Below are 288,358 nucleotides of genomic sequence, written 5' to 3'. Positions count from 1 at the left end.
TCAGACAACCTGGCCAACAACCAAACTGGTAATACTAGGCTGTGGAATACTACAATCGCCATACCAATTGTGGGATGGGTAGAATTTCCTTGGTGGCAGGGTAATCTCTCAGGGACTGGTACACATCTACAATATTTGGCCTATAAGGGTGGGGCCTGGGTACCTAGGAATAAGACTGGATTAACTAATTTAGGACAGGTCCCCACAGAAAATCTACAGCTCAGTTTCAGTACAACCGCCGATCCCTCTGATGCTTTCAAACCTGTAGTATTGGAAAGATACATACATAATAGAAAATGGGAACATTCTGAGTTGTTCCCCCAAGGTGATGCAAACAGTTGTACAAGTAAGCCAGGGAACCTGGTTTGTAATGAATCCGATGAGTATGTAAACGGAATGCCTGTATGTGGGAATCCCGCAGCCGGGTACTGTAGCCCCTTGGGACAAAAACCCTCTTGGTGTATGCTTCAGAATGTATCTAGTTTTGTGGATTTGGCTCACAGATTGGTATTGCAGCACTCAGCTCTATGGGATCTGCCTGAAGGTACATTTTGGATATGCGGAGAAGGAGCATATAAATGGCTTCCCGTAGGTATAAAGGGTACTTGTACATTAGGACGCCTAACCCCGGCTACTTTCATAATTTCAAATAAACAAGTAAATATGCAAGCCGTGCCCAAGCACACACTGTATAAAAGAGCTGCAGATAACTCACCACGCCCCTCGGGGAGGCCGCATATAGTACAAATGGGAATTCCCAACAAAATTGTTAGTACCATTTTTATTTATCCTATGTTAACACAAATGTGGGATAAATTAGTTAGAGCCACAGATTATCTAGATGATCAGATCTGGGATATATTGGATATACTAAACACTAGTATAGCTGTACAGAATCAGCTTATAATAGTCGTCAACCAACATACCCTGGTATTGGATTACCTAACTGCCTCACAAGGGGGTATGTGTCAAATCATTGGACCCACCTGCTGTCATTATATAAATCCGAATAGTACTATGAGTATGACATTTAAATTAAAGGACGTACAACGACTCAGAGATCAGTATGACAAAGACAATGACCAGAATAAGGATAGCTGGTGGTCAGATACCTTTTCTTTTCTCAACCCAGCCAACTGGTTCAGAGGGATTGGTGGGTGGGTTGCTGGGATTATGCAGAGCATTATACATATAGTTATGATTATTGTAATCATATATGTATTATTCAAGATTGTGCTCAAGGGTATCTCAGTATGCACCGATAAATTTTGTGTAATAGATGCAAGAGTATAAAGTTTTTATGTTATCTTTTAGTGATTCTAATTATTGCCGAACTAATTTTTGTTTTTATATTTTAGTATACTGCTGTATAAAGAAGAAAATGCATAGACTTTATGCAAGAATTTGTGATAGATTATAAAAGAATATGTCAAAGGGGGGAATTGTGGAGATCAGACTGAACCAAAGAATCCATCTTGTCTTCCTCCTGAGAAATCTGGTTTACAACAGGAAAATTGAGCAAACTTGACATTTTCTTTTATGGAAAGTAATCACGCACGCATTTCTCCTTGAAATTGTAGCCTTTCATCCACATACCAGATATTGTAACTTTTCACTAGAATAGATTTGCTTTGTAAGTGATTGTGAAATATGAGCGCTTGTGCGCATGTCTGTAAAATGTCTAACTTTTTACTATATAAAGAAGGGGCAGCGCCCAGTGAGGCAGGCGTGCTCCAGGGCTACCCCTGTTTATGACCACACAACCTTTGTGCTGCGTGTCATTTACTTGGATCCCTACATCCAGGAAGCCAGGGATGGAAGAGGACTCAACACCTCTTTATATCCCACTTGTGGTAACGGCTGACCATTACTGGCTATGATGGTGAAATCGTCATCGGGGCCACGAGTAATATCGGTGTCCTCCCAATACCGTTTATAAAGCACGTAAGGCATAGTCGTCACCTGAGAACCGGTGTCCAGCAGAGCATTCATGGGGATACCGTCGACCACAACAGGAAGAACTGGTCGCCCTCCAACGTATTTGGCTCTCCAATGCTGCGGGCCTGATCGTCCTACTCCTGGGGGTTGGGCCTTTGCCCCAGGGGTTGCTCATTTAAAGGACAGTACCTTGCAAGGTGGCCCACCTGGTGACAGCGGCGGCAGATGGGTCGTCCGTCCGGATGGAAGCGATCGCTGTCCCGGCCTCTGGTCGGTGGAGTCCTCCTCTGTCGCATCCAGGGGACATCTTCTGGTCTGGAGGCCAGCTGGATCTTCTCCTTGGGGGCCTCCTGTAGAGACTGCACCGTCCGGGCCAGGGCAGCAACTGTTATGATCCTAGTGGCTTAGGATCACAAATCTAACCAGCTAAGTAGAAAATAATAGGACGAGCTCTGGGGATGTGGTAACTGGACTAACCGCAAACCTGATCCTAACCGCACACACTATAGGCAGCCGTGGAACGTTTCCTGAAATCCTAGACGTCTCTTCACGGCCTGAGAAACTGACTACCCCTAAAGAGAAAGTAAGACCTCACTTGCCTCAGAGAAATCCCCCAGAGATATAGAAGCCCCCACAAATAATAACGGTGAGTTAAGAGGAAAAGACAAACGCAGAGATGAAACAGGTTAAGCAAATGAGGCCCGCTAACGCTAGATAGCAGAAAATAGCAAGGGATCTGTGCGGTCAGTAAAAAACCCTATGCAAAAATATCCACGCAGAGAATGCGAGAACCCCCACACCAACTAACGATGTGGGGGGAGCAACTCAGCACCCCAGAGCACCAGCAAGCAGGGAAATCACATATTAGCAAGCTGGACAAAAACTCATCATATACTAGGAAACATCTTGAACACAGATGAGCAAAAATAAGCAAACAGAACTTAGCTTCTCTTGGAGAGACTGATAACGGATGTAGACAGGAGCAATCAGAATAGCACTGAATACAACGGCAACAGGCAAGGAATGAAGGACCAGGTGGATTAAATAGGAAACCTAACTAGCAGATGACGAGACAGCTGATCCTGCCAGAAACCTGCAAAATAACAAAAAGAGCCACCAGGAGGAGCCCAAAGAGAGAACTCACACAGTACCACTCATGACCACAGGAGGGAGCCCGGAAACAGAGTTCACAACAGTACCCCCCCCTTGAGGAGGGGTCACCGAACCCTCACCAGAACCCCCAGGGCGATCAGGGTGAGCCACATGGAAGGCACGAACCAAATCAGCCGCATGAACATCAGAGGCGACAACCCAGGAATTATCCTCCTGACCATAGCCCTTCCACTTAACCAAATACTGAAGCCTCCGTCTTGAAATACGAGAATCCAAGATCTTCTCCACCACGTATTCCAATTCTCCCTCAACCAGCACCGGAGCAGGAGGCTCAACAGAAGGAACCACAGGCACCACATACCTCCGCAACAAAGACCTATGGAACTCATTATGGATGGTAAATGATGCCGGGAGGTCCAAGCGAAATGACACAGGGTTGAGGATTTCCAAAATTTTATAAGGACCGATAAAACGAGGTTTAAACTTAGGAGAAGAAACCTTCATAGGAACATAACGAGAAGACAACCATACCAAATCCCCCACACGAAGTCGGGGACCCACACAGCGACGACGGTTAGCAAAGCGCTGAGCCTTCTCTTGTGACAACATCAAATTGTCCACCACATGGTTCCAAATCTGCTGCAACCTATCCACCACAGAATCCACCCCAGGACAGTCAGAAGACTCAACCTGACCCGAGGAAAAACGAGGATGAAAACCAGAATTACAAAAAAAAGGCGAAACCAAAGTAGCCGAACTAGCCCGATTATTAAGGGCAAACTCGGCCAATGGCAAAAAAGTCACCCAATCATCCTGGTCAGCAGAAACAAAACATCTCAAATAAGTTTCCAAGGTCTGGTTAGTTCGCTCGGTTTGGCCATTCATCTGAGGATGGAAGGCCGACGAAAAAGACAAATCAATGCCCATCTTAGCACAAAAGGACCGCCAAAATCTGGACACAAACTGGGATCCTCTGTCAGACACAATGTTTTCAGGGATGCCGTGCAGACGAACCACATTCTGAAAAAATAACGGAACCAAATCGGAGGAAGAAGGCAACTTAGGCAAGGGCACCAAATGGACCATTTTAGAAAAACTATCACAAACCACCCAGATGACAGACATTCTCTGAGAGACCGGAAGATCCGAAATAAAATCCATGGAAATATGCGTCCAAGGCCTCTTAGGAACCGGCAAAGGCAAAAACAAACCACTGGCACGAGAACAGCAAGGCTTAGCCCGAGCACAAATCCCACAGGACTGCACAAAGGAACGCACATCCCGCGACAAGGAAGGCCACCAGAAGGATCTAGCCACCAAATCTCTGGTACCAAAAATCCCAGGATGACCCGCCAACACTGAAGAATGGACCTCGGAAATAACTCTGCTGGTCCATCTATCTGGGACAAACAGTCTCTCTGATGGACAATGGTCAGGTCTATCCGCCTGAAATTCCTGTAACACCCGTCGCAAATCTGCGGAAATGGCAGACAAAATTACCCCCTCTTTGAGGATACCAACCGGCTCAGAAACTCCAGGGGAGTCAGGCACAAAACTCCTAGAAAGAGCATCAGCCTTCACGTTCTTCGAACCAGGAAGGTATGAGAGCACGAAATCGAAACGTGAGAAAAACAAGACCAACGAGCCTGTCTAGGATTCAACCGCTTGGCCGACTCAAGATAAATCAAATTTTTATGATCAGTCAAGACCACCACACGATGCTTAGCTCCCTCTAGCAAGTGTCGCCACTCCTCAAATGCCCACTTCATTGCCAACAACTCCCGATTACCAACATCATAATTTCGTTCAGCCGGCGAAAATTTTCTTGAAAAGAAGGCACATGGCTTCATCACAGAGCAATCAGAGCTTCTCTGTGACAAAACAGCCCCTGCTCCAATTTCAGAAGCATCAACCTCGACCTGGAAGGGAAGAGAGACATCTGGCTGACATAAAACTGGAGCCGAATAAAACCGGCGCTTCAGCTCCTGAAAGGCCTCAACGGCCGCAGGTGACCAGTTAGTCACATCAGAACCCTTCTTGGTCAAATCCGTCAAAGGTTTAACCACACCAGAAAAATTAGCAATGAAGCGACGGTAAAAATTAGCAAAACCCAAGAACTTCTGAAGACTCTTAACCGATGTAGGTTGAGTCCAATCATGAATAGCCTGGACCTTGACTGGGTCCATCTCAATAGAAGAAGGAGAAAAAATAAAGCCCAAAAAGGAAACTTTCTGGACTCCGAAGAGACATTTGGAACCCTTCACAAACAAGGCATTGGCACGCAGGACCTGAAATACCATCCTGACCTGCTTCACATGGGATTCCCAATCATCTGAAAAGACCAAAATATCATCCAGATACACAATCATAAATTTATCCAGATATTCTCGGAAGATATCGTGCATGAAGGACTGAAACACAGAAGGGGCATTAGAAAGTCCAAAAGGCATCACCAAGTACTCAAAATGGCCCTCGGGCTTATTAAATGCTGTTTTCCATTCATCGCCCTGTTTTATATGCACAAGATTATACGCACCGCAAAGATCTATCTTGGTGAACCAACTGGACCCCCTAATCCGAGCAAACAGATCAGACAACAATGGCAAGGGATACTGGAATTTGACCGTGATTTTATTTAGAAGGCCCCCCACAAATAATAACGTTGAGTTAAGAGGAAAAGACAAACGCAGAGATGAAACAGGTTAAGCAAATGAGGCCCGCTAACGCTAGATAGCAGAAAATAGCAAGGGATCTGTGCGGTCAGTAAAAAACCCTATGCAAAAATATCCACGCAGAGAATGCGAGAACCCCCACACCAACTAACGATGTGGGGGGAGCAACTCAGCACCCCAGAGCACCAGCAAGCAGGGAAATCACATATTAGCAAGCTGGACAAAAACTCATCATATACTAGGAAACATCTTGAACACAGATGAGCAAAAATAAGCAAACAGAACTTAGCTTCTCTTGGAGAGACTGATAACGGATGTAGACAGGAGCAATCAGAATAGCACTGAATACAACGGCAACAGGCAAGGAATGAAGGACCAGGTGGATTAAATAGGAAACCTAACTAGCAGATGACGAGACAGCTGATCCTGCCAGAAACCTGCAAAATAACAAAAAGAGCCACCAGGAGGAGCCCAAAGAGAGAACTCACACAGTACCACTCATGACCACAGGAGGGAGCCCGGAAACAGAGTTCACAACAAGCAACGCTCTTGGTCAGCTCCTGCATCTGGAGGCGGAGTCCTGCAGGGGAGTCGTCCTCTAGGCTGTGGGCATCGGCCTCGGCGGCAATTGGGGCATCCGACGCCACCTCCTCGTGGTATGTGAGAGCGGGACGCCTGGGTGGTATTGTGCGGCTGGGTTGTCGCTCCTGCAGCACCTGGATAGCTTTATCCTTGAATTGCGCAAAAGTCAAGTCTGGATTCTGCATGGCCAGGAAGTGTAATTGGCCCCTTTGGTGACTGCACAGGAGCCCCTCAATGAACCGCTCTTTCAGGAGTTTATCCTCATCTTGCATGCTGCCGGGGTCACTCTGCTTAATGGCCCGCAGCGCCTCCTGGAGATTAAGGGCATAGTCCCGTAAGCTATCCTGCGGTCTCTGTTTGCATCCATAGAAAGTCAGTTTAATTTCTGTAGCAGTGCGGGTATCAAAGGTGGCTTTGAGCTTTGCAAAAACCTGCTGTGCAGTTCCCTTATCCGCGGCGGGCCAGGACTTCACTTCCCTCAAAGCCGCCCCGAAGAGTTGGCCGATTATCATATGAACCTTCTGTGGCTCCGTCAGGGGATAGAACTCGAGCAGGCTGCAGATTCCCTCTTTAAAATCAGTTAATGTGTGCGACTCCCCGGAGTATCGCGGGAGCCAGGCCGCTCCGGGCAGGTATGGCATAGAGAAGGGCATTATGGCCTTTGTGGTAGCGGCAGTGTCCGACTGGTTGATGGGGGCAGCGGGCTCTGTGGCCACCGGTGGCGATATTAGGGCCGCGGCTACATCCGCTAAGGGGACCGGAGCTGCCTCTGCGTTCACGGCTGCGACCGCCGCCTCCGCTTCCCCTGACTCGGACATGGCTGTCCCTTCCTCCCACTAACCTGCTGGAGGTTGGAGTTTCTCTTCCAGGGTTGGCACTTTACCGCGCTTTCTCGTTCCGCGCTTCTTTTGACCGGTTCCGCCCACAAAGCTAAGGCTCCTCCCTCCGTGCGCGGCAATGGCGAATTGTGGCGGGAACCCTTGGCAGCAATTGGCAATGCACAGTCTTTGCAATAAGTCACAGTCCAAGCACAACAAATCACAGTTCCAAGGCACACATGACCTGATTCCTCAGGCTTAAGTACATCCTGTTCGTGACGCCAAGTTGTAGCGCCCCCACTGCCGCAGGGCCGAGGGGTACCCGGTACCGGGCCTCTGAGTCTCTGCTCTGGGGGTTGTCACGGTGGCTAGGCCCGGTCCGTGACCCTGCTGAGGGGCGCCCAATGAAAGGTGTGGATAGTGGTGGTAGTGCGGTGCAGTGCTGGTCACAGTAAATAACGAGGACACCAGGTTGCAGTCTCTTTACCTTTTTGTTTACTGAAGGTTTGGAGGTACCCAATCCAGAGTACTGTTAACAGGGCTGGCTGAGACCGGCCGGTCCAACGGCACATCCGGAGCTCCCTTTTCAGGTGGGAATCAGTGTCTACCTTCTAGCGCCTGTGTGTTGTAGTCCTTCCCTGCTGAGCACCCTGGGATAGTCCTCACAACTGATTCTGTCTGTCTCTGATGTTCGTTCTCTCTCCGTCCCCCAGATGATATGGCTAGGACGCACCCGTATGACGGGGTAGGCCTGGAGTTCTTCCGGGACTCTAGAGTCGCCCCTCTCCCACAGCTGCCTCCGTTGTCTGCTTAGGTGTTTAAGTCAGACAGCCAACCTATAATTGGCTGCCCTGCCGTGGTTTGAAGTAATGCTTAAAGTCCCTTACTTTCTCGGCGTTCCGGCCACCGACTGTTTGCGCCTCAGAAGGATGTTGCCTCGATCTACAGCACGACTCCTTCTGGTCCTATCGCCTCTTTGCTGTATTCCTGTTTCTTCTCACTTTTTGTCCTTTCTTGGGAATCTGTCAGGATCCCATCCCTGACAGGTCCTCTCTCTAGCTCTTCCCAGTTACTTCTCCCTGTCTTCCTGTCCAACCCCCAGTTTTACCAGAGTGTGAGGAGTGGCCTACTAGATAGAACCACTCCCCCTGGTGGCCGGAGTGTGAAGTGTAGTGTGAGTGTTACCTGGTCAGGTGAACTCCTTTAGTGCAGTCAGACGTAACATCACTCCCCTTAGTGGCAGAGCGACATTACTGCAACGACCAGGACTCTGGGGCGCTGCACTCACACCAAGTTTCCCTTGGCTCCGGGTCTCTTGCACATTGGGTTATGTCTCTGGCGAAGATGGTGATCCACCTGGATTGCCAGAGACATGGCCACCTCAAGGGAAACAGGAGTCTCATACAGGGTTAAGGCATCCTTCATCCTTACTGATAGTCCCTCACTGAACTGGCTACAGAGTGTGGGGTCATTCCACTTAGTTAGTGTCTGTGGACCACCTCCGAAACTTGGAGCAATACTCCTCCACCGGTCGGTCTCCCTGCTGAAGCTGACAGTGTGGACTCAGCCAGAGAGACGCGGTCGTGGTTGTCGTATATAAGACCCAGCTCAAGAAAAAATTCCTCCACTGTCTGAAGTGATGGGGAGTCAGACAGGAGAGAGAATGCCCATGCTTTGGGGTGCCCCTGAAGGAGCGAGATTATTATCCCCACCCGTTGCTCCTCTGTACCTGAGAAAACAGGACGCAACCTAAAGTACACTTTGCAGGCCTCATTGAAAACAACAAACTTGTCACGTCCCCCAAGAAAACCTGTCAGGTAAAGAAGTCTTTGGCTCCACTATGGATTGCCTGGGAGTAACGGTCCCCAAACCTGATGTGTAAGGGTGCTGTAAAATGACAGTGCTTAGATCTGCCACCTCCAGGGTGAGCTGCTGCAGTTGCCCCGTCAGAGCAGTGATAGGATCTATAATGGATAAAAAAACGATTTGGTCAGAGCTAATGTCACAACTCAGCTGTCGGGTGTCCCAGGACCAGGGGCTCCTTCCCTGACCTTAAAACAAGGGGCGTCCTAGCTCGCACTGTTCCCCCGATTACTTCTGATGGTGTAGATGCCAGGGCCACGTATCTTGCCTTACCTCCTGAATCCGCCCTCAGTCTGTACTCTTCCCCCACCCAGGAAAGAGGGGAGTATTAGTGTACTGTAATACACCAACCAGACTAACAAGGTAATATGAATAGGGATAATGAAAAATACCAAACATACAAATATACACACATAAACAACAATGGTATGCACCGGGGAGTGGAGGTCGGGATTAAACCAAAGCATGAGAAGAAAGGGAATTATCACACACTTAAAACCTAACAACAGTCTCAGATAAATCCACCAAAAACGCCTTCTCCATTAACAACCACCAACAACCTCCAGCCATGCAGCATAAGCTATCTCTGACAATGAGTGCTAGCCAGGGCCCAGATTATATAGGAGATGGGAGTGGCTAACAGTGAATAGCTGAAAACCTTAGCTCCAAGAGCTCTCAACTGAGCAGATTAACCTCTGCACTGCCAAAAGAATTTAAAATGTTTAATATGAAGGTGAAGTGCTTCTAATCAGTACAGGAGTAGGAGAAGTCAGATGCTATGGTCTTCTGGCTCCTCTCTGTCGCGGTAAACCCGTGACTCTTATTCTAGTATCTATATTAAGGCCGGGTTCATACAGATCACTCGCAGACTGTGAATTATTTTATGTGAGTCTGTTTGTTGCAGGGAGAGTGCATGTTCTCCACCTTGTGGATTTTGCTGGAAGCCGTGTGACAAATAGTAGTGCTGCGATTATCCACAACTAGTGTTGAGCGATACTTTCCGATATCGGAAAGTATCGGTATCGGAAAGTATCGGCCGATACCGTCAAAATATCGGATCTAATCCGATACCGATACCCGATCCCAATGCAAGTCAATGGGACGAAAATATCGGAATTAAAATAAACCCTTTATAAACTTGTAGGTTCATTCTACATGAAGGAAAACAACTAAGAATAATGTAGGATGTATTGGGGGACGTGGCGGAGACATTAAAGGCACAGAGGTTTAGCCCAATGTAATAGAATAGCAGGATTTTGTTTTTTTTTATGACGTTCGGCGGTAGAAAGATTTTGACTATGTTAATTTTTTTTTTATTTTGTCAGATATTGATGTTTCACTACTTCCACGCCCTTCACCTTCTTTTTTACTTCTCCCACACTTTCTTCTTCATTATCCTCATCATCAGCTTCTTTGACATCAACTTCTTCACCTTATTCATCTTCTTCTTCATCTTCTACCTATTATTTTTTTGGTTACATTGTTCATATTCTTTTTATTTTACTATTATCTTCATCATATTCTACTTCTTCATCATATTCTTATTTGTGACAGGCATTCCCGTAGTTGTTATCTATAAAAGTTTGAAGATTACACCTTCCGTTCTGCCTGTCACAAAAGAGTTACATTTGTCCGCGTTCAGTTTGGCCTGCAGCATCAGGCTTTATCCAGGGGCACCACGAGGAGGAACGGACTCACCCCCATACACTGCTTAGTCTTCTTCTGCTTATAATTTAGATAATATTTTTTGCTCTGATATTTAGTGTTATGCTTAATGTTCTTCTGCTCTTTGTTCTGCAGCCTCTTGTTCTTCTGCTTCTCGGTCTTCCAGGTCGTCGTCGTCTCCAGGGTCGTCGTCTCCGGGGTCGTCGTCATCGGGGTGGTCTTCAGGGTCGTCGTCTCCGGGGTCGTCGTCATCGGGGTGGTCTTCAGGGTCATCGTCTCCAGGGTCGTCGTCATCACGGTGGTTGTCATCTCTGGTGTCGTCGTCATCTTAGGGGTGGTCTTCCGGGTCATCGTGTTTAGTCTCTTGAACTTGGAAATGTAGCAGAAGGTACAAGAAGGCTGAGAAAATGCCGAGAACCAGCTGATGGAACTGGAACTCGGATGGCTACCCGAAGGTCCAAGAGCCAATGGAACTACCGAGGACCAGCTGACGTTACTGGAACCCGGTTACTAAGCAGGAGGTACCCGTGCCTGAAAGCACTACCAAGGACCACCTGACGGTGGTGGAACTCGGATACCCAGAGGGAGGCACCTAAGCCAAAGGCTCTGCCCGGAACCAGCTGACGGTACTGGAACCAGGATGGGGAGCAGAAGGTACAAGAGCAAAAGACACTGTCGAGAACCAGCTGACGGTGCTGGAACCCGGATGGGTAGCCGAAGGTCCAAGAGCCAATGGAACTACCGAGGACCAGCTGACGTTACTGGAACCCGGTTACTAAGCAGGAGGTACCCGTGCCTGAAAGCACTACCAAGGACCACCTGACGTTGGTGGAACTCGGATACCCAGAGGGAGGCACCTAAGCCAAAGGCTCTGCCCAGAACCAGCTGACGGTACTGGAACCAGGATGGGGAGCAGAAGGTACAAGAGCAAGTGTCTGCATGGCTTTTGCAGGACACGATGCCGGCTGCACAGCAGGGGAACAGCTGGCGGTGCTGAACCCCACTGACACATTGGCTGGTGTTTTTCTCTGTGCAGCTAGCAGTACCGGGCCCCAACTGGCGGTGTTAGAGCCCGGGGTCAGCAGGAGGAGGAGATGGAGCAGAGTGTAGGCCGAAGCCTGCACTGGCGGCAGCTTTGGGTCTGTTGTGTCTGCGTGGCTTTTGCAGGACACGATGCCGGCTGCACAGCAGGGGAACAGCTGGCGGTGCTGAACCCCACTGACACATTGGCTGGTGTTTGGCTCTGTGCAGCTAGCAGTACCGGGCCCCAACTGGTGGTGTTGGAGCCCGGGCTCTGCAGGGGGAGCAGAGTGTAGGCCGAAGCCTACTTGAACCAATTTCAAAGGTAACCTTTAACCCCCCCTCAGGGGTTACAAAGTAGAAGAGCCACAGCTTATGCAGCAGTAGTGCTGCACAAGTCAAAGGTTGCTCTTTTAATTTTGCTCCTTGCACACGCTGAATGAAACACGTATAACATTTAGCCCTTTATACAGTCAAACTGTGTTGGAGGCGCGAGTTCCCTTTGTAATGAGACGCAGCACAGATGTCAAGAATCCCACCTTGGTGCTGGGTGCAGCCTCCTGAGCATTGTTATTTGCTGTACAGGAGTCTGCGCTGTCGTGTTATCCCCCGGCCTAGCGCTGTTAGCGCTGCCCATCTTCTGACCTCATTTAATGTCGGCCGGTGCGGTTCGCGATGACCATGAATCCCAGCCCCGCAGTGTCTTAACATTGTTAAAACACTGCGGGGCTGGGATTCATGGCCTGGCGCAGCACATATGTTCGCCTCTCGCACTCGGGTCCTTACACCCGCTTCAGACTGTGCGGCGTCAGCTGATCCCTTATCGCATGCCGCGGCCATGAAGCCGCACAGTCTGAAGAAGGCGGAAGGAGATGAGGGACAGGCGAAGTGATGCACCGCTCATGCCCATCAATCACACCCTCGCAGTCCCAAGAAATAAGACACCGAGGGGCGTTGTGTGGGTCAGGGCGACCGCAGAGGCGCAGGCAGCCAAACAATGATGCCAGAAGACGGGCAGCGCTACCAAGGGGGTTGCAGCGTGTCATTACAAAGGAAAGTCACACCACCGGGACGGTTAAATGGTCACACAGAGGACACATTTTAGACGTGTTTTCAGTTCCACATGTGCGAGGAGAATACGTTTATGAGCCACCTTGCACACATGCAGCATTACTGTCGTACAAGGTGGCTGTAAAACGTAAAAACGCCTGGGGGAGGGGGGACAGGTTTCCTTCAATTTCAGTTCTTGTGTCTGCGTGGCTGTTGCAGGACACGTTGCCGGCTACACAGCAGGGGAACAGCTGGCGGTGCTGAACCCCACTGACACATTGGCTGGTGTTTGGCTCTGTGCAGCTAGCACATCTGGGCCCCAACTGGTGGTGTTAGAGCCCAGGGTCAGCAGGAGGAGGAGAGGGAGCAGAGTGTAGGCCGAAGCCTGCACTGGAGCAAGTTGAAAGGGAAACTTTACCCCCCCCCAGGCGTTTGTAGCTGAAAGAGCCATCGTGTACAGCACTAATGCTGGAAAAGGTAAACTTAGCTCTTTTAATTAAGGTCCTTGCACATGCTGAACCTAACACTTATAAAAAGTGGCCCCTCCTACCGTGATACCGTCCGGTAGGTGGAACTTTCCTTTGTGATGTGACGCAGCACAGCCGTCATTCTTAACCCCTTGGCGCCGTGCGCCGCCTCCTCAGCGTTGTTTGAATCAGTCCCAGAGCCTGCGCTGTTAGGTTAGCCCTTGGCCATGCACACATTTTGCGCTGCCCGTCTTCTGACATCATTTGGTGTCAGGCTGGCTGCGCCTGTGCGGCCGCGCTGGCCGAGAGCCCGCCTCGTACTGTCTTCTGATTTAATCCCACTGGGGGCCTGAGATCCATGGACATGCGCAGTGCATATCTGAACCTCCACCTCTCACTCATCTCCCTACGGCTTCTTCTGACTGTGCGGTGTCACGGCCGTGGCATGCTATTAGGGACCAGCTGACACCGAACAGTCTGAAGAAGCCATAGGGAGATGAGTGAGAGGTGGAGGTTCAGATATGCACTGCGCATGTCCATGGATCCCAGGCCCCCAGTGGGATTAAATCAGAAGACAGTACGAGGCGGGCTCTCGGCCAGCGCGGCCGCACAGGCGCAGCCAGCCTGACACCAAATGATGTCAGAAGACGGGCAGCGCAAAATGTGTGCATGGCCAAGGGCTAACCTAACAGCGCAGGCTCCGGGACTGATTCAAACAACGCTGAGGAGGCGGCGCACGGCTCCAAGGGGGTAAGAATGACGGCTGTGCTGCGTCACATCACAAAGGAAAGTTCCACCAACCGTACGGTATCACGGTAGGAGGGGACACTTTTCATAAGTGTTAGGATCAGCATGTGCAAGGAGCACCACGAAAAGAGGCACTTTTTCCCTTTGCATCATTACTGCTGCACAAGGTTGCTCCTTCAGTAACAAATGCCTGGGGGGGGGGGGCAGGTTCCCTTAAATTTAACTTGTTGTGCCTGCGTGGCGGTCGCAGTACACGTTGCCGGCTGCACAGCAGGGGAACAGCTGGCGGTGCTGAACCCCACTAACACATTGGCGAGGTGTTTGGCTCTGAGCGGACAGCACTTCTGGATGGCAACTAGCGGTGTTGGAGCCCAGGGACAGGTGGAGGAGGAGGAGGTGGAGGAGGTAGGAGGGATTGCCACACACACAGCAGGGGAACAGCTGACGTTACTGAACCCCAATAACAGAGGAGGGACTGTCGGGACTGTGCGTACAGCACTACCAGGCAACAACTAGCGGTGTTGGAGCCCAGGGACAGGTGGAGGAGAAGGAGGAGGTGGAGGAGGTAGGAGGGATTGCCACACACACAGCAGGGGAACAGCTGACGTTACTGAACCCCAATAACAGAGGAGGGACTGTTGGGACTGTGCGTACAGCACTACCAGGCAACAACTAGCGGTGTTGGAGCCCAGGGACAGGTGGAGGAGGAGGAGGAGGTGGAGGAGGTAGGAGGGATTGCCACACACACAGCAGGTGAACAGCTGACGTTACTGAACCCCAATAACAGAGGAGGGACTGTCGGGACTGCGCGTACAGCACTACCAGGCAACAACTAGCGGTGTTGGAGCCCAGGGACAGGTGGAGGAGGAGGAGGTGGAGGAGGTAGGAGGGATTGCCACACACACAGCAGGGGAACAGCTGACGTTACTGAACCCCAATAACAGAGGAGGGACTGTCGGGACTGTGCGTACAGCACTACCAGGCAACAACTAGCGGTGTTGGAGCCCAGGGACAGGTGGAGGAGGAGGAGGTGGAGGAGGTAGGAGAGATTGCCACACACACAGCAGGGGAACAGCTGACGTTACTGAACCCCAATAACAGAGGAGGGACTGTCGGGACTGTGCGTACAGCACTACCAGGCAACAACTAGCGGTGTTGGAGCCCAGGGACAGGTGGAGGAGGAGGAGGAGGTGGAGGAGGTAGGAGGGATTGCCACACACACAGCAGGGTAACAGCTGACGTTACTGAACCCCAATAACAGAGGAGGGACTGTCGGGACTGTGCGTACAGCACTACCAGGCAACAACTAGCGGTGTTGGAGCCCAGGGACAGGTGGAGGAGGAGGAGGAGGTGGAGGAGGTAGGAGGGATTGCCACACACACAGCAGGGGAACAGCTGACGTTACTGAACCCCAATAACAGAGGAGGGACTGTCGGGACTGTGTGTACAGCACTACCAGGCAACAACTAGCGGTGTTGGAGCCCAGGGACAGGTGGAGGAGGAGGAGGAGGTGGAGGAGGTAGGAGGGATTGCCACACACACAGCAGGGGAACAGCTGACGTTACTGAACCCCAATAACAGAGGAGGGACTGTCGGGACTGTGCGTACAGCACTACCAGGCAACAACTAGCGGTGTTGGAGCCCAGGGACAGGTTGAGGAGGAGGAGGTGGAGGAGGTAGGAGGGATTGCCACACACACAGCAGGGGAACAGCTGACGTTACTGAACCCCAATAACAGAGGAGGGACTGTCGGGACTGTGCGTACAGCACTACCAGGCAACAACTAGCGGTGTTGGAGCCCAGGGACAGGTGGAGGAGGAGGAGGTGGTAGGAGGGATTGCCACACACACAGCAGGGGAACAGCTGACGTTACTGAACCCCAATAACAGAGGAGCGACTGTTGGGACTGTGCGGACAGCACTTCTGGACGGCAACTAGCGGTGTTGGAGCCCAGGGACAGGTGGAAAAGCAGAGGAACACAATGTAGGCCGAAGCCTGAGAAAGTCGAAAGGGAACCTTTAAACCCCCCCCCAAGGCGTTTGTAGCTGAAAGAGCCAGCTTGTGCAGCACAAAAGATGCAAAAGGAAAAGGTGGCTCTTTTCATCATGCTCCTTGCAAACACAGAACTAAACACTTATAAAATGTGTCCCCTGAAACCGTGAAACCGTCCCGGAGGTGGGACTTTCCTTCGTAATATGATGCAGCACAGCCGTCATTCCTCCCCCCCGGGCGCCGCGCCCCGGCTCCTCAGCGTAGTTTGATTCCGTCCCGGAGCCTGCGCTGTTATGTTATCCCTTGGCCAGGCACACTTAGCGCTGCCCATCTTCTGACATCATTTGGTGTCAGGCTGGCTGCGCCTGTGCGGCCGCGCTGGCCGAGAGCCCGCCTCGTACTGTCTTCTGATTTAATCCCACTGGGGGCCTGAGATCCGTGGCCATGCGCAGTGCATATCCTCGCCTCTCACTCCCCTCCCTACGGCTTCTTCAGACTGTGCGGTGTCACGGCCGTGGCATGCTATTAGGGACCAGCTGACACCGAACAGTCTGAAGAAGCCATAGGGAGATGAGTGAGAGGTGGAGGTTCAGATATGCACTGCGCATGTCCATGGATCCCAGGCCCCCAGTGGGATTAAATCAGAAGACACTGCGAGGCGGGCTCTCGGCCAGCGCGGCCGCACAGGCGCAGCCATCCTGACACCAAATGATGCCAGAAGACGGGCAGCGCTAAGTGTGCCTGGCCACGGGATAACATAACAGCGCAGGCTCCGGGACGGAATCAAACAACGCTGAGGAGCCGGGGCGCGGCGCCGGGGGGGGAGGAATGACGGCTGTGCTGCGTCATATTACGAAGGAAAGTCCCACCTCCGGGACGGTTTTACGGTATCAGTGGACACATTTTATAAGTGAAAAGTTCTGCGTGTGCAAGGAGATAAACCAAAATAGCTACCTTTTCCTTGTGCAGCATTACTGCTGCACAAGGAGGCTCTTTCAGTAACAAACGCCTTGGGGGGGGGGACAGATTCCCTTACATTTCAGTTGTTGTGTCAGCGTGGCGGTCGCATGACACATTGCCGGCTACACAGCTGGGGATCAGCTGACGTTACTGAAACCCAATAACACTGGGTCGTATGTTTTGACGGTGCAGACGGCACTTCTGAGCCTCAACTGGCGGTGTTGGAGCCCAGGAATTTAAGTTCAGGTGGTAGAAAGATGAACACAACAGGAGACCTGGATAACGTATACAGTGACCTAATTATTTAATCAGGAGGAGGAGTGGCAAATTCCTGCGAGATCCAGGCCTTGTTCATTTTCAGGAAAGTAAGCCGGTCAACGTTATCGGAGGATAGTCGCATGCGACGGTCAGTTAGTACACCACCTGCAGCACTAAAGACACGTTCCGATAATACACTGGCCGCAGGGCAAGACAGCACCTCCAATGCGTACTGGCTTAGCTCTGGCCATGTATCCAGGTTTGAGACCCAAAACTTGAAAGGGGAAAAGCCGTCTGGGAGTACAGCAAGAGGGCAAGACATGTAGTCTGTCACCATCTGACGGAACCGTTGCCTCCTGCTGACTGGAGCCGTCTGTGATGGTGTAGACTTTTGTGGGGGGCACAGAAAACTGTGCCACAGTTGGGCCATACTGGTCTTGCCTTGGGCAGAGGCACTGCTTCTGCTCCCTCTTTGTGCAGAGCCTCCACCACTGCCTGGACGCACTGAGCTGCTTTGGAATGCACTAGCAGCACTTCTCTCAGTTGGAATGGAGAAGATGATGGAATTGACCAGTGTGTCTTGGTACTCCCGCATTTTTCGCTCCCGGTTCAACGGTGTGATGAGGCTTTCTACGTTGTCCCGGTAGCGAGGATCGAGGAGGGTGAACACCCAATAATCAGACATGTTGAGAATGTGGGCGATGCGGCGGTCGTTTCTCAGGCACTGCAGCATGTAATCCACCATGTGCTGCAGACTGCCAACTGCCCAAGAAACGCTGTCCCCTGCTGGAGGCGTGATATCTGCCCGCTCGTCATCACCCCACCCTCGCTGTACACACTGAGTACTGGACAATTCGGTAACTCCCTCCTCTGGATGGATGTCTTCCTCCTCCATTGACTCCTCCTCATCCTCCTCACAAACTGTCCCCTGCCTACGCGTTTGTGAGGAACCACGTGGCGCTGACTGTCCAGAAGATGATGGAAATGCTGAATCCTCATCCTCCACCTCTTCCACAACATCATCCCTTAGCGCTTGCAGTGATTTTTCAAGCAGGCAGATAAGGGGGACAGTCATGGTGACTAGTGCATCATCTGCACTCGCCATCCGCGTGGAATAATCAAAGGGACGCAAAACCTGGCAGACGTCATTCATAGTGGCCCACTCTGTGGTTGTGAAGTCTGTACGGCGCTGACTGCGACTTCTTTGCGCCTGAAGCAGCTGGTACTCCATTACAGCTTGCTGCTGCTCACACAACCGCTCCAACATATGTAACGTGGAATTCCACCTGGTAGGTAGGTCACATATGATGCGATGTTCCGGCAGGCGGTGTCGGCGCTGCAGAGCCGCAATGCGCGCTTTTGCCGTGCTGGAACGCCGCAAGTGAGCACACTCTAGGCGGACCTTGTGCAGCAGTGCATCAAGATCCGGATAGTCCCTCAAAAAGCTCTGCACGACCAAATTGAGCACATGTGCCAGACATGGGATGTGAGTGAGGTTGCCGAGGCCCAGAGCTGCCACCAGATTTCGGCCATTATCACACACTACCATGCCTGGTTGGAGATTCGCTGGCACAAACCACACATCGCTCTCCTGCTTGATGGCATTCCAGAGCTCCTGCGCTGTGTGGCTACGATTCCCCCAAAAAATTAATTTCAAGACGGCCTGTTGACGTTTGGCCACGGCTGTGCTCATGTCGGTCGTAACAGGTACACGTTCATCACGGGTCCATGTGGAGGTGGACTGTGACGGCTCCTGCAGCGATGATTCTGAGGAACTGGTGTAAGAGGAGGAGTCAATGTGTACAGAATGGATTCCTGCAATCCTTGGAGTGGGCAGGACACGTCCTGCGCCACTCGCACGGTCTGTACCCGGCTCAACGACATTAACCCAATGGGCAGTGAGGGAAAGGTATCGCCCCTGTCCATGTTGACTGGTCCACGCATCGGTGGTGAGGTGGACCTTGCTACTGACGGCGTTCAAAACGTGATATGTGTCCCTCCACATGCTTGTGCAGGGCAGGGACGGCTTGCCTGCTGAAGTAAAAGCGGCTGGGCACATTGTACTGTGGGACTGCCAATGACATCAAGTCACGGAAGCTGTCAGTCTCCACCAGCCTGAATGACAGCATTTCCAGTGACAGAAGTTTGGCAATGCCTGCAGTCAGAGCCTGTGCTCGTGGGTGGTTTGACGAGAAAGGCCGCCTTTTCTCCCATGCCTGTACTACCGATGGCTGTAGACTGGGCTGGGAGTGTGTGGATGACTGGGAAAGTGGTGCTGCGGGTGGAATTACAGCGGGTCTCTGGACAACAGGGCCAGAGGTTCTTCCACGGCGATCCTGGGAGGAAGCCGAACCAGCTGCGTGCGAGCTAGAGGAAGAGGCAACACGAGCTGAAGAGGTGGTAGCTGCCGCTGTTGGTTGGCCTAGCTCTTCAGTGTGTTTTTCTAACTCCGCCGGGTGCCTGTTGCGCACATGTTTCCACATGTTGGAGGTATTGAGGTTGCTGACATTTCGACCTCTTTTGACTTTTTGATGACACACCTTGCATCTGACATAGCAAATGTCATCTGCAACTGTGTCAAAAAAGGACCAGGCACTGCAAGTCTTGGGAGCGCCCTTTTTGGCTTTTGGAAGAGACATGCTCCTAACGGGTGCCAAAGCGGAGGCTGCAGGATCCGCAGTCTTCCCCCTCCCTCTCCCTCTTTGGGCCGTACGGGGAATCTCTTCCTCAGAGCTGCTCCCACCACCTTCCTGTCCCTCACGCCAAGATGGGTCAAGGACCTCATCATCTACACTACCCTCTGCCCCCAACTGCTCCTCCTGGGTAGTCTCAGCAGCAGAGCACGCACCAGTAAGTGGCACCTGAGTGTCATCATCAGCTGATGCGGCCTGCGATGTGGTGACCGGAGCCACTGGCCCACCCGCCTCTTCAGAGGAAGAGAGAAAAAGCTGTTGGGCATCACTGCACCCTGCCTCTTCTTCCATTTCTCCAATGCTGCTTGGCTGGCCCCCTGTTTCCAAGCCAAGAGATTCAGAGAACAGAAGTAGAGACGGCTCCTGTCCTGGGCTCTCTGTCTGCCTGGGCAATTTGGCAGGTGGTGAAGAGACAGATGGCTGCTCTCCAGTGCTCTGTGTCTGAGAGGATGTGGCACTAATTGAAGTTGATGCATTAGCTGCCATCCATCCGACAACGGCTTCAATTTGTTCTTCACGCAGCAGCGGTGTACGGCGCTCTGACACAAAGCTGCGCATGAATGACTGTTGCCTGGTGAAAGTGGGTGCTGATGAGTCACCGGTGCCCGCAGCAGGCACAGAATCCCCACGTCCCCTCCCTGCTCCGCGCCCACGCCCACGTGCCTTACTCACTGCCTTCTTCATCTTGGTTGACTGATAAAGATAAGCAGAAAAGTACTAACGGCTTTGTGTGCTTATTCCTGAGCAACTCCTCCTAACAGGTATAAGAAACACTAATTTTCTAAAGTGTGGACTAGACTTTAATATGAGCTAATGTGGCCTACACAAATGTAAAGTGGTGTAACTGGTGTGTTTGGTGAACTTTATTATTTATTTATTTTTTGGGGGCTGAACTGACAACGGATAGAGCTGCAGTCACACGGAGACCGTGCAGACAGACGTAAACGGCGCTGCAAGGCCCAAAAACCCTCCTCTACGTTATCCTATGTAGTGTTTTTCCACAAATTAGCTGGAGACGGGTGGAAAGACACTAATAGGAATTTTTTGAAAAAATGTGCAGCAGCCTGCACTACTTAAAACAAAATAAAAATTGATTTGGCGGTATGACGCAGTGAAGAACCCTGAGCTGGAGACAACCAGGCTATGGCTGCTCACAGACTACAGGGCGAGCTGCAGTCACGCGGAGACCGTGCAGAAAGCCGTAAACGGCGCTGCAAGGCCCAAAAACCCTCCTCTACGTTATCCTATGTAGTGTTTTTCCACAAATTAGCTGGAGACGGGTGGAAAGACACTAATAGGAATTTTTTGAAAAAATGTGCAGCAGCCTGCACTACTTAAAACAAAATGAAAATTGATTTGGCGGTATGACGCAGTGAAGAACCCTGAGCTGGAGACAACCAGGCTATGGCTGCTCACAGACTACAGGGCGAGCTGCAGTCACGCGGAGACCGTGCAGAAAGCCGTAAACGGCGCTGCAAGGCCCAAAAACCCTCCTCTACGTTATCCTATGTAGTGTTTTTCCACAAATTAGCTGGAGACGGGTGGAAAGACACTAATAGGAATTTTTTTAAAAAATGTGCAGCAGCCTGCACTACTTAAAACAAAATGAAAATTGATTTGGCGGTATGACGCAGTGAACAACCCTGAGCTGGAGACAACCAGGCTATGGCTGCTCACAGACTACAGGGCGAGCTGCAATCACACGGAGACCGTGCAGACAGCTGTAAACGGCGCTGCAAGGCCCAAAAACCCTCCTCTACGTTATCCTATGTAGTGTTTTTCCACAAATTAGCTGGAGACGGGTGGAAAGACACTAATAGGATTTTTTTGAATAAATTAGCAGCAGACTACACTACTTGAAAAAAAAAAAAAAAAAAGAACAGTATGAGGCAATGAACCACCCTCCCTGAACTGAATACAACCAGCTATGGATGGCCTATGTGGCTGCACTCAGACTAGAGAGTGGGCTGCACTCACACACACACACACACAGACCTTGCAGATCGCTGTGAAAACAGCGCTACAAGGCAAAAGCAAGGTGAATAGTAGGTGAACACAGCGGTTGCTAAATTAGCCTTTGGAAAGCACAAAGAAGCAAATCGCTATCTCTAAACTGTCCCTCAGTCAGCAAACAGCGTCCTGTCACTAACTGAATTCACAGCAGAGTGATCGCAAAATGGCGCCAGCGACTTTTAAACTGCATCATGACATCATTTCAGCAGCCAATCACAGCCTTGCCAGTAGTTTCATGCCCTCCATGCTAAACAGGATGTGCCCACACTTGGAATCATTCTCATTGGCTGAATTTCTGCATTTTGAATCTTGGAACTTCCGATTCCGGTATCCGATACGCGGCAAGTATCGGAATCCTGGTATCGGAATTCCGATACCGCAAGTATCGGCCGATACCCGATACTTGCGGTATCGGAATGCTCAACACTATCCACAACTGACCCTTGAGATAATCCACAATTCCAGTGTAGCCAGCGCTATTAGTGAGATGATGCATTTATAAAGTGCCAAATATATCAAGTGTAGTCTCATTTTTTTCTGGATGCCTTGGTGTAGAATAGGGCTGTGATTCACAACTTTTCATCGTCCGGGTTTGCTCGTTGTGGCAGTCTTCGGAGTTTCCTGAGGTTACTTGTGCTGTACACCGGGTGCTCCTGATCTTGTTGTCGGCAGCTGCTCCAATGTTCTCTGTTTGGCTCCTGCTCCTGCTTTGTACCTCGGCTCCTGATGGGGATGGCCCTCTGGTGCGCAGTCACTACTCCTGTCACAGCAGCCTCCTTATTATCTGCGCCATCTGGCTATACAACGGTGTCACTCACTACAAGGGCAGCAATGTATCTTGTAATTCAGTATTTCTACTCTCCAAGTGTAAGAGGGTGAACTGTAGTCACACTGAGAGAGCACTAGGACCCTGTGGTTTCTGCCTGCTGCAGCAAGGGACAAATTCTGATACTGCCAGAATCCCGGAGACAATCTGGGCTGGTGGGTGGGGTCTGGTGTCTTCTGTGTAAAAATGAAACAAGGAAGTGAGAGAAAAAGTGCGGGAAGAGAAGACAGAAGCTGCGGTGATATTGCAAGGAGTCAGTGTGTGGACTTTACTGCGAGTGTGTAGAGAAAAGAAGCTGTGGAGAGACTTAGTCTTGCTAACGTTCCCCTGGAGAAGAGCCAATCTTTTGTTAACCTTTGAGAGACTTCGTTGCCAGCGTATTCTGAAGAAGAGCTAATCCATTATCTAAAAAGACTGAGACTTGACTAAAGACCCACTACGTGTTTGAGAGTCTGTGATTCCCTGTGCATTGATTGGAGAAACAAGTCTGACCGATTGCTGATACAGAGACTGACGGGTTGTCGTGGAAGCATTCCTAGGAGCTACAGAAGAAGAGACAATATCGTGAGGCCACTAACTAAGTCCCCGGTGTTTGGGCTCGGCATCCGCTGATCAGACAAGAGGAGCTTGCTGTAACTTATTGGCGCTGAAGATATAGACTGGGCTGCAGCCTGTGCGGATTCTTACCTGAGAGGAGATCTATCTCAGGATACGGTACCATAGCTATAGATACCCGGGTATCCCTGCGCAGAGTGTTTAATTGTTACTTTAGAGGAGTATCTAATATTAGAGTTGTGTAAGTTATACTCAGTGTGCCGTTCCAGGGACTCCCTTTATAACATTACAATCAATTTACACTTGTTCCTGTTTTAGTTTCCTTGTTAGGTAAATTTCTTACTAGTCTTTTGTAGCATACAGTTCTCAGGAGACCTTGGAGTGGCACAGTGATTTCAGCTGATGCTGAGCTGGTGTATCTTTGGGGTGCATCTACTTTAATATTCTCCATATTACCTTTATTATTTTGCCTTTGAGTAAATACCGTTTGGAGATTTCTGCCTTAGTCTTGGTTTGTGACTCACTGGATCTTATTCGGACCTCTGGTCATTACATTTTTTTGGCGTAGTCGGCAGGATCCAGTGTTTGTCATGGACGAGGGCGAGGGTAGAAATGACCCCGCTGTACCCGCATCCTCCTCGGGGGTTGGGGTTCCCCTGGCAGCCGCGGCGATTTCGGGAGGGTATGTGCCTGTAGGAGCTTTACTTCAGCACATGCCGAAATACGACGGGCGCAATATGGCGTTGCAAGATTGGGCTGAGAGAATCCGGAGTATTCTGCGCATGTGTAATTTGACCCCCGCGTTACGCGCTGAGCTGGCATTAAATGTACTGGAGGGCGATATTAGACGTATGGTGATGGTGCGCCCAGAATCAGAGAGGGATACGTTAGAAAAGATTTTGGAACTGTTAGAGGGGAGTTTGGGGGGCCGAGCGCGTGTGGCCCAGCTTCGGTCCCTATTCTTTAATCGCCCCCAGAGAGAGTGTGAGTCCCTGATGCAGTACTCTAATATCTTGCAAGAGACGCTGAATGAGATGCAGCGACTAGACCAGGGGGCCATGGGAGCATTCCGGGAGGTAGACCGCTTGCTCCGGGATCAATTCATCACCGGTTTAGCTAATAGACTTCTCCGGGACAAACTGTTGGAAATGGCCCGGGCTGCACCAGAATTATCCTTCTGGCAGATTTACCGAGCTGCAGTGGAAAGGGAAGAGAAATCTGCCCATGTGCCCGAGGGGTCAGTGAACAGTGCCCAGCTGGAAGAAGGTGGGTCTTCAGGGTCAGGGGGAGAGGGGCTGGTGAGCGTGGTACAAGCTTTGCGTGCTGAGGTGAAGGAGTTGAGGCTGAAATTGTCTCAACTGACAGTTGATCCCGCCTCTACCCCCTCACGGGGGCCTCCTGCCCCACCCCCTGGAACGGTGACCCCACGGACGGCCAGGTCGTCCTATCAGAATGAGTCAAGCCCTCGTCCACGAGGAGCAATCACCTGCTGGAAGTGTGGACGCCAGGGACACATCTCTCGTTACTGCCGGACGCTTGCAGCCCCAGAAACTCCGTCGCCGGCTTTAAACTTCCGGCCGCTGCCATGAGAGGGCAAGCAGCAGCGGCCCCACTCACACAAAGCCCTCGACGGAATGAGCAAGATTTGTTTGCATGTAGTCCAGTGATAGAAGCAGAATTTGAAGGGCGGAAGATGAGGTGCTTGGTTGACACGGGATCCGAATGTACTATAATGCCACTAGAAATATATGAGAGATACTTCAGTCGACTAGTGATTCCAGAGGATGGCCGAGTGATACGACTGACCGCCGCAAATAATGGTCAACTGTCAGTCAAGGGAATCGTGTGGATGCAACTAAAAATGTTTGGTCAAGAGCTGGGGCAGAAAGGGGTAGTACTGGTGGATCACCCCCCTAGAAGAGGGATGGAAGTGACGCTCGGAATGAACGTGCTGCGAGACTTGAATCACCAGATGTATGCCAGTGAAGGACCCCGATACTGGGCCCGTGCGACAAGACACCGACCCACACAGAGAATTCTACACCGTCTAGTGCTGAGTTGCGACTTGCTGAAAAGTGCGGTCCCAGGCGGCCGGGTGGGCCGGGTCAGAGTGCCATCGAGGGCCCCGATCCTGCTGGGACCAAGACAAGAGGAACTCTTAATGCTGCCTGTGGGAGCTGCACAGAGATTGAATGGGCTTGAAGTGCTACTTGAGCCCATCCGAGAGGGTTCCTCATTCGCCAAGGTACATGTGGCCCGGTCTCTGGCGATTGTGAAGAATGGACGAGTGCCGGTCCGATGCATCAATGTTTTAGATGAAGCTGTTGCAATTCCTGCTGGAACCATACTGGCTGAACTGTTCGTGCCGGCAGAAAAGGTGCCGGAAAATGCCGGATTCGAACTGCGACCAGACCAACAGTCATCCTGGACCTTTGCGGTCGAGGTAGGCCGGGCTGAGCCTCCGACGGAGGAATGGAATGGTCATGTGATCATGGAACAGATGGGAGTGGATCGGGAGAAGCTGACTCCCGCGCAGTTGGAGCAGTTGGAGAGAGTTTTGTGGGAACATCAAGAGACCTTTTCCCGACATGGAGAGGATTTCGGGTGTACCCAGATGATTGAGCATGAGATTCCAACGGGGGATACTCCACCCATTAGAGAAATATATCGGCAAATTCCTCCAGCGCTTTATCAAGAGGTGAAGAGCATGGTGGCCAGTATGCTGGACAACCAAGTGATCCGAGAGAGCCGGAGTCCCTGGGCGGCTCCTGTAGTCTTGGTCCGCAAGAAGGATGGGACACTCCGATTTTGTGTGGACTATCGAAAATTGAACGCCCACACCGTACGGGACGCATATCCTTTACCCCGTATTGAAGAATCCCTGTCGGCCCTGGGTCGGGCCAAGTATTTCTCAACGTTGGATTTGGCAAGCGGGTACTGGCAGGTCCCAATGGCTGAAAAAGATCGGGCCAAGACGGCGTTTGTCTTGCCAATGGGGCTCTTCGAGTTCAACCGGATGCCCTTTGGCCTCGCTACCGCCCCGGGAACCTTCCAACGCCTGATGGAACATTGCTTGGGCGATCTAAATTTTGAATCAGTCTTGATATATCTAGACGACATTGTGGTGTTCGGAACCTCATTTGAAGATCATCTGGAGAAGCTGCGTCAAGTTCTCCGGCGGCTCAAGAGCTACGGCCTGAAAATAAAGCCAAAAAAATGTCAACTGTTACGAAACCAGATTGAATATTTGGGGCATCTGGTGACCCCGGACAGGGTACTACCTTTAGACAGTAAGATCAAGGCGGTACAAGAGTGGCCACCTCCTTGTGACTTGCGAGAAGTGCGGGCCTTCCTGGGTCTAGCAGGATACTATCGGCGGTTTGTGCCTAAATTCTCACAAGTGGTGAGTCCCTTGAATGAACTTTTGAGAGGGACAGCGCTGGGTCCTCGAAATCGCCCCATCCCATGGGGGCCCCTACAGAAAAAGGCATTTGATGAAGTGAAAACCGCCCTAACGAGTGCCCCATTGCTGGCCTACGCCCGGTTTGACACCCCTTTTTTGTTGTATACCGATGGTAGTCTTCATGGGTTGGGGGCAGTGCTAGCACAGGTGCAGGACGGCCGAGAGCGAGTGATTTCTTATGGTAGCAGATCTTTAAGAGACTCCGAGCGAAATCCGGCTAACTACAGCTCATTCCGGCTGGAATTGCTGGCCCTGGTGTGGGCAATGACAGAACGCTTCGCCGAGTATCTAACAGGGGCGGAGGTGCTAGTCATGACAGATAACAACCCGCTAGCTCACTTAGAGAATGCAAAACTTGGGGCGTTGGAGCAGCGGTGGGTCGCCAGACTAGCCAAGTTCAATTACCGCATTAAATTTCGTTCTGGTCGAGAAAACGGCAATGCAGATGCATTGTCAAGAGTGCCCCTTGGGTCATCAGGGGAAGATGTTGACGAACAACTGGAGGACACTGAAACTCCAGTTTTGGGGCAGATACCTATCTTCCAAAGTGTGGTACACTCAAGTGGGGTGGCCACCGGGATGCCCTGTGTCCTGGGTAAAACATCCTCAGATTGGATAAGAGTCCAGGATGAGTGTCCGGACGTTGCACTTGTGCGCCGTTGGGTACAAAACAAGGCCTGGCCCAGTGCAGAGGACAAGGCTCAATTGTCCATGGAAGGAATGAAACTCCTTCGACAATGGGATAAATTGTGTGTGGAACAAGGTCTTTTGTATCGTAAGGTGTACCTGCCATCGGAGCTGCAGCATCGGTACCAACTGATAATCCCTGTGGGGATGGGTCCAGTGGTCGCTCGTGAGGCGCATGAGAAGGGGGCCCATTTTGGAAGTGAAAAGACACTCCAGTGGTTGCAGCGAGTCCTCTACTGCCCTGAGTTGGGAGGGATGGTGGCCGACGCGTGTCGGCAGTGCCGAATTTGTGGGCTCAACAAAAGCCCTGAGCAGCGGGCTCCCACACAATCTATTAAAACTTCAGCTCCGCTGGAGCTACTCATGATTGACTACGTGTTGATAGGGTACTCTACGTCAGGGTACTCCTATTGCCTGGTGATGACAGATCACTTTACCAAGTATGCTGTAGCGGTGCCGACAAGAGATCAGACGGCCAAGTCGGCGGCTGAGGCAGTGTGCCGGCATTTCTTCCAAGTGTTCGGGTGTCCGCAGAGAATACATTCAGATCAAGGGGCCTGCTTTCAGGGGACGCTGATGAAAGAGTTGCACCAGCTCTATGGTATCGAGCAGTCGAGAACAACGCCTTACCACCCTCAGGGTAACGGGGCATGTGAGCGTTTTAATCGGACCTTGTTGCAAATGTTGCGGTCCTTAGAGAGTCAGCAACAGACATGCTGGCCTGAGTATCTCCCCGAATTGATGTGGGCTTACAATAACAGGGTGCACAGTACTACTGGTTACTCGCCACACATGTTGATGTTTGGTAGACCTGGCCGAGACATTGAGGATTTGAACATGCCAGATCCCTCCTCCGTTCCCCCCCGGACTGCATCCGAGTGGGTACGAGAACATCGGCGACGGTTAAGGGTGGTGCATCAGGTGGTGGGCGACCGTCTTCGCCAGGTGGTTCATAGGGACACGCGACCCGTGCAAACAGAATTGTTCTCTCCGGGAGACAGAGTGTTGGTGAGGACAAAGCGACGGTCAGGAAAGCTGAGTGACCGATGGGAGGCGATACCGTATCTGATAAAAAAACAAGTGAATCCTGAGATTCCAGTGTACGAAGTTGAACCGGTGGGGACAGGGGGGCCAACCCGTAATTTGCACCGTAACATGCTACAACGGTGCTGGTTTGAAGATTCGGCGCCTATTCCCCCAGAGCCAGAGGCCATGTCCCAAGGGGCGGGAACTCTGAATGATCTTGAGTTTGATGGTGTGCTTATTCCCGCGCCTGCTTATTTGCCCCCTGTGACCAATCTTGCCTCGTGTGATGAGAATGTTGAGAATGTGGCGGATGCTGTTGAGGAGAGCGCATCAGGTCAACTGCTTGGTCCTGACGCTGTATCGCGGAACATCGAGCCGCGGAAGGAGGCAACTCCACTTGCGCCCACTAACACGATCACGGAAGAGACTTTAGCTCCCTCTAGGGTTGCACCTGTTGATGTAGGACTCAGGAGAACTACACGATCTACGGCAGGAATACCGCCTCAGCGATATGCTCAGGATGAATTTGAGTGGGAAGGTGTGTCGAGGACGTCAACCTCTAGTGGGGTGGCATGTAAGAGGGTGAACTGTAGTCACACTGAGAGAGCACTAGGACCCTGTGGTTTCTGCCTGCTGCAGCAAGGGACAAATTCTGATACTGCCAGAATCCCGGAGACAATCTGGGCTGGTGGGTGGGGTCTGGTGTCTTCTGTGTAAAAATGAAACAAGGAAGTGAGAGAAAAAGTGCGGGAAGAGAAGACAGAAGCTGCGGTGATATTGCAAGGAGTCAGTGTGTGGACTTTACTGCGAGTGTGTAGAGAAAAGAAGCTGTGGAGAGACTTAGTCTTGCTAACGTTCCCCTGGAGAAGAGCCAATCTTTTGTTAACCTTTGAGAGACTTCGTTGCCAGCGTATTCTGAAGAAGAGCTAATCCATTATCTAAAAAGACTGAGACTTGACTAAAGACCCACTACGTGTTTGAGAGTCTGTGATTCCCTGTGCATTGATTGGAGAAACAAGTCTGACCGATTGCTGATACAGAGACTGACGGGTTGTCGTGGAAGCATTCCTAGGAGCTACAGAAGAAGAGACAATATCGTGAGGCCACTAACTAAGTCCCCGGCGTTTGGGCTCGGCATCCGCTGATCAGACAAGAGGAGCTTGCTGTAACTTATTGGCGCTGAAGATATAGACTGGGCTGCAGCCTGTGCGGATTCTTACCTGAGAGGAGATCTATCTCAGGATACGGTACCAATAGTCATAGATACCCGGGTATCCCTGCGCAGAGTGTTTAATTGTTACTTTAGAGGTGTATCTAATATTAGAGTTGTGTAAGTTATACTCAGTGTGCCGTTCCAGGGACTCCCTTTATAACATTACAATCAATTTACACTTGTTCCTGTTTTAGTTTCCTTGTTAGGTAAATTTCTTACTAGTCTTTTGTAGCATACAGTTCTCAGGAGACCTTGGAGTGGCACAGTGATTTCAGCTGATGCTGAGCTGGTGTATCTTTGGGGTGCATCTACTTTAATATTCTCCATATTACCTTTATTATTTTGCCTTTGAGTAAATACCGTTTGGAGATTTCTGCCTTAGTCTTGGTTTGTGACTCACTGGATCTTATTCGGACCTCTGGTCATTACACAAGCACAGCAATGTCTATGTAGTTCTACACCGCATGCCGAAATGCAGTGCATTCCCAGGACAGTCATGGCCAAAGGTCTTGAGACTGAGGCAAATTTTGGTTTTCAGTTTTTCTATCTTTTAGTTGAATGTTTCTTTGGTTAAAGAAGTCCAATTGTAAACTTTCCATAACTTCCCATACGTTTTAGACTGTATTAACAATTACATGAAGTTTATATATAGTGATGACCAAAAGTGTTGGCACCCTTGAAATTGTTATAGAAAATGGAGTTATTTTCCCAGAGCCCCCGGGTCTCGTGGAGCGCAACATGAGTCCGGTAGTGGCTGCTGCTTGAAGCCTATGGAGACTCAGAAAGATTCTTTATAGACTTTGATCCACAAAATTGGGGAACGTCGAGGGAAGCGATGGACTACGTCTGACCTGTCTGGGAACTTTTTTTTTTATATAACAAATCAGTGAACGAGCGACAGTGTCTTGTTTTTCTTTCTTTTTATGTTTTGTTAGGTTTTCATTTGTGGACTACGTCAGACTCCATGGATTTTTTTTTTATAAATTGGTGACTGAGGGAAAGAGTCGGAGAGTGTTTGTTTATTTAAAAAAAGTATTTTTGTGAGTGTTTTTAATTTTTTATTACTGGGTTAGTAATGGGGGTGTCTGATAGATACCGCTTCATTACTAACACCAAGGCTTAATGTCAGCTGTGTTTTTGGACAATTCACAGCTGACATCAACCCCCGTTATCAATGGATGCCCCATTACACTGATTTCCAACACATGGGGACAATTGGGAAGAGCAAAGGCAAAATGCGAGAATTAGCATATCTAATGTGATGCGTCATTTTGGGGCGGCTGTGGGCTGTTCTTATTAGGCTGGGATGTGGCCAATAAAATCAGTGACCTTCCCAGCCTGATAATATCAGGTCTCCGCTGTCTGCTTTACCTTTGCTGCTCTCATAAAATGGGGGGAACCCACGTCATTTTTTCCCATGTTATATTTACTTATAAGGTTAAACAAGTCTACAAATCTGTAGAATAAACTCCAAATGAAAGGCACTAAAGGGTTCAAGTTTATAATATGTAGAGGGGTTGTGACATTATATATCTGCAGGATATCTAGATATCCTATTTATCTATCAATCATCTGTTATCTATTATCTATCCTATTTATCTGTCTGTCATCTATTATCTATTATTTATCTATTATCTATTTATTATCTATCATCTATCATCTACTATTATCTATCTATCTATCATCTATCTATTATCTATCTATTATCTATCTGTTATCTATTATCTATCTATCTATCTATTATCTATCATCTATCTATCATCTATTATCTACCTATATCAGTATATAAGATTTCTTTTTATTTACGACTAGATTTAATTTACATAAAGTTAATACTTTAATATTTAATATTTAAAATTTAAACTTTAAAATTAATACTATAATTAGCATGTAAAAGTTGATGCTAATTACGCGTGTCATACAGATGCTAGGTGATAAAAAATATTGCACACTCGCATTACACTCTGAGATACATTAACCCCTTCACCCCCTGAGCTTTTTTCGTTTTTTCGTTTTCGTTTTTCGCTCCCCTCCTTCCCAGAGCCATAACTTCTTTATTTTTCCATCAATATGGCCATGTGAGGGCTTATTTTTTGTGGGACGAGATGTACTTTTGAATGATACCATTGGTTTTACCATGCCATGTAACAGAAAAAGGGAAAAAAATTCCAAGTGCCATGAAATTGCAAAAAAAGTGCAGTCCCACACTTGTTTTTTGTTTGGCTTTTTTGCTAGGTTCACCAAATGCTAAAAAGAACCTCCATTACGATTCTCCAGGTCAGTACGAGTTCATAGACACCAAACATGTCTAGGTTCTCTTTTATCTAAGTGGTAAAAAAAAAATTCCAAAGTTTGCTAAAAAAGACTGCGCCATTTTCCCGATACCCGTAGCGTCTCCAATTTTCGTGATTTGGGGGTGCTAGTTAAATGCTACTGTCATCGTTTGGCAGCGGCATTTAACTAGTTAATCGGCGCGATTCTGCTCGCACTCATTGCACGCACATGTCAGCTGTACAAATCAGCTGACATGTCGCGGCTTTGAGGTGGGCTCACCGCCAGAGCCCACCTCAAAGCAGGGGATCTGCCAGCTGACATACTATTCCGTCAGCTGGCAGAAAGGGGTTAATTAATAGAGCAATAAAGGGGCAGCAGTGCTTACCTGCCCAGGGGTCAGGACTAATGCACTATCAGGATGCATTGTACCCATGTAGTAAAGCTGGCGGCAACACAGGTGCAGAACACTGATGGGACAACCACTCACAGCCTGCCAATTCACGGAGGGGTGACTGCTTAGTAGTAGGCTATGTGCACACGTTGCAGATTTTGCTGCGGATCCGCAGTGGATTGGCAGCTGTGTATTCGCAGCAGTTTTCCATGAGTTTACAGTATCATGTAAACCTATGGAAAACAAAATCCGCAGTGCACATGCTGCGGAAAAAAACGCGCAGAAACGCTGCATTGTTTATTCCACAGCATGTCAATTCTTTGTGCCGATTCCGCAGCGTTTTACACCTGCTCCATAATAGGAATCCACAGGTGTAAATCCACAGGTGGAATCCACACAAAAAAGGCAAAAAAACGTGGTAAATGGGTGGTAATTCCGCAGTAAATCCGCAGTGTGGATTTCCTGCAGATTTACCAAAATCAGTGTGGAAAAATCCGCACACCTTTCCGCAACGTGTGCACGTGGCCTTAGATTGCACAAAAGTCGCTTGTATAGGGCGCTGGTCACACACAGGTAATGCACAGTGTCTGGTTTACATCCTATTAGTGACGCCCATACTATTAGATCAGGCGGCTGCCCAGCACTATCCAGAAGCACCCATGAGCATACCTCTCAACTTTTGAAGATGGGAAAGAGGGATAAAGTTTGTGGCGCTAATTTTAGGCCACGCCTGTGACCACACCCATTCATAACTAGTCACACCCATATCCATGTCCCAACCAAACCCATTTAGCACTGCTGATCACACTGTTTCATAAAGAATAATTATAAACAAAAAATAAGGCCACACAGTGCTCCATACTGTATAATGGCTACACATGATGCTTCATACTGTATAATGGCCCCACAATGCTCCATACTGTATAATGGCCCCACATGATGCTCCATACTGTATAATGACCACACATGATGCTCAATACTGTATAATGGCCCCACATGATGCTCAATACTGTATAATGGCCACACATGATGCTCAATACTGTATAATGGCCACACATGATGCTCCATACTGTATAATGGCCCCACATGATGCTCCATACTGTATAATGGCCACACATGATGCTCCATACTGTATAATGGCCCCACATGATGCTCAATACTGTATAATGGCCCCACATGATGCTCCATACTGTATAATGGCCACACATGATGCTCCATACTGTATAATGGCCCCACAATGATGCTCCATACTGTATAATGTGTTATGATCTGGTGACCGTGGAGCCGCATGAGAGACTTTCTCAGGAGTAGGTGGTACCTGTACTGACTGCAAACCCTAAACTAACACCACAACTAGAAGTAGCCGTGGGATGTACTTAACACGTCCTAGACACCTCGACACAGCCGGAGAACTAAATACCCCTATAGATGGAAATGGGAATTCTATCTTGCCTCAGAGCAGAACCCCAAAGGATAGGCAGCCCCCCACAAATATTGACTGTGAGTATAAGAGGAAAGACACACGCAAGCAGAAAAACAGGATTTAGCAAAAGAGACACTTCTAGCTAAATAGAAAAGGATAGGACAGAATTCTAAGCGGTCAGTATTAAAATCCTAAAAATATCCACAGCAGATAGTACAAATATTCTACATCTAACTAAAGACATGGAATGTATATCTGCATCTCCTGAGAATCCAGCATGACTGAAAAATCCAAACAAAGTCTAAGCTGGACAAAAACACAATAAATTGCACTGAATTGCAAAGCACACTGCATGTGTGCACAGAGACAAAAAACCAGACACTTATCTTATCTGAATTGGCAGCATGGCATGAGGATCCAGAGAGAGATGCAATCCCTCCAAGTACAATGGACAACTGGCACTGACTCATGGAGCCTGCACACCTAAATACCTAATAGAGCTGCAATCAGCAGAAACACCTGCCCGGATTACAACCCCAAGACAACTGCACTACCACCAACAACCAACGGAGGGAGCCCAAGAGCAGAATTCACAACAGTAATGGCCCCACATGATGCTCCATACAGTAAATGACTTCATATGATGCTCCATACTGTATATTGGTTGCACATGATGCTCCATACTGTATAATGACCGCACATGATGCTCCATACTGTATAATGGCCGCACATGATACTTCGTACCGTATAATGGCCACACATAGCTACTCCTACACACGCGGCTGCGCTCCGTACACTTTGCACACACGGCTCCGCTCCGTACACACGCGCTCCACTCCATACACCTCGTACACACGCGGCTCCGCTCCATACACCTCGTACACACGGCTCCGCTCCGTACACCTCGTACACATTTAGCTCCGCTCCATACACCTCATACACACACGGCTCCACTCCATACACCTCATACACACACGGCTCCGCTCTGTACACCTCATACACACACGGCTCCGCTCCATACACCTCATACACACACGGCTCCGCTCCGTACACCTCGTACACATTGAGCTCCGCTCCATACACCTCATACACACACGGCTCCACTCCATACACCTCATACACACTCGGCTCCGCTCTGTACACCGCATACACACACGGCTCCGCTCCGTACACCTCATACACACACGGCTCCACTCCATACACCTCATACACACACGGTTCCACTCCGTACACCTCATACACACACGGCTCCGCTCCGTACACTTCATACACATTCAGCTCCGCTCCATACACCTCGTACACACGGCTCCGCTCCATACACCTCATACACATTCAGCTCTGCTCCATACACCTCATACACACACAGCTCCATACACCTCCGAGCGGAGCTGCGTGTGTGTGTACGAGGTGTACTGAGCGGAGCCGCGTGTGTGTGTACCGAGCGGCGCTGCTTGTAATTTTTGTGTAGAGCAATTGAATTGTGCCATGCTTTGCTGTCTCATTATAAGGACATGATGATACAGTGTCACAGGCTTAGGCTACTTTCATACTAGAGTCGGGTAATGTCTGTCGCAATGAGTCGTTTTGGAGAAAAAACGCATCCTGCAAAGTTGCCCGCAGGATGCGTTTTTTCTCCATAGACTTGCATTAGCGACGGATTGCCACACGTCGCATCCGTCTTTTCTTGTACGTCGTGTCCGCCATTTTCGACCGCGCATGCGCGGCCGAAACTCCACCCCCTCCTCCCTGGACTGCAGAATGGGCAGCGGATGCATTGTAAAACTGCATCCGCTGCCCCTGTTGTGCATTTATTTCACAGCATGCGTCGGTACATCGGGCCGACGCATGGCGACGGCCCCGTACCAACGCTAGTGTGAAAGTAGCCTTAGCCCTTTATGCATGGGGAAAAATAGCAGCCACAATTGATTAGCCTAGCATCGTCGCCCTCTCCCAGGGAGCTGCAGCTGCTCCTCCTCCGCAATGCACTGAAGTCATCTGTGACATCGACTACTGGTGATCATCTGTCGCTCTGCAATCACACAACACTGAGCAGCCAACGCAAACAGAGGAGGCTGTGAGTGTCCATCCCACCCTGCTCTGCCCCACTCATTCCACGCACGATTACTAGCCAGGCATTAGCTCCAGTCCACTGGTCTGCTGCTTACATTGCGGCACCCAGGCTGTGTTCGACAGGTAAGCCCTGGTGAGGTGGTGACTGTGTTACGTACCTCAAACAAGTGTCCCCTCTCTCTCCCTCTCTGAACTGTACTGCACACGCACACTGGAAGACTCAGGAACATACGGAAGGGGAAGGGGCATGGCCTAACACAAGGGGGCGTGTGGCGGCTGCTTCTCCTGTGGCCTGCGGGAAGCAGAGTGTCTTGTGCGGGACAGCGGGGAAAAGCATCAAAACTGGGACAGTCCCGCACAATGAGGGACAGTTGGTAGCTATCCCCATGAGGGCAGACACCCTAGTTTACAAAGTCAAACATGCTGGGCCTGGCTGCACCCTGAAAAATGAAGTGCAAAAAATATATACATAATATATGAGGTACTGGTCGCCACAGTGGACATGGAATTTCCAGAAATCTATTCTGCTACACTGTAACATCTGGCCGCTGCGGTTTTGATGGTGCATAAATATGCAGAGAGAAAACCGCAGTAATCCTGAGCATGGGAACGTGCCCGAAAGCAGTACGTCATCACTACTCTGTTACCCAGGGGCAGCCATGGAGGAAACCTTCCCTGTAGCTTCCTATTATAGGGGGGAGTCCGCTCTTTGTTACCAGTTGTAGCTGTTTCAGAAGTCGCCACTTCCACCTGCAATATGGCTTCTATGACTGGTTGTGATTGGTAGGGGAAACACTGACCGGACACACGACCCCGCCGCTGGCACCAGTACACACTGTGCACCTTTGTGGTTTGCACAATAACAAATTTCATCTGTTCTCCCCGGGGCCACCAACCAGGCAGCATCTCTGGGAGGTGGACAAAAAAATGAGTTTTTTAGTATAAACCTCTTCTGGAAAAGCTCCATTTTGGGGAGTTTTTGGAGGAGTTTTTATTTTCCTGAAGTTTTTGTTGAAAAGTTTTGGAAAAGTATTTTTTTTGCAGCCTTTTACTTGCCCGGTGCCCAGTTTGCAGCTGCCTCCATCAGGAGCCATTCCAGAGAACTGACCTGCTCGCTCGCTCGCTCTTTTTTTTTTTTCTCCACCAGAGACTTTCTAGCTTTTTTCTTTGTGCAATTTTCAGGTGTTTTTGGAGTGACCCCTCACAGTACATAACACTTATATGTTGCCGCAGGGTATTTCTACATCTGCAGCAATGTCTGCGTGGTATGGGTACAAAGCCTTGTGGGATGTGACGGCTCCGTATGTTCTGCAGCTGCAGCGGCGTTTCTGTGTAATATGAAAACTGTGCCTGCGGCGCACACATCAGCGCACATGTCCGGAGCTTTCTTGGAGCTGTGCACGGCTATCTAACCTCGATGGCTAAGCAGCTCTCGCTCCCTCCGTGTTCTCTGTACTTCCAGCCAAGTGACGACGCGTATGTGATGATGTCATCGCGCACGCGCCAACATGTACAGGACATTGGAAGTAGAGCTGCGCTGCTGGGGAGCTACTGTGAGGTAAGTATGTAAAATGTTTTAGTTTTCTTTATAAAATTAATTCAATGGGTGAGGGGGTGAGGGTAACTACAAGTGATGAAGTGGGAAGTGTAAAGGGGACTGCACATGATGGAGATTGGGGGTTATGGGAGACTGCACATGATGAAGTGGGGGGAGTGGGGCTGTACATGATGGACAGAGGCTGCACATGATGGAGTGGGGGGAGTGGGGCTGTACATGATGGAGTGGGGCTGCACATAATGAAGTGGGGGGTAAGGGAGACTGCACATGAAGAAGTGGGGGGAGGGGACGGGGAAAATGATGAATTCAGTGTGAGGGATGGGGGACAGCAACTTAATTGAAGGTGGGGGTGGGGAGAGCAAATGATGATCTAAGGGGAGAACAAATAATGAATTTTGAGTGTGGGAGTAAATGATGTATTGAATGTGGGGTACAGCAGTTGATAATGAATAGAGGGTGGGAGAGAAAGACATGACAATGAATTGGGGCGGGAGAGGCATGCAAATATAATGAATCAGGGTAAGAGTTAGAGCAGGAGAAACATAGAGGAGGGTGTTGAGGATGAAGTGACTGGTAATGAATTGGGGAAAAGAGTACAGGTGCTTATTAGTCTATATATTAAATGGGGAAAGTGGCTATTTATATTTAGTGGAGACACAGTGGTGGATTATAATTTATATTTGGAATGGTGGGTTGCATAATAACCAATTATATATTAATGGTGGGTGCACGCCTGTATTCAGATGTGCAATGTAGAAGAAAAGGAAGAAGTAGGGAATGTGATTTGGAAGCGGTGCTCTTGATAACTGTTATTTTATGCAGAGACGATTCCTGGCTGAAAGAAGTGATGGTGGTCTGTGCTGGATGAAAAAGAAAAGCAAAGATGAAGGACTTCAGCTAGAGATGTCACTGGTGAGTTAGTGTGTTACCTGTACACTGACACTATGCACTGTATACTATATACAGAGCTCCTGTGTATGTCACTGGTGATCACTGCATTATTTGTACACTGACACTATATACAGAGCTCCTGTGTACATTATCACCGCTGATCACTGTATTACCTGTACACTGACACTATATACAGAGTTCTTGTGTATAATGTCACTTGTGATCACTGAATTATCTGTACACTGACACTATATACAGAGCTCCTGTGTATAATGTCACCAGTGATCACTGTATTACTTGTACGCTATCACTATATACAGAGCTCCTGTGTGTCACTCGTGATCACTGTATTACCTGTACAATGTCACTATATACAGAGCTCCTTTGTATAATGTCACCAGTGATCACTTTATTACCTGTACACTGACAGTAAATACAGAGTTCCTGTTTACAATGGCACTTAGTATTGTGGGGTTTTTTTATTAATGATCGGTATTGTAGTATTCAGTCACTATGTGGTGGTAATATGTGATCTGGTCATGGTTTGGCGGTATTTGTTCCTTGTATGTGGTATTATTCAATCACTATGTGGTGGTAATATGTGGTGTAGTCATGGTATGAATATATTTGTCCCTTGTATGTGGTATTAATGGTCATTTTAAAAAAGATGTATGTGACTCATTCCCTTAAAGAAAAATACATAAAAATATATTTATTTTTAATAGTTTAGAGTAGAGTTGGGTCCAGCCAAAAGAGTCTACTGTGTCATGGTGACAGCTTAAAAATTATTTTGGCCAGAACAAAAGCTGCTGGTCATGAATGTGATCTGGGAACTGTTAATATCTGATTGGTGAGGATGTGGAAGAGAATTTGAGTTTTTCCATGAGTGGGCGGTGGGACGGTGGAGGCGGATCTGGGTGGAGCCTGGGCGGAGTCTCAAGGGGGCCCAAAAATGTTGCCAGTATGGGGCCCCAAAATTCCTAGTGGCAGCCCTGATCTGGGCTACAGACAGGCGAAGTTACCAGCGCCACATTATTTTACCCGGGACTTATACCAACATTTATCTACCTGCATGTCAATATCTTGTTATACATCTATCACCATCATTATCCTGTACCCCAGTGTCATTATCCTGTACCCCCAGTGTCAGTGTCATTATCCTGTACCCCCAGTGTCAGTGTCATTATCCTGTACCCTGAGTGTCAGTGTCATTATCCTGTACCCCCAGTGTCAGTGTCATTATCCTGTACCCCCAGTGTCAGTGTCATTATCCTGTACCCCGAGTGTCAGTGTCATTATCCTGTACCCCCAGTGCCAGTGTCATTATCCTGTACCCCGAGTGTCAGTGTCATTATCCTGTACCCCCAGTGTCAGTGTCATTATCCTGTACCCCCAGTGTCAGTGTCATTATCCTGTACCCCCAGTGTCAGTGTCATTATCCTGTACCCCCAGTGTCAGTGTCATTATCCTGTACCCCCAGTGTCTGTGTCATTATCCTGTACCCCCAGTGTCAGTGTCATTATCCTCTACCCCGAGTGTCAGTGTCATTATCCTGTACCCCCAGTGTCAGCGTCATTATCCTGTACCCCCAGTGTCAGTGTCATTATCCTGTACCCCCAGTGTCAGTGTCATTATCCTGTACCCCCAGTGTCAGTGTCATTATCCTGTACCCCCAGTGTCAGTGTCATTATCCTGTACCCCCAGTGTCAGTATCCTGTACCCCCAGTGTCAGTGTCATTATCCTGTACCCCAGTGTCAGTGTCATTATCCTGTACCCCCAGTGCCAGTGTCATTATCCTGTACCCCGAGTGTCAGTGTCATTATCCTGTACCCCCAGTGTCAGTGTCATTATCCTGTACCCCCAGTGTCAGTGTCATTATCCTGTACCCCGAGTGTCAGGGTCATTATCCTGTACCCCGAGTGTCAGTGTCATTATCCTGTACCCCCAGTGTCAGTGTCATTATCCTGTACCCTGAGTGTCAGTGTCATTATCCTGTACCCCCAGTGTCAGTGTCATTATCCTGTACCCCGAGTGTCAGTGTCATTATCCTGTACCCCCAGTGTCAGTGTCATTATCCTGTACCCCGAGTGTCAGTGTCATTATCCTGTACCCCCAGTGCCAGTGTCATTATCCTGTACCCCGAGTGTCAGTGTCATTATCCTGTACCCCCAGTGTCAGTGTCATTATCCTGTACCCCCAGTGTCTGTGTCATTATCCTGTACCCCCAGTGTCAGTGTCATTATCCTCTACCCCGAGTGTCAGTGTCATTATCCTGTACCCCCAGTGTCAGCGTCATTATCCTGTACCCCCAGTGTCAGTGTCATTATCCTGTACCCCCAGTGTCAGTATCCTGTACCCCCAGTGTCAGTGTCATTATCCTGTACCCCAGTGTCAGTGTCATTATCCTGTACCCCCAGTGCCAGTGTCATTATCCTGTACCCCGAGTGTCAGTGTCATTATCCTGTACCCCCAGTGTCAGTGTCATTATCCTGTACCCCCAGTGTCAGTGTCATTATCCTGTACCCCCAGTGTCAGTGTCATTATCCTGTACCCCCAGTGTCAGTGTCATTATCCTGTACCCCGAGTGTCAGTGTCATTATCCTGTACCCCCAGTGTCAGCGTCATTATCCTGTACCCCCAGTGTCAGTGTCATTATCCTGTACCCCCAGTGTCAGTGTCATTATCCTGTACCCCGAGTGTCAGTGTCATTATCCTGTACCCCCAGTGTCAGTATCCTGTACCCCCAGTGTCAGTGTCATTATCCTGTACCCCAGTGTCAGTGTCATTATCCTGTACCCCCAGTGTCAGTGTCATTATCCTGTACCCCAAGTGTCAGTGTCATTATCCTGTACCCCGAGTGTCAGTGTCATTATCCTGTACCCCGAGTGTCAGTGTCATTATCCTGTACCCCGAGTGTCAGTGTCATTATCCTGTACCCCCAGTGTCAGTGTCATTATCCTGTACCCCAAGTGTCAGTGTCATTATCCTGTACCCCCAGTGTCAGTGTCATTATCCTGTACCCCCAGTGTCAGCGTCATTATCCTGTACCCCCAGTGTCAGTGTCATTATCCTGTACCCCGAGTGTCAGTGTCATTATCCTGTACCCCCAGTGTCAGTGTCATTATCCTGTACCCCGAGTGTCAGTGTCATTATCCTGTACCCCCAGTGTCAGTGTCATTATCCTGTACCCCGAGTGTCATTATCCTGTACCCCGAGTGTCAGTGTCATTATCCTGTACCCCCAGTGTCAGTATCCTGTACCCCCAGTGTCAGTGTCATTATCCTGTACCCCGAGTACCAGTGTCATTATCCTGTACCCCAGTGTCAGTGTCATTATCCTGTACCCCGAGTGTCAGTGTCATTATCCTGTACCCCGAGTGTCAGTGTCATTATCCTGTACCCCGAGTGTCAGTGTCATTATCCTGTACCCCCAGTGTCAGTGTCATTATCCTGTACCCCCAGTGTCAGTGTCATTATCCTGTACCCCCAGTGTCAGTGTCATCATCCTGTACCCCGAGTGTCAGTGTCATTATCCTGTACCCCGAGTGTCAGTGTCATTATCCTGTACCCCCAGTGTCAGTGTCATTATCCTGTACCCCGAGTGTCAGTGTCATTATCCTGTACCCCCAGTGTCAGTGTCATTATCCTGTACCCCCAGTGTCAGTGTCATTATCCTGTACCCCCAGTGTCAGTGTCATTATCCTGTACCCCCAGTGTCAGTGTCATTATCCTGTACCCCGAGTATCAGTGTCATTATCCTGTACCCCCAGTGTCATTATCCTGTACCCCGAGTGTCAGTGTCATTATCCTGTACCCCCAGTGTCAGTGTCATTATCCTGTACCCCCAGTGTCAGTGTCATTATCCTGTACCCCCACTGTCAGTGTCATTATCCTGTACCCCCACTGTCATTATCCTGTACCCCCAGTGTCAGTGTCATTACCCTGTACCCCCACTGTCAGTGTCATTATCCTGTACCCCGAGTGTCAGTGTCATTATCCTGTATCCAGATTGTCAGTGTCATTACCCTGTACCCCCACTGTCAGTGTCATTATCCTGTACCCCGAGTGTCAGTGTCATTATCCTGTATCCAGATTGTCAGTGTCATTATCCTGTACCCCGAGTGTCAGTGTCATTATCCTGTACCCCCAGTGTCAGTGTCATTATCCTGTACCCCGAGTGTCAGTGTCATTATCCTGTACCCCGAGTGTCATTATCCTGTACCCCGAGTGTCAGTGTCATTATCCTGTACCCCCAGTGTCAGTGTCATTATCCTGTACCCCGAGTGTCATTATCCTGTACCCCGAGTGTCAGCGTTATTATCCTGTACCCCCAGTGTCAGCGTCATTATCCTGTACCCCGAGTGTCAGTGTCATTATCCTGTACCCCGAGTGTCAGCGTCATTATCCTGTACCCCGAGTGTCAGCGTCATTATCCTGTACCCCCAGTGTCAGTGTCATTATCCTGTACCCCCAGTGTCATTATCCTGTACCCCGAGTGTCAGTGTCATTATCCTGTACCCCCAGTGTCATTACCCTGTACCCCGAGCGTCAGTGTCATTATCCTGTACCCCCAGTGTCAGTGTCATTATCCTGTACCCCCAGTGTCATTATCCTGTACCCCGAGTGTCAGTGTCATTATCCTGTACCCCCAGTGTCATTACCCTGTACCCCAGTGTCAGTGTCATTATCCTGTACCCCCAGTGTCAGTGTCATTACCCTGTACCCCGAGCGTCAGTGTCATTATCCTGTACCCCCAGTGTCAGTGTCATTATCCTGCACCCCCAGTGTCAGTGTCATTATCCTGTACCCCGAGTGTCAGTGTCATTATCCTGTACCCCCAGTGTCATTATCCTGTACCCCCAGTGTCAGTGTCATTATCCTGTACCCCGAGTGTCAGCGTCATTATCCTGTACCCCGAGTGTCAGCGTCATTATCCTGTACCCCGAGTGTCAGTGTCATTATCCTGTACCCTCAGTGTCAGTGTCATTATCCTGTACCCCAGTGTCAGTGTCATTATCCTGTACCCCCAGTGTCAGTGTCATTATCCTGTACCCCCAGTGTCAGTGTCATTATCCTGTACCCCAGTGTCAGTGTCATTATCCTGTACCCCCAGTGTCAGCGTCATTATCCTGTACCCCCAGTGTCAGTGTCATTATCCTGTACCCCGAGTGTCAGCGTCATTATCCTGTACCCCGAGTGTCAGCATCATTATCCTGTACCCCGAGTGTCAGTGTCATTATCCTGTACCCCGAGTGTCAGTGTCATTATCCTGTACCCCCAGTGTCAGTGTCATTATCCTGTACCCCGAGTGTCAGTGTCATTATCCTGTACCCCCAGTGTCAGTGTCATTATCCTGTACCCCAGTGTCAGTGTCATTACCCTGTACCCCCAGTGTCAGTGTCATTATCCTGTACCCCCAGTGTCAGTGCCATTATCCTGTACCCCAGTGTCAGTGTCATTACCCTGTACCCCCAGTGTCAGTGTCATTATCCTGTACCCCCAGTGTCAGTGTCATTATCCTGTACCCCGAGCGTCATTATCCTGCACCCCAGTGTCAGTGTCATTATCCTGTACCCCGAGTGTCAGTGTCATTATCCTGTACCCCCAGTGTCAGTGTCATTATCCTGTACCCCGAGTGTCAGTGTCAGTATCCTGTACCCCCAGTGTCAGTGCCATTATCCTGTACCCCAGTGTCAGTGTCATTATCCTGTACCCCCAGTGTCAGTGTCATTATCCTGTACCCCCAGTGTCAGTGCCATTATCCTGTACCCCAGTGTCAGTGTCATTACCCTGTACCCCCAGTGTCAGTGTCATTATCCTGTACCCCCAGTGTCAGTGTCATTATCCTGTACCCCCAGTGTCAGTGTCATTATCCTGTACCCCGAGCGTCATTATCCTGCACCCCAGTGTCAGTGTCATTATCCTGTACCCCGAGTGTCAGTGTCATTATCCTGTACCCCCAGTGTCAGTGTCATTATCCTGTACCCCGAGTGTCAGTGTCAGTATCCTGTACCCCCAGTGTCAGTGTCATTATCCTGTACCCCCAGTGTCATTATCCTGTACCCCCAGTGTCAGTGTCATTATCCTGTACCCCAGTGTCAGTGTCATTATCCTGTACCCCGAGTGTCAGTGTCAGTATCCTGTACCCCCAGTGTCAGTGTCATTATCCTGTACCCCAGTGTCAGTGTCATTATCCTGTACCCCCAGTGTCAGTGTCATCATCCTGTACCCCGAGTGTCAGTGTCATTATCCTGTACCCCAATGTCAGTGTCATTATCCTGTACCCCCAGTGTCAGCGTCATTATCCTGTACCCCCAGTGTCAGTGTCATTATCCTGTACCCCCAGTGTCAGTGTCATTATCCTGTACCCCCAGTGTCAGTGTCATTATCCTGTACCCCCAGTGTCAGTGTCATTATCCTGTACCCCGAGTGTCAGTGTCATTATCCTGTACCCCAGTGTCAGTGTCATTATCCTGTACCCCCAGTGTCAGTGTCATTATCCTGTACCCCGAGTGTCAGTGTCATTATCCTGTACCCCCAGTGTCAGTGTCATTATCCTGTACCCCCAGTGTCAGTGTCATTATCCTGTACCCCAGTGTCAGTGTCATTATCCTGTACCCCCAGTGTCAGTGTCATTTTCCTGTACCCCCAGTGACAGTGTCATTATCCTGTACCCCCAGTGTCAGTGTCATTATCCTGTACCCCCAGTGTCAGTGTCATTATCCTGTACCCCCAGTGTCAGTGCCATTATCCTGTACCCCAGTGTCAGTGTCATTACCCTGTACCCCCAGTGTCAGTGTCATTATCCTGTACCCCCAGTGTCATTATCCTGTACCCCCAGTGTCAGTGTCATTATTCTGTACCCCGAGCGTCATTATCCTGCACCCCAGTGTCAGTGTCATTATCCTGTACCCCGAGTGTCAGTGTCATTATCCTGTACCCCGAGTGTCAGTGTCAGTATCCTGTACCCCCAGTGTCAGTGTCATCATCCTGTACCCCGAGTGTCAGTGTCATTATCCTGTACCCCCAGTGTCAGTGTCATTATCCTGTACCCCGAGTGTCAGTGTCAGTATCCTGTACCCCCAGTGTCAGTGTCATTATCCTGTACCCCCAGTGTCAGTGTCATTATCCTGTACCCCCAGTGTCAGTGTCATTATCCTGTACCCCGAGTGTCAGTGTCAGTATCCTGTACCCCCAGTGTCAGTGTCATCATCCTGTACCCCGAGTGTCAGTGTCATTATCCTGTACCCCAGTGTCAGTGTCATTATCCTGTACCCCCAGTGTCAGCGTCATTATCCTGTACCCCCAGTGTCAGTGTCATTATCCTGTACCCCCAGTGTCAGTGTCATTATCCTGTACCCCCAGTGTCAGTGTCATTATCCTGTACCCCGAGTGTCAGCGTCATTATCCTGTACCCCCAGTGTCAGCGTCATTATCCTGTACCCCCAGTGTCAGTGTCATTATCCTGTACCCCCAGTGTCAGTGTCATTATCCTGTACCCCCAGTGTCAGTGTCATTATCCTGTACCCCCAGTGTCAGTGTCATTATCCTGTACCCCGAGTGTCAGTGTCATTATCCTGTACCCCAGTGTCAGTGTCATTATCCTGTACCCCCAGTGTCAGCGTCATTATCCTGTACCCCCAGTGTCAGTGTCATTATCCTGTACCCCCAGTGTCAGTGTCATTATCCTGTACCCCCAGTGTCAGTGTCATTATCCTGTACCCCCAGTGTCAGTGTCATTATCCTGTACCCCAGTGTCAGTGTCATTATCCTGTACCCCGAGTGTCAGTGTCATTATCCTGTACCCCGAGTGTCAGCGTCATTATCCTGTACCCCGAGTGTCAGCATCATTATCCTGTACCCCGAGTGTCAGTGTCAGTATCCTGTACCCCCAGTGTCAGTGTCATTATCCTGTACCCCCAGTGTCAGTGTCATTATCCTGTACCCCCAGTGTCAGTGTCATTATCCTGTACCCCCAGTGTCAGTGTCATTATCCTGTACCCCCAGTGTCAGTGTCATTATCCTGTACCCCCAGTGTCATTATCCTGTACCCCCAGTGTCAGTGTCATTATCCTGTACCCCAGTGTCAGTGTCATTATCCTGTACCCCCAGTGTCAGTGTCATTATCCTGTACCCCGAGTGTCAGCGTCATTATCCTGTACCCCGAGTGTCAGCATCATTATCCTGTACCCCGAGTGTCAGTGTCATTATCCTGTACCCCCAGTGTCAGTGTCATTATCCTGTACCCCGAGTGTCAGTGTCATTATCCTTTACCTAGAGTGTCAGGCCTTCAAGAGGGAAGGTGAAAGTGTCCCAGGAACCCTTTTTCAACTCGACAACACCTTGTGCTACTGTGAGCAGCCTACATGGCCTATACACCTGTCTCCCACTTGGCACATTGGGGACTTCATTAGTCGGTGATTACAATGGAGCTGCCAGCAGTGGATCTTGATGATTTTCTCAAGTGCATTCAGCGGCAGAACCTTCCTCAGATGACCAATAATGACCCAATGAGGCTGGAAGTGCCAGAATTTCTGGGCGAGGCTCAGACTCCAGATTGAAGAAATCCAGAGGTTTTGAACATTAAGGGTACGTGTCCACGGTCAGCAAACGCTGCGTGTTTGACGCTGCGTGGGGCCGCAGCGTCAAACATGCAGCGTCCAGATGTTCCAGCATAGTGGAGGGGATTTTATGAAATCTCGTCTCCACTATGCGTGGTAACACGCATCCTTCGGGCCTGCGACTCCAGACATGCTGCGCGTCTTTTCAGATCGCAGCATGTCCTTGTTCCTTGCGGCGACCCTGCGTCGCCGCAAGGAATAACACAGGGCCCTATGCGAAGGGTGCGATGATCCCGGATGTGTACAATGAACACATCCGGCATCATCGCGTCCCAGAAGGGGGCGGGGCTTAGCGCCGAGCGGCTTTGCCGCTCCGACGATACCGCCGGCCATCCTGATCGTGGACACGTACCCTTAGGGTATGTGTCCACGCTCAGGATTGCATCAGGATTTGGTCAGGATTTTTCATCAGTTTTTGTAAGCCAAAACCAGGAGTGGAAAAATTAGAGGAAAAGTATAATAGAAACATATGCTCCACTTTTGCATTTATCACCCACTCCTGGTTTTGGCTACAAATACTGATGAAAAATCCTGACCAAATCCTGATGCAATCCTGAACGTGGAGACATGCCCTTATAGAGATCGCACCTTGGGTAAACCCACTTAGGGTATGTTTCCACGGTCAGGAAACGCTGCTTTTTTGACGCTGCGCAGAGCTGCAGCGTCAAAAAAGCAGCGTCCAGATGTTCCAGCATAGTGGAGGGGATTTTATGAAATCCCGTCTCCACTATGCGTGGAAACCCGCACGCGGCGGCCCTGCGACTCCGGACATGCTGCGCGTCTTTTCAGATCGCAGCATGTCCGTACACCTTTTGGGGACGCAGCGTCCCCGCAAGGCATATCACAGGGCCCTATGGGACAGAGCGATCATCCTGGATGTGAAGAGTTAACACATCCGGCATGATCGCGTCCCAGAAAGGGGGCGGGGCTTAGCGCCGAGCGGCTTCGCCGCTGCGGCGATCCCGCCGGCCATCCTGAACGTGGAGACATAGCCTTAGTTTCCCTTTTTATTTTTGCAGATCAGTAAGGGTGAGTGTCCACGGTAAGTAAACGCTGCGTGATTGACGCTGCAGCATCAAACACGCAGCGTCCAGATGTTCCAGCATAGTGGAGGGGATTTTTTGAAATCCCGTGTCCACTATGCGTGGAAACCCGCACGCGGCGGCCCTGCGACTCCGGACGCTGCGTCGCCGCAGGTAATATCACAGGGCCCTATGGCGACGGGTGCGATGATCCCGGATGTGTACTGTACACATCCGGCATCATCGCGTCCCAGAAAGGGGGCGGGGCTTAGCGCCGAGCGTCTTCGCCGCTGCGGCAATACCGCCGGCCATCCTGAGCGTGGACACGCACCCTAAGGGTATGTTTCCATGTTCAGGAAACGCTGAGTTTTTGACGCTGCGTTTTTCCGCAGCGTCAAAAACGCAGCGTCCAGATGTTATAGCATAGTGGAGGGGATTTCATGAAATCCTGACTCCACTATGCATTAAAAAACGCATGCGTTTTTGCCGCGAAAACGCATGCGCGGTGCGTTTTTTCAAAACGCAGCATGTTGCTACAATGAGCAAAACACGCAGGCACACCACAGGTGACCTGCCAGTGACCTCAGGTGCAGTTTTGGTCAGGATTTTACTTGCATAAAATCCTGACCAAAGCCTGAAGCAAAACTGAACGTGGACACATACCCTAACTTGTCTGCATCCTGTGCTTTCCATTAATCCATGTCTTTACCATCTTTGGGTTGTAACTTCAATGTTGTGGAGCGTATATTCACCGATATGCTGGTTGACAAAAGAATAATGAGAGCAGTGAACATCACCTGTTTATGAAGATCGGAATAACCACGGTAGTGGGAACTGCTGTTTTATTAACTTTATGCCCTGGGCCACTTTTACACTTCCAAATTCATGGCTTGAGTGTAGACCGGGACATCTGGAGACCCATAGCTGGTCTGGACATCGCAGTCTGTTGGACAGCAAAATAACCGATAAGTTACATAACCGGTGCTGAATTTTAGTCCTGTGTTAGTCATTGACAACCATTGTTGGGGAATGGGGCCACAAATAATCCATGCAATGATAAATTCTCCCAGATTATTCTCCTTTATCAGCTTCAATAATGTTCTCCATCTTGCCCCCACTCATATGAAGGGGCCACCAAGATATGGACCTTCTATGGTCTCGGTAGTGTCTGGAGAATGGATTGGCAAGTTGTACTTGGCTACTTGTCTTGGTTCTTGGCTTTTCCATGGACAAGCATTCGCATCCAGTCTTCATATGCAATATCATGTTGACTTCACCAGACTGGATGAAGATGTGGCTAGAAGGGTATCAGTGGTACATATGTCCTAATACAAACCGCTTAGTAAGTGTAAGTCAAGGCATTGGGAATGTCTGAGGGCTTACAAGACTGAAACACCGAGACCTTTACTGTCTATAAGCAGAAGACATTTGAGAGTTTAGTTCTTGTGCCGGAGGAACCACCGTGCCCACCACTACTGGTCATTGTTACTTTTATTCTGAGTAGTAATAACAAGTATTCTTGGTAGTAAAATACTTCACCTCTATCAATACAGATAGGGCAGACCTGTCCTTGGTATCTTGTGTGGTGTCTTTAGGGAAGAATTGGCTTTTATTAAAGAGACCAATTGAGTATGAAGTCTAATTAGAAATGATCCAAAATAATCTTTTTTTCTACTGACACTTCTATTGGAGGTATCTACCCTGTAGGTCAAAGTCTAATCTTCTACCAAACCTTGCAATCAAGTAGAGACGAGCAACCTGTAAACTATTCAAACTATTAATTTCCCAAAAATATAGGATTTTTTCCATTTAATTAGAATCCAGCAAAGTGGCAGCTGTCCGGGAAGGAGCTAAAAATATATATATATTATACTCATTTGTGCTATGCTTGCACTTTGCGTGCTATGACCCTGAAGCCCCCTTTTCTGTCTTCCATCCGCTCCCTCCCATTTTTGGATGATCCGACTTCACGTAGTCAGGTGGGAGGCAACGCATTGACGTCAATGATGTGTCACCTCCACGAAGCCTGGTCAGCACAGGATAAATGGAAGACCGGAGGAAACGGGAGGAGGACAGGGCAGGCGGCTGCAGGAGGAGGACAGGCACCTGGGACAGTCGAGTATAATCGTTCGATTCAGACTAATTTATTTGGAGAGCATTTAATTTGCTAGCCGAAAATAATCTTTCGTGTGATTCACTCATCTCTATAGCCTTGTTTTAAAAGGGGTTTTTCCAACTGGACAAAATAAATAATGGGCACTGATGCTTGTTACAGTACATATATAGATAACCATGTGATAACTGGTTACGCAGTGGGGATTACTTTTTATGTTGATTTTTCCCCTTGGTCCATTCATTGACCTCATCCTCTATGGCATCCATACACCTGATTAGATCAAATACATGAGTTTCCCAGTTGGGTAACCGATGAGAACTCATATAGTTGGTTAATTTGAGACTGAATGTAACAATTCTGTAGAGACCACTAGACATAATCATTTATTTCTGGTGCACAACAAAGTGAGAAACTATTTTGAAAACGCTTGCATTGAGGGTCAGTGGTAAGAAGATTCTTGTGGCTGTAATTTCCGACAAAGTTAATTCGTTTCCCTAATTTCTCACTATCGGACGTCTGTTCCATCCATTTCCCACCACTCCTTCCCCTGTTCAACCCCTTTCACCATTTCTCTTTCCTTATCTAATGCTTATTTCTCTTGGGTATTTTTGTCTTCCAAAATTGGTTATTTTTATGACTTTTAGATTTTGTAAAAACTTTTTGAATAAAAGTGAACGGGACACTCTTGGCAAAATACATTAAGCTATGTCTATTGTTAGACTTTAGAGGGCGGTGCATGACTAAGGGTTCCAATGAAGACCAAAGATAGAAGCCTTAAAGGGGTTGTCAGTTGAAGGCAAGTTATCACCTAATTATTGGATAGGTTGTGAGGAAAATGTATAATATAAGTTTTAGTCTCTCTGTCAGCACACATAGGGTGGGCGTTGACCCCCCTTCTCTCTGTGTTTAGCTGAGGGATTTTTGCACTTCTGACCATGGTTCTGCAAGCACATGGCAGCTGTAAAAACCCCTCCCCCCTTCTCTCTTTGCTTCTAAGTGTGTGTGAAGCTATTCTTCTCAATGCTCTGCCCTGCCCCCAAGCCAGGAAGGTATTGCGCTTGTAGAGGCACAAATCTCCCTCCAGCTGAAAACTGGTCTGATATCCTTCTCAAGACATGCGGCCCTTGGTTCTGTTATAGTAAGATATTGGGCCAACGGTTTACGCTAGGAAAATAATACATCCAGTTTGCGAATCTCCATCGGCGGATCTTTCGGCCACGGTAAACGCGGGCTTCTAGTTCCAACCGGGACAGAGTATGGATTTCTCTGGAACTACGCATCTCATCAAACCCAAATTTGGTCTCATTAGAACGCCAATGTTAATACAAGATGAATGCTGGGTGTGTTATGATTCTGACATGTTCTGTAGCGGAGATACAGGCATTAGACAAATTTGTGCTAAATTTACTAAGACTGAAGAGGTAGGAGGGTCTGAGGAAGCCAGCCCTGTTCGTGATGTCACAAGGCTGTGGTTATTTAAGTGACTCCACTTTACCCAGCCTCCAGAGTCTGCCAGAGTCTTAGAGAGTCTTACTTGAGGAGCTGTTCCTAGCCAGACCTCCTGATGCACTGGGACATTTGGGGTCCCGCCCACCAGCATGGTTTTGCCTGCAATGTCCTGAGAACATGTGTTATCTTTTCTCATTTAATCCCTTTATTTTATAATTACCTTGTATATTTTCAATTGTCTCATATTGTAACATCTTTATATGCCTTTTTGTAAACACTGCCTTCTATCGGAGTAAATATATAAATTACGCTACTGTTTTGGGTTAGCTTCGGACTTGTTTAATCGAAGCTGGTGGCAACATACCGTGTACGGGGCCTTTGGGAGTCGTTGTAGCGACTGCAGCATTGATAATTATTGTTCCTGCCTGAGTGGGAGTAGTTAAATCGCCCTCGCTGCAGGGAGCCCAATAGCCAGTACATAGCAGGCAGCCTTTCTGGCGACTAATTACCCTAGGTGCAGTACCTAATCTGACCTGAGAGAAAGGGGAGCGCCAGAGAGCTGCAAGTTTCAAGTGGAACTGTAAGCGGGATATACATAAATCCCTGCAGGTCGTGGTATATTGAAGAGCAGTGGGATACCTAAAATAAGCCCCTGCTGTAAACTGTGAGGTCAATAGCCTTTGTGTGTTTTTTCATCACATTGTAGCAGTGGAGGGATAACTAAGATAAGCCCCCCTGCATATGTGATAGCCGTCTGTTGGCCTAAAGTCACCCCGATCCATGACGTAGGGGTGACGGTCACGGTGTGAATCGTGACATATTGGTGGCAGCGGTGTGGATTCATGACATAGGTGATAACTAATGGATTGATGGGTGTCTGCTGGGACCCCCATTGATTGGCAAATGGGGAACTTTTACCCCTATTAGAATAGGTGGCAGCGTGCACTACACTACATTAATTTGCATGGGGCTGCTGAGTTCAGCTTTATTCGGCAGCCCCTTAGAGGATGAATGGAGAGAGGTTGGGGCATATGTACTGCCACTTGAATCCAACAACACCTTCTGAGGCCAGTGGGAATTCCAGTGGTCGGACATCCACAAGTTATCACATTTCCCACCCCTCAGACCCTGCTCCAGGTGTAACAGTATCATTAATTCTCAGAATATTTAATTATGGGTGCTGTAGTTTGTGGTATGACTAAGTCGGTCATCCACTATTCTATTTCCTAGTTCATTGGTACAATGATTATTCAAAATGGCAGTCATTGCACCAAACCATCCCATGAGTCTTCACCCAATGGTGACTTGGTTATAGAACTCTGATTACCTGGATCAGTTCACTCATCTGTATTAAAACCTTGGCATCGGTTAGAGATGAAACGCGTTGGAACACATTGCATAGGACACAGCCAAGAACTGGAGATCAAACTATTTATTTCCTCTGTGTTTTCCAAAAATCAGACCATACATTCTCAATGCCCTGCGAGTGACTGTGACCCTCATCCACAACACATAGGACTAACATCTGGAGTACGATAGAAAACATAGGCAGACATTGTAAATTTCCCAAGGAGTCAAAGTCAAGACAGTGAGCAGGACAAGAAAAACACACGGGTGACCGCCGGTAATATACGCTAATTGGCACATCGCTTTATTTCGGAAAACAAACCGTAGGGAGGGCGAATTATTTTTTCAGATGTTCATTCCATCACATTGAAGAGGAGCAAGAATTAAAAAAATAATAATAAATTTATATATTTAAAAAAAAGACAAACTCGGAGACGGTATTTTTTGTTTTTAAACTCACCAGATTGATTTTGTAACCCATAGATTAACGGAACATTGCACACAGTGTAACAGAGAGAAAGAGAGAAGAGCGAAGGAGCTGGAATTAAACTCGGATACAGTGCGAAAGAAATGTCCAAAAATGAATCGGATTGGACCATACTGGAAAACTTGCCATAACAACACCAAGAAACACTTAAAATGTTTAAGCCACACTGTTTGACTGAAACTTTCCTGCTTTTTTTAAATTTTACTTCATTTTTTTTTACATGGTCTGCCACATAGAGAAAGAAGAAGGGAGAGTGAGGTGGAGGAACCCACGTGAGGAAGAGGATCGAAAAGGTCAAGGAGGAGCCGGAAGGGAAGAACGATGGAGTCCAAGAGGAGAGTAACAGGAGGGACTTCAATGTGTTCAGGCATTTTCTTGGTCCACCTTGGGCTCTTCACTGGCCGCCTCTTCTTGTTGGGCACTTTCACTAGGTTTGGTTCCTTCTACATCATCTGGAAAATAAAATGGGAAACATTTGTAAGTGTTCACAAATGCCATGGAAGCACAGCGTGCCATATAAAGTTTTACTTTGTAGGATTTTACAAAAATTTCAGGAGAGAAAGGAATGTACAGTGCATCTACTACGGTGGACTCCACCACTCCTGAGATGATAATGTCTGATGCAGGATTCACAAGAGCGCTTCAGCCAAACTCCAACCTAAGCATTAACGTATATGGCCCTTCACCGCTGAAGCATTTGGTTTTCCAAATGAGATGTAACCACTGCAGGACTATCAGAGACCACAGGAGCAGTGACGCTAAACAATTACTACTTTTCTGCAATTTTTGTAAAATCTCCAAAATATACAGCAAAGCCAGAACTAATAATTTGCTTCAAATTAAACACAATCATTCCAAGCCCAAACCTCATTTTCTCCAAAGCATTACATTCCTCAACATAGGTCAAAACCACCCAACTAAGGCCGGCGTCACACTGGCGAGTTTTACGGACGTAAGAGCGCAGAAACTACGTCCGTAAAACTCGCAAAATAAACGGCACAATTATTCTGTTCTCCTATCAGCCGTATATTACGGTTCAGTATTATACGGCTTTCTACGGCCGTACAAAATCGCAGCATGCTGCGTTTGTCAGCGTATTGCGCAAATAAATCGCCAATGAAAGTCTATGGGGGCGAGAAAAATACGGATTCCACACGGACCAGCAGTGTGACTTGCGAGAAATACGCAGCGGTGTTAGTGAAAAGCTGGTAATTCAATTGCCAGCTTTTCATTTCTCCTTCCCAAACCCGACAGGATATGAGACATGATTACATACAGTAAACCATCTCATATCCCCTTTTTTTTGCATATTCCACACTACTAATGTTAGTAGTGTGTATGTGCAAAATTTCAGCACTGTAGCTGCTAAAATAAAGGGTTAAATGGCGGAAAAAATTGGTGTGGGCTCCCGCACAATTTTCTCCGCCAGAATGGTAAAGCCAGTGACTGAGGGCAGATATTAATAGCCAGGAGAGGGTCCATGGTTATTGTCCCCCCTGGCTACAAACATCTGCCCCCAGCCACCCCAGAAAAGGCACATCTGGAAGATGCGCCTATTCTGGCACTTGGCCACTCTCTTCCCACTCCCGTGTAGCAGTGGGATATGGGGTAATGAAGGGTTAATGCCACCTTGCTATTGTAAGGTGACATTAAGCCAGATTAATAATGGAGAGGCGTCAATTATGACACCTATCCATTATTAATCCAATTGTTTGAAAGGGTTAAAAAACACACACACACATGATTTAAAAGTATTTTAATGAAATAAACACAGCGGTTGTTTTAATAATTTATTGCTCTCTCAATCCATTTGCAGGCCCTCGCTTGGCAAAATAATAAACGCACAAGATACATACCCTCATCTGAACCGTCACGTCCCACGAGGTAATCCATCAGAAGGGGTTAAAATAATTTACAAGCAGGAGCCCTGCTAATGCAGCTGTGTGCTCGTGCTTGTAATTCCCCGGAGAATGAAGGAAATGTAGGTCATTGACCTACATTTCCTTCAGTCGCGGTGATGCGCCCCCTGGTGGATGTCCTCATATGACCTGGAGCGTGGGAAAAAGTTCCCAGGCTGCAGTTCATGAGAACATCCAGCAGGGGCGCATCACCGCGACTGAATGTAAGTATAGATCCTGCTTTCCTTTCAGCACCCGGGGATTACAGGCACGAGCGAGTGGTTTATCGCAGCTCGTGCCTGTAATATTAGTTAACCCCTTCAGATGGATTACCTCGTTGGACGTGATAGGACATCAGAAGGTATGTATCTTTTGCGTTTATTATTTTGCCAAGCGAGGGTCTGCAAATGGATTGAGAGAGCAATAAATTATTAAAACAACCGCTGTGTTTATTTCATTAAAATACTTTTTAATCATGTGTGTGTGTTTTTTAACCCTTTCATACAATTGGATTAATAATGGATAGGTGTCATGATTGACGCCTCTCCATTATTAATCTGGCTTAATGTCACCTTACAATAGCAAGGTGGCATTAACCCTTCATTACCCCATAGCCCACTGCTACAGGGAGTGGGAAGAGAGTGGCCAAGTGCCAGAATAGGCGCATCTTCCAGATGTGCCTTTTCTGGGGTGGCTGGGGGCAGATGTTTGTAGCCACGGGGGGGCCAATAACCATGGACCCTCTCCTGGCTATTAATATCTGCCCTCAGTCACTGGCTTTACCATTCTGGCGGAGAAAATTGCGCGGGAGCCCACGCCAATTTTTTCCGCCATTTAACCCTTTATTTCAGCAGCTACAGCGCTGAAATTTTGCACATACACACTACTAACATTAGTAGTGTGGAATATGCAAAAAAAAAACGGGATATGAGATGGTTTACTGTATGAAAACCATGTCTCATATCCTGTCGGGTTTGTGCAGGAGAAATGAAAAGCCGGCAATTGAATTACCGGCTTTTCACAGATATCGCGCTGAAGTAAATATAAATACAGAATATATATATATGTATATATATATATATATATATATATATATATATATATATATATATATATATATATATATATATATATATATATATATATATAATGTATATATGTTTTCCCGAACATTTGAGCACATAAATCCATTAGATGTCGGTTTTGCAAGCCTGCGCGAAAATCTCGCAGTACGGATGCCATACGGATTACATACGGAGGATGCTGTTATGATCCTAATGGCAGAGGATCTCAGGAGTACCAGCTAAGTCTGCAAACACAAAAAACAGCTCATAGGGAAGTGGTAACTAGGCTGACCGTATACCTGATCCTAACACAAACAACTAGCAGCAGCCGGGGAACGTACCTACGTTGGTTCTAGACGTCTCGCGCCAGCCGGAGAACTAACTAACCCTTTCAGAGAAAATAAGACCTCTCTTGCCTCAAGAGAAAGGACCCCAAAGTTATAATACAAGCCCCCAACAAATAATAACGGTGAGGTAAGAAGAAATGACAAACGTAAGAATGAACTAGATTTAGCAAAGAGAGGCCCACTGACTAATAGCAGAAAATAGAAAGATGACTTATACGGTCAGCAAAAAACCCTACAAAATATCCACGCTGAATATCCAAGAACCCCCGCACCGACTAACGGTGTGGGGGGAGGATAACAGCCCCCCTTAAGCTTCCAGCAAAATCAGGAATCACATTATAAACAAAGCTGGAACAAAATAAGGGAAATTCAAATGCACAAAAAATAAGAAAGCAGGACTTAGCTTATCTTGCAAAATCAGGAGACCAGGAGACAGGAGAAAACAGACAAGGTCTGATAACAACGAATCCAGGCACAATACAGAGTATCCAGGAAGCTTATATAGGCACACCCAGGCCAAACGAAGCAGGTGAGTGCCAACCTGGGGAAAGACACTCAAAATGCCATACCGCTAATGACCACAAGAGGGAGCCAAGAACTATAGTTCACAACAGTACCCCCCCTTTAAGGAGGGGTCACCGAACCCTCACCAAGACCACCAGGGCGATCAGGATGAGCAGCGTGAAAGGCACGAACCAAATCGGCCGCATGAACATCAGAGGCAACCACCCAGGAATTGTCCTCCTGACCATAGCCCTTCCATTTGACCAGATACTGAAGCCTCCGTCTAGAGAGACGAGAGTCCAAGATCTTCTCCACCACATACTCCAACTCGCCCTCAACCAACACCGGAGCAGGAGGCTCAACAGCAGGAACCATAGGCACCATGTACCGCCGTAACAAAGACCTATGGAACACATTGTGAATGGCAAACGACACCGGAAGATCCAAACGAAACGACACCGGATTAAGGACTTCCAAAATTTTATAAGGACCAATAAAGCGAGGCTTAAACTTAGGAGAGGAAACCTTCAGAGGGACATACCGAGAAGACAACCAAACCAAATCCCCAACACGAAGTCGGGGACCCACACCGCGGTGGCGGTTGGCAAAGTGCTGAGCCTTCTCCTGTGACAACTTCAAGTTGTCCACCACAAGATTCCAAATCCGCTGCAACCTATCCACCACGGAATCCACCCCAGGACAGTCAGAAGGTTCAACATGACCCGAGGAAAACCGCGGATGAAAACCAGAGTTGCAGAAAAATGGCGAAACCAAAGTAGCGGAACTTGCCCGATTATTAAGGGCAAACTCAGCCAGTGGCAAGAAAGTCACCCAATCATCCTGATCCGCGGAAACAAAACATCTCAAATAAGCCTCCAGCGTCTGATTAGTTCGCTCCGTTTGGCCATTAGTCTGAGGATGAAAGGCAGATGAAAATGACAAATCGATGCCCATCCTAGCACAAAAGGATCGCCAGAATCTGGACACAAACTGGGATCCTCTGTCAGACACGATATTCTCAGGAATGCCGTGCAAATAAACCACATTCTGAAAGAACAAAGGAACCAAATCGGAAGAGGAATGCAACTTAGGCAAGGGCACCAAATGGACCATCTTGGAAAAACGATCACAGACCACCCAGATGACAGACATTCCTTGAGACACCGGAAGATCTGAAATGAAATCCATGGAAATGTGCGTCCAAGGCCTCTTCGGGACGGGCAAGGGCAAAAGTAACCCGCTGGCACGAGAACAGCAAGGCTTAGCCCGAGCACAAATCCCACAGGACTGCACAAAAGATCGCACATCCCGCGACAGGGACGGCCACCAAAAGGACCTAGCCACCAAATCTCTGGTACCAAAAATCCCAGGATGCCCTGCCAACACTGAGGAATGAACCTCGGAAATAACTGTTGTGGATTCTGTTTGTGGGCTCCCTCTGGTGGTTGCTGCTGGTACTGGGTGACTTTGGTGGGTTGCGGCCTTTGGTTTCCACCTGTCCATCAGAGGCTGGGTGTTTCCTATTTTACCTGGCCTTTCTGTCATTCCCTTGCCGGCTATCAATGTATTCAGATGTGCTCTGTTTGGTTCCTGCCTACCTGCTCCCAGATCTTTCAGGATAAGCTAAGTGCTGATTTTCAGTTGTTTGGTTTTTTGTCCAGCTTGCTTATTATGTCTCTATGCTAGCTGGTAGCTCTAGTGGACTGAGGTTCTCCCCATGTGCCATGAGTTGGCACATGGGTTCTTGTAATCTCAGGATGGTATTTTTGATTAGGGTTTTTTGCTGACCGCTCAGTCCCCTTTTGTATCTTTCTGCTTTCTAGTTTACAGCGGGCCTCAATTTGCTAAAGCTATATATATCATCTCTATGTGTGTGCCTTCCTCTCATTTCACCGTCAATACATGTGAGGGGGCAACTATATCTTTTGGGGTTCATTCCTCTGGAGGCAAGTGAGGTCTTATTTTCTCTGCAGTACTAGTTAGCTCTTAGGCTGGTGCGTGGCGTCTAGAACCAACGTAGGCACGCTCCCTGGCTATCTCTAGTTGCGTTTGTCAGGCGTAGGGCAGCGGTCAGCCCAGGTTCCATCACCCTAAAGCTCGTCCGTTATTTATTTGTACTTTGCTTGTCCTGTGCTATCCCTAGCCATTGGGGATTCACGACAGTATAGCCGGCCCACAAAGTGTTAATATTTTGGGCTGAAGCAGGAGAAATAGAAGTGTTTAAGGGAAATTTTTTTTTTTTTTTTTCCCTTCAGAGTTTTGCTGCCTAGCCCTTAATTGCTGTCTAGCTGCTTCTTACCTCCTCTTAACCCTTGTATGGCTCTGATCTTAGCTGTTTAACATGGATGTCCAGAGTTTGGCTTCCAGCCTGAGTAATCTCGCGGCAAAAGTTCAAAACATACAGGATTTTGTTGTTCACACTCCCATGTCTGAACCTAGAATTCCTATTCCTTGAGTTCTTTTCTGGAGATAGATCTACCTTCCTGAATTTCAGGAATAATTGTAAATTGTTTCTTTCTTTAAAATCTCGCTCCTCTGGAGATCCTGCTCAACAGGTCAAGATTGTAATATCTTTCCTGCGGGGCGACCCTCAGAATTGGGCATTTGCATTGGCACCAGGGGATCCTGCATTGCTCAGTGTGGATGCGTTTTTTCTGGCATTGGGATTGCTCTATGAGGAACCCAACCTGGAGATTCAGGCTGAAAAGACTTTATTAGCCCTCTCTCAGGGGCATGATGAAGCGGAAATATATTGTCAAAAATTTCGGAAATGGTCGGTGCTTACTCAGTGGAATGAGTGCGCCCTGGCTGCAAACTTCAGAAATGGTCTTTCTGAGGCCATTAAGGATATTATGGTGGGGTTCCCTACGCCTACAGGTCTGAATGAGTCTATGGCTATGGCCATTCAGATTGATCGGCGTTTACGGGAGCGCAAACCCGTGCACCAGTTGGCGGTGTCTTCTGAACAGGCACCTGAGACTATGCAATGTGATAGAATTCAGTCCAGAAGTGAACGGCAAAATTATAGGCGGAAAAATGGATTGTGTTTTTATTGTGGTGATTCAGCTCATGTTATATCAGCATGCTCTAAACGCACAAAAAGGGTTGATAAATCTTTTGCCATTGGTACTCTGCAGCCTAAGTTCATTTTGTCTGTGACTCTGATTTTTTCACTGTCTTCCATTTCCGTCGATGCCTATGTGGATTCGGGCGCTGCCCTGAGTCTTATGGATTGGTCATTTGCTAAACGCTGCGGTTTTAGTCTGGAGCCTCTGGAAGTTCCTATTCCTCTGAAGGGAATTGACTCTACACCATTGGCTATGAATAAACCGCAGTACTGGACACAAGTGACCATGCGCATGACTCCCGTTCATCAGGAGGTGATTCGCTTCCTTGTACTGTATAATTTACATGATGTACTAGTGCTTGGTCTGCCATGGTTACAAACTCATAATCCTGTCCTGGACTGGAAAACAATGTCTGTGTTAAGCTGGGGATGTCAGGGGGTTCATGGTGATGCACCTCCGATTTCAATTGCTTCATCTACTCCTTCTGAGATCCCTGAGTTTTTGTCTGACTATAGGGATGTTTTTGAGGAGCCCAAGCTCAATTCGCTCCCTCCTCATAGAGATTGTGACTGTGCTATAGAATTGATTCCTGGCAGTAAGTTCCCTAAGGGTCGTTTATTTAATCTGTCACTGCCAGAGCATACTGCTATGCGGAATTATATTAAGGAGTCCTTGGAAAAGGGACATATTCGTCCATCTTCGTCCCCTCTGGGAGCAGGGTTTTTTTTCGTGGCAAAAAAAGATGGTTCCCTGAGGCCTTGTATAGATTATCGCCTTCTGAATAAGATTACAGTCAAATATCAGTATCCATTGCCATTATTAACTGATTAGTTTGCTCGCATTAAGGGGGCTAGGTGGTTCACTAAGATAGATCTTCGCGGTGCGTATAATCTGGTGCGGATAAAACAGGGTGATGAGTGGAAAACCGCATTTAATACGCCTGAGGGCCATTTTGAGTATTTGGTAATGCCTTTTGGACTCTCCAATGCTCCGTCAGTCTTTCAGTCCTTTATGCACAATATTTTCCGTGAATATCTGGATAAGTTTATGATTGTGTATTTGGATGATATTTTGGTGTTTTCTGATGACTGGGAGTCTCATGTTCTACAGGTCAGGAAGGTGTTTCAGGTTCTGCGGGCCAATTCTCTGTTTGTGAAGGGCTCAAAGTGTCTCTTCGGAGTCCAGAAGATTTCTTTTTTGGGGTACATTTTTTCTCCTTCTACTATTGAGATGGATCCCGTCAAGGTTCAGGCTATTTGTGACTGGACACAACCTACATCTGTTAAGAGCCTTCAGAAGTTCTTGGGGTTTGCTAATTTTTATCGTCGGTTCATTGCTAATTTTTCCAGTATTGTTAAACCTTTGACTGATTTGACTAAAAAGGGTGCTGATGTTGCTGATTGGTCTCCTGCGGCCGTGGAGGCCTTTCAGGAACTTAAGCGCCGGTTTTCTTCTGCTCCTGTGTTGTGTCAACCAGATGTTTCACTTCCTTTTCAGGTTGAGGTTGATGCTTCCGAGATTGGAGCGGGGGCGGTTTTGTCACAGAGAAGTTCTAATGGCTCGGTGATGAAGCCATGTGCATTCTTCTCTAGAAAATTCTCGCCCGCCGAGCGCAATTATGATGTGGGTAATCGGGAGCTTTTGGCCATGAAGTGGGCATTTGAGGAGTGGCGTCATTGGCTTGAGGGTGCTAAACATCGTGTGGTGGTCTTGACTGATCACAAGAATCTCATTTACCTTGAGTCTGCCAGGCGTTTGAATCCTAGACAGGCTCGTTGGTCGTTGTTTTTTTCTCGTTTCGATTTCGTGGTTTCATACCTGCCAGGTTCAAAGAATGTGAAGGCAGATGCTCTTTCCAGGAGTTTTGTGCCTGACTCTCCTGGAGACTCTGGGCCTACTGGTATCCTTAGGGATGGGGTAATATTGTCCGCCGTATCCCCAGACTTGCGACGTGCATTGCAGGAGTTTCAGGTGGATAAACCGGATCGTTGTCCACCAGAAAGACTGTTTGTCCCGGATGATTGGACCAGTAGTCATCTCCGAGGTCCATTCTTCTGTGTTGGCTGGTCATCCTGGAATATTTGGTACTAGAGACTTGGTGGCCAGGTCTTTTTGGTGGCCTTCCTTGTCTAGGGATGTGCGTACCTTTGTGCAGTCTTGTGAAGTGTGTGCTCGAGCTAAGCCTTGCTGTTCTCGGGCCAGTGGGTTGTTGTTATCCTTGCCCATCCCGAAGAGGCCTTGGACGCACATTTCCATGGATTTTATTTCTGATCTCCCGGTTTCACAGAAAATGTCCGTTATCTGGGTTGTGTGTGACCGCTTTTCTAAGATGGTTCATTTGGTGCCCTTGCCTAAGTTGCCCTCCTCCTCTGAGTTGGTCCCTTTATTTTTTCAGAACGTGGTTCGTTTGCATGGGATTCCGGAGAATATCGTTTCTGACAGGGGATCCCAGTTTGTGTCTAGATTTTGGCGGACGTTTTGTGCCAAGATGGGCATTGATTTGTCTTTTTCGTCTGCATTCCATCCTCAGACGAATGGCCAGACGGAGCGAACTAATCAGACCTTGGAAACTTATTTGAGGTGTTTTGTTTCTGCTGATCAAGATGACTGGGTTGCTTTTTTGCCACTGGCCGAATTTGCTCTTAATAATCGGGCTAGTTCTGCCACGTTGGTCTCTCCTTTTTTTTTGTAATTCGGGGTTTCATCCTCGTTTTTCCTCTGGTCAGGTGGAGTCTTCGGATTGTCCTGGAGTGGACGTGGTGGTGGACAGGCTACATCAGATTTGGAATCAGGTGGTGGACAATTTGAAGTTATCTCAGGAGAAGACTCAGCAGTTTGCTAATCGCCGTCGCCGCGTGGGTCCCCGACTTCTTGTTGGGGATTTGGTGTGGTTGTCTTCTCGTTTTGTCCCTATGAAGGTCTCTTCTCCTAAGTTCAAGCCTCGGTTCATCGGTCCTTATAGGATCTCGGAGATTCTTAACCCTGTATCTTTTCGTTTGGATCTCCCAGCATCGTTTGCTATTCATAATGTGTTCCATCGGTCTTTGTTGCGGAGGTATGAGGTGCCCGTTGTTCCTTCGGTTGAGCCTCCTGCTCCGGTGCTGGTGGAGGGAGAATTGGAGTATGTTGTTGAGAAGATCTTGGATTCTCGTGTTTCCAGACGCAAACTCCAGTATTTGGTTAAGTGGAAGGGTTATGGTCAGGAGGATAATTCCTGGGTGGTCGCCTCCGATGTTCATGCGACTGATTTGGTTCGCGCCTTCCATAGAGCTCACCCTGATCGCCCTGGAGGTTCTCGTGAGGGTTCGGTGACCCCTCCTCAAGGGGGGGGTACTGTTGTGGATTCTGTTTGTGGGCTCCCTCTGGTGGTTGCTGCTGGTACTGGGTGACTTTGGTGGGTTGCGGCCTTTGGTTTCCACCTGTCCATCAGAGGCTGGGTGTTTCCTATTTTACCTGGCCTTTCTGTCATTCCCTTGCCGGCTATCAATGTATTCAGATGTGCTCTGTTTGGTTCCTGCCTACCTGCTCCCAGATCTTTCAGGATAAGCTAAGTGCTGATTTTCAGTTGTTTGGTTTTTTGTCCAGCTTGCTTATTATGTCTCTATGCTAGCTGGTAGCTCTAGTGGACTGAGGTTCTCCCCATGTGCCATGAGTTGGCACATGGGTTCTTGTAATCTCAGGATGGTATTTTTGATTAGGGTTTTTTGCTGACCGCTCAGTCCCCTTTTGTATCTTTCTGCTTTCTAGTTTACAGCGGGCCTCAATTTGCTAAAGCTATATATATCATCTCTATGTGTGTGCCTTCCTCTCATTTCACCGTCAATACATGTGAGGGGGCAACTATATCTTTTGGGGTTCATTCCTCTGGAGGCAAGTGAGGTCTTATTTTCTCTGCAGTACTAGTTAGCTCTTAGGCTGGTGCGTGGCGTCTAGAACCAACGTAGGCACGCTCCCTGGCTATCTCTAGTTGCGTTTGTCAGGCGTAGGGCAGCGGTCAGCCCAGGTTCCATCACCCTAGAGCTCGTCCGTTATTTATTTGTACTTTGCTTGTCCTGTGCTATCCCTAGCCATTGGGGATTCACGACATAACTCTACTGGTCCATTTATCAGGAACAAACAGTCTGTCAGGTGGGCAAGAGTCAGGTCTACCAGCCTGAAATCTCTGCAACACACGTCGCAAATCAGGAGAAATGGCTGACAAGATTACTCCCTCTTTAAGAATACCCGCTGGCTCTGCGACTCCAGGAGAGTCAGGCACAAAACTCCTAGAAAGAGCATCAGCCTTCACATTCTTTGAACCAGGCAGGTACGAGACCACAAAGTCAAAACGGGAGAAAAACAACGACCAACGAGCCTGTCTAGGATTCAGGCGTTTAGCGGACTCGAGGTACATCAGATTTTTATGATCAGTCAAGACCACCACACGATGCTTAGCTCCCTCGAGCCAATGACGCCACTCCTCAAATGCCCACTTCATGGCCAACAACTCCCGATTACCAACATCATAGTTCCGCTCAGCAGGCGAAAACTTCCTAGAAAAAAAAGCACATGGTCTCATCACAGAGCAACCAGAGCCTTTCTGCGACAAAACAGCCCCTGCACCGATCTCAGAAGCGTCTACTTCAACCTGAAAGGGAAGTGAGACATCAGGCTGGCACAAAACAGGCGCCGAAGTAAACCGGCGCTTCAGCTCCCGGAAAGCCTCCACGGCCGCAGGAGCCCAATTAGCAACATCAGAACCTTTCTTGGTCATATCCGTCAGAGGTTTTACAATGCTAGAGAAATTAGCAATAAAACAACGGTAGAAATTAGCAAAACCCAAGAACTTCTGAAGACTCTTAACGGACGTGGGTTGAGTCCAATCATGAATAGCTCGGACCTTGACTGGGTCCATCTCCACAGTAGAAGGGGCGAAAATAAAACCCAAAAAGGAAACCTTCTGCACTCCAAAGAGACACTTTGAGCCCTTCACAAACAAAGCATTATCACGCAAAACCTGAAACACCATCCTGACCTGCTTTACATGAGAATCCCAATCATCAGAAAAAACTAAAATGTCATCCAGATAAACAATCACAAATTTATCTAGATACTTCCGGAAGATGTCATGCATAAAGGATTGAAACACTGAAGGAGCATTAGAGAGCCCAAAAGGCATCACCAAGTACTCAAAATGACCTTCGGGCGTATTGAACGCAGTTTTCCATTCATCTCCCTGCTTAATGCGCACAAGGTTGTACGCACTGCGAAGATCTATCTTGGTGAACCACTTGGCACCCTTAATCCGGGCAAACAAGTCCGACAATAGTGGCAAAGGATACTGAAATTTGACAGTGATTTTATTCAAAAGCCGATAGTCTATACACGGTCTCAAAGAGCCGTCTTTCTTGGCCACAAAAAAGAATCCCGCACCAAGAGGGGAAGAGGATGGACGAATATGCCCCTTCTCCAGAGACTCCTTGATATATGAACGCATCGCGGCATGCTCAGGTACAGACAGATTAAATAGTCGTCCCTTAGGAAATCTACTACCAGGAATCAAATCTATAGCGCAGTCACAGTCCCTATGAGGAGGAAGAGCACTGGACCTGGACTCACTGAATACATCCTGATAGTCCAACAAATACTCAGGGACTTCAGAAGGAGTAGAAGAAGCAATAGACACCGACGAGGAAACGCAATGAATTCCCTGACAACCCCAACTTGACACGGACATTGCCTTCCAATCCAAAACTGGATTATGGGTCTGTAACCATGGCAGACCCAGAACGACCAAATCCTGCATTTTATGCAAAACAAGAAAACGAATTACCTCCCGATGTTCAGGAGACATGCACATGGTCACTTGTGTCCAATACTGCGGTTTATTCTCCGCCAATGGCGTAGCATCAATTCCTCTAAGAGGAATAGGATTTTCTAAAGGCTCTAGGACAAAACCACAGCTCTTGGCAAACGATAAATCCATAACACTCAGGGCAGCACCTGAATCCACAAATGCCATAACAGGGTAGGAAGATAATGAGCAAATCAAAGTCACAGACAAAATGAACTTAGGCTGTAAATTACCAATGGCGACAGGACTAACAACCCTTGTTAGGCGTTTAGAGCATGCTGATATAACATGTGTAGAATCACCACAGTAAAAACACAACCCATTCTGACGCCTATGATTTTGCCGTTCGGTTCTAGTCAGGATTCTATCACATTGCATTGAGTCAGGTGTCCGTTCAGACAACACCACCAGAGGATTAGCAGTTTTGCGCTCCCGCAAACGCCGATCAACCTGGATGGCCAGAGCCATAGAATCATTCAGACTTGTAGGAATGGGAAAACCCACGATCACATTCTTAATGGCTTCAGAAAGGCCATTTCTGAAATTTGCGGCCAGAGCACACTCATTCCATTGAGTAAGCACGGACTATTTCCGAAATTTTTGGCAGTACACCTCAGCTTCATCCTGGCCCTGAGAGATAGCCAGCAATGCTTTTTCTGCCTTTATTTCAAGATTGGGCTCCTCATAAAGCAATCCGAGCGCCAGAAAAAACGCATCAATATTTGCCAATGCCGGATCTCCTGGCGCCAATGAGAAAGCCCAATCCTGAGGGTCGCCACGCAAGAAGGAGATAACAATTTTAACTTGTTGAGCTGAGTCTCCAGACGAACGAGGTCTCAAAGATAGAAACAATTTACAATTATTCCTAAAATTCCCAAATTTAAATCGATCTCCAGAGAACAGGTCAGGAATAGGTATCTTAGGTTCTGACATAGGACTGCTAATAACAAAATCCTGAATGCCCTGCACACGTGCAGCAAGCTGATTCACACTAGTAATCAGAGTCTGAACATTCATGTCTGCAGCAGAGCTTCAAGCCACTCAGAGATAAAGGGGAGGAAGAAAAAAAAACAAAAAAAACTCAGACTTCTTTTCTTATAGTCCCGCTTCAGCAATGCACTTCTAGGCCTGGATTACTGTTATGATCCTAATGGCAAAGGATCTCAGGAGTACCAGCTAAGTCTGCAAACACAAAAACCAGCTCATAGGGAAGTGGTAACTAGGCTGACCGTATACCTGATCCTAACACAAACAACTAGCAGCAGCCGGGGAACGTACCTACGTTGGTTCTAGACGTCTCGTGCCAGCCGGAGAACTAACTAACCCTTTCAGAGAAAATAAGACCTCTCTTGCCTCAAGAGAAAGGACCCCAAAGTTATAATACAAGCCCCCCACAAATAATAACGGTGAGGTAAGAAGAAATGACAAACGTAAGAATGAACTAGATTTAGCAAAGAGAGGCCCACTGACTAATAGCAGAAAATACCAGAACACAGGCATGCTTACCTGTTCAAGGCCTCCAACAATACTTGGGCCTGGTGCACCCTGGATAGTGCAATTGTTGGAGGCCTTGAACAGGTAAGCATGCCTGTGTTCTGGTGTTTTTTTTGAGTTTAGTGGAGTTTTTCCTCCAATGGTGTTTTAATAGCAGAAAATAGAAAGATGACTTATACGGTCAGCAAAAAACCCTACAAAATATCCACGCTGAATATCCAAGAACCCCCGCACCGACTAACGGTGTGGGGGGAGAATAACAGCCCCCCTTGAGCTTCCAGCAAAATCAGCAATCACATTATAAACAAAGCTGGAACAAAATAAGGGAAATTCAAATGCACAAAAAATAAGAAAGCAGGACTTAGCTTATCTTGCAAAATCAGGAGACCAGGAGACAGGAGAAAACAGACAAGGTCTGATAACAACGAATCCAGGCACAATACAGAGTATCCAGGAAGCTTATATAGGCACACCCAGGCCAAACGAAGCAGGTGAGTGCCAACCTGGGGAAAGACACTCAAAATGCCATACCGCTAATGACCACAAGAGGGAGCCAAGAACTATAGTTCACAACAGGATGCCATGCGCAAAATACGCTGACACACCCTGACTACGGATCAATATTTTGGGAACATTTCTCCGTATTACGGCTGTAGTGCGGACGTATAATACGTGGTGTATTGTCTTACGCCAAGTGTGACGCCGGCCTAAGACACAGAAAGCCCACCATTAATAAAAGAACAGTTAAACAATTAAGCGCAAGGCTATAAACTTGTCGACCTCTCTGCTCAAGTTTTTTTACTTTAGTTTTTTATTCTTTTGCATTTTGCATAGAATATACATTTTGATATTTATTTTATTACAGTAATTAACCAGAGCCAGCATGGGTTTGTAGCAAACAAGCCATGCCAGACTAATCTAAATTCCATCTGTGATGGAATCACTGACTGGGTGGATCACGGAAATGTGGTAGATAAAGTATATCTCAACTTCAGCAAAGCAGATGATAAAGTATCTCAAACTATCCTTATCGAAAAAATGACCAAGTATGGGATTGACAAGGCTACCGTTAGGTGGATTCATAACTGGCTCAGTGATCGTACTAATAGACTGGTGATAAATGGTTGTACATCCAATTGGAAGAGTGTTTCCAGTGCAGTACCACAAGGCTCTGTCCTGACCCCAGTGTTGTTCAACATTTTTAAAAATGATCTAGATAAGGGAACTGAAGGTAAACTAATCAAATTTTCAGACGATGGAAAGCTAAGAGGGATAGCTAACACTAGAAAAGACCAAGAATGGATTCAGAAGGATCTAGATAAGCTTGAATAATGTGAAGCAACTAATAGAATGGTATTTAACAGGGGGAAATGCAAAATTCTACATCTAGACATGAAAAACAAAAATTATATCTACCTAATGGGAGGAATAGAACTAAGCAACAGCATGTGTGGAAAAAGACTTAACTATACTAATAGATCACAGACTGTACATAAGTCAACAGTGTGGTGCAGCTGCAAAAAAGGCACACACCGTTTTAGGATGCATTAAGAGAAGCACAGAGTCTAGATCAAGTGAAGTAATTATCCCCCTCTACTAATGAAAATAGAAGGGAGAAGATACAGATTAAACTTTTTGACAGTGAGGGTGATCAAAGAGTGGAAAAGGCTGCCACAAGAGGTGGTGAGTTCTCCTTCAATGGAAGTCTCCAAACAGAGGCTGAACAGACATCTTTCTGAGATGGTTTAGTGAATCCTGCATTGAGCAAGGGGTTGGACAAGATGTCCCAAGAGGTCCCTTCCAACTCTACCATTGTTGGATTCTATGATCAATGAGAATGCCATCAGTAGACATCAGAGGTGACCAGAGATCAGCAGTGGCATTACTGAGAATACCTCCTATTCATCACCAGAGCTCAGCGGTGACATCACTGAGAATGCCTCTTATCCATCACTACACTGTGTTCCAAATTATTATGCAAATTTGATTTAAGTGTCATAAAGATTTTTTTTTTTTGTTTTTCAAATAAATTCATGGATGGTACTGTGTCTCATGGCTCAATAGATCACTGAAATCAATCTTAAACACGTGATAATTAGTTTTCCAGGTGATTCTAATTAAAGGAAAACTACTTAAAAATGATGTTCCACATTATTAAGCAGGCCACAGGTTTCAAGCAATAAGGGAATTAAAAAGGATTTCTTTGCTGTTGAAAAGCGTTAAATAGTGCAATGCCTTGGTGAAGGGATGAAAACATTAGATATTTTACGAAAACTTAAGAGTGATCATCATACTCTGATGAGATTTGTGACTGAAACAGAGCACAAACAGAGTTCATGCAGATAAAGGCATAATGAGGAAGGTTTCTGCCAGACAAATTCATTGGATTAAGAGAGCAGCTGCCAAAATACCATTACAAAGCAGCAAACAGTTATTTGAAGCTGCTGGTGCGTCTGGAGTCCCTCGAACCTCAAGGTGTAGGATCCTTCAAAGGCTTGCTGTGGTGCATAAACTTACTATTCGGCCACCCCTAAACAGTGTTCACAAGCAGAAATGGTTGCAGTGGGCCCAGACATACATGAAGAATACTTTTCAAACAGTCTTATTTACTGAGGGTGTCGCGCAACCCTGGATGGTCCAGATGGATGGAGCAGTGGATGATTGGTGGATGGCCACCATGTCCCAAGGCTGCGACGTCAGCAAGGAGGTGGAGGAGTCATGTTTTGGGTCGGAATCATGGGAAAACAGCTGGTAGGGCCCTTTAAAGGTTCCTGAAGGTTGAAAAATGACCTCTGCAAAGTGTATAGAGTTTCTGACTTACAACTTTCTTCCATGGCATAGAATGCAGAAACGTGCCTTCAGGAACAAACTCATCTTCATGCTGACAATGCACCATCTCATGCTGAAAAGAAACCTCTGAGTCACTGGCTGCTATGGGCATAAAAGGAGATAAACTCATGGTGCGGCCACCATCTTCCTCTGACCTCAACCCTATAGAGAACCTTTGGAGGATCATCAAGCAAAAGATCTATGAGGGTGGGAGGAAGTTCACATCCAAACAGCAGCTCTGGAGGCAAAGTAATACAAGCAGAAACTCTCCGAAAACTCACAAGTTCAATGGATGTAAGAATTGTGATGGTGACATCAAAGAAGGCTCCTATGTACATGTAACTTGGCCTGGTAGGAGGTTTTAGAGTTAAATAGCTTTTTTATTCAGTGAATGTGACCTCCTAATGCTGCAAATTCCACAAATGAGACTTTTCAGTTCTTTAATACCATCTGCCATCTGACGTACTATCCCGTCGAGGTGACCTGGGAATTAATTCCCAGTGACGGGATAGTACATCATAGGCGATCTGACGAACTCACGGCAGATAGCTCACGGCTATCCCAGGTGTCAGCTGATTATTACGGACCGCTCCCGGCACATTAACCCCTGGAACACTGCGATCAAACATGATCACAGCGTTCCGGCGACATAGGGAAGCATCGCGCAGGGAGGGGGCTCCCTGCGTGCTTCCCTGAGACCCTCCATCCTCCTCCCTGCAGGCTCTGGATCCAAGATGGCCGCGGGGTTCTTTCGGGTTCTGCAGGGAGGTGGCTTGCAAGCGCCTGCTGAGAGCAGGCACCAGAAACCCTCCTGCAGTGCCTGTCAGATCGCTGATCTGACACAGTGCTTTGCAAAGTGTCAGATCAGCGATCTGACACTATAAAGTGATGTCCCACCCTGGAACAAATTAAAAAGTTTAAAAAAAAATATTAACATGTGTAAAAAAAAAAAGAAAAAAAAATCCTGAATTGTCACGATATGGTATGAAATATCATATAAGTTTAGTTTCTCTTCCTAGCAAAAAAAAAAAAATCCTGAATAAAGAAAAAAAAAAAAAATATATATATATATATATTGTTCCAATAGATAAATTTATTTATGCAAATAAAAAAACACAATAAAATGGAATAGCACGCGATCAAAAGGACCATCCACTAGACATCAGCGGTGACATCACTGAGAATGCCTCCTATCCATCACCAGAGATCAGCGGTGACATCACTGAGAATGCTTCCTATCCATCACCAGAGATCAGCGGTGACATCACTGAGAATGCCTCCTATCCATCACCAGAGATCAGAGGTGACATCACTGAGAATGCCTCCTATCCATCACCAGAGATCAGCGGTGAGACATCACTGAGAATGCCTTCTATCCATCACCAGAGATCAGCGGTGACATCACTGAGAATGCCCCCTATCCATCACTAGAGATCAGCGGTGACATCACTGAGAATGCCTCCTATCCATCACCAGAGATCAGCGGTGACATCACTGAGAATGTCTTCTATCCATCAACAGAGATCAGCGGTGACATCACTGAGAATGCCCCCTATCCATCACTAGAGATCAGCGGTGACATCACTGAGAATGTCTCCTATCCATCACCAGAGATCAGCGGTGACATCACTGAGAATGTCTCCTATCCATCACTAGAGATCAGCGGTGACATCACTGAGAATGTCTCCTATCCATCACCAGAGATCAGCGGTGACATCACTGAGAATGCCTCCTATCCATTACCAGAGATCAGAGGTGACATCACTGAGAATGCCTCCTATCCATCACCAGAGATCAGCGGTGACATCACTGAGAATGTCTCCTATCCATCACTAGAGATCAGCGGTGACATCACTGAGAATGCAGCCTATACATCACCAGAGATCAGAGGTGACATCACTGAGAATGCCTCCTATCCATCACCAGAGATCAGAGGTGACATCACTGAGAATGCCTCCTATCCATCACCAGAGATCAGCGGTGACATCACTGAGAATGTCTCCTATCCATCACTAGAGATCAGCGGTGACATCACTGAGAATGCAGCCTATACATCACCAGAGATCAGAGGTGACATCACTGAGAATGCCTCCTATCCATCACCAGAGATCAGCAGTGACATCACTGAGAATGCCTCCTATCCATCACCAGAGATCAGCGGCGGTGACATCACTGAGAATGTCTCCTATCCATCACCAGAGATCAGAGGTGACATCACTGAGAATGCCTCCTATCCATCACTAGAGATCAGCGGTGACATCACTGAGAATGTCTCCTATCCATCACCAGAGATCAGCGGTGACATCACTGAGAATGTCTCCTATCCATCACCAGAGATCAGCGGTGACGTCACTGAGAATGCCTCCTATCCATCACCAGAGATCAGAGGTGACATCACTGAGAATGCCTCCTATCCATCACCAGAGATCAGAGGTGACATCACTGAGAATGTCTCCTATCCATCACCAGAGATCAGCGGTGACATCACTGAGAATGCCTCCTATCCATCACCAGAGATCAGAGGTGACATCACTGAGAATGCCTCCTATCCATCACTAGAGATCAGCGGTGACATCACTGAGAATGCAGCCTATCCATCACCAGAGATCAGAGGTGACATCACTGAGAATGCCTCCTATCCATCACCAGAGATCAGAGGTGACATCACTGAGAATGCCTTCTATCCATCACCAGAGATCAGCGGTGACATCACTGAGAACGCCTTCTATCCATCACCAGAGATCAGCGGTGACATCACTGAGAATGCCTCCTATCCATCACCAGAGATCAGAGGTGACATCACTGAGAATGTCTCCTATCCATCACCAGAGATCAGAGGTGACATCACTGAGAATGTCTTCTATCCATCACCAGAGATCAGAGGTGACATCACTGAGAATGTCTCCTATCCATCAACAGAGGTGACATCACTGAGAATGTCTCCTATCCATCACCGATCAGTGGTGACATCACTGAGAATGCCTCCTATCCATCACTAGAGATCAGAGGTGACATCACTGAGAATGCCTCCTATCCATCACCAGAGATCAGAGGTGACATCACTGAGAATGCCTCCTATCCATCACCAGAGATCAGCGGTGACATCACTGAGAATGTCTCCTATCCATCACCAGAGATCAGAGGTGACATCACTGAGAATGTCTCCTATCCATCACCAGAGATCAGAGGTGACATCACTGAGAATGCCTCCTATCCATCACCAGAGATCAGCGGTGACATCACTGAGAATGTCTCCTATCCATCACCAGAGGTGACATCACTGAGAATGTCTCCTATCCATCACCGGAGATCAGTGGTGACATCACTGAGAATGCCTCCTATCCATCACTAGAGATCAGCGGTGACATCACTGAGAATGTCTCCTATCCATCACCAGAGATCAGAGGTGACATCACTGAGAATGTCTCCTATCCATCACCAGAGATCAGAGGTGACATCACTGAGAATGCCTCCTATCCATCACTAGAGATCAGAGGTGACATCACTGAGAATGTCTCCTATCCATCACCAGAGATCAGAGGTGACATCACTGAGAATGCCTCCTATCCATCACCAGAGATCAGAGGTGACATCACTGAGAATGTCTCCTATCCATCACCAGAGATCAGAGGTGACATCACTGAGAATGCCTCCTATCCATCACCAGAGATCAGCGGTGACATCACTGAGAATGTCTCCTATCCATCACCAGAGATCAGAGGTGACATCACTGAGAATGTCTCCTATCCATCACTAGAAATCAGAGGTGACATCACTGAGAATGCCTCCTATCCATCACTAGAGATCAGAGGTGACATCACTGAGAATGCCTCCTATCCATCACCAGAGATCAGCGGTGACATCACTGAGAATGCCTCCTATCCATCACCAGAGATCAGCGGTGACATCACTGAGAATGCCTCCTATCCATCACCAGAGATCAGCGGTGACATCACTGAGAATGTCTCCTATCCATCACTAGAGATCAGCGATGACATCACTGAGAATGCCTCCTATCCATCACCAGAGATCAGAGGTGACATCACTGAGAATGTCTCCTATCCATCACTAGAGATCAGAGGTGACATCACTGAGAATGCCTCCTATCCATCACCAGAGATCAGAGGTGACATCACTGAGAATGCCTCCTATCCATCACTAGAAATCAGAGGTGACATCACTGAGAATGCCTCCTATCCATCACTAGAGATCAGAGGTGACATCACTGAGAATGCCTCCTATCCATCACCAGAGATCAGAGGTGACATCACTGAGAATGTCTCCTATCCATCACTAGAAATCAGAGGTGACATCACTGAGAATGTCTCCTATCCATCACCAGAGATCAGAGGTGACATCACTGAGAATGTCTCCTATCCATCACTAGAAATCAGAGGTGACATCACTGAGAATGCCTCCTATCCATCACTAGAGATCAGAGGTGACATCACTGAGAATGCCTCCTATCCATCACCAGAGATCAGCGGTGACATCACTGAGAATGCCTCCTATCCATCACCAGAGATCAGCGGTGACATCACTGAGAATGCCTCCTATCCATCACCAGAGATCAGCGGTGACATCACTGAGAATGTCTCCTATCCATCACTAGAGATCAGCGATGACATCACTGAGAATGCCTCCTATCCATCACCAGAGATCAGAGGTGACATCACTGAGAATGTCTCCTATCCATCACTAGAGATCAGAGGTGACATCACTGAGAATGCCTCCTATCCATCACCAGAGATCAGCGGTGATATCACTGAGAATGCCTCCTATCCATCACTAGAGATCAGAGGTGACATCACTGAGAATGTCTCCTATCCATCACCAGAGATCAGAGGTGACATCACTGAGAATGCCTCCTATCCATCACCAGAGATCAGCGGTGACATCACTGAGAATGCCTCCTATCCATCACCAGAGATCAGCGGTGACATCACTGAGAATGTCTCCTATCCATCACCAGAGATCAGCGGTGACATCACTGAGAATGTCTCCTATCCATCACCAGAGATCAGGGGTGACATCACTGAGAATGTCTCCTATCCATCACCTGAGATCAGCGGTGACATCACTGAGAATGTCTCCTATCCATCACCGGAGATCAGCGGTGACATCACTGAGAATGTCTCCTATCCATCACCGGAGATCAGCGGTGACATCACTGAGAATGTCTCCTATCTATCACTAGAGATCAGCGGTGACATCACTGAGAATGTCTCCTATCCATCACCGGAGATCAGCGGTGACATCACTGAGAATGCCTCCTATCCATCACCAGAGATCAGTGGTGACATCACTGAGAATGCCTCCTATCCATCACCAGAGATCAGAGGTGACATCACTGAGAATGTCTCCTATCCATCACTAGAGATCAGCGGTGACATCACTAAGAATGCCTCCTATCCATCACTAGAGATCAGCGGTGACATCACTGAGAATGTCTCCTATCCATCACTAGAGATCAGCGGTGACATCACTGAGAATGCCTCCTATCCATCACCAGAGATCAGAGGTGACATCACTGAGAATGCCTCCTATCCATCACCAGAGATCAGCAGTGACATCACTGAGATTGTCTCCTATCCATCACTAGAGATCAGCGGTGACATCACTGAGAATGCCTCCTATCCATCACCAGAGATCAGTGGTGACATCACTGAGAATGCCTCCTATCCATCACCAGAGATCAGAGGTGACATCACTGAGAATGCCTCCTATCCATCACCAGAGATCAGCGGTGACATCACTGAGAATGTCTCCTATCCATCACCAGAGATCAGAGGTGACATCACTGAGAATGCCTCCTATCCATCACCAGAGATCAGCGGTGACATCACTGAGAATGCCTCCTATCCATCACCAGAGATCAGCGGTGACGTCACTGAGAATGCCTCCTATCCATCACCAGAGATCAGTGGTGACGTCACTGAGAATGCCTCCTATCCATCACCAGAGATCAGCGGTGACATCACTGAGAATGCCTCCTATCCATCACCAGAGATCAGCGGTGACATCACTGAGAATGTCTCCTATCCATCACCAGAGATCAGAGGTAACATCACTGAGAATGCCTCCTATCCATCACCAGAGATCAGCGGTGACATCACTGAGAATGCCTCCTATCCATCACCAGAGATCAGCGGTGACATCACTGAGAATGTCTCCTATCCATCACCAGAGATCAGAGGTGACATCACTGAGAATGTCTCCTATCCATCACCAGAGATCAGCGGTCACATCACTGAGAATGCCTTTTATCCATCACCAGAGATCAGCGGTGACATCACTGAGAATGTCTCCTATCCATCACCAGAGATCAGCGGTGACATCACTGAGAATGCCTCCTATCCATCACCAGAGATCAGCGGTGACATCACTGAGAATGCCTCCTATCCATCACCAGAGATCAGAGGTGACCTCACTGAGAATGTCTCCTATCCATCACCAGAGATCAGCGGTGACATCACTGAGAATGTCTCCTATCCATCACCAGAGATCGGCGGTGACCTCACTGAGAATGTCTCCTATCCATCACCTGAGATCAGAGGTGACATCACTGAGAATGCCTCCTATCCATCACCAGAGATCAGCGGTGACATCACTGAGAATGTCTCCTATCCATCACCAGAGATCGGCGGTGACCTCACTGAGAATGTCTCCTATCCATCACCTGAGATCAGAGGTGACATCACTGAGAATGCCTCCTATCCATCACCAGAGATCAGCGGTGACATCACTGAGAATGCCTCCTATCCATCACTAGAGATCAGCGGTGACATCACTGAGAATACCTCCTATCCATCACCAGAGATCAGCGGTGACATCACTGAGAATGCCTCCTATCCATCACCAGAGATCAGCGGTGACATCACTGAGAATGCCTCCTATCCATCACCAGAGATCAGCGGTGACATCACTGAGAATGTCTCCTATCCATCACCAGAGATCAGAGGTGACATCACTGAGAATGCCTCCTATCCATCACCAGAGATCAGCGGTGACATCACTGAGAATGCCTCCTATCCATCACCAGAGATCAGCGGTGACATCACTGAGAATGTCTCCTATCCATCACCAGAGATCGGCGGTGACCTCACTGAGAATGTCTCCTATCCATCACCTGAGATCAGAGGTGACATCACTGAGAATGCCTCCTATCCATCACCAGAGATCAGCGGTGACATCACTGAGAATGCCTCCTATCCATTCTCCAAACACTGGTGACTTCACTGAATTTCATTTGTATAATAGCTCCTTGTTACAATGTATCAGTGCAGGAAGAGGTGGTTAGTAGGGTGGAATAAAACTAACACAATACATTAATGCCAATCACATGCTTGTCATAAACCCAGGTAATGCCAAGCTGAAGATTTCAGGGCGTTAAGTAGGGGAATGATTGACAACGGCATCATACAAACCGTTCTGCCCGCCATGAAATTCCACAAATAAGATTACAGCTTCTCCGGAGAAAAGGATTACATAAATCCCATATAATCCTGCTGTAATTTGGACAACACTACGCAGGAAAAAAATGAATACAATAAGCAGAGCAGATTAGGATTTGCCTACCGGTAATATGAATGTGCCAGTACATTGCCAGCCTACGGGAAGGACTATGGCACCCGGGCATCGTGGGCAGATTGACAATGCACCTCTAAATAAAGAATAAGACTTTCCAGTGTGTCTGAATCTGCTGACATTGTGTCACCTGCCAATAGCATGAGCCAAGAAGTTACCTTGTCACCCGATCACCCGGATCTATCGGATCTCCTAGGCAATCATTTATAGTGAAAGAAACCCCCCATCTATGCCTTTTAAATTATTATAAAACTTGCTGTGTTAAGATTTATAGTTACATTGATGTGAAAGGAAGTAGCTAACTTCTTCTCATGTATAAACATCAATGGAATTTACACTAACTACAGCCTGGGCAGAATGTATGTAAAGGAAAAAAAGAACAATTTCCTTATAACAAGTCTCTCCAAAGATCAGTTCTAGAGTAGGAAGTTACTAGTTGTCACTTGCTTTTCTCACATGGAAGTGTCGTGACATTGGTGAAGAAGGAAGTAGCGAACTTCTCCTAATATCACAAAATAGCGATAGATATTGAGCAGCTGCCGCCGGAGAGTCAGGGCTGTAGAGAATAACAAGCCTTCCGGAAAAATAGGGTTAGGAGTTGGAAATAATTATGCATCAGCTGCCATTATCAGAATGAGATTAGGCAAAAAATATCAGTGGGGCTGAATGTAACAAAGGCGGGAAAGGAAGTAGCTAATAGATCGTGCGCTAGGGCCGCCCAGGACACGATGTACAGTGAGTGCAAGAAATCACACACCTACTTATAGAATTGCCGTGTAATGCTGTCATCTCCTGTGCTGTCCAGATGTCACCGTATCCCAGAATTCCAAGCGGAGGAAGTTCACCGACCGCCATAGTGGGACACCCAAGTGATGAGTGCCTCAATATGGAAACTGCTGGTGGTACCAACCTATTGCGCGGAACCACCAGCGGAACACCGTCACACCACACACACTGTATACGCCGTACGCACCACACACACTGTATATGCCGTACGCACCACACACACTGTATACGCCGTATGCACCACACACACTGTATACGCCGTACGCACCACACACACTGTATACGCCGTACGCACCACACACACTGTATACGCCGTACGCACCACACACACTGTATATGCCATATGCACCACACACACTGTATACGCCGTACACACCACACACACACACTGTATACGCCGTACGCACCACACACACTGTACACGCTGTACGCACCACACACACTGTATACGCCGTACGCACCACACACACTGTATACGCCGTACGCACCACACACACTGTACACGCTGTACGCACCACACACACTGTATACGCCGTACGCACCACACACACTGTATATGCCATATGCACCACACACACTGTATACGCCGTACGCACCACACACACACACTGTATACGCCGTACGCACCACACACACACACTGTATACGCCGTACGCACCACACACACTGTATACGCCGTACGCACCACACACACTGTATACGCCGTACGCACCACACACACTGTATACGCCGTACGCACCACACACACACACTGTATACGCCGTACGCACCACACACACTGTATACGCCGTACGCACCACACACACACACTGTATACGCCGTACGCACCACACACACTGTATATGCCATATGCACCACACACACTGTATACGCCGTACACACCACACACACACACACACACACACACAGTACACACCACACACACTGTATACGCCGTACACACCACACACACACACACACACACACACACACCGTACACACCACGCACACTGTATACGCCGTACGCACCACATACACTGTATACGCCGTACACACCACACACACACACACACACAGTACACACCACACACACTGTATACGCCGTACACACCACACACACACACACACACACACACACCGTACACACCACGCACACTGTATACGCCGTACGCACCACATACACTGTATACGCCGTACGCACCACACACACACGCCGCACGCACCACACACACACTGTATACGCCGTACACACCACACACACAGTTACAAACACTCTATATGCCGTATGCACCACACACACTGTATACGCCGTACGCACCACACACACACACACGCCATACGCACCACACACACACACTGCATACGCCGTACGCACCACACACACTGTATACGCCGTACTCACCACACACACACACATGCCATACGCACCACACACACACTGTATACGCCGTACGCACCACACACACTGTATACGCGTATGCACCACACACACACACATGCCGTATGTACCACACACACAAACACTCTATACGCCGTACACACCACACACAAACACTCTATACGCCGTACGCACCACACAGTCACAAACACTCTATATGCCATACGCACCACACACACACTCACACTTACACTCACACACAGCAGTTTTAATGTGACTGCCACTATCTGTCTGCACAAAGATGGCGGCGGTCTGATTTACTGCACCTGCGCAAATTACACGCAGGCGCAGTGACGGGCAGCACGGTGGCGCAGTGGTTAGCACTGCAGCCTTGCAGCGCTGGAGTCCTGGGTTCAAACCCCACCCAGGACAACATCTGCAAAGAGTTTGTATGTTCTCTCCGTGTTTGCGTGGGTTTCCTCCCACATTCCAAAGACATTCTGTTAGGGAATTTAGATTGTGAGCCCCATCGGGGACAGCGATGATAATGTGTGCAAACTGTAAAGTGCTGCGGAATATGTTAGCGCTATATAAAAATAAAGATTATTATTAATCATTGGGCTGATCCCGGCATCAGATGCGCGACATGTCTACAGGCAGAGGAAGCCGCTCACATTAACCCCTTCCCGACATTTGACGTACTATCCCGTCGAGGTGGGGTGGGCCCGTATGACCGCCGACGGGATAGTACGTCATCATCGATCAGCGGCGCTCACGGGGGGAGCGCGGCCGATCGCGGCCGGGTGTCAGCTGCATATCGCAGCTGACATCCGGCACTATGTGCCAGGAGCGGTCACGGACCGCCCCCGGCACATTAACCCCCGGCACACCGCGATCAAACATGATCGCAGTGTACCGGCGGTATAGGGAAGCATCGCGCAGGGAGGGGGCTCCCTGCGGGCTTCCCTGAGACCCCCGGAGCAACGCGATGTGATCGCGTTGCTCTGAGGGTCTCCTACCTCCCTCCTCGCCGCAGGTCCCGGATCCAAGATGGCCGCGGCATCCGGGTCCTGCAGGGAGGGAGGTGGCTTACCGAGTGTCTGCTCAGAGCAGACACTTGGAAAGCCTGCAGCCCTGCACAGCAGATCGTCGATCTGGCAGAGTGCTGTGCACACTGCCAGATCAATGATCTGTGATGTCCCCCCCTGGGACAAAGTAAAAAAGTAAAAAAAAAATTTTTCCACATGTGTAAAAAAAAATAAAAAAAAAATTCCTAAATAAATAATAATAAAAAAAATATATTATTCCCATAAATACATTTCTTTATCTAAATAAAAAAAACAAAACAATAAAAGTACACATATTTAGTATCGCCGCGTCCGTAACGACCCAACCTATAAAACTGCCCCACTAGTTAACCCCTTCAGTAAACACCGTAAGAAAAAAAAAAAAAAAACGAGGCAAAAAACAACGCTTTATTACCATACCGCCGAACAAAAAGTGGAATAACACACGATCAAAAAGACTGATATAAATATCCATGGTACCGCTGAAAACGTCATCTTGTCCCGCAAAAAAAAAGCCGCCATACAGCATCATCAGCAAAAAAATAAAAAAGTTATAGTCCTGAGAATAAAGCGATACCAAAATAATTATTTTTTCTATATTTTAGTTTTTATCGTATAAAAGCGCCAAAACATAAAAAAATGATATAAATGAGATATCGCTGTAATCGTACTGACCCGACGAATAAAACTGCTTTATCAATTTTACCAAACGCGGAACGGTATAAACGCCTCTCCCAAAAGAAATTCATGAATAGCTGGTTTTTGGTCATTCTGCCTCACAAAAATCGGAATAAAAAGCGATCAAAAACGGTCACGTGTCCGAAAATGTTACCAATAAAAACGTCAACTCGTCCCGCAAAAAACAAGACCTCACATGACTCTGTGGAGCAAAATGTGGAAAAATTATAGGTCTCAAAATGTGGAGACGCAAAAACTTTTTTGCTATAAAAAGCGTCGCTGGTTTCACACTTGCGTTTTTGTCTGCAGCGTTTTTTGCACAAAAAACCGCATGCGTTTTTTCCCTATATTTGACATTGAAAACGCATGCGGTTTTTTTGTACGCGTTTGGTCGCGTTTTCAAACGCATGCGGTTTTTTTCTGCATGCGTTCATTTTCAGAAATACAACCTGCAGTATTTTCTTGCGTTTTTAAGCACATGCGTTTGTTTGCGTTAAAAACGCATGCATTTTTATCGAAAAAAAACAGAAAACACACTGAAAAGCCACCCACCACCATCAAGGTGATAAAGGGATCCAAACCCTAACCCTAACTCTACCCCTAACCTCACCCCTAACCGTTTAATGAACATTTTCTGACAGTCATAGTGCCACGTATTTCAGTGCCACGTATTTCAGTGCCACGTATTTCAGTGCCACGTATTTCAGTGCCACGTATTTCTGTGCCACGTATTTCAGTGCCACGTGTTTCAGTGCCACGTATTTCAGTGCCACGTATCACGTATTTCAGTGCCACATATTTTAGTACCACGTATTTCAGTGCCACGTATTTCAGTGCCACGTATTTCAGTGCCACGTATTTCAGTGCCACGTATTTCAGTGCCACGTATTTCAGTGCCACGTGTTTCAGTGCCACGTGTTTCAGTGCCACATATTTCAGTGCCACGTATTTCAGTGCCACGTATTTCAGTGCCACGTATTTCAGTGCCACGTATTTCAGTGCCACGTATTTCAGTGCCACGTATTTCAGTGCCACGTATCACATATTTCAGTGCCACGTATTTAAGTGCCACGTATTTCAGTGCCACATATTTCAGTGCCACGTATCACGTATTTCAGTGCCACGTGTTTCAGTGCCACGTATTTCAGTGCCACGTATTTCAGTGCCACATATTTCAGTGCCACGTATTTCAGTGCCACGTATTTTAGGGCCACGTATTTCAGTGCCACGTGTTTCAGTGCCACGTATTTCAGTGCCACGTATTTCAGTGCCACGTATCACGTATTTCAGTGCCACGTGTTTCAGTGCCACGTATTTAAGTGCCACGTATCACGTATTTCAGTGCCACGTATTTCAGTGCCACGTATTTCAGTGCCACGTATTTCAGTGCCACGTATTTCAGTGCCACGTATTTCAGTGCCACGTATTTTAGTGACACGTATTTTAGTGACACGTATTTCAGTCACGTTTAGGGTTAGGGTGAGGGGTAGGGTTAGGGCTAGGGTTGGAGGTAAAGTTAGGGTTAGGGTTTGGATTACATTTACGTTTGGATTAGGGTTGGGATTAGAATTATGGGTGTGTCAGGGCTAGGGGTGTGGTTAGGGTTACCGTTGGGATTAGGGTTAGGGGTGTGTTTGGGTTAGGGTTTCAGGTAGAATTGGGGAGTTTCCACTGTCCAGGCACATCAGGGGCTCTCCAAGCGCGACATGGCGTCCAATCTCAATTCCAGCCAATTCTGCGTTGAAAAAGTAAAACAGTGCTCCTTCCCTTCCGAGCTCTCCCGTGCGCCCAAAAAGGGGTTTACCCCAACATATGTGTTATCAGCGTACTCGGGACAAATTGAACAACAACTTCTGGGGTCCAAGTTCTCTTGTTATCCTTAGGAAAATAAAAATTTGGGGGGCTAAAAATCATTTTTGTGGGAAAAAAAAGATGTTTTATTTTCACGGCTCTGCGTTATAAACTGTAGTGAAACACTTGGGGGTTCAAAGTTCTCACAACACATCTAGATAAGTTCCTTGGGAGGTCTAGTTTCCAATATGGGGTCACTTGTGGGGGGTTTGTACTGTTTGGGTACATCAGGGGCTCTGCAAATGCAACGTGACGCCTGCAGACCAATCCATTTAAGGCTGCATTCCAAATGGCGCTCCTTCCCTTCCGAGCTCTGTCATGCACCCAAACAGTGGTTCCCCCCCACATATGGGGTATCAGCGTACTCAGGACAAATTGGACAACAACTTTTGGGGTCTAATTTATCCTGTTACCCTTGTAAAAATACAAAACTGGGGGCTAAAAAATCATTTTTGTGAAAAAAAAAAAGAATTTTTATTTTCACGGCTTTGCGCTATAAACTTTAGTGAAACACTTGGGGGTTCAAAGTTCTCAAAACACATCTAGATAAGTTCCTTGGGAGGTCTAGTTTCCAATATGGGGTCACTTGTGGGGGGTTTGTACTGTTTGGGTACATCAGGGGCTCTGCAAATGCAACGTGACGGCTGCTGACCAATCCATTTAAGTCTGCATTCCAAATGGCGCTCCTTCCCTTCCGAGCTCTGTCATGCGCCCAAACAGTGGTTCCCCCCCACATATGGGGTATCAGCGTACTCAGGACAAATTGGAAAACAAATTTTGGGGTCCAATTTATTCTGTTACCCTTGTAAAAATACAAAGCTGGGTGCTAAAAAAATCATTTTTGAGAAAAAAAATAAAAATTATTTTCACGGCTCTGCGTTATAATCTGTAGTGAAACACTTGGGGGTTCAAAGCTCTCAAAACACATCTAGATAAGATCCTTAGGGGGTCTACTTTCCAAAATGGTGTCACTTGTAGGGAGTTTCAATGTTTAGGCACATCAGGGGCTCTCCAAACGCAACATGGCGTCCCATCTCAATTCCAGTCAATTTTGCATTGAAAAGTCAAATGGCGCTCCTTCCCTTCCAAGCTCTGCCATGCGCCCAAACAATGGTTTACACCCACATATGGGGTATCAGCGTACTCAGGACAAATTGGCCAACATTTTTTGGGGTCCAATTTCTTCTCTTACCCTTGGGAAAATAAAAAATTGGGGGCGAAAAGATCATTTTTGTGAAAAAATATGATTTTTTATTTTTACGGCTCTGCATTATAAACTTCTGTGAAGCACTTGGTGGGTCAAAGTGCTCACCACACATCTAGATAAGTTCCTTAGGGGGTCTACTTTCCAAAATGGTGTCACTTGTAGGGAGTTTCAATGTTTAGGCACATCAGGGGCTCTCCAAACGCAACATGGCGTCCCATCTCAATTCCAGTCAATTTTGCATTGAAAAGTCAAATGGCGCTCCTTCCCTTCCAAGCTCTGCCATGCGCCCAAACAATGGTTTACACCCACATATGGGGTATCATCGTACTCAGGACAAATTGCACAACATTTTTTGGGGTCCAATTTCTTCTCTTACCCTTGGGAAAATAAAAAATTGGGGGCGAAAAGATCATTTTTGTGAAAAAATATGATTTTTTATTTTTACGGCTCTGCATTATAAACTTCTGTGAAGCACTTGGTGGGTCAAAGTGCTCACCACACATCTAGATAAGTTCCTTAGGGGGTCTACTTTCCAAAATGGTGTCACTTGTAGGGAGTTTCAATGTTTAGGCACATCAGGGGCTCTCCAAACGCAACATGGCGTCCCATCTCAATTCCAGTCAATTTTGCATTGAAAAGTCAAATGGCGCTCCTTCCCTTCCAAGCTCTGCCATGCGCCCAAACAATGGTTTACACCCACATATGGGGTATCATCGTACTCAGGACAAATTGCACAACATTTTTTGGGGTCCAATTTCTTCTCTTACCCTTGGGAAAATAAAAAATTGGGGGCGAAAAGATCATTTTTGTGAAACAATATGATTTTTTATTTTTACGGCTCTGCATTATAAACTTCTGTGAAGCACTTGGTGGGTCAAAGTGCTCACCACACATCAAGATAAGTTCCTTAGGGGGTCTACTTTCCAAAATGGTGTCACTTGTAGGGGGTTTCAGTGTTTAGGCACATCAGGGGCTCTCCAAACGCAACATGGCGTCCCATCTCAATTCCAGTCAATTTTGCATTGAAAAGTCAAATGGCGCTCCTTTCCTTCCGAGCTCTGCCATACGCCCAAACAGTGGTTTACCCCCACATATGGGGTATCAGCGTACTCAGGACAAATTGTACAACAACTTTGGGGGTCCATTTTCTCCTGTTACCCTTGGTAAAATAAAACAAATTGGAGCTGAAATAAATTTTGTGTGAAAAAAAGTTAAATGTTCATTTTTATTTAAACATTCCAAAAATTCCTGTGAAACACCTGAAGGGTTAATAAACTTCTTGAATGTGGTTTTGAGCACCTTGAGGGGTGCAGTTTTTAGAATGGTGTCACACTTGGGTATTTTCTATCATATAGACCCCTCAAAATGACTTCAAATGAGATGTGGTCCCTAAAAAAAAATGGTGTTGTAAAAATGAGAAATTGCTGGTCAACTTTTAACCCTTATAACTCCGTCACAAAAAAAAATTTTGGTTCCAAAATTGTACTGATGTAAAGTAGACATGTGGGAAATGTTACTTATTAAGTATTTTGCGTGACATATGTCTGTGATTTAAGGGCATAAAAATTCAAAGTTGGAAAATTGCAAAATTTTCAAAATTTTCGCCAAATTTCCATTTTTTTCACAAATAAACGCAAGTTATATCGAATAAATTTTACCACTAACATGAAGTACAATATGTCACGAGAAAACAATGTCAGAATCGCCAAGATCCGTCAAAGCGTTCCAGAGTTATAGCCTCATAAAGGGACAGTGGTCAGAATTGTAAAAATTGGCCCGGTCATTAACGTGCAAACCACCCTTGGGGGTGAAGGGGTTAAAGGGGTTTTCCCATGAACGAAATTTCATTTTAAAAATTGTCTGTATCTGACCGTGTACGGAGCATAGCACATCTCCTGGGCAGGGGAGGAAGCAAAAGACAATACTGACATTACAGCAGGGGATCACAGAGGATTCATTTTGTGAGGTAAAATATTTCACTGACTGTTTTTAAAAAAATGTTACCTCACAAAATGTATCCTCTGCGATCTCCTGCTGTAATGTCAGTATTGTCTTTTGCTTCCTCCCCTGCCCAGCAGATGTGCTATGCTCCGTACACGGTCAGACACAGACAATTTTTAAAATGAACTTTCGTTCATGGGAAAACTCCTTTAAAAAGCAAATATCAACGCCAACATGGCTCCTCCTAAAAAGTACACCAATGACAATGAAAGAAAAGCAGCAAAGGCACAATGTCGAAGACAACGAAGGGCAAATGAGACTCTTGAAGAGCAACAGCATTGCTGGGACAAAAACAATGCATATAAGCGTAGGCGTCAAGCACATGAGTCCCCTGATGCAAAAGTCATCAGATTATCACAGGATGCCATAATTCAACAACAGCGCCGCATGCCTGCCCCCATTGTGACATTACCGCTCTCCCGATGCAATAGCATCAGGCCTCCATATAGTAGGATAATAAGAGACACGACTCAGCAGACAGTATCACACAGGATAGGATTAGATACACAGCTCAGCAGACAGTATCACACAGGATAGGATTAGATACACAGCTCAGCAGACAGTATCACACAGGATAGGATTAGATACACAGCTCAGCAGACAGTATCACACAGTATGGGATTAGATACATGGCTCAGCAGACAGTATCACACAGGAGAGGATTAGATACACGGCTCAGCAGTCAGTATCACACAGGATAGGATTAGATACACAGCTCAGCAGACAGTATCACACAGGAGAGGATTAGATACACAGCTCAGCAGACAGTATCACACAGGAGAGGATTAGATACACGGCTCAGCAGTCAGTATCACACAGGATAGGATTAGATACACGGCTCAGCAGTCAGTATCACACAGGACAGGATTAGATACACGGCTCAGCAGACAGTATCACACAGGAGAGGATTAGATACACGGCTCAGCAGACAGTATCACACAGGATAGGATTAGATACACGGCTCAGCAGTCAGTATCACACAGGATAGGATTAGATACACGGCTCAGCAGACAGTATCACACAGGAGAGGATTAGATACACAGCTCAGCAGACAGTATCACACAGGATAGGATTAGATACACAGCTCAACAGACAGTATCACACAGTATGGGACTAGATACACGGCTCAGCAGACAGTATCACACAGGAGAGGATTAGATACACGGCTCAGCAGACAGTATCACACAGGAGAGGATTAGATACACAGCTCAGCAGACAGTATCACACAGGATAGGATTAGATACACAGCTCAGCAGACAGTATCACACAGTATGGGATTAGATACACGGCTCAGCAGACAGTATCACACAGGAGAGGATTAGATACACGGCTCAGCAGACAGTATCACACAGGAGAGGATTAGATACACAGCTCAGCAGACAGTATCACACAGTATGGGATTAGATACACGGCTCAGCAGACAGTATCACACAGGAGAGGATTAGATACACAGCTCAGCAGTCAGTATCACACAGGAGAGGATCAGATACACGGCTCAGCAGACAGTATCACACAGGATAGGATTAGATACACAGCTCAGCAGACAGTATCACACAGGATAGGATTAGATACACAGCTCAGCAGACAGTATCACACAGGATAGGATTAGATACACAGCTCAGCAGACAGTATCACACAGTATGGGATTAGATACACGGCTCAGCAGACAGTATCACACAGGAGAGGATTAGATACAAGGCTCAGCAGTCAGTATCACACAGGATAGGATTAGATACACGGCTCAGCAGACAGTATCACACAGGAGAGGATTAGATACACAGCTCAGCAGACAGTATCACACAGGATAGGATTAGATACACAGCTCAGCAGACAGTATCACACAGTATGGGATTAGATACACGGCTCAGCAGACAGTATCACACAGGAGAGGATTAGATACACGTCTCAGCAGACAGTATCACACAGGAGAGGATTAGATACACAGCTCAGCAGACAGTATCACACAGGATAGGATTAGATACACAGCTCAGCAGACAGTATCACACAGTATGGGATTAGATACACGGCTCAGCAGACAGTATCACACAGGAGAGGATTAGATACACGGCTCAGCAGACAGTATCACACAGGAGAGGATTAGATACACAGCTCAGCAGACAGTATCACACAGTATGGGATTAGATACACGGCTCAGCAGACAGTATCACACAGGAGAGGATTAGATACACAGCTCAGCAGTCAGTATCACACAGGAGAGGATCAGATACACGGCTCAGCAGACAGTATCACACAGGAGAGGATTAGATACACAGCTCAGTAGACAGTATCACACAGGATAGGATTAGATACACAGCTCAGCAGACAGTATCACACAGTATGGGATTAGATACACGGCTCAGCAGACAGTATCACACAGGAGAGGATTAGATACACGGCTCAGCAGACAGTATCACACAGGAGAGGATTAGATACACAGCTCAGCAGACAGTATCACACAGGATAGGATTAGATACACGGCTCAGCAGACAGTATCACACAGGATAGGATTAGATACACAGCTCAGCAGACAGTATCACACAGGATAGGATTAGATACACAGCTCAGCAGACAGTATCACACAGTATGGGATTAGATACACGGCTCAGCAGACAGTATCACACAGGAGAGGATTAGATACACGGCTCAGCAGACAGTATCACACAGGAGAGGATTAGATACACAGCTCAGCAGACAGTATCACACAGGATAGGATTAGATACACGGCTCAGCAGACAGTATCACACAGGATAGGATTAGAGACACAGCTCAGCAGTCAGTATCACACAGGAGAGGATTAGATACACAGCTCAGCAGACAGTATCACACAGTATGGGATTAGATACACGGCTCAGCAGACAGTATCACACAGGAGAGGATTAGATACACAGCTCAGCAGACAGTATCACACAGGATAGGATTAGATACACGGCTCAGCAGACAGTATCACACAGGATAGGATTAGATACATGGCTCAGCAGTCAGTATCACACAGGATAGGATTAGATACACGGCTCAGCAGACAGTATCGTACAGGATAGGATTAGATACATAGGTCAGCAGTCAGTACCACACAGTATGGGATTAGATACACAGCTCAGCAGACAGTATCACACAGGAGAGGATTAGATACACGGCTTAGCACCTAGTTAATTGGTTCATACTGTATTTTCTCAGTGAGGGTAATGACCTTTCCTGGATAAATGTAACGTGATCTCTTTATTATATTGGGATCCGACTCAGTAAGATTACAGCCCCGAGAGAGTAATTAGTGGAGAGACGCAGCGATTCACGTCACACATCATCCGTATATACCGCCATCTAAAAATATTCACCGTACAATACCTGGCAGCAGTGTATCTGGGAGGGGAGGACGGCGCTCCGGCCCGGCGTGTGCGTCACTCCAGGAGGAAAACAGTTACAAAATTGTAATAATACAGGCTCACTGCTCATTACAACAGCTGAACCAGCCCCTTCTCTGTGCACTGATTGTCATACACAAGGGGGCTGGCTGACTGCTCATTACATTAGCTGAACCCAACCCTTTGCAGCCTGTGCACCGTTGTCATTCAAAAGGGGGCTGGCATACTTCTCGTTACAATAGCTAAACCAGCCCCCTTCTTAGCTATTGTAATGAGCCAGTCAGCCGAGCCCCTTCACACACACACAACACTGATTACAAACTTCTTATGTATTTGAAAGAAGATGGAAGTTCCTCCTGAAAGACATGTAGCAATGTAATATGATGTGATGTGCGGTATTAGTAATAGAGACGTGTTCTGCCCAGCCACAGGTAGTTACTATGGATAGTTAGCGTTAATGGTTGGGACTAGCCCAGAGTGGGAGAGGGTAAAGTGAAGGGACAAGGACAGATTTCTGTCAGGAAATCAGATAGGGCAAAGCCTGCAGCAGAAGTAGACCTATGGTCTGATAAATAAGAAGTTGCATGACGTGGGCGTTCCTGGGGCAAGTGAAGCCAAAGCAACATATAGCAAGATCCAGCAAAGAGGCAAGAGAAAGTGACAGAAAGTGAGTGGTTCTCCAGAGAAGAGACCTGGGGCAGAAAAACCTAGCAACGCAATACCGAGCCTGACGGACAGATCAGAGCTGGGAACGTGAGACAAAAAGTGCCCCAGGTGGTAGTTCTAAGATGTTGGCCAGCAGAGAAGTTGAGTAACGGCCATACTGGCCAAGTATCTCCTCTAAGGGGAAAGTACAGGATGAAGTACAAGATCGAATTTTGCAACCAAAAGAATGGAGAAATGCAGAGAAGACTTAAATTATATAGAGGATGGCAAAAAAGATGCGTTTTAAGATGGCAATATGCGTTTTAAGATGGCGGTTAGTGGTGTAGCATCAAAAGGAGAACCCACCCATCATTGGTGTAGAAGACATGAAAGGACATGAAGAACCATCCAGAGGTTCCACCTCCAAAAAGGAGGGTCCAAAGAGAAATGCCAGACTACAGTGAGAGAAGCTTGCATAAGGAAATTGAAGTGGACGGAAAATGCCCACCCATTCAAGTGTGACGAGAGAACATGGACGAAGACGTTAATGAAACTGGATGGTGCGCCAAAAAAACCCCACCAAGTGAAAGATGGAGCAGTAATCTAGGGTGCACAGCAACGAGAAGGCCGGCGCCATTAGTTTGCAGGGAGTCAAGGAGTGAGCAGCACTGTGCAGTGATGGTGAGAGAGGCCATGGCTGGGGCAGGTCGGTCATCATCATGTCCAGAGCTATCCGGGTGATGAAGAGGATGGCTTTGGAAGAAAGGCAGTAGTAGGCCTTAGATTCAGCATGCAGTCGGCCGGTGGAGGAGGACACTGTAGTTTGCGATAATTGACGTAGCTGGTAGAGCAAGAATTGGAAGTCGACACAATAGAGGGGTGATCGCCCGCCTCACGGGTGGAATACTGGCATCACGCAGGAAAATATTGCGGGTGGTATCTGTCTCCAACTACGGTGGAGGCAGAAGAGCCCGAGGTTTGTGGTCTGAAGCACAGGTAACACCAGGTGGTCTGGTGGAAAAAGCCACAGGGTCTCCTGGAGGAGGACCAGTTGCGGGACTAGAGCTGGAGGTCAGACTGCTAACCACGGCTTGGTTTGCAGCCCGTGGGAGGACCAATTGACTCATAGCTTTACTAGCCCAAGAGACTCCCATGCCTAACTCTACCCCTGCGAGGAAAACACCCATGGCCCTATGGTTCTCAGGGGTGATAGAAGTCAAGAAATAGAGAGAGGAGTGGGTGAAAACACAATTGGACAGTCCAGTGGGACAATGGCTGGTCCAGGAAATGACACTAGGGATGGGGTTGTCCTTTGTCGGGTTGCAGGGATACGGATTCCTGGAGGAGGAAATGAAAAAGACATGTGGTACTTGAATTCCCACTCCGTCCAGCGTAGTCCCTTTCCCTCTCGCCTGAAAAGCTTGCAGTCTGGGGAGTGTTTAAGGTTTTTAAAAGGAGATGGTCCATTGGAATTGTACACGGTGGCCTTCTTATGAGTGAAGAGGAGTCCAGATGCAGAAAGAGAATAGAGGGCAATATGGCCCAGAGTAGAGGCGGGGATAGGGCCCACCACAAGAGCCCTAATACCTCCCAGTACAGAAGTCTGTGTGGAGGACAAAGTCAAAGAGACAACCTCGAGTCTTCATACCGAGGAGATGAAAGTCGTGAGTGGAGTGTCCTCAGGACTGCCGGTCACGGTAACACATCCCGCCGCCGTGTATGTGGTCCATGGTGCCCATTCTGCAGCATAAGTACGAGAGGCAAAGCCAAGGAAGTCCTGGGTCTGAGACTGGAAGCAGTGAAGCTCGAATGAGGTGGAGGCTGGAGAGGTTCTCGTTGTGCTTGTTGCACTCTTTGTGTCTGGAGCAGTTTTAAGATTTCAGAAGAACCTAAATCGAGAGGATCAGTAATCCAAATGTCCAGGACTTCCAGAAGTTGCTAGCCATGGGTGGCTGAAGTCATTGTTGCCCCTAGTTTTGTGGGGCTCGTTGCGCTTTCCCCCTGTTGGATTGAAAGACGGAAGGTTTTACACCCTCATTTAAGGACTGGGCCAAATCCAGGACGAACGTTTCCCCTAGAGGACTGTGCCCCTGTCCTAAGGACTGATGATGGAATAATGTACTGTGCAGTTGTCACATGGGCTACCCTCAAAGGGATGGACTTTGCTATTTGGTTTCTCCAGGGCCCTTACAAAAACGGGCCAGATTAACTCAATGAACTGGTGCTTGGTTAAAAGGTCTTAGTTGGTTGCTCTACTTAGAAGGACCAGTACTTCACCCAACCACTATCCATGAGTGGAGGAAAAGTTTTGGTGTTATCATTCATATTTTCTGAAAAGAGGCCAAGAAAGCAAAAATTCTGCCGGGGTATGTAAACTTTTGAGCACAACTGTATACGCCCCTGGGTATGAACATGGTCACAACAGAAATATACAGCAAGGGAACACTTAGATTACTATCACGGGACCTTTCTAAGAAGTGACTGTCGGCAGCGTAGCACCTCTTTAATTTGGAAATTGGACATTTAAATACCTGCCCTAAAGTTATTTTTCATTTTCCTTCCCTTTTGATGAATTCTTGATTTTTATGTGGATACTTTTGAACTATTTTTTTCCTCTTCTAGTGAATGGGTGATTGCATAGAAGTAGCTGCTGACAACTCCTGGAGTGTGAGAGTGTGCGCTGTGTTACCAGATGGCGCTGTGTTGTCAGAATGCAGCGCCACCTGTCAGCACTTACTGCTACTGTGTGTCATATTGTAGCAAATCTGCGATTGAAACTGTAACAGCCAAGAAAGTGGGAAAAATACCCATTACCAGTCTGGCTCCAGTGGGCAGGGATTGCTGCAGATCTCCTGCAGTGGCAGCGACGGTTCTGTGACATAATGTAATGTAATTAGACAGACATTTCCGCCAGAGGCGTAGCTAAGGTTTCAACTTAGGGGGGCGAAACATCTGAGTGGGCCCCTAACCAGATAACCCTGATTACAGCTACGGTTGCGCACTCTAGTTGTGAATATAGGGGAACCTCAGAATATGACCCTACTGTTAATGAAAATAAATCTATATACAAAAACGAACATTGACTTTACAGCCATATTGGACCATATGCAACTTTGATGGTCACAATACTCTGAGTGCCCCTATAACAATGATGCTTAAGTGCCCACTTAACATTTAGTAATGTCCCCTAAGTTCCCCCATGTACTGCTCCATTATACACAGTATGGTGAGCTTAAAGCTTCCCTATACACAGTCTAAGGCCCCCACTGCTCCCCTATACAAAGTATGTTGATTCTATGATGTTCCCACTGCTCCCCTATAGATAGTATGATGTTCCCACTGCTCCCCTATAGATAATATGAGCCCAATGCTCCCCTATACACAGTGTAATGCTGACAGAACTCCACTATAGAAAGTATAATGCCCCCCAGAGCCCCCCTACATACAGTGTAATGGGCCAACAGCTCCCATATGCACAATATGCCTTCACAGTTTCCTATACACAGTATGATGGGCCCGCAGCTCCCTTATACACAGTATGATGCGCCCACAGCTCCCTTATACATAGTATGATTGGCCCACAGCTCCCGTATACACAGTATGATGCGCCCACAGCTCACTTATACACAGTATGGTGGGCCCGCAGCTCCCTTATACACAGTATGATTGGCCCGCAGCTCCCTTATACACAGTATGATTGGCCCGCAGCTCCCTTATACACAGTATGATGGGCCCGCAGCTTCCTTATACACAGTATGATGGGCCCACAGCTCCCTTATACACAGTATGATGGGCCCGCAGCTCCCTTATACACAGTATTGTTGAGGAGAGCCATAAGATCAAATACTTAATTAACCTCAACACATAAGGTAATTGAGAGAAGCAACCTATAACATGTATTGTTTAACCTTACATAAGTTTTCCTCAGACAAAGTGAGACACTGAGGATGGCCGCCATCTCCTTCAGCATGCCGTGTGCTCTGGTATCCAAGATGACGCCCACCCTGATGACCTCATGGATCCACCCACAGCGACGCCCACCCTGATGACCTCATGGATCCGCCCATGGACTTGCTCATGCCCAACCCACTAACCAATGGAATACATCCGATCACTCCCATTTTAGAGCTAACCGAGCCCCCTTACAGGAGATATATAACATTGTGTTTGACTAATAAACTTCCCTTCTTGGAGCTGAGCCACACATTGATCAAGGAGAGTTACAGCTGACTGTGTCTGGTGTATTTCTTTAGTGCACTGTTGTGAATTTTGATTCTGGGCTTCCCCGGTGGCCGCTTGTGGAATTGGACTTGTCATCCTCTTTCCTGTTTCACCTGGTTCCATCAGTAGTGGGTGTCGCTATTTAAGCTCATTTCTCTGGTGGTTTCTTGCCGGTCAACAATGTTATCTGATGCCTCTCAGTGCTTGTTCCTGCTTCTAGACAACTACTAGATAAGTTGGACTTTTGTCCATGTTTTGTTTTGCCTATTTGTTCCAGTTCACAGCTGAAGTTTTGTTACTGTGTCTGGAAAGCTCTCGTTGATCAGGGATTGCTACTCTGGTGTTATGAGTTAATGCCAGAGTTTAAGGTAATCTCTGGATGGTGTTTTGTTAGTGTTTTTCTGCTGACCATGAAAGTATACTGTCTGTCTTCTGCTATCTAGTAAGCGGACCTCAAATTTGCTAAGACTATTTTCCTGCTGCGTTTGTTGTTTCATCTGAACTCACCGTCATTATATGTGGGGGGCTACTGTCTTCTTTGGAATATTTCTCTAGAGGTGAGCCAGGTCTTATATTTCCCTCTGCTAGCTATTTAGGTCTTAGGCCAGAGCTGGGCATCTAGCGATAAATAGGAAATGCTACCTGGCTATTTCTAGTTGCGCGGCAGGCTTAGTTCATGGTCAGTATAGTTCCATCTTCCGAGAGCTTGTCCCTCTATAGGCTTGCTATGATCTCTGCCTGCAGAGATCATGACAGTTTGACCGGACCAATAAAGTGTTAAAGACCCAGGTTGAGAAAGGAGAGTTATAAGAAGTCTGCTGGAATTTTTTTTTTTTTTTCCTCCAGTCTGCCTTGCTGCAGTCTTTTTTCTCTCTCTCCTCCTAATCTCTGTATGGCTCTGTGTGCACCTGACAATCATGGATCTCCAGAGTGTAACTGCGGGTTTGAATAATCTCATCACGAAAGTACAAAATTTACAAGATTTTGTGGTACATGCTCCGGTATCTGAGCCGAGAATTCCTTTGCCGGAGTTCTTCACAGGGAATAGAGCTAGCTTCCAGAATTTCCGAAATAATTGTAAGCTTTATTTGTCCCTGAAGTCTCGTTCAGCTGGAGACCCTGCTCAGCAGGTTAGGATTGTGATTTCCTTGCTCAGGGGTGACCCTCAAGATTGGGCCTTCTCATTGCCAGCAGGGGATCCTGCGTTACGCGATGTGGATGCGTTTTTTCTGGCCTTGGGCTTGCTTTATGAGGAACCTCATTTGGAACTTCAGGCAGAAAAAACTTTGATGGCACTATCTCAGGGGCAAGACGAAGCTGAAGTTTTCTGCCAAAAATTCCGTAAATGGTCTGTGCTTACTCAGTGGAATGAGTGCGCCTTGGCGGCAACTTTCAGAGAAGGTCTCTCTGATGCCGTTAAGGATGTTATGGTGGGGTTCCCTGTGCCTGCAGGTCTGAATGAGTCCATGACAATGGCTATTCAGATTGATAGGCGTCTGCGGGAGCGCAAACCGGTGCACCATCTGGCGGTGTCTATGGAAAAGACGCCAGAAAGTATGCAGTGTGATAGAATTCTGTCCAGGAGCGAGCGACAGAATTTTAGACGGAAGAATGGATTGTGTTTCTATTGTGGGGGTTCTACTCATGTTATATCAGCATGCTCTAGGCGTACAAAGAAGCTTGATAAGTCTGTTTCCATTGGCACCATTCAGTCTAAGTTTATTTTGTCTGTAACCCTGATTTGCTCTTTGTCATCCATTGCCACGGACGCCTATGTTGACTCTGGCGCCGCTCTGAGTCTTATGGATTGGTCCTTTGCCAATCGTTGTGGTTTTGATTTAGAGCCTTTGGAGACTCTTATTCCTCTGAAGGGGATTGACTCCACCCCATTGGCTAATAATAAACCACAATACTGGACACAAGTAACCATGCGTATCAATCCGGATCACCAGGAGATTATTCGTTTCCTGGTGCTGTATAATTTACATGACGATTTGGTACTGGGATTGCCATGGTTGCAGTCTCACAACCCAGTCTTGGACTGGAGAGCAATGTCTGTGTTGAGCTGGGGATGTAAGGGTATTCATGGGGACTTACCTTTGGTTTCTATTTCGTCGTCCATTCCCTCTGAAGTCCCTGAGTTCCTCTCTGATTATCAAGGCGTCTTTGACGAACCCAAGCTTGGGTCGTTACCTCCGCACCGTGAGTGCGATTGTGCCATAGATTTGATACCGGGTTGTAAATATCCAAAGGGTCGTTTGTTTAATCTGTCTGTGCCGGAACATGCTGCTATGCGGGAATATATAAAGGAGTCTTTGGAAAAGGGACATATTCGTCCATCTTCTTCTCCCTTGGGAGCCGGGTTTTTCTTTGTCTCAAAAAAAGACGGCTCTTTGAGACCATGTATTGATTATCGGCTTCTGAATAAGATCACTGTTAAGTATCAATACCCATTGCCATTGCTTACTGATTTGTTTGCTCGTATAGAGGGTGCTAAGTGGTTCTCTAAAATTGATCTTCGTGGGGCGTATAATTTGGTGCGGATCAGGCAGGGGGATGAGTGGAAGACCGCATTTAATACGCCCGAGGGCCACTTTGAGTATTTGGTCATGCCTTTTGGTCTTTCTAATGCCCCTTCAGTTTTCCAGTCTTTTATGCATGATATTTTCCGCGATTTTCTGGATAAATTTATGATAATATATCTGGATGATATTCTGATTTTTTCTGATGACTGGGACTCTCATGTCCAGCAGGTCAGGAGAGTTTTTCAGGTTCTGCGGTCTAATTCTTTATGTGTGAAGGGGTCTAAGTGCGTTTTTGGGGTCCAGAAAATTTCCTTTTTGGGGTATATTTTTTCTCCCTCTTCCATTGAGATGGATCCCGTCAAGGTGCAAGCTATTTGTGACTGGACTCAGCCCTCCTCTCTTAAGGGTCTTCAGAGATTTTTGGGCTTTGCCAACTTTTACCGCCGATTTATTGCTGGTTTTTCGGATGTCGTTAAACCACTGACTGATTTGACCAGACAAGGCGCTGATGTTGCTAATTGGTCCCCTCATGCTGTAGAGGCCTTTCAGGAGCTTAAGCGCCGTTTTGCCTCTGCCCCTGTGTTGCGTCAGCCTGATGTGAATCTGCCTTTTCAGGTTGAGGTTGACGCTTCGGAGATCGGAGCTGGGGCAGTGTTGTCGCAGAAAGGTTCCGACTGCTCCGTCATTAGGCCTTGTGCCTTCTTTTCTCGCAAATTTTCGCCCGCAGAGCGGAATTATGATGTTGGGAATCGGGAGCTTTTGGCCATGAAGTGGGCGTTTGAGGAGTGGCGCCATTGGCTCGAGGGGGCTAGGCATCAGGTGGTGGTATTGACTGACCACAAAAATTTGATTTATCTTGAGACTGCCAGACGCCTGAATCCTAGACAGGCGCGCTGGTCTTTATTTTTTTCTCGCTTTAATTTTGTGGTGTCATACCTACCGGGTTCTAAGAATGTTAAGGCAGATGCCCTTTCTAGGAGTTTTGACCCGGACTCTCCTGGTAATTCTGAACCCACAGGTATCCTTAGGGAGGGAGTAATTTTGTCGGCCGTTTCTCCTGATCTGCGGCGGTCCTTGCAGGAGTTTCAGGCGGATAGACCGGATCGTTGTCCGCCTGATAGACTGTTTGTTCCGGATGATTGGACCAGCAGAGTCATCTCTGAGGTACATTCTTCTGCATTGGCAGGTCATCCCGGAATTTTTGGTACCAGGGATTTGGTGGCAAGATCCTTCTGGTGGCCTTCCCTGTCACGAGATGTGCGAGTCTTTGTGCAGTCATGTGACGTTTGTGCTCGGGCCAAGTCTTGTAGTTCTCGGGCTAGCGGACTGCTGTTGCCCTTGCCTATTCCTAAGAGGCCTTGGACACACATCTCGATGGATTTTATTTCAGATCTGCCTGTTTCCCAGAAGATGTCTGTCATCTGGGTGGTCTGTGACCGTTTCTCTAAAATGGTCCATTTGGTTCCTCTGCCCAAGTTGCCTTCTTCTTCTGAGTTGGTTCCTCTGTTTTTTCAGAATGTTGTCCGATTGCACGGTATTCCTGAGAATATTGTTTCTGACAGAGGTACTCAATTTGTGTCTAGATTTTGGCGGGCATTCTGTGCTAGGATGGGCATAGATTTGTCTTTTTCATCTGCTTTTCACCCTCAGACTAATGGCCAGACCGAGCGGACTAATCAGACCCTTGAGACATATCTGAGGTGTTTTGTCTCTGCTGACCAGGATGATTGGGTTGCTTTTTTGCCATTGGCAGAGTTCGCCCTCAATAATCGGGCCAGCTCTTCCACCTTGGTGTCCCCGTTTTTCTGTAATTCGGGGTTTCACCCTCGATTTTCCTCCGGTCAGGTGGAATCCTCGGATTGTCCTGGAGTGGATGCGGTGGTGGAGAGATTGCATCACATCTGGGGGCAGGTTATGGACAATTTGAAGTTGTCCCAGGAGAAGACTCAGCGTTTTGCCAACCGTCATCGTCGTGTTGGTTCTCGGCTTTGTGTTGGAGATTTGGTGTGGTTGTCTTCTCGTTTTGTCCCTATGAGGGTCTCTTCTCCTAAGTTTAAACCTCGGTTCATCGGCCCTTATAGAATATTGGAGATTCTTAATCCTGTTTCTTTCCGTTTGGACCTCCCTGCGTCCTTTTCCATTCATAACGTTTTTCATCGGTCGTTATTGCGCAGGTATGAGGTACCTGTTGTACCTTCAGTTGAGCCTCCTGCTCCGGTGTTGGTTGAGGGTGAGTTGGAGTACGTTGTGGAGAAAATTTTGGACTCTCGTGTTTCCAGACGGAGACTCCAGTATCTGGTCAACTGGAAGGGTTACGGCCAGGAGGATAATTCTTGGGTCAATGCATCTGATGTTCATGCTTCTGATCTTGTTCGTGCCTTCCATAGGGCTCATCCTGGTCGCCCTGGTGGATCTGGTGAGGGTTCGGTGCCCCCTCCTTGAGGGGGGGGTACTGTTGTGAATTTTGATTCTGGGCTTCCCCGGTGGCCGCTTGTGGAATTGGACTTGTCATCCTCTTTCCTGTTTCACCTGGTTCCATCAGTAGTGGGTGTCGCTATTTAAGCTCATTTCTCTGGTGGTTTCTTGCCGGTCAACAATGTTATCTGATGCCTCTCAGTGCTTGTTCCTGCTTCTAGACAACTACTAGATAAGTTGGACTTTTGTCCATGTTTTGTTTTGCCTATTTGTTCCAGTTCACAGCTGAAGTTTTGTTACTGTGTCTGGAAAGCTCTCGTTGATCAGGGATTGCTACTCTGGTGTTATGAGTTAATGCCAGAGTTTAAGGTAATCTCTGGATGGTGTTTTGTTAGTGTTTTTCTGCTGACCATGAAAGTATACTATCTGTCTTCTGCTATCTAGTAAGCGGACCTCAAATTTGCTAAGACTATTTTCCTGCTGCGTTTGTTGTTTCATCTGAACTCACCGTCATTATATGTGGGGGGCTACTGTCTTCTTTGGAATATTTCTCTAGAGGTGAGCCAGGTCTTATATTTCCCTCTGCTAGCTATTTAGGTCTTAGGCCAGAGCTGGGCATCTAGCGATAAATAGGAAATGCTACCTGGCTATTTCTAGTTGCGCGGCAGGCTTAGTTCATGGTCAGTATAGTTCCATCTTCCGAGAGCTTGTCCCTCTATAGGCTTGCTATGATCTCTGCCTGCAGAGATCATGACAGTGCACATGATCAATATCCATTAGGCCAGGAGTAGGCAACTAGAGAATTGAACATTTTATTAATTGTTCAACCCTAATATTTGGCCGCCCAACCTGGGGCCAGCAGAGGAAGAGCCCTGAACCGTGAGGACCGGCGAGTGGAACGGCTGGATGCACTGAGTACCCCGAACCGGGAGACTGATCACCTCCTTAACAGAACACGGTAAGTCTGATTTTTATAATCTGTAGTCTTTACCTGTGTCCTTCGGGGTATCCTGTGCAGATTGCCTGACCGTGTCCGGTTTTCTTGGTATCTGTAAGACGGCAGAAGGGTCTCTCCGCTGCTGGTCATTTAATTGCAAGAACCGTCACATGTTTTTAGTTGCCTGCTGCCTGTTACATGTTGTGAAGAGGGGAGATGACTAGTAGTTAAGAGAAGCAAGGTTTTTTTTTTTTTTTTTTCTACAGAGGGATAGGCAAGTGATAAAACAGGAAAAACAGGTTTTTACAGAAGGAGATGACTGGTAGTTAGGAAAAGCATTGTGTTTGGAACAGGAATAGCAGGTTTCTAGGAAAGAAGAAGCAAGTGTTTACAGAAGGAAAAGCATGTGGTAGGACGGGAAAAACAAGTTTGTTTTTAGAGAAGGAAAGCAAGCAAGTAGAAAAATAAAAATAAATAAATAATAATAATTTTTGTCTGTGGTATACGGTTGTCGCCTGTGATAAGATTTTCAGTTCTGTACAAGAGAGACTAGGACCTGGAGTGATTGACTCGGCCTAGGGGGGCCCGGTAAAGCTTGGAGCGAATTGGCTCAGTTCGGGCATAATAAATTGTGTAGCGGCTCATTGAAACTTGGAGCGAATTGGCTCAGTTCGAGCCAATTAAATTTATAGTTTTTCTTTTTTTTGCCCCGTGACATCGAGTGAGTTGACTCTGCACGGGGACCGGTAAGTTAGGGAGCAATTTGACAAAGTAGGGAATAATTGGTTTGTAAAGTACGGAGCACGGAAGTCAGACAGGGACCACGTGACAAGAAGCAATAGGAACTGAGTACTGCAGACTCAGTTCCCTTTAGAATCTCAGGTTTGAGTCATCTCCCCCGTCTTATTGTTTGTTTGGTGTTAGTTATCTTGATAGATAGATATATATACTGTATATCTATAGAAAGATGGAGAAATTAATGCAGTTCTGCCGTATGGGCACTAAGCCAAATTCAGATGGCAAGTTAAACTCATGCACATTAGTGGAAATTGTGTGGAATGCCAGAAGGGGGATGGTTACAGCCCCTGGAGTGGAAGCTTGTCTTAAAAGAAAGAAAAGGTATCCTAGAAGATAATGGATTGTTGTCTATTGCTAGGGCAGGAGAAAGAGTCTCTGAAAGTCTGTATAAAAAAAAAAAAAAAAAAATGGAAATTGGGTAGAAGAGAAAAGGAATAGAAAGAATAGAGTTTTGAGTTGTGTATTGCAAAAATATGTCCTGTGAGCGGCCACCACCGTATAATGGTGGCCCAGAGCCATGTGCTAAATGTAATGGCGGCCATTTTGTTAATGGCAAATGTGTTAAATGTAATAGCAGCCAAAATGGTGGCCCAGAGCCATGTGCTAAATGTAATGGCGGCCATTTTGTTGGTGGTAAAAATAATTCTGACGGCGGCCATTTTGTTGGTGGTAAAAATAATTCTGACGGCGGCCATTTTGTTGGTGGTAAAAATAATTCTGACGGCGGCCATTTTGTTGGTGGTAAAAATAATTCTGACGGCGGCCATTTTGTTGGTGGTAAAAATAATTCTGACGGCGGCCATTTTGTTGGTGGTAAAAATAATTCTGACGGCGGCCATTTTGTTGGTGGTAAAAATAATTCTGACGGCGGCCATTTTGTTGATGGAAAAGGTGTTAATGCCAACGGCGGCCATGTTGTGGATGGCAAATGTAATTCTGACGGCAGCCATGTTGTGGAAGGCAAATGTGCTGGTTCTGGTGGTGAACATCTCAGACTAAGGCTACACACCACATCACTAAATCCTTGTTACCCAGTAATGACCACTGATGGCCAATACTATATTCTTTCGGGAAATAAAAAGGCTTTACCCATGTTTCCTACTTCAGTGGTTTCCAATGAAGCACCAACCCTTTCTACTATCACTTCCAATGCCAATTTAGCCGCACACCCACATGAGATGCTCCAAGCAGCAGCCTCTCCTCCCAATGCTTCCACAACAGCACTCTCATGCAGTCTACCTAACCCTATACCTGGTACCTCACAGGCTGTCTCGCAGCCAAGCGCACACCTGTATGGGACGGTGGCAACTGTAACAAGGGGGGCTCAATGTGGGAGGAGGATACCAATAGCACAGGAAACACAAAGGGGAGGGAATGTTGGCAACCTATTTTTGAAAAAGAACTTCCTGAGGGACCCTTGTTAGTGGTGGGAAAGGGTGACATAACAATGGAGACAGACGCTATTGTTAATGCTGCCAATTCTCGGTTAGAGCACAATGGAGGTGTAGCTAGAGCTATAGTGGAAGCAGGAGGGGCGACTATTCAAGCTGACAGTCGAATCATTGTTGAGTCATGTGGTCAGATAGCTGTTGGGGACATAGCGGTGACTAAAGCTGGCAATCTCCTGTGTAGAATGATCATACACACTGTGACCCCTACTTATGACCCTTTTCATCCAGACGTTAGTGCTCAACAACTTCATGCAGCAATAACTCGCATTAATGAGGACAGGACTGTTAAAGCTTTTAAGACTGCCTGCGTCACCTGGAGCCCACACCATGATACTGGAGCTGCCCAAATAGAGGTCCTCATTCCAGGACTGTTACCTCCTCCGGCTCCTCATACACAAGGGACTACATCTGCACTCCCGGTGCCATCTCTACTCCCGCCTCAGGTGCCACCGCCAACAGTGCCAATGCTCATGTCTGAGGAGCCCACCATCTATGTCAAGTTTACACCCCAGCAAGCTGCTACTCTGTTAAACCAAGTTCTAGATCCAGAAAAACAGCCGATGCCTTTCTACAGGAGCATGACGAGACATGGGACTCTGGTGTTGAGTTCTGCCAAGAACCTAAGACAAGGGCCTCAGATGAGTTGGCTGACCTATCAATTATTATTGTCGCAAAAGGTTTCCAGATGCCTCAAAGCTGATGCAGCCATTGTACGATGACCTCAAGACGTCAGCGTTTCCACTATGAACAAAATCCGTGGAAGCTTTCTACGGTCTTAAACAGGCCATACAGTCTGCACCAGCTCTTTGAATCCCAAATCCTGATATCATCTGAGGACATCCAGTTCTCTTAATGGCTCCACACGACATAATTGCTATTCTTGGAACCTAAACATCTGTTGGTGCAGCATCATATGAGACTCCAATGTTGGCTCTTGGTTCCGGATAATGCCACTCTTGTCCGCTGCAGCATCTTCAAACTGTCCACGCTGCTTCCTCTTTCCAGGGGGGATGTGGATGATACTGATGCTCTCGGAGAAGATGCCTCTACACACTCAGAGGATCATGACTGTCTTGAACAAATGCATGAAGAAGTAGCCTCCCAGAAAAAACGTGTCTGAAGACCCACTCCCACATGCTGACGTGACGTTCTTCACTGATGGTTCCAGATTTGCAGATGAAACAGGAAGGTTCCACATGGGATATGCCGGATCCCTACCACCGCACGTCTGCACAAGAAGCGGAACTTAAGGCTTTGACGTTGGCTTGTCAGGAAGCGACCGAGAAGGTGGTCAACATCTACACGGATTCAAGATACGCTTTTGGAGTGGCTCATGACTTCGGCAGTATCTGGGCAGCCAGAGGATACCTAACGTCCAGTGGAACTCCTGTAAAACATGCTGCTACGATGCAAGAACTTGTGGTCACTCTGGATCTACCTTCAAAGGTTGCAGTGATCAAGATCAAAGCTCACGGGAGACTGGATTCTCCAGAAGCAAGGGGAAACTACTTATTTGCTGACAAAACAGCAAAAACCTATGCTGTGGATCCATTTGGGAAAGAGAAAGCAGCGGTGTACGTGACACAAGACACTGAAGAAGGGACTAAAGCCTCTCTTATGAGGATCATCCATCTACATCAAGACAAGACATCAGATGATGAAAAGAACTCATGGCAGAAAGGAGGAGCTAAAAAAGGATGAAGATGGAGTCTGGAGGATGAACAAAAAGGTCTGTCTACCCCGTAATCTGTACCCCTCAGTGACAGAATGGGCACATGGTATCACCTACAGAGGCAAGAATCAGATGAATGACCCGATTTGGAAGACCTACATGGCAGTTGGGATCTCTACTGTCACCCAAAATTATTTCAAGTCCTGCCTTGTGTGTGCAGCATGCAATCCAGCACCGCCTCAGAAAGTTACTCAGAAACATTTGGCTAAACCACTTTATCCCTTTCAGAGAATTCAGATTGACCACATTCGAATGCCAAAAGTAGGGAAGTACGAGTATGTACTGGTAGTGACTGACATGTTCTCAGGATGGCCCGAAGCCTATCCAGTAACCAACATGACTGCCAGAGTGACTGTTAAGAGACTGATGACTGAAGTAGTATGCAGATATGGGGTCCCAGAGGTAATTGAGAGTGACCAAGTACCCGCATTCACTGCTGCTCTGACTAAGGAACTATGGACATTGGTGGGAGCGGATTTGGGTTTACATACTCCATATCACCCACAGAGCAGTGGGAAAGTAGAAACACTGAATGGCACCTTCAAAAATAAATTACTGAAAGCCAGTTAGGAGGTCAGACTTGGACAGACATTTTGCCCGTTGCCTTATACTCAGTCAGAAACACTCCAAGGGGTTCTACTAAACTCACACCATTCGAGATTCTTTTTGGGGGGCCTCCAAGATTGGGTCAATATTTTCCACAACAGCTAGCCTTGGGAAGTGATACTCTTGTAAATTATGTAATTGTTGTTACTAAAGAACTGTCAGTAACACATGTACAAGTTTTATCATCCATTCCAGGTCCAGATTCCAGTGAAGGTACCCATACTTTCTAACCTGGTGACTACATGCTGGTAAAGAAGTTCATCAGAAAAGACATTCCTGGAGTCGAGATTTAAGGGTCCCTACCAAGTGCTCCTGACTACTCCTACTTCGGTCAGGATTGCTGAGCGCCTCCTGGATCCATCTCTCACATTATAAACTTGTTAGACAGTTAGGGACAGAGTAGGATCTGACCTGCTTGTCAAAGTCCAGCTACAAAGGGAGGTTTTCCACAAGGGAAAACTTGTCTCAAACTGGTGAAAACCCCAATTCCCCCTCCCGGGCAAGACGGTCAGATCTAGGATGTGTACATCAGGGTTAGTCGCACATGTGTATTTTATGTAACCATGGAGATGGAAGATTGGAGAGTAATAGATCCAGCAGGTAGTAAAGTCCCAAGGACATGGGTAACACGCTCCGATATACCTCCTCGGTATACCCATAATTAGTCACACATTCTCTGGTGTCTATAGCATCCATATTGTCATGAAGCTTCTGATGTCATACTAACACTTAACATCGGTGGGTTAGGGAACCACGGTGGGATCAAGATAAAAGAAAAGGTTAATAAAGTATTTAGGGGGGACTGTTGAGGAGAGCCATAAGATCAAATACTTAATTAACCTCAACACATAAGGTAATTGAGAGAAGCAACCCATAACATGTATTGTTTAACCTTACATAAGTTTTCCTCAGATCAAAGTGAGACACTAAAGATGGCTGCCATCTCCTCTACCAGAGCCGTGTGCTCTGGTATCCAAGATGACGCCCACCCTGATGACCTCATGGATCCACCCACAGCGACGCCCACCCTGATGACCTCATGGATCCGCCCATGGACTTGCTCATGCCCAACCCACTAACCAATGGAATACATCCGATCACTCCCATTTTAGAGCTAACCGAGCCCCCTTACAGGAGATATATAACATTGTGTTTGACTAATAAACTTCCCTTCTTGGAGCTGAGCCACACATTGATCAAGGAGAGTTACAGCTGACTGTGTCTGGTGTATTTCTTTAGTGCACATGATCAATATCCATTAGGCCAGGAGTAGGCAACTAGAGAATTGAACATTTTATTAATTGTTCAACCCTAATAGTATGATGCGCCCACAGCTCCCTTATACACAGTATGATGGACCCGCAGCTCCCTTATACACAGTATGATGGGCCCGCAGCTCCCTTATACACAGTCTGATGCGCCCGCAGCTCCCGTATACACAGTATGATGGGCCCGCAGCTCCCTTATACACAGTATGATGCGCCCGCAGCTCCCTTATACACAGTATGATGCGCCCGCAGCTCCCTTAGGGTATGTTTCCACGGTCAGTAAACGCTGCTTGTTTGACGCTGCAGCGTCAAACAAGCAGCGTCCAGATGTTCCAGCATAGTGGAGGGGATTTTATGAAATCCCGTCTCCACTATGCGTGGAAACCCGCACGCGGCGGCCCTGCGACTTCGGACATGCTGCGCGTCTTTTCAGAACGCAGCATGTCCGTACACCTTGCGGGGACGCAGCGTCCCCGCAAGGCATATCACAGGGCCCTATGGCGAGGGGTGCGATGATCCCGGATGTGTACTGTACACATCCGGCACCATCGCGTCCCAGAAAGGGGGCGGGGCTTAGCGCCGAGCGGCTTCGCCGCTGCGGCGAACCCGCCGGCAAGCCGTACAGTGGAGCCATACCCTTATACATAGTATGATTGGCCCACAGCTCCCGTATACACAGTATGATGCGCCCACAGCTCCCTTATACACAGTATGATGGGCCCGCAGCTCCCTTATACACAGTATGATGGGCCCGCAGCTCCCTTATACACAGTATGATGGGCCCGCAGCTCCCTTATACACAGTATGATGGGCCCGCAGCTCCCTTATACACAGTATGATGGGCCCGCAGCTCCCTTATACACAGTATGATGGGCCCGCAGCTCCCTTATACACAGTATGATGGGCCCGCAGCTCCCTTATACACAGTATGATGGGCCCGCAGCTCCCTTATACACAGTATGATGGGCTCGCAGCTCCCTTATACACAGTATGATGGGCCCGCAGCTCCCTTATACACAGTATGATGGGCCCGCAGCTCCCTTATACACAGTATGATGGGCCCGCAGCTCCCTTATAGACAGTATGATGGGCCCGCAGCTCCCTTATACACAGTATCATTGGCCCGCAGCTCCCTTATGCACAGTATGATGAACCCGCAGCTCCCTTATACACAGTATGATGGGCTCGCAGCTCCCTTATACACAGTATGATGGGCCCGCAGCTCCCTTATACACAGTATGATGGGCCCTCAGCTCTCCTATACACAGTATGATGGGCCCGCAGCTCCCGTATACACAGTATGATGGGCCCGCAGCTCCCTTATACACAGTATGATGGGCCCGCAGCTCCCGTATACACAGTATGATGGGCCCGCAGCTCCCGTATACACAGTATGATGGACTCACAGCTTCCTTATACACAGTATGATGGGCCCACAGCTCCCTTATACACAGTATGATGGGCCCGCAGCTCCCTTATACACAGTATGATGGGCCCTCAGCTCCCTTATACACTGTATGATGGGCCCGCAGCTCCCTTATACACAGTATGATGGGCCCGCAGCTCCCGTATACACAGTATGATGGGCCCGCAGCTCCCGTATACACAGTATGATGGACTCACAGCTCCCTTATACACAGTATGATGGGCCCACAGCTCCCGTATACACAGTATGATGGATCCGCAGCTCCCTTATACACAGTATGATGGACTCACAGCTCCCTGTCATGGTTTGGATGCCCCGGTCATTTACTCATCCTCCGGCGTATTCACTATTTTGTGGCACTGCTGCAGTGCCGCTGCTCAAACTTGTGAGTGCAGCTTCTGACAGGCCAGAAGTTAGAAGCTATGTCACAAGCGCTCAATGTAAGACTATGAGGCTATGTGCACTTGTTGTGGATTTACTGCGGATTTCCTGTGTTTTTGTGCAGATTTCACCTGTGTTTTACTACCTGCAGAATCCTATACAGGAGCAGATGTAAAACGCTGCGGAAACCGCAAATAAAATTGACATGCTCCAAAAAATAAAACGCAGCATTTCCGCGTGGTATTTTCCACCCCATGGGCACTGCGGATCTGGTTTTCCATAGGTTTACATGGCACTGTAAACCAGATGGAAAACTGCTGCAGATCCGCACCGTGTGCACATAGCCTGACAGTGAGAGAGAGGCCAGAACGAGGCTCCACAGACTCACACTGATTAGTGACCTCTGTGCCACTCCATGAAACACTGGAGCCTCGGACAGGTCACAAACTGCAGGAGACGGAGCCGAGCGGAGACTAAAACAGATGAAAACGCCAGAAGGTGAGGATCAGACAGGGGGCAGGGGACGGGGATTGTCAGCACCGCTCCAGCAGTGAAATAAATAATAATGCTGGAGTGGTGCTGTAAATGTGATGCAGCTCTTGGTTACTGTATGCGGCTCCTTATACTAATACTCATAAAAGACCCAGGTGGTACGTATCAAAAGCCCCCGACCCCCCATCTCCAGCCTCCCCAGACAGCAAATATTACATGATGGAGCACATATAATATCATAACTAAACATTATAATATTCAGCCCCCAGTGACCTGCCCCCCCTCCCCCACTTCAGCCCCAATACCCCCATCATCTCACATCCACCACCTCAGTGACCTGTCCCCCCTCACCCACCTTCTGCCCTCACAACACCCCCATGGTCTCACATTCACCCCCCAGTGTCCAGTCCCCCCTCCCCCACAATACCCTAACAGTCTCACAGTGACATACCTGAATTTAATAAACCCAATAAGTCCCATCCCCAGCACTTACTGATGAAGTTTGCACTGCGGGCAGGACCAGGAAGTGTGAGTGAAATGTACGGTGTGGGCACTAGGACCCAGCGTGCCTGAGCCAATCCCAGCGTGCACAGAGGGAAGAAAGCTGCAGCCAGGAAAAGCTTCATGATCAGGTCAGACGGGCGAAACCATTCACTGCAGGGGGGAGACTGCAGCCGCCACTGTGCTAGTAGCAGCCTGCAGAGTCTCCGTCAGACGGGAGCAGACATTATACTGCTCTGCTCCTATGCGGTGTTCTGCCCTGGCTCCCAGTGGGCCCCTTCATGTGACAGGGCCCGGGGCGATGGCCCCCTCTGCCCCCCCCCAGTAGGTACGCTACTGATTTCCGCCTCATCTAATTGCTCCCTATTCTTCCAGCTGACAAGTTAAAAATACTCTCCTTCCCCTATTTCGTCAGAGGCGATCACCCAGGGACACACATATGGGTGTAAGTGTGTGCGAGACCCAGGGCTGCGAATCTAAATGACGCCAACAGGGACCCACAAAGCTCACTGTCTAGACAACAGCTGCATGGTTGCTGTGGAAACCGGCCACTTTTGGTTGATGGACCCATTGAAAAGAGCACCTGAGAGGAAGAAAACAAGATCTGATGCTTCATATGACTTCTCAGGTGCAACTTCTGAGCACTTAAAATAAAGAAAAGAATAAAATATATATATACAGTATGTACACAAACAATAGCCATAATCACATACATATGAGCGCACACATACATGTACAAACAGCAGAATGGACACATAATGCATAGATTATGCGTTCCTACATAAAATATGCACATACGCATTACACATACTGTACATGTGAACATTCAGGCAATATACACATTATCCGTATACCCACAGAGGACCTGGTTCATGAAGACGTTTTTGAAAGAATTGTAATGTAAAACACCTTGAATGTCACTGAAAATATTTGCAACTCAAAGTTGCGCAAAAAATGTTGCAGTTTAGTCCTGACCAGATTTGCCCAAGTGGACGGAACTGGGGTGTGACGGGGTGTGATGGGGTGTGATGGGGTGTGAAGGGGTGTGATGGGGTGTGATGGGGTGTGACGGGGTGTGACGGGGTGTGATGGGGTGTGACGGGGTGTGACGGGGTGTGATGGGGTGTGACGGGGTGTGATGGGGTGTGAAGGGGTGTGATGGGGTGTGATGGGGTGTGAAGAGGTGTGATGGGGTGTGATGGGGTGTGAAGGGGTGTGATGGGGTGTGATGGGGTGTGACGGGGTGTGATGGGGTGTGATGGGGTGTGAAGGGGTGTGACGGGGTGTGATGGGGTGTGACGGGGTGTGACGGGGTGTGAAGGGGTGTGATGGGGTGTGACGGGGTGTGAAGGGGTGTGATGGGGTGTGACGGGGTGTGACGGGGTGTGAAGGGGTGTGATGGGGTGTGATGGGGTGTGAAGGGGTGTGAAGGGGTGTGATGGGGTGTGACGGGGTGTGATGGGGTGTGATGGGGTGTGACGGGGTGTGACGGGGTGTGAAGGGGTGTGATGGGGTGTGATGGGGTGTGACGGGGTGTGAAGGGGTGTAATGGGGTGTGATGGGGTGTGAAGGTGTGACGGGGTGTGATGGGGTGTGACGGGGTGTGATGGGGTGTGACGGGGTGTGACGGGGTGTGAAGGGGTGTGATGGGGTGTGATGGGGTGTGAAGGGGTGTGATGGGGTGTGATGGGGTGTGACGGGGTGTGAAGGGGTGTGATGGGGTGTGATGGGGTGTGAAGGGGTGTGAAGGGGTGTGATGGGGTGTGACGGGGTGTGAAGGGGTGTGATGGGGTGTGATGGGGTGTGACGGGGTGTGAAGGGGTGTGATGGGGTGTGACGGGGTGTGATGGGGTGTGATGGGGTGTGATGACGCCCGCCCACTGAAGTCCTCTAAATGAATGCAAATTTAGTGTCACAAGTTACCCATGAAATGTAGTTGATTCCCTGACTGGAGGCACAAGGATCTTACACAAGTGGCGCCATCATTAAATAGCTTGTCTGGGACTTTTATATTGATAACCTATCCTTAGACCACGTTCACAAGGTCAGTATTTGGTCAGTATTTTACATCAGTATTTGTAGCCAAAATCAGGAGAGGAACGATCAGAAGAAAAGTATAATAGAAACACATCACCACTTCTGCATTTATCACCCACTCCTGGTTTTGGCTTATAAAGACTGATGTGAAATACTGACCAAATACTGCTAGTGTGAACATGGCCTTAGGATAGGTCATCAAAATCTGATCATTGGAGGTGCGGCAAGCGGCACCCCGCACCCCCGAGATCAGCTGCTCCTGATTCCAGTGGTGGACGTGGCCAATATGAAGTTGACAGAACATATCCTAAGGGGAAACTATGAACCAGAGATCTCTTTCACTGACAGCAAAACATTGAAAAGTGCACACGTTTCTTAAAGGGGTCCTGCGCTTTGGACACTTTGTTAGAAGGGTCACGGATTATAAGTGTCAGAAGGTGTCACGATCCCTTAGCCGCTGCCACCAATTGGTCACGAAATCCACAGGGATTCCTGACCACTGTCACCAATATGTCACGGATTGGGGTGACTTTAGACCAACAGACGGCTATCACATGTGCAGGGGGCTTATCTTAGTTATCCGTCCACTGCCACAATGTGATGAAAAAAGAAACACACACAAGGCTAGGGACCTCTTAGTTTACAGCAGGGGCTTATTTTAGGTATCCCACTGCTCTTCAATATACTATGAACTGCAGGGATTTGTGTATCCCACTTACAGTTCCACTTAACACTTGCAGCTCTCTGGCGCCCCCCTTACTGTCAGGTCAGATTAGGTACTGCACCTAGGGCAATTAGTCGCCAGAAAGGCTGCCTGCTATGTACTGGCTATTGGGCACGCTGCAGCGACGCGATAAACTACTCCCACTCAGGCAGGAACAATAATTATCAATGCCGCAGTCGCTGCGTAGTCACCCAAAGGCCTGCACACGGTAGTGCCGCCACCAGCTTCGATTAAACGGGTCCGAAGCTAACCCAAAACAGTAGCGTAAATTCCCTTCAAGAGACAGGGTACGTTTTTAGAGCAGGAGAACGAGTCTAGTATTAATTATTATACTCATAAAGTTTATGCAGTGTTTATAAAAAGTTCTATAAAGATGTTACAATATGAGACAATTGTAAATATGTACAAAGTAATTATAAAAAAACAAAGGAGTACAGGAGAATAACACTTACAGTTGTTCAAAGCATTGCAGGCAACCAGGCTAGTGAACTTTCCATGTATCCCAGTGCATCAGGGCGTGCACTCTGAGCTCTTCAGGTAAAAACTCAAATCTCCCTCTCTTGGACGCCTGCCAGCACTTAAAACCTACAGCCTGTGACCTCACAGAAAGGGCTGGCTTTTCCAAACCCTCCTACCTCTTCAGTTTTACTAACTGGGCATTAAATATATCTGATGCCCGTAACTTCGCTACAGAACATGTCATAATCATACCCCACCCAGAATTCATCTCGTGTTATCGCTAGCATTCTAGGGAGATCAAATATGTCCTATTTGGGATGTATATTTACAGAGAAATCCCTATTTCTTTACCAGATGGAGTTAGAAACTCATCTTTAGAGTGATGGATAGCTCCACCGAGGGGAAGTAAGAATATATATTTTTTGTGTTCCTATCTTAAATTATTTGCCTAATATCTTACAAAAACAGAACAAAGGACTTTCATGATTCTGGAAGTTTCTCATCCAGTTAAAGCTGGTCACTTTCCACTACAGGAAATGCCGGTCGTAAATACCTTGGCGAGGGGGGATGAGGGCTTGTGAGCTGAAAGTCAGGAATTTGCAGCTACAAGCTGTTGCCGAGTCACTCCAAGAAGGGGGCTTAGCCCACAGCATGCTAGCAAGAGAACTAAACTTATATGATATTTCATACCATATCGTGACAGAAGGGTCACGGTTAGAAGGGTCACGGATGCTGCCTTTCTCCATAGCTTTGCTATGTAATGTACTTTCTGCACTCCAGAGCCTCCTTCCTTCCATCCTTTCAGAAGCCTTTCATTTTCTTGCTCTGTCAGTGCTGCTGGATCATCGCTTTTACATTAGTGACATATTTCTAGACAACAGATCACACCCGGCTGTCAGCAAAAACAATCTAGGAGGCTGCAACACACAATAAACAAAAAAGCCTACGGAACGTAGAAATAATCCGCACTTTACGAACTGTAACAAGTAGGAAATCTGTCCTGTCTGCAGCTACCACTAGGGGGCGATCAGTGTAGACAGATTTTTGTTGTTGTGCTCAGTGGAAAGTGAATAACTACAAGCTGGAAGCAGCAGATGGCGGCATGTAATGCAATGACTATGGCAGAGGGTCACATGTGGGAGATGTGTGGAATCTGTGGGTGCTGCAGTGCTATGTGATTGTACTGTGCTGTATCATTAGGTAATAGGTAAAGCATGGAAATCTAGGCAGGAAGGAGTGCACTGTGTAACGAGTGCACTGAATGCACTATGTATATGGGGAATGAATGGCACTGACAAGGCACTGTATACGGACTACAGTACAGACCAAAAGTTTGGACACACCTTCTCATTCAAAGATTTTTCTGTATTTTCATGACTATGAAAATTGTACATTCACACTGAAGGCATCAAAACTATGAATTAACACATGTGGAATTATATACTTAACAAAAAAGTGTGAAACAACTGAAATTATGTCTTATATTCTAGGTTCTTCAAAGTAGCCACCTTTTGCTTTGATGACTGCTTTGCACACTCTTGGCATTCTCTTGATGAGCTTCAAGAGGTAGTCACCGGGAATGGTCTTCACTTCACAGGTGTGCCCTGTCAGGTGTAATAAGTGGGATTTCTTGCCTTATAAATGTGGTTGGGACCATCAGTTGTGTTGAGCAGAAGTCTGGTGGATACACAGCTGATAGTCCTACTGAATAGACTGTTAGAATTTGTATTATGGCAAGAAAAAAGCAGCTAAGTAAAGAAAAACGAGTGGCCATCATTACTTTAAGAAATAAAGGTCAGTCAGTCCGAAAAATTGGGAAAACTTTGAAAGTGTCCCCAAGTGCAGTGGCAAAAACCATCAAGTGCTACAAAGAAACTGGCTCACATGAGGACCGCCCCAGGAAAGGAAGACCAAGAGTCACCTCTGCTTCTGAGGATAAGTTTATCCGAGTCACCAGCCTCAGAAATCGCAGGTTAACAGCTGCTCAGATTAGAGACCAGGTCAATGCCACACAGAGTTCTAGCAGCAGACACATCTCTACAACAACTGTTAAGAGGAGACTTTGTGCAGCAGGCCTTCATGGTAAAATAGCTGCTAGGAAACCACTGCTAAGGACAGGCAACAAGCAGAAGAGACTTGTTTGGGCCAAAGAACACAAGGAATGGACAATAGACCAGTGGAAATCTGTGCTTTGGTCTGAGGAGTCCAAATTTGAGATCTTTGGTTCCAACCACCGTGTCTTTGTGCGATGCAGAAAAGGTGAACGGATGGACTCTACATGCCTGGTTCCCACCGTGAAGCATGGAGGAGGAGGTGTGATGGTGTGGGGGGGCTTTGCTGGTGACACTGTTGGGGATTTATTCAAAATTGAAGGCATACTGAACCAGCATGGCTACCACAGCATCTTGCAGCGGCATGCTATTCCATCCGGTTTGCGTTTAGTTGGACCATCATTTATTTTTCAACAGGACAATGACCCCAAACACACCTCCAGGCTGTGTAAGGGCTATTTGACCAAGAAGGAGAGTGATGGGTGCTACGCCAGATGACCTGACCTCCACAGTCACCAGACCTGAACCCAATCTAGATGGTTTGGGGTGAGCTGGACCGAGAGAAGGCAAAAGGGCCAACAAGTGCTAAGCATCTCTGGGAACTCCTTCAAGATTGTTGGAAAATCATTCCCGGTGACTACCTCTTGAAGCTCATCAAGAGAATGCCAAGAGTGTGCAAAGCAGTCATCAAAGCAAAAGGTGGCTACTTTGAAGAACCTAGAATATAAGACATAATTTCAGTTGTTTCACACTTTTCTGTTAAGTATATAATTCCACATGTGTTAATTCATAGTGTTGATGCCTTCAGTGTGAATGTACAATTTTCATAGTCATGTAAATACAGAAAAATCTTTGAATGAGAAGGTGTGTCCAAACTTTTGATCTGTACTGTACATGAGGGGGCACAGACATATTTCCAGCACTGGAGCCCTTCGCTGCTTGTCTCCCTCCCTGGCTCAGATATTGAGATGAGATCACAGAATCACCAAAGTTTGGTTGCAATTAATCAATAGGATCCTAAAGAACATGTTCAGAAAAAAAGATGCAGATTAACCTTGAAAGATATTAGTAATATCACCTAATAATTCTGCACAGTGTCGTCCTGCCCTCTGAAAACATGAGCAGCACTGAGTATATGTCTGCCAGTTTAATACAATGTATCAGTCTGATGTTTTGTCTTCACTTTGGATACAAGTAGCTGAGAACAGAACTACGGACAATCAGTCTCTGGATAGAAGTTGTAGAAATTTCATTATTAAGACCATTTACATAAAAGTGGAAACATTTTCACTACTTTAGAAGTCTTTGGTACATCATATGGAAAGTTTGGTAGACAGCTATACAATGTATCTTCTCCAATAATCCAGGGCCGGAGGCTGATTTACTGCTGTGTTCTGGTAATTAACAGCCAGATAATGACCTGACGTGATTAGTGGTAGAGGAGGTAAACGACTCGCCCGTCTGAGGATTGATGAAATGTTGTCAATATCAGGACGTGATGGTCGCAGATAGCGGATAATAGAGTGTACATAAGAGCGTTCTCGGCAATCCATCGGGGCGGTCAGATCTCTGCCGTACTCGTCCTGCGCTCAATAAATTAGCAGCTCTTAAATCTCGCAGGAGGCAGGAACCAATATCACTTGTGTCTGAAAGGAGATCTCCACCTCAGCAGCCACAATCACCTCTACAAAACTGAGTAATATTGTAAATTCTATTTTTTTTTATTTAAAGTGCACCTGTCATTGATGCTGGCCAAACCACAAGGCTACGGTTAGGTGGATTCATAACAGGCTCAGTGATCATACTCAAAGGGTGGTAATAAATGGCTGCACATCCAATTGGAAGTGTTACAAGTGGGAACCACAAGGCTCTGTCCTGGCCCCAGTGTTACAAGTGGTAACCACAAGGCACTGTCCTGGCCCCAGTGTTACAAGTGGGAACCACAAGGCACTGTCCTGGCCCCAGTGTTACAAGTGGGAACCACAAGGCTCTGTCCTAGCCCCAGTGTTACAAGTGGGAACCACAAGGCTCTGTCCTGGCCCCAGTGTTACAAGTGGGGTACCACAAGGCTCTGTCCTGGCCCCAGTGTTACAAGTGGGAACCACAAGGCACTGTCCTGGCCCCAGTGTTACAAGTGGGAACCACAAGGCACTGTCCTGGCCCCAGTGTTACAAGTGGGAACCACAAGGCACTGTCCTGGCCCCAGTGTTACAAGTGGGAACCACAAGGCTCTGTCCTAGCCCCAGTGTTACAAGTGGTAACCACAAGGCACTGTCCTGGCCCCAGTGTTACAAGTGGGAACCACAAGGCTCTGTCCTGGCCCCAGTGTTACAAGTGGGAACCACAAGGCTCTGTCCTGGCCCCAGTGTTACAAGTGGGGTACCACAAGGCTCTGTCCTGGCCCCAGTGTTACAAGTTGGGACCACAAGGCTCTGTCCTGGCCCCAGTGTTACAAGTTGGGACCACAAGGCTCTGTCCTGGCACCAGTGTTACAAGTGGGGTACCACAAGGCTCTGTCCTGGCACCAGTGTTACAGGTGGGGTACCACAAGGCTCTGTCCTGGCACCAGTGTCACAAGTGGGGGACCACAAGGCTCTGTCCTGGTCCCAGTGTTACAAGTGGGGTACCACAAGGCTCTGTCCTGGCCCCAGTGTTACAAGTGGGAACCACAAGGCTCTGTCCTGGCCCCAGTGTTACAAGTGGGGGACCACAAGGCTCTGTCCTGGCACCAGTGTTACAAGTGGGGTACCACAAGGCTCTGTCCTGGTCCCAGTGTTACAAGTGGGGGACCACAAGGCTCTGTCCTGGTCCCAGTGTTACAAGTGGGGGACCACAAGGCTCTGTCCTGGCACCAGTGTTACAAGTGGGGTACCACAAGGCTCTGTCCTGGCCCCAGTGTTACAGGTGGGGTACCACAAGGCTCTGTCCTGGCCCCAGTGTTACAGGTGGGGTACCACAAGGCTCTGTCCTGGTCCCAGTGTTACAAGTGGGGGACCACAAGGCTCTGTCCTGGTCCCAGTGTTACAAGTGGGGTACCACAAGGCTCTGTCCTTGCCCCAGTGTTACAAGTGGGGACCACAAGGCTCTGTCCTTGCCCCAGTGTTACAAGTGGGGTACCACAAGGCTCTGTCCTGGCACCAGTGTTACAAGTGGGGGACCACAAGGCTCTGTCCTGGTCCCAGTGTTACAAGTGGGGTACCACAAGGCTCTGTCCTGGCACCAATGTTACAAGTGGGGACCACAAGGCTCTGTCCTTGCCCCAGTTGTTGTGAATTTGGATTCTGGGCTCCCCCGGTGGCTACTGGTGGAATTGAACTGGTGTTGTCATCTTCTCTGTTCACCTGTTCCCATCAAGATGTGGGAGTCGCTATATAACCTTGCTGCTCTGTTAGTTGCTTGCCGGTCAACAATGTTATCAGAAGCCTCTCTGTGCTTGTTCCTGCTCCTAGACAACTACTAGATAAGTTGGACTCTTGTCCATGTTTGTTTTTGCATTTTTGTTCCAGTTCACAGCTGAAGTTCCGTTACTGTGTCTGGAAAGCTCTTGTGAACAGGAATTGCCACTCTGGTGTTATGAGTTAATGCCAGAGTTTTAAAGTAATTTCTGGATGGTGTTTTGATAGGGTTTTCAGCTGACCATGAAAGTGTCCTTTCTGTCTTCTGCTATGTAGTAAGTGGACCTCAAATTTGCTAAACCTATTTTCATACTACGTTTGTTATTTCTTCTTAATTCACCGCCAATACATGTGGGGGGCCTCTGTCTCCTTTTGGGGTATTTCTCTAGAGGTGAGCTAGGACTAATATTTTCCTCTGCTAGCATTAGTTAGTCCTCCGGCTGGTGCTGGGCATCTAGAATCAACGTAGGCATGCTACCCGGCCACTGCTAGTTGTGCGTTAGGTTTAGTTCATGGTCAGCTTAGTTCCCATCTTCCAAGAGCTAGTTCCTATATATGCTTATGCTATGTTCTCTTGCCATTGAGAACATGACAGTTTGACCGGCCACCTAAAGGGTTAAAATCCTTGGCTGAGAAAGGAGAGAAATAAGAAGTCTGCTGAGAATTTTTTTTTTTTTTTCTCCTTCTAATCTTTGAATGGCTCTGTGTCCACCTGTTTGTAATGGATCTTCAGAGTATATCTGCAGGTTTGAATAATCTCGCCACGAAGGTACAAAATTTGCAAGACTTTGTTTGTCATGCACCTGTATCTGAGCCGAGAATTCCTTTGCCGGAATTTTTCTCGGGGAATAGATCTGGGTTTCAGAATTTTCGAAATAATTGCAAATTATTTTTGTCCCTGAAATTTCGCTCTGCCGGAGACCCTGCACAGCAGGTCAGGATTGTGATTTCCTTGCTCCGGGGCGAACCTCAAGACTGGGCTTTTTCATTGACACCAGGGGATCCTGCGTTGCTCAATGTGGATGCGTTTTTTCTGGCCTTGGGGTTGCTTTATGACGAACCTCATTTGGAGCTTCAGGCAGAAAAAACTTTGATGTCCCTATCTCAGGGGCAAGATGAAGCGGAAATTTACTGTCAAAGATTCCGTAAATGGTCTGTGCTTACTCAGTGGAATGAGTGCGCCCTGGCGGCGACTTTCAGAGAGGGTCTCTCTGATGCCATTAAGGATGTTATGGTGGGGTTCCCTGTGCCTGCGGGTCTGAATGAGTCCATGACAATGGCTATTCAGATCGATAGGCGTTTGCGGGAGCGCAAACCAGTGCACCATCTGGCGGTGTCCACTGAGAAGTCGCCAGAGAGTATGCAGTGTGATAGAATTCTGTCCCGAAGCGAGCGGCAGAATTTTAGACGGAAAAATGGGTTGTGTTTCTATTGTGGTGATTCTACTCATGTTATATCAGCATGCTCTAAGCGCACTAAAAAGCTTGATAAATCTGTTTCCATTTGCACCTTACCGTCTAAATTTATTCTATCTGTGACCCTGATTTGCTCTTTGTCATCTATTACCACGGACGCCTATGTCGACTCTGGCGCCGCTTTGAGTCTTATGGATTGGTCCTTTGCCAAACGCTGTGGGTATGATTTAGAGCCTTTGGAGACTCTTATTCCTCTGAAGGGGATTGACTCCACCCCATTGGCTAATAATAAACCACAATACTGGACACAAGTAACTATGCGTATTAATCCGGATCACCAGGAGATTATTCGCTTTCTGGTGCTGCATAATCTACATGATGATTTGGTGCTAGGATTGCCTTGGCTGCAGTCTCACAACCCAGTCCTCGACTGGAAAGCTATGTCTGTGTTGAGCTGGGGATGTAAGGGGGCTCATGGGGACGTACCTGTGATTTCCATTTCATCATCTATTCCTTCAGAAATTCCTGAGTTCCTGTCTGACTATCGTGACGTCTTTGAGGAATCCAAGCTTGGTTCATTACCTCCGCACCGAGAGTGCGATTGTGCCATAGATTTAATCCCGGGTAGTAAATACCCAAAGGGTCGTTTATTTAATCTGTCTGTGCCTGAACATGCTGCTATGCGAGAATATATAAAGGAGTCCTTGGAAAAGGGACATATTCGTCCATCGTCATCTCCCTTAGGAGCCGGTTTTTTCTTTGTGTCAAAAAAAGACGGCTCTTTGAGACCATGTATCGATTATCGGCTTTTGAATAAAATCACTGTAAAATATCAATACCCATTGCCGTTGCTGACTGATTTGTTTGCTCGCATAAAGGGGGCCAAGTGGTTCTCTAAGATTGACCTTCGTGGGGCGTATAATTTGGTGCGAATCAGGCAGGGGGATGAGTGGAAAACCGCATTTAATACGCCCGAGGGCCACTTTGAGTATTTAGTGATGCCTTTTGGTCTTTCAAATGCTCCGTCAGTTTTCCAGTCCTTTATGCATGATATTTTTCGCGATTATTTGGATAAATTTATGATTGTGTATCTGGATGATATTCTGATTTTTTCGGATGACTGGGACTCTCATGTCCAGCAAGTCAGGAGGGTTTTCCAGGTTTTGCGGTCTAATTCTTTGTGTGTGAAGGGTTCTAAGTGTGTTTTTGGGGTACAGAGGATTTCCTTTTTGGGATATATTTTTTCTCCCTCTTCCATTGAAATGGATCCTGTCAAGGTTCAAGCTATTTGTGATTGGACGCAGCCCTCTTCTCTTAAGAGTCTTCAGAAATTTTTGGGCTTTGCTAACTTTTATCGTCGATTTATTGCTGGTTTTTCGGATATTGCTAAGCCATTGACCGATTTGACTAAGAAGGGTGCTGATGTTGCTGATTGGTCCCCTGACGCTGCGGAGGCCTTTCGGGAGCTTAAGCGCCGTTTTTCCTCTGCCCCTGTGTTGCGTCAGCCTGATGTTGCTCTACCTTTTCAGGTTGAGGTCGACGCTTCTGAGATCGGAGCTGGGGCAGTGTTGTCGCAGAAAAGTTCTGACTGCTCCGTGATGAGGCCTTGTGCCTTCTTTTCCCGTAAATTTTCGCCCGCTGAGCGGAATTATGATGTTGGGAATCGGGAGCTTTTGGCCATGAAGTGGGCTTTTGAGGAGTGGCGCCATTGGCTTGAGGGGGCCAGACATCAGGTGGTGGTATTGACTGACCACAAAAACTTGATTTATCTTGAGACCGCCAGGCGCCTGAATCCTAGACAGGCGCGCTGGTCATTATTTTTCTCTCGGTTTAATTTTGTGGTGTCATACCTACCGGGTTCTAAGAATGTTAAGGCGGATGCCCTTTCTAGGAGTTTTGAGCCTGACTCGCCTGGTAACTCTGAGCCCACAGGTATCCTTAAGGATGGAGTGGTATTGTCAGCCGTTTCTCCAGACCTGCGGCGGGCCTTGCAGGAGTTTCAGGCGGATAGACCGGATCGTTGCCCACCTGATAAACTGTTTGTTCCTGATGATTGGACCAGTAGAGTCATCTCTGAGATTCATTCTTCTGCGTTGGCAGGTCATCCTGGCATTTTTGGTACCAGGGATTTGGTGGCAAGGTCCTTCTGGTGGCCTTCCCTGTCACGAGATGTGCGAGGCTTTGTGCAGTCTTGTGACGTTTGTGCTCGGGCCAAGCCTTGTTGCTCTCGGGCTAGTGGATTATTGTTGCCCTTGCGAATTCCTAAGAGGCCTTGGACGCACATCTCGATGGATTTTATTTCAGATCTGCCTGTTTCTCAGAAGATGTCTGTCATCTGGGTGGTGTGTGACCGTTTCTCTAAGATGGTCCATTTGGTTCCTCTGCCCAAGTTGCCTTCTTCTTCCGAGTTGGTTCCTCTGTTTTTTCAAAATGTTGTTCGTTTGCATGGTATTCCTGAGAATATCATTTCTGACAGAGGGACCCAATTCGTGTCTAAATTTTGGCGGGCATTCTGTGCTAGGATGGGCATAGATTTATCTTTTTCGTCCGCTTTCCATCCTCAGACGAATGGCCAGACCGAGCGGACTAATCAGACCCTGGAGACATATCTGAGGTGTTTTGTCTCTGCTGACCAGGATGATTGGGTTGCTTTTTTGCCATTGGCGGAGTTCGCTCTCAATAATCGGGCCAGCTCTGCCACTTTGGTGTCCCCGTTTTTCTGTAATTCGGGGTTTCATCCTCGATTTTCCTCTGGTCAGGTGGAAACTTCGGATTGTCCTGGAGTGGATGCTGTGGTGGAGAGATTGCATCAGATCTGGGGGCAGGTGGTGGACAATTTGAGGTTGTCCCAGGAGAAGACTCAGCTTTTTGCCAACCGCCACCGTCGTGTTGGTCCTCGGCTTTGTGTTGGGGATTTGGTGTGGTTGTCTTCTCGTTTTGTCCCTATGAGGGTCTCTTCTCCTAAGTTTAAGCCTCGGTTCATCGGCCCGTATAAGATATTGGAGATTCTTAACCCTGTTTCCTTCCGTTTGGACCTCCCTGCATCCTTTTCTATTCATAACGTTTTTCATCGGTCATTATTGCGCAGGTATGAGGTACCGGTTGTGCCTTCCGTTGAGCCTCCTGCTCCGGTGTTGGTTGAGGGTGAGTTGGAGTACGTTGTGGAGAAAATCTTAGACTCTCGTGTTTCCAGACGGAGACTCCAGTATCTGGTCAAGTGGAAGGGATACGGCCAGGAGGATAATTCTTGGGTGAATGCATCTGATGTTCATGCCTCTGATCTGGTTCGTGCCTTTCATAGGGCCCATCCTGATCGCCCTGGTGGTTCTGGTGAGGGTTCGGTGCCCCCTCCTTGAGGGGGGGTACTGTTGTGAATTTGGATTCTGGGCTCCCCCGGTGGCTACTGGTGGAATTGAACTGGTGTTGTCATCTTCTCTGTTCACCTGTTCCCATCAAGATGTGGGAGTCGCTATATAACCTTGCTGCTCTGTTAGTTGCTTGCCGGTCAACAATGTTATCAGAAGCCTCTCTGTGCTTGTTCCTGCTCCTAGACAACTACTAGATAAGTTGGACTCTTGTCCATGTTTGTTTTTGCATTTTTGTTCCAGTTCACAGCTGAAGTTCCGTTACTGTGTCTGGAAAGCTCTTGTGAACAGGAATTGCCACTCTGGTGTTATGAGTTAATGCCAGAGTTTTAAAGTAATTTCTGGATGGTGTTTTGATAGGGTTTTCAGCTGACCATGAAAGTGTCCTTTCTGTCTTCTGCTATGTAGTAAGTGGACCTCAAATTTGCTAAACCTATTTTCATACTACGTTTGTTATTTCTTCTTAATTCACCGCCAATACATGTGGGGGGCCTCTGTCTCCTTTTGGGGTATTTCTCTAGAGGTGAGCTAGGACTAATATTTTCCTCTGCTAGCATTAGTTAGTCCTCCGGCTGGTGCTGGGCATCTAGAATCAACGTAGGCATGCTACCCGGCCACTGCTAGTTGTGCGTTAGGTTTAGTTCATGGTCAGCTTAGTTCCCATCTTCCAAGAGCTAGTTCCTATATATGCTTATGCTATGTTCTCTTGCCATTGAGAACATGACACCCAGTGTTACAAGTGGGGTACCACAAGGCTCTGTCCTGGCCCCAGTGTTACAAGTGGGAACCACAAGGCTCTGTCCTGGCCCCAGTGTTACAAGTGGGGGACCACAAGGCTCTGTCCTGGCACCAGTGTTACAAGTGGGGTACCACAAGGCTCTGTCCTGGCCACAGTGTTACAGGTGGGGTACCACAAGGCTCTGTCCTGGCACCAGTGTTGCAAGTGGGGGACCACAAGGCTCTGTCCTGGTCCCAGTGTTACAAGTGGGGGACCACAAGGCTCTGTCCTGGCACCAGTGTTACAAGTGGGGTACCACAAGGCTCTGTCCTGGACCCAGTGTTACAAGTGAGATACCACAAGGCTCTGTCCTGGCCCCAGTGTTACACGTTGGGACCACAAGGCTCTGTCCTGGCCCCAGTGTTACACGTTGGGACCACAAGGCTCTGTCCTGGCCCCAGTGTTACAAGTTGGAACCACAAGGCTCTGTCCTGGCCCCAGTGTTACGAGTGGGGTACGACAAGGCCCTGTCCTGGCCCCAGTGTTACGAGTGGGGTACGACAAGGCTCTGTCCTGGCCCCAGTGTTACAAGTGGGGTACCACAAGGCTCTGTCCTGGCCCCAGTGTTACAAGTTGGGACCACAAGGCTCTGTCCTGGCCCCAGTGTTACAAGTTGGGACCACAAGGCTCTGTCCTGGCACCAGTGTTACAAGTGGGGTACCACAAGGCTCTGTCCTGTCCCCAGTGTTACAGGTGGGGTACCACAAGGCTCTGTCCTGGCACCAGTGTTACAAGTGGGGGACCACAAGGCTCTGTCCTGGTCCCAGTGTTACAAGTGGGGGACCACAAGGCTCTGTCCTGGCACCAGTGTTACAAGTGGGGTACCACAAGGCTCTGTCCTGGTCCCAGTGTTACAAGTGGGGGACCACAAGGCTCTGTCCTGGTCCCAGTGTTACAAGTGGGGGACCACAAGGCTCTGTCCTGGCACCAGTGTTACAAGTGGGGTACCACAAGGCTCTGTCCTGGCCCCAGTGTTACAGGTGGGGTACCACAAGGCTCTGTCCTGGCCCCAGTGTTACAGGTGGGGTACCACAAGGCTCTGTCCTGGTCCCAGTGTTACAAGTGGGGGACCACAAGGCTCTGTCCTGGTCCCAGTGTTACAAGTGGGGTACCACAAGGCTCTGTCCTTGCCCCAGTGTTACAAGTGGGGACCACAAGGCTCTGTCCTTGCCCCAGTGTTACAAGTGGGGTACCACAAGGCTCTGTCCTGGCACCAGTGTTACAAGTGGGGGACCACAAGGCTCTGTCCTGGTCCCAGTGTTACAAGTGGGGTACCACAAGGCTCTGTCCTGGCACCAATGTTACAAGTGGGGACCACAAGGCTCTGTCCTTGCCCCAGTTGTTGTGAATTTGGATTCTGGGCTCCCCCGGTGGCTACTGGTGGAATTGAACTGGTGTTGTCATCTTCTCTGTTCACCTGTTCCCATCAAGATGTGGGAGTCGCTATATAACCTTGCTGCTCTGTTAGTTGCTTGCCGGTCAACAATGTTATCAGAAGCCTCTCTGTGCTTGTTCCTGCTCCTAGACAACTACTAGATAAGTTGGACTCTTGTCCATGTTTGTTTTTGCATTTTTGTTCCAGTTCACAGCTGAAGTTCCGTTACTGTGTCTGGAAAGCTCTTGTGAACAGGAATTGCCACTCTGGTGTTATGAGTTAATGCCAGAGTTTTAAAGTAATTTCTGGATGGTGTTTTGATAGGGTTTTCAGCTGACCATGAAAGTGTCCTTTCTGTCTTCTGCTATGTAGTAAGTGGACCTCAAATTTGCTAAACCTATTTTCATACTACGTTTGTTATTTCTTCTTAATTCACCGCCAATACATGTGGGGGGCCTCTGTCTCCTTTTGGGGTATTTCTCTAGAGGTGAGCTAGGACTAATATTTTCCTCTGCTAGCATTAGTTAGTCCTCCGGCTGGTGCTGGGCATCTAGAATCAACGTAGGCATGCTACCCGGCCACTGCTAGTTGTGCGTTAGGTTTAGTTCATGGTCAGCTTAGTTCCCATCTTCCAAGAGCTAGTTCCTATATATGCTTATGCTATGTTCTCTTGCCATTGAGAACATGACACCCAGTGTTACAAGTGGGGTACCACAAGGCTCTGTCCTGGCCCCAGTGTTACAAGTGGGAACCACAAGGCTCTGTCCTGGCCCCAGTGTTACAAGTGGGGGACCACAAGGCTCTGTCCTGGCACCAGTGTTACAAGTGGGGTACCACAAGGCTCTGTCCTGGCCACAGTGTTACAGGTGGGGTACCACAAGGCTCTGTCCTGGCACCAGTGTTGCAAGTGGGGGACCACAAGGCTCTGTCCTGGTCCCAGTGTTACAAGTGGGGGACCACAAGGCTCTGTCCTGGCACCAGTGTTACAAGTGGGGTACCACAAGGCTCTGTCCTGGACCCAGTGTTACAAGTGAGATACCACAAGGCTCTGTCCTGGCCCCAGTGTTACACGTTGGGACCACAAGGCTCTGTCCTGGCCCCAGTGTTACACGTTGGGACCACAAGGCTCTGTCCTGGCCCCAGTGTTACAAGTTGGAACCACAAGGCTCTGTCCTGGCCCCAGTGTTACGAGTGGGGTACGACAAGGCCCTGTCCTGGCCCCAGTGTTACGAGTGGGGTACGACAAGGCTCTGTCCTGGCCCCAGTGTTACAAGTGGGGTACCACAAGGCTCTGTCCTGGCCCCAGTGTTACAAGTTGGGACCACAAGGCTCTGTCCTGGCCCCAGTGTTACAAGTTGGGACCACAAGGCTCTGTCCTGGCACCAGTGTTACAAGTGGGGTACCACAAGGCTCTGTCCTGTCCCCAGTGTTACAGGTGGGGTACCACAAGGCTCTGTCCTGGCACCAGTGTTACAAGTGGGGGACCACAAGGCTCTGTCCTGGTCCCAGTGTTACAAGTGGGGTACCACAAGGCTCTGTCCTGGCCCCAGTGTTACAAGTGGGAACCACAAGGCTCTGTCCTGGCCCCAGTGTTACAAGTGGGGGACCACAAGGCTCTTTCCTGGCACCAGTGTTATAAGTGGGGTACCACAAGGCTCTGTCCTGGCCCCAGTGTTACAGGTGGGGTACCACAAGGCTCTGTCCTGGTCCCAGTGTTACAAGTGGGGGTCCACAAGGCTCTGTCCTGGTCCCAGTGTTACAAGTGGGGGACCACAAGGCTCTGTCCTGGCACCAGTGTTACAAGTGGGGTACCACAAGGCTCTGTCCTGGCCCCAGTGTTACAGGTGGGGTACCACAAGGCTCTTTCCTGGCCCCAGTGTTACAGGTGGGGTACCACAAGGCTCTGTCCTGGTCCCAGTGTTACAAGTGGGGGACCACAAGGCTCTGTCCTGGTCCCAGTGTTACAAGTGGGGTACCACAAGGCTCTGTCCTGGCACCAGTGTTACAAGTGGGGACCACAAGGCTCTGTCCTTGCCCCAGTGTTACAAGTGGGGTACCACAAGGCTCTGTCCTGGCACCAGTGTTACAAGTGGGGGACCACAAGGCTCTGTCCTGGTCCCAGTGTTACAAGTGGGGTACCACAAGGCTCTGTCCTGGCACCAATGTTACAAGTGGGGACCACAAGGCTCTGTCCTTGCCCCAGTGTTACAAGTGGGGTACCACAAGGCTCTGTCCTGGCCCCAGTGTTACAAGTGGGAACCACAAGGCTCTGTCCTGGCCCCAGTGTTACAAGTGGGGGACCACAAGGCTCTGTCCTGGCACCAGTGTTACAAGTGGGGTACCACAAGGCTCTGTCCTGGCCACAGTGTTACAGGTGGGGTACCACAAGGCTCTGTCCTGGCACCAGTGTTGCAAGTGGGGGACCACAAGGCTCTGTCCTGGTCCCAGTGTTACAAGTGGGGTACCACAAGGCTCTGTCCTGGCACCAGTGTTACAAGTGGGGTACCACAAGGCTCTGTCCTGGACCCAGTGTTACAAGTGAGATACCACAAGGCTCTGTCCTGGCCCCAGTGTTACACGTTGGGACCACAAGGCTCTGTCCTGGCCCCAGTGTTACACGTTGGGACCACAAGGCTCTGTCCTGGCCCCAGTGTTACAAGTTGGAACCACAAGGCTCTGTCCTGGCCCCAGTGTTACGAGTGGGGTACCACAAGGCTCTGTCCTGGACCCAGTGTTACAAGTGAGGTACCACAAGGCCCTGTCCTGGCCCCAGTGTTTCCAGTGGGGTACCACAAGGCTCTGTCCTGGCACCAGTGTTACAAGTGGGGACCACAAGGCTCTGTCCTGGCCCCAATGTTACAAGTGAGGTAGCACAAGGCTCTGTCCTGGCACCAGTGTTACAAGTGGGGTACCACAAGGCTCTGTCCTGGCACCAGTGTTACAAGTGGGGTACCACAAGGCTCTGTTCTGGACCCAGTTTTATAAGTGGGGTACCACAAGGCTCTGTCCTGGCCCCAGTGTTACAAGTTGGGACCACAAGGCTCTTTCCTGGCACCAGTGTTACAAGTGGGGTACCACAAGGCTCTGTCCTGGCCCCAGTGTTAAAAGTGGGATACCACAAGGCTCTGTCCTGGCACCAGTGTTACAAGTGAGATACCACAAGGCTCTGTCCTGGCACCAGTGTTACAAGTGGAGTACCACAAGGCTCTGTCCTGGCACCAGTGTTACAGGTGGGGTACCACAAGGCTCTGTCCTGGCACCAGTGTTACAGGTGGGCTACCACAAGGCTCTGTCCTGGCACCAGTGTTACAAGTTGGAACCACAGGGCTCTGTCCTGGCCCTAGTGTTACAAGTGGGATACAACAAGGCTCTGTCCTGGCCTCAGTGTTGTTCAACATTTTTGTAAATGATCTAGATAAGGGAACTGAAGGTAAACTGATCAAATGTGGAGACAATGTAAAGCTAGGAGGGATAGCTTAAGGCCCCGTCTCACATAGCGAGATCGCTAGCGAGATCGCTGCTGAGTCACAATTTTGTGACGCAACAGCGACCTCAGTAGCGATCTCGCTATGTTTGACACGTAGCAGCGACCAGGCCCCTGCTGTGAGATCGCTGGTCGTGTCGGAATGGCCTGGACCTTTTTTTGGTCGTTGAGGTCCCGCTGACATCGCTGAATCGGTGTTTGTGACACCGATCCAGCGATGTCTTCACTGGTAACCAGGGTAAACATCGGGTTACTAAGCGCAGGGCCGCGCTTAGTAACCCGATGTTTACCCTGGTTACCATCGTAAATGTAAAAAAAACCAAACACTACATACTCACATTCCGGTGTCCGTCAGGTCCCTTGCCGTCTGCTTTCCGCACTGACTGACTGCCGGACGGAAAGTGAAAGTACAGCACAGCGGTGACGTCACCGCTGTGCTGTTAGGGCCGGCGCTCAGTCAGTGCAGGAAGCGGACGCAGGGGGACGCGAAGGTGAGTATGTAGTGTTTGTTTTTTTTACATTTTACACTGGTAACCAGGGTAAACATCGGGTTACTAAGCGCGGCCCTGCGCTTAGCAACCCGATGTTTACCCTGGTTACCCGGGGACCTCGGCATCGTTGGTCGCTGGAGAGCGGTCTGTGTGACAGCTCCCCAGCGACAAAACAGCGACGCTGCAGCGATCGGCATCGCTGTCTGTATCGCTGCAGCGTCGCTGTGTGTGACGGGGCCTTAACACTAGAGAAGACCAAAAAAGGGTTCAGAAGGATCTAGATAAGCTTGAACAATGTACAGCGACTAATAGAATGGTATTTAAAATCTGGGCAAGAAAAACAAAAATTACAGCTATAGAATGGGAGGAAAGGAATAGAACTAAGCAACGCATGTGTGAAAAAGACTTGTGTATACTAATAGATCACAGACTGCACATGAGTCAACAGTGTGATGCAGCAGCAAATAAAGCAAATACAGTTCTAGGATGTAGTAAGAGAAGCATACAGTCTAGATCACGTGACGTAATTCTCCCCCTCTACTCCTGCTTGGTCAGGCCTCATCTGGAATACTGTGTCCACCGCACTTTAAAAAAGACATTGAAAAACTGGAGCAAGTTCCAGGATGGTGACCGGTCTGCAAAGTATGTCCTGCGAGTAACGGTTAAAGCATCTGGGATTATTTAACTTTCAATGGGGTTGGACACGATGACTCCAGAGGTCCCTTCCAGCTATAACATTCTAGGATTATATGATTCTATGAATCAGAGTCAGTCTGCACGATTTCTCCACTATTTAGTGTGAGACATGAGTAGTCTGATTCAGTCCCAACATCACTATAGTGATTGACAGGTCTCTACAGCGGTGCAGCTAGAGTCTGATGGGGCCTGATGCAAAATTTGGACCTGAGCCCCCACCTGCATGTTGGTCAAATGTATTAGCGCTTGTTGTGTTCTAAATCCAATAAAGACCTATGTGTTCGTCACCTCTCCCCCAATAGTAGAATAATTTCCCCCAATTTTTTGTCACCCATTCTGGGCCCTTCCTGGTATACTGACCCCATCCCTTTCCTCTGGTATAATGTCCCCCCATCCTGAGTCCTTTTCTGGAAAATGGCCCCCATCCTGGTATAATGTCTCAGCTCCTGGACCATCCTATAATAATGCCGCTATTCTCTAAAAAAAAACCCATAAAAGATTCTTCTTAGTTTCCCCTTCTCCCATGATGTGCAGCTGCCTGTGCTTGGCCGTTGGCATGAACAGGGACCCGAAACGAATAGGTGCTGGCATCGGCGGGCCCGCCTCCCTCATGGGCTGCTTGTCCCAATCTTTGTACCCCTGGGTCTCTCCCATGTGTGTACATACTACGAGACCTGTCAGTCAACTGGAGCGGAGTGAGGACCATATCGAGGAAGTGTCGGACTAGACAGGTCTTTCCATATTGTCCCCGGCCGGCTCTTCAGACTGTTTTCTCTGAAGTGTCGGAGTATTTCAGAGAAGAACATACCCAGCTGCTGTGGTGCCGCCAGGCTCTGATTCTTCTGCCTGTGGTTTGTGGCTGTAGGAAGCAGGTGACAAGTTCCCTTTAATTACCTTGCGCTGAATTTTGAATTCTCAGGAGCTGCATTCAGAATTCTGCCATATTTCTGAGTTGCTTTATAGCAGTGATTTATAACACATGGCTTTTCAGCTGTTGCAAAACTACAACTCCCAGCATGCTCTGACAGCGGATGACTACTTTGCTAAGAAGGTTATTAACCAATCACATTGAGGTGTGCAGCGCCCTCTTTAGCCCGTGTGGGGTACTGCTGCAGCACAACAGTGAACAGTCTTATTTTTGTCCCAGGCTCCCAATATTCTGATGAAACAATGGACTGTGATCATTGACTGAGGTGCCAAGTGCCCATAAACGACCCCCCAGCGATAAAAGTAACTAATTACTCCTCCTGTCACTGATTAATGGTGCTCCGTTAGCAGCTCGACCCTACAACATGCACTCCCATACTTCACCATGAAGGAGAATACCGGAGTAACACTTTGAGGAGGGAGCAGGAAACAGAAAAATGCACTGGGCTGCCCCTACTCCAACGAGACAAAAAATACTCTGTGCTGCTGTGGGACTCTGCTTCTTCCAATATTACTTCTCAGTCGGTGTCCTCATTACCAAGAACTATTCTGTACTGATCTGTTTCCTACTTATTGATACTCACATTCGGTAACCTGTCAAAATAATCCAAAAAACTAGTAGTGACCCCTAAATTACCAGGAGCAGAAGATTATATGAACATATAGTTCTTGCAGCCACCACTAGGAGGAGCCCTAATGCATACTGTTCTTACATGATAACCCAGTATGCAGTAAGCTGCTGAGCTCCCCCTAGTGGTGACTGCAGGCAGGAAGAATCATGTTGTGTTTGGACGTGTATGTGTCAGAAGTCGGACCTGTGACAGCTGTGGGAGACACTTAAAAAAACCTGAATATTAAAATGCCATGATGGTAAATATTACTCATGATAATAGATTTGGAACTAGCTTCAATTACTATTATTTAGTAATTGAATATTATTACTATTATTTATCAAGATTATTGTACTTGTTTTTATTATGTATACCCCTCCTCACCTGTAAAGCGCCATGGAATAAATGGCGCTATAACAATAAATAATAATAATAATAATAATTATTATTATTTAACCGTTTTGATGCCACAGCCAATTGCTGACAGAGGCATATAGGTGGTTTGATCCAGGGGAGTGCATTTACTTCAACATTATCCCTAACTTTTGGGCTGAGGGTCTACTGTATAAAGCCCACCCTGTGGTTGGGGGGCTTCATAGGGGATCACTATATTAATAATATACTGCGATGCTAAAGTGCTCCAGTGTATTGTAATAGTGATTGTGGTTTAAGTCACACAGGAAGGCTAAAAGAATATGAAAAATATATATATAAAAAAAGTTAAAAAGGTATCAAACAATTTTCAAATCCAAAAAAGAAATAAAAAATAAATAAAACAAGCCCATTTGGTATGACAGCATCTAGAAAGCTCAAATATTCAAAATATAACATGAGGAAAACGCTCTAACAAAAAACAATCACCAATTGGGCTATTTTGGTCATTTACCATTGCAAAAAAATGGAATAAAAAGCGATCAAAAAGCCTTATATACCCCCAAATAGTAACAATAAAAGCTACAGCTCAGCATGGAAAAATAAAAACATTTTTGATAAAATTAACAATTTTTTAAGAACAGTAACATTTGAGTCAGCAAGAGGTTAAAAAACAATAAATTATCATCCTTCTCCCCTCAACTATCAATGCCCGAGAGATCCTTTCCCTGGGAGACCCCCAAGGAAAAATGATCCAATTTTTAAAGTGGCAATTGGGGCTCATTTGTTTCAACTTTATAGATCTTTGTCGATGGAGAAGAAAAAAAAAGTATCAAGTGTGAATCTTGGAAGCATGAGATAGAAATAGTGAAAGCACAAAAAAATGTCCTGGTAAGTAAGGGGTTAAGGACTCTGAATTCCTTACATTATGGAGACATGCTAATAAGACCCTCGGCCGGCTGCAATTCACATCACAACCACTAGGAGGCCAGTTTTACACACAGATAGCATAAACATCTCCCGACAGAGTATCACAACATCATGTTATTGGTAAAGCTGGTCATTGTAATTATTTATGATAAATATTTATAATATACATTATTTTATTGATTTTAATTAACTGTAAATTAACGTTGAGCCCAACGGGCGGAAATTTAATAATTTTATTCCCATTTATTAATTATACCGTAATGAATTTGTGTTCAGTGGGAAGAGTCCAATGTAACATCCCTAAACTGCTGACAATCACATTGTATCCGCTCATCTCCTGGAAACAATGTTTCACAATATCCCGGTTCCCGCTCGCTAAATTTTACTGCAGAATTGTATATAATGACCCTGGTGCTGGCGGGGGTCCCCCTTTACCTGCTCTGCAGCCATCATCCCCCCTAAGTAGTTACATCCATTTAGAAACCACCATGAGGTATATTAGGAGGATGGGGGGGCAGCTGTGACACCGCCATAAATTAGGACGGTAACCATAAATAACGGAAGAATAGAAAGTCCTGAGAAGGATCGGGGTCTGTGTGCGGTCGCATAGCGTGGGGCAACCCCGCAAGAGAAATGCGGCAATAAAACAGATTCCTTCTGCATAAAAAAAGAAAATTTACATATTTTAATTTACTTTTCATATTAAATAAAATTAAAAAAAAACAGTGAAGACGCCGACTCCTCCGCCCGATTGGAAGCCGCTTTAACAATATATTAGGGAATTGCTAAGAGAATGCGTCACCAGAAAATGATCTATGGCTTAAATCAGTCTTGTCTGTAGATCTCCTTGGTGTTCATGGTGTTGTTTGGAAATCTCTTTGGTCTTCTGTTGTGAACTCTGTTTCCGGGCTCCCTCCTGTGGTCGTGAGTGGTACTGTGTGAGTTCTCTCTTTGGGCTCCCCCTGGTGGCTCTTTTTGTTATTTTGCAGGTTTCTGGCTGGGATCAGCTGTCTCGTCATCTGCTAGTTAGGTTTCCTATTTAATCCACCTGGTCCTTCATTCCTTGCCTGTTGTCGTTGTATTCAGTGCTATTCTGATTGCTCCTGTCTACATCCGTTATCAGTCTCTCCAAGAGAAGCTAAGTTTGGTTTGCTTATTTTTGCTCATCTGTGTTCAAGATGTTTCCTAGTATATGATGAGTTTTGTCCAGCTTGCTAATATGTGATTTCCCTGCTTGCTGGTGCTCTGGGGTGCTGAGTTGCTCCCCCCACATCGTTAGTTGGTGTGGGGGTTCTCGCATTCTCTGCGTGGATATTTTTGCATAGGGTTTTTTACTGACAGCACAGATCCCTTGCTATTTCCTGCTATCTAGCGTTAGCGGGCCTCATTTGCTTAACTGTTATGGTTTCCAATGGCAAGGAAACATCAGAAGCATAGAATAAACGGACAAGCTCTCGGGTGATGGAAACTAGAGCTGACCGCGATGCTAAACCTACACACCACACTAGAAGTAGCCAGGGGGCATTCCTGCGTTGTCTCTAGATGCCGCGCGCCAGCCGGAGAACTAACTACCCCTGGTAGAAGAAAACACAGTCCTGGCTTGCCTCCAGAGAATGTCCCCACAGGAGATAGCAGCCCCCCACATATAATAACGGTGAGAGCAGATGAAAAGACACACGTAGTATGAAAGCAGATTTAGCACAGAGAGGCCCGCTAACTAAATAGCAGAAAGATACAACAGAGGACTTCGCGGTCAGCTGCAAAACCCTTCAAAACACCATCCTGAAATTACCTTAACTCATGTGACAACTCATGCCACTGGAGTGGTAATTTCAGCCCAACAAGAGCTTCCAGCTGCAGAGATTCACATAAGTGCAAACTGGACAAAACATACAAAAATAGACTTAAGGACTAAAGTGTCCAACTTAGCTGAGCAGAAAACTGGGAGCAGGAACATGCAACAGAATCACTCTGGATACATTGATGGCCAGCATTAGAATGACTGAGGAGCAAGGTTAAATAGGATACTCCCACATCCTGATAGGAACAGGTGAACTGAGAAGGCAAAGCTTGCAGGACACCAGTACCACAAGAGACCACCGGGGGAGCCCACGAACCGAATCACAACAGTACCCCCCCCTTAAGGAGGGGGCACCGAACCCTCACAAGAACCACCAGGGCGATCTGGATGAGCCCTATGAAAGGCACGGACCAAATCAGAAGCATGAACATCAGAAGCTGTAACCCAAGAATTATCCTCCTGACCGTAGCCCTTCCATTTCACCAGATATTGAAGTCTCCGTCTGGAAACACGGGAGTCCAAGATTTTCTCCACCACGTACTCCAATTCACCCTCAACCAGCACAGGAGCAGGAGGCTCAACAGAAGGCACAAGTGGTACCTCATACCTCCGCAATAATGACCGATGGAAGACATTATGGATAGCAAAGGATGCTGGGAGGTCCAAACGAAAAGACACAGGGTTAAGAATTTCCAAAATCTTATAAGGACCGATGAACCAAGGCTTAAACTTAGGAGAAGAGACCCTCATAGGGACAAAACGGGAGGACAACCACACCAAGTCCCCAACACGAAGACGAGGACCAACACGACGATGGCGATTAGCAAAACGTTGAGTCTTCTCCTGGGACAACTCCAAATTGTCCACCACCTGCCCCCAAATACGATGCAACCTATCCACCATGGTATCCACTCCAGGACAATCCGAAGACTCCACCTGACCAGATGAAAAACGAGGATGGAACCCTGAATTGCAAAAGAAAGGGGAGACCAAAGTGGCAGAACTGGCCCGATTATTAAGGGCAAACAGCCAATGGCAAAAAGGAGACCCAGTCATCCTGATCAGCAGACACGAAACACCTCAAATAAGTCTCCAAGGTCTGATTAGTACGTTCCGTCTGGCCATTTGTCTGGGGATGAAATGCAGACGAAAAAGACAAATCAATGCCCATCCTGGCACAAAACGCCCGCCAAAATCTGGACACAAACTGGGATCCCCTGTCGGAAACGATATTCTCCGGAATACCATGCAGCCGAACCACATTCTGAAAAAACAGGGGCACCAACTCAGATGAGGAAGGCAGCTTGGGCAAGGGCACCAAATGAACCATCTTAGAAAAGCGGTCACACACCACCCAAATGACGGACATCTTCTGAGAAACAGGGAGATCAGAAATAAAATCCATAGAGATGTGTGTCCAAGGCCTCTTAGGAACAGGCAAGGGCAACAACAACCCACTAGCCCGAGAATAACAAGGCTTGGCCCGAGCACAAACATCGCAAGACTGCACAAAAGTACGCACGTCCCGAGACAGGGAAGGCCACCAGAAGGACCTAGCCACCAAATCTCTGGTACCAAAAATTCCCGGATGACCTGCCAACGCAGAAGAATGAACCTCCGAGATGACTCTATTGGTCCACTCATCCGGCACAAACAATCTATCTACCAGGCGGACAACGATCAGGCCGATCCGCCTGAAACTCTTGTAAAGCACGTCGCAGGTCTGGGAAGACAGCAGACAATATCACCCCATCCTTAAGTATACCCGTAGGTTTAGAATCACCAGGGGAATCAGGTTCAAAACTCCTAGAAAGGGCATCCGCCTTCACATTCTTAGTACCTGGCAGATACGAAACCACAAAATTAAACCGGGAGAAAAACAACGACCAGCGCGCCTGTCTAGGATTCAGACGTCTGGCCGACTCAAGATAAATCAAATTTTTGTGATCAGTCAAGACCACCACCTGATGTTTAGCACCCTCAAGCCAATGACGCCACTCCTCGAATGCCCACTTCATCGCCAAAAGCTCCCGATTACCGACGTCATAATTTCGCTCGGCGGGCGAAAACTTTCGAGAAAAGAACGCACAAGGTCTCATCACTGAACAATCTGAACTTTTCTGCGACAAAACCGCCCCCGCTCCGATCTCGGAAGCATCAACTTCCACCTGAAAAGGAAGAGAAACATCAGGCTGGCACAACACCGGAGCAGAAGAAAAACGGCGCTTAAGCTCCCGAAAGGCCTCCACAGCAGCAGGAGACCAATCTACAACATCAGCACCCTTTTTAGTCAAATCAGTCAAAGGCCTGACAACGCTAGAAAAACCAGTTATGAATCGACGATAAAAGTTAGCAAAGCCCAAAAATTTCTGAAGGCCCTTAAGAGAAGTCGGTTGCGTCCAGTCACAAATAGCCCGAACCTTCACAGGATCCATCTCAATAGAAGAGGGGGAAAAAATGTACCCCAAAAAAGAAATCTTCTGAACCCCAAAAACACACTTTGAACCTTTAACAAACAGAGAATTGGTCCGCAAAACCTGAAAAACCCTCCTAACTTGTTGAACATGAGATTCCCAGTCATCCGAAAAAATCAGGATATCGTCCAAATACACAATCATAAATTTATCCAGATATTCACGGAAAATATTGTGCATAAAAGACTGAAAGACCGAAGGGGCATTTGACAGACCAAAAGGCATCACCAAATACTCAAAATGGCCCTCGGGCGTATTAAATGCGGTTTTCCACTCATCCCCCTGCTTAATTCGCACCAAATTATACGCACCGCGAAGATCAATCTTAGAGAACCACTTCGCCCCCTCAATGCGAGCAAATAAATCTGTCAGCAATGGCAAAGGATACTGATACTTGACTGTGATCTTATTCAAGAGTCTATAATCAATACAAGGTCTCAAAGAACCATCGCTTTTAGCTACGAAAAAGAACCCCGCTCCAAGAGGAGACGAAGAAGGACGAATATGTCCCTTTTCCAAGGACTCCCTAATATACTCTCGCATGGCAGCATGTTCAGGTACAGACAGATTGAATAGACGACCCTTAGGAAATTTACTGCCAGGGATCAAATCTATGGCGCAATCGCAATCTCTGTGAGGAGGAAGAGAATTAAGAGTAGATTCCTCAAAAACCTCACGATAATCAGACAAAAACTCAGGAATTTCGGAGGGAATAGATGAAGCAATGGAGACCAAAGATGTGTCCCCATGATTTCCCTGACATCCCCAGCTTAGTACAGACATTGTTTTCCAGTCAAGGACTGGGTTATGAGTTTGCAACCATGGCAATCCCAGCACCAACACATCATGTAGATTATACAGTACAAGGAAGCGAATCACCTCTTGATGGTCTGGAGTCATACGCATAGTCACTTGTGTCCAGTATTGTGGTTTATTACTAGCCAATGGTGTAGAATCAATACCCTTTAAAGGTATAGGAGCTTCCAGAGGCTCTAGATCAAACCCACAGCGCCTGGCAAAGGACCAATCCATAAGACTCAAAGCGGCGCCAGAATCCACATACGCATCCGCAACAATAGAAGATAACGAACAAATTAGAGTTACAGACAAAATAAACTTGGACTGCAAAGTGCCAATAGCAGAGGATTTATCAACTTTCTTTGTTCGTTTAGAGCATGCTGATATAACATGAGTAGAATTTCCACAATAGAAGCACAAATGATTTTTGCGCCTATAATTCTGTCGTTCGCTTCTGGACAGAAAGCTATCACATTGCATACTCTGTGGTGCCTCTTCAGAAGACACCGCCAACTGGTGCACAGGTTTGCGTTCCCGTAAACGCCGATCAATCTGAATTGCCATTGTCATGGACTCATTCAGACCAGTAGGCGCAGGAAACCCCACCATGACGTCTTTTACAGCATCAGAGAGACCTTCTCTGAAAATTGCCGCCAGAGCGCACTCATTCCACTGAGTAAGCACAGACCATTTTCGAAATTTTTGACAATATATTTCGGCTTCATCTTGCCCCTGAGAGAGGGCTATTAGGGCTTTCTCAGCCTGAATCTCCAAATTTGGTTCCTCATAAAGCAACCCCAAAGCCAGAAAAAACGCATCCACATTGAGCAACGCAGGATCCCCTGGTGCCAATGAAAATGCCCAATTTTGGGGGTCACCCCGCAGTAAAGAAATAACAATTTTTACTTGCTGGGCAGGATCTCCAGCAGAATGAGATCTCAGCGAAAGAAACAATTTACAATTGTATTTAAAATTTAGAAAACAAGATCGATCTCCAGAAAAAAACTCCGGTATAGGAATTTTAGGTTCAGACCGAGGAGCATGTAACAAAAAATCTTGTATATTCTGAACTTTAGAGGCAAGATTATTCAAATTGGTAGCCAGACTCTGGGGATCCATATTTCAACAGATAAAGTCTAAGCCATTCAGGGGTTAAGAGGAGAGGAAAACAGGAGACTGCAATTAGAGCTGGAGTGCAACTTCAGAGGAAGGAAAAAAAAAAAAAAAAGGTTTCACACAGTTCCTTTTCTCTCCTGCTTCAGCCTATAGATTAAACATTTTGGGCTGGCCATACTGTTATGGTTTCCAATGGCAAGGAAACATCAGAAGCATAGAATAAACGGACAAGCTCTCGGGTGATGGAAACTAGAGCTGACCGCGATGCTAAACCTACACACCACACTAGAAGTAGCCAGGGGGCATTCCTGCGTTGTCTCTAGATGCCGCGCGCCAGCCGGAGAACTAACTACCCCTGGTAGAAGAAAACACAGTCCTGGCTTGCCTCCAGAGAATGTCCCCACAGGAGATAGCAGCCCCCCACATATAATAACGGTGAGAGCAGATGAAAAGACACACGTAGTATGAAAGCAGATTTAGCACAGAGAGGCCCGCTAACTAAATAGCAGAAAGATACAACAGAGGACTTCGCGGTCAGCTGCAAAACCTTTCAAAACACCATCCTGAAATTACCTTAACTCATGTGACAACTCATGCCACTGGAGTGGTAATTTCAGCCCAACAAGAGCTTCCAGCTGCAGAGATTCACATAAGTGCAAACTGGACAAAACATACAAAAATAGACTTAAGGACTAAAGTGTCCAACTTAGCTGAGCAGAAAACTGGGAGCAGGAACATGCAACAGAATCACTCTGGATACATTGATGGCCAGCATTAGAATGACTGAGGAGCAAGGTTAAATAGGATACTCCCACATCCTGATAGGAACAGGTGAACTGAGAAGGCAAAGCTTGCAGGACACCAGTACCACAAGAGACCACCGGGGGAGCCCACGAACCGAATCACAACACTTAAAGGGAACCTGTCACCCCGTTTTTTCGGTATGAGATAAAAATACTGTTAAATAGGGCCTGAGCTGAGCATTACAATAGTGTAGTTTGTGGACCCCGATTCCCCACCTATGCTGCCGAAATACGTTACCGAAGTAGTCGTTTTCGCCTGTCAATCAGGCTGGTCAGGTCAAAAGGGTGTGGTGTCCTCCCCCAGATCTTGCGTAGTTTTCCGTTGGTGGCGTAGTGGTGTGCGCATGTCCAAGGTCCAGATTCCTCTGCCAGGGGATTTCAAAGAGCGCGGTGTCCGTTATTGCATTGGTGATCGGTGGGCGCGGCCATCTTCCTTTGGCCGCGCGTGCGCAGAAGCGGCGCTGTGCTGGCCGCGACGCTCTGCTGGCCGCGGCTTCAGGAAAATGGCCGCCGCGATATCCATCTGCGCACGCGCGGCATCCCGCGGCCATTTTCCTGAAGCCGCGGCCAGCAGAGCGTCGCGGCCAGAACAGCGCCGCTTCTGCGCACGCGCGGCCAAAGGAAGATGGCCGCGCCCACCGATCACCAATGCAATAACGGACACCGCGCTCTTTGAAATCCCCTGGCAGAGGAATCTGGACCTTGGACATGCGCACACCACTACGCCACCAACGGAAAACTACGCAAGATCTGGGGGAGGACACCACACCCTTTTGACCTGACCAGCCTGATTGACAGGCGAAAACGACTACTTCGGTAACGTATTTCGGCAGCATAGGTGGGGAATCGGGGTCCACAAACTACACTATTGTAATGCTCAGCTCAGGCCCTATTTAACAGTATTTTTATCTCATACCGAAAAAACGGGGTGACAGGTGCCCTTTAACCTGTTTCATCTCTGCGTTTGTCTTTTCCTCTTAACTCACCGTTATTATTTGTGGGGGGCTTCTATATCTCTGGGGTTATTTCTCTGAGGCAAGTGAGGTCTTTACTTTCTCTTTAGGGGTAGTCATTTTCTCAGGCCGTGAAGAGACGTCTAGGATTTCAGGAAACGTTCCACGGCTGCCTATAGTGTGTGCGGTTAGGATCAGGTTTGCAGTTAGTCCAGTTACCACATCCCCAGAGCTCGTCCTATTTTCTTCTACTTAGCTGGTTAGATTTGTGATCCTAAGCCACTAGGATCATAACAGTGCAACAGGCCAAAAGTGTTAAATGCATCGCAAAAGTGGGATAAGAGAAGTCCTGAGTACAATTTTTTTTTTCTGCTCTGCAGTGTGTCCTGCTTCTCTCCTCCCCTTAATCTCTGGGTGGCTTTGAGTTCAGCTGCAGACATGGATATTCAGAGTCTGACTTCTAGTGTGGATCATCTTGCTGCAAGGGTGCAAAGCATTCAGGATTTTGTTGTTCACAGTCCTATGTCTGAGCCAAAAATACCTATTCCTGAGTTTTTTTCTGGAGATAGATCTAGGTTTCTGAATTTTAAGAATAATTGTAAATTATTTCTTTCTTTGAGACCTCGTTCCTCTGGTGATTCCGCTCAGCAAGTTAGAATTGTTATCTCTCTGTTACGCGGCGACCCTCAAGATTGGGCCTTCTCCCTGGCGCCAGGAGATCCTGCATTGCTGAATGTGGATGCGTTTTTTCTGGCCCTTGGATTGCTTTGTGAGGAACCTAATCTGGAGAACCAGGCAGAAAAGGCCTTGCTGGCTCTCTCTCAGGGTCAGGATGAAGCTGAGGTGTATTGTCAAAAATTTCGGAAATGGTCGGTGCTTACTCAATGGAATGAGTGTGCCCTGGCTGCAAATTTCAGAGAAGGTCTTTCTGAAGCCATTAAGAATGTTATGGTGGGGTTCCCCACGCCTGCGAGTCTGAATGAGTCAATGGCTTTGGCCATTCAGATTGATCGGCGTTTGCGGGAGCGCAAACCTGCGCACCATCTGGCGGTGTTTTCTGAACAGAAACCTGAGTCTATGCAATGTGATAGGATTCTGACCAGAATTTAACGGCAAAATCATAGACGTCAGAATGGGTTGTGCTTTTACTGTGGTGATTCAGCTCATGTTATCTCAGCATGCTCTAAGCGCACAAAAAACTTTGCTAGATCTGTCACCATTGGTACTATACAGCCTAAGTTCATTTTGTCTGTTACTTTGATTTGCTCTCGGTCATCCTACTCAGTTATGGCTTTTGTAGATTCAGGTGCCGCCCTGAATCTGATGGATTTGTCATTTGCCAAGCGCTGTGGTTTTATCCTTGAGCCATTACAGTTCCCTATTCCATTGAAGGGAATTGATGCTACACCATTGGCCAAGAATAAACCTCAATACTGGACTCAAGTGACCATGTGTATGACTCCTGCACATCAGGAGGTGATTCGCTTTCTTGTGTTATATAATTTGCATGATGTTGTCGTTTTGGGTCTGCCATGGTTGCAGGCTCATAATCCAGTCCTGGATTGGAAAGCTATGTCTGTGTTGAGTTGGGGTTGCCAGGGAATTCATGGCGATGCTCCCTTGGTATCAATTGCTTCCTCTACTCCTTCTGAGGTCCCTGAGTTTTTGTCGGACTACCAGGATGTATTTGATGAGCCCAAATCCAGTGCCCTACCTCCTCATAGGGATTGTGATTGTGCTATAAATTTGATTCCTGGTAGTAAGTTCCCTAAGGGACGACTATTTAATTTGTCTGTACCAGAGCATGCCACTATGCGGAGCTATGTAAAGGAGTCTTTGGAGAAGGGACATATTCGCCCCTCCTCGTCCCCTCTTGGTGCGGGATTCTTTTTTGTGGCCAAGAAGGATGGTTCCCTGAGACCCTGTATAGATTATCGCCTTCTAAATAAAATCACGGTCAAATTCCAGTATCCCTTGCCATTGTTGTCTGATCTGTTTGCTCGGATTAGGGGGTCTAGTTGGTTCACCAAGATAGATCTTCGCGGTGCGTATAATCTTGTGCGTATAAAATAGGGCGATGAATGGAAAACAGCATTTAATACGCCCGAAGGCCATTTTGAGTACGTGGTGATGCCTTTTGGACTTTCTAATGCCCCTTCTGTGTTTCAGTCCTTCATGCACGATATCTTCCGAGAATATCTGGATAAATTTATGATTGTGTATCTGGATGATATTTTGGTCTTTTCAGATGATTGGGAATCCCATGTGAAGCAGGTCAGGATGGTATTTCAGGTCCTGCGTGCCAATGCCTTGTTTGTGAAGGGTTCCAAATGTCTCTTCGGAGTCCAGAAAGTTTCCTTTTTGGGCTTTATTTTTTCTCCTTCTTCTATTGAGATGGACCCAGTCAAGGTCCAGGCTATTCATGATTGGACTCAACCTACATCGGTTAAGAGTCTTCAGAAGTTCTTGGGTTTTGCTAATTTTTACCGTCGCTTCATTGCTAATTTTTCTGGTGTGGTTAAACCTTTGACGGATTTGACCAAGAAGGGTTCTGATGTGACTAACTGGTCTCCTGCGGCCGTTGAGGCCTTTCAGGAGCTGAAGCGCCGGTTTTCTTCGGCTCCAGTTTTATGTCAGCCAGATGTCTCTCTTCCCTTCCAGGTGGAGGTTGATGCTTCTGAAATTGGAGCAGGGGCTGTTTTGTCACAGAGAAGCTCTGATTGCTCTGTGATGAAGCCATGTGCCTTCTTTTCAAGAAAATTTTCGCCGGCTGAACGAAATTATGATGTTGGTAATCGGGAGTTGTTGGCAATGAAGTGGGCATTTGAGGAGTGGCGACACTGGCTAGAGGGAGCTAAGCATCGTGTGGTGGTCTTGACTGATCATAAAAATTTGATTTATCTTGAGTCGGCCAAGCGGTTGAATCCTAGACAGGCTCGTTGGTCGTTGTTTTTCTCACGTTTCGATTTCGTGGTCTCGTACCTTCCTGGTTCGAAGAACGTGAAGGCTGATGCTCTTTCTAGGAGTTTTGTGCCTGACTCCCCTGGAGTTTCTGAGCCGGTTGGTATCCTCAAAGAGGGGGTAATTTTGTCTGCCGTTTCCCCAGATTTGCGACGGGGTTACAGGAATTTCAGGCGGATAGACCTGACCGTTGTCCATCAGAGATACTGTTTGTCCCAGATAGATGGACCAGCAGAGTTATTTCCGAGGTCCATTCTTCAGTGTTGGCGGGTCATCCTGGGATTTTTGGAACCAGAGATTTGGTGGCTAGATCCTTCTGGTGGCCTTCCTTGTCGCGGGATGTGCGTTCCTTTGTGCAGTCCTGTGGGATTTGTGCTCGGGCTAAGCCTTGCTGTTCTCATGCCAGTGGTTTGCTTTTGCCTTTGCCGGTTCCTAAGAGGCCTTGGACGCATATTTCCATGGATTTTATTTCGGGTCTTCTGGTCTCTCAGAGAATGTCTGTCATCTGGGTGGTTTGTGATCGTTTTTCTAAAATGGTCCATTTGGTGCCCTTGCCTAAGTTGCCTTCTTCCTCCGATTTGGTTCCGTTATTTTTTCAGAATGTGGTTCGTCTGCACGGCATCCCTGAAAACATTGTGTCTGACAGAGGATCCCAGTTTGTGTCCAGATTTTGGCGGTCCTTTTGTGCTAAGATGGGCATTGATGTCTTTTTCGTCGGCCTTCCATCCTCAGACGAATGGCCAAACCGAGCGAACTAACCAGACCTTGGAAACTTATTTGAGATGTTTTGTTTCTGCTGACCAGGATGATTGGGTGACTTTTTTGCCATTGGCCGAGTTTGCCCTTAATAATCGGGCTAGTTCGGCTACTTTGGTTTCGCCTTTTTTTTGTAATTCTGGTTTTCATCCTCGTTTTTCCTCGGGTCAGGTTGAGTCTTCTGACTGTCCTGGGGTGGATTCTGTGGTGGATAGGTTGCAGCAGATTTGGAACCATGTGGTGGACAATTTGATGTTGTCACAAGAGAAGGCTCAGCGCTTTGCTAACCGTCGTCGCTGTGTGGGTCCCCGACTTCGTGTGGGGGATTTGGTGTGGTTGTCTTCTCGTTATGTTCCTATGAAGGTTTCTTCTCCTAAGTTTAAACCTCATTTTATCGGTCCTTATAAAATTTTGGAAATCCTCAACCCTGTGTCATTTCGTTTGGACCTCCCGGCATCGTTTACCATCCATAATGTGTTCCATAGGTCTTTGTTGCGGAGGTATGTGGTGCCTGTGGTTCCTTCTGTTGAGCCTCCTGCTCCGGTGCTGGTTGAGGGAGAATTGGAATACGTGGTGGAGAAGATCTTGGATTCTCGTATTTCAAGACGGAGGCTTCAGTATTTGGTTAAGTGGAAGGGCTGTGGTCAGGAGGATAATTCCTGGGTTGTCGCCTCTGATGTTCATGCGGCCGATTTGGTTCGTGCCTTCCATGTGGCTCACCCTGATCGCCCTGGGGGTTCTGGTGAGGGTTCGGTGACCCCTCCTCAAGGGGGGGGTACTGCTGTGAACTCTGTTTCCGGGCTCCCTCCTGTGGTCGTGAGTGGTACTGTGTGAGTTCTCTCTTTGGGCTCCCCCTGGTTGCTCTTTTTGTTATTTTGCAGGTTTCTGGCAGGATCAGCTGTCTCGTCATCTGCTAGTTAGGTTTCCTATTTAATCCACCTGGTCCTTCATTCCTTGCCTGTTGTCGTTGTATTCAGTGCTATTCTGATTGCTCCTGTCTACATCCGTTATCAGTCTCTCCAAGAGAAGCTAAGTTTGGTTTGCTTATTTTTGCTCATCTGTGTTCAAGATGTTTCCTAGTATATGATGAGTTTTGTCCAGCTTGCTAATATGTGATTTCCCTGCTTGCTGGTGCTCTGGGGTGCTGATTTGCTCCCCCCACATCGTTAGTTGGTGTGGGGGTTCTCGCATTCTCTGCGTGGATATTTTTGCATAGGGTTTTTTACTGACCACACAGATCCCTTGCTATTTTCTGCTATCTAGCGTTAGCGGGCCTCATTTGCTTAACCTGTTTCATCTCTGCGTTTGTCTTTTCCTCTTAACTCACTGTTATTATTTGTGGGTGGCTTCTATATCTCTGGGGTTATTTCTCTGAGGCAAGTGAGGTCTTTACTTTCTCTTTAGGGGTAGTCAGTTTCTCAGGCCGTGAAGAGACGTCTAGGATTTCAGGAAACGTTCCACGGCTGCCTATAGTGTGTGCGGTTAGGATCAGGTTTGCGGTTAGTCCAGTTACCACATCCCCAGAGCTCGTCCTATTTTCTTCTACTTAGCTGGTTAGATTTGTGATCCTAAGCCACTAGGATCATAACAGTCTTCATGATGGTGATTGAAGATCTCATTGTTCTTCATGGTGTCGTTTGAATATCTCCTTGGCTTTCATGGTGTTGTTCGGAGATCTCCTTGGTCTTCATGATGTTTTTTCGAGATCTTCTTGGTCTTCGTGATGTTGTTTGGAGATCCCTTTGGTCTTTGTAGTCTTGTTTGGAGATGTCCTTGGTTTTCATGGAGGTGTTTGAAGATCTCCTTGGTCTTCATGGTTTTGTTTGGAGATCTCCTTGGTTTTCATGGTGTTGTTTGGAGATCTCCGTGGTTTTCATGGTGATGTTTAGAGATCTCCTTTGTCTTTATGGCGTTGTTTGGAGATCTCCTTGGTCTTCCTGATGTTGTTTAGAGATCTTCTTGGTCTTCGTGATGCTGTTTGGAGATCTCTTTGGTCTTCGTAGTCTTGAATGGAGATCTCTTTGGTCTTCATGGTGGTGTTTGAAGCTCTACTTGGTCTTCATGGTTTTGTTTGGAGATCTCCTTGGTCTTTATGGTGGTGTTTGAAGATCTCCTTGGTCTTCATGGTATTGTTTGGAGATCTCCTTGGTTTTCATGGTGATGTTTAGAGATCTCCTTTGTCTTCATGGTGTTGTTCGGAGATATTCTTGGTCTTCATGGTGTTGTTTGGTTACTGGTGCCTCTTGTTAATTGTACTGCAGTCTCTGTGGCCTTTCAGAAAAGGTAAAGTGTATGTATTGGGAGACATGTGACACTTAGATTGCACACAGAGTAACGTCCTGTCAGTAAGCTTGTGAAATATGAAGGTAATTGCTTGCACCAGAAATTTTTAGGGGCTGCATCGCAGCACTACCGCACTTTCTGTGAAAGTCCAGAAAGGAATAAGAATAAAAATGGACTGATTTTCCCTGCAGATCGGGTGAGTGCTGGCATTTTTTTTTGAAAGTTTAATATACGTACTTCAGCATTGCACCACCCAGAAGACATCTGTGCAAGAGGTTGTTAATCAGTAAAAATGGGGTATACACTGAATAAGGCTTTAGAATTGGTGCCCATACAGTCTCCAGTGCACCACAAAATATTGGCCTTTGATTGGCTACAGGGCTCATGTGACTTCATATTATGCGAGCCTTGACGCCTACATTCCTGGAACATTGCCAATTCAGGAGGCAAGTATCTGCACTTTTTATTTTACAAGGAGGACTGCTTTATTTAAAATTGGGATTCTACAGTTAGGGACAACCCCTATAACAGCAAATAAGCAGGACACACAGGAAAATGGGATGCTTTCATGGAGAAATGTAATGTGTGGTTATCATACTGTGTGTGTAGGGGAATGTACTTTGGGAACATGATACTGAGTGGGGGGAATGTACTGTGGGGACATCATACTGTGTGTAGGAGAATGTACTGTGGGGACATCATACTGTGTGGGGGGAAAGTACTGTGGAGACATCATACGGTGTATAGGAGAATGTACTGTGGAGACATCATACTGTGTGTAGGAGAATGTACTGTGGAGACATCATACTGTGTGGGGTGAATGTACTGTGGGGACATCATACTGTGTGGGGGGAAATGTACTGTGGGGACATCATACTGTGTGTAGGAGAATGTACTGTGGGGACATCATACTGTGTGGGGCGAATGTACTGTGGGGACATCATACTGTGTGTGGGGGAATGTACTGTGGGGACATCATACTGTGTGTGGGGGAATGTACTGTGGGGACATCATACTGTGTGTGGGGGAATGTACTGTGGGGACATCATACTGTGTGGGGCGAATGTACTGTGGGGACATCATACTGTGTGTGGGGCGAATGTACTGTGGGGACATCATACTGTGTGGGGCAAATGTACTGTGGGGACATCATACTGTGTGGGGGGGAATGTACTGTGGGGACATCATACGGTGTATAGGAGAATGTACTGTGGGGACATCATACTGTGTGGGGCAAATGTACTGTGGGTACATCATACTGTGTGGGGGGGAATGTACTGTGGGGACATCATACTGTGTGGGGCGAATGTACTGTGTGGACATCATACTGTGTGGGGCGAATGTACTGTGGGGACATCATACTGTGTGGGGGGAATATACTGTGGGGACATCATACTGTGTGTAGAATGTACTGTGGGGAAATCATACTATGTGTGGGAAGAATGTACTGTGGGGACATCATACTGTGTGGGGGGAATATACTGTGGGGACATCATACTGTGTGGGGGGAATGTACTGTGAGGACATCATACTATGTGTTGGAAGAATGTACTGTGGGGACATCATATTGTGTGGGGGGAATGTACTGTGAGGACATTCTATGTGTGGGGGAATGTACTGTGGGGACAGCATACTGTGTGTGAGGGGAATGTACTGTGGGGACATCATACTGTGTGGGGGGGAATGTACTGTGGGGACATCATACTGTGTGGGGCGAATGTACTGTGGGGACATCATACTGTGTGTGGGGGAATGTACTATGGGGACATCATACTGTGTGTAGGGGAATGTACTGTGGGGACATCATACTGTGTGGGGCGAATGTACTGTGGGGACATCATACTGTGTGGGGGGAATATACTGTGGGGACATCATACTGTGTGTAGGAGAATGTACTGTGGGGAAATCATACTATGTGTGGGAAGAATGTACTGTGGGGACATCATACTGTGTGGGGGGAATGTACTGTGGGGACATCATACTGTGTGTGGGGGGAATGTGCTCTGGAGACATCATACTATGTGTGGGAAAAATGTACTGTGGGCACATCACACTGTGTGGGGGAATGTAGTGTGGGGACATCATACTGTGTGTGGGGAATGTACTGTGGGGACATCATACTGTGTGGGGTTAATGTACTATAGGGACATCATACTGTGTGTGGGGGAATGTACTGTGGAGACATCATACTGTGTGTAGGGGAATATACTGTGGGGACATCATACTGTGTGTGGAGGAATGTACTGTGGGGACATCATACTGTGTGGGGGGAATGTACTGTGGAGACATCATACTGTGTGTGGGGCAATGTACTGTGGGGACATCATACTGTGTGGGGGAATGTACTGTGAGGACATCATACTATGTGTTGGAAGAATGTACTGTGGGGACATCATATTGTGTGGGGGGAATGTACTGTGAGGACATTCTATGTGTGGGGGAATGTACTGTGGGGACAGCATACTGTGTGTGAGGGGAATGTACTGTGGGGACATCATACTGTGTGGGGGGGAATGTACTGTGGGGACATCATACTGTGTGGGGCGAATGTACTGTGGGGACATCATACTGTGTGTGGGGGAATGTACTATGGGGACATCATACTGTGTGTAGGGGAATGTACTGTGGGGACATCATACTGTGTGGGGCGAATGTACTGTGGGGACATCATACTGTGTGGGGGGAATATACTGTGGGGACATCATACTGTGTGTAGGAGAATGTACTGTGGGGAAATCATACTATGTGTGGGAAGAATGTACTGTGGGGACATCATACTGTGTGGGGGGAATGTACTGTGGGGACATCATACTGTGTGTGGGGGGAATGTGCTCTGGAGACATCATACTATGTGTGGGAAAAATGTACTGTGGGCACATCACACTGTGTGGGGGAATGTAGTGTGGGGACATCATACTGTGTGTGGGGAATGTACTGTGGGGACATCATACTGTGTGGGGTTAATGTACTATAGGGACATCATACTGTGTGTGGGGGAATGTACTGTGGAGACATCATACTGTGTGTAGGGGAATATACTGTGGGGACATCATACTGTGTGTGGAGGAATGTACTGTGGGGACATCATACTGTGTGGGGGGAATGTACTGTGGAGACATCATACTGTGTGTGGGGCAATGTACTGTGGGGACATCATACTGTGTGTGGGGGGAATGTACTGTGGAGACATCATACTATGTGTGGGAAAAATGTACTGTGGGCACATCACACCGTGTGGGGGAATGTACTGTTGGGACATCATACTGTGTGTGGGGAATGTACTGTGTGGACATCATACTGTGTGTGGGGGAATGTACTGTGGGGACATCATACTGTGTGAGGGGGTTTATACTGAGGTGGCATCATACTGTGTGAAGCCCCTTTTACACGTCCTGATGATACCTGTACATAGTACCTGTGTTATCAGTGTTGCATGTCCGTGTCACATACTTGTGTATGTGTGAGTCATCCATGTGCCGTCCATGTGACACGTATGCCTTGTAAGAAATAATTATTTTTGTGTGTTATTGCTTTGTAAACTTTGCAAAGACCTTTTATAGATAGGTCGCTAGATAGTTATTATAAAAAATGGCACCTTTTAGTGCTTTGTATGGTGACCCAATGTTATAGCTATTAACCTAATAAATTAATAAAACAACATGGGTTCCCCCAATTTTTGATAACCAGCCAAGAGAAAGCAGACAGCTGGGGGCTTATATTATCAGGCTGAAAAGGTCCTTGGTTGTTGGGTCCATCTCAGCCTAAAAATACCATGAAGCCGCCCAGAAGTGGCACATCACATGAGATGCCCCAATTCTGGCTCTTTGCCTTCTCTCTTCCTGGTTGCCCTAGTGTGGTCGCAATCGGGGTACTGGGATTTGGGTTTGATTACCAAAAATAGGGGGAACCCACATCATTTTTTTCATTTATTCTTTTAGTTAATACATGTACAGTAAACTGCATACACGTCACTAAAGATATATCTAACGGATATCTATTTATCTATTATCTATCTATCATCTATCTTAATAGAAAAAAATCAGTGCAGCAATAGCAAAATAGAGGGGTGCTGATCCTCCCAGGCATACACAATTCCCCAATATACTAAAAAATTGGAAAAAAAATTGGAAAAAATTGAGATGCTCCAATTCTGGCTCTTTGCCGTCGCTCTTCCTGGTTGCCCTAGTGTGGTCGCAATCGGGGTACTGGGACTTGTGTTTGATTACAAAAATAGGGGGGACCCACATCACGAGTGTGAAAGCACAACCAACATTCAAAAGTGACCAAAACATCAGCCAGAAAGCATTGGTACTGAGATGTGGTCTGTGGTCCCCACCTGCAGAACCACTGCTTTATTGAGGGGGTCTTGATAATTGCCAATAATTTCCATCTGTTGTCTATTCCATTTGCACAACAGCATGTGAAATTGATTGTCAGTGTTGCTTCCTAAGTGGACAGTTTGATTTGACAGAAGTTTGATTTACTTGGAGTTAGATTCTGTTGTTTAAGTGTGTTCCGCTTATTTTTTTGAGCAGTGTATATTACAGAGGAAGCAGAAGGCAGAAGAGTCCAAAGTAGTATCCCCAAACTCTGACAATCACAATGTATCAGCTCAGTTCTCGGAAAAAATGTTTCATCATGTCTGTTACCAATGATTACATTTTTCTGCTAAATTGTTTATCAACATAGAAAGATACATAGATGATTGATAGATAGATGCTAGATAGATAATAGATAATATATAGATAGATAACAGATGATAGATAATAGTAGATAAATAGATAGATAGATGGAAGAAAAAATCGAACAGCGCCGTATAGATGAATTCAGCGTGCAAGACCCTCCAAACAAATATCTATTTGTATAAATAATTAAAAAAGAAAAAAAGGAGGCAGCACTCCAAAAAATGGTGAAAAAGAGTTGACTTTATTAGCCCATATGGGCTACTAAAGTCCACTTTATTTCATCATTTATCGGAGTGCTGCCTACTTTTTTCTTTTTTATTATTCATACAAATAGATAGAAAGATAGATAATAGATAAATAGAAAATAGATAATAGAAAGATAGATAATAAATGATAAATAGATAATAGATAGATAATAGATAGATAATGGTTGTGAGGGATGAGAGAGACTCGATTTTGGATTTATGAATTCAGGCCCCATAAATTACCCAGATCTCCTTCCAATCCTGAAATGTGGCCCCCACCCTTGGGAAAAGTACACAGATTCCCAAAAGAGCAGGACTTTGCCAAATGGCCAGTAAATTATAGGCCACCTGTTAATGAAGGCACAGAGGGGCAGAGCTAGGACCCCCTGCTGTCTTTTGTGCAAGGCAACCAACATGAAAGCAAACTCTAGATCGAAGTCACCGACACCTAGAGATGAATCATGAGAGTACTAGGCATCTCAGGGTTATGTCCCATATACTACCAGAACCCTGGAAATCCCCTAAACGCACCCCCACGTCTCATATCTCTCTAGCTGCCCCAGATGCCGAGCTATCGAGACTGGCTCTCTAGAACCACTTAGTCGAACCAAATTTGGACTCTCTGTATCGGACCAACCTCAACGAACCTGTTGAGACGTTAATCGTCCCGTTTGGACCTCCCCCTGAGAAGTTGTGACCCATCCTAGATATTGGGAATTATTTTAGCTAGGAGGTAAGGGGAATTCAGCCCAACCCAGAGGGGCAGAGGCATATTTGGGAGGGGGCACGCAAAGGATTAAAAGCTAGCTACACACCTTCAGCCCTGTCTTCGTTCTGCCATGGAAGCTACGTTGCGTCACGTGTGGAGACGGACCAGGAACTAAGGAAGTACCTGTGGACTCAGCGCTTCCCTGGGGCCCACATGCTATAAGACATGGTAACTTGATGCATACAGCTAACTGCTACCCCAACCCGTACCCTAATTCTGTATTTTCTGTATATTTATCTGTATACATTTGTAGATTCTAGTGCGCCTTTCGGCAAATAAAAATATCAATTAATCTTGGGCTGCTCGTTTATCTCGAAACCCGATCTCCCATGTCCGTGAGTTCAGGTAGTACTTATATGCTACCCGGGGTTGGTTTCTGACCCGATATAGGCTTGTTAACAGACCAGGCTTATATCTAACGAGGAACTGGTGGCAGCATACATTTCTGGTGTTATTGTGGGATCCTGGCAGTGACGGACGGAGGTTTATATGTATATTCCCGGCCTGGGACTGGTGATATATACTGTATATACCTCCCTCACTGCAGAGTGCCCCGATAACCAGTACGTGACAGGGCAGCCTCTCAGGCGACTACTTATCCTAGGTGCAGTTTCCTGAAATACCGGTGGGTAAGGGGGGCGCCGGAGAGCTGTGACTGTGCAAGCTCCGTCACAGATTGGTGACGGCGGGGTGATATCCGTATCCCCCGGTCCTCTCATGTGTGTATTTTCATTGCAATAGGTAATAGATAGATAATAGATAAACATAGACACAGACAGTGATCTTGCAGGAATGATGGAGGAGCCAAGAAGCTATTAATTAGAGGGTCACGTACTTGTACAATGCCCACCCTGCTGTGCACAACGCCCATCATAGGATAGCGATCTTCCCGAGAAATGTACAGTGGGCTCTGCTACATGCATTATATTTAGAGGGCAGTAGATACCACTAATGTTATGGGATTTGTGAAATGCTGTAAAAATTATAGGCCCCAAATTGTGTTCCTAAACTTCAGTACAGGACAATATAATTTGTCGCCCCCTGTCTGCATGGTAATAACAAACCCTTTACTTGGCCTCCTGGGGGAGGATTTCATGTATGATCCCTTCTACATCACCAGCCCTCCATACGTAGTCACATGAACAAGGATTTGCTCCTATTTTTTTTTTTTTTAAAGGATTGTACAATTAATTTGATCTCAATTGATTCATCCAAACGAGACCCAAATTGCAGATTCCTGGGAGTTTTACAAGAAATAATTGGTGAGATTTAGGTCTGACAAATGGGAACTTGGGAAACATGTATGAGCCCTGTCAGCCAATCAGCAGCTGTTGTAAAGATCATGTGATACAATCTGTGAGGCCCGCCTCTGAGGAGTCATGGAGGATCCACGTCAGAGATTCTGACTGGCTGAGAGGCCCCGTGTGGTTTTCCATGTTAATCTGCAGAACCAATAAGTAATTTTTTAATACAATAGATACAAAAGTGTTCCAGCTGCTCAGCCTCCACTGCTCCTTACCTCCCTTCTTGTTGTCGTCTTGACTGCTGTCCGCTGTGTCTTGTTTGGCTTGCTCTTTTGCCGGGGAAGCTTCTGGGCTGGCAGCAGGCACATTGGCTTGTTTGCACTCATCCTTTGCTTGGTTGGCGTCTTGACCCGAGGAGTTCTCACTTGTGCCCTTTACTTCTGGCTCTGTTTTCTTGACTTCATTAGAAGGTTTTTCTGTATTTTTGGCCTCTTCCTCTGAAGCCGCCTCTTGCTTTTTACCTTCTGAAGAACTATCTACTTTTTTCTTATTATCTTCAGACAAGGGTCCATCACTGGTGGGTTCCTCTGTCTTTCGGGTCTCATTTTCTGTCTTGTTGGCGTCTTCCTTGGCATCTTCTTTGTGGTTCTCCATGGGTTCTCCGCTGTTCTCATCTCCTTTTTTATCTCCCTTGAGTTTTTTCCGGATTATATGTCCGCGGAAGCTGGCCTGGATTTTGGTCGCTGCTTTATGAGCTTTGTCCTCTGGCTTGTTTGCATCTTGTTCGATTTTTTGGTCGCCCTCCTCATTTTTTTCCACCTTTAGGGGGGAAAACAGAAGAACATTTGAGAAATCTTCCTTATAACAAACACATCTCGCTTCAGTTATAACAAGTGTAATTTTCTTTATAAAAAAAATACCAAACATTAAAGAAGTTTCATATTTTGGAGCCTCTGGGAATTTTTTGGGTCTATTAAATTAAAATTGATGACTTCTTGCTACAAAGTGGAATGAATTATTCATGAGTTCCCCGAGCTTCACATCATCGCTGTCTCGGGTGGTTTACTAAACGTCATGATGTTTTCTATGTAGCAGTTACAAAAAAATAATTATGTATGGGCTGAAAGAGACGTAAAAATATCAAAAAGAACACAGAGGGAATTCCAGAAACTCAACTCTTTAGGGAGAACAGAGGTGGCAGATGCACTTGGACTTTGCTATCCACATGGGCACAAATGTCCCTTTCCAACCAGAAGACATTGCCACAATGACATGAGAACGGAGGTACTGAGCATGTGCGACCACCAGCTATTTACTGCAGCTGCATCCCCCTCCTCCTCCTCCCGTCCTCTCCTTTCCTCTGTCTTCACTTCCTATGTCACAGAGATTGTATAGGAAAGAAAATATGAATTCCAGGCTTCCATTTCGATCTCTGCCATCTTGTATATGTATGGCATATCTAAGGTGGTGTCCAGTTCTTATCTACTCAATGGGCATCTCTGTACCCCCGCCATTCGTGGTGAGTTGGCCACTGGTAATCAGTAGGTTGGCACTTTCTTGGCACATGTGAGAATAACCCTTCACATAAGTAGAAAAGCATGCTCACTTTCTTCTAGAAAGAGCGCCACACCTGTTCAGGTCTGGTATTACAGCTCCAATCAATTGAAGCGAATCTGTTTTTTGGAAGAAGGCAGGCATGTTTTTTCTAATCTAGTACAATTCCTTTAAGCCCTTTTTTTTCTAACAAGAAAAAAGGGAAGAATATAGACGTGCACATATTTCAGGCAGAAACCACAGGGGCCGGTTCGTAGACTTCCTATATATTGTGCATCCTGCAAAATCCTCTCCACCAACAACCGTGAAAGGCCGAAGAAAGGAACCGTCGGACACGTTACAAAGAGGAGCTGTTCAAGAGGTAATTACGAAGTCTCTGTACGACGGCGACACAGAAGAAATTGTATTGTACCTGCCGCGCCGGAGCCGAGAAACCCAACAATAGCGGCTCCTTATGTAATTGTAACACAACCGGCACAGCTCAATACGATCAATGCACCCCCCATGGGGGGACACAAAGCTGCCTGCAGAGGTCTGACTACCCCGGACCGCCCGCATCCGCAGCATCTACCTGCTGTCATGGAGATGCCCAGCTGCTTCAGACACTCAAGCTTTTGAGATAGCGATGAATTTAAGCTTCGGCACAACGGAAATATTATTTCTCAAAAATGAAAACATTTATAATGTAAAATTTGGGATATTTAAAGGGAACCTGTCAGGCGATCCAGCAATAGCATGAATTGCAGCTTGGTGGCACGGACGCTCCGAAAACTCGAAAGATCCGCCCGGCATCTGCCAGTGCTGCAGCAAATGATTGACAGGTCGTTCTAGATAGAGACCCCTGATAAGAGCCAGCCGGGGCGATGCCGGGCCAGTCTGGTCTCCGTCTATAGTCCCTGCCTGATGAGCGTTTCACAGAGAAACACATCTGCAATCCAGGATCTGGATCACGCTGTCCACAATTTGGGCAGCATGAATTATTTTTCAGGTTCCCTTTAAGCACTGCTCTGAAGGATGCCTCCAAAAACAGCCAGAAATGCGGCGAAATGTGCACTTCTGCCAGTGGATTTGCAAAACCCCATCCTTTCTGCAACTACGATTGTTCTGGCAAAATCTGGACTGTTGCAAAGTATCACTCCACCTACATGTGCAACGAGCCGTGCGCTTTATGGCAGCCGCAATGAATGGGAGTCACGGGGCAGAACAGTGCCCATAGGGTAATACAGTCTCCATTAGGTAATGAGTACAGCTCCCCCTCCAGAGACCAGGGAGCGTCAGAGGAGCTGTATACAGAGCATTATATGGGGGTATAGTGTATGTTGTTAGTATTGTCTTATCTCGACCACCAGAAGTACTACCCGACCTTCATCTATTGATAATGAGATGATTCTGCTCATCATGTCCAAGTCTACACAGCAAAGCTGACAAACAAGCAGGGCCACTATAAAGGAAGTACGAGGGGCCCAGAAATAAATGCAAAAAAGGGGCCAATTTTCTACCACCACAATTTGGGCCATACGTTTTCACTTTGATGAAAGGCACAGGTCCCATCATGGGGTCCGGCGCGTGTTCTTTCCAAACAATCAATGAATAGCACAAAACAATAACAAAGTGACGACGAAAGTGACACCAGGATGTAAATATGCTGCAGTCTGAATTCATTTAGGGACCTTAATAAATTTGGGGTTCTGGTCGGGGTGTGAATGACTACACAGGGGACGTGGGTGACTCGTGTGAAGAGGAGGAGGAACGTAACAAAAGCATAAAGCTCTGAGACTGCAGACTTCAGAGAGGGGCGCCGCACCCCGCTGGGTCTACAGGTGCACTCTGGGTACAATATGTAAATTAGGTAAAAAAGGAATTCCCATAAGGTGTGGCCAATACAATGGGCAGTGTCCACGGCGGCAAATATTCTGCGCTTAATGAGTTACTTAAACTTTTATTTTACTTTTTAATAATTGTATCCAGCATGGAAAGTTGCGAAACTTTTCAAATAAGTTTATTTAAAAAAAAGTCTTCATTCCTGTAAAAAGATTTCACATAAGCAGCTTTTTCCCGGATGATTTGCTGGATTCAGCCGCATTTATATCAGATGGTACTCAGTAGGAGTACAGATGATGGCAGTGAGAGGGTCCGTGTCTCACCAACTCTGGGGAGAAGCTGCTGCAGATGATTGTCCTGATACGCAGAGCTCAGAGAAGACGGACGCTGCCGACCCATCACTGCCATCATCTGTACTCCTAATCATATCTATGCTGGAAACAGACTGGAGAAAAGCCACAGAATGAAGATAAATCTCCTAATGAATGATGAAAAATCTATATACATTTTATTTCAACCACAAATTACATAACATCTAAAATCAATGTGTATAAAAGGAGTACAGACACAAAAAATGCAAACACAATGCATGTATCAAATGAAAACAATGGGTCAAAGAGGCGAAGGTAAAGTAACCAGTATGGGTACCTATACTCAGAGGTATTAATAATTTAAACGATTGCTAATTGCTAATTTAACATTCCAATGAATTTATGAGTATCTATAAATAAACTACCTTAAAAAGGTCCCAATATATTAATTACTACGCCTCCTATATACATTTCTCACTCAATATGATATATATCCCATTAGAATACATTTCAGCAGAACTATAATAAATTTATAAACAATGTGACAGCCATAAAAAATGTATATTTATACACCAGTGTGCTTGCTATGTACCATAAACCTAAAGATATCCTGCAAAAGGTGTATTGATTATCCAAGTGAATGAAGATATATACAAAAATATCCAGGATTAAAGTGTCAAGTGCTTAATAAAAGTGAACAAATATTAGTTCTTTGGCATACTTTGCACCAATGTGCTAATTATGTGCCATTAAATAGTGGCTGCAGGTAAATGAAGGTAAGTACATAAAAATCCAAGATTAAAGTGCCAAGTGCTTAATTAGGTACACTAATGAAAGGGTTCATCTATGAGCCCCTTGAGCCCAGTCTGCTCACACAGGTCATGTATCTTACTATTTTTCAGCCTTTCTTATGCTTTCGTGTGTGCTAGTATGCCATATAGCTGAACCCTTTCATTAGTGTACCTAATTAAGCACTTGGCACTTTAATCTTGGATATTTTTGTATATATCTTCATTCATTGGATAATCCATACACCTTTTGCAGGATATCTTTAGGTTTATGGTACATAGCAAGCACACTGGTGCATAAATATACATTTTTTATGGCTGGCACATTGTGTATAAATTTATTATAGTTCTGCTGAAATGTATTCTAATGGGATATATATCATACTACATATTGAGTGAGGAATTTATATAGGAGGCGTAGTAATTAATATATTGGGACCTTTTTAAAGGTAGTTTATTCATTGGAATGTTAAATTAGCAATTTGATGTAATTTACTACAAATAGTTTAAATTATTAATACCTCTGAGTATAGGTACCCATATTGGTAACTTTACCTTCGCCTCTTTGACCCATTGTTTTCATTTGATACATGCATTGTGTTTGCATTTTTATGTCTGTACTCCTTTTATATACATTGATTTTATGTGTTATGTAATTTGTGGCTGAAATAAAATTTATACAGATTTTTCATACCTTTTTGGCGTTTACTTCCGTGGAAAATTATAGGTTATATTGATATTTGGGAGTGCCAATTATCTAGGCCTAGTATATCTTTTGACCCCTAATGAAGTGGTTTGTAAAGTTTCAGAACGTTCCACACTGGACACAATTATTGAAACAAAAATGGAACTTTACAGATTATAAATCCAGCCCCGATGGTGACGATCCCCGCACACCGCTGTCCCCGCGCTGTAACACCACGCGGATGATTCACACTGACGAGCGATCCTGCTAATTGCAATCAAGCTCCGGCTAAGAATAGAAAAATGGCCTCACACTGGCCGAGGGACATCGAGGAAGAGATCAGTCCAGCAGCACATGGAGGGGCCATATAGACCACCCATATCTAGAGGCTGTGCCACCAATCTACGGCATTCCCATCACAAGTAAGTATATATATCTAATATATAAAGCTGTGTATGTGTGTGTGTGTGTATGTATGTATGTGTGTGTGTATGTGTGTATGTCCGGGATTGGCATCTGCACCGTCGCAGCTACAGCCACAAAATTTTGCACAGTCACACGTCTGGACCCCGAGAGCGTCATAGGCTATGCTGTGAGGTGAAATTTTAACCCCGCGCTTTCCAATTCACCAAACAATTTTGCCCCTATCTACATAATGGGGAAAAAGTGAAAGGAAAAGTGTTGGAGGCGAATTGACAGCTGCCAGATGTGAACGAGGGGGACTTAAAGAATGAGAGCGATGGCGCCAAAGAGTATATACCGTACAGTTGCTAAGGTGGGGCCCCGACATGGGATACTCACCACACACGGGGATATGAACACACACACAAAATGCGCCACACACTACCACGTGCTCGAACACATATACCACCCTCAGCGCACATTTCACCACACATATACCGACCTCGCCACATAAAAGTCGAAACACAAAAGTCGCAGCTCAAAACTCGCCACGCGCAAAACTCGTCACATGCAAAACTCGCCACACGTGCAAAACTCACCTCATGGAAAACTCGCCACACGCAAAACTTGCACACGTGGAAAAATTGCCACATGCACAAAAGTTGCAACACATGCAAAAGTTGCCTCACAGAAAAGTTGCACATACTCAAAAGGCACCACACATAAAACTCGCCATGCGCAAAACTCGCCATGCGCAAAACTTGCTGCACACAACTTGCTACACTAACCTGTCACATGCAACTCGACACACAAAAAGATGCTACACGCATGTCGCCACACAAAACTCATCTCACAAAAGTCGCTACATGCATGTCGCCACACGCAACTCAACACACACAACTTGACACACGAAACTCGCCCTAAAACACACACAAGTCTGGTATTATCCTTCAAAAATAAAAATCTGATTAATAAGCAGACAAACTACAAGAGCAACAAATGTACCATATAGGAATCCGGCAGCTGTCAGTCACATGACCTGTCTATTATGTGTATGCGTGAGCTAATATATACTGCCAGGGGGGAGGGCTTCCTGTTGGCTGGGGATTTATCAGGCTGACAATAGCAACCAATCACAGCTCAGCTTCTATTTTGCTACAGTTAATTAATCTGAGCTCTGATTGGTTAATATAGGCAACAAAGGACATTCTCAGTATAACAAAACTTGTGTGAGGTAATAGCATGTCAGTTAGGGTGTGTTGGTGGAAAGGTTGATGTCAGTCACATTACCTCTATGTGAGAGGATATAGAAACTGCCAGTTACAGACTATTTTTACCACAATAATGCCTCATAAGCAAAGGAATTCCATGGCATGAATGTCAGCTGATGCGAAAAGAAAAGCTGCATTACGGGCCAATGAAAAATGTGAAGACCGTGAAACAAGGCTGACACACAAGAGAACAGCACCTGCTTCCTCAAGAGCCAATTAACTTTCTGAGCAGAGGGAAGCGAGGCATGCAGATAAGAGAACAAGAGCTGCTTCCTCAAGAGCCAATGAACTTTCTGAGGAGAGGGAAGTGAGGCTTGCAGACATGAAAACAAGAGCTGCTTCCTCAAGGGCCAATGAACTTTCTGAGGAGAGGGAAGTGAGGCTTGCAGACATGAAAACAAGAGCTGCTTCCTCAAGTGCCAATGAACTTTCTGAGGAGAGGGAAGTGAGGCTTGCAGACATGAAAACAAGAACTGCTTCCTCAAGGGCCAATGAACTTTCTGAGGAGAGGGAAGCGAGGCTTGCAGGCAAGAGAACAAGAACTGCTTCCTCAAGAGCCAATGAACTTTCTGAGGAGAGGGAAGTGAGGCTTGCAGATAAGAGAAGAGCTGCTTCCTCAAGGGCCAATGAGTCATCTGAGCAGAGAGAAGGCCGACTTGCCGCTAAGAGAATTGCTATTTCTTCCACCAGGGCACAGGAAATGGTTGGAGATTTGAAACATGCTGCCTTTTGTTACCAGTCAGACATAAACTATCAGCATAATCCTAAAGTTCAGATAGGAAAAATGGATGTGGTCTGCATGTACTGCAGTGCCCTGAAATGGAAAGATGAACCACCAGGTTTATGCTGTGCAAATGGCAAGATAAAACTTCCACCTCTCCTGTCACCACCAGATCGCCTAAAGTCTCTGATGACAGGTAACAGTACAATATCAAAGCATTTCTTGGACAACATCAGGAAGTACAACTCCTGCTTCCAAATGACATCATTTGGTGCAACAAAAGAAATGTTTACAACAGGATTTATGCCGACATTTAAAGTTCAAGGACAGGTTTACCACTCAATTGGCTCAACCACTGGACAGATCACCTTCCCAAGCAACTTTTGTTGCATGGTGACTTCCATTGAGGAGTTGAAAGCAAATGTTTTTCCAAACATTCAACTCCACTTCAAAAATTCTGGCTGGCCGTGTGAAAGGGCTATTCTAGCTCATAAACAGGACAGCGTCAACAAGATCAATCTTCAAATTCTAAATCTCCTTCCAGGTGTGTGCACAACCTACAAGTCAGTGGATACAGTAATAGACCCTGCTCAAGCATTATTTTATCCAACTGAGATCCTCAATTCCTTGGAGCCACAAGGACTTCCTCCTCACAACATCTTTCTAAAACCTGGAGCACCTATTCTGCTATTGAGAAATTTGGATCCACCAACAAAGCTGTGTAATGGAACAAGACTCTTGATTAAGAACCTGTTTCCACATGTAATTGAGGCAACCATTTTGACAGGATGTGCCACAGGAGAAGATGTTTTCATTCCAACAATTCCTCTCATTCCACCTGATTTGCCTTTTGATTTTAAACGCCTCCAGTTTCCTGTTCGACTGGCATTTGCTATGTCCATCAACAAGGCTCAGGGACAGTCCTTGAAAGTAGTTTGAATCGATTTACAATCTCCATGCTTTTCTCATGGTCAACTTTATGTGGCCTGTTCAAGAGTTGGAACAGCCAAAAATCTGTTCGTCTTTGCACCTGAAGGAAAAACTAAGAATGTCGTTTATCAAAAGCCTCTCGAATAAGTAGTAGAAGATTACTTCACATTACTTGGCCAATTTAGTTAAATCTGTGTGGAATATCTCTGGTGTTGAAATATATGTTGTGAAATGCTTCTATTACCTTAGTTTTTGCTTTTAATAATTACATTTCTATCTATTTGTTTTGTGGTTTTTGTGTGCAGAATAAATTTTTGTTAACACAGTCTATTTTGCTAACAGCAGTTATTAACCCGGGCGAAGCCGGGTAGTACAGCTAGTACTAAATAACAATGTACTTGCCATAGATATACATACCAAAGTAACCACAGACCAGTCCATGATCAGATGCTGCATTCAGAGACCCCAGACCAGGCTCCCCATATAAAAATACACCGGGTCTCGTAAATAAACACAGATGCTACACCAGACCCCCTAACCAAGTACAGACCCCAGACCAGACCCCCTAACCAAGTACAGACCCCAGACCAGACCCCCTAACCAAATACAGACCCCAGACAAGACCCACAAAACAAATACAGACCCCAGACCAGACCCAGAAAACAAATACAGACTCTAAACCAGACCCCTAACCAAATACAGACCCCAGACCAGACCCAGAAAACAAATACAGACTCTAAACCAGACCCCTAACCAAATACAGACCCCAGACCAGACCCAGAAAACAAGTGCAGACCCCAGACCATACCAGCAAAACAAATACAGACCCCAGACCAGACCCCCTAACCAAATACAGACCCCAGACCAGACCCACAAAGCAAATACAGACCCCAGACCAGACCCCCTAACCAAATACAGACCCCAGACCAGACCCACAAAACAAATACAGACCCCAAACCAGACCCAAAAACAAATACAGACCCCAGACCAGACCCAGAAAACAAATACAGACCCCAGACCAGACCCCGTAACCAAATACACATCCCAGACCAGACCCACAAAACAAATACAGACTCTAAACCAGACCCCCTAACCAAATACAGACCCCAGACTAGACCTCCTAACCAAATACAGATCCCAGACCAGACCCACAAAACAAATACAGACCCCAGACCAGACCCAAAAAACAAATACAGACCCCAGGCCAGACCCAGAAAACAAATACAGACCCCAGACCAGACCCCGTAACCAAATACACATCCCAGACCAGACCCAGAAAACAAGTGCAGACCCCAGACCATACCAGCAAAACAAATACAGACCCCAGACCAGACCCCCTAACCAAATACAGACCCCAGACCAGACCCAGAAAACAAGTGCAGACCCCAGACCATACCAGCAAAACAAATACAGACCCCAGACCAGACCCCCTAACCAAATACCCCAGACCAGACCCACAAAGCAAATACAGACCCCAGACCAGACCCCCTAACCAAATACAGACCCCAGACCAGACCCACAAAACAAATACAGACCCCAAACCAGACCCAAAAACAAATACAGACCCCAGACCAGACCCAGAAAACAAATACAGACCCCATACCAGACCCCGTAACCAAATACACATCCCAGACCAGACCCACAAAACAAATACTCTAAACCAGACCCCCTAACCAAATACAGACCCCAGACTAGACCCCCTAACCAAATACAGACCCCAGACCAGACCCACAAAACAAATACAGACCCCAGACCAGACCCACAAAACAAATACAGACCCCAGACCAGACCAAGAAAACAAATGCAGACACCAGACCAGACCCTCTAAGCAAATACAGACCCCAGACCTGCAAAACAAATACAGATACCAGACCAAAACCCCTAAGCAAACGCAGAAACCGGACCAAGCCACCTCAAGCAAATACAGACCCCAGAACCAGACCCCCTAAGCAAATACAGACCCCAGGGCCCAGATCAGACCCGCAAACCAAATATAGAAACCAGACCAGACCGCCTAAACAAATACCGACCCCAGACCAGACCCCCAAAGCAAATGCAGAAACCAGACCAGACCTGCAAAACAAATACAGACCCCAGGCCTCTATATAAAAAATACCCCAGACCAGACCCCCTAAACATACACATGACACAACAGACCCACTATATTAAAACAAGAACGTGTCCAGATCCACTAAAAAATAAAGAGCTCAGGCCCCTAAGCAAATCCAGACCCCAGACCAGACCCACTATGAAAAAAAATAAACCAGACCAGACCCACTATATAAATAAAAAATAAATACACACATATATACAGAATAGCCCAACTGTAGCCCCGTACCCCCCTGATCCCGTCCATAAAGCTGTCTGAGCCGTCTGCAGCTCTGGGGGTCTTGTCTCCCAGTAATCTGGCAGCCGGTGCTGGAGATGTCGCCTCCATAAATCCGAGGCTTTCGGAATATCGGCCATGATGTGGTTAATGCATGCCGGAGCCCATACAGGCAGGTCGGGGGGATTCACTCGGGGTACGTGCACACGGAGCTGTCATAGAAATCCATTCAGGAATTTTTCACAAGGATTTCAGATCTGACACACGAAGGTTTTTGAAGCGGTTTCTCCACGTGTTATTATTATTTTTTTTTGCAGCCTTTTAAATTAACAGTTTCAAAACGTAACAGGGAAAAAAACCTGTATGAACAGTGACGTGGATTTCCATAATTGAAGCCAAAAGGTAGAGTTTTCCAAAAGTAGATCAAACAGATTTTGATTTTGATGCAGATCCGCTTCAAAGTCCACACACAAAAAAAAGAAAAAATCTGCGTGAAACTATAACAAACGGATTTACTACTAGTTTTGTGGCATAAAAAAAGTTACAAATTTCGCAGCTTTATGCTTCTCTGGACACTTTATAACAGAGACCCAAAAAGTATTCACCTTTTGTGCGCAAAAAAAGGCAACTGAAACTCTGATTAACAAACATTAAAACTTTGCCCGTGTCACATTGTTGCCTCATTTCTTTCCCACGCCTTTTTTGCAGTTAAATATGCAGCACAATGAGATTTCTGAAATCTCGCGCACATGGTGCTTATTTTTCCTTTGCAGATTTGAAGCAGTTTCCAATCTCCAGCGTCAATTCTTTCAGCGATGTTTGCTCATTCATTATACAAGGAATGGGAACAGAATGGGGGTCAATATACAAGGAAGGAGTCCAGGATTGGGGGCATTATATCACAATGGGGGTCATTATACCAGGAAGGGGCCCAAAATGGGGGTTATTATCGGGTGGATTATAACAGGGCCAATCTGGGCGGTAGCCCAGGGCCCAGTGGTGTGTGGGGGCCCTGGGCTACCACTCAGATTGCCCGCCGCCATCAGAGCATTACTGCCCTGAATGGCATATGGGCCCGGTGGGCAGAGAGGGCCTGCATCGGGCCCCGTCTCATCTGCTCACCGGGCTCCTACCGGCGCTGCGGCAGTTTCACCTATTGACGTGCGGGTGCGTCAATAGTTAACAACAGCCGCCAGCCAATTGGAGGCTGGCAGCTGAAGTCGGCCGCAGGCGCAGCGCACACGTCGCCGGCGTCTGACGTCATTGTCAGTCGCCTGCGAGTGCGCGCTGCTGGAGGGAGCTCGCCGCTGGAGCGCACAGGTCAGGTGACGAGAACTCGTTTTTTTTTTGTTTTTTTTGCGAACTGCAATCTGGGGGGCCCGGGCGGGCCAGATTGCTGGACACACTGGGGCAGATTGCTGGACACACTGGGGCAGATTGCTGGACACACTGGGGGCAATATGCTGGAGTCAGACACTGAGGCAGGATGCTGGACACATTGGGGGCAGAGATGCTGGATACATTGGGGGCAGAGATGCTGGACACATTGGGGGCAGAGATGCTGGATACATTGGGGGCAGAGATGCTGGACACATTGGGGGCAGAGATGCTGGACACTGGGGGCAGAGATGCTGGACACATTGGGGGCAGGATGCTGGACACTGGGGGCAGAGATGCTGGACACATTGGGGGCAGGATGCTGGACACATTGGGGGCAGGATGCTGGACACATTGGGGGCAGAGATGCTGGACAATGGGGGCAGGATGCTGGACACATTGGGGGCAGAGATGCTGGACAATGGGGGCAGGACGCTGGACACATTGGGGGCAGAGATGATGGACACTGGGGGCAGGATGCTGGACACTGGGGGCAGAGATGCTGGATACGTTGGGGGCAGAGATGCTGGACACACTGGGGGCAGGACTGGAGACATGGGCAGAATGTAGATATGGGGCATGAGTGGAGACACGGGGCAAAATGAAAAACATGGGGCAGGATTGGAGACAGATCGTGCAGGATCATGGGGCAGGATGGATATGATGGAGACTGATGGGGCAGGATGGGGAGATCATATGGGGCAGGATGGATACTCATGAGGGCAGGATGGGGAGATCATATGGCTGGAGCCAGGAATGAGATACACGGGGCCAGGGTGGGGAATATTATTACCATAGGGGCTAATTAAGGGATATTATTACTGCAGTGATGTATTTATTTTATTTTTTGAGAACACTGTTTTAAATGGGGGGCGGTCCTGTTACTGTGTAGAGTGACACTATATCGCCTTTTTTTCTTCATGTGGTGTAATGTAGAAGTTGGGAAAAATTAAGTAATGTGTCCTGCAAGCGGAGCTCGAGATAACTGTGTTATTTCCTGCAGAGAGGAGCCCTGGCTGGATGAAGTGATGGTGGTCTGTGCTGGATGAAAAATGAAGGACTTCACCTAGAGACATCACTGGTGAGTCAGTGTTACCTATACACTGACACTATACACTGTATACTATATACTGAACTGAAGGGTAAATTGACTAGATCAATGGATGTTTGACAGGTTATAGTTTCACACAGCAACTATTTTTCTGGAATAATCTGGTTCAGGTATATGATGACCCTGTCGCATGACCCCGTCACGACCCCATCACATGACCCCGTCACATGACCAGGGGGCCCACAGTGTCTGAACAGTCCGGGGCCCTGGCTATCCTTAATCCACCCCTGGTTATTATACAAGGAAGGGGCCCAAAATGGGGGGGTCATTATACAAGAAAGGGGCCCAGAATGGAGGTCATTATATCAGGAAGTGCCCCAGAATGGGGGTCATTATACAAGGAAGGGGTCAAGGAAGGAGGTCATTATATCACGAGGGTGCATAGGATGGGGGTTATACAAGAATGGGGTCCAGGATGGAGATTATTGTATGAGAAAGGGGCCCAGAATGGGGGTCTTTATACCAGGAACGGGCCCAGAATGGGGGTCATTATACAAGGAAGGGGCCCAGAATGGGGGTCATTATACAAGGAAGGGGCCCAGAATGGGGGTCATTATACAAGGAAGGGGCCCAGAATGGGGGTCATTATACAAGGAAGGGGTCCAGGATGGAGGGTATTATATCAGAATGGGGCCCAGAATGGGGGTCATTATACAAGGAAGGGGTCTAGAATTGGGCTTTTTATATCATGAGAGTACATAGGATAGGGGTCATTATACCAGAATGGGGTCCAGGATGGAGATTATTATAAGAGAATGGGGCCCAGGATGGGGGTATTTATACCAGCAACGGGACCATAATGGAGGTCATTATACCAGGAATGGGCTCAGAACGGCGGTTATTATACCAGAATGGGGTCAAGGACGGAGATTATTATACCAGAAAGGGGCTCGGAATGGGGTTTTTTTATACCAGAATGGCGGATATTATACCAGGAAGTGTCCCAAGATGGGGGTCATTGTACAAGGAAGGGGCACAGAATGGGGGTCATTATACCAGAATGGGGTCCAGGATGGGGGACATTATTACAGGCAGGTACCATGATGGGACACTATTACACTTATGTCTTTGTACTATTTAGAGCGCCACAAGGGTCCTTACATCCGACCAACATGCAGGTGGGAGCCCAGGTCCATATTTAGCATGAGGACCCATGGGACTATAGTTACGTCACTGAAAACAGGTCTGTTTTTTGCATATGAAAAAAAATGATTGATGTCTGAATTAGCCCTTACTGCGTTGTAAAAGTAGTGTATGAACGGCTATAGCTAAAAAATCCCCCGCCTTTGTCTCTTCCTTTCCTTTTCAGATTTAGTTAGTTTTTTTTTTATTATTATTTAGGCTTCCATTATTCAGATTAATCAATGCACTAAAAACAACAAAAAACTGTTTCAAAACCTGCACAGTTGACATTTTTGCAACCACAGATGTTGATGGGTGGAAATAACCCAAAATAAATCTACACCCGGAAGAACGCACCAACATTTCTACCATCAATCATAATATTTTCCTACAACCCTAATTTTTATTTCTTCTTAAAGGGGTTGTCCAGTTTTATGTATAAATGTACGGCAATAGTATAATACTAAAAATAAATGGACTAATGCCTCCGCTATTTGCACTGCGCGGCTCACTCACAGGAGATGAGATCAGTCTCACTACGATATTAACGTATTGTCGCTCTGCAGACGTTAAGTTGGCGACTTCTTTCTAAATAATGGTTCAATTAAAATCTGTACAACTTTCTCATAAACAGTATCTGCATTTATTTATTTTTTACCATGTACATGAACTCTGCTTGCATTAATGAATGGGGATATAGCTGAGAACATTTCCGCTCCTTAGAATGTTTACATGATACAATGTATCAGTCTAGACCAGTTTATTGAAACTGAACCCCCGATAAGAGGCCATTTGTGGCTGCCTCCTCTGCCTCCTGCCAAGCACCACTGAGTAGGATGAAAACACTTTTCCATCCCAGCTTTGCTGCCTTTTTTTGGGAGCCCTTTATCCAATTCCATTGAACGCCAGAATCCGGACAATCGTCAGTGAGCGAATCACAGCCCCGCCACTCCGGTCCTGGGCTCCCGCCAAGAGCTCTGATCTGCACTGATACATTGTAACCATCCTGTCACCTGAACAATGAATTGTGAATACGAGCTTTTCCATTCACTGACAGTAAGCAAAGATACTGAAAATGATGAGAAAGGGAAAGAAAGTGGATTACAAAGTGTAAGAACTTCACAAACTCTTTAAAAAGTTTTTCCCCAAACTTAATAATGACTTAATAAAGATGATCAATGTGTGATCGGTGGGATGAAGCCTGCGGTCCACCACTCCTACCAATCGGCTGACCAGACGGGCACAGCTACTTCTCACCAGAAAGCTTTCAGTACCATTAATGGCCACCGCACCAGTGACGGATAATGGATGCAATCTGGGCAGCTGCACAGGGGCCCAAGAGGTCAGGGGGCCATTCTTACCACCAAAGCAGGTGGCATTGTGCATTACCATGAGCTACTGATTGTAAAGGGCCCATATACTGTTCTTACAGAAGGGCCCCTCAGTCTGTGCCCCCCACAATGTGCGGCCACATCCTGTGCCCTGCAGTCAGCTGATCAGGGGGGTGTCGGGAGTCGGACCTATATACCATAGACCATCAGTATTAAAGTCTTGGACAATCCCTTTAACTGCAGATCTTGTTTTGCCCTTTGCAGGATTTAGGCATCGCAGAGACATCTGGAGACTCCATTTCCTTCTGGTTCTATCATTATCTCCGCGCTGTTGGCCGGTTTGGAGCGATGTGATCCGATTCTCTGCCGTCCAGGCCTCCTCATGTTACATTCTACTTAGGATATTAGATACAAGAATTCCGGCTGCGGGGAATGATCAATCTCTGTTATTATTAAATGTGCAGGTCCTGTGACGTGCGAGCGAGCGAGCGTCCCACCGGAGACCGGGCGCTAAGTCACCGTCCTCCTGTCTCACCGCACATCTGTTCCTTCCACGCAGCTGCCAGGAGGACTTGGCAGGTTCACATCCCATTATATGATACTCTGCTATGCTACATTATGTCGTGATACGTTATATAGTAATACATTATATTATATACAACCTATTACATTATGTTATTAGATTGTTCTACATTCTTATATTAGATACTATATTACACTAGGCTATATTATGTTATTTTCTTGTAATTGTATGTTCTATTAGATTATATACTGTGTTATATATTTAATATTACTTTACATTATGTTCTATTAGGTTTCATTATATATTCTGATGTTATATTATATTGTTACATTATATTAAATGAAATATATATATACAGTTGTGCTCATTAGTTTACATACATATTTATTGTCAAACTCCTGTGTATTTACTGTATGTAGCACTGTAATGCATGCTGCCGGCTTCTGCTGTGATTTTACAGTAAGTGGCTGCTGAATTGTGTGTTACTGACATCTATATATCTTTGTATTCTATGTGTATATATCTGTTCTATTCTAACCTGTCAGTGTGATTTTACTGTATGCAGCAGATGTATTACCGGCTTTTATTCTATCTGTCTATGTAATATATATATATATATATATATATATATATATATATATATATATATATATATATATATGATATGTGTGTTACTGACAGCTATATATCTTTGTATTCTATGTGTATATATCTATTCTATTCTAACCTGTCAGTGTGATTTTACTGTATGCAGCAGATGAATTGCCGGCTTTTCGAAGCTCACCGGCACATAAAAATCGGACAGAACTTGCATGGTCTAAGCGCTGTGCGATTCTTTTCTCGCACCCATAGGCTCGCATTGGTGAGTCTCGGCGACAATCGTAGCAAGCTTTGATTTTCCACACACGCTGAATACGGCAGAGAAAATAACCGGTGATGTGAGCTGCTCCATAGATTAACACTGGGCTGAGTGCTGCGATGTTTTCTTGCATAGTACTCAGCCGTATTCTACAGTAGTGTGACCCCGACCTAAAAGTACAAGTCTCTTCTGCTGATCAGGTGCAGCGGTAGCAGTCATTACCCTGGGACCACCCAGAACAAGGAGTAAAATCTGCAAGTTTGAGTTTATGGGGTAACATTTCTCCATCATGGAGAGTGTGAGGAGACTTATAGGCCTTGCCATGCTCCTCTGATAATTTAAATATGCAAATATCGGCTACAGTGAAGAACACAAATGACAAAATCTGCAGCAAAAAAGCAACAAAAATGGAGCAAAACCTGCTTTTTGTAACCAGCTTTATTTACTATCATTCTGCAGGTTTTTCCTGCAAAAAAAAAAATGCAGCAAAAATGCAACGTGTGAACATAGCCAAATTAAAGTTCATTTTATAAAGAAGAAACTCCTGTTAAAATTTAAGCAAAATATGGCACCCACAAAACAGCATTAAAAACATCACTGTATTAAGAAAAAGTGCACATTCACAGAATTACCAGCGTGTATAAACACATGAGGGGCCGCTTTGCTTCCTTTCTCAGGGCATTGTGATTGGACGCCATTCGTCAGCTGCCCGTTCATTCACCCTGTTACTCTCTTCATTCACTTTTTGTACATATAAAGTAGATATTTTTCCGCAGTTGGTGAATGTCGTTGTTTCCTTCTGTTTTGGGGCTGATTACGTTCTCCCCCTAGAAGCAGAGCCCCCCGCTCCTGAGCGTTCATTTATAATGGTAAGGATAAGCGGAGAGTGGGGCCAAACATTTCGCCTGAATGGATCCCTTTAAGGTTTGGCCTCTGCTGAGACGCTGAACACATTTTTGACATTCCGCCAGATCCTTTGATTTGTTTTTTTCCCCCCATTTTTCCCTGTTTTATGCTTTCCTGCTGGAGAACGCTTCTTTCAGGACATTTATTCCTCCCTCCGCCCTGGAGGATGAGATGTGTATCCAGCTGCCATCAGCAGATAAAGTGCAGAGATCAATGGCGCTATTGTCCCCGGTCACCTGGGATGTTGGGGGGGTGATGATAATTACATTAGGTAATTAGCTGGACACTCTCCTGGGCGCACGATCAGTATCCGGACAATGGCGGCCGCAGCGGCAGGTGGGAGGTTGTGTCAGTACAGGAATTAGATGATTTACTTCCTACTAAATAAGACACAGACGAGCGCTGCAAACAAAGGGTTAATTTACTTACAGTGGGGAAAAAAGTATTTAGTCAGCGACCAATTGTGCAAGTTCTCCCTCTTATAAAGATGAGAGAGGCCTGTAATTGACATCATAGGTGATCACAACTATGAGAGTCACAATGAGAAAACAAATCCAGAAAATCACCGCGTCTGATTTGGAAGATTTATTTTGAAAATTATGGTGGAAAATAAGTATTTGGTCTCCTAAAAACATGGAAGATCTCTGGCTCTCACAGACCTGTAACTTCTTCTTTGAGAGGCTCCTCTGTCCTCCACTCATTACCTGTAGTAATGGCACCTGTTTGACCTCGTTATCAGTATAAAAGACACCTGTCCACAACCTCAAACAGTCTGACTCCAAAATCCACTATGGTGAAGACCAAAGAGCTGTCGAAGGACACCAGAAACAAAATTATAGCCCTGCACCAGGCTGGGAAGACTGAATCTGCAATAGGCAAGCAGCTTGGTGTGATTAAATCAACTGTGGGAGCAATAATAAGAAAATGGAAGACATACAAGACCACTGATAATCTCCCTCGATCTGGGGCTCCACGCAAAAATCCCAGAACCACACGGGGGACCTAGTGAATGACCTGCATAGAGCTGGGACCACCATAACAAAGGCTCCCGTCAGTAAAACACTAAGCCGCCAGTGCCAGACGTGTCCTCCTGCTTAAGCCAGTACATGTCCGGGCCCGTCTGAAGTTTGCTAAAGAGCATTTGGATTATCCAGAAGAGTATTGGGAGAATGTCACATGGTCTGATGAAACCAAAGTAGAACTGTTTGGTAGAAACAAAACTCGTCATGTTTGGAGGAGACAGAATGCTGAGTTGCATCCAAAGAACACCATACCTACTGTGAAGCATGGGGGAGGCAACATCATGCTTTGGGGCTATTTCTGTGCAAAGGGACCAGGACGACTGATCCGTGTACATGAAAGAATGAATGGGGCCATGTATCGTGATATTTTGAGTGCAAACCTCCTTCCATCAGCAAGGGCATTGAAGATGAAATGTGGATGGGTCTTTCAGCATGATAATGATCCCAAGCACACCGCCAGGGCAGCGAAGGAGTGGCTTCATAAGAAGCATATGAAGGTCCTGGAGTGGCCTAGCCAGTCTCCAGATCTCAACCCCATAGAAAACCTTTGGAGGGAGTTGAAAGTCCGTGTTGCCCAGCGACAGGCGAAAAACATCACTGCTCTAGAGGAGATCTGCATGGAGGAATGGGCCAACATACCAACAACAGTGTGTGCCAACTGTTGTGGATTCTGTTTGTGGGCTCCCTCTGGTGGTTACTGCTGGTACTGGGTGACTTTGGTGGGTTGCGGCCTTTGGTTTCCACCTGTCCATCAGAGGCTGGGTGTTTCCTATTTTACCTGGCCTTTCTGTCATTCCCTTGCCGGCTATCAATGTATTCAGATGTGCTCTGTTTGGTTCCTGCCTACCTGCTCCCAGATCTTTCAGGATAAGCTAAGTGCTGATTTTCAGTTGTTTGGTTTTTTGTCCAGCTTGCTTATTATGTCTCTATGCTAGCTGGTAGCTCTAGTGGACTGAGGTTCTCCCCATGTGCCATGAGTTGGCACATGGGTTCTTGTAATCTCAGGATGGTTTTTTTGATTAGGGTTTTTTGCTGACCGCTCAGTCCCCTTTTGTATCGTTCTGCTTTCTAGTTTACAGCGGGCCTCAATTTGCTGAACCTATATATATCATCTCTATGTGTGTGCCTTCCTCTCATTTCACCGTCAATACATGTGGGGGGCAACTATATCTTTTGGGGTTCATTCCTCTGGAGGCAAGTGAGGTCTTTATTTTCTCTGCAGTGCTAGTTAGCTCTTAGGCTGGTGCGTGGCGTCTAGAACCAACGTAGGCACGCTCCCTGGCTATCTCTAGTTGCGTTTGTCAGGCGTAGGGCAGCGGTCAGCCCAGGTTACATCACCCTAGAGCTCGTCCGTTATTTATTTGTACTTTGCTTGTCCTGTGCTATCCCTAGCCATTGGGATTCATGACAGTATAGCCGGCCCACAAAGTGTTAATTGTTTGGGCTGAAGCAGGAGAAAAAGAAGTGTTTAAGGAATTTTTTTTTTTTTTTTTTTTTTTCCCTTCAGAGTTTTGCTGCCTAGCCCTTAATTGCTGTCTAGCTGCTTCTTACCTCCTCTTAACCCTTGAATGGCTCTGATCTTAGCTGTTTAACATGGATGTCCAGAGTTTGGCTTTCAGCCTGAGTAATCTCGCGGCAAAAGTTCAAAACATACAGGATTTTGTTGTTCACACTCCCATGTCTGAACCTAGAATTCCTATTCCAGAGTTCTTTTCTGGAGATAGATCTACCTTCCTGAATTTCAGGAACAATTGTAAATTGTTTCTTTCTTTAAAATCTCGCTCCTCTGGAGACCCTGCTCAACAGGTCAAGATTGTAATATCTTTCCTGCGGGGCGACCCTCAGAATTGGGCATTTGCATTGGCACCAGGGGATCCTGCATTGCTCAGTGTGGATGCGTTTTTTCTGGCACTGGGATTGCTCTATGAGGAACCTAACCTGGAGATTCAGGCTGAAAAGGCTTTATTAGCCCTTTCTCAGGGGCATGATGAAGCGGAAATATATTGTAAAAAATTTCGGAAATGGTCGGTGCTTACTCAGTGGAATGAGTGCGCCCTGGCTGCAAACTTCAGAAATGGTCTTTCTGAGGCCATTAAGGATATTATGGTGGGGTTCCCTACGCCTACAGGTCTGAATGAGTCTATGGCTATGGCCATTCAGATTGATCGGCGTTTACGGGAGCGCAAACCCGTGCACCAGTTGGCGGTGTCGTCTGAACAGGCACCTGAGACTATGCAATGTGATAGAATTCAGTCCAGAAGTGAACGGCAAAATTATAGGCGGAAAAATGGATTGTGTTTTTATTGTGGTGATTCAGCTCATGTTATATCAGCATGCTCTAAACGCACAAAAAGGGTTGATAAATCTTTTGCCATTGGTACTCTGCAGCCTAAGTTCATTTTGTCTGTGACTCTGATTTTTTCACTGTCTTCCATTTCCGTCGATGCCTATGTGGATTCGGGCGCTGCCCTGAGTCTTATGGATTGGTCATTTGCTAAACGCTGCGGTTTTAGTCTGGAGCCTCTGGAAGTTCCTATTCCTCTGAAGGGAATTGACTCTACACCATTGGCTATGAATAAACCGCAGTATTGGACACAAGTGACCATGCGCATGACTCCCGTTCATCAGGAGGTGATTCGCTTCCTTGTACTGTATAATTTACATGATGTACTAGTGCTTGGTCTGCCATGGTTACAAACTCATAATCCTGTCCTGGACTGGAAAACAATGTCTGTGTTAAGCTGGGGATGTCAGGGGGTTCATGATGATGCACCTCCGATTTCAATCGCTTCATCTACTCCTTCTGAGATCCCTGCGTTTTTGTCTGACTATAGGGATGTTTTTGAGGAGCCTAAGCTCAATTCGCTCCCTCCTCATAGAGAGTGTGACTGTGCTATAGAATTGATTCCTGGCAGTAAGTTCCCTAAGGGTCGTTTATTTAATCTGTCACTGCCAGAGCATACTGCTATGCGGAATTATATTAAGGAGTCCTTGGAAAAGGGACATATTCGTCCATCTTCGTCCCCTCTGGGAGCAGGTTTTTTTTTCGTGGCAAAAAAAGATGGTTCCCTGAGGCCTTGTATAGATTATCGCCTTCTGAATAAGATTACAGTCAAATATCAGTATCCATTGCCATTATTGACTGATTTGTTTGCTCGCATTAAGGGGGCTAGGTGGTTCACTAAGATAGATCTTCGCGGTGCGTATAATCTGGTGCGGATAAAACAGGGTGATGAGTGGAAAACCGCATTTAATACGCCTGAGGGCCATTTTGAGTATTTGGTAATGCCTTTTGGACTCTCCAATGCTCCGTCAGTCTTTCAGTCCTTTATGCACAATATTTTCCGTGAATATCTGGATAAGTTTATGATTGTGTATTTGGATGATATTTTGGTGTTTTCTGATGACTGGGAGTCTCATGTTCTACAGGTCAGGAAGGTGTTTCAGGTTCTGCGGGCCAATTCTCTGTTTGTGAAGGGCTCAAAGTGTCTCTTCGGAGTCCAGAAGATTTCTTTTTTGGGGTACATTTTTTCTCCTTCTACTATTGAGATGGATCCCGTCAAGGTTCAGGCTATTTGTGACTGGACACAACCTACATCTGTTAAGAGCCTTCAGAAGTTCTTGGGGTTTGCTAATTTTTATCGTCGGTTCATTGCTAATTTTTCCAGTATTGTTAAACCTTTGACTGATTTGACTAAAAAGGGTGCTGATGTTGCTGATTGGTCTCCTGCGGCCGTGGAGGCCTTTCAGGAACTTAAGCGCCGGTTTTCTTCTGCTCCTGTGTTGTGTCAACCAGATGTTTCACTTCCTTTTCAGGTTGAGGTTGATGCTTCCGAGATTGGAGCGGGGGCGGTTTTGTCACAGATGACCGATGGCTCGGTGATGAAGCCATGTGCATTCTTCTCTAGAAAATTCTCGCCCGCCGAGCGCAATTATGATGTGGGTAATCGGGAGCTTTTGGCCATGAAGTGGGCATTTGAGGAGTGGCGTCATTGGCTTGAGGGTGCTAAACATCGTGTGGTGGTCTTGACTGATCACAAGAATCTCATTTACCTTGAGTCTGCCAGGCGTTTGAATCCTAGACAGGCTCGTTGGTCGTTGTTTTTTTCTCGTTTCAATTTCGTGGTTTCATACCTGCCAGGTTCAAAGAATGTGAAGGCAGATGCTCTTTCCAGGAGTTTTGTGCCTGACTCTCCTGGAGACTCTGGGCCTACTGGTATCCTTAGGGATGGGGTAATAGTGTCCGCCGTATCCCCAGACTTGCGACGTGCATTGCAGGAGTTTCAGGTGGATAAACCGGATCGTTGTCCACCAGAAAGACTGTTTGTTCCGGATGATTGGACCAGTAGAGTCATCTCCGAGGTCCATTCTTCTGTGTTGGCTGGTCATCCAGGAATATTTGGTACTAGAGACTTGGTGGCCAGGTCTTTTTGGTGGCCTTCCTTGTCTAGGGATGTGCGTACCTTTGTGCAGTCTTGTGAAGTGTGTGCTCGAGCTAAGCCTTGCTGTTCTCGGGCCAGTGGGTTGTTGTTATCCTTGCCCATTCCGAAGAGGCCTTGGACGCACATTTCCATGGATTTTATTTCTGATCTCCTGGTTTCACAGAAAATGTCCGTTATCTGGGTGGTGTGTGACCGCTTTTCTAAGATGGTTCATTTGGTGCCCTTGCCTAAGTTACCCTCCTCCTCTGAGTTGGTTCCTTTGTTTTTTCAGAACGTGGTTCGTTTGCATGGGATTCCGGAGAATATCGTTTCTGACAGGGGATCCCAGTTTGTGTCTAGATTTTGGCGGACGTTTTGTGCCAAGATGGGCATTGATTTGTCTTTCTCGTCTGCATTCCATCCTCAGACGAATGGCCAGACGGAGCGAACTAATCAGACCTTGGAAACTTATTTGAGGTGTTTTGTTTCTGCTGATCAAGATGACTGGGTTGCTTTTTTGCCACTGGCCGAATTTGCTCTTAATAATCGGGCTAGTTCTGCCACGTTGGTCTCTCCTTTTTTTTGTAATTCGGGGTTTCATCCTCGTTTTTCCTCTGGTCAGGTGGAGTCTTCGGATTGTCCTGGAGTGGACGTGGTGGTGGACAGGCTACATCAGATTTGGAATCAGGTGGTGGACAATTTGAAGTTATCTCAGGAGAAGACTCAGCAGTTTGCTAATCGCCGTCGCCGCGTGGGCCCCCGACTTCTTGTTGGGGATTTGGTGTGGTTGTCTTCTCGTTTTGTCCCTATGAAGGTCTCTTCTCCTAAGTTCAAGCCTCGGTTCATCGGTCCTTATAGGATCTCGGAGATTCTTAACCCTGTATCTTTTCGTTTGGATCTCCCAGCATCGTTTGCTATTCATAATGTGTTCCATCGGTCGTTGTTGCGGAGGTATGAGGTGCCCGTTGTTCCTTCAGTTGAGCCTCCTGCTCCGGTGCTGGTGGAGGGAGAATTGGAGTATGTTGTTGAGAAGATCTTGGATTCTCGTGTTTCCAGACGCAAACTCCAGTATTTGGTTAAGTGGAAGGGTTATGGTCAGGAGGATAATTCCTGGGTGGTCGCCTCCGATGTTCATGCGACTGATTTGGTCCGCGCCTTCCATAGAGCTCACCCTGATCGGCCTGGGGGTTCTCGTGAGGGTTCGGTGACCCCTCCTCAAGGGGGGGGGTACTGTTGTGGATTCTGTTTGTGGGCTCCCTCTGGTGGTTACTGCTGGTACTGGGTGACTTTGGTGGGTTGCGGCCTTTGGTTTCCACCTGTCCATCAGAGGCTGGGTGTTTCCTATTTTACCTGGCCTTTCTGTCATTCCCTTGCCGGCTATCAATGTATTCAGATGTGCTCTGTTTGGTTCCTGCCTACCTGCTCCCAGATCTTTCAGGATAAGCTAAGTGCTGATTTTCAGTTGTTTGGTTTTTTGTCCAGCTTGCTTATTATGTCTCTATGCTAGCTGGTAGCTCTAGTGGACTGAGGTTCTCCCCATGTGCCATGAGTTGGCACATGGGTTCTTGTAATCTCAGGATGGTTTTTTTGATTAGGGTTTTTTGCTGACCGCTCAGTCCCCTTTTGTATCGTTCTGCTTTCTAGTTTACAGCGGGCCTCAATTTGCTGAACCTATATATATCATCTCTATGTGTGTGCCTTCCTCTCATTTCACCGTCAATACATGTGGGGGGCAACTATATCTTTTGGGGTTCATTCCTCTGGAGGCAAGTGAGGTCTTTATTTTCTCTGCAGTGCTAGTTAGCTCTTAGGCTGGTGCGTGGCGTCTAGAACCAACGTAGGCACGCTCCCTGGCTATCTCTAGTTGCGTTTGTCAGGCGTAGGGCAGCGGTCAGCCCAGGTTCCATCACCCTAGAGCTCGTCCGTTATTTATTTGTACTTTGCTTGTCCTGTGCTATCCCTAGCCATTGGGATTCATGACAGCCAACCTAGTGAAGACTTACAGAAAACGTGTGACCTCTGTCATTGCCAACAAAGGATATATAACAAAATATTGAGATGAACTTTTGTTAATGACCAAATACTTATTTTCCACCATAATTTGCAAAATAAATCTTCCCAAATCGGACGAGGTGATTTTCTGGATTTGTTTTCTCATTGTGACTCTCATAGTTGTGGTCACCTATGTCGTCAATTACTGGCTGCTCATCTTTATAAGGGGGAGAACTTGCACAATTGGGGGCTGAATAAACACTTTTTTCCCCACTGTATATGATTAATATATCCAAAATTAAAGAAATCTCCAAACTACACATCCAGACTGCTGTTATAGGGGGGCTCCAGACTACACATCCAGACTGCTGTTATATGGGAGCTCCAGACTACACATCCAGACTGCTGTTATAGGGGGCTGCAGACTACACATCCAGACTGCTGTTATAGGGGGGCTCCAGACTACACATCCAGACTGCTGTTATAGGGGGCACCAGACTACACATCCAGACTGCTGTTATAGGGGGGCTCCAGACTACACATCCAGACTGCTGTTATAGGGGGGATCCAGACTACACATCCAGACTGCTGTTATAGGGGGCTCCAGACTACACATCCAGACTGCTGTTATAGGGGGCTCCAGACTACACATCCAGACTGCTGTTATAGGGGGGCTCCAGACTGCACATCCAGACTGCTGTTATAGGGGGCTCCAGACTACATATCCAGACTGCTGTTATAGGGGGGCTCCAGGCAACACATCCAGACTGCTGTTATAGGGGGGCTCCAGACTGCACATCCAGACTGCTGTTATAGGGGGCTCCAGACTATATATCCAGACTGCTGTTATAGGGGGGCTCCAGACTACACATCCAGACTGCTGTTATAGGGGGCTCCAGACTACACATCCAGACTGCTGTTATAAGGGGCTCCAGACTGCACATCCAGACTGCTGTTATAGGGGGGCTCCAGACTACACATCCAGACTGCTGTTATAGGGGGGCTCCAGACTACACATCCAGACTGCTGTTATAGGGAGGCTCCAGACTACACATCCAGACTGCTGTTATAGGGGGCTCCAGACGACACATCTAGACTGCTGTTATAGGGGGGCTCCAGACTACACATCCAGACTGCTGTTATAGGGGGCTCCAGACTACACATCCAGACTGCTGTTATAGGGGGCTCCAGACTACACATCCAGACTGCTGTTATAGGGGGCTCCAGACTGCACATCCAGACTGCTGTTATAGGGGGCTCCAGACTGCACATCCAGACTGCTGTTATAGGGGGGCTCCAGACTTCACATCCAGACTGCTGTTATAGGGGGCTCCAGACTACACATCCAGACTGCTGTTATAGGGGGGCTCCAGACTACTCATCCAGACTGCTGTTATAGGGGGCTCCAGACTACACATCCAGGCTTCTGTTATAGGGGGCTCCAGACTACACATCCAGACTGCTGTTATAGGGGGCTCCAGACTACACATCCAGGCTTCTGTTATAGGGGGCTCCAGACTACACATCCAGACTGCTGTTATAGGGGGCTCCAGACTACACATCCAGACTGCTGTTATAGGGGGCTCCAGACTTCACATCCAGACTGCTGTTATAGGGGGCTCCAGACTTCACATCCAGACTGCTCTTATAGGGGGGCTCCAGACTACACATCCAGACTGCTGTTATAGGGGGCTCCAGACTACACATCCAGGCTTCTGTTATAGGGGGCTCCAGACTACACATCCAGACTGCTGTTATAGGGGGGCTCCAGACTACACATCCTGTAATAATTATAGGGGATAACTCAGGAGACTCGTTGCGTGGAACAAGACAACTACAGGACACAGTTTTATAAGTGGTAAAGTCTATATTATCACACGGTGATTCAAACAGGTGCAGAGAGAAACTCAAGTCCACAACACTTGGTGTAAATATTAAACGCAGCTTAGCAGTCTATAGGAAATTTCAGAGGAAAATGCAATCACGCAGAAAGCCTATGAAACACAATTATTCTTGAGGATACTTGACACAAATAAGTTCTTGTTTTAGACCAAACACAGATAGATATGCTTATAAGGCAGTTCAAATAATATCTTAGCACAACCAGGGAGGCCTGGGTAATAGTCTCAGGTTCTTGCAGAGCAGAAACAGCTTACATGTCCAGCAAATGCAGATGGAAGTAAATATGAGCAGCAGATGAAGGAGGATTACTGGAAACTGGTGTATGCAGCAGGAACTCAGAGCAAAGTACCAGGATAACCCCACAGGTTCACAGGAACAGGTATATAGCCAGGGAGTAATCAGAAGTCAGGAGCTGGATGCAAGGCAGAACACTCCAGCACAGACTGAAGGCTGGGGTGGAGTTTTATAGCACGAAGACACAGTGCACATGAGTCCAAAGACGCCATCTTGGAAAAGGGCAGTAATGCACAAAAGGTAATAAAAATGTTCAGAGTCCTGACACATCCAGACTGCTGTTATGGGGCTCCAGTCTACACATCCAGACTGCTGTTATAGGGGGGCTCCAGACTACATATCCAGACTGCTGTTATAGGGGTCTCCAGACTACACATCCAGACTGCTGTTATAGGGGGGCTCCAGACTACACATCCAGACTGCTGTTATAGGGGTCTCCAGACTACACATCCAGACTGCTGTTATAGGGGGGTCTCCAGACTACACATCCAGACTGCTGTTATAGGGGGGCTCCAGACTACACATCCAGACTGCTGTTATAGGGGTCTCCAGACTACACATCCAGACTGCTGTTAAAGGGGGGCTCCAGACTACATATCCAGACTGCTGTTATAGGGGGCTCCAGACTACACATCCAGACTGCTGTTATAGGGGGGTCCAGAAAACACATCCAGACTGCTGTTATAGGGGGGCTCCAAACTACACATCCAGACTGCTGTTATAGGGGGCTCCAGACTACACATCCAGACTGCTGTTATAGAGGGCTCCAGACTACACATCCAGACTGCTGTTTTAGGGGGATCCAGACTACACATCCAGACTGCTGTTATAGGGGGGCTCCAGACTGCATATCCAGACTGCTGTTATAGGGGGGCTCCAGACTACACATCCAGACTGCTGTTATAGGGGGCTCCAGACTACACATCCAGACTGCTGTTATAGAGGGCTCCAGACTACACATCCAGACTGCTGTTATAGGGGGGCTCCAGACTACACATCCAGACTGCTGTTATAAGGGGCTCCAGACTACACATCCAGACTGCTGTTATAGGGGGCTCCAGACTACACATCCAGACTGCTGTTATAGAGGGCTCCAGACTACACATCCAGACTGCTGTTATAGGGAGGCTCCAGACTACACATCCAGACTGCTGTTATAGAGGGCTCCAGACTACACATCCAGACTGCTGTTATAGAGGGCTCCAGACTACACATCCAGACTGCTGTTATAGGGGGGCTCAAGACTACACATCCAGACTGCTGTTATAAGGGGCTACAGACTACACATCCAGACTGCTGTTATAGGGGGGCTCCAGACTACACATCCAGACTGCTGTTATAGAGGGCTCCAGACTACACATCCAGACTGCTGTTATAGGGGGGCTCCAGACTACACATCCAGACTGCTGTTATAGGGGGCTCCAGACTACACATCCAGACTGCTGTTATAGGGGGGCTCCAGACTGCTGTTATAGGGGGCTCCAGACTACACATCCAGGCTGCTGTTATAGGGGGCTCCAGACTACACATCCAGACTGCTGTTATAGGGGGGCTCCAGACTGCTGTTATAGGGGGCTCCAGACTACACATCCAGACTGCTGTTATTAGGGGCTCCAGACTACACAGCCAGACTGCTGTTATAGGGGGCTGCAGACTACACATCCAGACTGCTGTTATAGGGGGGCTCCAGACTACACCTCCAGACTGCTGTTATAGGGGGGCTCTAGACTACACATCCAGACTGCTGTTATAGGGGGCTCCAGACTTTACATCCAGACTGTTGTTATAGGGGGCTCCAGACTACACATCCAGACTGCTGTTATAGGGGGCTCCAGACTACACACCCAGACTGCTGTTATAGGGGGCTCAAGACTGCACATCCAGACTGTTGTTATAGGGGGGCTCCAGACTACACATCCACACTGTTGTTATAGGGGGCTCCAGACTACACATCCAGACTGCTGTTATAGGGGGCTCCAGACTATACATCCAGACTGCTGTTATAGGGGGCTCCAGACTACGCATCCAGACTGCTGTAATAGGGGGCTCCAGACTACACATCCAGACTGCTGTTATAGGGGGCTCCAGACTACACATCCACACTGTTGTTATAGGGGGCTCCAGACTACACATCCAGACTGCTGTTATAGGGGGCTCCAGACTACAGATCCAGACTGCTGTTATAGGGAGGCTCCAGACTACACATCCAGACTGCTGTTATAGGAGGCTCCAGACTACACATCCAGACTGCTGTTATAGGGGGGCTCCAGACTACACATCCAGACTGCTGTTATAGGGGGGCTCCAGACAACACATCCAGATTGCTGTTATAAGGGGCTCCAGACTACACATCCAGACTGCTGTTATAGGGGGCTCCAGACTACACATCCAGACTGCTGTTATAGGGGGGCTCCAGACTACACATCCAGACTGCTGTTATAGGGGGGCTCCAGACTACACATCCAGACTGCTGTTATAGGGGGCTCCAGACTACACATCCAGGCTGCTGTTATAGGGGGCTCCAGACTACACATCCAGACTGCTGTTATAGGGAGGCTCCAGACTACACATCCAGGCTGCTGTTATAGGGGGCTCCAGAACACACACCCAGACTGCTGTTATAGGGGGCTCCAGACTACACATCCAGACTGCTGTTATAGGGGGCTCCAGACTACACATCCCGACTGCTGTTATAGGGGGCTCCAGACTACACATCCAGACTGCTGTTATAGGGGGCTCCAGACTACACATCCAGACTGCTGTTATAGGGGGCTCCAGACTACACATCCACACTGTTGTTATAGGGGGCTCCAGACTACACATCCAGACTGCTGTTATAGGGGGCTCCAGACTATACATCTAGACTGCTGTTATAGGGGGCTCCAGACTACGCATCCAGACTGCTGTTATAGGGGGCTCCAGACTACACATCCAGACTGCTGTTATAGGGGGCTCCAGACTACACATCCAGACTGCTGTTATAGGGGGCTCCAGACTACGCATCCAGACTGCTGTTATAGGGGGCTCCAGACTACACATCCAGACTGCTGTTATAGGGGGCTCCAGACTACACATCCAGACTGCTGTTATAGGGGGCTCCAGACTACAGATCCAGACTGCTGTTATAGGGGGCTCCAGACAACACATCCAGACTGCTGTTATAGGGGGCTGCAGACTACACACCCAGACTGCTGTTATAAGGGGCTCCAGACAACACATCCAGACTGCTGTTATAAGGGGCTCCAGACTACACATCCAGGCTGCTGTTATAGGGGGCTCAAGACTACACATCCAGACTGCTGTTATAGGGGGGCTCCAGACTCCACACCCAGACTGCTGTTATAGAGGGCTCCAGACTACACATCCAGACTGCTATTATAGGGGGCTCCAGACTACACATCCACACTGTTGTTATAGGGGGCTCCAGACTTCACATCCAGACTGCTGTTATAGGGGGCTCCAGACTATACATCCAGACTGCTGTTATAGGGGGCTCCAGACTGCACATCCAGACTGCTGTTATAGGGGGCTCAAGACTGCACATCCAGACTGCTGTTATAGGGGGGCTCCAGACTATACATCCAGACTGCTGTTATAGGGGGCTCCAGACTGCACATCCAGACTGCTGTTATAGGGGGGCTCCAGACTATACATCCAGACTTCTGTTATATTGGGCTCCAGACTGCACATCCAGACTGCTGTTATAGGGGGCTCCAGACTGCACATCCAGACTGCTGTTATAGGCGGGCTCCAGACTGCACATCCAGACTGCTGTTATAGGGAGGCTCCTGACTACACATCCAGACTGCTGTTATAAGGGGCTCCAGACTACACAGCCAGACTGCTGTTATAGGGGGCTGCAGACTACACATCCAGACTGCTGTTATAGGGGGGCTCCAGACTACACCTCCAGACTGCTGTTATAGGGGGGCTCTAGACTACACATCCAGACTGCTGTTATAGGGGGCTCCAGACTTTACATCCAGACTGTTGTTATAGGGGGCTCCAGACTACACATCCAGACTGCTGTTATAGGGGGCTCCAGACTACACACCCAGACTGCTGTTATAGGGGGCTCAAGACTGCACATCCAGACTGTTGTTATAGGGGGGCTCCAGACTACACATCCAGACTGCTGTTATAGGGGGCTCCAGACTACACATCCAGACTTCTGTTATAGGGGGGCTCCAGACTACACATCCAGACTGCTGTTATAGAGGGCTCCAGACTACACATCCAGACTGCTGTTATAGGGGGGCTCCAGGCTACACATCCAGACTGCTGTTATAAGGGGCTCCAGACTACACATCCAGACTGCTGTTATAGGGGGCTCCAGACCACACATCCAGACTGCTGTTATAGGGGGCTCCAGATTACACATCCAGACTGCTGTTATAGGGGGGCTCCAGACTACACATCCAGACTGCTGTTATAAGGGGCTCCAGACTACACAACCCAGACTGCTGTTATAGGGGGCTCCAGACTACACATCCAGACTGCTGTTAGAGGGGGCTCCAGACTACACATCCAGACTGCTGTTATAAGGGGAACCAGACTACACATCCAGACTGCTGTTATGGGGGACTCCAGACTACACACCCAGACTGCTGTTATAGGGGGCTCCAGACTACACATCCAGACTGCTGTTATAGGGGGCTCCAGACTGCTGTTATAGGGGGCTCCAGACTACACATCCAGACTGCTGTGATAAGGGGCTCCAGACTACACACCCAGACTGCTGTTATAGGGGGCTCCAGACTACACATCCAGACTGCTGTTATAGGGGGGCTCCAGACTGCTGTTATAGGGGGCTCCAGACTACACATCCAAGCTGCTGTTATAGGGGGCTCCAGAATACACACCCAGACTGCTGTTATAGGGGGCTCCAGACTACACATCAAGACTGCTGTTATAGAGGGTCTCAAGACTACACATCCAGACTGCTGTTATAGGGGGCTCCAGACTACACTTCCAGACTGCTGTTATAGGGGGCTCCAGACTACACATCCAGACTGCTGTTATAGGGGGCTCCAGACTCCACATCCAGACTGCTGTTATAAGGGGTTCCAGACTACACATCCAGACTGCTGTTATAAGGGGCTCCAGACTACACAGCCAGACTGCTGCTATAGGGGGGCTCCAGACTACACATCCAGACTGCTGTTATAGGGGGCTCCAGACTACACATCCAGACTGCTGTTATAAGGGGCTCCAGACTACACACCCAGACTGCTGTTATAGGGGGCTCCAGAATACACATCCAGGCTCCTCTTATAGGGGGGCTCCAGACTACACATCCAGACTGCTGTTATAAGGGGCTCCAGACTACACACCCAGACTGCTGTTATAGGGGGGCTCCAGACTACACATCCAGACTGCTGTTATAGGGGGCTCCAGACTACACATCCAGACTGCTGTTATAGGGGGGCTCCAGACTACACATCCAGACTGCTGTTATAAGGGGCTCCAGACTGCACATCCAGACCGCTGTTATAGGGGGGCTCCAGACTACACATCCAGACTGCTGTTATAGGGGGCTCCAGACTGCACATCCAGACTGCTGTTATAGGGGGCTCCAGACTACACATCCACACTGCTGTTATAGGGGGATCCAGACTACACATCCAGACTGCTGTTATAGGGGGGCTCCAGACTACACATCCACACTGCTGTTATAGGGGGGCTCCAGACTACACATTCAGACTGCTGTTATAGGGGGCTCCAGACTACACATCCAGACTGCTGTTATAGGGGGCTCCAGACTACACATCCAGACTGCTGTTATAGGGGGCTCCAGACTACACATCCAGACTGCTGTTATAGGGGGCTCCAGACTACACATCCAGACTGCTGTTATAGGGGGCTCCAGACTACACATCCAGACTGCTGTTATAGGGGGCTCCAGACTACAGATCCAGTCTGCTGTTATAGGGGGCTCCAGACAACACATCCAGACTGCTGTTATAGGGGGATGCAGACTACACACCCAGACTGCTGTTATAAGGGGCTCCAGACAACACATCCAGACTGCTGTTATAAGGGGCTCCAGACTACACATCCAGGCTGCTGTTATAGGGGGCTCAAGACTACACATCCAGACTGCTGTTATAGGGGGGCTCCAGACTCCACACCCAGACTGCTGTTATAGAGGGCTCCAGACTACACATCCAGACTGCTATTATAGGGGGCTCCAGACTACACATCCACACTGTTGTTATAGGGGGCTCCAGACTTCACATCCAGACTGCTGTTATAGGGGGCTCCAGACTATACATCCAGACTGCTGTTATAGGGGGCTCCAGACTGCACATCCAGACTGCTGTTATAGGGGGCTCAAGACTGCACATCCAGACTGCTGTTATAGGGGGGCTCCAGACTATACATCCAGACTGCTGTTATAGGGGGCTCCAGACTGCACATCCAGACTGCTGTTATAGGGGGGCTCCAGACTATACATCCAGACTTCTGTTATATTGGGCTCCAGACTGCACATCCAGACTGCTGTTATAGGGGGCTCCAGACTGCACATCCAGACTGCTGTTATAGGCGGGCTCCAGACTGCACATCCAGACTGCTGTTATAGGGAGGCTCCTGACTACACATCCAGACTGCTGTTATAAGGGGCTCCAGACTACACAGCCAGACTGCTGTTATAGGGGGCTGCAGACTACACATCCAGACTGCTGTTATAGGGGGGCTCCAGACTACACCTCCAGACTGCTGTTATAGGGGGGCTCCAGACTACACATCCAGACTGCTGTTATAAGGGGCTCCAGACTGCACATCCAGACCGCTGTTATAGGGGGGCTCCAGACTACACATCCAGACTGCTGTTATAGGGGGCTCCAGACTGCACATCCAGACTGCTGTTATAGGGGGCTCCAGACTACACATCCACACTGCTGTTATAGGGGGATCCAGACTACACATCCAGACTGCTGTTATAGGGGGGCTCCAGACTACACATCCACACTGCTGTTATAGGGGGGCTCCAGACTACACATTCAGACTGCTGTTATAGGGGGGCTCCAGACTCCACACCCAGACTGCTGTTATAGGGGGCTCCAGACTGCGCATCCAGACTGCTGTTATAGGGGGCTCCAGACTACACATCCAGACTGCTGTTATAGGGGGCTCCAGACTACACATCCAGACTGCTGTTATAGGGGGCTCCAGACTACACATCCAGACTGCTGTTGTAGGGGGCTCCAGACTACACATCCAGACTGCTGTTATAGGGGGCTCCAGACTACACATGCAGACTGCTGTTATAGGGGGCTACAGACTACAGATCCAGACTGCTGTTATAGGGGGCTCCAGACAACACATCCAGACTGCTGTTATAGGGGGCTGCAGACTACACACCCAGACTGCTGTTATAAGGGGCTCCAGACAACACATCCAGACTGCTGTTATAAGGGGCTCCAGACTACACATCCAGGCTGCTGTTATAGGGGGCTCAAGACTACACATCCAGACTGCTGTTATAGGGGGGCTCCAGACTCCACACCCAGACTGCTGTTATAGAGGGCTCCAGACTACACATCCAGACTGCTATTATAGGGGGCTCCAGACTACACATCCACACTGTTGTTATAGGGGGCTCCAGACTTCACATCCAGACTGCTGTTATAGGGGGCTCCAGACTATACATCCAGACTGCTGTTATAGGGGGCTCCAGACTGCACATCCAGACTGCTGTTATAGGGGGCTTAAGACTGCACATCCAGACTGCTGTTATAGGGGGGCTCCAGACTATACATCCAGACTACTGTTATAGGGGGCTCCAGACTGCACATCCAGACTGCTGTTATAGGGGGGCTCCAGACTATACATCCAGACTTCTGTTATATTGGGCTCCAGACTGCACATCCAGACTGCTGTTATAGGGGGCTCCAGACTGCACATCCAGACTGCTGTTATAGGCGGGCTCCAGACTGCACATCCAGACTGCTGTTATAGGGAGGCTCCTGACTACACATCCAGACTGCTGTTATAAGGGGCTCCAGACTACACAGCCAGACTGCTGTTATAGGGGGCTGCAGACTACACATCCAGACTGCTGTTATAGGGGGGCTCCAGACTACACCTCCAGACTGCTGTTATAGGGGGGCTCTAGACTACACATCCAGACTGCTGTTATAGGGGGCTCCAGACTTTACATCCAGACTGTTGTTATAGGGGGCTCCAGACTACACATCCAGACTGCTGTTATAGGGGGCTCCAGACTACACACCCAGACTGCTGTTATAGGGGGCTCAAGACTGCACATCCAGACTGTTGTTATAGGGGGGCTCCAGACTACACATCCAGACTGCTGTTATAGGGGGCTCCAGACTACACATCCAGACTTCTGTTATAGGGGGGCTCCAGACTACACATCCAGACTGCTGTTATAGAGGGCTCCAGACTACACATCCAGACTGCTGTTATAGGGGGGCTCCAGGCTACACATCCAGACTGCTGTTATAAGGGGCTCCAGACTACACATCCAGACTGCTGTTATAGGGGGCTCCAGACCACACATCCAGACTGCTGTTATAGGGGGCTCCAGACTACACATCCAGACTGCTGTTATAGGGGGGCTCCAGACTACACATCCAGACTGCTGTTATAAGGGGCTCCAGACTACACAACCCAGACTGCTGTTATAGGGGGGCTCCAGACTACACATCCAGACTGCTGTTAGAGGGGGCTCCAGACTACACATCCAGACTGCTGTTATAAGGGGAACCAGACTACACATCCAGACTGCTGTTATGGGGGACTCCAGACTACACACCCAGACTGCTGTTACAGGGGGCTCCAGACTACACATCCAGACTGCTGTTATAGGGGGCTCCAGACTGCTGTTATAGGGGGCTCCAGACTACACATCCAGACTGCTGTTATAGGGGGCTCCAGACTACACATCCAGACTGCTGTTATAGGGGGGCTCCAGACTGCTGTTATAGGGGGCTCCAGACTACACATCCAAGCTGCTGTTATAGGGGGCTCCAGAATACACACCCAGACTGCTGTTATAGGGGGCTCCAGACTACACATCAAGACTGCTGTTATAGAGGGTCTCAAGACTACACATCCAGACTGCTGTTATAGGGGGCTCCAGACTACACTTCCAGACTGCTGTTATAGGGGGCTCCAGACTACACATCCAGACTGCTGTTATAGGGGGCTCCAGACTCCACATCCAGACTGCTGTTATAAGGGGTTCCAGACTACACATCCAGACTGCTGTTATAAGGGGCTCCAGACTACACAGCCAGACTGCTGCTATAGGGGGGCTCCAGACTACACACCCAGACTGCTGTTATAGGGGGCTCCAGACTATACATCCAGACTGCTGTTATAGGGGGCTCCAGACTACACATCCAGACTGCTGTTATAAGGGGCTCCAGATTACACACCCAGACTGCTGTTATAGGGGGCTCCAGACTACACATCCAGGCTCCTCTTATAGGGGGGCTCCAGACTACACATCCAGACTGCTTTTATAAGGGGCTCCAGACTACACACCCAGACTGCTGTTATAGGGGGGCTCCAGACTACACATCCAGACTGCTGTTATAGGGGGCTCCAGACTACACATCCAGACTGCTGTTATAGGGGGGCTCCAGACTACACATCCAGACTGCTGTTATAAGGGGCTCCAGACTGCACATCCAGACCGCTGTTATAGGGGGGCTCCAGACTACACATCCAGACTGCTGTTATAGGGGGCTCCAGACTGCACATCCAGACTGCTGTTATAGGGGGCTCCAGACTACACATCCACACTGCTGTTATAGGGGGATCCAGACTACACATCCAGACTGCTGTTATAGGGGGGCTCCAGACTACACATCCACACTGCTGTTATAGGGGGGCTCCAGACTACACATTCAGACTGCTGTTATAGGGGGGCTCCAGACTACACATCCATACTGCTGTTATAGGGGGGGCTCCAGACTGCACATCCAGACTGCTGTTATATGGGGCTCCAGACTATACATCCAGACTGCTGTTATAGGGGGCTCCAGACTTTACATCCAGACTGCTGTTATACGGGGCTCCAGACTACACACCCAGACTGCTGTTATAGGGGGGCTCCAGACTACACATCCAGACTGCTGTTATAGGGCGCTCCAGACTACACATCCAGACTGCTGTTATAGGGGGGCTCCAGACTACACATCCAGACTGCTGTTATAGGGGGCTCCAGACTACACATCCAGACTCCTCTTATAGGGGGGCTCCAGACTACACATCCAGACTGCTGTTATAAGGGGCTCCAGACTACACACCCAGACTGCTGTTATAGGGGGGCTCCAGACTACACATCCAGACTGCTGTTATAGGGGGCTCCAGACTACACATCCAGACTGCTGTTATAGGGGGGCTCCAGACTACACATCCAGACTGCTGTTATAAGGGGCTCCAGACTGCACATCCAGACAGCTGTTATAGGGGGGCTCCAGACTACACATCCAGACTGCTGTTATAGGGGGCTCCAGACTGCACATCCAGACTGCTGTTATAGGGGGCTCCAGACTACACATCCACACTGCTGTTATAGGGGGATCCAAACTACACATCCAGACTGCTGTTATAGGGGGGCTCCAGACTACACATCCACACTGCTGTTATAGGGGGGCTCCAGACTCCACACCTAGACTGCTGTTATAGGGGGGCTCCAGACTACACATCCAGACTGCTGTTATAGGGGGCTCCAGACTACACATCCAGACTGCTGTTATAGGGGGGCTCCAGACTACACATCCAGACTGCTGTTATAGGGGGCTCCAGACTGCACATCCAGACTGCTGTTATAGGGGGCTCCAGACTTTACATCCAGACTGCTGTTATACGGGGCTCCAGACTACACACCCAGACTGCTGTTATAGGGGGGCTCCAGACTACACATCCAGACTGCTGTTATAGGGGGCTCCAGACTACACATCCAGACTGCTGTTATAGGGGGCTCCAGACTTTACATCCAGACTGCTGTTATACGGGGCTCCAGACTACACATCCAGACTGCTGTTATAGGGGGCTCCAGACTGCACATCCAGACCGCTGTTATAGGGGGGCTCCAGACTACACATCCAGACTGCTGTTATAGGGGGCTCCAGATTACACACCCAGACTGCTGTTATAGGGGGCTCCAGACTACACATCCAGGCTCCTCTTATAGGGGGGCTCCAGACTACACATCCAGACTGCTGTTATAAGGGGCTCCAGACTACACACCCAGACTGCTGTTATAGGGGGGCTCCAGACTACACATCCAGACTGCTGTGATAGGGGGCTCCAGACTACACATCCAGACTGCTGTTATAGGGGGGCTCCAGACTACACATCCAGACTGCTGTTATAAGGGGCTCCAGACTGCACATCCAGACCGCTGTTATAGGGGGGCTCCAGACTACACATCCAGACTGCTGTTATAGGGGGCTCCAGACTGCACATCCAGACTGCTGTTATAGGGGGCTCCAGACTACACATCCACACTGCTGTTATAGGGGCATCCAGACTACACATCCAGACTGCTGTTATAGGGGGGCTCCAGACTACACATCCACACTGCTGTTATAGGGGGGCTCCAGACTACACATTCAGACTGCTGTTATAGGGGGGCTCCAGACTCCACACCCAGACTGCTGTTATAGAGGGCTCCAGACTACACATCCATACTGCTGTTATAGGGGGGGCTCCAGACTGCACATCCAGACTGCTGTTATATGGGGCTCCAGACTATACATCCAGACTGCTGTTATAGGGGGCTCCAGACTTTACATCCAGACTGCTGTTATACGGGGCTCCAGACTACACACCCAGACTGCTGTTATAGAGGGCTCCAGACTACACATCCAGACTGCTATTATAGGGGGCTCCAGACTACACATCCACACTGTTGTTATAGGGGGCTCCAGACTTCACATCCAGACTGCTGTTATAGGGGGCTCCAGACTATACATCCAGACTGCTGTTATAGGGGGCTCCAGACTGCACATCCAGACTGCTGTTATAGGGGGCTCAAGACTGCACATCCAGACTGCTGTTATAGGGGGGCTCCAGACTATACATCCAGACTGCTGTTATAGGGGGCTCCAGACTGCACATCCAGACTGCTGTTATAGGGGGGCTCCAGACTATACATCCAGACTTCTGTTATATTGGGCTCCAGACTGCACATCCAGACTGCTGTTATAGGGGGCTCCAGACTGCACATCCAGACTGCTGTTATAGGCGGGCTCCAGACTGCACATCCAGACTGCTGTTATAGGGAGGCTCCTGACTACACATCCAGACTGCTGTTATAAGGGGCTCCAGACTACACAGCCAGACTGCTGTTATAGGGGGCTGCAGACTACACATCCAGACTGCTGTTATAGGGGGGCTCCAGACTACACCTCCAGACTGCTGTTATAGGGGGGCTCTAGACTACACATCCAGACTGCTGTTATAGGGGGCTCCAGACTTTACATCCAGACTGTTGTTATAGGGGGCTCCAGACTACACATCCAGACTGCTGTTATAGGGGGCTCCAGACTACACACCCAGACTGCTGTTATAGGGGGCTCAAGACTGCACATCCAGACTGTTGTTATAGGGGGGCTCCAGACTACACATCCAGACTGCTGTTATAGGGGGCTCCAGACTACACATCCAGACTTCTGTTATAGGGGGGCTCCAGACTACACATCCAGACTGCTGTTATAGAGGGCTCCAGACTACACATCCAGACTGCTGTTATAGGGGGGCTCCAGGCTACACATCCAGACTGCTGTTATAAGGGGCTCCAGACTACACATCCAGACTGCTGTTATAGGGGGCTCCAGACCACACATCCAGACTGCTGTTATAGGGGGCTCCAGACTACACATCCAGACTGCTGTTATAGGGGGGCTCCAGACTACACATCCAGACTGCTGTTATAAGGGGCTCCAGACTACACAACCCAGACTGCTGTTATAGGGGGGCTCCAGACTACACATCCAGACTGCTGTTAGAGTGGGCTCCAGACTACACATCCAGACTGCTGTTATAAGGGGAACCAGACTACACATCCAGACTGCTGTTATGGGGGACTCCAGACTACACACCCAGACTGCTGTTACAGGGGGCTCCAGACTACACATCCAGACTGCTGTTATAGGGGGCTCCAGACTGCTGTTATAGGGGGCTCCAGACTACACATCCAGACTGCTGTTATAGGGGGCTCCAGACTACACATCCAGACTGCTGTTATAGGGGGGCTCCAGACTGCTGTTATAGGGGGCTCCAGACTACACATCCAAGCTGCTGTTATAGGGGGCTCCAGAATACACACCCAGACTGCTGTTATAGGGGGCTCCAGACTACACATCAAGACTGCTGTTATAGAGGGTCTCAAGACTACACATCCAGACTGCTGTTATAGGGGGCTCCAGACTACACTTCCAGACTGCTGTTATAGGGGGCTCCAGACTACACATCCAGACTGCTGTTATAGGGGGCTCCAGACTCCACATCCAGACTGCTGTTATAAGGGGTTCCAGACTACACATCCAGACTGCTGTTATAAGGGGCTCCAGACTACACAGCCAGACTGCTGCTATAGGGGGGCTCCAGACTACACACCCAGACTGCTGTTATAGGGGGCTCCAGACTATACATCCAGACTGCTGTTATAGGGGGCTCCAGACTACACATCCAGACTGCTGTTATAAGGGGCTCCAGATTACACACCCAGACTGCTGTTATAGGGGGCTCCAGACAACACATCCAGACTGCTGTTATAGGGGGCTGCAGACTACACATCCATACTGCTGTTATAGGGGGGGCTCCAGACTGCACATCCAGACTGCTGTTATATGGGGCTCCAGACTATACATCCAGACTGCTGTTATAGGGGGCTCCAGACTTTACATCCAGACTGCTGTTATACGGGGCTCCAGACTACACACCCAGACTGCTGTTATAGAGGGCTCCAGACTACACATCCAGACTGCTATTATAGGGGGCTCCAGACTACACATCCACACTGTTGTTATAGGGGGCTCCAGACTTCACATCCAGACTGCTGTTATAGGGGGCTCCAGACTATACATCCAGACTGCTGTTATAGGGGGCTCCAGACTGCACATCCAGACTGCTGTTATAGGGGGCTCAAGACTGCACATCCAGACTGCTGTTATAGGGGGGCTCCAGACTATACATCCAGACTGCTGTTATAGGGGGCTCCAGACTGCACATCCAGACTGCTGTTATAGGGGGGCTCCAGACTATACATCCAGACTTCTGTTATATTGGGCTCCAGACTGCACATCCAGACTGCTGTTATAGGGGGCTCCAGACTGCACATCCAGACTGCTGTTATAGGCGGGCTCCAGACTGCACATCCAGACTGCTGTTATAGGGAGGCTCCTGACTACACATCCAGACTGCTGTTATAAGGGGCTCCAGACTACACAGCCAGACTGCTGTTATAGGGGGCTGCAGACTACACATCCAGACTGCTGTTATAGGGGGGCTCCAGACTACACCTCCAGACTGCTGTTATAGGGGGGCTCTAGACTACACATCCAGACTGCTGTTATAGGGGGCTCCAGACTTTACATCCAGACTGTTGTTATAGGGGGCTCCAGACTACACATCCAGACTGCTGTTATAGGGGGCTCCAGACTACACACCCAGACTGCTGTTATAGGGGGCTCAAGACTGCACATCCAGACTGTTGTTATAGGGGGGCTCCAGACTACACATCCAGACTGCTGTTATAGGGGGCTCCAGACTACACATCCAGACTTCTGTTATAGGGGGGCTCCAGACTACACATCCAGACTGCTGTTATAGAGGGCTCCAGACTACACATCCAGACTGCTGTTATAGGGGGGCTCCAGGCTACACATCCAGACTGCTGTTATAAGGGGCTCCAGACTACACATCCAGACTGCTGTTATAGGGGGCTCCAGACCACACATCCAGACTGCTGTTATAGGGGGCTCCAGACTACACATCCAGACTGCTGTTATAGGGGGGCTCCAGACTACACATCCAGACTGCTGTTATAAGGGGCTCCAGACTACACAACCCAGACTGCTGTTATAGGGGGGCTCCAGACTACACATCCAGACTGCTGTTAGAGTGGGCTCCAGACTACACATCCAGACTGCTGTTATAAGGGGAACCAGACTACACATCCAGACTGCTGTTATGGGGGACTCCAGACTACACACCCAGACTGCTGTTACAGGGGGCTCCAGACTACACATCCAGACTGCTGTTATAGGGGGCTCCAGACTGCTGTTATAGGGGGCTCCAGACTACACATCCAGACTGCTGTTATAGGGGGCTCCAGACTACACATCCAGACTGCTGTTATAGGGGGGCTCCAGACTGCTGTTATAGGGGGCTCCAGACTACACATCCAAGCTGCTGTTATAGGGGGCTCCAGAATACACACCCAGACTGCTGTTATAGGGGGCTCCAGACTACACATCAAGACTGCTGTTATAGAGGGTCTCAAGACTACACATCCAGACTGCTGTTATAGGGGGCTCCAGACTACACTTCCAGACTGCTGTTATAGGGGGCTCCAGACTACACATCCAGACTGCTGTTATAGGGGGCTCCAGACTCCACATCCAGACTGCTGTTATAAGGGGTTCCAGACTACACATCCAGACTGCTGTTATAAGGGGCTCCAGACTACACAGCCAGACTGCTGCTATAGGGGGGCTCCAGACTACACACCCAGACTGCTGTTATAGGGGGCTCCAGACTATACATCCAGACTGCTGTTATAGGGGGCTCCAGACTACACATCCAGACTGCTGTTATAAGGGGCTCCAGATTACACACCCAGACTGCTGTTATAGGGGGCTCCAGACTACACATCCAGGCTCCTCTTATAGGGGGGCTCCAGACTACACATCCAGACTGCTTTTATAAGGGGCTCCAGACTACACACCCAGACTGCTGTTATAGGGGGGCTCCAGACTACACATCCAGACTGCTGTTATAGGGGGCTCCAGACTACACATCCAGACTGCTGTTATAGGGGGGCTCCAGACTACACATCCAGACTGCTGTTATAAGGGGCTCCAGACTGCACATCCAGACCGCTGTTATAGGGGGGCTCCAGACTACACATCCAGACTGCTGTTATAGGGGGCTCCAGACTGCACATCCAGACTGCTGTTATAGGGGGCTCCAGACTACACATCCACACTGCTGTTATAGGGGGATCCAGACTACACATCCAGACTGCTGTTATAGGGGGGCTCCAGACTACACATCCACACTGCTGTTATAGGGGGCTCCAGACTATACATCCAGACTGCTGTTATAGGGGGCTCCAGACTGCACATCCAGACTGCTGTTATAGGGGGCTCAAGACTGCACATCCAGACTGCTGTTATAGGGGGGCTCCAGACTATACATCCAGACTGCTGTTATAGGGGGCTCCAGACTGCACATCCAGACTGCTGTTATAGGGGGGCTCCAGACTATACATCCAGACTTCTGTTATATTGGGCTCCAGACTGCACATCCAGACTGCTGTTATAGGGGGCTCCAGACTGCACATCCAGACTGCTGTTATAGGCGGGCTCCAGACTGCACATCCAGACTGCTGTTATAGGGAGGCTCCTGACTACACATCCAGACTGCTGTTATAAGGGGCTCCAGACTACACAGCCAGACTGCTGTTATAGGGGGCTGCAGACTACACATCCAGACTGCTGTTATAGGGGGGCTCCAGACTACACCTCCAGACTGCTGTTATAGGGGGGCTCTAGACTACACATCCAGACTGCTGTTATAGGGGGCTCCAGACTTTACATCCAGACTGTTGTTATAGGGGGCTCCAGACTACACATCCAGACTGCTGTTATAGGGGGCTCCAGACTACACACCCAGACTGCTGTTATAGGGGGCTCAAGACTGCACATCCAGACTGTTGTTATAGGGGGGCTCCAGACTACACATCCAGACTGCTGTTATAGGGGGCTCCAGACTACACATCCAGACTTCTGTTATAGGGGGGCTCCAGACTACACATCCAGACTGCTGTTATAGAGGGCTCCAGACTACACATCCAGACTGCTGTTATAGGGGGGCTCCAGGCTACACATCCAGACTGCTGTTATAAGGGGCTCCAGACTACACATCCAGACTGCTGTTATAGGGGGCTCCAGACCACACATCCAGACTGCTGTTATAGGGGGCTCCAGACTACACATCCAGACTGCTGTTATAGGGGGGCTCCAGACTACACATCCAGACTGCTGTTATAAGGGGCTCCAGACTACACAACCCAGACTGCTGTTATAGGGGGGCTCCAGACTACACATCCAGACTGCTGTTAGAGTGGGCTCCAGACTACACATCCAGACTGCTGTTATAAGGGGAACCAGACTACACATCCAGACTGCTGTTATGGGGGACTCCAGACTACACACCCAGACTGCTGTTACAGGGGGCTCCAGACTACACATCCAGACTGCTGTTATAGGGGGCTCCAGACTGCTGTTATAGGGGGCTCCAGACTACACATCCAGACTGCTGTTATAGGGGGCTCCAGACTACACATCCAGACTGCTGTTATAGGGGGGCTCCAGACTGCTGTTATAGGGGGCTCCAGACTACACATCCAAGCTGCTGTTATAGGGGGCTCCAGAATACACACCCAGACTGCTGTTATAGGGGGCTCCAGACTACACATCAAGACTGCTGTTATAGAGGGTCTCAAGACTACACATCCAGACTGCTGTTATAGGGGGCTCCAGACTACACTTCCAGACTGCTGTTATAGGGGGCTCCAGACTACACATCCAGACTGCTGTTATAGGGGGCTCCAGACTCCACATCCAGACTGCTGTTATAAGGGGTTCCAGACTACACATCCAGACTGCTGTTATAAGGGGCTCCAGACTACACAGCCAGACTGCTGCTATAGGGGGGCTCCAGACTACACACCCAGACTGCTGTTATAGGGGGCTCCAGACTATACATCCAGACTGCTGTTATAGGGGGCTCCAGACTAAACATCCAGACTGCTGTTATAAGGGGCTCCAGATTACACACCCAGACTGCTGTTATAGGGGGCTCCAGACAACACATCCAGACTGCTGTTATAGGGGGCTGCAGACTACACATCCATACTGCTGTTATAGGGGGGGCTCCAGACTGCACATCCAGACTGCTGTTATATGGGGCTCCAGACTATACATCCAGACTGCTGTTATAGGGGGCTCCAGACTTTACATCCAGACTGCTGTTATACGGGGCTCCAGACTACACACCCAGACTGCTGTTATAGAGGGCTCCAGACTACACATCCAGACTGCTATTATAGGGGGCTCCAGACTACACATCCACACTGTTGTTATAGGGGGCTCCAGACTTCACATCCAGACTGCTGTTATAGGGGGCTCCAGACTATACATCCAGACTGCTGTTATAGGGGGCTCCAGACTGCACATCCAGACTGCTGTTATAGGGGGCTCAAGACTGCACATCCAGACTGCTGTTATAGGGGGGCTCCAGACTATACATCCAGACTGCTGTTATAGGGGGCTCCAGACTGCACATCCAGACTGCTGTTATAGGGGGGCTCCAGACTATACATCCAGACTTCTGTTATATTGGGCTCCAGACTGCACATCCAGACTGCTGTTATAGGGGGCTCCAGACTGCACATCCAGACTGCTGTTATAGGCGGGCTCCAGACTGCACATCCAGACTGCTGTTATAGGGAGGCTCCTGACTACACATCCAGACTGCTGTTATAAGGGGCTCCAGACTACACAGCCAGACTGCTGTTATAGGGGGCTGCAGACTACACATCCAGACTGCTGTTATAGGGGGGCTCCAGACTACACCTCCAGACTGCTGTTATAGGGGGGCTCTAGACTACACATCCAGACTGCTGTTATAGGGGGCTCCAGACTTTACATCCAGACTGTTGTTATAGGGGGCTCCAGACTACACATCCAGACTGCTGTTATAGGGGGCTCCAGACTACACACCCAGACTGCTGTTATAGGGGGCTCAAGACTGCACATCCAGACTGTTGTTATAGGGGGGCTCCAGACTACACATCCAGACTGTTGTTATAGGGGGCTCCAGACTACACATCCAGACTTCTGTTATAGGGGGGCTCCAGACTACACATCCAGACTGCTGTTATAGAGGGCTCCAGACTACACATCCAGACTGCTGTTATAGGGGGGCTCCAGGCTACACATCCAGACTGCTGTTATAAGGGGCTCCAGACTACACATCCAGACTGCTGTTATAGGGGGCTCCAGACCACACATCCAGACTGCTGTTATAGGGGGCTCCAGACTACACATCCAGACTGCTGTTATAGGGGGGCTCCAGACTACACATCCAGACTGCTGTTATAAGGGGCTCCAGACTACACAACCCAGACTGCTGTTATAGGGGGGCTCCAGACTACACATCCAGACTGCTGTTAGAGTGGGCTCCAGACTACACATCCAGACTGCTGTTATAAGGGGAACCAGACTACACATCCAGACTGCTGTTATGGGGGACTCCAGACTACACACCCAGACTGCTGTTACAGGGGGCTCCAGACTACACATCCAGACTGCTGTTATAGGGGGCTCCAGACTGCTGTTATAGGGGGCTCCAGACTACACATCCAGACTGCTGTTATAGGGGGCTCCAGACTACACATCCAGACTGCTGTTATAGGGGGGCTCCAGACTGCTGTTATAGGGGGCTCCAGACTACACATCCAAGCTGCTGTTATAGGGGGCTCCAGAATACACACCCAGACTGCTGTTATAGGGGGCTCCAGACTACACATCAAGACTGCTGTTATAGAGGGTCTCAAGACTACACATCCAGACTGCTGTTATAGGGGGCTCCAGACTACACTTCCAGACTGCTGTTATAGGGGGCTCCAGACTACACATCCAGACTGCTGTTATAGGGGGCTCCAGACTCCACATCCAGACTGCTGTTATAAGGGGTTCCAGACTACACATCCAGACTGCTGTTATAAGGGGCTCCAGACTACACAGCCAGACTGCTGCTATAGGGGGGCTCCAGACTACACACCCAGACTGCTGTTATAGGGGGCTCCAGACTATACATCCAGACTGCTGTTATAGGGGGCTCCAGACTACACATCCAGACTGCTGTTATAAGGGGCTCCAGATTACACACCCAGACTGCTGTTATAGGGGGCTCCAGACTACACATCCAGGCTCCTCTTATAGGGGGGCTCCAGACTACACATCCAGACTGCTTTTATAAGGGGCTCCAGACTACACACCCAGACTGCTGTTATAGGGGGGCTCCAGACTACACATCCAGACTGCTGTTATAGGGGGCTCCAGACTACACATCCAGACTGCTGTTATAGGGGGGCTCCAGACTACACATCCAGACTGCTGTTATAAGGGGCTCCAGACTGCACATCCAGACCGCTGTTATAGGGGGGCTCCAGACTACACATCCAGACTGCTGTTATAGGGGGCTCCAGACTGCACATCCAGACTGCTGTTATAGGGGGCTCCAGACTACACATCCACACTGCTGTTATAGGGGGATCCAGACTACACATCCAGACTGCTGTTATAGGGGGGCTCCAGACTACACATCCACACTGCTGTTATAGGGGGGCTCCAGACTACACATTCAGACTGCTGTTATAGGGGGGCTCCAGACTACACATCCATACTGCTGTTATAGGGGGGGCTCCAGACTGCACATCCAGACTGCTGTTATATGGGGCTCCAGACTATACATCCAGACTGCTGTTATAGGGGGCTCCAGACTTTACATCCAGACTGCTGTTATACGGGGCTCCAGACTACACACCCAGACTGCTGTTATAGGGGGGCTCCAGACTACACATCCAGACTGCTGTTATAGGGCGCTCCAGACTACACATCCAGACTGCTGTTATAGGGGGGCTCCAGACTACACATCCAGACTGCTGTTATAGGGGGCTCCAGACTACACATCCAGACTCCTCTTATAGGGGGGCTCCAGACTACACATCCAGACTGCTGTTATAAGGGGCTCCAGACTACACACCCAGACTGCTGTTATAGGGGGGCTCCAGACTACACATCCAGACTGCTGTTATAGGGGGCTCCAGACTACACATCCAGACTGCTGTTATAGGGGGGCTCCAGACTACACATCCAGACTGCTGTTATAAGGGGCTCCAGACTGCACATCCAGACAGCTGTTATAGGGGGGCTCCAGACTACACATCCAGACTGCTGTTATAGGGGGCTCCAGACTGCACATCCAGACTGCTGTTATAGGGGGCTCCAGACTACACATCCACACTGCTGTTATAGGGGGATCCAAACTACACATCCAGACTGCTGTTATAGGGGGGCTCCAGACTACACATCCACACTGCTGTTATAGGGGGGCTCCAGACTCCACACCTAGACTGCTGTTATAGGGGGGCTCCAGACTACACATCCAGACTGCTGTTATAGGGGGCTCCAGACTACACATCCAGACTGCTGTTATAGGGGGGCTCCAGACTACACATCCAGACTGCTGTTATAGGGGGCTCCAGACTGCACATCCAGACTGCTGTTATAGGGGGCTCCAGACTTTACATCCAGACTGCTGTTATACGGGGCTCCAGACTACACACCCAGACTGCTGTTATAGGGGGGCTCCAGACTACACATCCAGACTGCTGTTATAGGGGGCTCCAGACTACACATCCAGACTGCTGTTATAGGGGGCTCCAGACTTTACATCCAGACTGCTGTTATACGGGGCTCCAGACTACACATCCAGACTGCTGTTATAGGGGGCTCCAGACTGCACATCCAGACCGCTGTTATAGGGGGGCTCCAGACTACACATCCAGACTGCTGTTATAGGGGGCTCCAGATTACACACCCAGACTGCTGTTATAGGGGGCTCCAGACTACACATCCAGGCTCCTCTTATAGGGGGGCTCCAGACTACACATCCAGACTGCTGTTATAAGGGGCTCCAGACTACACACCCAGACTGCTGTTATAGGGGGGCTCCAGACTACACATCCAGACTGCTGTGATAGGGGGCTCCAGACTACACATCCAGACTGCTGTTATAGGGGGGCTCCAGACTACACATCCAGACTGCTGTTATAAGGGGCTCCAGACTGCACATCCAGACCGCTGTTATAGGGGGGCTCCAGACTACACATCCAGACTGCTGTTATAGGGGGCTCCAGACTGCACATCCAGACTGCTGTTATAGGGGGCTCCAGACTACACATCCACACTGCTGTTATAGGGGCATCCAGACTACACATCCAGACTGCTGTTATAGGGGGGCTCCAGACTACACATCCACACTGCTGTTATAGGGGGGCTCCAGACTACACATTCAGACTGCTGTTATAGGGGGGCTCCAGACTCCACACCCAGACTGCTGTTATAGAGGGCTCCAGACTACACATCCATACTGCTGTTATAGGGGGGGCTCCAGACTGCACATCCAGACTGCTGTTATATGGGGCTCCAGACTATACATCCAGACTGCTGTTATAGGGGGCTCCAGACTTTACATCCAGACTGCTGTTATACGGGGCTCCAGACTACACACCCAGACTGCTGTTATAGGGGGGCTCCAGACTACACATCCAGACTGCTGTTATAGGGCGCTCCAGACTACACATCCAGACTGCTGTTATAGGGGGGCTCCAGACTACACATCCAGACTGCTGTTATAGGGGGCTCCAGACTACACATCCAGACTCCTCTTATAGGGGGGCTCCAGACTACACATCCAGACTGCTGTTATAAGGGGCTCCAGACTACACACCCAGACTGCTGTTATAGGGGGGCTCCAGACTACACATCCAGACTGCTGTTATAGGGGGCTCCAGAATACACATCCAGACTGCTGTTATAGGGGGCTCCAGACTACACATCCAGACTGCTGTTATAAGGGGCTCCAGACTGCACATCCAGACCGCTGTTATAGGGGGGCTCCAGACTACACATCCAGACTGCTGTTATAGGGGGCTCCAGACTGCACATCCAGACTGCTGTTATAGGGGGCTCCAGACTACACATCCACACTGCTGTTATAGGGGGATCCAGACTACACATCCAGACTGCTGTTATAGGGGGGCTCCAGACTACACATCCACACTGCTGTTATAGGGGGGCTCCAGACTCCACACCTAGACTGCTGTTATAGGGGGGCTCCAGACTACACATCCAGACTGCTGTTATAGGGGGCTCCAGACTACACATCCAGACTGCTGTTATAGGGGGGCTCCAGACTACACATCCAGACTGCTGTTATAGGGGGCTCCAGACTGCACATCCAGACTGCTGTTATAGGGGGCTCCAGACTTTACATCCAGACTGCTGTTATAGGCGGGATCTAGACTACACATCCAGACTGCTGTTATAGGGGGGCTCCAGACTACACACCCAGACTGCTGTTATAGGGGGGCTCCAGACTACACATCCAGACTGCTGTTATAGGGGGCTCCAGACTGCACATCCAGACTGCTGTTATAGGGGGCTCCAGACTGCACATCCAGACTGCTGTTATACGGGGCTCCAGACTACACACCCAGACTGCTGTTATAGGGGGGCTCCAGACTACACATCCAGACTGCTGTTTTAGGGGGGCTCCAGACTACACATCCAGACTGCTGTTATAAGGGGCTCCAGACTGCACATCCAGACCGCTGTTATAGGGGGGCTCCAGACTACACATCCAGACTGCTGTTATAGGGGGCTCCAGACTGCACATCCAGACTGCTGTTATAGGGGGCTCCAGATTACACATCCACACTGCTGTTATAGGGGGATCCAGACTACACATCCAGACTGCTGTTATAGGGGGGCTCCAGACTACACATCCACACTGCTGTTATAGGGGGGCTCCAGACTCCACACCCAGACTGCTGTTATAGAGGGCTCCAGACTACACATCCATACTGCTGTTATAGGGGGGGCTCCAGACTGCACATCCAGACTGCTGTTATAGGGGGGCTCCAGACTATACATTCAGACTGCTGTTATAGGGGGGCTCCAGACTCCACACCCAGACTGCTGTTATAGAGGGCTCCAGACTACACATCCATACTGCTGTTATAGGGGGGGCTCCAGACTGCACATCCAGACTGCTGTTATATGGGGCTCCAGACTATACATCCAGACTGCTGTTATAGGAGGCCCCAGACTACACATCCAGGCTGCTGTTATAGGGGGGCTCCAGACTATACATTCAGACTGCTGTTATAGGGGGGCTCCAGACTCCACACCCAGACTGCTGTTATAGAGGGCTCCAGACTACACATCCATACTGCTGTTATAGGGGGGGCTCCAGACTGCACATCCAGACTGCTGTTATATGGGGCTCCAGACTATACATCCAGACTGCTGTTATAGGGGGCTCCAGACTGCACATCCATACTGCTGTTATAGGGGGGGCTCCAGACTGCACATCCAGACTGCTGTTGTATGGGGCTCCAGACTGCACATCCAGACTGCTGTTATAGGGGGCTCCAGACTGCACATCCAGACTGCTGTTATAGGGGGCTCCAGACTGCACATCCAGAGTGCTGTTATAGGGGGGCTCCAGACTACACATCCAGACTGCTGTTATAGGGGGCTCCAGACTTAACATCCAGACTGCTGTTATAGGGGGGCTCCAGACTGCTGTTATAGGGGGCTCCAGACTACACATCCAGACTGCTGTTATAAGGGGCTCCAGACTACACACCCAGACTGCTGTTATAGGGGGGCTCCAGACTGCATATCCAGACTGCTGTTATAAGGGGCTCCAGACTACACATGCAGACTGCTGTTATAGGGGGGCTCCAGACTACACATCCTGACTGCTGTTATAGGGGGCTCCAGACTTAACATCCAGACTGCTGTTATAGGGGGGCTTCAGACTGCTGTTATAGGGGGCTCCAGTCTACACATCCAGACTGCTGTTATAAGGGGCTCCAGACTACACACCCAGACTGCTGTTATAGGGGGGCTCCAGACTGCACATCCAGACTGCTGTTATAAGGGGCTCCAGACTACACATCCAGACTGCTGTTATAAGGGGCTCCAGACTACACATCCAGACTGCTGTTATAGGGGGGCTCCAGACTACACATCCAGACTGCTGTTATAGGGGGGCTCCAGACTACACATCCAGACTGCTGTTATAAGGGGCTCCAGACTACACATCCAGACTGCTGTTATAAGGGGCTCCAGACTACACATCCAGACTGCTGTTATAGGGGGGCTCCAGACTACACATCCAGACTGCTGTTATAGGGGGGCTCCAGACTACACATCCAGACTGCTGTTATAAGGGGCTCCAGACTGCACATCCAGACCACTGTTATAGGGGGGCTCCAGACTACACATCCAGACTGCTGTTATAGGGGGGCTCCAGACTACACATCCACACTGCTGTTATAGGGGGCTCCAGACTACACATCCAGACTGCTGTTATAGGGGGCTCCAGACTACACACCCAGACTGCTGTTATAGGGGGCTCCAGACTACACATTCAGACTGCTGTTATAGAGGGCTCCAGACTACACATCCAGACTGCTATTATAGGGGGGCTCCAGACTACACATCCAGACTGCTATTATAGGGGGGCTCCAGACTACACATCCACACTGCTGTTATAGGGGGCTCCAGACTCCACATCCAGACTGCTGTTATAGGGAGCTCCAGACTTTACATCCAGACTGCTGTTATAGGGGGCTCCAGACTCCACATCCAGACTGCTGTTATAGGGGGGCTCCAGACTGCACATCCAGACTGCTGTTATAGGGGGCTCCAGACTCCACATCCAGACTGCTGTTATAGGGGGGCTCCAGACTACACATCCAGACTGCTGTTATAGGGGGCTCCAGACTGCACATCCAGACTGCTGTTATAGGGGGCTCCAGACTCCACATCCAGACTGCTGTTATAGGGGGGCTCCAGACTGCACATCCAGACTGCTGTTATAGGGGGCTCCAGACTATACATCCAGACTGCTGTTATAGGGGGCTCCAGACTGCACATCCAGACTGCTGTTATAGGGGGCCCCAGACTACACATCCACACTGTTGTTATAGGGGGCTCCAGACTCCACATCCAGACTGCTGTTATAGGGGGGCTCCAGACTGCACATCCAGACTGCTGTTATAGGGGGCTCCAGACTATACATCCAGACTGCTGTTATAGGGGGCTCCAGACTACACATCCAGACTGCTGTTATAGGGGGCTCCAGACTGCACATCCAGACTGCTGTTATAGGGGGCTCCAGACTTAACATCCAGACTGCTGTTATAGGGGGGCTCCAGACTGCTGTTATAGGGGGCTCCAGACTACACATCCAGACTGCTGTTATAAGGGGCTCCAGACTACACACCCAGACTGCTGTTATAGGGGGCTCCAGACTGCACATCCAGACTGCTGTTATAGGGGGCTCCAGACTACACATCCAGACTGCTGTTATAGGGGGCTCCAGACTACACATGCAGACTGCTGTTATAGGGGGGCTCCAGACTACACATCCAGACTGCTGTTATAAGGGGCTCCAGACTACACATCCAGACTGCTGTTATAGGGGGGCTCCAGACTGCTGTTATAGGGGGCTCCAGACTACACATCCAGACTGCTGTTATAAGGGGCTCCAGACTACACACCCAGACTGCTGTTATAGGGGGGCTCCAGACTACACATGCAGACTGCTGTTATAAGGGGCTCCAGACTGCACATCCACACTGTTGTTATAGGGAGGCTCCAGACTACACATCCAGACTGCTGTTATAGGGGGGCTCCAGACTACACATCCAGACTGCTGTTATAAGGGGCTCCAGACTACACATGCAGACTGCTGTTATAGGGGGGCTCCAGACTACACATCCAGACTGCTGTTATAAGGGGCTCCAGACTACACATCCAGACTGCTGTTATAGGGGGGCTCCAGACTGCTGTTATAGGGGGCTCCAGACTACACATCCAGACTGCTGTTATAAGGGGCTCCAGACTACACATCCAAACTGCTGTTATAGGGGGGCTCCAGACTACACATCCAGACTGCTGTTATAAGGGGCTCCAGACTACACATCCAGACTGCTGTTATAAGGGGCTCCAGACTACACATCCAGACTGCTGTTATAGGGGGGCTCCAGATTACACATCCAGACTGCTGTTATAAGGGGCTCCAGACTACACATCCAGACTGCTGTTATAGGGGGGCTCCAGACTACACATCCAGACTGCTGTTATAAGGGGCTCCAGACTGCACATCCAGACCGCTGTTATAGGGGGGCTCCAGACTACACATCCAGACTGCTGTTATAGGGGGCTCCAGACTGCACATCCAGACTGCTGTTATAGGGGGCTCCAGACTACACATCCAGACTGCTGTTATAGGGGGGCTCCAGACTACACATTCAGACTGCTGTTATAGGGGGCTCCATACTACACATCCAGACTGCTGTTATAGGGGGATCCAGACTACACATCCAGACTGCTGTTATACGGGGGCTCCAGACTAGACATCCACACTGCTGTTATAGGGGGGCTCCAGACTACACATTCAGACTGCTGTTATAGGGGGCTCCATACTACACATCCACACTGCTGTTATAGGGGGGCTCCATACTACACACCCAGACTGCTGTTATAGGGAGCTCCAGACTTTACATCCAGACTGCTGTTATAGGGGGCCCCAGACTACACATCCAGACTGCTGTTATAGGGGGCTCCAGACTCCACATCCAGACTGCTGTTATAGGGGGGCTCCAGACTGCACATCCAGACTGCTGTTATAGGGGGCTCCAGACTATACATCCAGACTGCTGTTATAGGGGGGCTCCAGACTATACATCCACACTGCTGTTATAGGGGGGCTCCATACTACACACCCAGACTGCTGTTATAGGGAGCTCCAGACTTTACATCCAGACTGCTGTTATAGGGGGCCCCAGACTACACATCCAGACTGCTGTTATAGGGGGCTCCAGACTCCACATCCAGACTGCTGTTATAGGGGGGCTCCAGACTGCACATCCAGACTGCTGTTATAGGGGGCTCCAGACTATACATCCAGACTGCTGTTATAGGGGGGATCCAGACTACACATCCAGACTGCTGTTATAGGGGGCTCCAGACTACACATCCACACTGTTGTTATAGGGGGGCTCCAGACTACACATCCAGACTGCTGTTATAGGGGGCTCCAGACTACACATCCAGACTGCTGTTATAGGGGGCTCCAGACTACACATCCAGACTGCTGTTATAGGGGGGCTCCAGACTGCACATCCAGACTGCTGTTATAGGGGGCTCCAGACTATACATCCAGACTGCTGTTATAGGGGGCTCGAGACTGCACATCCAGACTGCTGTTATAGGGGGCCCCAGACTACACATCCACACTGTTGTTATAGGGGGCTCCAGACTCCACATCCAGACTGCTGTTATAGGGGGGCTCCAGACTGCACATCCAGACTGCTGTTATAGGGGGCTCCAGACTATACATCCAGCCTGCTGTTATAGGGGGCTCCAGACTACACATCCAGACTGCTGTTATAGGGGGCTCCAGACTACACATCCAGACTGCTGTTATAGGGGGGCTCCAGACTCCACATCCAGACTGCTGTTATAGGGGGGCTCCAGACTGCACATCCAGACTGCTGTTATAGGGGGCTCCAGACTATACATCCAGACTGCTGTTATAGGGGGCTCCAGACTGCACATCCAGACTGCTGTTATAGGGGGCCCCAGACTACACATCCACACTGTTGTTATAGGGGGCTCCAGACTCCACATCCAGACTGCTGTTATAGGGGGGCTCCAGACTGCACATCCAGACTGCTGTTATAGGGGGCTCCAGACTATACATCCAGACTGCTGTTATAGGGGGCTCCAGACTACACATCCAGACTGCTGTTATAGGGGGCTCCAGACTACACATCCAGACTGCTGTTATAGGGGGCTCCAGACTACACATCCAGACTGCTGTTATAGGGGGCTCCAGACCACACATCCAGACTGCTGTTATAGGGGGCTCCAGACCACACATCCAGACTGCTGTTATAGGGAGGCTCCAGACTTAACATCCAGACTGCTGTTATAGGGGGCTCCAGACTGCACATCCAGACTGCTGTTATAGGGGGCTCCAGACTTAACATCCAGACTGCTGTTATAGGAGGGCTCCAGACTGCTGTTATAGGGGGCTCCAGACTACACATCCAGACTGCTGTTATAAGGGGCTCCAGACTACGCACCCAGACTGCTGTTATAGGGGGGCTCCAGACTGCACATCCAGACTGCTGTTATAAGGGGCTCCAGACTACACATGCAGACTGCTGTTATAGGGGGGCTCCAGACTACACATCCAGACTGCTGTTATAAGGGGCTCCAGACTACACATCCAGACTGCTGTTATAGGGGGGCTCCAGACTGCTGTTATAGGGGGCTCCAGACTACACATCCAGACTGCTGTTATAAGGGGCTCCAGACTACACACCCAGACTGCTGTTACAGGGGGGCTCCAGACTGCACATCCAGACTGCTGTTATAGGGGGCTCCAGACTACACACCCAGACTGCTGTTATAGGGGGCTCCAGACTACACACCCCGACTGCTGTTATAGGGGGGCTCCAGACTGATGTTATAGGGGGCTCCAGACTACACATCCAAGCTGCTGTTATAGGGAGCTCCAGACTGCACATCCAGACTGCTGTTATAGGGGGGCTCCAGACTGCACATACAGACTGCTGTTATAGGGGGCTCCAGACTACACATCCAGACTGCTGTTATAGGGGGCTCCAGACTGCACATACAGACTGCTGTTATAGGGGGGCTCCAGACTACACATCCAGACTGCTGTTATAGGGGGCTCCAGACTACACATCCAAGCTGCTGTTATAGGGAGCTCCAGACTACACATCCAGACTGCTGTTATAGGGGGGCTCCAGACTACACATCCAGACTGCTGTTATAGGGGGGTCCAGACTGCACATACAGACTGCTGTTATAGGGGGCTCCAGACTGCACATACAGACTGCTGTTATAGGGGGCTCCAGACTACACACCCAGACTGCTGTTATAGGGGGGCTCCAGACTACACATCCAGACTGCTGTTATAGGGGGCTCCAGACTACACATACAGACTGCTGTTATAGGGGGCTCCAGACTACACATCCAGACTGCTGTTATAGGGGGCTCCAGACTACACATGCAGACTGCTGTTATAAGGGGCTCCAGACTACACATCCAGACTCCTGTTATAATGGGCTCCAGACTACATATCCAGACTGCTGTTATAGGGGGCTCCAGACTGCACATACAGACTGCTGTTATAGGGGGGCTCCAGACTACACATCCAGACTGCTGTTATAGGGGGCTCCAGACTACACATCCAGACTGCTGTTATAGGGGGGCTCCAGACTACACATCCATACTGCTGTTATAGGGGGGCTCCAGACTACACAACCCAGACTGCTGTTATAGGGGGGTCCAGACTACACACCCAGACTGCTGATATAGGGGGGCTCCAGACTACTCATCCAGACTGCTGTTATAGGGGTCTCCAGACTACACATCCAGACTGCTGTTATAGGGGGCTCCAGACTACACATCCCGACTGCTGTTACAGGGGGCTCCAGACTACACATCCAGACTGCTGTTATAGGGGGCTCCAGACTTTACATCCAGACTGCTGCTATAGGGGGCTCCAGACTACACATCCAGACTGCTGTTATAGGGGGCTCCAGACTACACCTCCAGACTGCTGTTATAGGGGGCTCCAGACTACACATCCAGACTGCTGTTATAGGGGGCTCCTGACTTTACATCCAGACTGCTGTTATAGGGGGGCTCCAGACTACACATCCAGACTGCTGTTATAGGGGGGGCTGCAGACTACACATCCAGACTGCTGTTATAGGGGGGCTCCAGACTACACACCCAGACTGCTGTTATAGGGAGATCCAGACTTTACAACCACGCTGTTGTTATAGGGGGCTCCAGACTTTACATCCAGACTGCTGTTATAGGGGGGCTCCAGACTACACATTCAGACTGCTGTTATAGGGGGGCTCCATACTACACATCCAGACTGCTGTTATAGGGGGCTCCAGACTACACATTCAGACTGCTGTTATAGGGGGGCTCCATACTACACATCCAGACTGCTGTTATAGGGAGCTCCAGACTTTACATCCAGACTGCTGTTATAGGGGGCTCCAGACTACACATCCAGACTGCTGTTATAGGGGGCTCCAGACTACACATCCATACTGCTGTTATAGGGGGGCTCCATACTACACATCCAGACTGCTGTTATAGGGGGCTCCATACTACACATCCAGACTGCTGTTATAGGGGGCTCCAGACTACACATCCACACTGCTGTTATAGGGGGGCTCCATACTACACATCCAGACTGCTGTTATAGGGGGCTTCAGACTACACACCCAGACTGCTGTTATAGGGGGCTCCAGACTTTACATCCAGACTGCTGTTATAGGGGGGCTCTAGACTACACATCCAGACTGCTGTTATAGGGGGCTCCAGACTGCACATCCAGACTGCTGTTATAGGGGGGCTCCAGACTACACATCCAGACTGCTGTTATAGGGGGCTCCAGACTTTACATCCAGACTGCTGTTATAGGGGGCTCCAAACTACAAATCCAGACTGCTGTTATAGGGGGGGGATCCAGACTACACATCCAGGCTGCTGTTATAGGGGGCTCCAGACTGCACATCCAGACTGCTGTTATAGGGGGGTTCCAGACTATACATCCAGACTGCTGTTATAGGGGGCTGCAGACTACACATCCAGACTGCTGTTATAGGGGGGCTCCAGACTACACACCCAGACTGCTGTTATAGGGAGCTCCAGACTTTACAACCACTCTGCTGTTATAGGGGGGCTCCAGACTACACATCCAGACTGCTGTTATAGGGGGGCTCCAGACTATACATCCAGACTGCTGTTATAGGGGGCTGCAGACTACACATCCAGACTGCTGTTATAGGGGGGCTCCAGACTACACACCCAGACTGCTGTTATAGGGGGGCTCCAGACTACACATCCAGACTGCTGTTATAGGGGGGCTCCATACTACACATCCAGACTGCTGTTATAGGGGGCTTCAGACTACACACCCAGACTGCTGTTATAGGGGGCTCCAAACTACAAATCCAGACTGCTGTTATAGGGGGGGGATCCAGACTACACATCCAGGCTGCTGTTATAGGGGGCTCCAGACTGCACATCCAGACTGCTGTTATAGGGGGGTTCCAGACTATACATCCAGACTGCTGTTATAGGGGGCTGCAGACTACACATCCAGACTGCTGTTATAGGGGGGCTCCAGACTACACACCCAGACTGCTGTTATAGGGAGCTCCAGACTTTACAACCACTCTGCTGTTATAGGGGGGCTCCAGACTACACATCCAGACTGCTGTTATAGGGGGGCTCCAGACTATACATCCAGACTGCTGTTATAGGGGGCTGCAGACTACACATCCAGACTGCTGTTATAGGGGGGCTCCAGACTACACACCCAGACTGCTGTTATAGGGGGGCTGCAGACTACACATCCAGACTGCTGTTATAGGGGGGCTCCATACTACACATCCAGACTGCTGTTATAGGGGGCTCCGGACTACACATCCAGACTGCTCTTATAGGGGGGCTCCAGACTATACATCCAGACTGCTGTTATTGGAGGCTCCAGACTACACACCCAGACTGCTGTTATAGGGGGCTCCAGACTATACATCCAGACTGCTGTTATAAGGGGGCTGCAGACTACACATCCAGACTGCTGTTATAGGGGGGCTCCAGACTACACACCCAGACTGCTGTTATAGGGGGCTCCATACTACACATCCAGACTGCTGTTATAGGGGGCTCCAGACTTTAAAACCACGCTGCTGTTATAGGGGGGCTCCAGACTTTACATCCAGACTGCTGTTATAGGGGGCTCCAGACTACACACCCAGACTGCTGTTATAGGGAGCTGCAGACTTTACATCCAGACTGCTGTTATAGGGGGGCTCCAGACTACACATCCAGGCTGCTGTTATAGGGGGGCTCCATACTACACATCCAGACTGCTGTTATAGGGGGCTCCAGACTACACATCCAGACTGCTGTTATAGGGGGCTCCAGACTACACATCCAGACTGCTGTTATAGGGGGGCTCCATACTACACACCCAGACTGCTGTTATAGGGAGCTCCAGACTTTACATCCAGACTGCTGTTATAGGGGGCTCCAGACTACACATCCAGACTGCTGTTATAGGGGGCTCCAGACTACACATCCAGACTGCTGTTATAGGGGGCTCCATACTACACATCCAGACTGCTGTTATAGGGGGGCTCCAGACTACACATCCAGACTGCTGTTATAGGGGGCTCCAGACTACACATCCAGACTGCTGTTATAGGGGGGCTCCATACACATCCAGACTGCTGTTATAGGGGGGCTCCAGACTACACAGCCATACTGCTGTTATAGGGGGCTCCAGACTACACATCCAGACTGCTGTTATAGGGGGCTCCAGACTTTACATCCAGACTGCTGTTATCGGGGGCTCCAGACTACACATCCAGACTGCTGTTATAGGGGGGCTCCATACTACACATCCACACTGCTGTTATAGGGGGGCTCCATACACATCCAGACTGCTGTTATAGGGGGGCTCCAGACTACACACCCAGACTGCTGTTATAGGGGGGCTCCAGACTTTACATCCAGACTGCTGTTATCGGGGGCTCCTGACTACACATCCACACTTCTGTTATAGGGGGGCTCCATACACATCCAGACTGCTGTTATAGGGGGGCTCCAGACTACACACCCAGACTGCTGTTATAGGGGGGCTCCAGACTTTACATCCAGACTGCTGTTATCGGGGGCTCCTGACTACACATCCACACTTCTGTTATAGGGGGGCTCCATACACATCCAGACTGCTGTTATAGGGGGGCTCCAGACTTTATATCCAGACTGCTGTTATCGGGGGGCTCCAGACTACACATCCAGACTGCTGTTATAGGGGGGCTCCAGACTACACATCCAGACTGCTGTTATAGGGGGGCTCCAGACTAGACACCCAGACTGTTGTTATAGGGGGCTCCAGACTATATATCCAGACTGCTGTTATAGGGGGCACCAGACTACACATCCCGACTGCTGTTATAGGGGGGGCTCCAGACTACACATCCAGACTGCTGTTATAGGGAGGCTCCAGACTATATATCCAGACTGCTGTTATAGGGGGCTCCAGACTACACATCCAGACTGCTGTTATAGGGGGCTCCAGACTACACATCCAGACTGCTGTTATAGGGAGGCTCCAGACTATATATCCAGACTGCTGTTATAGGGGGCTCCAGACTACACATCCAGACTGCTGTTATAGGGGGCTCCAGACTATATATCCAGACTGCTGTTATAGGGGGCACCAGACTACACATCCAGACTGCTGTTATAGAGGGGGCTCCAGACTACACATCCAGACTGCTGTTATAGGGGGCTCCAGACTACACATCCATACTGCTGTTATAGAGGGGGCTCCAGACTACACATCCAGACTGCTGTTATAGGGGGCTCCAGACTACACATCCAGACTGCTGTTATAGAGGGGGCTCCAGACTACACATCCAGACTGCTGTTATAGGGGGCTCCAGACTACACATCCAGACTGCTGTTATAGGGGGCTCCAGACTGCACATCCAGACTGCTGTTATAGGGAGCTCCAGACTACACATCCAGACTGCTGTTATAGAGGGGGCTCCAGACTACACATCCAGACTGCTGTTATAGGGGGCTCCAGACTACACATCCAGACTGCTGTTATAGGGGGCTCCAGACTGCACATCCAGACTGCTGTTATAGGGAGCTCCAGACTACACATCCAGACTGCTGTTATAGGGGGGCTCCAGACTACACATCCAGACTGCTGTTATAGGGGGGCTCCAGACTACACATCCAGACTGCTGTTATAGGGGGGCTCCAGACTACACATCCAGACTGCTGTTATAGGGGGCTCCAGACTTCACATCCAGACTGCTGTTATAGGGGGCTCCAGACTACACATCCAGACTGCTGTTATAGGGGGGCTCCAGACTACACATCCAGACTGCTGTTATAGGGGGGCTCCAGACTACACATCCAGACTGCTGTTATAGGGGGGCTCCAGACTACACACCCAGACTGCTGTTATAGGGGGGCTCCAGACTACACATCCAGACTGCTGTTATAGGGGGGCTCCAGACTACACACCCAGACTGCTGTTATAGGGAGCTCCAGACTACACATCCAGACTGCTGTTATAGGGGGGCTCCAGACTACGCATCCAGACTGCTGTTATAGGAGGCTCCAGACTTCACGTCCAGACTGCTGTTATAGGGGGCTCCAGACTACACACCCAGACTGCTGTTATAGGGGGGCTCCAGACTTCACATCCAGACTGCTGTTATAGGGGGGCTCCAGACTACACACCCAGACTGCTGTTATAGGGGGGCTCCAGACTTCACATCCAGACTGCTGTTATAGGGGTTCTCCAGACTACACATCCAGACTGCTGTTATAGAGGGGGCTCCAGACTACACATCCAGACTGCTGTTATAGGGGGCTCCAGACTACACATCCAGACTGCTGTTCTAGGGGGCTCCAGACTATATATCCAGACTGCTGTTATAGGGGGCTCCAGACTACACATCCAGACTGCTGTTATAGGGGGCTCCAGACTACACATCCAGACTGCTGTTATAGGGGGCTCCAGACTACACATCCAGACTGCTGTTATAGGGGGGCTCCAGACTACACACCCAGACTGCTGTTATAGGGGGGCTCCAGACTTCACATCCAGACTGCTGTTATAGGGGTGCTCCAGACTACACATCCAGACTGCTGTTATAGGGGGGCTCCAGACTGCACACCCAGACTGCTGTTATAGGGAGGCTCCAGACTACACATCCAGACTGCTGTTATAGGGGGCTCCAGACTGCACATCCAGACTGCTGTTATAGGGGGCTCCAGACTACACATCCAGACTGCTGTTATAGGGGGGCTCCAGACTGCACATCCAGACTGCTGTTATAGGGGGCTCCAGACTGCACACCCAGACTGCTGTTATAGGGGGGCTCCAGACTTTACATCCAGACTGCTGTTATAGGGGGGATCCAGACTACACATCCAGACTGCTGTTATAGGGGGGCTCTAGACTACTCATCCAGACTGCTTTTATAGAGGGGCTCCAGACTACACCTCCAGACTGCTTTTATAGAGGGGCTCCAGACTTCACGTCCAGACTGCTGTTATAGGGGGCTCCAGACTACACACCCAGACTGCTGTTATAGGGGGGCTCCAGACTTCACATCCAGACTGCTGTTATAGGGGGGCTCCAGACTACACACCCAGACTGCTGTTATAGGGGAGCTCCAGACTTCACATCCAGACTGCTGTTATAGGGGTTCTCCAGATTGCACACCCAGACTGCTGTTATAGGGAGGCTCCAGACTATATATCCAGACTGCTGTTATAGGGGGCACCAGACTACACATCCAGACTGCTGTTATAGAGGGGGCTCCAGACTACACATCCAGACTGCTGTTATAGGGGGCTCCAGACTACACATCCAGACTGCTGTTCTAGGGGGCTCCAGACTATATATCCAGACTGCTGTTATAGGGGGCACCAGACTACACATCCAGACTGCTGTTATAGAGGGGGCTCCAGACTACACATCCAGACTGCTGTTATAGGGGGCTCCAGACTACACATCCAGACTGCTGTTATAGGGGGCTCCAGACTACACATCCAGACTGCTGTTATAGGGGGGCTCCAGACTACACACCCAGACTGCTGTTATAGGGGGGCTCCAGACTTCACATCCAGACTGCTGTTATAGGGGTGCTCCAGACTACACATCCAGACTCCTGTTATAGGGGGGCTCCAGACTGCACACCCAGACTGCTGTTATAGGGGGGCTCCAGACTGCACACCCAGACTGCTGTTATAGGGGGGCTCCAGACTGCACATCCAGACTGCTGTTATAGGGGGCTCCAGACTACACATCCAGACTGCTGTTATAGGGGGGCTCCAGACTGCACATCCAGACTGCTGTTATAGGGGGCTCCAGACTGCACATCCAGACTGCTGTTATAGGGGGCTCCAGACTACACATCCAGACTGCTGTTATAGGGGGGCTCCAGACTGCACATCCAGACTGCTGTTATAGGGGGCTCCAGACTGCACACCCAGACTGCTGTTATAGGGGGGCTCCAGACTTTACATCCAGACTGCTGTTATAGGGGGGATCCAGACTACACATCCAGACTGCTGTTATAGGGGGGCTCTAGACTACTCATCCAGACTGCTTTTATAGAGGGGCTCCAGACTACACCTCCAGACTGCTTTTATAGAGGGGCTCCAGACTACACATCCAGACTGCTGTTATAGGGGGCTCCAGACTACACATCCAGACTGCTGTTATAGGGGGCTCCAGACTACATATCCAGACTGCTGTTATAGGGGGCTCCAGACTACACATCCAGACTGCTGTTATAGGGGGCTCCAGACTGCACATCCAGACTGCTGTTATAGGGGGCTCCAGACTACATATCCAGACTGCTGTTATAGGGGGCTCCAGACAACACATCCAGACTGCTGTTATAGGGGGCAACAGACTACACATCTAGACTGCTGTCATAGGGGGCTCCAGACTGCACATCCAGACTGCTGTTATAGGGGGGCTCCAGACTGCACACCCAGACTGCTGTTATAGGGGGGCTCCAGACTTTACATCCACACTGCTGTTACATGGGGTCGGCATATTTAGTGTTCCTGAGTTCAGGATTTTTGAAGACTAAAAAAAGTAATATTTATTTTTTCGTGACACAGCGCCAGTTATCATGCAGGTTGTGTCTGGTATTGCAGCTTATTCACGCTAAACAGACTATGGCTGAGCTGCAATGCCAGCCACAACCATAGGAAAGAGTGGCGCTATTTCTAGGAAAATCCAATCCCTTTAGTTGCAATCTCTTATGACCCCGTTTAGTCTGATCCTTTTATAACCAGTAGCGTTTTTGTGCACATTTCCTATATGGCGGCTCCTTATACCGGTGAGTGCTCGGTACTTGGTCCTGTAAGTGTTGTGCCCCATATCTCAGCACTGAGCGGCTCTTGCTGAGGATTTTGTTTCCCGTCATCTGCTCGGGGATTGTTATGTGTTATATGCAAACTTGCTCCAGATTTTCTGCTGACTTTTAGTGAAATGTTAATGCCAGGAGCGGAAGAAAGCATCAAAGGACGATGTCCCACGCTCATATTTATTCATCACATACAAAAAGAGACAGAGGAGCGCTGCTCCGGTCCCTGCGATCTCGTGTTCTTTAATCTCCGGCACAAGCGCTGGAGAGAAGCCTCCAGAGGAATGTTCTGCAGTCCTCCGTGGGAAGGATAGAAACCTCCAGCTGTCACCGGGTAATTGATCCGATACACCTGAGTCACAATCCCAAATATCAGGCGATAAAGAAGAAACGAAAACACAATGCTGCAAAGGGGCGGCACTGTCTTAAAGGGTTTGTCCATGATTGTAAAGGACGGTGGCAAGCATCTGCATGGGCTCATGAAAAGTCCGTCCCAACACAGACTTCCATTAAAGATGGGTCAGAGCGCTCGTGAAGCACTCTGCCTGATCACAGGAAAGACTGGAGAGGAGAGATGAGTAGCCCTCTGAAAACCATAGTACCCTGGTCACTGCCCTCTACCAGGGAGCCTAAAACCCCTCCATTGCTGTAGACCACCAGGGATTCTCATATCCAAAGAGTGGTCGTAAATGGCTGCACATCCAGTTGGAAGAAAGTCTCAAGTGGGGACCACAGGGTTCTGTCCTGGGCTCTGTATTGTTCAACATCTTTATCAATGATTTAGATGAAGGAATTGAGGGTACACTGATTAAATTTGCTGATGACACAAAGCTAGGAGGGATAGCTAATACTAGAGAAGAGAGAGGATTCAAAAAGATATAAATAAACTGGAGCAGTGGGCAGCAACTAACAGAATGGTCTTTAACAAGGAAAAATGCAAAGTCCTACATCTGGGCAATAAAAATGAAGAAAAGCATATACAGAATGGGAGGAATAGGGCTAAACAACAGCACGTGTGAAAAAGACTTGGGTATACTAATAGATCACAGACTGAACATGAGTCAACAGTGTGATGCAGCAGCAAAAGGGCAAATACAATTCTGGGATGTATTAACAGAAGCATACAGTCTAGATCACGTGAAGTCATTATTGCCCTCTACTCCTCTTTGGTCAGGCCTCATCTGGAATATTGTGTCGAGTTCTGGGCACCACATTTTAAAAAAGACATCAACAAACTGGAGCAAGTTCAGAGAAGAGCGACCAGAATGGTGACCGGTCTGCAAACCATGTCCTATGAGGAATGGTTACAGGATCTGGGAATGTTTAGCAGCAAAAAAAGAAGACTGAGAGCAGGCTTAATAGCCGTCTACAAATATCTGAAGGGCTGTTGCAGCGCCCCAGAGTCCTGGTCGTTGCAGTACTGATGCTCCGCCGCTAAGGGGAGCTATGGTACGTCTGATGGCACTGAAGGAGTTCATCTGACCAGGTATCACAGACACCAATACATTTCACAGTCTGGCCTCCAGGGGGAGCTAAGGGTTCTATTCATTAGGCCACTCCTCACACACTGGTAAAACTGGGGGTCAGGCAGGAAGTTAGAGAGAAGCTGACTGGGTTGGAACCAGGCAACACCTTGTGGCAGAGGGTGTTGTAGGGGGGAGATTCGGTAGGGTCCCTGTCAGGGGTGGGATCCTGACATAGGCCTGGCAAACAGAGAGAACGTTACGGGACCGCGCCTGCACTTCATAGCGGCGGTGCCCTAAGAAAGGACAAGAAGCGAGATTTATTGTGCTGAGTGAGAAACGAGATCAACGCAACAGGGAGAAATACCAGTAGGAGTCGTGCTGTAAGACGAGGCAACATCCTACTGAGGCGTAAATAACCGGTGGCCGGAACGCCGAGGAAGTATAGAGCTCTAAGCAATACTTCAAACCAACGGCAGGGCAGAGAGCTATAGGCGGGCTGTCTCACCTACATCACCTACGCAGACATAGGGGGCAACCTTTGGAGAGGGGCGACTCTAGGGTCCCGGAAGAGCTCCGAGCCTTCCCGTCATACGGGTGCGTCCTACCATAAGATCTGGGGGACGAGAAGAAGAGGAAGAACATCAGAATCGAGTCCACAACACATAAGCGCTAGAAGGAAGGCACAGATTTCCACCTGCGAAGGGAACTCTGGAGGTGCCATCGGACCGGCCGGACTTGCGCAGCCTGGTGAACCGTATTCCAGACTGAAGACCCAGAAGCCTTCAGTAAAGAGGTAAAGAGACTGCAACCTGGTGTCCTCGTTATTTACTGCACCGCACCACCACCACCATCCACATCTATCACTGTACGCCCCTCAGCAGGGTCACGGACCGGGCCTAGCCACCGTGACAACCCCAGAGCAGAGACTCAGAGGCCCGGTACCGGGTACCCCTCGGCCCTGCGGCAGTGGGGGCGCTACACTGTCACATTGTAGAGGGATCATCTTTATTCTCATTTGCACAAGGAAAGACTAGAAGCAATGGGAGGAAACTGAATGGGAGGAGACACAGATTAGATATTAGAAAAAAACTTGTTGACAGTGATGGTGATCAATGAGTGGAACAGGCGGCAACGAGAGGTGGTGAGTTCTCCTTCAATGGAAGTCTTCAAACAGAAGCTGGACAGATATCTGTATGGGATGATTTAGTGAGTCCTGCTTTGAGCAGGGGGTCGGACCAGATGACCCAGGAGGTCCCTTCCAACTCTAACATTCTATGATTCTATGATATTGATCCCTTCACTTCCCCAGACCACCAGGGATTGTTATATTGACCCCTTCTCGTTCCCAGACCACCAGAGATTCTCATATTGACCCCTTTACTTCCCAAGACCACCAGGGATTTTACATTGACTCCTTCACTGCCCCAGACCACCAGAGATTCTCACATTGTTAGCATTAACCCTTTAACTGCCCTATATCACCAGAGATCCTGACAGTAACCCCCTAAATGACATAGAAAGCTGAAACTCCTAAAAATAAACTCTACAATACACCTGGACCACCAGGGATTTTTACATTAACTCCTTCTCTGCTGTCGATAACCAAGTATCCTGTCATTAACCCTTTCCCTGCCCTAGATGACATCAGATGCTTCCATCAGAGCTTTATATGGGGACTCTGTATGGAATAGTGGGGTGTGATATTACATACAGCGATCAGACATTCACCTCCGCTGCAAGTGCCACAAAGACCCTCAGTTGGGTCCATGGGGCTCTATGGAAACATCCCATGAAAGTATGGGGAGCTTTCTGCTATTTTATGGGAACAGACCCTTTTTTCCACCAATTATGCATGGAGTAGATGGAGGTGCACAGAGCTCCGATCCGTGGCCCCGGTCTTATCGGTGGCACGTGGCTGCTGGGGGACTCGGGGTACAAGTTTTGCCTTTTCGCTCAGGAGCGTCACTACATCACACTGCTGCTGCGTGCACTGCCATAGCTTCCACCTTCATTATCTGGGTGTATGGAATAATGGCCCCCAATGTGTGATTGCCATCTCACTATTCCCGGACATGTAGGCGTTAATTAACCCTTTCAGCTCTGCTCCATCAGTGGCAGGAACGTGGCTGATAATATGTGTTTCGGGTTATTGATATTTTCTGCAAACACGGCAATTAACAACCACAATTAGCGGACAGGTCAGCTGAGCAGTAAACGCCTTCGCTGCTAATGTCGGCCCCGAGGCTTTGACTTCAGGATCCTGCACCAGCGGATTTCACTGATGAAACATGTGTCACATCAATGCCATGTTACTGAAAAGCTTCCTACATGGGGGCCGTCAGCAACTCCCCAGGGGGACTTATTAAACGTTCAATCTCCTTGGCATCCTCTATGGAGTGCCCATCAAGGGTTAATCAATCCGACTCCTTGCCCCCTAGTATTCATTATACATTATACCAGGAAGGGGTGCAGAATGGAGGACATTCTTATAGGATCAGGCCCAGGATGGGGACATTATTACTGGAAGGGGCCAAGAGAGTGGACATTATTACTGGAAGTGGACCAGGATGGAAGACATTCTTATAGGAAGGGACCCAGGATGGTGGACATTATTATAGGAAGGGGCTCAGGATGGCAGACATTATTATAGGACAGGGCCCAGGATGGCGGACATTATTATAGGAAGGGGCTCAGGATGGAGGACATTCTTATAAGAAAGAACCCAGGATGGCGGACATTATTATAGGAAAGGACCCTGGATGGAGGACATTATTATAGGAAAGATCCCAGGATGGCAGACATTATTATAGGAAGGGGCCCAGGATGGCAGACATTATTATAGGAAGGGGCTCAGGATGGCAGACATTATTATAGGAAAGGACCCATGATGGCAGACATTCTTATAGGAAGGGACCCAGGATGGTGGACATTATTATAGGAAGGGACCCAGGATGGCAGACATTCTTATAGGAAGGGGCCCAGGATGGCAGACATTACTATAGGAAGGGGCTCAGGATGGCAGACATTATTATAGGAAAGGACCCATGATGGCAGACATTCTTATAGGAAGGGACCCAGGATGGTGGACATTATTATAGGAAGGGACCCAGGATGGCAGACATTCTTATAGGAAGGGACCCAGGATGGTGGACATTATTATAGGAAAGGACCCAGGATGGCAGACATTCTTATAGGAAGGGACCCAGGATGGTGGACATTATTATAGGAAGGGGCCCAGGATGGCAGACATTCTTATAGGAAGGGACCCAGGATGGTGGACATTATTATAGGAAGGGACCCAGGATGGTGGACATTATTATAGGAAAGGACCCAGGATGGCAGACATTCTTATAGGAAGGGACCCAGGATGGTGGACATTATTATAGGAAAGGACCCAGGATGGCAGACATTCTTATAGGAAGGGACCCAGGATGGTGGACATTATTATAGGAAAGGACCCAGGATGGCAGACATTCTTATAGGAAGGGACCCAGGATGGTGGACATTATTATAGGAAGGGGCTCAGGATGGCAGACATTCTTATAGGAAGGGACCCAGGATGGTGGACATTATTATAGGAAGGGGCTCAGGATGGGACATTATTATAGGACAGGGTCCAGGATAGTGGACAATATTATAGGAAGGGGCCCAGGATGACGGACATTATTATAGGAAGGGTCCAGGATGGCGGACATTATTATAGGAAGGGGCCCAGGATGACGGACATTATTATAGGAAGGGTCCAGGATGGCGGACATTATTATAGGAAGAGGCCCAGGATGGCGGACATTATAATAGGAAGGGGCCCAAGATGGCGGACATTATTATAGGAAAGGGCCCAGGATGGCGGACATTATAGGAAGGGGCGCAGTATGGAGGACATTCTTATAGGATCAGGCCCAGGATGGCGGACATTATTATAGGAAGAGGCCCAGGATGGGGACATTATTACTGGAAGGGGCCAAGAGAGTGGACATTATTACTGGAAGTGGACCAGGATGGCAGACATTATTATAGGAAGGGGCGCAGTATGGAGGATATTCTTATAGGATCAGGCCCAGGATGGCGGACATTATTATAGGAAGAGGCCCAGGATAGCGGACATTATTATAGGAAGGGGCCCAGGATGGTGGAGATTATTATAGGAAAGGGCCCAGGATGGCGGACATTATTATAGGAAAGGGCCCAGGATGGTAGACATTATTATAGGAAGGGGCGCAGTTTGGAGGACATTCTTATAGGATCAGGTCCAGGATGGTGGACATTATTATAGGAAGGGGCCGAGGATGGAGGACATTATTATAGGAAAGGGCCAGGATGGCGGACATTATTATAGGAAGGGGCGCAGTTTGGAGGACATTCTTATAGGATCAGGTCCAGGATGGCGGACATTATTATAGGAAAGGGCCCAGGATGGGGGACATTATTATAGGAAAGGGCCCAGGATGGGGGACAGTATTATAGGAAGGGGCGCAGTATGGAGGACATTCTTATAGGATCAGGTCCAGGATGGCGGACATTATTATAGGAAGGGGCCCAGGATGGAGGACATTACTATAGGAAAGGGCCAGGATGGCAAACATTATTATAGGAAGGGGCCCAGGATGGCAGACATTATTATAGGAAGGAGCCCAGGATGGGGGACATTATTATAGGAAGGGGCCCAGGATGGCGGACATTATTATAGGAAAGGGCCCAGGATGGTAGACATTATTATAGGAAGGGGCGCAGTTTGGAGGACATTCTTATAGGATCAGGTCCAGGATGGAGGACATTATTATAGGAAAGGGCCCAGGATGGGGAACATTATTATAGGAAAGGGCCCATGATGGGGGACAGTATTATAGGAAGGGGCGCAGTATGGAGGACATTCTTATAGGATCACGTCCAGGATGGCGGACAGTATTATAGGAAGGGGCCCAGGATGGTGGACATTATTATAGGAAAGGGCCAGGATGGTGGACATTATTATAGGAAGGGGCCCAGGATGGCAGACATTATTATAGGAAGGAGTTCAGGATGGCGGACATTATTATAGGAAGGGGCCCAGGATGGTGGACATTATAATAGAAAAGGGCCCAGAATGGCGGACAGTATTATAGGAAGGGGCGCAGTATGGAGGACATTCTTATAGGATCAGGTCCAGGATGGCGGACAGTATTATAGGAAGGGGCCCAGGATGGTGGACATTATTATAGGAAAGGGCCAGGATGGCAGACATTATTATAGGAAGGGGCCCAGGATGGCGGACATTATTATAGGAAGGAGTGCAGGATGGCGGACATTATTATAGGAAAGGGCCCAGGATGGGGGATATTATTATAGGAAAGGGCCCAGGATGGCGGACATTATTATAGAAATAGGCCCAGGATGGCAGACATTATAATAGGAAGGGGCCCAGGATGGCAGACAGTATTATAGGAAGGGGCCCAGGATGGCGGACATTATTATAGGAAGGGGCCCAGGATGGCGGACATTATTATAGGAAAGGGCCCCGGATGGCGGACATTATTATAGGAAGGGGCCCAGGATGGCGGACATTATGATAGGAAAGGGCCCAGGATGGCGGACATTATGATAGGAAGGAGCCCAGGATGGCGGACATTAATATAGGAAAGGGCCCCGGATGGCAGACATTATTATAGGAAGGGGCCCAGGATGGCAGACATTATTATAGGAAAGGGCCCAGGATGGCGGACATTATGATAGGAAAGGGCCCAGGATGGAGGACATTATTATAGGAAGGGGCCCAGGATGAGGGAGATTATTACATAATAGGGAACATTATACTAGAAAGGGGCCCAGGAAGGGGGACATTATTATAGGAAAGGGCCTGAGATGGCAGACATTATTATAGTAAGCAGCCCAGGATGGGGAAGATTAATATAGTAAGGGGCCAGGACGGGGGAGATTATTACATAATGGGGAACATTATACCAGGAAGGGGGACATTATTCCTGAAAGGAGCCAAGGATCGGGGACATTATTACAGGAAGGAGTCAGGACTGGGGGAATTTATTACATGGTACGGTGGAGGTGAAAACTCGTGTCCTTATAAGACCTAGAACGCTACATCTGACCAACATGCAGGTGGAGGCCCAGGACCAAATGTTGCCCCGAAGCCCACCAGACTCTAGTTACATCACTGATATCGGGCATGATAGGAAGTCAGCTAATTCTGCCTTCATTGAGTGAGAACCAGAAGAATTATGAATACAGCTCCGGATGGGATTATGTAGAGTAGTCATTTCATAAAATATAGAGGTTAAAGGGATTATTCTTTAACCTTTTGTTACTTAGATGCAGGTAATTGGGGTTAATATCCTTATTGTAGTGGGAACATTTGCACTGTTTGGCTTTTGTAGGTTCCTTGTTTCGTTGGACATTGAACTAATAAGTGGTCAGTGATGATAAATCAGGTGAGAGAAACTTAGAAAAAGACATACAAATGTTAGAAACTCTTGCACGAGACCATCATATCGAGCTCACTTATGGATTCACTGTTAGCTCATTCTGCAGCCGGCTACACATGGAGATCACAGAAGGCAAATGATGTAAAAGTTTTAATGAAACCCAATTGCAAAAATTAATTTTAGCCATAAATTTACACATTTAAAACAAAAATGTAGTCAAAGATGAACGACCCCTTTTTAAGCAAAGCCTCTATCATAATAATACATAATATCACACTGTAATATACGGTAATATTCCCATTGGATTTACCACAACTAGAGCGAAACTAGAGGAGTTGCCAATTGCAAATAATGGGATTTCATACTGCGACCTCCAAAGGGATTTAGAAAGTGAGAGTGGGATCTGATTGGCTGCAAGGATGGGCCAAAATCCTCAAAAAAATCTCCTGCAACAGAAATTTATAGGGCAAGCGAAGGGTCAATGGAGCCAAGGAGTCCCAGAAATCCTGGTAGGATGTATCCTCGACCATATTCTGACCTTAGTGACGGGGATCACAGGTTATATGTCTTCTTTGTAATCAATGAATGAGCTGTAATACCAGATTCTGCCTGTGAACAAATGTGGCGCTATTTCTAGGAAAAAAAAAAGCCATCTTTTTCTAATCCCCTAATAACCCCTTTAATTCTAACTTCCCTCCTTTTTACTTTAAGGTCTTTGATAGTCACAGGAGATTCAGTTCTACTTCTCTGACTCCATCTCTTACAGATAAGTGCTTCACAATAAGAGATGTACGACCCACATCACTCCACCCAGGGTGGGATCTACTGTCTACAGCAGGCCACAGATTATACATTTGTATCTACAGCCACCATAACACAGGATCTGCTGCTTAGAGCCATTAAATCATATAAAAAAGCATGCAGATCCTGGCTGGAATAGTAAGTGGATCCCTGGAAGAGCAGTACGTAGATCCTGGCTAGAGCAGCAAGTAGATCCCAACTAGAGCTGGAAGCAGATCCAGGCTAAGATAGTAGGCAATTCCTGGCTATATCAGCAAGCAGATCTCTCAATTAGATCTTGGCTAGAGCAGCAAGCAGATCCTTAGTAGAACAGTCAGCAGATCCTCTCAAACGCAACAAGAAAATCACCACAAGGAAGTAAGTTGATTCCAGCTAAAGCAGTAAGCAGCTCTTTGCTAAAGCACCAACCAGATCCTCCCTACAGCGACAAACAGATCCTCCCTAGAATAACAATCAGATACTCCTTAAAGCACCAATGAGATCTTTCCTGGAGCAACCAGCAGATCCTTCCTAGAGAAAAAACAGATCCTTCCTAGAGCCCAATCGGATATTCATTGGAGCAACAAGCAGATATTCCCTAAAGCAATGAACAATTCCTCCCTAGAGCAACCAGCAGATCCTTGCTAGAGTAACAAGCAGAGCCTAGATACAAAAATTATCAGATCCTTCGTAGAACAACAATCAGATCCTCCTTAGAGCACCAATTAGATCTGCCCTGGAGCAACGAGCAAATCCTCCCTAGAGCAAAGAACAGATCCTCCCTAAAGTAACCAGCAGACCCTCCCTAGAGCAACCAGCAGATCCTCCCTAGAGCAACCAGCAGACCCTCCCTAGAGCAACCAGCAGATCCTCCCTAGAGTAACCAGCAGATCCTCCCTAGAGTAATCAGCAGATCCTCCCTAGAGCAACCAGCAGATCCTCCCTAGAGCAACCAGCAGATCCTCCCTAGAGCAACCAGCAGATCCTCCCTAGAGCAACCAGCAGATCCTCCCTAGAGCAACCAGCAGATCCTCCCTAGAGCAACCAGCATATCCTCCCTAGAGCAACCAGCATATCCTCCCTAGAGTCACCAGCAGATCCTCCCTACAGCATCCAGCATATCCTCCCTAGAGCAACCAGCATATCGTCCCTACAGCATCCAGCATATCCTCCCTAGAGCAACCAGCATATCCTCCCTAGAGCAACCAGCATATCCTCCCTAGAGTCACCAGCAGATCCTCCCTAAAGCAACCAGCAGACCCTCCCTATAGAAACCAGCAGACCCTCCCTAGAGTAACCAGCAGATCCTCCCTAGAGTAACCAGTAGATCCTCCCTAGAGCAACCAGCAGACCCTCCCTAGAGTAACCAGCAGATTCTCCTTAGAGCAACCAGCAGATCCTTGCTACAGTAACAAGCAGAGGCCAAATACAGCAAGCAGTAGATCCACCCCAGAATAATAATCAGATACTCCTTAAAGCACCAATGAGATCTTTCAAGGAGCAACCAGCAGATCCTTCCTAGAGCATAAACAGATCTCTCCTAGAGCACCAATTGGATATTCATTGGAACAACAAGCAGATATTCCCTAGAGCAATGAACAATTCCTCCATAGAGCAACCAGCAGACCCTACCTAGAGTAACCAGCAGATCCTCCCTAGAGTAACCAGTAGATCCTCCCTAGAGCAACCAGCATATCCTCCCTAGAGTCACCAGCAGATCCTCCCTAGAGCAACCAGCAGACCCTCCCTATAGAAACCAGCAGACCCTCCCTAGAGTAACCAGCAGATTCTCCTTAGAGCAACCAGCAGATCCTTGCTAGAGTAACAAGCAGAGGCTAAATACAGCAATCAGTAGATCCACCCTAGAGGAGCAAGTAGATCTGTAAAGCGCCACTCCAGCAGGGTTTTTTTTATTATTCCAGCGCTGGATTGGTGCAATTAGTGTTGACCCTACTGTTATATCCACCGGCCGCCGTCTTCTCCTCTTCCTGACGTCGCTCCGATCCCGCAACCCCACTTTGTGACCGCAACTTGTAACTGACCTGAAGTCAAAGGTAGCGGTCACAAGCGCTCAATGTAAATCCCTGAGCGCCTGGTCCTGGCGTTGTCAGAGACTTACATTGAGTAATGACTACTAGATCACTCAGAAAACATGGGTAATCGTGCAGATCACAATCTGCGTAAGACGACTGGAGCGGCTCCAAGAACAGAAGAAGACGGCGACTGGTGAGTATGAGACTAAGAGGCGGGAACTTCCTTCATTGGCACCACTCCATGGCTGCAATAAAAAAAAACCCGGAAGAGCTGCTTCAAGAAGTTCACAGAAGAAACTGAGACCCCCCAAAAGAGCCTCTAAAGCCATGCTACAAATATATCCGCAGCTCCTCCTCATGTGACACATGTATCCTTCACATGGTCTCCAAATGTAGCAGAGATGAATCCATCACACAAGTGTCTCTCTGCTGCATGGAGAATTACAGCAGTCCTATGTAAGCCCACAGATAACTCATTATACTAATCGGGAACATCCTGCCAGAAGACAAAACCCGCTCTGTTATTTCCCTAAACTGTGAATGTGCAGATATAGTCGAGTCTTTGTCCACCTTATCCGAACCCAAAAAGCTCTGTTAGCAAAAGATTTTCACCGTGACATTACTGCTGAATCAATGGTGACCAGAATGATCTATAAATGATGATCCGGCAGAAGCAGAACGGTCAGCGTGTCGTCTCTGACCTCGCAAGAACTACAGGACGCCCAAGTAATAACGCTCAATTGGAAACCCCAGCTTTAATTGAAGTTTCCCTATAACACAATTCCGCTCGACGACATCTATATAAGGGGCCATTCACATTGCATTTCTCACCTTCAGTTGCCCCTATACAGCGAAAAATTACAATGAGGTTTTTTTTCCGCAGGTGGACATCTTGATAGATTGTAGTTTATTATATTCTTGCGCCATCTGTAAATACAGAGACCGCCAAAAAAAAGGGGAAATGGGGTTCATTTCAACTCCATTTGTCCCACTGGACTTTTTTGGACAAACAGGTGAAACACCTGATGGAAGAGGCAAAATGCAACAGGAATGACCACTTAGAAACATTCTCTCTATATATGTAGATAATTCTATTGTTTCCTCTGTGATTGTGACCAAAGGGATCGGCAACCCTACCGCTGACCATGCAATGGTCCAAGTAATGGCTACAGCCCCCATACACATCAGATAATGATGGATCAGGTGGCTGCTATCTCCCCCGATTCTCCATACTCAGGAGAGCCACAGTCAGACATCTCTGGAGGCTGCGTATCTCTGGAGAACAGAAGGATCAGAAGTCCAAAATCGGACATGCCAGATCCTTATCTCCTCCAACAAACATCTGTTAGGGCCCCCCATACAAATTAGACCATGGGTGCGGATGACATTTCATGCGTACATACTGAGATCTTGGCGAACAGAAGAAGGTACAAATTAAGACATGAAATGCTAACAGTTTGAAGAACGTTGGGACACCCCAGTTAGGACCAACACATCATGAGCAGATGGTACGTCTGGCCAGGAGACAACCACCGATGGATCCACCAAGCATTGTTATGGTATATGTTGGGTAATGATCTTTGCTGTAAACTGTACTACATTGTATGAAGTGAGGGATGCAAGCTTCAGATACATGATGCCCCATCCATAAACACCATAGGAAGCTTCTCTAAGAACATACCAGCATTATACACGGCACAAGGGAGCGGAGGGATCTTGTAATGGATTTTGCAATGGGACTCATGAGCTTTTTGCTATACCTTTGACTTTTGCAGAGTGAAACATCTCTGACCTCTTCTTATATTATCTTGGAGATGCAACCAACTATAACGGCCCAAAAAGGAAACTTGGAACATCTTCCTTTACAACTGAGAGCAGCAGGTGAATTCAGGACATTGAAGGACTGCTATACTGTAAGTATGAACTTCACTCTACCCCAATCCTGACTTCCATGGTCTTGTCCTCTCTCCTCCTTTTCTCCTCTGTTACCTCTGAAGCAGCTGTATAGTATAGATGAACTTTCATCTAGTGGGCTTCATAGGAGCCACCATATCTACGATCCTGTTGGATCCACCCATGATGCCTCTTCCATTGACCCTTTGAAGGCATTGGACGAATACATTTGGCCACTCTAAATGATCGCTTTCCTACCTAGTTCACCCCAATTTTACTAGGGTCAGAATCAGCAGATCAGGTATAACTGGAGGATCTATTCCCTCAACTGCACCCATTGTTGCGTTACTTAATGTTATCCTTGAACATTGCTCTGCTCCAAGTTACTGCTCAAAATACTACAGTTTTATGCATAAAGCTTCTCCAAAACTGCATGCATATAGATGTAACCTGTCTCTGAAGTGGTAGACATACCATATGGGATGAGCACCTACTCCCATCACAAAAGCAACCATCGATGTCCTAGATCTAAGCGTTCTGTGAGATAGTTATTGTAAACCCAGTCAAACATCCTCTATTCATTGACCTTTCCATTAAAATATCACGATTGGCTGCTGACTCTTCGAGTCTCCATAATCGGAAAAGTCAAATCCAGAAATCCCACTGTCACATCTCATCTTCTGGTCTTCTGGCAGCTCACCCAGACAGGAACATGAGGTAGGAATATATTAAGAGCTGAAAGGCATCTTCACTCATCACGTGCCACCACCGGTTGACAGTGACCCATTCCATTTGACGTTGAGTCAAGGGAACAAAAAGAAAAAAAAAAAAGAACGTCTTGCTCTGAAAACCTCCACCGGTAGATTGCAATGTGTAGACATCATCAAGGCATCTTGCCATGCCTTAAAGCCTTTAATCCTTCTCTTCTATACGTCTCTGCCAGTAATGGAGAATTCAGCTGGAGCATGGAGACGGTAATGAAGTTCTTTCTGAATCCCAAATGAGCAGGAAGATTTTTTTCCACAGTCTGAAGCCATTTCTCCGACTTTAATCTATCACCTCCCTTTTCGTCTGGATGTGTCCTCGTTGCCAGGCTCATTGACGTACTCAAGAATTTAAAGTCATCCCCGAGGCCATTCCATTCATTGACTTTGCCTCAGGTGAAGGAAGATTTACTCTTCTCAATCAACTACAAAATCCAACATGGATTTGGAATGTTCCGTCCACCCTTGTATGAAATATCCTAGCGTTCCTTCCAATTGTTGACCCAATCTATGGTTTATCCAAATGATCCTCCATCCATTTGTAGAGTAAATCTTTCCTAATCGTTCAGGTCACCGTAATACCTTGTACTTGTAAATGGCTTAAGGCTTAGAAGGGATGGGGCTCCGAGTAATTGGCTTTATATTGCAACACGTTGATTGACGCGACATGCGTGGAACAATAAAGTGTCACTGTGCCGATGCCTCCTACAAGTGCAGCGCGGCTAAGAAGACGGAGAACCCCCCCATTGTGGCTGCAGAAATAGGTGTGGCATCCTCCTATAGGAACTTTGAAAATCCTATAGAGACCAATCATGGTGGAGAATGTATTGATTACATTTGACTATTGAACATTGTAATAAATGGGCAATTCATCGGCATTGTCAATAAAGGGTCGACCCAGCTAGAGCCGCCGATTATAGGGCAGGACTAGGAATGACTGGCTGTCGTCTTTATTCCCAGTAGGATATGTAGGCTGCTGAATTTTCATTTCGGAGATCACAAGAAGCAATTATCATCCTTGTGTTGAAGATCATCGATGAAGTCAAGTGATTGACAGCGAGCTACCTAATCAACTGGTTGTAACGTTCATGCAAAACCTAAAATATCACAAGAGGAATAGTCCAGAGCCACGTATAAGTCTATTGTAGCATTTATGGCTAAGGAACCAGCAATTTACCTGTCTGTCTTATCTTAGATACCTACAGAAAGCCATTCTCATCTCCGAGGCTGCAGACACAATGAGCATTTCCACCGTCTCCGTAATTATGGACCTGAGCCGTGATGTGTGCTCAGTTCATTAAATGACAGGAACATTTCAGCATGCGGTACACCATAAAAGCCGGCTCAGTCTCCCACCCTCTCCATCGCTCCCCTTCTCCTTTGCTTCTCACTAACCCCACCCTGCCATGGTCTTTCCTCCCTATTCTACAAGTGATACACGTTGTCAGCCACACCTTTAACCCCTCCGAGGCCACCGTTGATGGATGAAAACCATGGAAAATGTTGGGATTAACCCTGTGGAGCAGTCGGAGAATTTAATCCCACACGTATATGTGATCGGCCATGCATTAAGTATTGGCAGTAATGTATAGTCTGCACCTGTCAATCAAGACCATTTGTAAGAATGTATCTCACATTGCTACATTGTATCAGTAGATGCAACCCTTACATATAAAATCTAGCATCATAATTCTGCTGATTGGGGGCTACATCTCGGTGACCCTCTGCCTGGATTGTAAGAAGGCTTCATTTTAGGGGTGTAGCCTAAGTCACGGAGACGCCCCACTTGTTACACATCTTACAAAGCATTCAAATCATTGGAAACATATAAAAAATTAGGCGAATTTCAGACATTTTTGGATTTTTGCTTCTATAAGGTCACCTGTATATACCGTACATATATCTCACCCACCCCGGCTGTTAACAGGTCCCCAGGAATGTGCTAGGGGCGGGGTCCTCCACATCTCCAGCTCCGGGAAAACCGGTAAAATCCTCTCTTCTTCCAGATAATTCCCCACAAATAATTGTGTAAGCATCAACCTCATTGCTCACGGTCATAAAACAACAGGTTTAATCCTCTGCCCCCAATACCCTGCCACCATGGGTCCTCCGTCAGGGCTGAGGAGACACAAGGCAACGTTACAATGGAGACCTGGCTGCCCCAGGTGTGGATGGATGTTCTACCTATGGAAGACCCGTCATGGCCAACCACCCATGGGAACACGAGGTTTACACATGGGGGGTCTTTACGCCTCCGCCACCTCCGCCGCCCCTTCGTCTCGTCTCCATGCATGGATTTGGGGGGGAATTACCTGTTTTGTTCTTCTCATACAGCACAGCATGGTGGGATGTGTTGGTCTACTTTCGTCTTTCGTTCCTGTCTCCTTCTTTTCTTCCTCTCTCGCTCTTTTCCTTCGCTCGCCCCCTGTCACACACACATAGACAGGCGCACACTCTCAGCAGCACACATCCAGTAGGGGGGCTCACAGAGACTGGAGGGTCTGCTCCCCTGCTCTCATCACAGGCTCTCTGGCAGGATCTTCAGCAGACTTGGGCACTGGCTCTCAATGACTGCTCGCCTCCTCCGTCTTTCCTTTTCCCACCCCTCCTCATCCTTGTCAGCCGCCTCCTCCCAATCCCCCATCATGAATATTTAAACACCTCCAATCTGTGCCCAATTACCCACGAGGGTCCCGCACACGCAGGAGAAGCAGAGGGGGCAGGAGAAGCAGAGGGGCAGGAGAAGCAGAGGGGGCAGGAGAAGCAGAGGGGCAGGAGAAGCAGAGGGGCAGGAGAAGCAGAGGGGCAGGAGATGCAGAGGGGGCAGGAGAAGCAGAGGGGCAGGAGATGCAGAGGGGCAGGAGAAGCAGAGGGGCAGGAGATGCAGAGGGGCAGGAGAAGCAGAGGGGCAGGAGATGCAGAGGGGCAGGAGAAGCAGAGGGGCAGGAGAAGCAGAGGGGGCAGGAGAAGCAGAGGGGGCACTAGCTGCTGCCTCCATCCCTGCATGTCCTGTAGGGTCCCCTCTGGCCGGGGGAGAGGAGCAGGGTGTATATACAGGGTGTTCTGCACAGACCCCAGAGCTCGGCTGCCATTGTTCAGGTGATGAGGACCAGCGGTGAGATCATCCATGGTGACATCAGAGGCAAAGATGGATCTGGACCTCACCCCAAAGGATGGAAGTCATGTGGGCAGTGTCCTCACACCATAGTCAACTGGTTGTGTCATGTCAGGCAGAGAGATCACAGAGAGAAGAGAGATAGAGATAGATAGATAGATAGATAGATAGATAGATAGATAGATAGTAGATAGATGATAAATAGATAGATAGATGATAGAAAGATAGATAATAGATATATAGATAGATAATAGATAGATAGATAATAGATAGATAGATAGATAGATAGATAGATAGATAGATAATAGATAGATAGATAATAGATGATAGAAAGATAGATAATAGATAATAATAGATAGATAGATAGATAGATAATAAATAGAAAGATAATAGATAATAGATAGATAATAGATATATAGATAGATAATAGATAGATAATATATAATAGATAGATAATAGATAATAGATAGATAATAGAAAGATAATAGCTTGGTAGATGATAGATACATAATAGATAGATAGATAGATAGATAGATAGATAGATAGATAGATAGATAGATAGATAATAGATAGATTATATATAGATAGATAATAGATAGATAGAAGATAGATAATAGATAGAGAGATGATAGATAGATAGATAGATAGATAGATAGATAGATAATAGATGATGGAAAGATAGATAATAGATAATAATAGATAGATAATAGATAGATAATAGATAGATAATAAATAGAAAGATAATAGATAGATAGATAGATAGATAGATAGATAGATAGATAGATAGATAGATAGATAGATAATAGAGATAGATGAATAGATAGATAATAGATATATAGATAGATAATAGATAGATAATATATAATAGATAGATAATAGATAGATAATAGAAAGATAATAGCTGGATAGATGATAGATAGATAATAGATAGATAGATAGATAGATAGATAGATAGATAATAGATAGATAGATTATAGATAGATGATATATAGATAGATAATAGATAGAAGATAGATAATAGATAGAGAGATGATAGATAGATACATAGATAGATAATAGGTAATAGACAGATAGATGATAGACAATAGATAGATAATAGACAGATAATAGATAAATAGTTAATAGATGATAGATAATATATAATAGATAGATAGACAATAGATAGATAATAGATAGTTAGATGATAGATAGATAGATAGATAGATAATAGATAGATAATAGATAAATAAATAGATGATAGATGGATAATAGATAGATAATAGATAAATACATAATAGATAAATAAATAGATGATAGATTGATAACACAGGTCAACAAAAAAAAAATTTTTTTCTGGTGTCCAAAATATTTTAATGAATTTAGGGTATTTTTGGGGTGCTGATTCTGAATATGCTATCAGTTTTGCCAGATTGGCTCAAGTTTTTGAGATTTTTGGTATCTTATTTATAGCACTTGTTGGTAAATGCGACGCATCATCTCATTAATTTCTTTGGATTAGTACTTGAACTGAGCAGTTCTCAATATAGTTTTGTGTTAATTAGTGTTCTAAAAGTTTGTTCATAGCTTGATTTTTGCACTAACTTTATGTTGTTGTCTGTTTTCCAGTGAAAAGCATGAACTCATCAAGAAGAAGTTGTCTTAACGATCCAGACTCATTCTGTTACATTTGTGGTGAATACACACTGCCAAAACATAGAAGAAACATAACAGACTTCGTAAAAAAAGTGTATTTTGCCTATTTTGGGGTTATGCTTGGGGACCAAGACAAGTTTTGGGCACCACACATAGTGTGCAAAGCATATATCGAATTATTACGAAAATGGAGCAAAGGACAAAGAAAAAGCTTCAAATTTGGTGTTCCAATGGTGTGGAGAGAGCCAAAAAATCATCATGATGACTGTTATTTCTGTGCAGTGCAAGTGCAAGGATTCAATAAGCATAAGAAACGAAAATGGGAGTAACATGGAATCTGCAAGAAGGCCTGTCCCTCATTGTGAAGATGTGCCTGTACCTGTGTTTACCATAAATAACAGTCATCATGATGATTTTTTGGCTCTCTCCACACCATTGGAACACCAAATTTGAAGCTTTTTCTTTGTCCTTTGCTCCATTTTCGTAATAATTCGATACATGCTTTGCACACTATGTGTGGTGCCCAAAACTTGTCTTGGTCCCCAAGCATAACCCCAAAATAGGCAAAATACACTTTTTTTACGAAGTCTGTTATGTTTCTTCTATGTTTTGGCAGTGTGTATTCACCACAAATGTAACAGAATGAGTCTGGATCGTTAAGACAACTTCTTCTTGATGAGTTCATGCTTTTCACTGGAAAACAGACAACAACATAAAGTTAGTGCAAAAATCAAGCTATGAACAAACTTTTAGAACACTAATTAACACAAAACTATATTGAGAACTGCTCAGTTCAAGTACTAATCCAAAGAAATTAATGAGATGATGCGTCGCATTTACCAACAAGTGCTATAAATAAGATACCAAAAATCTCAAAAACTTGAGCCAATCTGGCAAAACTGATGACATATTCAGAATCAGCACCCCAAAAATACCCTAAATTCGATGAAATATCTTTGGCACCAAAAATGCTGTTGACCAGTGTAATAGATAGATAGATAGATAGATAGCTTGAGAAAGACTGTTCACAGCCGAAACGTTGCCACACCATATGGACTAATAAAGGCCCTTTTTATCATACAAATCATTGGAGTGCTGCCTGCTTTTCTTTTTTGCATATATCTGTATGACAACAGGATCGTTGTTTGGGATGCCTTGCACTCTGTTTTTGCATATTTGGAGATGTTCTGATATTTTTTTTATCATAGAAATAGATTAGATAGCTAGATGATAAATAATATATAGATAGAATCCTAGAATGTTAGAATTGGAAGTGACCTCCAGGGTCCTTGTGTCCAACCTCCTGCTCAATGCAGATGTTTGTCCAGCCTCTAATTGAAGACTTCCATTGAAGGAGAACTCACCACCTCTCGTGGCCGCTTGTTCCACTCATTGATCTCCCTCACTGTCAACAAGTTTCTTCTAATATCTAATCTGTATCTTCTCCCTTTCAGTTTCCTCCCATTGCTTCCATGTGCAAATGAGAATAATGATGATCCCTCTACACTGTGACAGCCCTTCAGATATTTGTAGACAGCTATTAAGTCTCCTCTCAGTCTTCTTTTTTGCAGGCTAAACATTCCCAGATCCTTTCATCGTTCCTCATAGGACATACTCTGCAGTTCACTCACCATCCTGGTAACTCTTCTCTGAACTTGCTCCAGTTTTTCAATGTCTTTTTAAAAATGTGGTGCCCAGAACTGGACACAGTATTCTAGATGAGATCTGACCAAGGAGAAGTAGAGGGGGATAATGACTTCACGTGGTCAAGACTCTATGCTACTCTTAATACATCCTAGAACTGTGTTTTCCTTTTCTGCTGCTGCATCACACTGTTGACTCCTGTGCAGTTTGTGATCTATTAGTTTACCCAAGTCTTTTTCACACGTGCTATTGCTGAGTTCTATAGCTCCCATTTTATAGCTGTAATTTTCATTTTTCTTGCTCAGATGTAGAATTTCACATTTCTCCCTGTTAAATACTATTCCATCAGTTCCTGCCCATTGTTTAAGCTTATCCAGATCCTTCTGAATCCTTTCTATGTTTTCTCTAGTGTTAGATAATTCTCCTAGCTTTGCATCGTCTGCAAATTTGAAATTTACCGTCAGCCCCCTTATCTAGATCATTTATAAAAATGTTGAACAACAATGGTGCCTTGTGGTACCCCACTTGAACCACTCTTCCAATTGGATGTGCAACCATGTATTGAGTATGATCACTGAGCCAGTTATGAATCTCCCTAACTGTTGCCTTGTCAATCACATTCTTGGCCATTTTCTCAATAAGGTTAGTATGAGATACTTTATCAAATACTTCGCTGAAGTCGGCATATACTATATCTACCGCATTTCCCTGATCCACCCAGTCAGTGATTCCATCTTAGAAGGAAATTAGATTGGTCTGGCATGGCTTGTTTGCTCTGGTTAATTGCTGTATTCTTATCCAAGTACTTACGTACATGATGTTTAATAATTTGTTCACAGATCTTTCCTGGTATAGAAGTAAGGCTCACTGGCCTATAATTTCCTGGCTCCGTCTTCTTCCCTTTTTTGAAAATAGGGACAACATTTGCCCTTTTCCAATTTTCTGGAACTTCTCCGGTTCTCCAGGATTTTTCAAAGAATCTGGCTCGTGGTTCTGCAATTTCCTTGTGCTCTTTCAGTACAGTAATTCATCTGGACAAGGAGATGTAAATTCATGTAAAATAGCTAACTGTTCGCTCACCATCTCTCTGTTTATTGATAGTGTGGATTCTTTTATTTCTTTGATGGCACTGTGAAGATCGGTTGATATTACAATTGCTTTCTTAGAGAACACAGATGCAAAATAGGAATTTAAAAGTTCAGCCTTCTCAATATTATTTTTGACCACTTCACCCTTTTCATCCTATAGCATCTTTGACTTTTCTTTTGCTTTTGACATGCCCCCAAAATCCTTTTTTACTGCTTGTTGTCTCCCTTGCAAGTCTCATTTCACTACTGGCTTTAGCAAGACTTGCCTTGCATTCCCAGCAGACACGATTATATTCTTCTTTAGATATGCCCTTGTGAAGACACAACATTATATCTTAATTAACCAGACGTCTCTATTCTCAGCAAGCCAGGAAGAAGAGACTGTTATTTATATGTTAATCTTTGAATTTATGTTTCTTTCTGGTTGGTCAAGAAAACAGACTTTTGTTCCTGTAAGCCCATAATATTGACTTGTAAGTTGACAATTTGTTGTAACATATTGTGCTCTTATCCTGGATGACTAGTGATACAGGGTCAAGGAACAATGATGTTTGCTGATACCCATTGTCCAGGCCAGCTAGTTTGTTGACTTGAAAAATAGAGGAAAAACTATGCAAATAAATTACATAATTAAACAATGCATCCCGTCAACTAGCCTTGTACCTCAATGGACTGTCAGCTTCCTAAGCTCAGTGGCGTATCTAGGGGGGGGCAGCCGGGGCATTTGCCCCGGGCGCAGCCGGCAGGGGGGCGCAGTCGGGCCGCCTAAAGCGGCGGTCCGCAGTGTCTCCCCCGGCGGCTGCATTCTGCCGCCCCCCTGCACTGGGAGTCAGCTGTTCTCTGTGCCGACTGTCAAGCTGACAGCCGGCACAGAGAAGCTGCGGCGCGCCGGCTCCCAGTGTTCAATTGTACTTGTATCTGTGATGCGAGTATCATTGAAGCTCCGACTGCCGGGTCAGAGCGATGCCAGCAGCGTGATCAGGTCATGTGATCACGCTGCTGACGTCACTCACCTGCGCGGCAGAGCAGGAGCTGCAGATCGACCAGGAGACACAGAGCGGTGGTAAGTGCTCCAGTGGAGCTGAAGACACCGAAGGTGCAGGGGGGGATTTACTGTGAGTGGGGATGGGAGCATATAATATTGTGGGGGGGATTTACTGTGAGTGGGAATGGGGGCATATATTGTGGGGGGGATTTACTGTGAGTGGGGATGGGGGGCATATATTGTGGGGGGGATTTACTATGAGTGGGGATGGGGGCATATATTGTGGGGGGATTTACTGTGAGTGGGGATGGGGGCATATATTGTGGGGGGTAATACTGTGAGTGGGGGTGGGGGCATATATTGGGGGGATTTACTGTGAGTGGGGATGGGGGGCATATATTGTGGGGGGGATTTACTGTGAGTGGGGATGGGGGCATATATTGTGGGGGGGGATTTACTGTGAGTGGGAATGGGGGGCATATATTGTGGGGGGATTTAATGTGAGTGGGGATGGGGGGCATATATTGTGGGGGGGATTTAATGTGAGTGGGGATGGGGGGGATATATTGTGGGGGATTTAATGTGAGTGGGGATGGGGGATATATTGTGGGGGGATATAATGTGAGTGGGGGTGGGGGGGATTTAATGTGATTGGGGATGGTGGAATATATTATTGGATGGGGATATTTAATATGAGTGGAGATGGAGGGATTTATTGTGGGGGGGAGATTTAATATGAGTGGGGATGGGGGGATTTATTGTGGGGAAGGGATTTAATGTGAGTGGAGATGTGGGATTGAATGTGTGTGGGGGGAGATTTGTCATGGGGATGGGGGGGATTTAATGTGTGGGGGAGATCTAAGGACACAAAATGAAGAGCAAAGCGGGAGATGGGGGGCATGTATGAGGAAACAGTATGGGGGATGGGTGCAGACACAGTATGAGTAGCGATGTGAAAAACGTATGTGGACAGAGTTCGGGGAGTGAGGGTGTTGGGATGTGTGCATGCGTAGCATGGGGGGACAGTGTAAGGGCACAGCCAGGAGGGGACAGTATACAAAGGAGGGGGAGTGTGATGAGAGGGTACAGTATAAATACTGGGCCCTATAGGGACACAGTGTGAGAGGTCAGTGTGAAGAGGGGTCCGGTATAGAAAGGGGAGGTCAGTGTAAAGAGCGTGCACCATAAGAGGGACAGTGTGGGGGTCATATTTTGTGCAGACAATATAGTGAGGGGCAATTTTTTTTATTCAGGAGCATTATAATGACACTTGTATCTTTAAGGGCGTCATGTGGAGATTTTCTGCAAAAGAGCGGAGAAGATGGAAGTCTGCAGAGACGGCCGTGGATGAGAAAACTCATCATGGGGTCTGGACAAGATGAAGAAAAGGAGAACGACTCCAGAGACGACGTCATCTATAAGGTACCTGGATGTAAATGTTATTTGTGATACTGACTAACTCTCATGTTTTTATTTATGTTAGGAGCATTAAAGGGGATGTCCAGGTTTGCGCCAAACTGAATTCTTGCCCTGGGTGCCAGAAACCCTAGATACGCCTCTGCCTAAGCTTGTCATTACCTCCTCTCTGTGTGTGCCATATGGGAGGGTAGTCGGTCTCGGAAGCGGAAGCCATTTTGGGACCCTCCTGTCAACTAGCCTTGTACCTTAATGGACTGTCATCTTCCTAAGCTTGTTGCTACCTCCTCTCTGTGTGTGCCACAGGTGGGATTGTCGGCCCTGGAAGCTCTGAAGTCACAGCTGTGTGGGTGGGGGCCAGGGAGGTAATCATAGCCGAGAGCAATCCCTGGATCACACCCTGACCTCCTCTCTCTATATAGTAATGACTCTTCCTCTGCATACCTGGGTACTGCATCATCTGTGCCTGGGTAGTATTGGGCTCCTTGCAAGTGGTTTCACAATAACTGAGACACAGTCCAGTTTAACTTCAACATCAACAGCTTAGCACGGCAAGGGCATTTCTAGTATCAACTACAGGCTTCACAACATGTGATGTTCTTTCTGTCCCTATCCTTTTCTCCCTCTCACTAAGCTCATTCCTGGGAAGGACTGTACCTTTCGGTCCCTCAGCGTCCTCTCTGTCCAGATTCCTTGCCTCGCGTGGTGGTGTCCTCAGCCGCTTCGTCCCGGATCTAAAGACCGATGCCCATGCAAAAATCTGCCACATAATGAGCGGCTTACCAATTCTGCTTTTCCTCCTTCTTAGCAAATACAGTCCCAGTAATACTGCATCCGCTAGCCCTGCTGCTGTTGTACCTTCAGATGAGAACCGGCCTCGGGATGCTATTGGCTGGGTCTCACTCTCCTTGAACGTTGCGTGGCATGATGTTGCCCTGCCCTGCTGCTAGCCAGCCCATGAGCTACACGGGCGCCCGGCCTCGACTAACTACACCAGGAAGCCCTCTCTATCTTAGCCCACCATACCCCTCCTATGTTAACTATCTACACCCTGTTCCCTTATGACTGAGTGTTGAACTATAATCTCTGTGCCCCATCTAGTGGCCAATCTGTAGTAATACTCCCCTTTAACATTATACCCCATCTAGTGGCTGACCCGGGGTAACTCACTTTCCCTAAATACATATGTACACTTGGCATCAATATAAAGATACCGCATATATACATCGGGACAAAACATTAAACGGGTTAGAGGCAAATATCAACATTACAACCCCTTACATTCCTCCTTTCTTAATCCTTAATTCTTCTTTCTCATCCCTGACCAATGTAACATATTATTATATACTATTTTTTAAGAAACATTAAATACTCTACACAGGGAGGAAATAGGAGTAGAGTAATTTTGCACTCAACATGAGTCAAGTCTGTCCATTATGAATAATGTTCTGATCACCAAGAATATGGTTACTTTTATAAGGGGGTTCTTCTCCCCCTTTCTTTAAACTTGGCACTACCTGATGCCACAGTGCCAGGATAGCCCCTGGTAGCAATCCCAAAATGGTATCCTGATTTCCAGCAGAAAGGGCACAACAGGTGCAACAAAACAAAAAGAGTCCATAAGCTCCAAATATAAAATACCCAGTTCGCAGTGTTCCAGGTCAAAACAAACATACAAGAAAACAAAGGAAATCCTCGTCCTCGTCAATGAAAAGTTTTGGCCACGTAATGCTCCCCTTTTATTGAGGAGAAAAATCAGGGTTTCTTCTTTACCCCGTGGGACACAGAACAGTCCTTCCATAATTTCTCTACGTGCAACAGCACAACAAAACATAAAGTAAACTTTATCTTCAGTGGCACGCATCCCGTGCCGCTCCAGTGGTGGTGGCACCCCATACCCGGTTTCGTGATGGGGGTGACCCTGCAGCTGCAGGGGTCACAGGCCGCCATGATGAAGTAGCTGCGTTGGGGGCTTGTGAGGTAGAAGCTACGTGGCGGACCGGTCACGCCGAACTCGGACCCATACACAGTTCCATCTCCTCTGGCGTGCACAAGGTAACAGCCACCGCAAAGTAGCCCCAAGGGCAGTTCTCTTTGAAGAAGGAGACCCAGTCCCCTTCCTCCTGGGGCCTCCCGAACTTTACAGAGGTGGCATTGACATACAACTTCTCCTTAGTTCCGAACTCTCGAATGAATTCATAGCCACGGCCTACCTCCACATGGACCAGCTGGCCATAGGTGTGACGACCAGCCATAGCGCCACTTCCTGGCCGACGCAACTCTGCCCAGACCTCCCTTTCCCTTTGTTTTTTCCCATCACCAGAGCTGTCTGCTCTGGTGATGGGAATGGGCCCTCATTGGCGGGAGTGGAGCGAAAGGCCCCCTGCGATGTTCCGACGTTCATGGTGGATCTTCCCTCTAGCACATGGCGAGTAGTAGTAGGTACTGGAGCCCCGTCTCCTCATATAGAGGCGTACGCACCACCTCCGACCGTTGACTCCTGATCGTGCCCGCCTCGCGGCTGCCATATCTCTCCGCGGAGATTGCGTGGACGTGTCTCACAAGAAAAAGATCCGGTTCAGGCCTAGCTTCTGGTACGAGCTCCTCCTGCTCTTGGTTCCCGCTGCCAAGGTTCTTGCTCCCGATGACATGAAGACTCCGGTTTCACAGTGGAAGGGGAAGATGATAGTCCTGACAAAGGCCTCTGCACAGAATCCTGGGATCTCCTTTGACGTGGTTCCAGATCCACTCAGCCTTGTCGCTTAGTGTCTTCTGGATGTCGGCCCATCTCCAGCAGTTGTCGGGATCCCCCGTCTTCGGGTAAGGATGCTATTTCCCACGCCTTGCCACCTCGTTGCACAGGTCAGGTCCTCTCCCTCTCCTGCCGACAGCTACATACTATGCGGCACACTCCTCCTCAGCGCAGCGTATAGGAACGATGCATCACCATCAGTGCCGGGTCACATAATGGAACCGTGCAGCCACACCCATGATTGTCTTCTGGGCCCCACCCGTTCCAGGGTGGGGTCACTTCCAGCCGCTCCACCCATTCTCTCTCAGGCTGTCTTAGGAAGTGCGGCGCCAGGTGTGTACTGCGCATCCTCCGGAGGCGCCCTTCGTGCCATCTCTGTCACGCCCACAATGGGTGCAACCACAGCAATGTTCTCTCTTCTTGGCACCATCCTTCTCCACCTTCGTGGCCGCCATCTTGGAGTCAGTCCCATGCCAGTTGTTAGTCTTATCCAGGTTATCTGTCACCTCCAGGGCTTCTGTTCCTCCTGGAATCTCAATGTTAGTAATGTCCGTTTTGTCCACATCCGCTGCTCTCACCACAGCATTCTCTTCTCCTATTGCAGTCTCCCTGCAGCACGAAGCAGTGGCATCCTGCCGACTATGCCAAGTGTGGGTTGGGGCCAGGGAGGTAGTCATAGCCGAGAGCAATCCCTGGATCACACCCTGACCCCCTCTCTCTATATAGTAATGACTCTTCCTCTGCCTACCTGGGGACTGCATCTCTGCGCCATAAGGGTCCCTCCTGGGTAGTATTGGGCTCCTTGCAAGCGGTTTCACAATAAATAAGACACAGTGTGGTTTATCATCAACATCTACAGCTTTACTCAGCACATCAAAGGCATTTCCAGTATCATCAACAGGCTTCACAACAGGTGCTGTTCTTTTTGTCCCTTTCCTTTTCTCCCTCTCACTAAGCTCATTCCCGGGACGGACCATACCTTTTGGTCTCTCAGCGTCTTCTCTGTCCAGATTCCTTGCCTCGCGTGGTGGTGTCCTCAGCCGCTTCGCCCTGGATCTAAAGACCACCGCCCACGCAAAAATCTGCCACATGATGAGCGACCTGCCCATTCTGCTTAGCCTCTTTCTTAGCAAATACAGTCCCAGTAATACTGCAGCCCTGCTGCTGTTGTTCCTTCAGATGAGAACCGGCCCCAGGATGCTATAGGCTGGGTCTCACTTGCCTTGAACGTTGCATGGCATGTCGGTTGTCGGTGTCACCCTGGGCTGGGCTAGTGAGCTACACGGGTGCCCGGCCCCGAATAACTACACTAGGAAGCCCTCTCTATCTTAACCCACCATGCCCCTCCTATGTTAACTATCTACACTCTGTTCCCTTATGACTATGTGTTGAACCACGACCACCTGAGCTGCCGCCTCACCACCACCAGTGCTGCAGCACACCAACCTCCTGTCTCTTCCCCACTATCCTGAAGAATGTAAGTCCGCAAGGACAGGGTCCTCTCCCCTCTACCAGTCTGTCATCGTTAATTTGTGTACTGTAAATGATATCTATAACTCTGTATGTAACCCCTTCTCATGTACAGCACCATGGAATTAATGGTGCTATATAAATAAATAATAATAATAAAATAATAACTATAATCTCTGTGCCCCCATCTAGTGGGTGCCCCCATCTAGTGGCAAATCTGTAGCAAAACTCCCCTTTAACATTATACGCCCACCGAGTGGCCGACCCGGGGTAACTCACTTTCCCTAAATACATATGTACACTTAGCAACAAAGTCTATGCATCAATATAAGGATACCGCATATATACATCGGGACAAAACATTAAATGGGATAGAGGCAGATATCAACATTACAACCCCTTACAGCTGCTCTTATCCTGTTGAGTCAGCTGAAAGGTGAGATTCTGTAATTTTGCACAATCTTGGGTATTTTCTGGGACTGTTTTATGTGTTATTTGCCTGTTTTGTGGTTCAATAAAGTATTGCCACACTGTTTTACCCTCACCCTGTGTTGTCTGAGTAGTGTTACGCCCATGTTAAAAGGAAAGCGGGAGTTCGGTGGGATGATCACTGGACAATGTGGTTTCGACTAGCGGACCAGGGTGCCCGCTGACCCTCCTTCCCCATGTCTCCACAGCCCCCCTCTTTCCATTTAACATACATTATTTTTTTCCTTTTTAACAAGTGAGTAAGGTCTGTGTTCATCTGTCCTGGTCTCTATAAATGCTTCCCATTCTTCCTTCTTTTCGGGATTCTTACCGATTGTGGATTGTTGTCCGATTGTGTGTTATCTGAGTTACTCTTTGCAATAGACGGATGGTGAGTGTGGTCTTTCTGTTCCAGTACGTTTATGGAAGCAGAAATGATCTTTAAGTCCCTATTTGATTCTCAGTGACATTCCCATTGAAGGACACATCATTATATCAGGGCCCCAGAGACAATGGGTTATCTCTCTTATTGTATTGAGTCTTGATTGACAGCCGACAGTCATATTAAGACATTTACACTTGATAATGCCAAGAGCACTTGATATCCATGGGGTGAATGATGGAAGAGAAGAATCCTCTAGGACGAGTGATTAGAAATGCAGAACCAGGACCTTATATTCTGCATATGGGCTTGTAGTGTGATATAGGGTCAGGCTTTGTAAATTACTCCCAGTTACTTTATGGGCGTTCATAGAAAATGATGACTGGGAAAGCAAGGATGAATGCAAGATCGAGCTCTTCAGGTTTCCAGTGGGAGATGGATGTATGAAGCCTTCAAGAAGCCTGTGATGATGAGAAATGTGTGATGACGATTGTAAGACATCAACTGTAAGATAACCACTGATGAGCAAGTATGCTCGTTACTCGAGTTTCTCTGAGCATGCTCGAGTGGTCTCTGAGTATTTCGGCGTGCTCGGAGATTTAGTTTATGTCGACGCAGCTGCATGATTTGCAGCTGCTAGACAACTTGAAAACATGTGGGGATTGCCTGTTTGTTATTATGGAGTGCTGAGAGTGCACAGCGAGGCGCATATAGGACACTGCTGGCCAATCATTGAATCCTGATCTATCTCCAGTTGTCTTGACTAGATCTTGTCACTGAAACTTGATAGGCACGGACGAGAAAATGAGGCTGACGACCGGCGCGACTCTTATCACTTTAATCCAAATCAAGCGCAAGTCATGACTTCAACCATGCTTCAATGTCCTGTGACGATGAAGCAGCAGGTATGGAATCACTAGAAGCTATAGTTGCAAACATGCACACCATCGGCCCAAGACATTAATTCGCTCCCCAATGGACCAAAGCAGCAGTGGAGTTTGGCAACCCCCTGGGTGTCTGAGCAGCCGTCTTTAGGATCAGTCTGCTCTCCTACATTGAGGAAGGAGCTAGAAAAGGTGCCTCAAACATAGTCAGCTTCACCTTGACCTGGCAGCATACCACAGATGGCGGGTATCCCTCATAGTGGTCCACACAAAAGGAAGAAAATGATGGTACTCAACCTTGGAATGTGAGAACTCTGATAGACAATATCAAGGCAGACAGACCAGAGAGAAGAACGGCACTGGCTGCTAAGGAGCAAGTTCACTACAACGTGGACATGGCAGCTCTCAGCGATACCCACTTAGCAGATAAAGGCCAACAGACAGAGTGTAGTGGTGGATACACGCCTTTCTGGAGTGATCGAGGCAGTGCTTAACATCGAGAGGCAGATGTGGGATTTGCTATCAAATCTCACCTTGTTCGTAAACTTGCCTATCTTCTGGAGGGTATCAATGACTGCCTGATGACACTTCAGCTCCCACTTACAAACAAGAAGCATACTACGCTGATTAGTGCCTATGCTCCCACCATGACCAATCCAAATGATATTAGAGATAAGTTCTATGATGAACATCACACACTTATCTCAGTAATACCATAGTCAGACAAGCTTATTATATTCGGAGACTTTAATGAGTGGGAACAGAGTATCAAAACTGGGAAGGAGTCATTGTGAGATGCGGCAATGGCAAGTGTAACAGTAATGACCTTCTGCATCTCGAGGTGTGTGCCACATATGACATTGTCATCACCAACACTCTGTTCCATCTACCCTCTCGCAAGAAGACATCGTGGATGCACCCACGCTGGAGTCACTGGTGTCTCAGTGACGATGGCATTGACAGGAAGAAGGAAGGGCCGGACTTTAGAGTAACAAGAGCCACGTGTGGTGCCGACTGCTGGACCGACCACCGCCTCATTGTGTCTATGTTCGGGCTTCGTATACTGCCGTTGGGGAGACCTCAAGGACAGAAGACTACAAAGAGGCTGAATATCTCCAAGCTGCAAAGTAGAAGAGTTGAAGGAGAATTTGTCAATGACCTTGATGGCAGACTGTCAAACACATCGCAGGCAGATGAGAACGGCGTTGAAGAACAGTGGACTATTATTAAAGATTGCTATTTACAATACTGCCCAGGAGCGTCTTGAACCAGCTGCAGAAGCAACCAAGATTGGTGTGATGAAAACGCCAAAGAAATAATTCACTGCTAGAAGAGAAATATCAGCAGTACAAAGCACATCAAAATGAAGCCACATCGTTAGCCAAGAAGGATGCCTTTATCAACACAAAAAGAAAAGTACAGATAAAGCCACGCAAGATGCAGGACAGCTGGTTTAGCAAGAAGGCTCTCAAAATACTGGGCTATGCAGACAGCCATGACCTGAAGCACTTCTATGATGCGCTAAAGGCTGTATATGGACCCCAATCATCCAACTCCTCATCTTTCCTCTACGTGGACAGAATAAGCTGCAGACAGAACAGATTCTGGAATGGTGGGCTGAGCCTTCAACAGTGTCCTTAATCGCACTGCCATTGCCAACGACGAGTCCATTGCTTGCCTGCCCCATGTATAAATCAACAAGGACCTCGATGTTCTTCCCAGTGAAGATGAAGTCAGGAAGGTGGTAAAACAACTCTCCTGTGGGAAAGCAGCCAGGAAACGATCCTATACTTGCCGAGTTATACAAACCAGGTAGCCCTATCATGATGCAAATCATGACTAAACTATTCCAGTCCATGTGGAAAAAGAAACAGGTTCTGCAACAGCTGAAAGATGCCAGCATAATCCACATCTACAAGAGAAAAGACAACTGCCAATCTTGAGGCAACCATTGAGGCATCTCCCTTCTGTCAACTGCAAGGAAGATTCTGGCTCGTCTCTTGCTCAAACGTCCCCTCCAGCACATTGAGCAAGGTCTACTACCCGAAAGCCAGTGCGGCATCCCTGTTGAACATGGGACAGCAGATATGATTTGCGCATCACTTCAACTCCAGGAAAAGTGCTAGGAGCAATACAGCCACCCTTTGTGACTTTTGTGGACTTGACCAAGACTTTTGACACAGGCAGCCAAGATGGGTTGTGGAAAATCATGGCAAAGTTTAGCTACCCGAGCAAGTTCATCACAATCTACCGGCAGCTCCATGATGGTATGATGGGGAAGGTCTTGAACCATGAAAACAAATCGGAGGCCTTCTCAGTTACAAATAGCGTAAACAAAGGCTGCGTACTCGCCCCAACCCTGTTCGGTATGCTATTTTTTGCCACGTTGAGAGTTGCCTTTAACAACTGCGAAGAAAGTATCCATGTTGGGTACAGGACTGACTGCAAGCTATTCAACACCAGGTGCCTGAAGGCCGATACAAAGGTGCATGAGACTGTTATCCATGACTTCTTGTTTGCTGATGCCCGCGCACTCAACGACAGCACTGAGCAGCAGATGTATCATGAAATGGACTGTTTTTCACAAGCTTGCGACAACTTCAGTCTTGTTATCAATAGCAAAAAGACCGAATTTATCTACCAACCTGCTCCAGGAAAGCCATATCAGCAGCCATGCATTAAGGTAAAGGAGCACAACCTCAAAGTAGATGACAACTTCACTTACCTGGGCAGCACACTCTCCCACATAGTGACCATAGATGCTGAGGTCAACAGCAGAATTGCTAAAGCCAGCACCACCTTCGGAAGACTTGCGTAAGAATATCTGGAAGGAAGGGGACTCAGCCTTACCACCAAGCTGAAGGTTTATTGTGCTGTGGTTCCTACCACACTTCTCTATGCCAGCTGGCATGCCAAACAGCTCAATCACTTTCACCTGAGCTGTCTCTGCAGACTTCTCCACATTAGGTGGCTAGACAGTGTCCTCGACACTGCAATCTTGGAACAAGCTGGGATCTTGAGCATTTACACTTTTCTGCTAAAACCCCAAGCCAGGTTGGCTGGATGTGTGGTCAGGATGCCAGACAGCCACCTGTCTAAACAACTGCTGTATGGAGAACTGTGTCCGTGAAAGAGAGCAGAAGAATTACTACAAAAGCTGGAGAAGCTAGCTTGGCAAGGCAGGATCAGCTTAAAAGCACACGCAGATGAAGATAGGAGAATCTTTGAGGCAAAACGAAAGCAAGCTGTGCGCAAGACACAAGCCGTATCTACTGTCCTGACCAAATCTAGTTACTTATGTCACCTATGTGGGCGATCCTTCTGGGCCAGGATTGGCCTCATCAGTCACCTCTGAAACCGCAGCCACTGATCCTCCTCTAAACCCTGAAGTCACGACCATCTTCGACTACGAAGGACGAACAACAATATGATAGGCCTCATCAAAAGGTTTTTACTATTTTCTAACATTCTTCCCCAGAGATTTACAAAAATCTTTTAATAAATTAAACGTACCTCCAAATGTGGTCGATATAGTTTACCTTGGCTAGAGCAAAGCATTTAATAAAATATCTCATACTATCCTTAATGAAAAAAATCACCAATTATGGCAATGACAAGGCTATAGTTATGTGGATTCATAACTGGTTCAGTGATCATACTCAATGGTTGCACATCCAGTTGGAAGAGTGTTTCCAGTGGGGTACCACAAGGCTCTGTCCTGGCCCCAGTGTTGTTCAACATTTTTATAAATGATCTAGATTAGAGAACTGAAGGTAAACTAATCAAATTTCCAGATGATGCAAAGCTGCAAAGGATACTTAACACTGGAGAAGACAGAGAAAGAATTCAGAAGGACCTAGATAAGCTTAAACAATGGGCAGCGACTAATAGATGGTATTTAACAAGGAAAAATTGAAGATTCTACATCTGGGCAAGAAAAACGAAAATTACATGTACAGAATGGGTGGAATAGAACTAAGCAACAGCACGTGTGAAAAAGAATTGGGTATACTAATAGATCACATACTGTACATGAGTCAACAGTGTGATGCAGCAACAAAAAAGGCAAACACAGTTCTAAGATGTTTTCAGAGAAGCAAAGAGTCTTGATCACGTGAAGTCATTATCCCCCTCTACTCCTCCTTGGTCAGGCCTCATCTGGAATACTGTGTACAGTTCTGGGCACTACACTTTAAAAAAGACATTGAAAAACTGGAGCAAGTTCAGAGAAGAGCTACCAGTATGGTGAGCGGATTGCAAGGTATGTACTGTACTACGAGGAACGGTTAAAGGATCTGGGAACGTTTAGCTTGCAAAAAAAGAAGGCTAAGGAGAGACCTAATAGCTGTCTACAAATATCTGAAGGGTTGTCGCGGTGTGGAGGGATCATGCTTATTCTCATTTGCACATGGAAACACGAGAAGCAATGGAATGAAGATGAAAGGGAGAAGATACAGATTAGATAAATATAAAAAAAAGTTGACAGTGAGGGTGATCAATGAGTGGAACAGGCTGCTACAAGAGATCTTGAGTTCTCCTTCAATGGAAGTCTTCAGACAGAAGCTGGAGAGACATCAGTCTGAGATGGTTTAGTGAATCTTACATTAAGCATGGGGTTGGACATAATAACCTTGGAGGTCCTTTCCAGATCTAACATTCTCTGACTCTATAATTCTATGAAATGGTATCAATGAAAAATAAAATGCCTCCTGCAAAAATATAAACCCCATATTCTAGCGTTAATCAAAATGATGTACACATCAGTAGACCATGGTCGTCAGAGTAGAGCCCTGTGAATTTCCACCTAATTGACGGCATTCAGATGACATTCAGAGGAAACTTCTGGCTTTCAAATCACTGAAGCTAATAGCCTCAGTGAAACATATCTCCCCTCCAGCATTTTGCCAGTTACTTCGTTACATATCCCCCTTCTCTGCCCAAAGTCGGGGGTTTTGGCACCTTCACTTACTAAGCAGGGAAGTCTTGATTGGGCATCTACGTTACCATGCAGCTTCTCTGGCCTATGCCCAACGTGGAAGCTGAAGTGCTGGAGCGCCAGAAACCACCTAGTCACCCAAGCATTCTTCCTGTTTCTTTTCCCTCATCCATCTCTGGGGCACATGGTCTGTCACTAACCTGAACTTCCGGCCTTACAGGTAGTACCTCAGCGTATCAATTGCCCATTTGATGGACAAGCACTCTTTCTCTACGATGGCATAGTTCTATTCACAGAAGGAGAGTTTCCTACTCAGGTGTAAGACTGGATGTTCATCCCCATCTACAAGATAACTCCCAACCCCACCTCGGAGGCGTCCATCTGGACCACAAACTCCTTTGTGAAGTCAGGTGTGACCAAAACCTGCTGGTTGCATAGGGTGAGCTTCAACTCCTGGAATGCCATCTCCACTTCAGAGTACCACTTGGCTATTGACGTTTTTGTGCCCTTATGAAGAGGTCAGTCAGAGGGGTGGCTATCACGGTGAAATTTGGGATAAATCGCCGACAATAGCCTACAATTCCCAGAAAGGCCCGATCTTGCTTCTTGGAGACCGGTTGCTGCTAATTTTGGGTTGCCTCCACTTTATTTACTTGCGGCTTTATTTCACCCATCCCAACGATATAGGTAAAGTATTTTGTCTCTTACTTACAAAACGGCAGACTTCTTTTGATTTATGGTAAACCTGCCTTCCTCACTGCATCTAGTACCGCCTGGACCTTCTGCAGGTGACTTCCCCAATCCAGGCAGAAGATCACGATGTTGTCCAGATAAGCGGCGGCATGCTTTTTGTGAGAAGCTAGGATCCGGTTCATGGCCCTTTGGGACTCCCTGCAGTCCGAACGGCATACTAGTGTACTGAAAGCACCCACAAGGTGTAGAGGCCGTCTTCTCCTTGTCACTTGGGGACAGGAGAATTTGCCAGTTTTGATAGGTCCAGGGTGGTGATATATCTGGCTGACCCTAGCTTCTCAATGAGCTCATCTACCAGGGGCATCAGATGAGTTGAACTTGGACACCTCATTTAGCTTCCTATAGTTGTTACAGAAACTCCACTCTCCATCCGGCTTCGGCACAAGAACCATGGGGCTGAACCAGTTGTTCTTTGACTCCTCGATGAATCCCAGGCTTAACGTTCTCCTCACGTCCTTGGAGATCACCTCGCAGCAGGCTTCGGAAATCTGGTATGCCTTTTGGTTCACCCTCACATGCAGTTCCATCAGGATGTCATGATTCACAACCTGCGTACAACCTGGCAATTCCGAAAACATGTCCCGGTTCCGCTGTAGAAGCTCTCGGGACTGTTGCTTCTGGGCCAGTGACAGTGTTTCTGCCACTCTGACATCCTCGACCCTAGCTTCAGGGTTGGCCCCCAGGCACGTAGCTTCCACCCGTTCCCTATCTTGCTCTGGTGTGAGCAGGTTAATGTGGTACACCTGGCACAGCTTTCTTCTCCCTGGTTGGTAGACCTTGCAGTTCACGTCACTCAACTTTTCAATTACCTCGTATGGCCCTTGCCACTTGGCCAGGAACTTACTTTCCACTGTGGGGATCAACACCAGCACCCAGTCTCCAGGGCTAAACTGTCATAGTCTCGATGCCCGATTGTAGAAACTTACCTGGGCTTCTTGTGCTTGAAGGAGGCTCTCCTTCACAATCAGCATCACCTTTGCTATACAGTCCTGCATTTGGACCACATGCTCGATGATGCTCTGATGGGGTGTAGCCTCTGCTTCCCATGTCTCCCCTGCAATATTAAGAAGTCCCCAAGGGTGCCATCCGTATAGCAACTCAAACAGTGAGAATCCCATACAAGCCTGATAGAGAATAACAGGTATGGCAGTAGGCAATCCCAGTCTTGGCCATCCCTCTCCACGATCTTGTTAAGCATAGACTTCTTGGTCTTGTTGAACCTCTCCACCAGGCCGTTTGTCTGTGGATGGTACACCGACGTCCGGAGTTGTATAATCTGAAAAGTCTTACTCAACTCCCTCATCATTTTGGACATAAACGTAATTCCTTGATCAGTCAGGGTCTCCTTTGGCAGGCCTGTCCAGGAGAAAATATGGACTAACTCTCAGTCTATGCTCCTAGCAGAGGAGTTCCTCAGGGGTACCGCCTTCTGGTACCGTGTTGCATAGTCCAATACAACTAGGATGTATTGGTGCCCCCTGGAGGAGTTAACTAGGAGCCCTACAAGGTCCATGGCAATCCGGTCAGAAAGGACCTCTATAATGTGCAAAGGCACTAGGGGACTTCGGAAATGGGATACGGGAGCAGTTAGCTGACAAGTATGGCAGGATCAGCAGCAGTTAACAATCTCTCTGTGACAACCAGGCCAGTACAACCTCTAAAGGACCCGTTCTTGAGTTTTGTCTACTTCCAGATGCCCATCCAAGACATGAGAATGGACCATGTCTAGTGCCTTACCCCTATAGGGACCTGGTACTATCAACTGGTTTACCACTTCCTCTCTCAGTTCAGTGACCTGATATAGCAGCTCCTCATTTAAAGGGAACCTATCACCCCGTTTTTTAAAGATTAGATAAAAATAGTGTGAAATAGGGGCAGAGCTGGGCTTTACATTAGTGCTTTTTTGGTGACTTTATTCCCCCGTTAGGCTGCCGAAATACCTTTGTGAAGTGGCCGTTTTGTCCTGTCACTCAAGTTGGTCAGGTCGGATGGGCGAGGTTAAATAGCGGTTACTCCCCCTGCTTCTCGGCGTGTCTTTCGTAAACGCGATCTGTGAATGGCACAGATCGCGCTTTTTCTTAGCAGTTGCGCAGTGAATTTGCCTCCGGCGCCTGCGCATTATGTTTTTCCCAACTGTGGGCATAGCATATTTTATATCATTGCGCATGCGCAGGTCGTAACTTTAGCCTTGGTGCCCCGGAAGTGATCATATGGGCATAGTGTTTATCTGGATGCCGGTAAAAAACGATAGATGAACGATAGGCAGGCGAGCGATTTTGGCACCAAACTTACGCTCGCAGTTCGGGCTGAGAAAAAATTACCGGCATCCAGATAAACACTATGCCCATATGATCACTTCCGGGGCACCAAGGCTAAAGTTACGACCCGCGCATGCGCAATGATATAAAATATGCTATGCCCACAGTTGGGAAAAACATAAGGCGCAGGCGCCGGAGGCAAATTCACTGCGCAACTGCTAAGAAAAAGCGCGATCTGTGTCATTCACAGATCGCGTTTACGAAAGACACGCCGAGAAGCAGGGGGAGTAACCGCTATTTAACCACGCCCATCCAACCTGACCAACTTGAGTGACAGGACAAAACGGACACTTCACACAGGTATTTCGGCAGCCTAACGGGGGAATAAAGGCAACAAAAAGGCACTAATGTAAAGCCCAGCTCTGCCCCTATTTCACACTATTTTTATCTAATCTTTAAAAAACGGGGTGATAGGTTCCCTTTAAAGCATTGTGGAAACTTGGTGTCAGCCCCCGGCTCTTGTACAACACCATTTATCACAGTCAAATGCCCGCTTTAAAGTAAGATCCTGCATTTGAGCAGTCCTAAAATTACTCCCTGGAAATCCCCAGTTCAAGAATCTCGGTCTCACTGGTCACTGTCTTGTTCTCGTCACTAGCCAGGACACAAAGGGAAATTCATCCACCTCCCACTGCAATGGGGTTTCATTGTGGTTGAACTGGCTCCTGTCTGAGTCACTTAATATCTCCACCTTCTGCCATAAGTCCCAGAACAGGCAAAAGTTCCGTCCTATTATCACTGGATGTAGCAAGTCCTTAACCACCTCTACCAGGGTCACCAAACTCTCTGAGTCCAAGAGTCCAAGAATCCTGACACCAGTACCCCATTTATTGTTACGGGATAGTAACAATATATACATTGTAACGATATAGTCTGATAGTCCACACTGCAGAAGGGGTAGGCATAATATGAACAGCGCCTCCCCATGCTGTATTCCATCTGTTTGTAGGGATTAGTACACCAGACAGCTACATGACCAGAACTGTGAGAACAAGTCTTTACCTGTGGTTTTTGGCAACCCCTCAGCGACCCCTGGGACCTCGGACTCCTCCTAGTGGTGGCTCTACTACCCCTCTTTTGGGATTCGGTCTCCCTCTGGGTACCTCCACTATAGGGATACAACACCAGGCTTCCTTAGGGACCTCTTGACCACCTGGTACCTTTCTACTAGGCCAAACAGGTCATCCGCGTTTCGGGGATTCCCCTGGGCAATACAGGTCTGCACCAGCCTGAGAAGAGAGTGGCTAAATCTGTCCATTACGACCCGCACTATTATCTGGGCCGGGGTGGAGGACTCCGGCTGCAACCACTTCAGTAACAGATGCAGCAAATTGAACATTTGGGAGCAAGGGAGTTTATCACTGCAGTATGACCAGTAGTGGACTCTTTGAGCTTGGACAGACATAGTCACCCCTGAATGTGCCAGTATCTCAGGTTTTAGTTTGTCATATTCCTGGGCATCTTGTAAGGCCAGGTCATAATAAGCCTTCTGGGGCTCGCCAGTTAGATAGGGGGCCAGCACCTCCGCCCACTGGTCTGTCAGTAGTTTTTCCCACTCTGATACCTGCTCAAAAACAGTCAAAAATGCTTCCACATCATCGCCCAGGGTCATCTTTTGCATCGCTTGTCTTACCGCTGTACGGACTTATGTGTCGTTCTCTGGACTTGGGAGAGGGGCTGACGGTCTCCCACGAACGGCCTCTGTGAGCAATTCAATCTGCTGCTGTCGGAACCTCTCTTGTTGCTGCTGCTGCCCATGTTGGAGATACTCCTGTTGCTGCTGTATCTGTTGCATAAGCAGATGACTTTTCTCCTGCTGGGCTTTCACAAGGTACTTAATCAGGTCCTACATGTTGTCTGACGTCGCTTCTCGGCCTATGACCATCTTCACCTAGGCCATGCGTTTTTTTTTCCACAGCCATCACACGTTTCCCTGGGGAAATTGCCCAACTGTGGTAGATCGGCTCACACGGCTGCACATGGAGGTAGACACAGTTACACTGTCTTTTTAAATCTTCCATATTATACATTTTGCGTAAACCAACACGAAGTGCACATAAACACGGCCCTTCGGGCAAAAACAGGAAGAACAAAACAAAATGGTATGCAGTCTCTGCATCTGTGGGGATCTACCCACTTAGGATAGTAATTACTCACTGGTTCAGCATTTCCTTCTCAGGACACAAAACACTGGAGTTCATCTCTCCAGCCCTAGTGAACACTGAATGCCTCTAGAGGCTAACTAACACACGAATCACGCCCTGGGGTGGAGATAAGGTGAAAAACCTCCCACCCACTCTATGGTTGTCCACAAAAACCCAGCCCTTAAAATAGCCCTTTAACCCCTCTCAGCACATAGTGTGCTGGAGGAAACTTCTGGGTTTCAAATCACTGAAGCTAATAGCCTCAGTGAAACATATCTCCCCTCCAGCAAATCACAATGTGTATATAGTGTATGTGTATGTACTGTATGTGTTGTGAGGCTGTGACCCCTGTTACAGCTACGGGGTGCTGTTTTGTTCTCACCAGGTTATGCATGCAGACGGATGAAGTCCATAGGTGTGCATGGGAGTCACGGATTTCCAGTCCAGGTTTTTCATGTGGCTGAAGGCCACAGGTTTCTGTATGTTAAAGCCCTGCAGTAAGCGGTACGGGTGTGTCAGGTGCACATCAGTGTCAGTCTGGTGTGTGCTGGTGTGCAGAGCAGAGGCCTGCAGAGTGCTGGCTGAGTGCCTGGAGGTACAGGCCAGCGGAACCAGCACCCAGGGCAGCTGAATAGCATGGCACCCGCAGAGTATACAGTGATGCAAGTCTTCCATGGTACTAGTCTCGGATGTGGACAGTCCTGTGCCTGGAGGTGGACGTCCTGTGCCCGAAAGAGGACTAGCCTGCGTAACGATTACAAACAGGTGGATATGGTGCCCGGCTGCTATTCAGAGGATATCCTGGGCTGTGTATGGCTGTGTGAGTAAAGAGACTGTAATACAGCGATGCAGGACACCCACGAGAAGTGGTCAGAGGAAGGCGGGCGTGTGTAGTGTCTGCAACATATGAGGCTGTGTGTATGGAGACTGTAGTATGGCGTGTGGTCACCTAGGGAAACTGGACAAGCAAAGTCTCGCCTGTTTAGGGACTGCAAATCTAAAGCCATATGATATGTATTGCTATGAACTGGTATGAACTGAACACTGATAATATACACTGAAGTTATATGCGTTTGTGTGAATTGGACTTTAATGCTGTGAAGAAGCACATTAAAGAGACTTTTGCATTGCAACTTTGTGGGTCACTGCCTCTTCACTGCGTACGATGCTGCTGGTGCCTTACATTGTATACAGTGTATGTTTTGAGGCAGTGAGGGGGATCATATGCGAGGGTCGATATGTATTCCCCAGGATGCGGACAGAGTCTTATTAAACCACCTGGAGAGCCTTGTGTTCACTGCAGGACGCCTGTAAATCACAAGGCAAAATAAAAGAAAGAGTGGTCACCGTTACTGCTCATTACAGTAATGAATATGGACCCGACTCCACTCCCATAGGGGTGGAGCCGCATATTCATTACTGTAATGAGCAGTAACGGTGACCGCTCAACGCTGGAAGAAGCTGTCAGCGCCTGGGGACCGGAGATGCAGGGACCGCGCCAGGAGCAGGTGAGTATAATGGGGAGGAGGAGCAGTGTGCGATATTCACCTGTCCTCGTTCCGGGTGCTGCTCCGTCTTCCGCGTCCTCTGCAGTGATGCTCAGGTCAGAGGGCGCGATTTCCAATTTTCCAAAATTTCACATGTACATAATATAGTGCTTAGCCAATGTTCTATGGCAGTAATGCAGTTCCAATTTTCTAGATTTACCATTCTAAACAATCCATAGTGCAGCTTTATATTTTCTTACATCTTGTGACCACAACCAGTGACTGACTGGAGGTTAGAGGTAACGGTCACAAGCACTTCATGTACATCTGAGCGCATCGTTCTGGCCTCATAGACTTACATTGAAAAGTGGCCTCCAGCTCACCCAGCAAACACTGGAACAAACCTTCATTTTTTTCATTCTTTCTGTAGCATTATTGCAGTTCCATGTTTCCAATATTCCATATGTACAGAATTCAGCGTTTACCGGTTTTCTACGGCAGTCAATTCCATTTGAGAGTGCAGCTATTTTTCCTAAACTTTACTTTTTATTGATACCATTTGACAGAACATTTAATTTATTATTTTTGTATTTATTTATTTTATTATTTTATTTTTTATTTATTTATTTTTGTATATTTTTATAAAATGATGGCTCTTGCAAAACTGACTTTTTTGTATGAGTGGTCAAAATGTAAAAAAAAAAATAGCAAAAAACTTTCATTTGTGTTATACTGGTTTTTTTTTGGTATTTTTTGTCATATCTTATGCACAATAAGTAGGTTCACATTATTATACAGATTGATACTAAATATTTTGACTCTCCCGACACATCCATGAAATCGGTATTTTACGGTATAGAGAGAAGCGGATATATAAAGATGGCAGTTACGTGGTCAAAATGAAGGCTACATCAGTCAGTTAGCCTTAATATGTGTTTTGTGTATTTACTTTTGGCATTTTGCGCCTTTTATTTGCTTTTTCATCTAACCAAACAACTAAGCACAAATTCCCTTTCTGAAGGGATAAGGGGGTGTTTTTTTGGAAATCTAGTGAGACCGAGTTTAAGTGACGTGCCAATGGTAAATGCAGCCCCCGTTATCGGTGCCGTGACAAGCTTATAAAGGCTGCCACTAATCATACAGATGAGGAACATGTGTTCCCCGTGTCGCCATTATAACAATTTATAAAGCATCGGGGGAGGAATCACAGGCCCATTCATTGTGGGGACACTGTGCAGGTGACAGGCAGCTGTGGCTTGTAGTGACAGCGCGAGAGGAGCAGCTCCGCACCCAGCCTCTGTAGACTCGGCCTAATGAGACGGTAATTGATTGGATGTGACCTCTCATTCAGAGCCCGGATTATTAATATTATTTCTGAATTATCTTTATGGCACAGGCCTTTTTTTTTTTCCTCGATCGGAGTTGGCAAGGCTGCGACGGTTGAATCCATCAGCGGCCTGGCAGGACAGAAGAAATGAGGGAAGACCGCTGGGTATAAAGGGATGAATGCAAATTATCTAAACGACATGGCATTTCCTAAGTGGAAATTCCACCTTAATGCGGATGCCTTAAAGGGATTCAATATATATTTTCAATATCAGCGGGAAACCTGTTCCTGGGTTGTACACATAAGTGTAGTCAGGGGGTTCAGCACAGGGGGCGAGAGTGAAACATATCCTTGGATCTCCAGCCCAAGTAACGTGGGTATGCACCCTATGGGAGGCACCTCACCCGATGAGCCTGTTGCTTCCACATCTGCTCTGGCTATGTTGTGCGGTCTTCTAAATGCTATACTTTAGAGTATTGTTGACATTTTTCTAATTACCCCCAATAAATGGCGTCACTGATGGCCGATCAGTTGCCCCGGTGTCAATGCTCAGTTACGGAACTACACCTGCACCGTTCCGTTGCCGGAATAGTAGCCACGGGCTAGTAGCACACATGCACCCCCTATTGATTTTAATAAGGGGGCTGATGTGCAGTACCTGTCCGTGGCCACTATACAGTCGGTGGAGCTGTGCTGCACAGCTCTGCAACTGAGCCGCCAACAATGACAGGCGGGAACAGCTGACAGGCGGGAATGGCGGTTTTCATACCCCAATCGATCAGACATTTATAACCTATGCTAAGAATAGGCCATCAATGTTAAAGCCCCGGATAACCCTTTTAAGTAGCAATGTCCAAACCCTTTAAGTAGTAATCTTCCCTTCATAGAGTTGACCAAAAAAGATTTGCAGGACACAGGTCTAGTGGCCACGTTGTTAGTCCACAACTACCAGACCAGAGCCCCCCCAGACCCCCTCACTTGTCCATGGGCCGTGTGAGGTGGTGTAATACTCGGGTCACAGTGTATGGGCTTGACTTACCATACCGGGCACACACAAGAGTGTTTGGAAGGCAGGATCCATGCTTTTCTAATCCTATCCAGCCCTTTAAGCTTTAGCAGCAGATTAGAGTTCGGAGAGGATTTTGTACAAGTTCATGAACAGCAATTTCTCTTTGTAGTTAGGAGGAGAGAATGTTGCACCTATAGGAGGTGGTGAGGTTGTGAGCGGCTCGATGGTATTGATTTGTCAATTGTTTCAATTACTGAAGGAAAACAGATCTATTGTCAGGACGGTCATGTCTCCGAGCCGGCATGACTCCAGGGCACTACGCGTGGTTAAGGAGGGTTCCCTAATGGTAGAAGAGCCCCAGCTTCTCAGGACTTGTATCAACACTAATTCTCTAACATCTACCGGGGACATAGCAGAGCGAGGGGCACAGGATGGAGATACATCGGCAGCTGGGCACCTCAATGCTCCACACTGTGATAGTTTGGGGGCTCACTTTGTCAGTTGGCAGGGCACTGTTATAGTTTGAGAGGCACTGTTATAGTTGAAGGGACACTGTCATATTTGCAGAAGAACTGTCATAGTGGGAAGGGCACTGTATTAGTTTGGGGTAATTGTCATAGATCAAGAGGAACTGTCATAGTTGGAGGGGCACTGTCATAATTTGAGGGAAACTGTGACTCTTGAAGGGGATCTATGATAGTTGCAAAGGCACTGTCATAGATCGAGGGGAACTGTAATATTTGGTGGGTAACTTTAATGGTTGAAGGGGCACTGTCATAGTTGGAGGGGCACTGTCATAGTTGGAGGGGCACTGTCATATTTGGAGGGTCACTGTCATAGTTGGAGGGGTACTGTCATAGTTGTAGGGACACTATGATATTTGGAGAGTGTGAGGGGTTGACACGCTTAGCTGCTTCTTCAGGTAGACATAGGAACACATCGGTGGTGAAACACCTGCTGGTTTATTAATGTCAGCATATGCAGCGCCCCAGAGTCCTGGTCGGTGCAGTAATGTCGCTCTGCCACTAAGGGGAGTGATGTTACGTCTGATTGCACTAAAGGAGTTTCTCTGACCAGGTAACACTCACACTACACTTCACACTCCGGCCACCAGGGGGAGTAAAGGGTTCTATCTAGTAGGCCACTCCTCACACTCTGGTAAAACTGGGGGTTGGACAGGAAGAGAGGGAGAGAAGTAGCTGGGAAGAGCTAGCGAGAGGACCTGTCAGGGATGGGATCCTGGCAGACTCCTAAGAGCAGAACTAACCAGTGCACAACGGGAATACAGTAAAGAGGAATTAGGACCAGAAGGAGTCGTGCTGTTAGACCGAGGCAACATCCTTCTGAGGCGCAAACAGTCGGTGGCCGGAACGCCGAACAAGTAAGAGACTTTAAGTACTACTGCAAACAACGGCAGGACAGCCAATTATAGGTTGGCTGTCTCACACAAATCACCTAAGCAGACAATGGAGGCAGCTGTGGGACAGGGGCGACTCTAGGGTCCCGGAAGAACTCCAGGCCTACCCCGTCATACGGGTGCGTCCTACCATATCACCTGGGGGACGGAGAGAACGAACATCAGAGACAGACACATCAGTTGTGAGGACTATCCCGGGAGCTCAGCAGGGAAGAACTACAACACATAGCGCTAGAAGGTAGACACTGATTCCCACCTGTAAAGGGAACTCCTGATGTGCCTTTGGACCGGCCGGTCTCTGACAGCCCTGTTGACAGCGCTCTGGACTGAGGACTCTAAAACCTTCAGTAAAGAGGTAAAGAGACTGCAACCTGGTGTCCTCATTATTTACTTCGACCTACACTGCACCGCAACATCACCACCATCCACATCTATTACTGTACGCCCCTCAGCAGGGTCACGGACCGGGTCTAGCCACCGTGACAACCCCAGAGCAGAGACTCAGAGGCCCGGTACTGGGTTCCCCTCGGCCCTGCGGCAGTGGGGGCGCTACAGTTTGGCGTCACGAACAGGATCTACTTAAGCCTGAGGAATCAGGTCATGTGTGCCTTGGAACTGTGATTTATTGTGCTTGGACTGTAACTTATTGCAAAGACTGTGCGTCGACAATTGCCGCCAAGAGTTCCCGCCATGATTCGCCATCGCAGTGTGCGGAGGGAGGAGCCACAGCTTCGTGGGCGGAACCGGTCAAAAGAAGCGCGGAACGAGAAAGCGCGGTAACGGGCCGATCCCGGAAGAGGAACCCCGATCTCCAGCAGGTTAGTGGAGGAAGGGCCAGCCATGTCCGAGCCGGGAGGAGCGGAGGAGGAGGCCGCAACCGGGGACGCAGGGGCACCTCCGGGCCCCGCAGCGGGCAAAGCCGCGGCCCTAATACCACCACCGGTTGCCGCAGAACCCGCTGCCCCCAGCAGTCAGTCGGACACTGCCGCTACCACAAAAGCCATAATGCCCTTCTCTATGCCGTACCTGCCCGGAGCGGCCTGGCTCCCGCGATACTCCGGGGAGTCGCATACATTCACTGACTTTAAGGAAGGGCTCTGCAGCCTGCTCGAGTTCTATCCCCTGACAGAGCCTCAGAAGGTTCATATGATAACCGGCCAACTCTTTGGGGCGGCTCTGAGAGAATTGAAGTCCTGGCCCGCCGAGGATAAGGGAACTGCACAGCAGATTTTTGCAAAGCTTAAAGCCACCTTTGATACTCGCACTGCTACAGAAATCAAACTGACTTTCTATGGATGCAAACAGGGACCGCAGGATAGCTTACGGGACTATGCCCTTAATCTCCAGGAGGCGATGCGGGCCATTAAGCAGAGTGACCCCGGCAGCATGCAGGATGAGGATAAACTCCTGAAGGAGCGGTTCATTGAGGGGCTCCTGTGCAGTCACCAGCGGGGCCAATTGCACTTCCTGGCCATGCAAAATCCAGACTTGACTTTTGCGCAATTCAAAGATAAAGCTATCCAGGCATTGCAGGAGCGACAACCCAGCCGTGCAGCACCTCCCCGGCGCCCCGCTCTCACATACCACCAGGAGGTGGCGTCGGATGCCCCAGTCGCCGCCGAGACCGATGCCCAGAGCCTAGAGGACGACTCCCCTGCAGGACTTCGCCTCCAGATGCAGGAGCTAACCAAGAGCGTTGCTGCCCTGGCCCGGACGGTGCAGTCCCTACAGGAGGCCCCCAAGGAGAAGATCCAGTTGGCCTCCAGACCAGAGGATGTCCCTTGGATGCGACAGAGGAGGACTCCGCCGACCAGAGGCCGGAACGACGATCGCTTCCACCAGGACGGACGACCCATCTGCCGCCGCTGTCACCAGGTGGGCCACCTTGCAAGGTACTGTCCTTTAAACGAGCAACCCCTGGGGCAAAGGGCCAACCCCCAGGAGTAGGACGGTCAGGCCCACAGCATTGGAGAACCAAGTACATTGGAGGACGACCAGTTCTCCCTGTAGTGGTTGATGGAATCCCCTTGAACGCTTTGCTGGACACCGGTTCTCAGGTGACGACTATACCTTACGTGCTTTATAGACGGTATTGGGAGGACACCGATATTACTCGTGGCCCTGACGATGATTTCACCATAATAGCCAGTAATGGTCAGCCGTTGCCACAAGTGGGGTATAAGGAGGTCACCATCAAGGTGGGGCGGGTGGAATTGAAAGCCCAAGGGATTGTGATTGTTGATATTGACCGTCGAGAATGTAATCCCATGATGACTCTTGGTACTAATGTTATAGAAAATTGTCTTGCAGAAGTTATTGTTTTATTGCAACAGGTGGCAGAAACCGCTGGCCACAGTGAGCAACGTGCCCTGCAGAAGGAAATCAGAGCTCTGATGCAGAGACAGCAGGTAGAGCTGACGTGGTGAGATTGGTCGTGTCACTGTGAGTGATTCAAACCCCATCGCGATACCCCCCAGGAGTGAAATGTTAATATGGTGTCGGGCAGCCATAGGCCTCAGGGGAAAGGACTACCAGGCCTTGGTAGAACCCGTATATTCAGACAATAGGCCTACTATTCTGACAGCCCGGGGGGTGGTCGACGTTCGCCAGGGGAGAGTGCCCGTACATGTCCTCAATTGTGGGGAGGAAGAGGTTCACCTCACCAAGTATGCCACGCTTGCCAAATTGTTCACCGTTAATAATAGTGTGATACAGAAACCTGAACCCTTGGTCCCGTCAAACGTGGCGGAGGACAACGGTTCTGCAGAGCACTCGAAAGACTGGTGTCGGGAATTGCATGTGGGTACTGACTCTACCCCATCCCATCAAAAGCAGGGGGCCTACAGGGTGGTACACGAGTACGAGCAGGTATTCAGCAAACACCCCTCAGATTTTGGGCAGGTGAAAGGGATCCAACACCATATCCCCACGGGAGATCACCGACCCATAAAAGAGAGATATCGCCCTGTACCCCCAGCTCATTACCAGTGTGCCAAGGACATGTTGCGGGAAATGAAGGAGGCTGGGGTGGTGAGAGACAGCTGTAGCCCCTGGGCAGCTCCGTTAGTCCTTGTTAAAAAGAAGGATGGTACAATGAGAATGTGTGTTGATTACAGGCAGTTGAATCACATTACACATAAGGACTAGTGTTGAGCATTCCGATACTGCAAGTATCGGGTATCGGCCGATACTTGCTGTATCGGAAATTCCGATACCGAGATCCGATATTTTTGTGATATCGGGTATCGGTATCGAAACAACATTAATGTAAAAATGTGTAAAAGAGAGAATTAAAATAAAAAATATTGCTATACTCACCTCTCCGACGCAGCCTGCACCTTACCGAGGGAAGCGGCAGCGTTCTTTGTTTAAAATTCGCGCTTTTCTTTCCTTTACGTGAGTCCCGGCTTGTGATTGGTTGCGTGCCGCCCATGTGACCGGCACGCAACCAATCACAGCAAGCCGTGACGTAATTTCAGGTCCTTCAGGATTTTAAAATTACGTTCCGGCGTTGTGATTGGTTGCGTCGCAGTCACATGGGAGACGCAACCAATCACAGCAAGCCGTGACGTAATTTCAGGTCCTTAAGGATTTTAAAATTACGTCCCGGCTTTGTGATTGGTTGCGTCGCAGTCACATGGGAGACGCAACCAATCACAAGCCGTGACGTCACGGGAAGCTGGACACACGCGCATTTTAAAATGGGCGCGTGTCCAGCCTCCCGTGACGTCCCGGCTTGTGATTGGTTGCGCCGCGATCAACCAATCACAAGCCGGGAGGCTGGACACGCGCCCATTTTAAAATTTTAAAATGCGCGCGTGTCCAGCCTCCCGGCTTGTGATTGGTTGACCGCGGCGCAACCAATCACAAGCCGGGACGTCACGGGAGGCTGGACACGCGCCCATTTTAAAAAGTGCGCGTGTCCAGCCTCCCGTGACGTCACGGCTTGTGATTGGTTAATGGCGGCCATGTTGCCGGGACGCGGACCAATCACAGCAAGCCGTGACGTAATTTCGTCACGGCTTGCTGTGATTGGTCCGCGTCCCGGCAACATGGCCGCCCTGACCAATCACAAGCCGGGACTTCACGTAACCAAGTAAAAGCGCGAATTTTAAACAAACAACGCTGCCGGTTCCCTCGCTGAGGTCCAGGCTGCGTCGGAGGGTGAGTATAGCGATATTTTTTATTTTAATTCTTTCTTTTACACATTTATATGGATCCCAGGGCCTGAAGGAGAGTTTCCTCTCCTTCAGACCCTGGGAACCATCAGGAATACCGTCCGATACTTGAGTCCCATTGACTTGTATTGGTATCGGGTATCGGTATCGGATTGGATCCGATACTTTGCCGGTATCGGCCGATACTTTCCGATACCGATACTTTCAAGTATCGGACGGTATCGCTCAACACTAATAAGGACGCATACCCACTGCCCAGGATAGAGGAGTCTCTGGCTGCCTTAAAATCTGCTAACTACTTCTCTACCTTAGATCTCACCAGTGGGTACTGGCAGGTTCCTGTAGCGGAGGCGGACAAAGAGAAGACGGCCTTCACGACACCAATGGGTCTCTGCGAATTCAATTACATGCCTTTCGGATGCACAATGCTCCCGGGACGTTCCAGAGGATGATGGAGTGCTGCCTGGGACACATGAACTTCGAAACCGTGCTGCTGTATTTGGATGATGTCATTGTCTTCTCTAAGACCTACGAAGACCATCTGAAGCACCTGGCCGAGGTGTTTGAAGCCCTGTCCAACTTTGGCTTAAAGGTGAAACCGTCCAAGTGTCATCTGCTGAAACCTAAAGTGCAGTACCTGGGCCATGTGGTGAGCGCTGAAGGAGTGGCCCCAGACCCCGACAAGGTCACGGTGATCAAGGACTGGCCAAAGCCCAGTGACCTCCACGAAGTCCGGCAGTTCCTCGGGCTGGTAGGCTATTACCGGAGGTTCATTAAGGACTTTACCAAGAAGGCCGCACCCTTGCAAAACCTGTTGGTGGGCCAACCAAAGAGGACCAAGGGGAGGAGCACCCCCTTTGATTGGAACGAGGAGCTGGAGGGATCCTTCACTTGTTTGAAGTCGGCACTGACGGGAGAAGAGGTACTGGCTTACCCCGAATACGACCAACCGTTTGTGCTGTACACAGATGCCAGCAATGTGGGATTAGGAGCCGTGCTGTCCCAGGTCCAGAAAGGCAAAGAAAGGGTGATCGCTTACGCCAGCAGGAAACTCCGTCCCACGGAAAGAAACCCTGATAACTACAGTTCCTTTAAGCTGGAATTCCTTGCCATCATCTGGGCAGTGACAGAGAGGTTCAAACACTACCTGGCCTCCGCGAAATTCACCGTCTTCACGGATAACAATCCGCTAACGCATCTGGATACTGCCAAACTTGGGGCCTTGGAACAGCGGTGGATGGTCCGGCTGTCCAACTACGATTTCACCATCAAGTACCGGGCAGGACACAAGAATGCCAATGCCGATGCCTTGTCCCGAATGCCCAATTTGCCAGAAGCGGGAGAAGACCCGGAGGCACTTGAAGAGGTGGAGCTGCCTGCATTCCATCGCCCCAAAGCCACTCAGAACTCTCATCATGTGAAGAACAGGCACAGGAACCAACCGGATGCCACGCTGAATCCCCTGCCCCATCACGGATGGGCGGAAACTCAGGATGGTGACCCCGCAGTCCGTCGGGTGAAAGAGCTCTTGACGCAGGCAGGGTTGCATCCCGGCCCAGATGATCCACAGGAAACCCAACAGCTGTGGAAGGGGAGAAGCAAACTGTTTATCCATGATGGCAAGCTGTGCAGGAGGAGCATCGACCCACGTACTCATGAATTGGTGTGGCAGATAGTGGTGCCAAGGCGAGATGCGCCCATGGTTCGGGGAGCCTACCACGATGGAGCCGGACACTTCGGATGGAGGAAGCTAGAGAGGCTACTCCGAGGGAGGTTCTATTGGATTGGCATGAAGAGAGCCATTGAGAAGTGGTGTCGGGAGTGCGGTCCATGTAGCCTGCGCAGGAAGGACAGTGGCAGCCAATGGGCTCCCCTGCAGCCTATCATCACCAAACGGCCGCTCGAACTGGTCGCGCTGGATCATGTGAAGTTGACACCTAGCCGGTCCGGCTATATCTACGCTCTTACCATCGTAGATCACTACTCCAGATTTCTGGTGGTTGTACCTGTCAAGGATCTATCGGCCAGGACTGCCGCCAAGGCCTTCCAGCAGTACTTTTGTAGGCCCCATGGCTACCCGGAGAAGGTACTGACTGATCAGGGACCAGCATTCGAAGCAGAAGTGTTCCAAGAGTTCTGCCAACTGTACGGGTGTAAGAAGATCCGAACCACGCCGTACCATCCTCAAACCAATGGGATGTGCGAAAACATGAACCAGGTGGTGATCGACCTATTGAAGACCTTGCTCGTAGAGGAACGGAACCTGTGGCCGACAAAGTTGCCTGACTTGGTGGATATCTACAATCACATCCCAGTAAATTCCACCAACTGTACTCCAGCGTACCTAATGAGGGGAAGGCCTAGCCAGTTACCCGTTGATCTGGACATGGGGGTCCTAGTCCCCGAAGATACCTCGCCGGATGCAGATTGGGATGCAGAAAGGCAGCGAAGGTACCGCAAAGTACAGGAGTGCGTGGAAAGAAGTCTCGCCCAGGCTAGGCAAAAACAAGAAAGGGACTACAACCAGCACGCTCCTGCGATTCCCCTGTCACCTGGTGAGCAAGTACTCAAACGAAAGAGGAGACTACAGAAGCTCGATGACCAATGGGAAGCAGAACCGTATACCATCCTGCCATCCGATTTCGACAACACGAAGGTCTGTCTCATCAGCAAGGACAGAGGGGAGACCTCGACAGCGGTATCCAGGGATCACCTTAATGTCTGCCCCGATAAGTTGAGATAGAGGGACACGGCCCCAGGAATCTCCCCGCCGGTGGAAAAGGAGAAGATGATCCATACCGTCCTAGGTGACTTTCCCCAGTCCTGGACTCAGATAAATCAGGCCATCGTGGTACCTGTTCTAACGTTTCAACAGCCGGACCCACCAGAAACAATGGTGGTACCAGATCATCCGGTCCCGCAACCTCAACAAGCCCTACCTGAAGATGCCATGCCGACCGTTGAACCGGCAAATCCTCCCTCCGCTATCGGTGAGCCTGCCGTGCCTACTGTTGCCAGTAGCAGCAGCCCTGAGAGCTTCAGCCTGCCAGTGCTACCCAGACTCACTGAAAGTGTAGCTAGAAGGCAATACACTACACCAGGGGTAGCAAGTATAGTGGGCCCTGTTAGGCCAGTAGCAACCCCTGCGCTGCGAAGGTCCACACGCAGCACTCAGAATCAAATTCCCCTCCGCTACAAAACTTAGAGATACTAATAAGGGCTGTTATTTAGTTGAAAATGTTTGTGTATATATCTTTTGTTACAGGTTTTAAAATGGACAATAGAGTAATGGACAGTGAATTGCTCCAAAAACTTCTAAAAGGGGACCCCTTTGTTTACCCGGGGTCCCCGCAGTTTCAACCACTGAACTGAGAGTCATAAACTGTGCATGACCTAACTTTTGCAACGTTCAAGAGTCCTCGCCTCCCATAAAGGGAAGCACTGCAATGTTTAATTGTTTATGATATTTCAAAATTTTGTGTGTTTTCTGTTAACATGTAATGTTGTTCTTGTTTTCCCAGTCCGGGAGTACTGGATTTAACTGGGAGGGGGAGTGCAGCGCCCCAGAGTCCTCGTCATTGCAGTAATGTCGCTCTGCCACTAAGGGGAGTGATGTTACGTCTGACTACACTAAAGGAGTTTCTCTGACCAGGTAACACTCACACTACACTTCACACTCCGGCCACCAGGGGGGGTGGTTCTATTTAGTAGGCCACTCCTCACACTCTGGTAAAACTGGGGGTTGGACAGGAAGACAGGGAGAGAAGTAACTGGGAAGAGCTAGTGAGAGGACCTGTCAGGGATGGGATCCTGGCAGAGTCCTAAGAGCAGAACTAACCAGTGAACAACGGGAATACAGTAAAGAGGAATTAGGACCAGAAGGAGTCGTGCTGTTAGACCGAGGCAACATCCTTCTGAGGCGCAAACAGTCGGTGGCCGGAACGCCGAGCAAGTAAGAGACTTTAAGTACTACTGCAAACCACGGCAGGACAGCCAATTATAGGTTGGCTGTTTCACACAAATCACCTAAGCAGACAACGGAGGCAGCTGTGGGAGAGGGGCGACTCTAGGGTCCCGGAAGAACTCCAGGCCTACCCCGTCATACGGGTGCGTCCTACCATATCACCTGGGGGACGGAGAGAACGAACATCAGAGACAGACACAGCAGTTGTGAGGACTATCCCGGGGTGCTCAGCAGGGAAGAACTACAACACCCAGCGCTAGAAGGTAGACACTGATTCCCACCTGTAAAGGGAACTCCTGATGTGCCTTTGGACCGGCCGGTCTCTGACAGCCCTGTTGACAGCACTCTGGACTGAGGACTCTAAAACCTTCAGTAAAGAGGTAAAGAGACTGCAACCTGGTGTCCTCGTTATTTACTTCGACCTACACTGCACCGCAACATCACCACCATCCACATCTATTACTGTACGCCCCTCAGCAGGGTCACGGACCGGGTCTAGCCACCGTGACAACCCCAGAGCAGAGACTCAGAGGCCCGGTACCGGGTTCCCCTCGACCCTGCGGCAGTGGGGGCGCTACACATACACCAAGGCATAGTTTAGAAAAACAAAAACTGAGCCTTCCTGGCTTATCGGAAAAAAAAAACAAATAAAGTACCACAAAGTCTTTTCTTTGCAGGTTCCAATCTGCAGTTAACCCGCACAGTCCTTAGCTCCCCTGGGAGCTATCTGAGTGTTCCTGCTCTCCCCAGACAGGACACCCACTGATGCTCATGGCCAGGTATTAAACACCCCATGTTATGATCACATGACCTTGACATCACACAGGTTCTGTCAGGGCTCTGCAGGTGGAGATACGGTGGACCTCCTCCCACCCGCTCTATGCAGGTCCACTAAAACCAGCCCATAACATAGGATAATATTAACTCTCTCACCACTTAGTGTGCTGGAAGCAAAAACAATCTGGTTTTACATCACTGACCGCAGTATGTGCAATGTGACACGTATCTCCCTTCACATGCTATGCCAGTGACTCTGTCACAAGGGACACTGTGATAGTTTGCGGAGCACTGTCATAGTTTGAGGGGAACTGTGATACGTGGAGGGGCAATGTCTTAGTTCGAGGGTCATTGTAATAGTTCAAGGGGAACAGTGTTTCTTCGAGGGACATTATGATAGTTGCAGGACACTGTCACAGTCTGAGGAACACTTTCATAATTTGAAGGTCACTGTCATAGTTAGAGTGGCACTGTGATAGTTGGAGGGGTACTGTGATAGTTGGAGGGGTACTGTGATAGTTGGAGGGGCACTGTGATAGTTGGAGGGGTACTGTGATAGTTGGAGGGGTACTGTGATAGATGGAGCGGCACTGTGATAGTTGGAGGGGCACTGTGATAGTTGGTAGGGTACTGTGATAGTTGGAGGGGTACTGTGATAGTTGGAGGGGCACTGTGATAGTTGGAGGGGCACGTCATAGTTGAAAGGCCACGGTGATAATTGGAGTGGCATGGTGATAGTTGGAGGGGTGCTGTGATAGTTGGAGGGCTACTGTGATAGTTGGAGTGGCACTGTGATAGTTGGAGGGGCACTGTGATAGTTGGAGGGGCACTGTGATAGTTGGAGGGGTACTGTGATAGTTGGAGGGGCACGGTGATTGTTGGAGGGGCACTGTGATAGTTGGAGGGGCACGGTGCTAGTTGAAGGGGCACGGTGATAGTTGGAGGGGCACGGTGATAGTTGGAGGGGTACTGTGGTAGTTGGAGGGGCACGGTGATAGTTGGAGGGGCACGGTGATAGTTGGAGGGGTACTGTGATAGTTGGAGGGGCACTGTGATAGTTGGAGAGGCACGGTGATAGTTGGAGGGGCACGGTGATAGTTGGAGAGGCACGGTGATAGTTGGAGGGGCACAGTGATAGTTGGAGGGGTACTGTGATAGTTGGAGGGGCACTGTGATAGTTGGAGGGGCACGGTGATAGTTGGAGGGGCACAGTGATAGTTGGAGGGGTACTGTGATAGTAGGAGGGGCACTGTGATAGTTGGAGGGGCACGGTGATAGTTGGAGGGGCACGGTGACAATCATCATAGTTGGAGGAATAGATAGACAGAAATAATCCACATAAACATATTTTCTGGGGTTACGCAACATAGGAGGAGCAGATGAGTGGAGGCAGCTGCTTCTCTAGATCAGCGTCTCCCTCCTGCACACACCACCTGGCAGACACTGGGACCCGCTGGGTTCTCTTGTAGGAAACTGTTCATTACATCCCGGGGTAGTGAACTCATCTTGTGCAGACATTAATGTGATCCACAGGGGCCGGTGTCAAGAAATGTGAGGACCGGTAGACACAATTTAACAACTACTTATTACGAAGGCAGAAGGTAATGAAGGGTGTGCAGACGTGTGACCAGAGGCCAGGAATAGAAGAGGAAGTGTGAACAGTGAGTTACTGAATCATAGGACTTTATAATGCTCGTATCGGGAGTCACAAATAAGGCACCAGTGATAGTGGATGAACTCTTCTCCATGGAAGTGACACTACAATCCTGGCGGTTCATACATCACACACCAGACTTTTGTAGGGTCCCTTGTCCCAGGAGTGGACAATGAAGGACGTGGATCTAGGCCCTGTGCCGTCATCAGACGCACACACACAAACTAAAGGCACAAATACATGAATTTTACACATTAAATCTGCGATCCCGATCACTGGCAGATACAGTCCAATCGCTCATCATAATGTACACTTTAACATATCTGTAACAGAAGTTGATGACTACTTTAAAGGTGGTAGTGGCTGCACAGTTTGTCCCAATATTATGTCCACCTCTTACCCTGATTCTGTCCACATTTGCTACTCTGCTATTCCTGTGAGAAGTTGCATCCTTGCAAGTGCAGCATCCCCACCTAAGGGCAATGGGGTACTCGGCTCCGGGTCCTTCGGTTCTCGGTGGGGATGTCACGGTGGCCCGACCCGGTCCGTGGCCCTTTTATGGGGCGTCCAATAAAAGGAATAGTTCTTATGGGGAAAGGTCTTTAAAGGGATAATGTTCGTGACGCCACCTGTGGTATTCGGTCAGGGTGACCGACGCTGCTGTGAGGGGTCAGCTGGGGTGATGTTATGGCAGCTAGATGGTATACCTTCCCACAGGTGAAGTGTATCCCCAGGGCTTCCCAGAGTGTAGATGGTGGATGGTGTGAGGCGCAGTGAATAACGAGGACACAAGGTTGCAGTCTCTTTACCTTTACTGAAGGCTTCAGCATCCACAGTCCAGGGTACAGATCACAGGGCAGGCAAAGTCCGGCCGGTCTGAAGGTAAATCCAGAGTCCCCTTATCCAGGTGGAAATCAGTAGCCTTCCTCTAGCGCCTGTGTGTTGTAGAACCTCCCTGCTGAGCTTCTCGGTAAGGTTCTCACAACTATTGTAGATGTTATTTTCTCTTCCTCTCTGTCCCCCAGATGGAATGTATAGGACAAACCCGTATGACTGGTGGCCTGAGGCTTTTTACAGGGACCCTACGACGCCCCAGCCCCCACAAGTTGCCACCATGCCTCCTGGGTATATGGTCTGGCAGCTAACGTGGAATCAACTGTCCTGCCGGTCTCTGAAGCAAGGCTTGGAGACGATTGCTCCCTCGGTGTTCCGGCTACCGGATTCTGCGTTTCAGAAGGAGGCAGCCTTTTGCAGGGCAGAACTCCTTCTGGATTCCTCTCCTTTTGCTATGACTTCATTTCTCACCCTCTACAATACAATTCTCTTTTGTGTCCTTCCTTAGGATGCTGCCGCACATGGGGCAGGCGCAGCTCCATGGCCTTCTATCTAGGCCTCTGACAGGATCCCACCCCTGTCAGGGACCTCTCTGTCCGCAGCTCTGATGTTCCTCTTTTCCCCTGTCTGCCTGACAGGAACTGCCTGGGTGAAGCCCAGTCAGCATCTGACTAACTTTCTATCCAGCCCACCAGTTTTACCTAATTGTGAGGAGTGCCCTAGTAGATAGGAGCAAGGCTCCCCCTGGTGGACTGGAGTGTGAAGTGTGGTGTATGGTTTGTGATACCTGGTAGGAAGATCTCCTTTATTGCCTTCAGATGTAACATCACTCCCCCTGGTGGAAGAATGACATCACTGCAACGACCAGGACTCTGGGGAGCTGCACAAGCAGTTACCAATTTGCCTACACATCCCTGCTATTCCTGGGAAGTATCCTTGCACATCTTTGCTGCTCCTGTACAATCCACACATCTGGTTCAGCGGCATCAAGTGCTTCCAGCTCTGCTTGCCCATCGGCCATCCTACGTACACTGCTGTGCTGATCTTCGCTAATCCCCATGCCGCCTGGCAAATCCAGCTCTGCTGCATCATCACTTCTGGTCCGTGCTGCTCATTCTGATCTAGGGCTTAGGGATCAAACCTCACCAGGTGAGCCCATAACAGATAGATAGATAGATAGATAGATAGATAGATAGATAGATAGATAGATAGATAGATAGATAGATGCAGTTGAAACCAGAAGTTTTCATCCACTATATATAAAGACACATCTGCAGGTTTTTCTCAATATCTGCTAAAATCAGAATAAACCTTTCCTGTTTTAGGTCAATTAGGATTACCATAATTATTAACATTTCCCAAATGCCAGAGTAATGAGAGAGAGAGAGAGGGAGAGAATGTTTTAAGGCATTTATATTACTTACTGCAAAGTCAAAAGTTTCCATCCATTTCATTAGTATTTGGTGCCATTGCCCTTATACTGAATGACTTGGGTCACACGTTTGGTATATCCTTCTGTGATGGTGTGATATGTTATGTGGGTATCATTTTGTGTATATTTATATTTTACTGATTTTCATAGTGTTCTCTTGTTGCCCTGTATCATTCCGTGTATTCACCATATTGTCTAGAGTCTCAATTACCTTCCAAAAGGCTGATAATTGAATTAGCTCACTTAGGGTACCGTCACACAGTGGCATTTTCATCGCTACGACGGCACGATTCGTGACGTTCTAGCGATATAGTTACGATATCGCTGTGTCTGACACGCTACTGCGATCCGGAACCCCGCTGAGAATCGTACGTCGTAGCAGATCGTTTGAAACTTTCTTTCGTCGTCTAGTGTCCCGCTGTGGCGGCATGATTGCATCGTGTGACACAGGTTGTATACGATGTGCGCACAGTAACCAATGGCTTCTACATCGCAAATACGTCATGAAATTATCGCTCCAGCGCCGTGTATTGCAACGTGTGACCGCAGTCTACGACGCTGCAGCGATAATCATACGACGCTGCAACGTCACGAATCGTGCCGTCGTAGCGATGAAAATGCCACTGTGTGACGGTACCCTTACTGTCTGCAGCCTGACTGTATCTATGCCTCTTGATGACCCCCTGTAGTGCCTTAATTCTCAAGGCACCTTTGTCAGGTCTGGGAGGCCTGAAAACCACCACAACCTGTCTGACTACCCGTGGACATAAGGAGGGGGCTGGGGAGGACAGGAGCTGGGAAGTCAGTTCCTGTGTGGTGAGGGTCATGTGAACACAGCACATCAGAAAGAAAGGGAAGCATATGGACCATTTTATCCTCTGCTGGATTATGGGACTCTCATCTCCTTGGACATTTTATCCTGTTACTGAACTGCATTCGTGTTCTGGATTATTGTATCCTCAGTGCAGTGGATTGTTTATGGACCTTTTAGTTTTGCCTATAATAAAGGTCTTGGGATTGTTCACCCTTCCCTCGCTCTGTTGATTGTGTGGTATCGGAGAAGGACCCCGTGACACCTTCCACAAGCTTCTCACAATAGTTGGTCGGAATTTGGGCCTGTAGGTCGCCTTGCTCGCACCGGCCTTTTCAGCTTTGCCCATAGGATTGAGATCAGGGCTTTGTGATGGCCGCTCCAAAACATTGACTTTGTTATCTTGAAGACACTTTGTTACCATTTTGGCAGTATGCTTCCGGTCATTGTCCATTTGGAAGACCCATTTCCACCCAAGCTTTAACTTCCTTTCTGATGTCTTGAGATGTTGCTTCAGTATTCTCACATAATCATCTCTTCTCATGATGCCATCTATTTTGTGAAGTGCACCAGTCCCTCCTGCAGCAAAACAACCCCACAACATGATGCTGCCACCTCCATGTTTCACAGTCGGGATGGTGTTCTTAGGCTTCCAAGCTTCTCCCTCTTTTCCTCCAAATGTAATGATGGTCATTATGTTCAAAAAGTTCAGTTTAGTTTCATTAGACCACAGGACATACCTCCAAAAATGAAGGTCTTTGTTCCTGTGTGCATTTGCAAACATTAATCTGGCTTTTTTATGTTTCTTTAGGAGTAATGGCTTCTTCCTGGCAGAGTGGCCTTTCAATCCATGTTGATACAGTACTCGTTTCACTGTGGATATTGACATAATCTTACCAGCTTCCGCCATCGTCTTCACAAGATGTTTTGCTTTTGTCCTTGGGTTGATTTGCACATGTCAGACCAAAGCACGTCCACATCTGGGACACAGAACCCATCTCCTTCTTGAGCGGTATGATGACTGGACATTCCCTTCTTGTTTGTACTTGCATATAATTGTTTGTACAGATGAACGAGGCACCTTCAGGTATCTTGAAATTGTACCCAAGGTTGAGCCTGACTTGTACCAATCCACAATTCTCTTCCTGATATCTTGGCTGATTTCTTGAGACTTTCCCATGATGCTACAGAAAGAAGCAGTGTGTTTCAGGTGTGCATTAAAATACATCCACAGGTGTGTATCTAATTAACTCAGATGTTGCCAGAAAATTAGAAGCTTCCAAACACATGACATCATCATACCGGCAGCCCAGAATTGCTTAAAGGCATAGTAATCTTAGTGTATGTAAGCTTCTGACTCTGCAGTTAGTAATAAAAATGCATTGAAATTAGCTCTCTCTCTCTCATTATTCTGGCATTTGGCAAATATTAATAATTATGGTAATCCTAACTGACCTAAAACGGGAAAGGTTTATTCTGATTTCAGGTCAGATATTGAGAAACATGCAAATGTGTCTTTTATATATAGTGGATGGAAACTTCTAGTTTCAACTGTAGATAGGTGATAGGTAATAGATAGATAATAGATAGAGAATAGATAGATAATAGATAGATAGATAATAGAGAATAGATAGATAATAGATACAATATATAGTATTACTATCAGTAAATAACAGGAAACATCGGATTTTCCTCTGAATTGCAGATCGCTTCATCTCTTCTTTAGCATTAAATCTAACCAAATTTCTGTGCTGCAATAACCATTTTATCTCGCTCTGTTTTACACACTCCATAAAGCCGCCACCGCTGTGCCAGCAGGAAAATGCTTTACTACAAGAATAATAAAAGATTAAGGCTGGGTTCTATGGGCGGACGCTCTTCCTTTCAGAAAACCACATGTAGTGTGAAGGTAACGGGATTAATAGGACACGTCCTGATTGTGGTCCCTTCAGCCTTTTGTTTCCTTTTTTTTTACACCTGTCCTTGGGGATCTGAAGAATGGGGGCGGCCAGTCTTCATGAAACGGCTTAGCCATCCAGAAGTGCAGCTGTCAGGGCATACTGGGAGTTGTAGTTCTGCAGCAGGTTGGGAGATCTATTAGTCAATGTGAACAACTATCGGCACAATGCCTGTATCCGGCTTGTTATAATGTAACATGGCATAATGTGATATTCGCCGGTGCTGACCGGCATACAGTGACGACCACTATCTGGGAAATGACACCTCCACATACAGTAATGTAGTCAGCGTTCTTAGAAAGCACCAGGTATTGATTTTCCTCTAAAGGCGCGTGATGTCACCAACACTCAGGATGGACGGAGGCCAACAGGGTCGTATCCATCATCCCGGACAGGGAGTTCTAAGAATTATTATTGTGTTTTCCCTTCCTGGTAATTTTTCGGGCAGGGTGAAGGGCGTTGACGTGTCTGTGCTCATATCTATCATGCACTAATGCCAGTAAAGTGATGTCATACACGAGTCCCTGGATTTCAGTAGTGTATGACATCACTGGCCATGATGACATCACCGTGAGTATATACTCCGACATATTACTCTAAATATGTCAATACAGAATAAAAAGCTGTGCCTAGGTCCAGGGGTGGAATAAAAGGGACTGCACCTCCCGGGCAGTAAAGGTCAATGATCCCACCATTGTTAAAGGGGTTGTCCAGTCTAGTCATCACTGATACACATAAGTTCTATATCGGTGAGGGTCCAACCACTGGCACTGGCACTGGATGTACGCATGATCAATTGCCCCTCCGTTCATTCTCTATGGAGCTGCCAGAAAAAAATTGATCGTAGATCTCAGCAGCTCCATAGGGAATAAATGGAGCAGAAGTTGAGCGTATGTACACCGATCCATACTAACGGGGATCAAACTTCCTTGTTCTGGAGGTCCTAGTGATTAGAGCCCCACCAATGAACGTGAATAGATGATAATAACTTATCTTCACTAGACAACCCCTATAAGCCTTTATTCCCCCATTATAAAGCTTCTAATGATTGTGCCGCCCTGCGGGAAAATACTCTGGCCAAGGCATGATGCTCAGCATATGTGGCATATCAGATGCTGATTACACAGGATAATTGCACAGGTGTGCCTTAGGGTGGCCACAATAAAAGGCCACTCTAAAATGTGAAGCTTTACTGTATTGGGTGGTCTGATGGGGGGTCAGAGAACCAGTCAGTACCTGGTGTGACCACCATTTGCCTAATGCAGTGCTGCACACCTCCTTCCACAGAGTTGATGAGGATATTGATTGTGGCCTGTGGATTGTTGATCCTCTCTTCAGTGTGCAAAGTTGCTGGATATTGATAGAAACTTGAACATGCTGTCATATATGTTGATCCAGAACATCTCAAACATGCTCAATGGGTGACATGTCCGGTAAGTATGCTGCCATGCAAGAACTGGGATGTTTTCAGCTTTCATGAATTGTGCACAGATCCTTGCAACATGGAGCTGTGCATTACCATGCTGCAACATGGGGCCATGCATTACCATGCTGCAACATGGGGCCATGCATTACCATGCTGCAACATGAGGTGATGGTCGTGGGTGAATGGAACAACAATGGGCCACGGGATCTCATCATGGCATCTCTGTGCATTCATAATGGCAACAATAAAATGCACCTGTGTTCGTTGTCCATAACATATGACTGCCAATATCATAACCCCACCGCCACCATGGGCCACTCGATTCACAACATAGACATCAGCAAACCGCTTACCCACACAACGCCACAAGGCGGGTGGTTGGTGGAGGTCCCCAAGAACGTGAAAACCCAAAGTCATGATGTGACGACACAGAATTTAATCTTAATTATGCCAGATATCTATTTTCAGTATATCAGGAGACATAGGCTATTGTCTAAACGTTGACTAATGAATTTGTGTTTTTCTTCTGTGGGTGAAGAAACACAGACTGTTGTCATATTAGTCTAAACGTTGACTATTGAAATTAATGTTTCTGAATTGTTGCATGGTTGATGTTTACCTCCTATATCAGCTCCTACAGGTTATTGTCTGCTATCTTAAGAGGGCAGGGATGCAGAGTCATTGAACAATTTACCTCTTATATTAGCTCCTACAGGTTATTGTCTGCTATCTTTAGAGGACAGGGATGCAGGGTCATTGAACAATCGATGTTTGCTAATATGTTGACTACCCATTGTATAAGCCCATGTAGCTTGTTAACCTGCAGAACAGTGGAGGATAAACTATACAGATTGATTAAATACTCAAACAATGATAATTAATCTCATTTAACCTACCCCCTGAATTGTGGATAATGCCTTGAACCACAAAAGTGGGTATAAAAAAGGATTTCTATCCTTCTGCAATAGGGAGAGACTATACAGAACAATAGCTAAGACACCATGACTCCATCAAGAGGATTTCCGATTTGATACTTTACAGGGTGCCAGCTTTAGGGACCAAGGCTCAAGTTGGAAGAATACAGAGCTGCTCCATTGAACATCACTGAACCCATGGAGATGTTTGGGGAAGCCAGGTTGGGACCCTCCGGTCACCTAGTCCCATGGATACATTTGGGGAAGCCAGGTTGGGACCCTCCGGTTACCTGGCCCTATGGAAATCTTCAGAGAAGTCAAGTTGGGACCCACTGCCACCTGGCCATATGGAGATGTTCAGAGAAGCCAGGTTGGGACACTCCGGTCACCTGGCCACGTGCCTCAATAGACTGTCAGCTTCTTAAGCTTGTTGTTCCCTCCTCTCTGTGGATGCCCACCAAAATCAGGGTGCCACTGATAGGAATAGTCAGCCAAGGAAGCCCCGAAGATGCAGATGCTCTAATCCCAGTCAGCAGAATTAAAGGTGATACTCTTTAATTTTGCACCATCTTGGGTATTTTACTGAGATTGTTCTATATGTTATTGTCTGTTGGCGGTTCAATAAAGTTTTGGCACACTGTGTTGCCCTCACCCTGTGTTTCCTGAGTAGTATTATGCCCACGGGGAAAAAATGCGGGTGTTCAGTGGGTTGAGCTTTGGTCCATGCGGTATTTCTTAAGACAGCTTGGCCAGCGGACAAGAGCACCCACTGATCCTCATGTCTCCAGACATGCCCCCTCCGTATATTAGGCCCTGGCTAAGAAAAACCCTAAGGCCAAATCTATGGAGGGCATTGGTGGACCCATGGTGATTATCCAATTTCTAGGGAACGATTCATAAATTGAGAGTAGGGTCATTCTTTCTAAACCATCTCATTTTTTTACTTTAAGACATTGAGATGTTTAATTTAAAGTAAAATTCCTTTAAGGCATCGCTTGTCTTCTTTTGGTTTTTAGTGCTGTATCTTCATTGATGAGAAATGTCAATTCTTTTAACCACATGACGGCTGTAGATATAATTAAAAACAAGAAAAGGGACGACCGGGGACTAAATCTTTCTAAAATAAGGAAGCCGCCTGCTTTGTATAAGCAGCGACGTGAGATCTGAAGTCGGAGCGAAGCCCAGCAGCCTGGCGCCTGGCAAGGGACCAAACTGCCGAAGACACAAATATCTGCACTCGCTGCCTCTCCCCAACAGCAACACTTTCTACATTTCTCTAATTAGTGATTTTAATTAGAATTTCGCTGTTTTTTTAGTGCAATGTGGAGCTGGTAACAGATCTGCCAATGAGGGATGGGAGCAGAAAACTGTTTTTAATGGTTACTGAAGCTTTAATCGATTTAACCTTTTCTCTTCTTGTATATTTGTTGTGAAATTCTATTTTCCGGCATCTGATAGTACAAGTAAATACTTCAGCTTTAACATATGGTAATGGGGGATTAAATGTAGGGGGTGCGTAAAAGGTACATATAAGAGGTGCAGAGGTAGTGGACGTAGCTGAGCCCTCGAGCCAGAAAGGTCCCTTTGAGTCGTCAGTGAACCCAATGGGCACTTGCCAAATTTGTGTGATGGCTTTGGTTAAGGATGCCCTTTACAGACCAAGCCTCACTCTATGCCCACTTCCGTTCAGTTTTCTGCTCTATGACCCTGCCATTGTTTCCCGCCTTTTTTAATGGAGCATCCCAGTATCACGCACAAGAAGCCATCCATTGCTTTCCGGGACACTTTGTGGCACATTGGAAATTTGCTATCTCCTCCAGGTGTCTGGGATGTCTCCTTTTTCCCTGAGAGCCTCCTGGACATTACAGGGACAAGTATGGATTTTGCATTAGGACCCACGACCTTACCATGTCTGTCTAATTGGCTTAGGGGTCGTGGATAGAGTCTAGAGGAGAAAACGAAAACCAAGCACTTGGTCTAGGGTGTTAATAAAGGACTTTGTAAAAGGAGCTTATGATCAGGCCTTAGATAAGAAGAGAGGTCCTTAAAGCTAGCAATGCAACCAGGCACCTGTCTTCTATGTGTGCCACTGGTTTCCTTTCAAATGGGTTTCCTACCAATATGGAGTAAGAGAACATTGAAGAATTGTCATAGGATACGCATAGTTGTCATAGAGTAAATAAGGCAGACACTATGTGGCTCCTTATTTTTAACATTTTACCAATGTGTTCGTCATGGAGATCTCCAAGGTCTCTGACATTTTTCTGTCCAGTATGTTGTATACTATTCTAGAGATACATACGGTTAATTCTCTATTATTTGCCATCAGATGCCATGTTACTTTCTGACCCAAGTGTCCAGAGTTTATTCGGTATTTATAGCTGATGCTTAAAGCTTATCTTATATTTAGAGAACTTTTATGGCTGGACATCCCGGAGGCTTAAGATTGTGGGTCGAAGATTTTTTTGTGGTCCCCATTTCGTGATCGCTAATCATTGTGTGATCATTATCTATCTCCGAATGCTCTTGTGGGTGCCGGAGTTTTATCTGATGATGAAGTCAAAGAGGTTTTTCCTGGAGCCTCCTAGACAAAGGTGTTGTCATATGGCAGCTCCTTTCTCGATTATGGTAGAGCCACTTCAAACTTCATAGCTGTCTTATGCCAATACAGGAGAGGGGACTATACCCAGGGGGCAAAAAGTCTGCCAGCCATTGACTACCACAATGGACCTGTCTTCCCATAACATGAAGGTGGTAATGGGCTCATGTGCAGCCTGGTATGTGATACCTGATACGTCCATCCATGATGAAGGTCAATATTTTTCACAATTTTTCCACCAACCTCCATGACCTTACATTTTCTTTATTTAATTTTACACGGCTCATCTTTCATTGAGCCCCAAACACAGAGGAAGCACTGCTACTGTCCATAAGGTAGGAGAGCCATGAATGAGGTGGTCTATGGCTAGCAACCTCCTATCATCTAACCAGGGGTCAGCCTTAATCTTGTGATGGTGGGTTTTGTTCACTGGAAACCCCACATCCCATGTCTCCCCTTTAATATCCCCTGATCCCATCCAACAGTGTTTTTCACCAGCCGATCACTGGAACACCTGCTTTATCTCCACTTCAGCCTTGAGACAATAAGTAAAGTAAAAGTATAAAGCTGCGATCGGCTGAGAACAATCCATTCTGTGTGTTTCCGCTGTCACCCACAACCAGTTAATATAATTTTCCTTCACCGCACTGAGATATGGTTCTGAGATGTAGAAAAACACAAGCGGAGAAGAAAAAAGAAAATATTTCAGCTGATAAACCTGTCCGTGATGCCACAGCTACTGCCAGTCCTCCTTTGGCTTTCTCAAGGCACCTGCCCTTCTTCAGCCTCCTCTTCACTCTCCGCCGGTTCTTCCGGCGTCGGCTAAACCTCGAAGCACGTTCTGACGTCATGATATGGGTCGGCGTACATCATCATGTCAGAATGTGCATCAATGCTTAGCCGGCATCGAACATGCTGATCAAGACTGGAGAGGCGTCCAGCTCCAAACAGAGCCGGTGACCCCTTCGCAAACCATAAAAATACAGCAAAATGGCAGCCAATTGAATGAATTCACGCAAATTGAATTCCCCAAAATTCAGATTAGCTAAAATATATATATTTGGGGGGGAAATTCTAAAATAAATTAATTAGTTTAGAATTGATTTTCTCATGCTTCCTGGTTAGTAATTCATAGTTGGAGGTGTTTTGAGACATATCTGGAGCAGCTTTGACTTCTATAGATCATCTGTGATCGGTTGGGTTCATCAGGAGCAAGCGTTCAATTCTCCTACAGTGCCACCACAGGGAACATTCAGTATTACATACCAACCAATATGTTTTCTATGTAATGTACAGACATGTTGGGTCCTCCAGATAAAGAGATGCTCTTTGTAGCCATTCTTCACTCTGACAGGTGAAGACCCTGACAGGTGAAGACCCTGAGTAAGATAGTGCACCCTCTATAAACCCTAAATTCCTCAAGAATGTGTTTTAGTCTTTTAGGGGGGGGGGTTGCCTTAGTTGAATTCTTGTGTACAAGTGATATTCATTTTTTCACCCCTAATATGTATATTTTGGTATTTTGATGGTTTTGCATATGACATTACCTTTTCCCTGACTGCAGTTCCCCCTGGTCCATTGTTGCATCATCCACGGCTGCATGAAACCATGGTCCGCAGTACAGAATACAACCCCATGAATGACTTGTCTGCCGAATAATGAACCGCAGACACAATGCACTGCCATGGTAACAACACTCCATGTATTTTAGGCGAATTCTACAGCTATTCTCTGGTAATAATGATCGTTCTTCACAGACTTACAGCGTCATGGGAAATGTTACTAGAACAATGGTTAATTATGGCTCCTCCACGTGTGACACGGCGCTGACGATGCTACATCTGAGACCAAGATAAAGGAAGTAGCACGAGGTGTGAGAACTATTGCAACGGCGTGTGTAAAATAGTCAGATGTGGAGATTGTGCAGACACATAAGGTTAAGACACTGGTGTGGATAGCAGTAGGAAAGTCTTTGCGCCACTGCATATAAGATTCAGGTGCTTTGCATGGCGGTGCGAGGAGTGATAATAGCCATTACTGAATCCAGTGGTATAACTAGAGTCCACTTGGCCCTGGTGCAAAATTTGGACCTTGGCCCCACTTGCATGTTTGCCAGATGTATGGGGCCTTGTAGCATTCCAGATCCTGTGTAGAGATATGTAATAATATCCCCCATCTACTATATAATTGTCTAAGGGTCACTTCCGTCCTTCTGTCTGTCTGTCTGTCCCGGATATTCATTGGTCGTGGCCTCTGTCTGTCATGGAAATCCAAGTCGCTGATTGGTTGCACCAAAACAGCCATGACCAATCGGCGACCGGCACAGTCCGGAAGAAAATGGCCGCTCTTTACTCCCCGCAGTCAGTGCCCGCACCATACTCCCCTCCGGTCACCGCTAACACAGGGTTAATGCCGGCGGTAACGGACCGCGTTATGCCGCGGGTAACGCACTCCGTTACCACTGCTATTAACCCTGTGTGTCCCCAACTTTTTACTATTGATGCTGCCTATGCGGCATCAATAGTAAAAAATGTAATGTTAAAAATAATAAAAAAACAAAAAACCTGCTATAGTCACCCTCCGTTGTCCGCCGAGCCGCTCGCGCCGGCCGCCATCTTCCGTTCCCAGCGATGCATTGCAAAATTACCCAGAAGACTTAGCGGTCTCGCGAGACCACTAAGTCATCTGGGTAATTTCGCAATGCATCCTGGGAACGGAAGATGGCGGCAGCCGCGCGCCCATCGGCACAGCGCCGTTGGATCCCAGGAGGTGAGTATGTAACTTTTTTATTTTAATTTACTTTTTTTTTAACAGGAATATGCTGCCCACACTGCTAAATACTGCGTGGGCTGCGTTATATACTGCGTGGCTGCTATATACTATATACTACATAGGCTTTACTATATAATACATGGCTGCTATATACTACGTGGGCAGTACTATATACTACATGGCTGCTATATACTATGTGGGCAGTACTATATACTACATGGCTGCTATATACTATGTGGGCAGTACTATATACTACATGGCTGCTATATACTACGTGGGCAGTACTATATACTACATGGCTGCTATATACTACGTGGGCAGTACTATATACTACATGGCTGCTATATACTATGTGGGCAGTACTGTCATGATCTCAATGGCAAGAGAACATAGCATCAGCATATATAGGAACTAGCTCTTGGAAGATGGGAACTGAGCTGACCATGAACTAAACCTAACACACAACTAGCAGTGGCCGGGTAGCATGCCTACGTTGATTCTAGATGCCCAGCACCAGCCGGAGGACTAAATAATGCTAGCAGAGGAAAATAAGTCCTAGCTCACCTCTAGAGAAATACCCCGAAAGGAGACAGAGGCCCCCCACATGTATTGGCGGTGAATTAAGATGAAATAACAAAACGTAGTATGAAAATAGGTTTAGCAAATTTGAGGTCCACTTACTACATAGCAGAAGACAGAAAGAACACTTTCATGGTCAGCTAAAAACCCTATCAAAACACCATCCAGAAATTACTTTAAAACTCTGGCATTAACTCATAACACCAGAGTGGCAATTCCTGTTCACAAGAGCTTTCCAGACACAGTAACGAAACTACAGCTGTGAACTGGAACAAAAACTGCAAAAACAAACATGGACAAGAGTCCAACTTATCTAGTAGTTGTCTAGGAGCAGGAACAAGCACAGAGAGGCTTCTGATAACATTGTTGACCGGCAAGCAACTAACAAAGCAGCAAGGTTATATAGCGACTCCCACATCTTGATGGGAACAGGTGAACAGAGAAGATGAAGACACCAGTTCAATTCCACCAGTAGCCACCGGGGGAGCCCAGAA

General features: G+C 47.8%; 1 protein-coding gene across 1 annotated transcript; it reads right to left on the bottom strand.

Annotated features, from left to right (window-relative positions):
• Nucleotides 1-52,853: 52,853 nt before the first annotated feature.
• GAP43 (growth associated protein 43) lies at nt 52,854-235,874 on the bottom strand. Its single transcript, XM_077293712.1, has 3 exons — nt 235,052-235,874; nt 153,872-154,415; nt 52,854-53,722 (listed from the first exon to the last, which is right to left on the bottom strand). The coding sequence occupies exons 1-3, from the start codon at nt 235,079-235,081 to the stop codon at nt 53,634-53,636; spliced, it is 663 nt and encodes a 220-aa protein (XP_077149827.1). The 5' UTR covers nt 235,082-235,874; the 3' UTR covers nt 52,854-53,633.
• Nucleotides 235,875-288,358: the final 52,484 nt, after the last annotated feature.

Source organism: Ranitomeya variabilis, chromosome 3 (genome assembly GCF_051348905.1).
Source record: "Ranitomeya variabilis isolate aRanVar5 chromosome 3, aRanVar5.hap1, whole genome shotgun sequence".
NCBI lineage: Eukaryota > Metazoa > Chordata > Amphibia > Anura > Dendrobatidae > Ranitomeya > Ranitomeya variabilis.
The sequence above is the reverse complement of the archived record's forward strand: the minus strand, read 5'-3'. Positions and strand labels throughout refer to the sequence as shown.

What these genes read in the sequence shown, in the direction of transcription:
- GAP43 (XM_077293712.1), bottom strand. Translation starts at nt 235,081, where the DNA reads ATGCTGTGCTGTATGAGAAGAACAAAACAG. An exon ending in GTATGAGAAGAACAAAACAG is followed by an intron (nt 154,416 to 235,051) that starts GTAATTCCCCCC and finishes TCCCCCCTAAAG; the next exon opens with GTGGAAAAAAATGAGGAGGG. An exon ending in AGACGACAACAAGAAGGGAG is followed by an intron (nt 53,723 to 153,871) that starts GTAAGGAGCAGT and finishes TTTATTTTCCAG; the next exon opens with ATGATGTAGAAGGAACCAAA.